Source organism: Coccinella septempunctata, chromosome 5 (assembly GCF_907165205.1).
Source record: "Coccinella septempunctata chromosome 5, icCocSept1.1, whole genome shotgun sequence".
NCBI classification, from domain to species: Eukaryota; Metazoa; Arthropoda; class Insecta; order Coleoptera; family Coccinellidae; genus Coccinella; species Coccinella septempunctata.
The window spans coordinates 24,490,591-24,778,948 of NC_058193.1; the positions used below are offsets into that span (position 1 = coordinate 24,490,591).

At 35.4% G+C, this 288,358-nt stretch overlaps 2 protein-coding genes and 2 non-coding genes across 7 annotated transcripts; all 4 read left to right on the forward strand.

Moving 5' to 3' along the window:
* The first annotated feature begins 22,592 nt into the window (after nt 1-22,592).
* Nucleotides 22,593-136,815, forward strand: LOC123312742 (GATA-binding factor C). 4 transcript variants are annotated; one of them, XM_044897209.1, is made up of 8 exons: nt 22,593-22,739; nt 24,303-24,371; nt 56,296-56,767; nt 74,892-75,245; nt 84,060-84,205; nt 117,398-117,532; nt 132,771-133,124; nt 135,378-136,815. In XM_044897209.1, the coding sequence occupies exons 3-8, from the start codon at nt 56,530-56,532 to the stop codon at nt 135,402-135,404; spliced, it is 1,254 nt and encodes a 417-aa protein (XP_044753144.1). In that variant the 5' UTR covers nt 22,593-22,739; nt 24,303-24,371; nt 56,296-56,529; the 3' UTR covers nt 135,405-136,815. The 4 variants fall into 4 exon arrangements, with proteins under 4 accessions (XP_044753144.1, XP_044753141.1, XP_044753142.1 ...); XM_044897206.1 differs by having other exon boundaries at nt 22,595-22,739; nt 74,892-75,425; XM_044897207.1 differs by lacking the exon at nt 24,303-24,371 and having other exon boundaries at nt 22,605-22,739; nt 74,892-75,425.
* On the forward strand, nt 51,745-53,286 carry LOC123314092 (uncharacterized protein KIAA0754-like). The gene has a single exon (XM_044899206.1). The coding sequence runs from the start codon at nt 51,745-51,747 to the stop codon at nt 53,284-53,286; it is 1,542 nt and encodes a 513-aa protein (XP_044755141.1).
* A 126,659-nt stretch (nt 136,816-263,474) lies between the features above and the next one.
* Trnav-cac lies at nt 263,475-263,547 on the forward strand. Its single transcript has one exon. It is a non-coding gene; the product is annotated as a tRNA-Val (tRNA).
* A 195-nt stretch (nt 263,548-263,742) lies between these two features.
* Nucleotides 263,743-263,834, forward strand: Trnai-uau. Its single transcript is given in 2 exon segments — nt 263,743-263,780; nt 263,799-263,834. It is a non-coding gene; the product is annotated as a tRNA-Ile (tRNA).
* The last annotated feature ends 24,524 nt before the right edge of the window (nt 263,835-288,358 follow it).

The following is a 288,358-nucleotide window of genomic DNA, read 5'->3' on the forward strand; positions in this document are numbered from 1 at the left end:
AGAAAAAAAGCTGAAACGAAACGGAACGATGGGAAATGCCGGCAAACACAACACGAACATAAAATTACGTCAATGGGCGTTAGAAGCAAGGTAATTAAAATAAAAAATTTCGAACACTTAAGCGCAGGCACCCGTTCGGGAAAGTAGAAAAAGATACTAGACTTGAGAGGAAGGAAAGTGCATTAAATACGTGTTGGTAGCGAAATATAAATATTGATCAAATAACGACGAATTAATTTATGTATGGTTTTTATAGCGTAGTAATGGATACTGGATGAAAAAGTTAATGGATTATCACAAATCGTTCTAGATGCTATAAATGTTCTTCTTTCTGTGTGTGTTCTCAGGAACGGCTTCAGAGGGCCTAAGTCAGCCAACGAATGGCGATTTCAATTGATTTCCATAAAATGTCCATAAATCTCTCATAAATGTTGTAGTTGGAAGAGTGGCTGGAATAAATCTATACATATCAAATGAACAGAAATTAAGTATTGTTTTCTTTCGTACCCTCAATTGATTTGGGATTTATTGTGGTGACAGAGATCGTCACATCGTCAAAAAGTCTTTGAAACAAAATCAATAAAAAAATTCAAATAATTTTTTCCTGGGTGAATTCTTGCTCTAATTTGTAAGAAGCAAATCAGATTGTTGCCTGACAATGAACGAAAAATGGAACTTTAAAATGATAACTTCGTAACGTATCTTCTGAATTGAGAAACTACAAGGTAGATCTGTTTGTCTCTGATGGGTAAAACATCAGCAAAGATCAACCAAATTTCCGACCAGTAAATACCTCTGAATAACAATAGCACTGTTCAAGATGTCTTGTTCAACTTGCTGTAGTTGTACTCTCCAAAGGATAATGTAATACTATAATCATATTCAAATTGATTTGTCGAGAGAAAGATAAGAATAATGGACTTGGTCATTTCTAAAATAACCATTTTCTCGTCATATTATTAGCGTTGGGAGAAGTTGAAGAAAAAGAGGTATCCCACATCTTTTTTGTTTCAAATTAGATATTCCATTTTGATATTCTACATTTTCCGAAGAGAATCTAGGTATTTGATAGATTTTCGAAGTAAAGTGTCGATTGATTTTGTCATCTCCAGATGGATATTTCAATCGCTGTTTCATGTTATCTCTTCTTCTTTATATTCATAGCTCTCACTGTACCTAATTCTTGTTTTCACCTTTGCCATAAGGACGAGCATCTCATCTTTTTGGTATTTTCATATGAGTGATGATTATTATTATTATATTATATTAATATTACTATTGAATCGGTTCAACTATTTATTTAATTTTTATCCACAACCCTAATGCCTGTACCTCTTTCTGATTTTAATTAATCAGTAAGGTGGATTTTTTTCCAGTTGATTTACGAGGTTCATCGCACTAAGACTGTCTTTTACGACGGTTTCAAAGGGTGTTTCAAGGTCAAATATAATTGCCATTACTTCCGAGGGTTTTGTTAAGAGGTCTAAATGGAGTTGATTCAATATCCCTATCCTACCTACCCAGTTTACATGTATTTATAGGACTTTTCCGTTGAAGTTGAGTTGTGAGCTCAAGGAGTGGCTTCAAATTGCTTGTCCTCATGTTTTCTTCTTATAAATTTGACTGGCTCTCGATCCTATTCATATTGTCAAATATTATAGAGTAGAAAGATAGGAAACGAAGTGACTAAAGTGATGTGAGCGCCATCTGTGTATCAAATGTGTTATTGAGACCCTAAGACTGGTTGAAATATTAATTTCAGGGCCATTTGCAGAAACTTATGAAATTTTGTTTTTAGATGGTTATTTTGATCAAAGAGGTTTTGAATCTCGTACTGCCTTTTGTTTATTTAGCTCCTCCTAGTTGCTGATTATTAAATTTTTTCGACTAATTTCTTGGTGAAAACCTCAAAATATCATTCGAAAAAAATTATAACACGGTGAAGAGCTATGGATCGAATAAAATAGATTTTCCGATTTTAAGTTTTTTTACTTTACTAAGGAAAATGGAAATGGTAGTATTAAAACTCGTCATTCGTTGATTTTTAGTGGAATAAAATGGATACAATTTTCAGGGCGTAACGAAAATGACTTCTGCAAACACTACTGACTACAACATGTGCAGTGAACATTTTACTGCAACTCAATTGACAAGTGTTCATCCATGTAAATTGTTCTATGCAACAAGCATCCCTTGCATTTATGGCCCATTTAGGGAAAATAATGACCTTCATACGTCCATTCAATGATTCTCAATAGCTACTCCTTCAATATATTCAGGTCACTTTGACCTATACATGTACCTACTATGTCTCTAAGGACTAATAAAGATTACATTACATTAAAATGCAAAGGTTTTTATTGATTTCGATTTGGGAATCCAGTGACTGTCATATTGTTTGGAAAGTTAAAGTTTTATGAAACCTGCTGTGAGTGTTTTGTTCACTTATTAATCAATTTGTGAATTTGTATATGTGTCATGAAGAGACCATATCATAAATAAATCATAAAAACGCATGAAAAAGCTATACTGACGGCCTAACATGAAGGTCTTGTATACCTCTGTAAGATTTTTTTTTATTTGTAGTTCTGTGAATTCTGTAAATAATATTGAAGTAACTCGAATATGTATGCTATGATGGTATATTGAATACTGGTTCATATTCATTTCTGATATAAATTATACAAATTCAACTAAGTATATTAATTCAAAACAACTTATTGCACAGAAATAACACCTTTGACGTATAGCAGGTCATCATACATTTTTGTGTCTTAGTCAAAGCTCTTTTTGTTGTCCATAATTCTGAATTTTTGTTAATTTTTTATAAATTGCAAATAAAAATAAAGCACATCCGAAAGCATATTTAATTGATTGCAAGCAGTGTTCGGACGGAAGCATTGAAAACTAACATCCTGGTCATAAAACGAAATCATACTTTTGTTTTGTCGCTCAGGATGTGTTTTCTGATCGAAACAAGGTCGATATTGAAATTCAATACAAGGAATAGTATTCTAATTTCGCGCCCTTCAATTATAAAACAGAAAATTGTTATTAAAATGTTTTTCTGTATTGACAGTTACAGTGACCTAACGAGACGACAATTCTGGTCTCGTTTTTCATCGTTGTTGCAAGAATATGGCAAATTTGGTCACGTGACGTGACGTGACGTGACCCAATCCGCATTCTGAATTACAGATCATAGAGCAATGTAATCTGTGCTTCTAAGCCGCCATATTCTTGCAACATTTCCAATTGCCACAGTCTTGCTAGAGTAGTTAAATAACTGTATTGAGAGTACGTTTTCAGCGCCATCTCATTGTCAAAAGTGTTTTCACTGACCAAAATGTAGTCGGTTTTTAGTACTTAAGATATGAGGGATTTTCCAATCTTTCTACTCTATAATCTTATCAGTTCCTTCAACTATTCGATTCACTGCCTCATTAATCTACGATTACCATTTTGTGCATTCTCCTCGATAAATCTCTACCAGTCCCAATCGTGCCATCTTTGCTGCAGCACCCTTCACGCTGGTACATCCCGGCAACCCCCGTTCCTAGAACCGTCTCTGCCGGATTTATTTGAGGCAAGAAAAGCATTTCGATTCCGATGGTAATGCGACAACAATTAAAAAGTGGATCGTCAGATCGGCAACGATGGGAACTGGGCTCGTAAAGGTAACACACGGCGCGGTCCAAGAGCCGTAAATAACCGGAATGGTTGTACGGGGCGCGTGTCTTATTCTAATCGGACGACACCGAAGGCCGTAAAATTATCAACGCTACGCCGTTAGAATACAAATGGGGGTATCTTCTGCCTAAGGATGGACAACGGGATGAGAAATACGGGGATTGCTATACTGGGTAATATGGGCTCCGTTTTCGGAACGGGCTGTTTTTCAGATCATTGGGAAAATGTCCGCTCTGTGTTGGGAACGAAATCTCGACAATTAGTTCGTTTGTTTGGGAATTGCGATCAAACGTTGTACATTGTCTCCTTAACCATACAATATATAATGAGAGTTCTCTACCTAATTTATTTTATTTATATTTTCAATTTGATGACTTTAAAGCCGCAAGGCTTTCACATTTCACACTCCTCTCCAGAGGAACATTCACCTATCACAAATATCAAAAGGATTAAGCTCTGTTGGCGCCCTTTCCAGGTTTTTGGGCTCGTGGTGGTGGTCGGGTTTGGGCCACTTCTCGGCTCCTTGCTGTCGGTTGGAATCCTGATCCACCCTCACTTCCTGTCGAAGCAGAAGGTGTTCCTCTGCATTCCCCATATACTTGCGTACAGTTCTCGCCGTTTCCAGCAGTACCGCTCTCTGCATAACTCTATAAATATTTTCCTCCAACTGAAGTTTCCTCAAGTTCTCTGGTAGTTTCTTCGGTAGGTATCAGGCCTGTAGATGAAATGACAATAGGGATGGTCTTCATATCTTTCAGCTTCTACTGTATCTTGGTTTGTTCCTCGAGATCTCTGTACTTTGAAATTATTTCAGTGTGCCTATCTAGAAGATTGTTATTATTTGAAATCGCCACGTCGATGAATAATAATGCTCTATTCTCATCCTTATTCAGCGATATGAGGTCAGGTCTATTGTGAGTTATTTTCCGGTCTGTGAGAACCGTGCGATCCTAGTAGAGCTTGTGGTGATCATTTTCTAATACAGCATCCGGATGGTGATTTTAATAGGGAACCTTTTTTGACTTGGTATTTTATTGTCAATTCTCAGGGAAGAATCTTGGCAACAGCATTATGTCTATTCTTGTACTCCGGGCCCGCGAACTTCTGACATCCCCCGGTGATGTGCTGGATAGTGTCGAACAGCCATAACGAAAGCTATCGTCTGCCACTGAGGCATTCTTGGCGATATATTCTAAGTAGTTTCTTGTTGGAATAACCTCATTTTGGATGGTGAGGATGAAGCCCTCTGTCTCGGGAAACAACCTTCCGGAAGTCAACCAGTAGTTCGACGCAGATATGTCGACATAATCATGGTTGGCCACGTTCTGGTATCTTCCATGCAAAGGTTTGTCAATCAGTTTCTGTATTTTGCTTTCTGCAGAGTGTCTGATGGTTTCCAAGTGGTCCTGTTGTAGCTTTAACGGAGTAGAGCTATCAGCAACACAAATTACTCGATGGAGTTCTGATGTACCCTTGTTCAGGAAATATTTCCTAAGTACTTCAATTTCCTGAGATATACGGTTGAATAAATAATCAATTCCTCTGCCCCCAAGGTGTCGTAGTAGCTCTGTCCGTTCTATTGAGCTTTTGGATGATGTTTATTGCGTTTTGTCAGCATCGTCCTCATTTTTCTGTATTTTATTATTTTATTATTATTTTTACGAAATAATCACAATATACTCAATTCTGGCGTTTTAATTGAGAAAATTTGACAGAACATATACATAGCTGCAGTTAAATGTAAACTAGGCAGCTAAAAAATTGCGTAAGTTAGACTTACTCTAACCTCGACATTGCTTTGGTGATGGATTCCCACCTCGTGATTCGAAGTGGGTATTGTCCTGTCTGTATGCCACCATGTATACAGCAAGGCATTTTTTTGTTAAGACCTCCTTGTTGTACAGGGTGTGAATGCAGGACAGCCAAAAAAACCCTTTTTTGCCGAAGAATTTGGGAATAGTAGAGGGCCTTACAATATGTACTTACTTTCCTAACAAGTCGAAAGACTCTTTTCGCAAGAGTTAGGAGCGATATGTTTTCTATACAAGCGCTTGAAATATATACAAGGTGATATATTAGTAAATGGGCGGAAGCTAAGGGTAGATAGAGGGACGTCTTTGCCACTTTTCGGATACTATGCATAGCTATGGAAATACATGTTATCGCCATTTTATGAAATCAATTTCTATGCCGATGTGCTTGCAGACTTATCGACAACTTTTCTGGTTGATGCTAATACACAGGGTGAATCTTTGACTCGTACAAATATTGTAACAGTAGATTCTTAAGGTCAAAAGAAACACCTTTTTCCTATATCATTTTCCGATTCGGCCCTGATAAAATGCTACAGCCATCTTAAGTTTTCTTTATGAGCTATGCCACCCCTGGAAAAACAAAATTACCTTCAGAATAACAAGCTAAATCTACGACACTTCACATTTATGGATCTTTCAAACAGAGATGTATTTAGCCAAAGTACCCAATTTTTCAAACTTCACAAATACTTTTTAATTTTTGAACATTAAATGAAAGCGGCGCATTATACGAGAAAATATGAAGAAAACTTTTATTTCAAAAAACGTTCAAATATTCATTACATATCGTCCAACTTAGTCTCGAGAGTAGGATTCCTTGAATTTTTATGCTACGTAATTGTCATAATGGGAAAACTCGAGGACGTAGGTGATATCTTATGTTCGAAAAAGATTAATCGAATAAATGAAGTATATCCCGAAATTCATTTCATTCAATTAAACCCTTTGTGATATAACATTTTTTTATGGTTATTCAACAGCCTATCCCCGGGTTTCATAAAACTTGATCGGGGAATCAACGCTTGAATGACGTCAATTTGTTTCCAATCGATAATTCGGTCATGATCATTCAGAATATCATTCTCGCATCAAATTATGATGTTCATTCGTCCATTCAATTATTCTTAATTGATACTCCTTCAATAAATTCAGAAATCAAAAGGTTTCAGTGATTAAGTTTAAGATATCGAGTGACTGTCAAATCGTTGATCGGACAATCAAAGTTTCATGAAACCTGCTGTATATCTTTTAAACCGAGATAATTAAAAAAAAAACGTAAAGGAAAGAAGTGTTTATTTTGACCTCAAGAATCCACTGTAATATTTTTATGAGTCGAAGGCTCACCCTGTATACAATTCATAAGTCGCTTGAATCCTCATCTACAAAAAGTATGTTTCATTGAATCTCAAAACTATGCTTTGATTTTCGAAAAAAGTTTTCTCAGAAACCTCTTAGAAGAACTCGTATAATCCACTTCCGCTTTCTACACTTCATTGATCCGCGGTTTAGGTCTAAAATGCGCGCAACGTTTTAGTAACAAACGTCTTCCGACGAAAGTACCGTGCTTCGAAATTACACCGATATTCTATGGCATCATCCCTTGCGAACGATGTACCCAATTCTAACCAAAACCACAAGGGGAACATCCTTACCGATTGTCCTGTGCCAGGATTCGACATGTTTAATTATCCGCTTGATTACACGGTTGCGTTAACGACTGAGGAGGTTCGGCGTGCCTAATTTTTATAGTTTGTTTTGGTAATGCCATGCATTTGTAACAAATTTAATAGCCTTCCTGAATAATTGCTATTTAATTTATGGCCTGGCTGGTTATTCACGCCCCAGATATCGTATTCTTATTCACTTTCCATGTACCGTGTTTGCTTTTGTTCGGAGGTAATTAGGAGGCAATTTGTGAAGTTCGACCGAAATATCTAAATTTCAATTTGAGATTTGTCCAGATGGGATGGAGATAAGCGAGCGGTTGTGGAAAATTTTGTATTTTTTAATAGTTAAACGACGTTAAACATAATTGGAACTGAATAAATGAATGGTTTCTCATAAAATTACTGTTGCAATTTCAACGTCTTCTGTGGTATCGATGTAATATGTGTTTGATTCTTTTGAAAAAAGAGGATGGAGTTAATTGAGGATCCAATCGATATTCAAATCAATCCTTTCTCAATATTGACTCAACTTTGATTTCTGATAATTGCATTCATTTTTTTATTATAATTCATTTTTCCAATGTACAATATTCTATCATTCACACAAAAATCCATGATATTATTTGCTGTGTTTGTAATTTCAGTGAAGAGGGTTATTGGACTATCAGCAGTTTTCAAGAAATCTCTTATCTCTTCAGCTCGAGCTCTCGAGATTTATTGTTTATCTCTTCATCAAGAGCACTAAAATACAAAAAGAAATATGAAGATGGCACTGATTCGACATTGATTCAAATTAACTGAAGGTGGAAAGAGAAACTCACAGGAATAGGGAATACTCCTCCTGACGAAAATGATGTATTTTTTATGGAATATCTTTGAAACGTCACATTTTGAAATAACCATTTTAACCATTTCCAAAAAAAATTATTTAAAGCACACCCCAATAAAAATGGGTACGAGAATGTGTATTTAAAATTTGAAGTGTTTCATTTCAATTGCACAAGTTGGCAACATCGACTGAAATATGTCTTGATAATGAAGGACAACAAATAAATGATCTTGATGAGATAGACAAAGATGGCTGTCTATGAAGTCCTCGACGAATGAGGAGGGTCGTAAAATTTTATGGGATTTTTATGGCCCGTTGCAGTTGAAGCTCGGCAGTAAGTACGCGTCTGTAAATCAACAGCTGCTATTTTACAAACAAGCTGATCGGACATTGTTCTTTTTATTGTCTAGTAGGCGCTGTTGCCAAATCGTAAACTTGAAACCAAGCGATTTGCATTTGAAAAAATCATGAATGAAACTCATAATTATTCAGTTTAAACTTGCATATGTAGTCATAACCCAAATTGAGGAGAATTCCCCATTGAGGTTGTTACAATAAAGGAACCTTTTCTTCTATCTTGGAGATTCATGTATAGAAATTTAACGATCCTATCTGAGAGTAATTCTAGTTTTCAATAACCACAAACACTTTGAAAGTTTAATCAATTTTTTATCCTATAAAATATTTTCTATAGTTGAAAACGAGACACATTGTTACACTATGAATTTCGTCTCTTTTATTTTCTTAATTTTAATGTTTGATTTTTTGGAAATAAACAATTGGCTGAACCATACAATTCCTCGACAGATGCTCCATTGTTGTCCTAACCCTGTTAAAATCAGCATTCATCAACAAGAAGTATTCTCAAACATACAGTGTGAGTCGTTTGGTCCGTAACTATGTACCACCCTGCTTTTTCAAATCAAAATATTTATTTCTTATATCATATTCTGAATCTACATGAAATTTCCATTTCGACTTATCCAACTGTCCTAAGTTGTCATAATTTATGTGTGTGACTTTTTGACGTAGGACACTTTCTTCAACATGATCATATCTTGAAAATAGTTCGAGATGAATGTATGATTTTTGTTATTGATTTTAATTCTTCTACAGTTTCTCGGATCATTCTAAAGTTGTTCCGAAAGACAGTGCAATTTTTCGAAAATGAAGCTCAAAAAAAGGCCTGAAATTTTTCCATAAAATGAAAATTAAGACCACCCAATGGGATATCAAACAGACGAATAAGAATAAAGTTCAGGGCTTACCATTTGTGAAAATACTGACATTTTCGTAAAAAACTTTTAGGGAATTCGAGAAACAAAATCATACATTTATCTCGAATGGTTTTCAAGATATGAACTTCAGTTAAAACCATCACAACCATAAAATTTGTATGTAGGTGGTTGATTGAGAAAACAAAATTTTCAAAATCCCTCTTCGAATGAATTCCCAGAAACCCTTTATATATGACATGGAGAACAAACCTCCATATAGTCCATATCAACCTTTATATCAATATATTCTTCCAAAAACGTAATAATTTACAAGGAATCAGTCGAAACTAATGGTTGCATACCTACCTACTGTCTTTTCGTCTACATATCAATAGTAGAACATTCTACGCCTCATTCGAAAAAGGATTCCGTAGTGTAGACCTTAAAACGGGCGGTGCAAAAATCAAAGGAGCACTTCTCAATGCCGTTGGATCTCGTGATGACAGATGATTTTAAGCCATTAGTCCACAGAATGATTCAATTTTTCCTTTAGACAGTGACGGCGCCAGGTATAATTACAGGTTGAAGAGACGACTAATGCAGGGGCGGGTTTGGGCGTCTCTACACGTGCTTGGTTGTCACTTAGGATCACGTGAATACGCCGAAGGGCACAAACGGACTCCTTCAGTAGCCCGTCACGACTCATCTGCCTCCTGTCCGTCTCAGCGCTGTGTAATTAAAACAACAGCAAGAAGGGATATGTTAATGGAGGCGTTCTAACATTTGCTGGAGTACTATGGGTCACTGAAAGGAATGGTGGAGTCATCTGTAATTTTCTGACTCCAAAACCACGACATTATATGGAAAAACTGGCGACAGCTTGGAGGGCACTGAAATACTTTTCAATAATCGAATGAAAGGATGCTGATGAAATCTTAGTTTCTTTTAATTTATCTATTGAAGAAACAAACTGCTAGTCAGAAGTTAAGGATAATTAGGATATTCAAGATTTTTTACATAAATTGATAACGCTTATAGAAACGTCTTCTGTTTATTCTGTTTCTGTTTAATCCTTTCAAGGAGGCATAATTAGGGTTTGGGACCAGTTACAAAGAAACATGATGACTACAGACCACAGCTTAAATGTTCCAACAGCTGCAAGATCATCTGTCCCAATTTTGGGGGCAAATTGAGGAGGATTTTCTTAGTGACTTGGTGAAAATCATGTAGCGAAGATACCAAGCAGTTATTATGGTCATGTTTTGCTCTGAGCGAGATTAGAACTACGAGTTTATGAAATTTTCCGAGATTCGGTTTTTTCGTGAAATTTTATACTTTTAATTGTATTTTTGTAACTGAAAAGTGTCAGGGATATGAGAACAACGTGTGTTTAGAACAATTCGCCTATTAGGTTATAAAATTTTGATGATTGATATTGCATGTCTGTAAAGCTCATGTTGTAGCACAATATTTTAGATTTGAAGAAGCATCGATTATCTAGTTCTTAATTAGTGATGGAAAGGAGACTTGATGTGATATGTTTGCATTACAGGGTGTATTTTTGGAGGTGAGACTTTTCTTAACAGAAGGTAGAACTGGTCAAAATGAAGCGTTTCTCCAAAAATCACCTAAACAAAACTTTCAAAATGACAAAGTTGAAAACAAAAATAAAAATGATTACTGAAATAGATCCTTATACGACCCTAGACCGTTTGTTAGCTGAATTATAGCAAAACAGTGGGAAAAAACTTATCTACTTGGACCATGTGGTATCGTCTAGGATATTGGCACGTTCGATATTTACGTGGTAAAATGGAAACTTAGGATTGCCGAATTGTTCTCATTATTTTTTAGTAACTTACACGATTTTTAGCTCATTTCGATACCAACTGACAGAAGAGACTTAGGATACAAGTGTAAAAATAGAATAGTACTTCAAAATCTCACCAATAAAATTCGTCTAAATTATTCACGAATTTTTCACAATGGACATTACAATCTTCTTTTTATATTACATAACTAATATAAGCACTTTCAAGAAACTGCCTCGATTTTCTACATTTTTTTTCAGCCTAGATTGCACGATACAACAATTATGATTCTCTCAAAAGTTACCTGATCCATCTAATTCGATGAAATTGGTACTGAACCATTCATTGTCCAGCCATATGTTTATGTTTTGTTTCGTTTTTGCGATGCCGGAGTCACCTTCCACAGTCCCGTACTTGAAATTCAATGAAATTTGGTCGAACTTCTAAGGGTTGTATCTCAGACATCTTAGATATTTTATATAGACAATTTTTGGTTAAACGACTTATTTTGAGGAGTTCTATCTTCTGCAAAAAAGAAGCCTTTGAAATCATAAATTTGATGAAATAACCTTTATTCTTTCCTGGATTTCTTTATGGGTTGCTTAGATATTTCCAGAAACAAAAAATGTTTCAAATAGAATAACTCACTTCAACTCGTTAAAGAACTTGAATTTAGTCGTGTCACTAAATAACCAAGATTATGTTAGTGTAAGTGCACTCCCATGCACTTCAAGGGTCAAATGACTCAGAGGACCGCCAGTGCTTTATTTGTTTTTTTTTTAAATTCGTTCAAGTTGGTAGATCCGTCACATCTTATAAGGTCAAGAGAATTTTTCGCCACCCTTCCATCATAAGTTTCCGATTAGTGAAAATTGGATATTGAAAAACTGAAATCATTGGAACAACTCAGGAAGAGATGATCTATTGGAAGGACAGATTTTTCGTAGAGTGTCTTCGATTTTGACATCCATTTCATTGGACTGATCGCTACAGAAAAGCGATACGAATCTCCGCTGGCTGACGTTCCAATAACGAGCTTTTTAACTGTCAATTAAAAACTTGTCAGGTTGAGTTTCATCAGGAGAATTACCTGACCAACCTGTCAAAAGTTCGAATAACTGATTGAATTTCGGGATCAATCGCTGAATTGATTTGAAATGAACCGGGTGATATCGATTTAGAGGCTGAATCAATTACGAAACTATTTTTTCGTTGTTCTCTTAGCTTTCCAACTTGACTCGTCTTGTGGAAAATAAGGAAACCTTCCTCGAAAAAACTTTACATATTTTGAAAGAGATAAAACTCGAGCTGCAGAACTTTCTTGGGGGGAATCGAAATAGGGATGAGGGTTGGTCGTAACTCACCAGGATAAGGATCGATTTAAAAGCTTACCTAAAGGACCAATATCGGTTTGGAGTTTTTCGAATCAGGAGCGTAACAGAGAAAACGCAATCGAAGACTATTCTGATACTTTAATATATGTATTTACAAATTGTGAAAATAAAGCACAGAATTGTTGTTGTTGTTATGAACGTATGGAAGCCCTATTTTGTTTTATGTTATATGGTTGTTTATTTTCATTTTCATGAATTTTCTAAGTTTTTCTAAGTCAGGATCACAGAGGATGAAAGGAAAAAGATCAACACTGTACAATAACCTAAACGGTGAGTTCATACAGCGTTACTGAGAAATAAGAACTAAGAGAGGGTGTAAGCAGAATTCCTCAGAAGTAAGAGCTAAGAAAGGAACCAATCTCATTCGCAGATGACGATCACGTGAACCCTCTCTTAGATTAGTCAATTTCTTAGGTTTAGTTTTTAGGAGCTCTGCATGAACCCACTTCAAGACTTAATGAGAGATATGCAGGGTGAGTCTTTGACTCGTACAAATAATTTAACAGTAGATTCTTGAGGTTAAAAGAAACACTTTTAGTAAAAAAGTGTAAAAAAAAGTTTATAGTAAATACCATTTTTTTCCCTTTTGGCCCTGATAAAAAGATATAGCCCTTTTATGTTTTCATAACGAGCTCTGCGTTATCTGTGGATCTTTCAAACATAGTTGCATTCGGTCAACTGCCAAAAGTAGATACCGAATTGGCCGAATATCGCAGATATTTTTTATTTTTGAACATCAAATTACTCCAAAACGACTCCTACATTGTAGGATAAAATATGTAGAATACTTTTATTTCACAAAACGTTCAAATATTCATTAGATAGTGTCCAATTAGGTTTCAATAGTTGGATTCTTTGAATTTTTGGTATTTTTATAGTACGTAATAGTCATATCATAATTAGGAAACTGGACGTTTCGTGGGGGATATTTTGTGATCGAAAAAGATTAATCAAATAACTGAAAAACTATATTCCGAAATTCATTTCATTCGATAAAACCATTTTTTCATGGTTTTTCAACAATCTGTATCTTTTGAACCGAGCCAATTCTAGAAAAATGGTTCAAGAAAAAAGTTTTTTTTATTTACCTCAAGAATCTACTGTTAAAATATTTGTACGAGTCAAAGACTCACCCTGTATATCATACATTGATTAATCTAACTCAAAATAAAGTGACCATTCAATGATGCGCTATGAATAACTAGATCTAATTTTCAGCCATAAAATGAGGAGCTTATATATATTAATAAGAATGTGCTAATTGGAAATTATTAACAACCTTTTTCTTTTTCAGCAGAGTTTCATAAGTTATTAAGTTCAAGCTATTAGGATACCTACCTCCGCACATCTGCATTTCTGCATTTCTGCATACATACATCTTTATCTACCTATTTAAAAAATTATATATACATATACCTATAATAAATAATACTTATTTAATTTATTCATTATTTATTCATCGGAAAAAAAACATGAAAAAACATTCTTTGTTGGTAGGTAAATATTTCAAAATTTTAACTATATGAATAACTTCTGTTATAAATTATGACTGTATTTGTCAGCAGACTGCTCAACATGAAACAGCAGAATACATTTTTTATCTCAATCTCGAAGGGCGATAACTTGTGAATATGCTTATAGCAAAAATATCAAATTTTATTTTTCTTTCTCGAACACTTGATATGAAAAAACGCAAGAAACCAAAATTAAATTTTTTAGTAGTTGCCATTCTAAAAAATAAAAAATTACCGAAAGTAGTCAGGGGTGTACTTTCTTCTGAATATCGTTAGCTGTGGTGACTGAGACACCACTAGGCCTAATAATTTCAATTAAGTTAGGGCTGAGTAAGCGCCCCAATACAAAACATCAATATCGGTTTGAATATATTTAGGATATTTCATAAATAATTCTTTTTCTAACACCCTGTATCTCAAAAATAAAGTAACTGCGGGCATATGTTCATAGGAATTTTTTTTCGAACGATCTAAAGACTGTAATCAGAAAACACCTGCTAACCACTGGATCTTCGTGAATATTTGCAACTTAAAAATTTCACTACACTCAAGTTGATGGTTATAACACCTACCTACCATTAACCTACATTTAATTTGGAGAAATAACTATTAGGTAGTTTATAAAAAACTATTAGTTTATAAAATAGTGAAAAATTTCAATCTCTCTGAATCTGAATAAATTCACTAGCTGATATAGTTTGTTGGGGAAAAACCTAAAATTCAATTTTCAGCATGTAAATGAAATATGTTAAATATTTAATTTCATTCGAGTGAACATTTTGGGGAAAAATTATATCTTATTTTTTGTGTGATGGTCAGTTTCTTTAAATGTATTTCGGCCAACACATGCCTCAAATTGTGTTGTGCAAATATTGTTTATTTTTTACGTGTTCGTATCCATTTATGGAAATCACAATAATAATAAACCAGAAGAAATGAATAACAGAGAAAAGGAGTACATGCATAAAATGGGTGCGTCATGCGGGGGTCGATTTCCGTTAAGGGAAACGTTTTTCCAGCGCGCGCCCATGGGGTGTCGTCCGCGTTTAAAATCATATTTACGGGGAACGAGAGGATGCAGCAGCAGTATCAAGAGAATAGGAAGGGTGGCATCTACATTTCACGGGACCGGCCGAACCATAAAAAGCTCCGATTCGGGCTGACTTTATCTCGGCCATAAATTTGCCAGAAGCTGCGCTGATTTATGCGTCCACCATAAATGCACGGCCCCCGAGTTTCCCCCGAAAACTCTTTCCCGAAAACGTCCCGGATTTATGTCCGGCAATACCGCAAACTCATCCGCGCTCTCGTTAATGGAGTTTTAGGCTCGTACACCGGTAATTTGCTGGAGTTATGTGGGAAAGTCGGGTTGTTATTGCTGGAAATGACGCGCTGCGTGGGTAGGTTGAAAGGAAATCGACCCCTTGATGCGAAATTGCAGAGTTAGTGTTTAGCAGGCCTAGAAAGAAGAATTGTTTAGTGGGCAACAAGGTTATTGTCGCCACATCCTCAGATATCACCTGAAATATTCATCTGGTGATCGAGCTCTCGAGATGGGGTTCCACAGGGAAGTAATCTGGGCCCTTTCACTTCATATAGCTTTCATAAATGATTTTTCTAGCTATAGCTACAGCCTATAGCTGTAGAGGACGACTACAATACAGGGTGTTTTTAAAGGTGGTTTTTGTTTGGTTACAAAATATACGAAGTAGCACTCTAGTAGAAATGGCTAAAGATTTACTTCACTGCTGACTGATTAAAAGTCTGAACTTATCAGAGTTGCTATGGGAAATTTTTTGTGAAGGCATTGAGTGGAGGAATAATTAGTAATAAGGTAATTTATATTTAGCTTTTTAACCCTCTAATACCCAAGTTTTTTTCCTTTTTAAAATTATTTCCGTATAGTTTCAAGTTAGCTTATGTATAATCTACATACATCTTTTTTTCGCAAATAGTTAACTGATTTACATTAACACTTGTTCTCACAAAATGAACCTATACGGAAGGCAGACATGGGCAGTTGAACTAAACTGCTCACAGGGAATGATTTTGTATCCACTTATATGCAACCAGTCTCAAGGCGGAATTGGGTATTAGAGGGTTAACCCCTGATTTCACAAAGCGTGATCGGAGAATCAACACTTGATCGACGAACAAACAATTCAGTTTAAATCGTTAATTCAGTAATGAGCATTTAGAATATGATTCTCGAATCAAATTATGATCCTTTATAAATCCATTCAATGATTCTCAATTCCTACTTTTTCAAAATATTCAGAAATGAAAAAGTTTCATTGAATTCGTTTTGGAAATCGAGTGAGTCTCATATCGTTGATAGAGCAATCAAAGTTTTGTGAAACCTGCCCTAAGAGTTCATTTGTATTCATTTCGATTCAGAACAATTGTTGTTGGAATTGTTGTTAATGGAGTTTTTTCAAAAATTATAATTTCAAATTTGAAGATATTTTTTCAGTTGATAAGTTCTGTTTCACATATTTGATATAAAAAAAAATGGGATGAAATGGACCAGAACAGTACCTACATATAAAATATTATATACATAGTGTTCCACCCACTTATTTCGTCCCAGTAAAGATTCTAGATCCTTATATTACTCTCAAAAAATATCCTAATACTGAATTTCCAATTATCCATTGCTAGGCTGCAAAGTTTTCATACAAGATGACTTTGAGTTTTCAATGCTAAATCAGATTAAATTTTTAATGATCAATATTGGGAGGTTTCATTATTATGTTCTTTTGGACAAGAAAAGTCAAGAAAATACTTATTCAATTTTCAACAAGTTTTGCCAGTTGTTTCTGATCCAGTAGATGTATGTATATTAACTGTGATGTCAGAAATTTCAATCATATCGTCCTCAAATTAAAAAGAAACAAAAGTCATCCCGATCCAACAATGAACAAAGATTGTTTATAAATGACCAAAAAGCAACTACACCTCAAATATGAGCTGATGATGAGGCAGTCCATAAAGAAAAGCTATCGATTCCCTATACCGAAGAAACCAAATGATCAATTTCAGCCCCATTGTTCTTGCGAGAAGTAGGTACTGTAAAACTGCCCAGTCTTGTCCTGTTTCACGACTGTTTCCATTCAATTAAGTTCAGTTCACATTGTGGTTATAAAACTCTCAGCAGGAGTGCCCGTCTCACTTTTCATTCTGTATTATGTTTCTTTCGACCAAGAAATTGAGTAAATTATTATATGGGCAGACTTGACTTCTGAGCTGTGGTTATGGAAGTGACACTTCACAAGGAAAGGTACCATGATTTCGATGGTATGGCGCCTAAATGCTTGTGTGGCGCCCTTTTTTTAGGAGATTCCAGGAATGAAGAAGCCAGGTATATTGGATTTGGATTGTATCAGATTGGTTAGTGATGTAACCGGGGCTGTGTCACATAGTTATATTTGGACAAATTCAAACAAGAAATCTATTGATTAATACTCTGATTTACGTCTATGAAAGACTCTGGAAAAATGGGCAGATTCATAATCAAAGTTCCTTCAATTTTAAAGCTTCCTTCAGCCTTTTTCTCCAATAAAAATTATACTCAAGGTCCAAGGATGCTTTGAGCTTAAATGGATTTTAAATTTGATTATGAAACTGGTCGTTATTGTTAGAAATTGTGAGCGTTTCTTTCTAGTGACTATGTATAGATCACCTTGAGTCCTTGACAAGATAAGTCATCGATTCTTTGTGTATCTGAAAAGTGAAAAGTCATACTGTTCGATTGAAATGATCCAATTTGAGCCTAAAATTTTTCTGTATGATAGGTCTACTCTCAATGGTATAATCTTTGTCATAAATCAGTTAGTAAACACCTATAATGCATTTATGTTACTCCAAAAATAATATGCATGGGTTAGAAAATGTAGAGAGCGAAAAACTTTGTGCACTGCTACAAAACAGAATTATATGATTTTCACTAACATGAGTTGTTTAACTAAGACACGTGTTTTGCTGTCACAGTAGCATCTTCAGGTTGTTGAAGATGAACAACTTCTGTTAGTTGAAATCGTACAATTCTGTTTTTAGTTGAATTACAGATTTTCATCAAGTATATCGGCAACACCGATTGAATATTTGAAATTTTTTAACCACGATTTGACCCATTCAAAGCTTAAATTTTTTCTAGATACAAATACTTCATAAATCAAAAATAAAAGGGAATTTCATTTGATTTAATTGTTCATTAAGATTGAGAACGATTCAATCAATTATTGGAAGGCTTGGTTTTCTTTTGTTTCTCAATATTTATATTTTTTCAGTATGCAAGTTCACATATTTTGTTTTTTGTAGGTAAAGGTAGTTAACAAAATTGAAATTGAAATTGAGAATATACATTTCTTAATTAATGGAATTCATGTGTTTCGAAATATAAAAGAAGAATAATTGAAAGAATATCAAATTTATCCACTCAACATATGCGTATTATATCCTTTTCAAGTTTCATTTCAACATTGATCTATACCCACTTTCCGGAACAACATCAAAATGAATTCACGAAATTTCATTATTAGTTTTCTCGAACAAATCAAGATTCACTTCAATGAAACACCAGACTTTCGACGAGCATTTTAGAGAAGAGTTTTGGTGAAATGGTCTCCAGGTATGCGCTTCATTTAACATGTCAGACAAGATCTCTATCTCGAATATAAAGCATCGTGCTTATTTTTATATGAGAGAGGAGCTCCAGGCCACATAATGAGGAAAGTATGGTATCAAGACGAATTTTTCTTGCTAAATTTGTCATATCCCAATTAAATGATGTATGTCCACGACTGCTTCTGTTATTATTGCTAATGGCGCCTGTACAAACAAGGAAAAGTCTGTTTCTTAATTGATATCGTTTATATATTTCTCTCTTCAATTAAATTGCTTAATGAACGTATCTATAATTGAGTTTAATGTACTTTCACGAAAGTGATTGAGGAAATGAGGAGTTGTTATTGAGTATAATAGATGTAAGACTTCAATTATATTCATTCTCTCTCTGATTTATTCACCATCTGATACATTCATCAGTTTCAAAGAAATGACACTAAAAATCAATCAAAGATGAACATAAGTAATTGAGAGCATGTGTTGATTAGGTACATTCAGTTTGGAATGATAAAACATTCGAATGAGTAATAATGGATTATACAGAACGAAAAATTTTTTTGCTAAATCAATGAAATGAAATCTGTAATAATCATACATATCGAGATGCAGTAAGATTAAAGTAAAGCACAATATTAACATCTTCCGTATTTACTGTTTTGTAGAAAAACAGATTATTGTTTGTTACGCTACGCTACTTTTTCTCTATACCGGGTGTCCCAGAGCTTTTAGGCCAGCAGATATCTCAGTTACCTGCGGAAAAAAAAAATTGAAAAAAATACTTGTCGTAGGAGACCATACGCTCTTTCATGCAGCATAGCAAAATCCACCCCCTGACAAACAACCCCCCGAGAAACCACCCCTAACTTTTGTTTTTCAAATGGCACCCCCATGTTTGTTTGGCTTCAACTGACAGCTATTTTTAATTCTCAATCAATGATATATCATAATATGTAGTTGTAAAGATAGTCACTCGATAAAATTGAATTCGTTAGTGGGTACTGTTAATTGGACTGATCGAATTAGTCCACATTGTAGAGACAAGAAAAAGTGGATGTTGAAAAAAAAGAGTCAATAAAATGTTAGAACTTTTTGTTTATTATAATTTATGTTATAAAACATTTTCTTTAGTATAATGTTGCAGTAACAATACAGCTGAGCGTATAAATTCGTATTTCATTTGTATTTTTATTTTCCATAATTCTGCATGCCATTCTAGCTACCATGATACATCATTGAATGAGAAATGAAAAAAACTGTAAGTTGAAGCACAACAAACATGGGGGTGCCATTTGAAAAACAAAAGTTAGGGGTGGTTTCTCGGGGGTTGTTTGTCAGGGGGTGGATTTTGCTATGCTGCATGAAAGAGCGTATGGTCTCCTACGACAAGTATTTTTTTCAATTTTTTTTTTCCGCAGGTAACTGAGATATTTGCTGGCCTAAAAGCTCTGGGACACCCGGTATACATTCATAAAATCGACTGGACATGAAAATTTAACACATGATGTTCTCATAATTTTTCCCACCAAATTTTTCTGAAATATGGAAAGGATTGTCCTTGGTATTCACAACTAAAAACCTCCTATTCGAAAAAATTCTTAAAAACAAAGAACAATCTCACTCGTCCAGACACACCTCCAGTCAAAGTGTCAGTCACTTCATCACAGAGTAGTCAAACAATCATATCAAAATCTTTTATGTTGAGAGATTCTCAAAACAGAAGTCCGAGTTGTAAATCTATCAAAACAGATCCTTATTCATAATCTTTGAACGTGGAAGAGTTGTGACAGCATTTGTAATCATAGATATAGTAATCTCCTCAACCATATGGCCACCGCACTGATCGGATCTGGCTACTGTTTATTTTCTATTTGCAGATGTATTGGACAGTTGTTGTATTATCAAGATATTGAAACTGTGAGAATGTTACCTTAAAAGATTAGAAGTGAGGTTCTGATGGTCATCTGGGTTTGGCCAATACCTTCTGGAGGTTTTTGTGTGGCAGCCACACAAGTGAATCTTTAGAGATGCTTATCAAATTGTTCTAGTGTCGAAAGGATTCGGATTTATGATAAAAATGATCAAAAAAACCGCTTAAATATGCTCTATGAGAAGGATTTCCACAAAGTATTAAATTGAAAAAAAGCAGGACAGAAACATTAATATTTCCAAGAAACATGAAGTCAAATATGCACCCCTTTTGAGATATAGAGTGTCTAAAATAGATAATTTCTCATGTTTTCATTTTTTTAAATGAAATAAAGAAATAATAAAGAAAGATTATTAGAATTTCGAGAATTTTAACGAAATATATCTCTTCCTATCGATCATACCAAGGACAACGTGAAAGGATTCTCTATTCATTTATCATTTAATTATTTATTTTTGCCGCATCTTTATGAAAGATCCTGTATAACAGTAGATTTTGAAGGGCGTATTGTTTTGATGTGGAGTGCTATTTTTGAATAGGAAAACGGAAAAGAGTCGAATCAAATGAGTCGTTTCAAAGGTATATTCAATATGATTGTAATCGTGCAATCATTTATAAATCCATTCTTTATTCACAGAAAAAAATTCGCGAACTATGGAATTCATTTCTTTATTTCTGAATGTCAGAATTTTTTTGGAAAAGAAGATTATAAAAATAATAAGTTGATAAAATTAGCTAATGGCTATTTCCTCAAACTATTGAATTGATAAATTAACACAAATCCTCTTAATTATGGAGATTATGAATATGATTTATTGAAACATATTAAATGTAGGCTTATTCACCACAATTAAAAGAAAATTCTTTTGCATGAAAATATAAAATATGAGAGAAGAAACACAAGTGCGCTCATGTTTATTAGGGATGGTGTCTTTCCTTCATAAGAAACACTTGACAGAGTTCTCTCATTTGAACTTTGCTGGGTTGAGTCTTATTTCACACAAAAAAGTCAAATTCAGACAAGAAACGATATATATTAGCAATTCTGCATTAGGACTTGAATAAAGAATCCAGCCAACATAATAACGCAGCAATAATATCTTGATCATAAAATAGAACACCTGCAGGTGTCATTTCCATTTTACTGACAATATACATGGTGTAAATGAACAGTTGCGGATAAATTTAAAGGGTGATTCCTTGTCAAAAAATTGCTTTTGGGGTACCATCAGCAGATGCTGTTCGAAAAAAAAATAATTATATGAAAGGCTCATTCTATTTTTTGATAAGGAATCACCCCTTACATTTTTTCGCAACTCTTTATTAATCAAAGTTAATTTTTTCATGAAAAGTGTTCAAGTGAGATTTCTTTTTAATTTTCAGCTTTTAACGAGGAACAACTAAGTAGGGGGTTGATAGTTCTTTGAGGGTTTGAAACAAATTATCACTAAACTCGTTGAAGGGCAGAAGTATTTTCTGATACGAGAATTGCCTTAATGGTTTCATGAATGTACTTATTATATTATATCAATTCAAGCTTATCATTTTCTCTTTGATAAATGGAAAAATCCATACAAATATGCATATTATCGATCATCGTTCTATATATGTATTCATCTCCATCAGCAAAATTGTAGTGTCCCAACAAACTGACAAGTCATGAATAAAACACAAACACTTACAGATGTTCCAAATAATAGGGGGTGGCTGTCTCTGGGGGTTGATAATTTAATAAAGCCCGGGTATAAATCATCTGTCAAGGTGAAAGTGTCCCAGTGGGAAGGTCCTCCGTCCATAATTGCCTCATTGTCAAAATAGTGACCAAACGCAGCGTGTTCTTAGCCTACAAGACCACACACTTCATGGCCACTCTTGGGAGGATAAAAGAAATTCGGAATTGACAAATTGAACGAATATGTCACCTATAGCGCGCTTGAATGGAGGATTGGTTCCGTCCACTTCAGAGTTTCTTGTAATTTCATAATCATCCCGAAGATATATGTTTTCCGCTTAACCCACGGGATTAAAAAACGCACCTCCATCTGGAGAATATATGGATTGAATATTCGATCCGAAGGTGTTGTTCATATTCCAGTGTATGTATACGTACATACTGGACATGTTATTTTATACGATGCAACCCGACTGTCATTAATTTGAGAGTGAAAAGAATTCCTAACTTATTGAAATTGTTTGTTTGTTTCTTCATACATTGTGTTCAGTGAGTGAGTGTACAAAATTATATGACAGGTGGGTATCTCAACAAACTGAACGTAAACGGCATTGATTCTTCTGTTACCAGAAAATTTTATCTCAAATAGAAAGAAAATAAAAGCAGAAAAATGTGAAATATAAATATCAAAATGAATTTAATAGGTTGAACTGATCTAGAATTCAATACCCAACTCAAAAATGGTTCGGAAACTGCATATACATCCTTAAAACCATCCTGGAATTTATGACTGGGCACAATTATTAAACAAGGGCCTTGTCTTAGTTGTTATCTTTTTATAAATATAATACATTCTGAAATATTATAAATCCTGGCAATTTTCCGGCAACGTTCTGAAAAGCGAAAGTCATAGAAATTTCAAAACGTGGAAAGAATTCTTCAGATCTTAGTAGTTATCGACCAATTAGTTTATAAAGTGTTTCTTTCAAAGCTTCAAAGTAGAGAGGCTGATTCTTTTACCCCTTTCAACCCTTATTGTTAATGCGGGGAATCAGAGTAGTAACTCCTAGATATTATTAGGATTGTAGTTATGTTCCAAACATGAATCACCAAAAAGTACAATCAATAGAATATTTATTTGGGCTAAATCATTATTTTCTTTTTTTTTAATAATTGAAAACCGTCAACATATCAGAAGTGCGGTTCTGATGGCAGTCTAACTTTAGTCAATATTTGCTGAAGGTTTTTGTGTGACATCCATACAAGTGTGTAGTCTACTCTTTTTGAGTAGAGCATCTCCTGAAATTATTTAGAACTATACAAGGTGTTTCGTTTCTTCTACATAGCTACCAACTTCGTTATTTCAAATGGAACACCCCATATATTTTCACATTTTCGAATTCCTTGTTGGATTTGAACAAAAGTTTGATGGCACAACTATGTCTGAATTTTCAACTGTTTTCGAGAAATTTGACTTTTTATTGATATTTTGACAGTTTGAGGTACTTACATAAATGACTACAGCTCCGTCGCTATTCTATGTAACTGATTCAAATTTGGACTGTGTGTAGTCAAGAAATGAAACACTCAAAATTTTTGCTGTAAAAAACCATATTATATACAGGGTCCACGAAAACGTAGATCCATTATCAAAACAGAAATTCATCAAAATCTTCATTTTTTTAAATGGCAACCCAAATTTTTTTCTCTGATCAGTATTTACACATTTTTTTGTTAGCTTTTAGTTTCAAATAATGAACAGAAAAAAATATGGGTTGCCATTTAAAAAAAAATTACATGTACATTCTCGTACAGGTAGTGGGAAATATGATATTTGACCACATTTTATATTTCGTGTTCTTGTACCCCCTTCTTTTCTAAGATTGTTCTGAAGCTCAAGAACGATGTTGTTCTCTTTTTGTACCCTCTTGAATAAAATATATGTGGGTGCCCGATTGGAAAAGTACACTTTCCAATTTGGCAGTTATTCGTTAGTTATTTTCTGAATGAACTGAGCTCTTTGTAATCCACAGTCATCCGTCATTTAGATCGGATGATATGGCTGAATTTTTCGTAAAAATTTGATGGATCTATCATTATTGCGTATAATAAAAAACATAAAAGACATATTATGTTTTAAGGGTGTTTCAACGCCACGCTTAACACTGAAGGGTTTCGACGCATCTTCTGGCGCCGTGTTCAACCTGCAGGTAAGTCTGCACCATTGTATACGAATGTTTTCACTAAGACTTAATTATTCGCTTTGTGCAACTGTCAAAATTCGGGATTAATATTGTGCTACCGTGAAGCTTAGCATCAAATGTAGGGTATTTGAAAGAATACATTCTTTCGCACTCCATTATTATGGTCCATCTCTTATTTTGTGGTCCTTTTTTTTGTCCCGGTATTATTATGTACCTTCTCAGTAGGCTCTTGACTGCTTCTTTATGTTGACGGTTTAGCTTTTATTTATACTATTTACGGTGCTTATGTTCTTATTTTGCGAGGATGTTTTCTGGGCCGTGAATTCGGTTCGAAAATGTGAGAAGTGACAGTGATTTACCACTAAATCCATGGGAGAAATGGTACACGGCTCTTTTATGCGTTCGAGGTATCTCACGGTTGGGTGGTTGGTTTCTTGCTTTGGTGTCGGATTGAAGTATTCTTATTTGACGACAGATTGAGCAACGTGAGATTCATATCAATTTCGTACTGATCTAAAATCATCTTGGCGAAATGAAATATAATTTATTTGACTCGTACGAATATTTTAATAGTAGATCCTTGAAGTCGAAAGAAACCCATTTTTTCTTTACAATTTTTTCAAAATCGGCTCTGTTTAAGAGATACAGGCTGTTGAAAAATCATAAGAAATGTTATTTTCAGTTCTATCTCACACACGGTTCTATCGAATGAAATGAGTTTCGGAATATAGTTTTTCGAACACAAGATATCATCCTCGTCTTTCAGTTTCCTCTTTATGACCATTACGTACCATAAAAATACCAAAAATTCAAAGAACCCAACTCTTGAAACTGAGTTGGACGCTATCTAATGAATATTTGGACGTCCAGTGGAATAAAAGTATCCTTCATATTTCCTCGTAGATATAATGAGCCTATCTCTCTGCTCTCCAATTTCGCAAAAGTCTATGAGGAAGTACTTTATAGAAGTATGTTTCACGGTGTTAACACCACTTGTCTGCAGGTCAGCATGGTTTTGTGAGAGGTAGATCGACAATCACCAATTTGGCTACTCTATCACAGTTTGTTGCCGAGTCCCTGGATGATGATGATGGTCAGGTTAATGTGATTTATACCGATTTTTCAAAGGCATTTGATTCTGTTTATCATGAGATCCTGTTGAACAAACTTTCTTCATTCGGTTTTCGCCCTGCTTACTTGAAGTTGATTAGTTCTTACTTGAGTGATAGAATCAATTTTGTGTTCTATAATGGTTTTGTATCTTTTGAATATGTCTTAGAAATTGGAGTTCCGCAGGGGTCTAATCTTGATCCATTATTATTTGTGGTGTTCATAAACGATCTGTTGAATTCCTTGTGATGCATGGCATTGGCGTATGCCGATGATTTGAAGCTGTTCTTGAGGATGCGTGTAAATTATTTGAGGCTGCTTCACTAGAGTTTGCAATTGGTTTGGGATTGGTGTCTGATTAATGGACTAACGTTGAATTTGGAAAAGTGCTTTTAGATGCTAAATTGAGATTCATACCCCATATCGAGGAACTCAGTGCCTCCTCTTGTAAAATGCTGGGTTTTGTGTTTAGGTGCTCTAAGGAGTTTGACGACCTGAAGGTATTGGGAAGTCTTTACTTCACACTTGTTATCAGCAGGTTGGAGTATGGTGGTCTCATTTCATCATAAGCTGGATTCATAAATAGAATTCCATCTTAAGGGACAAGGATTTCGTAAACCATCAATTCGACAACCGCAAATGACAGGTAAACTATAAGAGGCCCTTATGTTTTTATTAAATCGAGGATTCACGAAAATGACTCATTTCACGACAGCGGATGAAAAGAGTTTACGGACGAAAATTGTCTGCGGACTAAAGTTGTCTACTTTCGTTCGGAAATTGGTGCGTAAAATGTCATTTGTTGTCGAGGTCGACGAAAAACCAGCTATGACTTGAATATTCAACCGGCAGTTAATACTCCATGGTGAAACACATATTTGGGAAATAAAAATTTTTTTTTGTGTATAGTAAAAAAGATAATTGATCTTATTCGTGGGATTGCATCATTTTTGTTACTCGAGCTTTCAAAATTTATTTATCTCATCTTGATCAGGAGAACTGCAGTGTAAGATTTTTATAATATTCATTTATATTATTTATATTAAGTAGTTAATGCATTGTAGTTCTCCCGATGAAGAGATAAATAAATCTGGAGAACTCGAGTACGAAAAAAAGAGTTCGCAATTCAAATAATTGCCGCAATCCCAAGAATAAAAATCAAAACAATAATTAGTCAGTAACGAATCACAAATCGTAGACGAGGTACCTGAAAGAGCAAAATGTAGTTGTAACTGACTAGAGGTATTTTTCATCTCATTTTAGTGGCATTTCATCTTTTATTTTTTATTTATCACTTCACATACTTATTGGAATTATTTTCGTAGTCATTTGTTACTTGATAATTTCAATAGGGGGAGGCGGGGGTACCAGTACTCCACTGCTCTTATTATTAAGAGGGGTGTACACCGTTTTAGTGGTCAGTTAACGCGAAAAGTTTTTTCTTACGTCAGAAACCACTAATTTATATGGAAGATGGAAACAGATGATACAGATAATCAGCAGATCATAGAAGAAGAATAATCCTGAGCAAAAACACTCGAGTCATCAAATCGACAGCTCCTGCCCAAATGAAGTCGCATAGACAGACATAGGCGACAGGGAATCAGCATAAAGGCCCAGAGTTCAGTTCCGTCTTCACATCAAACGGGTCGGGGACCTCATCCTGACCATAGAGCACCGCCAGAGTGCAGTGTTGTTCGAGACCCGTCATTGTAGGGCCCCGTACTCGTTATCATGCGGACTGTCATGCCAAAACACGGGCCCAGAATGTTATCAACGATCTCTTTCAAATCTTGGTGAATACATAAGGGCGGTCTAGATGTTATCGCCTCTCCGCTTGCTGCAGGCGCGGCAGCTGTGACTGCCAGAGATCCAAGAGCACGTCCTTGTTTTTCCAGTCCTAGCCGTTGATGGGATATCGGCCCCGCTGAGTGGTTTAATATCCAAAACGAAAAAGTGTTCGCTTATAATTAGGTGGTCGAAATTGCCAATCGGGCTTGAATTTATGGATATATTGCAATTTCATGGCTTGTAAGATGATGGGCGATGTCCGCGAAGACGACTGGAGTACCGTTCATGGGGGGCGGAACCAGAGTTGCATCTGATCGAATGACTTCCTCCCGTCATACTTTTTTTTTGCGGCTGGCAGATATCCGTTTAATAAGCTGTTGAATCGTTATTCATCGTTAAAAAATTCGGCTCGCAAATTCTCCAAGACGTCCGTCAACTCATGAGGTACCGAAATATCAGCGTGACTTGGGAAATCGTACAGGCTCTTCTATCAGTTCAATCACTCCGTTTGCATCAGCCTTCTATAAAGCGTGTCCCGGAATAAATGCAACCAAAAATGGTCACACATTAAGAGACCTTAATTTTGGCCAGGAGGGCCTATCTTTCGAAGTAACAGGCTCGTGAATGTCCCCCTAAATAAAGAAATTTATTTATTATTTATTTATCTCCGGTCGTTCGAAAATAACAGAATAAATTACCTACACAGTTTTATAATATGCAAAATCTCATAGTGCTACCTATTTTAGCGATGAATCTCCTTGGAGCCACTAAACATAAACCGGGTATTCGAAATTCTTGAAGATTGTTAAATTGAGAACATTTCTTGTAACTTGCAATTTTTTCATGAAACGCCAGATTTTTGAGAAAAACAATTCTAGAGCAGTATAGAATTCTGTACTTGTTAATCACATTTTGTTCGGAAATCTTGCGTTTCATGAAAAAATTGGAAGAAACGAGAAAGTTTTTCAATCGAATGGGTTTTCTAACGGTTGTATAATTTTCAAGGATTTAAAATACGCGGTGGCACCAAAGACGTTCATGTGGCCCAGAAAAAAGTATCTTGGAGGTCCATCGCCAAAATAGGTAGCACTGTCACTATGGAAGTATGAGATTTCGTATATTATAAAACTGCGAATTCAAATAGGTACGTGGATAATGTCTTTAGTGGTTCCAATTGTAGTTGGTTGATATTATAGCCCTGAAAGAAGTGTTTCAAGAGGGTCCATCAGAAAAATAGGAAGAACTGTGTACCAAATTCGAATTGATTTTCGAATGATCGGATTCGGAGACAAAAAGAAAAAACTATTTTTAGGGGCAAAATGCAGGGGGCTCTGACTACGAAAAAGGGAACATCAAAAATAGGGGTGTCCTAATTTTGTCTCGGAAATCCGTAGTTAACTTTTGCATCAATTTCGGGACACCCAGTAGATGTAGCTTTAGTATACAAAGACGGCTATGGTTCAGAGGTAGAAAGCATTGACAAATCAGGGTAGTTTGCAAGCTTCTTTGAAGTCATAACCATGGAGACACCACTGAGTACAGGACGCTGTTCAGCTCTAAGAAAAAATTCTAAGTTGAAAACTATATTACTATGTTGAAGTTTTGAAGTTTTGATTATTTCCTCTACGATTTCGTGCCAACCATATTACTATGTTAGGTTAGGTAAGGTTTTTCACTGATTCAATCAAATAATATTATATTTTTTCGATATTTCTTCTTTAAAGAACTGCGTAATTTTCTCAAAAATTTTCATTCAGACTCAAAATGAAAGTACTGCAAATGAAATGGGACTTATAAATATGGCTGAATATTGAAAAGAATTGATGTGTGTGTACCTAATTTGATCGTCCTGGGATCTAATATTGCTTAAGAGAAGGACAAAATGTGTTTGCGGACGAAATGTGTTTGCGGACGAAATGTGTTTGCGGACGAAAATTGTCTGCGGACGAAAAGTGTCTGCGGACGAAAAGTGTCTGCGGACGAAAAGTGTCTGCGGACGAAAAGTGTCTGCGGACGAAAAGTGTCTGCGGACGAAAAGTACTTGTCTTCAAAAGTAGTCGTCTTTTCGTTCGGAAATTAGTACGTAAAATGTGATTTTTTGGTCAAGTCAACGAAAAAAAAATTACGAACTTGACCTTAGCTTTTGGAGACTAAGGGCCAATTTCGCCAAACTAAAACTCAGATGGAAATTCGAACAAACAGTTTCAAACATTGACATTTGCTTTGTCTATGAAGTGAAGTGAAGTGAGGAGGTTAAAGAAACTACAAATCATGACACTTCACTCTCCATTTTAAGGGAAATTGAGATGCGTTATTGACATATACCAGCGAATAGCTCTCCTTAACGCTCTACTCCGAAAATTTCAAGTCTCTAGCTTTTTTATTTAGGAATTTAGATTGTTCATTACAAACGGCAGGGCCTTATCGACATTGACCACAAATTTTTCATCACGGTTCCAACCAATCGTTCGAAACCATTTCGGACTTAAAATTCTAAACTCTAAAGTAACACAAAATTCATCACAGGATAACGCTCTACTAGGAACAAGCAGGCAAAAATGCATTTCGGAAACATAACACATTCAAATTTCGAAAAAAATATAAAACACAGATTTTCCTGCAGGATCACATCGAAATATTCCTCCATGAAAAACATGTTTCGAGGAATGAACAATCGAATCAAACAGCCTTGCATTAAACATTGTCAAGGTCTCTCTCTCCTTCCACTAGGTATATGAAATCCTTGTGTTTGACATCTCCATCCCAATTCGAACCAGGGATAAAGAGATGCATCTGCGAGATAACACGTTAGATTAACTGATAAGTTAGGAAGCACTACACACCCGGCACCCATATACTCTTATGTGACTGTAGTGTTCTTTTATGTCAGTTCTGCTCAGTTCACAATGCCACAAATTTGTTCGTACAAAGGATCCTCGCTTACATATGTATTATTCCGGACCAGAGAGGCATAACAATTATAACAAAGCTATTATATCTATGTATTTCCTAGAGTGCTCATTAGCATGCAGGAGTGAATTAAAATTTTAACTGGTGGGAAAATCTTGCGCGTAAATATCATAACATATACCTAATTGAATGCAAAATTTGTTAACAGATTTAGACTAAATATTATTAACCTAGGTATACAGGGTGACTCTTTGACTACTACAAATATTTTGACAGTAGATTCTTGAGGTCAAAAGAAACACTTTTTTCTTAAACTATTTTTTCTGCTGTTGAAAAACCACCCCTAGAAAACAAAAGTACCTTCAGAATAACTAGCTCAATCTGTGACACTAATCACTATAACTATCCTTTGGGTCTTTTGAAAAGAGTTGCATTCGGTCGAAGTACCCAATTTTTCGAATTTCAAAGATATTTTTTATTTTTGAACATCAAATTTCTCGAAAACAGCGCATCATACGAGAAAATATGAAGAATACTTTTATTTTACAAAACGTTCAGATATTCTCAGATAATGACCAAATCAGTTTCAAGAGTTGGGTTCTTCGAATTTTTGGAATTTTTATGGTACGTAATGGTCATAATGAGAAAACTGGAAGACGTGGGTGATATCTTGTGTTCGAAAAAGATTAATTAAATAAATGAAAAACAATATTCCGAAATTAATTTCATTCGATAAAACCGTTTGTGAGATAGAACTAAAATTAACGTTTTCAACAGCCTGTATATTTTAAAACGAGCCGATTCGGAAAATAAGGTAAAAAAAAGAGTTTCTTTTGACCTCAAAAATCTACTAGTAAAATATTTTTCGAGAGAAAAACCCGTATGATTTCAAGATTTTGTTTATTTTTCATTTTAAAGGGGTGTAGTAAAACGGGCTGCTCGATCCGTTGATAACTCTTAGATATTTTGTACTGAGAGAATGATTCAATCTACTCTAATTAGTGCTAAACTAAAATTATATTTGACTATATAGAGTGGTTCGAAAATAGTGAAACACGAAACCACCCTTCTTTCCAAATGGAAATACCTAATTTTTATATAATATTCTGAAGCCACATGAAATTCTGATTCAGAAATACCTCGCTTGTCGTAATCATTTCTTTATTGAGTTCAATGGTTGACTCACCCTGTATAGCTATAGGCAATTTTACCAAACGCATCCGAATTCTATAATTACAGCTTTCATTTGCCGAAATACTCACTCATATTTAAACCCCTTCAAACTATAAACTAACTCATATTGAATTACTTTATGATTTTTAAATTTTTTAAAAGAGCATCACTCTAATCTATATAGGATTTATTTAGCCAAGCAGTGACGTCAGGAATCGTTTAGAAAACATTGTTCCAGACCGTTTCTTGATGCTCACATCATCATCTAAATAATAGGCGTCTATTGAAAAATAAATTCTGAATATTGTACTACTAATTTGTGTTGTAAACTGGGGGACTATATTATGATTCATAAATTTTTTCATCATAAGTTTTTAGTACCATACGTTCGTTTCATAGGCTCAACGAACTTCCAAAATAATCACAGTTGAATGATGCATGAAGAAACATAAAAGAATCTCATTATTTCTTAACCTATCCCAAAATTATACGAATAACTACTCAAGGTATTTTTTTCATGAGATTCATTTTCATATTTTTTGGTTCAGGTTACACCGGAAGTAGCCAATTTTTCAATTATCAATTTGGTGTTTTTTCAAACGGCATCATGCTCAATAAAATTCACATTTTTAGATTCCCTATCCATTTTTTTTTGTGATTCCGCTCATATGATTCTACCGATATTCCCAAGATTTCCAGATGTTTGTGCTTATCATCTATTCGAGATAATCAGAAAGATGACCTAGTTGCCCTCTAAGGTTAAAAGGATGAGATTTTTTCCTTCAATATCTTGAAATATTCACTTTCGCGCATATGGTATGATACCACATTGTTCATATGTTTTTTGGAATACAATCATAATTTGATTTAGAAAAAATGGGTTTCCCATTTGAACTGACAAAGTTTTTGATTTCAAATCAAAATCGTTGTGTATTTCTGAACGTCCTGTAGAATTTTTCCGCCAAAATTTGAATAAAAAATTTATAGAATAATCTCAAATAAATCTGGAAAAGCTTAGGAATATCAGTTAAATCATACGACAAATTTACATTGAAATTAGATGGGAATCCCAAAATGTGGTCATTTATGTATTGTCCTTTGAGAAAACCCGAAGTTGATATCTACTTTCTTTATAATCGGAAGTGAAGAAAATTTGAAAATATTTTTGATTTTTTAGGCATCCCGGATAATACACTGAAAACGATTCTCATGAAAATATCTAGAAGAGTACAACATATAATTTTATGTGAGTTTGAGAAAGAATAGCTTCGGTCCTATTAACATTTTTTGGGTAAAATGATGGAATTTTTTATTGAATTCGGCAAATTGAATACTTGTAGAATTTTACTGAAAATATGAAATTGTTTTGGCTGGAAATTTTGACAGTTTTCGCCGTCAATTTATTTGCAATCTTTCTATTGGAAAATTCAAGTTTTTTTTAAATTATAAAATTTATCTTGTAGTTTGTTAGATGGCGATTTCAACAAAAGTAGAAACATTCACATAGAAATAGAATCAGTATAATGGAGAGTTTTTACCAGAATACATGTAGTTCATATAAAATGAAAAATGAAAAAAAAATTGTTATTGAATTGATGAGACTTAATGGAAATCCAAAAATAAATTAGAAGCTGAATTATATAAATTTTACAATATCTCTACAATGCAATATCTACAATATAAGTTCACCAACTTGAGGATGATATAGTAAAAATCTAGTAATTCAGTTTCAAGTTTAGAAAATTGCTCGTTAGTTTCAGTTTCTTCAATCTGTTTATCTTAGTAGTAGATATTTTCTTTTATTTTATTATTTTATATTATTTATTTTATTTTTATTTTACAATTTCTTTTAGTGAACACGTTATTAGATTCTTTGAAAAAATATTTTATTAAATGACTGAATGTCAGCGCTTGTTTGAATTTGTATAGTGTCCCTCTAAATATTATCCTTCTTTCCGATTCTATCTTTTTGATTTACCCTAATTGTTATATCTCTCAAATTCCAAACGTTGCTGGTTGAGAATCTTCCAACTGCCATCTGGCCATCCCCCGAAAACTAATATCGGAGGTAAACAATGTTAGCAGTCAATTATCGTTACCAGGAAAGAACTTTCTAAAATATTCCACTCTTAAATTGAATTTTCTCCCGGCTTTATTATCACGAGGCGAGGGGATGATGGCCCATCCCTTGTCCCGTCCCAACGCAGCTTTCCCGATTATAAATCAGATCTTGGAGTTAGATATTAATTAATTGAGAATTAATTAATGATACGTAGTGGGCATGATTAGATAATGCTGTTATTACCAGCGTATGCTAATTCCTTGTAAATCACTACGAATTGATTTTATCTCAAACTGAACAGTAATTGTTATCAATTTGATGTTCAATGGATGGTCGGAATTGGACAGTCAGCGATATTTGGGTAGGTATTATTGAGGAATTGCTAACATAAATATTGATAGTGGTGTGAATTTGTTAAGAGGCAAGTATTTCTGTATCATGGAAAGATTTCAATTCTATACTTCATTGTTTAATTTTTAAACAGAGGAAATAAAATATTTTGCTGAAACTATTGCATCTGAAACATCCAAAATGGAACAAGTAAATAACTACACTTCCATATGTCGATCTTTCGCTTCACTAGATCGTTTTCTTCACTAGAAGTTCACATTTTTTTACGCAAAATTTTAATTTTTTATTTTTACAACTATTATACGCAAAACAAAACAGTTATATTTATTTGTTCTATTCTAGATGAAAAGATGAAGCTATTATAAGTTTCCATCATGAGATATCCCTTCCTGGAAACCCAACACTGAAGTTTTTCCAAGCTTTCCAACCTTCAAAATAAGCTATAGGTTTTGCGGGAAAACCTATTGACGAGTTTCAAAGGGCTATATAAAAAAATGATGATGAAAGTTGGAGACAAACGGTTTCATTTATTCGAATAGAGGAAATATAGGTACAGGGTAGAACTCATCAAAATAAGTCATTTCACCAAAAATTGTCTACATAAAATATTCAAGATGCCTGAGATACAACGCCTAGAAGTTCGACAACAAGTCATTGAATTTCAAGTACGGGACTGTGGAAGGTGATTCCAGCATCGCAAAAAAGAAACAAAACATAAACATATGGCTGGACAATGAGAGGTTCAGTACCAAGTTCATCGGATAAGATGCATCTGGTCACTTTTGAGAGAATCATAATTGTTGTATCGTGCAATTTAGGGTGAAATTTTTTTCACCCTAAATTGGGTGGAGGCAAATTCTTAAAAGTGCTTATGTTAGTTATGTTGGAAAAGTGCTATGATGTTTCCCCATTTCATCCCATTTGGAATGTTCGAATGAGAAGATTGTGATACCCATTGTGAAAAAATTCATGAATAATTTAGACGAATATTATTGGTGAGATTTTGAAGTATTATTCTATTTTCTACACTTGTGTCCTAAGTCTCTTCTGTCAGTTGGTATCGAAATGAGTCATTTCGTAAAATCGTGTAAGTTACTAAAAAATTATGAGAACAATTCGGCAATCCTAAGTTTCCATTTTCATTACCACGTAAATATCGAACGAGCCAATATCCTAAACGAAACCACATGGTCGAATCAGGAAATAAGTTGTTTTCCTACTGCTTTACGATAAGTCAGCTAACAAATGGTCTAGGGTAGTATTAGTATCTATTCCAGTCATCATTTTCAATTTTTTTTTTAAGCTTTGTCATTTTGAATGTTTTGGTTAGGTGATTTTTGGTGAAAAGCTTCGTTTAGCCAGTTCTACTTTCTGTTGAAAAAAAGCCTCACCTTCAAATACACCCTGTATTTGTTTTTTAAAACAGCTTAATAAAAATGGGCTTGTACTCTGTAAAAAATTCCAATATTCAAGGTAGTTCACTTGAGGTAAAAAATTCATTTTTGGCGATGAAGGTTTATCAAAATTGCGTTTTCATATGTACACCGTTGTGAAGAGGCTTTCAAGACTTTTCAAATGAAGTATCACCCACCCCTCTCCCCTATTCAACTTTGAGAAGTTGAAGTGCCCCCTCTTAGGGGGTTTCTCGTTCAAGCCCCAAATATACGTCGAAAGATGTCCTCCAAAAAAAAAACATTCGATGTGTTTCGGGAAATTTCTCCAATCACTATGGGATAAGAATTACACTGGGTGTCTCGTCTGAGATGGAACACCCTTTATGTTTTTAAATCAATCAGCTGCTATAATAAATGTTTTATGCTATTATTGATGTTATTCCATGGAACGTGATAAAAGTATATCTACAGGTTAATGCTACAGAACACATTCTCTCTCATCAGCAAAGGAACTTGGCTAATCCTTTGTTGTGAAGATAATCTATGATGCAGCAAAATAATAAATGATTGTTTCCTATCAATTCTATTTTATTTTTTCACGGATTCAAAATTAATCACCTGGGAAGAGAACAGCAAAAAAAATTATAAATGTTATACATAAACGAATTTGTAATTCCCCATTCCATAAACGAATTCAAATGTGTTCGAAAATAATGAATGATCCAAATTTAATGTTATCCCGAAAGATAGTCTTGACTACTGATCTAGATGACATGCAACAATCATCGACCAAAAATCCCTTTGTGATAAATCGTCAACAATTGTAACATGTCAAACCTGCGGTGAATATCTCAACCAAAGTCTCCATTGTGCCGAAAAAGCACTGCAATCGACCCGCTAAGTACGAATGCGATATTCAGGTTACCATTCCGGAGGACACAGGCACGCTTCCAATAAGCTGATCGATGGATAAGACAGAAATCGCCAGATAGGTACACGGATAAATCCAGGTAAAAAGACCACGGTCAACCAAAATCTGCCAAAATATAGCAATTTGTCGATGAGTTACAATACCAGTCACACCATTGTCGTATTACAATTGTCTCAGTTATCTACGAAATGATCTCTGTTTCAATTTATTCCGTTTCTTTAACGAGTGTGTATTCTCTTTCGTTCTTTGTAGTTGGTCGGGCAAGCTGCAGAGCTTTCGGTTTTCATAGCAGCTTTGTGTCTCACACGCCAATAAATGCAGACAAAGCCTTGGATTATGTGAATTTCAATAATGTTCGATATCCAAAAATTTGATAGAACCAACAGGAGTATTGTTCGGTAAAAAAATTCAGCGATTTAAGCCCCAAGAAGACAAACACTTGACGATTAATGATTCTGAAAAATTTGTATGAATCATGTTAACGATAATTTTACCCAAATGTCTTTGTTTTCAAATCTCTTCCACAACAAAATAAACATCCTTTTTATGCACCGAGTCTCGATCGAGTGCAGGTAATCGCCATCGAACCGTTGAAAAGCTGATGGATTTGCCAACACCACTAAATCCAATGCACCAGCATCTCTACTCCTACCCACATGTGCGTTTTCTTTTTGGTGTGAGCATGGGGATCAAATTCAGTGGTCAAATTCTGTCGGTCCGTCTCCCTGTAAACATTCGAACTTCTGAATGTAAATACCACTTGAATCAATGTGGGCAAGACTGTGCTCACATCCAACTTATGGACAAATTCGATAAATTTCTGTGAATAATTTTGATGATTTTTATTTATGACACTTGGATAATAAAATTGTTTTACGAATTTTTGCAAGATAAGTATTTTTCTGACAGGGGGTAGAATTAATCAGAATTCATTTCACAAACATCGCCTAATGAAAGAATATCCACATTAGCCGATCTTTTATAAAATAAAAGTATTTTCGAGTAATTTGATGAAAATTAAAAAGTATTTGGGAACTTTGAAAAATTGGGTGCTTTGACTGAATACAACTCTGTTTAAGATATCCGTCACAGATTTAGCTAGTTATTTTGAAGGTAATTTTGTTTTTCCAGGGGTGGCACAGCTCATTTTAAAAACTTAAAATGGCTTTTTGTCAGGGCCGAATCGGAAAAAATTATATAGGAAAAAAGTTGTTCTTTTAACCTCTGAATATACTCTTGAAATATTTGTAAGCGTCAAAGACTCACCCTGTATATAAAAACATTGGGTCCAATGATGAATAACTCGTCACTTCAACATCCGAATAAAGAACAACATTAGGAAATTGAAAAAAAACTTATGTTCTCAATTAAATTAAAAAGTATTTGTGAAATTTGAAAAATTGGGAACTTTGACTGAATACAACTCTGTTAAAAGATCCACAGATGTGTAGTGTAACAGATTTAGCTAGTTATTCTGAAGGTAATATCAGGGCTAAATCGGAAAAAATTGTATAAAATTGTTTTATGTGACTTCAAGAATCTACTGTTAAAATATTTGTCCGAGTCAAACACTCACCCTGTATACTAGTATCACAGCCTTTTCAAACACCTTCTCAAATAAAGACGGCTGTGCTATTACTACTATATTTACGAGTAAATATGAAGTAGGTAGTCATGGAAATTCTCTTTATTTCCTCGTTTTCCGAGCATGTTATCAAATATACGGAATGAAAGTGATCTTCGGAGTCTCTCAAAACCTGACAAAACATGAAGAAGCATAATGTTCATTATCATATTATCAATGAAAATAAACTGCCAACTTGACCGAACTAGTTCTTGGGTTTTCTTTTTGGAAAAACAATTAGAGACACAATGCATAGATATATTACTTATTCTGAATCAGAAAAAGTATGGGACTGGATCATGTTTAAGAAAATATGGGGTTTATATTTGAAAAAATGAAAGTTTTTATTATATCATTGAAAAAAATCACTGCATTCTACAAGAAAAAGTGTCTGTAGAATATTATATTTGTTTTTCGATGTGTATGTCTATGTTTCACAAAACAGAGGGACCAATTCAAAGTAAGTTTTCACTTATAACTCGAAAACAAAAGAAGCTATTCTTCCCTAGCTCTTATATAGATATAGATAGGTATAGGTATAGTTATAGATATAGAGCTGTCATTCGAATTTTTCCACCCTGTACTTGATCTACAATTTTTTTAACTTCGTCATTTAAAAAGTTTTATACAGGCAATTGTTTGTGGAATGGTCTATTTTGATGAGTTCTACAACCTGTTAAAAATGAAGACTCATCTTCAAAAACATCCTGTATATTGCACTGACAGCTGCCGTTTCTTTTTGATTTTTCATTTATTGATTGACAATATCCACTATTATCCTGCTTCTATTAATCTATTCATTGGTAGCTGTCATAGTCTCACGTAAGTCTCCTCTCTGGATTGCTTGATTTCTTTGAATATTGAGTGGGTAACAAAAAGCAAGTGGCAAATGGTGCCCCATTGCAATATTGGCGAGTGTTCCAGATTTGTTGATTCGCCAGTTTTCGTCAGAAATACATTTTGAAGTGTCTCCAACACGTCACCCCTCCCTCCTCGAGAATAACCTGTCATTTCGTTCACGTTGAATCAGCATTCCGACATTTCCAAGTGCAAATCGTGTTCTATCAGGAATCGGAGATTCAAAACGCCCCTTCTGCGCTATTTCACCCCGTCCAATCGATTCGAATGCATTCAGAAAGAAACTCTTGACTCCATCGCATACACCGACTTGAATACCATTAAAACACAGCTCCATTTTCCACTGAAAGGGTGGTAAGTGGGTATTAGCTGATAACACACGGCATGTTAGGTCACCGATGTTGAATCCATTTTGCTGATTGAAAGGAAGACTCTAAAGGAACTGCGATCTGGTTTTGATCTCGGCATCGGTGAGGAAACTTTCTTGTTATAAGGGATTTGGAGAAGCTCCTAGGATGTAGGTATGGAGAAAACGGATGGAATGAATGCCTTTTGTGAAGGTTAAACAGGGTAAAAAGGAAATTCAAAAAAATTCCCTCATATTCTAATGAAAATGTGATGGCACACCTATCAACTGATTATCAGGCACTGTGCTAATGTTTCCTTATCCAGGCACTACAGAGAAGCAAGTTTTGCTTCATTCATCTGAAATAATTCAGATACATATCATCAACAAATTCTAGGATCTAAATTGAATTAGCCAACCACTATCACTTGGAATATCAACAGAAAGTGATATATTTACCATGGTTTCGGTCTTATTCGATTTCGTCAGTGCAACACAACTCATGCCTCGTGGAACATTTGGAATGGGATACCAGTAGTGGCTACGATGTATAAATACGCACTAGTGCCACCTGGTAGGAAACGCAACTTCTCATTAGTTAGTGTGTTGTTTTGTAGATTTGTACTCCTGACTTTCAGAAGTTTTTTTTAATTCTTTAATTTTATTTGAGATCTATTGTATTTTTGCAGCTTTTATATTATTTGATAATGAACTTATTGTAATATCCCATAATAATCTAGATATTCAACATTATATTGCCATATGTTGTACATTCGAGCTGCTTCATCTTCTATTTATTGCTAGGCTCAATACTCAGCATTATATTGCGGGAATGTTAGGCTTTATATTCTTTCATATAAAGTCCCCCTTCAATCATCACTTGATAATTTCTGTCATTTTCTCCTTTTTCTCTGTATTGTTATTTTAATTTCTTCGACAGTAATAAACAATCTGATACTTATAATGAGTGTCTTTAGGATTTTTTTCGAAGTTCGTAATGTGGCGCCGGAGTTTTTTCCTCTTATTCTGAAGATTTTGGATGAGATATTTGATTAAACTTTCGACAGAACTGTATTGGAAAAGTATGCAAATTTTCAATCAAGACTGATATTACTCACTGGAATTTGAATGTTCTATTCTTGTTTACCCACCATGTGGTTCCAGCCATTTACAAATTGGCAATTTGTGCAAGCCGAATTGAACGTGAGAACGAAGAAGCGAAATTGAAGTTTGCTCAAGCCAAATTAATTGGGTTATGTAAAGTCTGTCCAGCACAGTTTGTTGTTTGAATGAGCGTCTGAACTGAACGATTTCATTTCTGTACCTTCCGCATGTTGAAGTCGGTTTGCACAAACCAGTTGTGCAAAGGGCTTGGGCGCTTTTAGACCCCGTTACAAGTTTATTTTCATGTAAGTAAAAGTTTTTTCTTAGGTAGTCCTGAAGAGGGGGCTAATATCACCTCAGAGATTTTTCAATCTTTCGGAAATTTTCATTCACCTCTTGAAATATAAATATATAATGATGAAACTGTTGTACTCACAATCAGGTTGTTCGTTCAATTATTACAACTCCCCCCACCAGAAATTTAGCCTTCATTACCCCCTCCCAGAAATTCAGCATAACATAACATAACATAACATAGCATAACATAACATAACATAACATAACATAACATAACATAACATAACATAACATAACATAACATAACATAACATAACATAACATAACATAACATAACATAACATAACATAACATAACATAACATAACATAACATAACATAACATAACATAACATAACATAACATAACATAACATAACATAACATAACATAACATAACATAACATAACATAACATAACATAACATAACATAACATAACATAACATAACGCAACATAACGCAACATAACATAACATAACATAACATAACATAACATAACATAACATAACATAACATAACATAACATAACATAACATAACATAACATAACATAACATAACATAACATAACATAACATAACATAACATAACATAACATAACATAACATAACATAACATAACATAACATAACATAACATAACATAACATAACATAACATAACATAACATAACATAACATAACATAACATAACATAACATAACATAACATAACATAACATAACATAACATAACATAACATAACATAAACATAACATTACACATAAACTTTAGACTCGCCGCACTTCGATTCTAATTCAAGGCACCTACCCAGGATCCAGGATCTCATACTCAGCTGCCAAGACGTTTCGTGAGCTATTTATATCTGAAATATTTTTCGAAAAAAACTGTCTCTCAACGAAGGCGGAAAAGGGGAAAGAAACCGGGGATAGTGAAGGGCGCGGCAGCAGAACCTGACACAATAACGTCGGGGGATTCTCTTCTTCGGAAAAGTTCAGCTATTTTCCGTAGAGGGCAATTTATTTTTCCAGCCTCGACGTCCTTATCTAAACAGCAGTGAAAATAATATCGTGCTGATAAAAGTTGTGGCTGTGGCATCGGTACACTCTGGGGACGAGGCAGATAACTCATATGGAAAAATTTATTGGGCAAATAAAAAGTACAGGAATGTTTTCCAGCGGTTTTTCAGCCGAGATATCGGCCCATCGAGTCATATGTAGAGTGTACTGATACAACGGAAGCGGAAACTTTCGTCTGTAAATCAAACGAAAAATGCGGAATGCTCAGCTTTTGGTCCTGCGGGTGTTGGTGGACGATTCCGCTTTTATGAAAATCGGGGCTGCTTTTAGTGTAGTGGATATTTGAAGTTGTAATGTTATTCACGCAGAAATAGTCACTCAAAATAGGATAGATCATTGACTATTTCATTGCATGCAGCATGCAGAATAATGAAAAGAAAGTTAGAAATTGCGGGAAACCAACCATCAAAGTGAACTCATTAATAGTTTTTATCGATCATATGGTAGCATCTGATGACTTATGTTCACAACATGTCCTTTCCAGAATAATTGTCAGCAATAAGCGGAAGTGGCTTTTGTCCTCTTGATGTGCTAAATGCGCAGGATCGTGGAAGTCTCACCAAGCTAATTGCTTATGGATGGTATATTTTTTTGAACACGGTGAACCACAGAAATATCATCACTTTTTAGAATCTTAGAGCACAATTCTTGTTAACAAAATTATTGGAAACAATAAGATTTGTTTGATTTTAATTTTTTCATATTATAAAAGCGTTTCACTTATCACTCTTTTGAGTGTTTTGTGTTACACTGTACAGATGATTTACCTATGTGTGTGATGTATATATGTTTGTAGCTCTAGAATACTTTACTTTCAGAAAAATTATTCAATTATTGTAATATTTCTAACCTATTTATTGAGCAGATTTATGAATCTAAACTAATATGCGTTTTTTTATAACTGGTTGCCTACTCCCCTGTCTTTCGAAATGAAAGCAATTAACCTATAGCTGTAATAAAGTTGCTTACCAATAAAATAAAATCCTAATGACTCTAATGAGCTCGATTTTGATCCCAATTAGTAGAAAGCAATCTAATTATAATTGAATCATCCATTTAGTTTTGTTTAGATTATACATAGAGCATTGGGTTCTCGGAGAATTATAATGAATAAGTAAAATATACTTTTCTTATTTTCTCGTAAGGCTGAGAATATTTCTGTTTAAAAGATCCACAGATGTGTAGTGTCACAGATTTAGCTAGTTAAAGGTGAATTTGTTTTTCCAGAGGTGGCACAGCTCATTATGAAAACTTAAAATGGCTATATCTTTTTATCAGGGCTGAAACGGAAAAAGTGGTTTAGGAAAAAATTTTTCTTTTGACCTCAAGAATCTAATTTTAAAATATTTGTATATGAGTCAAAGACTCACCCTGCATAGAACGGATTCAGAAATGAATGCACGATCACGATCACATTGAAGAGTGAAATGATTCACTTACTTTGAATTCTTTCCATATTCAAAAACAGCACTTCACGTCAAAATAAGTGGCCCTTCAAGATCAACCGTTAAATACACGATCATTTCTATAGATGCGGTAAAAATAACTTATTATTATATTTATATTATATTATTATATTATATTATTATATTATTATAATTCAGACACTAAACTAAGAGCACCTATTAAACTTTTCAGACAGTGTAACAAACAAAAATTATTCAATTTCTTACTTCCTAACAACAAAATCACTCTCGAACTGTTCTGATGGCGGCCAAAATGGATCCGCCACCAGTTGTGCCTTGTTACGAATATGTCGCTACCGGTAGCTCGAAATTTGAATTGAAATATTTGAGGTGGTTCAAGTCTCCCGGACTCAACCCCTGAGATTTGTCGCAGAGACGCCCTATATAAAATCGAACACCTATGATTTGGTATAAATGTTGCATCATCTTAAGTAAGTAGTAAAAAAAAATACACTCTATACAGTATTTTCAAAGAGTGTGGCAACTTTCCGCGATTTTGCTGCATCAGAGCATCGACAAGAATTACCGAACAACGATAATGATCGAGATTGCGAACGAATAAAGGCCAAAGAAAGATCGAACCCTTTCCCCATTCATACCACATACCCCTTTGTCGGTGGCGAAACTTCTCGTCTCGAGTGAAAACTCCCTGCGCGGACCGATCAAAAAAACCGCAGGTATAAAACTTGGCTCGACAATAAAAGTCCTCTATAAATTCGGCATTCATTTCAACTTTCATCATAAAACCGCCGTTCTTATCGTCGGCGCATTTAAGACGTACTTAAAAACATTTAGTCCATCTTGTCTGGCTTTGAGTGTACCGAACGTTATATACGCCGCCCCCGAGTGTGTTTTAAAAGTTGCGGCCATAAATTGCCTCCGAGCGATCCCGGATCTCTTCTTATCTGTGCCAGCGCCTCTTCTTAGTTTCCTTCCAACCCTCCTCGACCCCCCCAAGCCGCCCGGGTCACCCTTTCTCCGCGAGAACCCGTGACATCGGGGAAATTCTCTAAAGAGACATCATCCCTTGAATGCGGCATAACTAATTTACTGACTCTTGGACATTTCTTGTGGAGGGATAGAACAATAGCTGCTAGAAATGTGGGTATGGATGGGGTTTGGTTTGTTTTTCCTCAAGTGGGATTTGATGTTTTGTTCTTTTTGAAGAAATATTTAGTGCGTTTAGATTATTTTGATTCGTTTCGGTTTTTGTTCCAATAAAAGAACCTAGAACCCTAGAATCCAGTAAATTTCTGAAATTCATGACAAAAAACACCGGACAGTTACTTGAAAATTATAAAGAAAATACAGCTAAAAAGAATAAGAGTTTTTAAAGAAGGAAGAAAACCAGAAACAAACACTCTGGTGATGCTGAAAGGAACCTCTGGATATCAATTAAAAAAAGTTTCAACTCCTGATTCCTCGCATGGCACTGCCTTCTCAGGAAACAACTTGTCAAAAAAGGTCTTGCAGAAACTGACGACTGACCATTTTTTGTGGGGAGGAGTAAGCCATTCTGGATTACTTCGGTATTATCCAGTTTCCAGATCATTTCTAAACAGTGGTGCCACATTTTGAAAATTATTTATTTATTATTTTCTCTTTTTTTCAAATGAGACACTCCATATAAAATGGCATTAATTAATGGCTCTTTTAATCCTGAATCCCATCATATACAGGGTGTCTGTAAACAAATACGAAGGATTAAGGGAGATGATTCCTCGATGAAAATAAGCAGGGGTAGTATCTATAAATTTTTTTCGAACTCTACCTCCCTTCCAACCCTTTGGAAGGCGATGACGAGTTGACAGTTGTTTATTTCTTTTACGGGTTCTAAAAACACTGACTCATAAAACTATACATTATATGAAGCACTAAGTAGATGTTACTTACAAAATTTTTTTAGATTTAATAACTTTATTATTAAGGGTTGAAAATAACAACCCCTTTATGAGTTTTCGTGGGATAGATTTTCGAAAAATAAAATGCTCTTATGGTTTCCCATTCACCTCTGGAGAAGAAAAGTCTCTCGCAGAATTTCGATACTTTTCTCGGAAGGAATAAAAACTTACAAGCATCAGTATGTATCAGTATGTATCTATGTAGTATACAGTATACAGTCTATGAGGCAGAGAGTTGATGTATTTAAGCGGCAGGTAGTCATTCTATGGAACACTTATACGATGAAATGGAATGAACAGTGATCAGAACTGCTTGTAAGTTTTTATTTTTTCCGAAAAATGTATCGACTGTTTCGAAATTTTGCAAGAGACTTTTTTTCTCCAGAATTGAACGGGACACCACAAGAGAATTTTATTTTTCGAAAATCTATCCCACGAAAACAATTTCTGAAGGAAAATCATAAGGGGTTGTTATTTTGAACACCTTATCATGAAGTTATGAAATCTAAAAAAATTGTGTGACTAACATTTACTTAGTGCTTCATACTATGTATAGTTTTATGACTCAGTGTTTTTAAATTTATAGGAACTACCCCTGCTTATTTTCATCTAGGAATAATCTCCCTTAGTCCTCCGCATTTGTTTACAGAAACCCTGTATATCATCAACTATTCAATGGTTACCAGTTCTTTCAAACATTTTACCGCCCCATATTTGCAGACAGACTGCAGTTTGAAATTCTTGTAATAAATTTCCTTAATACGAATACTTATAAGGGACAAAGACATTTGGCAGTCTGAATGGAATACATGCACTATTTTCAACCAAGAATTAGTTAGTTAGTGATCCCTCGAATAGAGTTCCTGGTTTCGATCTTTCTAGGAAAATATGGTGAATTCAGAATCGTATAAGAACAGGTCACGGACGTTGCCATAGTATGCTTTTCCGATGGAAAAGAAAACCATAATTGTTAATGCGAGGAACCAGAAGAAACCATAAATTATCTGATTAATCATTGTGCAATTCATGAATTTCAGGATGGTTTTAGGGCTATACATGCAGTTTTTGAATTCTTCTTGAATTGGGTCCTCAAATTCTTCATCATTGAGCCTAACCCGAGGAACAAGCTCGTGAAACAGAATTTCTTATAAAATGGGGATTTTCCATTTTATTTGGATGAGAGTATTATTCAAAGATCTGTGAAATTAAAAGATTCTTCCTCTTTTGAGAATACTGCACTACCTACTCATCATTCATAGTAGGTATACATTTCGTAACTTTATCAGCAATCAGTAATCAACACATAGTCCTTTCGGTAATTCACAGTAGCAGTCCAGCAAAACAAGTAGGTATCGTAAAATGATTGACATACCGATATTGATCCTATTAATGAAAATAACAATGATAACCAATACCTAAAGAACGCTATGGCCCATAAAGCACATATAGGTCAATAAAAAATTCTAAGGTTGCTCAGTTCATGATTAAGCCGAGATTTAAGTTGATCCTAGATTAACCTCACATAATTGAACGAAAATGTCAAAATTGATCTAGGATCAACTTTAATCCCGAACCTAACCTAACCTAACCTAACCTAACCTAACCTAACCTCACATAATTGAACGAAAATGTCAAAATTGATCTAGGATCAACTTTAATCCCGAATTGAGCAACCGGGCCTAAGTGTTCTACTAATATGCAGTTGATTTTGATCCAAATCGGTTAATCTCCTTTTTGATTGACCGATAACATTAAAATTCTTCCAACATTTGCAGTTAAAATTGTGGTTCAACTGCGCCAGTAACCACTACCATTATCACTATAATAAAACATCCAACACGTGTAGGACGTGTGTAAGGCTCGATCCCGAAGACTATTATTAGTTATAGTGCACCACAGTTTGGGCTGCTATCGAACAACATGGCTAATTCCTCCTGAACGGAATGTGCATTAGGAGAAGAGCTGAATCATCGCCATTTACAAGTGTATTTGGCTCAGCAGCTCACAATCCCTGGTCTAAGAGGGTATTCTGACCTTAGAAATGTTTGCGTCATCATGATTTCCCGAAACGGTCCAAGAAGGCAGTGTCGTCCAATATTTTTATATGATTTGATTGGAATATTCCCTCTAATTTGATTACATATATCATTATTTACACGAATAGCTAATCGTTAATTTTTGTCGTAATTTCGGAGATGACATAAATATAGGAAGAGAACTCTTTAGAGTTCATGTGATGTACAGGGTGTACTAGGCCATAGCCTAATGGTGACTGCAGGTCATCCAGGCCTTTTAGAAAACTTGCTTGTTTTGTATCCTAAGGCTATTAGTTTCCGAGATACGGGGTGATTCATGAACATTGGCCTAAATTTGTGATAGTCCCAACTCTGGACTGCAAGGTCCGATTTCGATCAATAAATAATATCACCAAAGAAATAAAAACAGGGCCGCATTTCGAAAAAATTACATAAAGCATGAATTCGTCCGGTTCCTATTCCCTTGTGACAAGTGTGCCATATACAAAGTGAAAATTGAATTTTTAAGAATGTATTATGTAGGTTTTCACGGCAATAACGAAATTTCTGTAAGGGATGTAAAAAATATATATTTTGCAGCTTTAAAGAATAATCATGATATTCTGAGTACTGCCCTGAGAATATTTATATTTCATGAGCCGTTCGGAAAAGCTTTCTAAAGTGAATAAACCCATAAAATTTGATCGAAATCGGACTCAGCATTCCAGAGTTATTGCTATCGCAAATTTAGGCCAATGTTCATGAATCACCCCGTATCTCTGAAACTAATAAAGCCTCAGGATACAAAACAAGCAACTTTTCTGAAAGGCCTGGATGACCCGCATTCACCATAAGGCAATGGCCAACGCCTCATGAAACACCCTGTAGAATATTCGTGGAAAATTAACGTTGAATTGTTCATCATAGATTCAAACAATTAATAGTCATTATTTTAGTATTAGTTATTTATAATAATTCATGAGAAGGTTTGACAACTGGGGAGATAATTTTTATGGTCGGAAAACCAACACCTAATTGAATTATGATTCACATAATTTCGATTTAAATTGTACAGCAATTGTATCATCAATTTTCACAAAAAATAAATATTCAACATTTGAAAATCTTTGCATATTCAAAACTTTCATGGTGAATTCTTTTGTTATAAAAAATGTTGGGATAAAACAACCATCAAGAAATTTTATTCATACAGTGAGTAGTATGAACCTCTGTAGGTAATCACAGATTTTATACAAGTGATTGGAAAAAGCTACCAAAAATCTTATTCATACATAGGATAAATTCATACATTCTGGATAACAGTAACTAGGAATTAAGTAGTACGAGTAGTCCTGTTAACGCTTAGTATAGGGTGTTAAACGTTTTAACGCCCTGTATCTTGGTAATTAAAAGTTTGCGTACCTATATACCACTTTTTTTGTAGAAATTACTCAGGGATAATTTTAATTAAGCATATTATGTGGTGTACAACATCTTCAATTTCATCCCCTCCAAAGCCAAGGTGAATTGTTTACTTCAATTTGTTACAGAAAATCTAGATTACTAGTTATTACACAATTTTTAATCCTTGATCTGAGTCGATGATAGTTGCTAGGTACTCGATTTCTGCACCTAAGTTACTTAAAATTTTTTAGCTCACACTGAAAAATATCCTTCATTTCTTCCTCATATGTGTTTCGTGAATTCAATAACAACAACATTCATATTTTTTATTACAGTAGTACCTACAAAATTTGTCACTGAATTTTGTATGGTCGGTGCAAGTGCCCCATACTGACTTGTTAATCAATACAATAATTTTCTTATAATACGTTCGACATTCTTTTTCATTGAAAATTGTGGATTTGAATTAAAAATTCCTCCTTGTATCTACCTATACTTGCATCCAATGAGATAACAATTCAAAGAGTAGTCAAGTGGGTGTAGGTAGGTACATGCCTACCACCAAATTTGATCGTATCATATGTTAACGTTTTCATCTCCAACTCACAGCCGAAGCACACCCATCTCCGCATTCAAACGAGAAACGAACTTTTGTCATTGTTGAGATTCCTGCGCGATCGTTATCTCTGTCCAATGCGCCGCCACTGGAAATATTTCATTAACTCACATTTTTTCACTTCTGATAACATATAATTTCGGTTTTAAAACGCTGGCCCCGTGGCTTTTGCTCCATATTCATCAAGATCGGTAGGCTATTGTTGCTTAATTATAACTTACTCAAAGATATTAGGTACGTGTGCAATGTGGTGTTCCTTTTGGATTTATTTGTATCAAGATCTTATCGTGGGTTCTTAGATCGCCTTTGGATGTTTTGATATATATTGTATAGAGCTGATATCGGGCATATGTTACCGAAGTTACGAAAGCTGGTAGAAGAACAATAGCACCTGTCTTGAGCGGTCAAAATTCGGTATCAGTATAGGTACTTTTAAATTTGTGAAAATAAAAACAGAATGAGTAAAAAGTGACGAAAAAATTCACATCTTCTCTATTCACTACTCTGCAGAAAAATTCTTGACAAGATTAATTTTTGTTTCAAATGACGCAAGTTCTTCAATGGATATGGTTAACATCATACTACAATATACAAACTGTAACGATCCTTCGTTGCAACCGATTTTTATTTTATACATAAACTTGTAATTTCCTCAACGATCCGCAACTTCTTGATACGAAAACAATTCAAGTAAGTATTTCACATATATCTATTATCTATATTATATTAATTTCATCGATCTGAATAAAAAATTACATTTTACGTATACTGATTTCCGAACGCCTATTTTTGAAGGCATGTATTTTTCGCCCGCAGACACTTTTCGTCTGCAAACACTTTGTGCGGCTCTTCGTCCAATAAGTAGGTATAATATAAGATCCCGAGGTGATTAAATCAATTTTGTTGATACAGAATTTTCGATGAAAACATAAATGCCTGTGACAATAAATATCATTTGATGTTGTCAAATTAATTCTTTACGAAATCGGCTAGATTTTACGAGTGAATTAGGTACGTGGTTTGAATGTTAATGTTCAGTAAAATAAAGAATGGATATAGTGATAGCGATATGAATATCAGTAACACTTCTCCATAGCTCAAAGAATAAGCAATCACGGCGACATACATGAAGTCATACACATAGGTAACTATATTTTTATAAATATATGTCTCGCCTTCTAACCTAATAGACAGTTTTTCGTCCTGGGTACATAATTAACTATGTATTTCAATTCAACTCAGACTGCTCCAGAATACTGACTGACCGTCGTATAGTATTTTTTTATGTTACCATATTTCTAGTACAAAGCATTTGTGAGAAATAAATTTCTAATTGATATAAATTAACACATACATTTTCTTATTCCTAATACTCATTGATCCAACTAACTGAAGAATCGCGATCATGGTCGAATTGCGAATCGCGAGGGCCACAGTCCCAAGCTCGGTCGAAGGGAGGGCTGCAATCCCGAGCCTGGTCGAATTACGAAATGTGAGGGCCGCAGTCCCGAGCATGGTCGAATTGCGAACCGCGAGGGCCGCCGTCGCGAGCCTGGTCGAATTACAAAAAGTGAGGGCCGCAGTCCCGAGCATAGTTGAAATGCGAAATGCGAGGGCCGCAGTCCCGAGCAGGTCGAATTGCGAACCGTGAGGGCCACAGTCCCGAGCTCGGTCGAATTACAAAATGTGAGGGCCGCAGTCCCGAGCCTGGTCGAATTACAAAATGTGAGGGCCGCAGTCCCGAGCATTGTCGAATTGTGAACCGTGAAGGCCGCAGTCCCGAGCCTGGTCGAATTACAAAATGTGAGGGCCGCAGTCCCGAGCATGGTCGAATTGCGAACCGTGGGGGCCGCATTCCCGAGCCTGGTCGAATTACAAAATGTGAGGGCCGCAGTCCCGAGCATGGTTGAATTGCGAACCGTGGGGGCCGCATTCCCGAGCCTGGTCGAATTACAAAATGTGAGGGCCGCAGTCCCGACCATGGACGAATTGCGAAATGTGAGAGCCGCAGTCCCGAACCCAGTCGAATTGCAAAATGTGGGGGCCCCAGTCCCGAGCCCGGTCGAATTGCGAACCGCGAGGTCCGCAGTCCCGAGCCGGTCGAATTACAAAATGTGAGGGCCGCAGACCCGAGCCCGGTCGAATTACAAAATCTGAGGGCCGCAGTCCCGAGCATGGTCGAATTGCGAAACGCGAGGGCTGCAGTCCCGAGCCTGGTCGAATTACAAAATGTGAGGGCCGCAGTCCCGAGCCTGGTCGAATTACAAAATGTGAGGGCCGCAGTCCCGAGCATGGTCGAATTGCGAAACGCGTGGGCCGCAGTCCCTAGCCTGGTCGAATTACAAAATGTGAGGGCCGCAGTCCCGAGCATGGTCGAATTGTGAACCGTGAGGGCCGCAGTCCCGAGCTTGGTCGAATTACAAAATGTGAGGGCCGCAGTCCCGAGCATGGTCGAATTGCGAACCGTGGCGGCCGCATTCCCGAGCCTGGTCGAATTACAAAATGTGAGGGCCGCAGTCCCGAGCATGGTTGAATTGCGAACCGTGGGGGCCGCATTCCCGAGCCTGGTCGAATTACAAAATGTGAGGGCCGCAGTCCCGAGCATGGTCGAATTGTGAACCGTGAGGGCCGCAGTCCCGAGCCTGGTCGAATTACAAAATGTGAGGGCCGCAGTCCCGAGCATGGTCGAATTGCGAAACGCGTGGGCCGCAGTCCCTAGCCTGGTCGAATTACAAAATGTGAGGGCCGCAGTCCCGAGCATGGTCGAATTGTGAACCGTGAGGGCCGCAGTCCCGAGCCTGGTCGAATTACAAAATGTGAGGGCCGCAGTCCCGAGCATGGTCGAATTGTGAACCGTGAGGGCCGCAGTCCCGAGCCTGGTCGAATTACAAAATGTGAGGGCCGCAGTCCCGAGCATGGTCGAATTGCGAACCGTGGGGGCCGCATTCCCGAGCCTGGTCGAATTACAAAATGTGAGGGCCGCAGTCCCGAGCATGGTTGAATTGCGAACCGTGAGGACCGCAGTCCCGAGCCTGGTCGAATTACAAAATGTGAGGGCCGCAGTCCCGAGCATGGTCGAATTGCGAAACGCGTGGGCCGCAGTCCCTAGCCTGGTCGAATTACAAAATGTGAGGGCCGCAGTCCCGAGCCTGGTCGAATTGCGAAACGCGAGGGCCGCAGTCCCGAGCCTGGTCGAATTACAAAATGTGAGGGCCGCAGTCCCGAGCCTGGTCGAATTACAAAATGTGAGGGCCGCAGTCCCGAGCATGCTCGAATTGCGAAACGCGAGGGCCGCAATCCCGAGCCTGGTCGAATTACAAAATGTGAGGGCCGCAGTCCCGAGCATGGTCGAATTGCGAAACGTGAGGGCCGCAGTCCCGAACCCAGTCGAATTGCAAAATGTGAGGGCCGCAGTCCCGAGCCTGGTCGAATTACAAAATGTGAGGGCCGCAGTCCCGAGCATGGTCGAATTGCGAAACGCGAGGGCCGCAATCCCGAGCCTGGTCGAATTACAAAATGTGAGGGCCGCAGTCCCGAGCATGGTCGAATTGCGAAACGCGAGGGCCGCAATCCCGAGCCTGGTCGAATTACAAAATGTGAGGGCCGCAGTCCCGAGCATGGTCGAATTGCGGAACGTGAGGGCCGCAGTTCCGAACCCAGTCGAATTGCGAAACGCGAGGGCCGCAATCCCGAGCCTGGTCGAATTACAAAATGTGAGGGCCGCAGTCCCGAGCATGGTCGAAATGCGAACCGTGAGGGCCGCAGTCCCGAACCCAGTCGAATTGCAAAATGTGAGGGCCGCAGTCCCGAGCCTGGTCGAATTACAAAATGTGAGGGCCGCAGTCCCGAGCATGGTCGAATTGCGAAACGCGAGGGCCGCAATCCCGAGCCTGGTCGAATTACAAAATGTGAGGGCCGCAGTCCCGAGCATGGTCGAATTGCGAAACGCGAGGGCCGCAGTCCCGAGCATGGTCGAATTGCGAAACGCGAGGGCCGCAATCCCGAGCCTGGTCGAATTACAAAATGTGAGGGCCGCAGTCCCGAGCATGGTCGAATTGCGGAACGTGATGGCCGCAGTTCCGAACCCAGTCGAATTGCGAAACGCGAGGGCCGCAATCCCGAGCCTGGTCGAATTACAAAATGTGAGGGCCGCAGTCCCGAGCATGGTCGAAATGCGAACCGTGAGGGCCGCAGTCCCGAACCCAGTCGAATTGCAAAATGTGAGGGCCGCAGTCCCGAGCCTGGTCGAATTGCGAAACGCGAGGGCCGCAATCCTGAGCCTGGTCGAATTACAAAATGTGAGGGCCGCAGTCCCGAGCATGGTCGAAATGCGAACCGTGAGGGCCGCAGTCCCGAACCCAGTCGAATTGCAAAATGTGAGGGCCGCAGTCCCGAGCCCGGTGGAATTGCGAACCGCGAGGGCCGCAGTCCCGAGCCGGTCGAATTGCGAACCGTGAGGGCCGCAGTCCCGAGCCTGGTCGAATTACAAAATGTGAGGACCGCAGTCCCGAGCATGGTCGAATTGCGAAACGCGAGGGCCGCAGTCCCGATCCCGGTCGAATTGAGATCCGTGAGGGCCGTAGTCCCGAGCTGGTCGAATTGCAAAATGTGAGGGCCGCAGTCCCGAACTGGTTGAATTGCAAAATGTAAGGGCCGCAGTTCCGAGCCTGGTCGAATTGCAAAATGTGAGGGCCGCAGTCCCGAGCCTGGTCGAATTGCAAAATATCTAGTTTATGTAAATGTTTTTTTGGCAATCGCTTTGTAATGTGGAGATCCGGATAATTTCCATCATGAGAATATTTCTTCAACTCCAAAATTGCGAGAAACCCAAGTACAGACATAATTTCCGACTTCGAACAAATATTCTCACCAAACATCGATAAGATCCAAGTTCAGACTTACAAGGCAGAAAAATTACAAGCCATATAGGTATAAATCTCTGGCTTAAATAAGGAAAGAAGTGAACAGAGAACCAATACCAGACATGAGCATGAAAAAGGGGCAGACAATCGTTAAATAGGCGGAGCGAGTTGATTTGTGGTCGCCATTTTGTCAAATAGTAGTGTTTTGCTAGATGTTTTATCTCATTGGAGGATCTCCCACCTCTCTAGCAGAATTTAATGTGTAGTGTGAAATTTCAGGTAGCAAATATTCTGCACCAACTATAAGTTAGATAATGACCTTGTATCAACTCATAATCTGGATTTAGGTCTCATGATGCTGAATGGAAATGAAAACTTGAGAATTATTGAACTTTTATGTATTTGAAGGCTGTCTATAAAGCTTTCAGACTGGGATAGTCTTCGAAGATTCTAGACAGACTGTTCATAAAGTATATATGTGTGATAAAACAAATATTTGAGGTGGACTAATGAGCAAATTGAATGGAATTGTGGAATAATGTGTGGAATTAAATTGAAACGTCTTTGGGCTCAGTCTCCCCACCAGTTCGAGAGGCCACACCTTCTGTCATTATAACCAATGAGAACTCTTACATAACCGTACACTGCCGGAAGGTGCCGAACGGAGTTGCTAATGGTTACGGCATACGCCAGCAAGTTGAGCTTTTAGTGTGTCCGTGTGTACCGTGGTGGAGAGATCGATGTACGTTGTTTATTGATGATTGTGTTTTGTTCATTATGTCAATGATATCGATATTTTGACATTGAAAGTGTTTTTAGATAGCATTCATTGGACTGTGATATTGTGTTTGTGATTCCGATTGCCATTGGATTTGATCTTCTGTTTGATAATTTTTCAAGGTGAGAACATGTCAAAAATATTATTGTTAACGCTTATTTTCGAGACAGTATCATTTAAACCGGCTCACATAGTAAAATTTCGTAAAAAGATAAGAATAATTCGAGAAATTTTGCGTAACACTAAAATTAAGTGTTGAACTGCTATTCTTGAATAAGGATTCATTCGCAAAATACGAGTAATTAGGGTTTACTTGATTTTTCGTTGAGTTCGTGTTTTAGAGCATACACTGAATTTACTGTAAGTCCAAGTTTTCTCTGCAATCATGAAATTAGCAGGTTTCGCGCTTAACCGGCTGTTGATATCTCCCAGGGTAAACTCTTGATCGATGGAATATCGATTGATTCACATGGGAATAGATTAATTTTTCATAAGTTTCTTTGAGGTATTGATACTTTGAATATATTTGTAGCCCCAATCTGGAGATAGAACAATATGATCGCGAAATAAATGCCGAGATAAATAGCATTGGAATTTGTGTCCATAAAATGTTGCCTCAGCAATTTTGTATGAATTTTAGATCGATTTGCATTGCTCTACCTATTGAATTTAGGAAAGAAAATGTGGTAGAAATAGGTGCTTAATATGATATAGCTACATTACTTGAATAATATAGGTATCCCAGGTGAAAATTCGGTAAATTCTCGTTGAATATCAAGAAAATGTTTCAGAATTATACAGATTCGTGTTCATCTTTCTTCAACTGTAACAAATTACTGAACAATGGATGCCGGGGACTAATTAGATAAAAAATAACTAATTTTCAGAAGACGGAATGAATTGCCTTGTAATTACAATATTAAATTAATTGCGATGCTATTAGCTACATATTACCCTAAACGTTCGTGTTTGTATCTCATTAGGCTGTATACCTAGGTAGATATTCCAAAAGGGTTCTCTGCTCCAATTTAGAAATAAAAAAGAACGAAATCCTCAGTTTGAAATCGATTGATTTTGTTGAATTTTACCTATGCCAATATTTCTATAATAATTAATATTTGAAGGATTCATTGCGATTCACAAACATGGAGAGGCTCATTTCTTGAATAAAATTTCCAAATTTCCATAAGTAGGTATAATCAGATTTTAGATTTCAATCACCGATTAATTTACTCTGAGCTCATCTACTGAGAATACAGAAAATTACCTGCTCTGTTTCAATAAGTCATCGAAGTACCAATTTAACACTTCCACATGAATATTAATTAGGAATAAAATGAAACAAACTCGAAAAATCGGTCGTGCTCCTCTTGACTACCTGTTCGAGGTGGATTTATTAACTTGTTCTTGAAGAAATAAAAGTGGACAACATGTCAACTGCACATCCTCTCATAATATATGGTGGGATTTTTTGTTTTAATTAAAATTTATTGCGGTTTAATGGGATAGAAATTTCAGTACCTATGCAGAAGGTAGATGAGATTTTCTTTTATTTCTTTTTTCCCTGTCGACCTTTAACAAGATGACTACGTGATTGAAATGGTTATATTTCGAGTCCACATAAAAAATTTGCATGATCACAAAAAGAAGAAGAATCTAAGATATTCGGTGAGAAAAACCGCTAAAAAAGGTGCGATAGGTTGATCTCCACTAATAGTCGATGTAGATCTGAGATAAAACTTCTCAAATGGATTCAAATTGAACAGAAATTTGATAAATCTAGATAAGCCAAGTTCACAAGCACTGATAAAACGTTTTTGTTTCAGATCGCGTGCATCGCTCATCGCAGTTGGCGCTGCCCGTCGCATAGCAGTCAGAATAAACAAACGACTATCGACGAAGCTAAAGCTGAGGATAGCATCAGTTGATCGCCGTAGTTGCGCACAATGTTAAGCTGCCGCAATGAGGAATTGACCTTAACGTGATTTTTGACTGGATCTTCCGGGTTTCCTTATTAAATTATTTCGCGTGTGTAGTGTTACAAGGACATTGAATCACAAATGATCATGGAGATGACAATGCCAAACGATGCGGCTGTTGGTAGGTGGTACGAGTCACAAAGGACCGGTACTACTGGCAGTCCTGGACAAGGTAATTTGGAAAGTGGTGCTAGCGTGGACATTAACAGTAGTGTGGCCGAGCATATGGGAGCTTTTTTTCTGGACCCGTCGGGCAGCCAGAGGGCCAGGTATTACCATCAGAGTATGCACCCTACATATGGATCTGTAGCTAGTCATGGTGAGTTTTTCTTAGCTTCTTGAAAATCTGCATCATTGGTGTGACTCCCATAAAAAGCTTTTGTTACTAAAAGCTCTCTTTATTACTTGTGGAATCGTCAAGTAATTTTTTTTGAAACATTATTCAAGAGAAAAACTAAAAATTCTTCAGTCTGCCAGAAATTGGGTGCAAAAATAGAGTGCTATTTTAGAAATAATTCTCCTATCTCTTGGCATAAATGAACTTCTTGTGAAAATCGAGAAATGAAACAGTATTTCTCCAACTGTTTGAGTTAGAAGATCAATTCGATTCAGAATACCTATATTTATTTCAGAGATGATCAAAAGAATGCTGAACTATACCATGATTTCTTCTGAATTACTTCTGTCATTGAATCTGATTGGCCTTGATGAATTTCGCCAAAGATTACACATACATGCTCATGTGTAGAATATATAATTTAAAAAAAATATACCAAAATATCTATACATACCTAGGATAAATAAAAGTAAATAGTGAAAATAAATATCGTGAAACAAAAAATATGACATCAAAAACAATCATTCTACGAGATGCAACCAGATATGTATGAAAGTTTTCAGGGGGTTCCTTGACAAAATCAAAGCTAAAGCTCTTAGACGAAAAGTTACATGATGTCAAAAATGAGATAAAAAAATTGGCATTTTGTTAGCATTATAAGAAGGCCACACACTAGAAATCAAAGTGACTTGGCATTCTGATTTTGATTATTGCTTTCACGGACATATAATGCAAAAGTCAAAAAAGATTTGCAATGAATCGTATATATCTACGTATTTTCAACTTGAGAAATTTTGTTTGATGTAAAAATGTTCTAATATGTAATAAATGAAATATGGGTTACGTGTTTCACCCCTTTAAAAGATCACAACAAAATTGAAAAAATATTTATCGTAAGCCTTTTAATTGGTAGAACATGCCCACAAAATGTCATTCCAACATCTTGCAATTCCAATGAAAATATATTTTTTTACTCATTGTTGGAGAAGAGCTTTAGTTTTCATGAAAAATCATCCCCTTCAATTTTCGACAAGGAATTACACCCTAAAAACTTTCGCACTTATTTTTGTAACACGCTGTTCCTATATCATAGTGAGTATCATATAGTTCTTGTGTAATTTAATCCATGAAGTCATCCTTTTAACCATACAGAAATTCATTCTGCCGAATTTATTTCTGAAAAACCTTTGAAAGTCACAATCAGTGCTTCTGATTATTCCTTCAGAAAATGCGTCAACCTCAGAGGTCAGAATTCTTGTTCTCATTAAAGAACATTTATGAATGAAATATGGAGAAATACATTATTGTGATAATTTTATGCGTATTGAATTAAAAAAAAATAGAATATTAGTTTGAGGTAACATGAAAATGTTACATTTTGGGAAGCTCAGAAATTGGAAAAGCTCATTTTTGTGAAAAACAGTTATTTGACCAATTCCAGGGGATAATTTCTCCACTCATTATAAAAGCAAATGAAAATGACTTATCTTCATCTAATTTCAACCAATTAGGTACCTTTATGTTTTTTTACTTATTTGTTAGCATATTTTTCACATCTAACGTATTTTTCAGTATTTCTCAACTATTCTGAAATTTTCATATTTTTTTTAAATTTCGATTCACTTCATATCTCTTAGGCAACACTACTTATTCTTATCATGAAAAAAGTGTATATTCTAGATAATTCGAAATTGAAAATATACAAATTGTTGGCTGACGATGAAAATCATTATCGATAATATAATGAATGAAATTCTCAGAAAAAGCTGAAATGGAAAAATATATGTCTGTGAAAATAAAAAAAACAGTGTGAAACGAAAAACAGAAATGTTTGAAAAAATTCGAATTATATTGGAACTACGATAACGATGCTAACAATATGTTCTCAAATTGCTATATGCATTTTTGCGAGTTGTTCTTATTTGTACCTGTATGTTACTTCTATATAAGAATAGAAATATTGAACTTTTGTCTTCACAAATACCCAGATTGATGGTTTAAAAGTTCTCAAAGTAATATGATTTGAATTCACGAATGACTGTGTGGTATCTCTGGTATTACTGAAGATTAATTAGTGAAATTCCCAAAATTGTTCTGAACAAAACATATCTACCTATACATAGGCATTCAAATCTCAATGTTCATGTTTAAAGGAATATTCATAAAAGTTGGTAACCTACAAGCACTAGATCATCACCTATCAACGAAATAAAACAATTTATTTCTCATTCAGACACAAATTCGAAAAGGACTTCGTTGTTATTCCTTGTAGAAACAAAAATCCAACATTCTCGGTATCAGTTAAGATTGATATATGTGAAACTCCCAAAAAATTCGCTTGAATACAACATACATGTTGAATAATTTAGCATTCATGTTAAACGGAATGTTTATTTAAAAATTGGTACCTATCTTACCAGACACTATCAACGAAATAATTGTTTTTTCATTGAAATTTTGTTCTTTGTTGCGTATTCGGTTTTTCGAAAACAGTATTTCAATGTTTCAAATATTTTTATCGTGATTCATGGCAAGCAAAGTGAACTTATACAAGCACAAAGTAAAAGTTTCAGTATTTTTCCCGAATTTTGTTCGTCAAAACATGATAAGACCTTCGTCGCAATACAAAAAGCAGCCTAAGCCTGCATTGCACTATGACGAACACTATTTCCTGTCAGGGAATAGTTAAAATAGCATTTGCATTGTTGACTTCATTTTGTGTCATTAGCTGATGCCTTCGGAGTTTGAGGAACTTGTTCCTAACACGCATACTTCGGATATTCATTCGGCTCTGATTCCAGGAAACTCGACTTGGACGGATACTGAGAAAGGTTGACTTCTTGGTAGTTGTACGTCGAAATTCATATTCAGCAGGTTGACTTATTGATTCGATTGTATCGTTTGATCGTTGGTCGGCGGTACCGGAAACTCCGAGCGTCGAAATATATCCGGTTCCTGTAACTTACAATCTCCCGGACCAACCCCCTTTCATGACGATTGAAAAAAAATCAGATAATGGGGGTTTTCTGGGAAGATGAGAATTGAACAATTTGGTTTAACGGATCATAAACTCACGTATTGTTTTTCTTTCATTATTTTCAATAATAAGCTGAACTTGGTACTGATGAATCTTCACGAAATTTTCTTTCTTTAATATATTCTAAAAACTGCATACTTTTTGACACATTATATAACTTCAATAAACTAATTTTTCAGTAGCACATAAGTATTTATTGGTAAAAATGGTTTATTTTTATTTGGAATTACTATTTAATTTCTGATTCTTCAATCCTGAGAACTGAATACTTTTGTAGACTTGACCTAAGTGAGCTGATTTTTCATGAATAGGTATAATATATGATTTAGTATCAGGTTATGCCTATAAAACTCATCTCCAGTCAATCCTAAAAAAGCTTATATTCAGGTAAATAAAATATTCAAATTATTCCAAATAAAGTTGAATTGTGACCTTCAAATTATCAATAGCTTATAAGTAGTTGTCAATTCTGGAGAAATTCTATAAATTGTTCTGTAGGTACCTACCTATACTAATATTGATACAATAATACATTCAATATTTCTGCCAAATACAACTACCTGTTTGAAAACCTAATTAGGTACATTTTCTGTGACTAAACTTGAATTAGAAAAAGGGTTGTTTTGTATACTCAGCTAATGACACAAAATGAAACGAACAATGCAAATCCTATTTGGGAGAAACACAGTCATTATTTAGGCTCATTGAGATTTTTGAGTTCTTTCTCATGACTCAACAAGAAGAATAGAACAAATTTGGAAAAATACTGAAAATTCAATGACATTCACAGGATTGGAATGTCAAATAAGTGGTCATATGCGCTATGAAGGCATTAAGAAGGTTTGAAAACTTTCTTTTTGTTCAACGTTTTGGAGTCAGTTTATTATCGAAAATTATGAACTCTAATGTTCATTGTCTTTATATTATGCCTTTATAGGAATCTTCACATTTTATCAGGTGAAAATGATTTTATAATACTTCTATTGTCCTATAATTTTTTTTTCAAGTTTATGATTCAAGAGAAAAATAAATAATACTGCACATTTTGTCGAAAATTAACCAGAATAAACTAGTTATGGATATACGAATTTTATGGCGAAAGAGGGACATTCATCTCGGGATGTTTTATGTGACGTTGTGAGTACATGTGAGTTAGAGCTGCTGTTGCTCATTTGAATTTCGTGAACTGGTCTAGTCGGCCGCGGTCGGCAGGATCCTAGGTAGAGGTTTCATTTCATGTCATGTTACAAATAATGAATTATCACGGTGATACTCTACCTGTCGTGTCCTTGAGTTCAGACATTCAAGGAATGTCATATTGAATTTTTCCCGACTTTCACACGCCAATAAAAAAAGACAGCCGCTGAGGTTCAAAATTTGACAGCGAGCAACCGTGCGGGTCATCCGTTCCTCGGGTTTGATTTAAATTCGATCCGAGTTTAGGCACAAGATATTCCGGGAACTTCTGCAGAACCGAACTCAGGCGTTCTCCCATCTGAAGAATCCAAAAAAAAGAAAAACAAGGATATCAAATCTAAATAGCTCTTCCAATTGAATGCCTTTATTTTCCACGAATTAAACACATAATTCGTTATAATTTCCATCTAGAATATATGTGTCAAATTAGAACTTCTTACAATCCTTTCAGATATCCATTTTAATGCTGAAATTTTCAATGTGAAGGGTTTAGCGTCCTTTAAAAACTCAATATCCAAAATGATCTGATAGCTCCAGCTTAAAGTCTGAAATTCTACTTATAACTTCAAATATTTGTTTAGAATTCTGACTTTTTTTCGAGAAGTAATTTGAAGTTTTTGTCCCAACCTTTGTCATGAATCTATCTCTGCTTTAAAACTTCAGTTTGTAAGTCGTTATTTTGACTTATAACTCATAACCCAGGATTTTATATTACAAATTTTGTCTTTTACTTTTTATTTACGAGTTATGTCAGGTTTTCAACGAAATGTTGAAATTACTGCTGCTTATATCGTTGGAATTCCGAAATTATACGACTCATAAGCCCGCATGACATTTTGAATTGCAACAAAGGAAAAGAGTTTCATGAATTCTTAGTCGAAACTTCTATTTTGCTTAAAATTTTGTCTTATAACTTGGAATTTTTAAATGCTAACTTAGGTTTCAAGATGGAAATTTTGACTTATATACCTATAAGTTTAAATTTTCAACTTGATCAGTCAAAAATTTTAAATGATCTGTTTTGGAATTATTACTTATAACATCCTCAATTCAAGAATTCCACTATTAAGTTGTAATGAAACTTGTACTTTTAAGTCAGAATTTTAAGAGTACCTAAATCTTATGAGTCAGAGCTTCACGAATACAATTTATAAGTCTCTATTTCGAAATGAGTTCACAACTTATGAATCTTTATATCGAAAATAAGTTAATAAGCCAGAATTCAAGATAGATTACGCAGGTTTTTGATGCTGAGGTGATGAGAAGAATTACAAGGCACAATCCAAAATATAGTTTATGTTGGAAATGAAGAACTAGATATTTCTATTGGGTGTCTCTTTTAGTAGGTACTTCGCGGACTGATTCTAAACTTTGTTGATATACACCTTGTGTCCCAAATTAGCATCTTCTACATCCCGAATACATCGATTTATAATTCATCAACAACATTGACGGATTAATATTCGAAATCGCTTCTTCGTCCAGATACACATCTACCAAACGAACATTTCAGTTCATCGGCGTATTTCAAAGACGAATTTAGCTAATTAAGAATTAGCTGAGGCAAATTAGATACGTGGCGGAGGTGACAATGAATGCTTAGAAGACGTAGGCGGAATCCTTAATCTCATGATAAGCATTCCGCATCTTATCTTTCTTGCTCTCGAAAATTCTGTATAAGGCCACTTTCCTTTCGTGGAGAAATCACACTTTTGGCATGAATAATTTTTTTTCTGCGATATGGCGAAATCTTGATGCCGTCTGGCGAATTCCAAATTTGATTTCGTACCTTTTAAATATAACATGTGACCTTCGGTACGTTATTATGATACCTAGAAATTTGATAGAATTGGCTCAGGTCATTATTAAACATGGAAAACATTCAAAATAGAATCCGAAAAATGTTTTGAATGTACCTGTAATATTTTTCTCATGTCCTTCAAATCGAATAAAGAAAACGAGGAAAATTTTAAATATTTCAACATAATTTTTTTTTGAGAATATGAACTTTTTGTTTATTATTTTGTTTCTTGGTTTTCAAAGTGTACACCTCTATGTGGTAGACATCTATGCACTTTCGTGTGAACTTACAGTATGTTGTTGTTAACATCTCAATCAATCTAGGGTTTTGTCTCGCGAGCCTCATGAATATTAGCATATACTGTCGTGTTAAAATAAAATGTATAAATAATCGATCTGCTAATGGTTCTGTTCAGGGTTCCAGATTCGGATCACGAGCCTCTACGGCATGTTCGAAAATTACTGTGATCGAACCTTTATAACCACTTATTATACCACAGCTTATATCTAAAATCTTTCCCTATAAAAGCGATAATATCTGTTATTATTTTTTAATCACAAATTCCAATTTGTTCTTTCGCATTCACGGGTTTGTTGGCTTGTTAAATCATCCACTAGTTTCGGATGAAAATAATTTTTCGTCAACCTAAACAACAATGACATTTTACATATTGATTTCGACTAGTTTTGATGGCGAGTACTTTTCGTCCCCATACACTTTTCGTCCGCACTGTTCCTCGGTTAGTTACAGATGCGAGAATGGCGATATCAATTTCGAGAGCCAGGATTTCATGAAAACATAAGTGCCTGTGAAAATAACTGTCGATTGCACTTGTCAAATTAATTCTTTACGAAATCTGCTATATTTTATGAAGGAATTAAGAACGTGGTTTGAATATTAGTATTCAATTTAATCAAGAATGATATCGTCATGGATATGAGTAAGACTTTTACAGAGATGATAAATTTTTCCAATTATATTTACTTTTTCGGCAGCTGATGTATTTTTCTTTGGTTGCTGTTTGTTTCAAGTGCACTTGGGTATTTTTGTTTAATCTAGGCCTCAGCAGAGGTCTAGGTCCAGTGGTTTAACTAAAAGTAAACAATTTCGTGTATTCCGAAATAATTCTACAAGAATATTGACTAAGTGGGAAGATTCACTGGCTTGGTTCCTTCGGATTAATTGGATAATCTCTGCTTTTTATTAACGAAAGCGTTATGCTCTGAATCTCTCGTACATAGAATTCAAATTCAACCGAGTTTTCTACTTCTTGAAGCAGACTTCCTCTCGGTGAAACTATTGTCCGTCAAATGGATTTTTCGAGAAGTTGTAGGTAAATAGAACTTTTATTGTACACGTTCAAGGTTTGACGTTTCGAAATAACCGCTTATCGTTGCGATAAAAAATTATCTGCCTCGTGCCGCAGAATCTTATTGATTCTGAATCTCACGAATCCTATTGAATCGACTGTATCCTTGCTTGGCATGATTTTCATAATAATTGATGCATCATTGTGGCACAACAAAGTCGTGAATTTTAGAAAAATGCCGCATCCATTGTTCCTTTGAGGTTCTCGTTGGATTTCTGTATAATTTTGTGGGAGATTGAGGAGTTATAGGTTCTTTCAAGCAACCTACGGAAATCGCCTATTTTTGACAAAATGATGGTCTCACTTAAATTTATTTCACAGAAAGAAACACCATAATTTTTTGCTTATTCATTAAGTAATGTAAAGAGATACTTTTGAGAGTGCAAAACATACAATTTTGCAGAATAACTCGAATTTCTTTATTTCAAATACAAATCATCACCCTCTGCAACATAAATCCTAGAATAGAAATTTTAGTAAGAGATATCATTCTTTCACATTACAACAGAGAAGAATATCAATAATACTGAACACTTAATGAAATACTTATCTCTCAATTGGTCCAATGCATGAAATTACTTATTGCAATGATTATATTTGAAGATTGTCTTGATAGAAGTCATAGAATACTCCAATCTGTAATTCTCGAGCATTTTAGTAAATAATCTCCTATACATTTATCAGTTACAAATTCGATAAGTTGTGAATATTGTGAAAATGTTAAGATAATGAGATATTTTGTATTTCGTATGAATTGAAATATCGTTTTTCTTCGAAAACAGATTTCTTTTTATATTATGTAGATAGTAGGTATTAGGGAATCGTAGCATCTTTATGTGATAAATAAGCCAAAAACGTGATGAAAAATATAAAGGTTTAAGTGGATGTCGATGGTTTAGTATCGGAACTGACAAACATGAATTTTCTTGTCCTGCATTCTGATTGAAATCTCCTTCAAAATTATCATTGAGAATTTATCTGCATTACACTATCTTCTGTAAACATTTGAGGCCTTGAAAGATGTCAATCGAGACTGTGTTTGTTTGAATTACGGATAGATAAGTCGTGAATTTCGTTTTCTACATAATTTATTTTTCACTTCACCCATATTTTGGATCTCTACAGTTTGATCTCGTGTAGTAGAATTCGGATGATGGCAAAGTATAAATAAGTCGAGATGTCTTATCTCCCCGCTTATTTTTATACAGTGTGCATCTTCCGCCAGTTACTATGATTCCATCATAGTTAAAACGATATCGCTTATCTTCAATCTTTGAACTTGGTCCAAGATTATTCAGTTTGCATGGGGGAGCTGAGTCAGATAAATTCGTACGTTGGATCGGTGTACCGTGCAGAATAAATATTATTCATTGCTTTCAAATTAGCCCGAGATAAAATCGATATCTAGATAAATACGTTGAATTAATAAAAAACCAACGGCAATTACTCAGTCGAGATAGAATGAATGATCTTTCCACGAAATCCATCACCGTTTCAAGTGGATCTCGATGTTATCGCTAAAAAGTTACCCATTTTTACGTGGAATTAGACTATCTTTCAGAATTAGCTACGAAGCGGTTCTGAGATTTTTTCATTCATGTGCTTCTCCATTTACTTATTTATACCGTTTCCGGATTTATCAGAAAAAGAACCCTAAGTATGTACCACATATGTATACAGGGTGAGTCTTTGACTCCTAAAAATATTTTAACAGCAGATTCTTGAGGTCAAAAGAAACAGTTTTTCCCTTTACCATTTTTTCTGAATCGGCTCGTTTTAAAAGATACAGGATTTTTAAAAACCATGAAAAATTTTCATTTTTAGTTCTATCACACAAACCCAACAGTTGAAATTCAGTTGGACGCTTTCTAATGAAAGCTTGGACGCTTTCTAAAGAATATTTGAACGTTTTATAAAATAAAAGTATTCTTCATCTTTTCTCCTAAAATCCGCCGTTTTCGAGTAAATTGATGTTCAAAAATTAAAAAGTATCTGGGAAATTTGAAAAATTCGGTACTTCGGCTGAATACAACTCTGTTTAAAAGATCCTCAGATGTGTAGTGAGTGTCGCAGATTCAGCTAGTTATTCTGAAGGGAATCTTGTTTTTCCAGGGGTGGCACAGATCATTATGAAACCTTTAAATGGTCATATCTTTTTATGAGGGCCAAATCGGAAAAAATGGTATAGGAAAAAAGTGTTTTTTTGACCCCAAGAATCTACTGTTAAAATATTTGTACGAGTCAAAGACCCACCCTGTATAAGAAAGAACAAATTGTGCAAATGGACGCACTTCGCGTTTATAAGGGCAGGACCATCGTAAAATAAAACGTTTTTAGCAAAGAAGAAGGCGTGAGAAATCTCAAAAAAACGATTAATATGACTCTTTGAAAAGGAAGTATTTTCGAACATTCCAACCTCTTTCATATTGGTGAGAAAATTAGAGAGCATTATCATTTTTAAACAATTGGCTGGAGCTGAAAAGTTTCCTAGGAACCTCTACTTCTTTTTTACCTTTCTATGGGCTCAATCAATTTGCACATAGTTTTTCCTGAAATAAATGGAGTAGCATAACAGCTTTCGTTTGTAGGATTTTCCATTCCACCAGACCTACAAAAATATGCTGAATGGCCTCTCATACTTTTCTGCAAACTGCAGTAATTTCATTCCCCATTTTTTTTAGTGATCTTTTCGATTGGTGTCCTGTAGTGATTCCAAACGAGCTGTTTTTCAGCTTTCCTGTTAAGCAGCTCTCGGAGTGTTTCAGTAGATCATATTTTTCTTGTCATTATCAATACATATATCAAAATAATTAACATCCAAGTTAAAAAAACGATGACTGAAAGGCATAGACCTATTTGCACATGCCATACTGCTTCCTGTAACAGCTGTGCTGTTCTGCTCCTCGAAGACATCCCGAGAGTAACGAAAAGGATGTGAGCATCCACAATAGGACCTCCTGTTCCATAGGACACAAACAGTCCTCGACAAAGCCCCCGTTTTCAACGAAATAAGTAACAATTTCGAATTGAACGACACTTGTATATAACTCGCCTTGAAATACGATCCGTTTTGTTTTCAACGAAATAAAAGTTGGTAAGTTGATAGCGCTATATGTTAGACCGACGTGATCATAAAAATGTCCACGAGGCGAGGGAATATCGCCCTTATGTCATGCGCCCATCCTATAAATAAACGAATGCATGGTACCAATGGTCCCAACTCGGAATACACTGGTATAACGAGTGACTCGCTCGTAGGACTAAGCCTCTTTTCGAAATAATTGGCATAAAAAGAACCTATGCTTATATTGTGGCGCAAGTATTCCGACAATGTGTTTAATGTCGCATGCCTTGTTATTTTCCTGAATGGGTTACTTTATTTCAAGAGGTTCGGCTTGAGTAACGAGACGTGGTCCGCCTATTATGTTTTTCGAGACAAAACGCCCGTGGGCTCACCAAAAAGCGGCAATTTGTTGGTACTGTGATCGTTCCTTGGTAATTCTATTCACTCAGGCAGTTCTTCTGTCCTGAGTAGTCTCAATCATTTTTAATAGACCTCACTTTCTTCAGAATGAAAGACAAATGAAATAATACTATCAATTTTATAGAAAAAGGTATGCATTCGATACAGAAAAAAGCTCAAAAATTTACATGTCTGTTTGTCTCGTGCTCTATCACTGGTTAAGATCACAGTTTCATGTATGAACCCTATAACTAGGCGTCTAGATCTTCCCTGAATTCGATTATTCCTTTTTCCTTTGTTACAAAACAAAGAGCACTTCGATTTCGGCCAAAATTAGGTGTATCGACGTCTCGGACAGTTGAGTATGGTTTCACATAGGTGCTTATTTAGCAATCAAATGTTTTGTTTTCATTTGTTTCCACACACATACACGATATGGTAGCACGATCAGATGAGATCTTATCTGGGACTTCCTTCCTGCACTCTATGAGCTCGCATTATTAAAAATCTATTATTATAAGCGTATTATTGGCAATAAAGAAACCGACTATAACTGGGCCACATTTGCATTATTCATTTAATAGCTTTTGTTGGAAATAATCAAGCATTGTGTAATTAACGAGAATGTCTTTATAATACGTAGCTACAGTTGAATTTCTCACTGTTGGATTTGTTTTAACGCAACTAGGTTGAAGAGGCTTATTTGCTAATCTACTGTTCATGACTTGGTAAATTGATAGTCATGAAATCACTCGACTGTTTGATGAATCAAGAATTATATTGTTTTTTTCACCTTAGCTGATTTCTTCAGATGAAGGGGGATAAGACTTCCATCCGCCGTTAACCGTTTTATGTTTGATGTTTCCATTAATTTCCATGAATGCTCCTATATAGAGCATCCCAAGGAAGGGCAAAAGATTGAAAGGAACCCATAGAAAATGTTATATTTCAACTATTTTACTTGTCCATTATTGATAGCCTTATATTTTTGAGAATTTGATTTGGAAGCTAAGGGACAGAGTGTTTCAAAATCACGACCTCAATCTGAAGACCAAGACAGCTGTTTACAAAGCAGTGGTCCTCCCAATGCTTCTTCACGGAAGCGAAAGCTGGACGTCCCATATTTAACAGCTTTAACAAACGCAACAACGTCATCTAAGACGAATAATGCACATCAGATGGTTCCACAAAGTTTCAAATGCAGAGAAGTCTTGCAGCGCTCGAGTTGTATAACAATTGAGACTCAAGTATCGACGGTCCGACTCAGATCGAGCGGCCACATTCTGAGGATGCAAGACACAAGACTTCCCAAAAAAGCTCTGTATGGCGAACTCACAGAGGGAGCTCGAAAACCAGGAGGCCATCATAAGCGGTTTAAGGATAATAAGGATATACTGCATCAATTCCTAAAATCAGTTAATGCCAATCATAACTGGGAACAACTAGCTTTAGACAGATCACAGTGGAGGTCTTTGGTCCACAGTTATAATGGAGACTAGAAGAATACAGCGGCGGCCAGATCTGGTTGGTGACTATCCATGCCCGGAGTGTGCAAAGATCTGTAGGTGACCGTTGGATCTCTTCAGTCACAGGAGGGCACCCAGTCGCAAGTAGCCCTAAGAAATTATTAGTTTGATTGCACCGAAAGTTTTGTTTTTGAGTCTTTTAGTAGATTCATTCTCGATAACGGAATAAAGCAATGATGATGATGATGGTATCTATCCATCTATTTGTTACGCACGCATAGGTACATCTATGTGTGGAAGACGAAGAACTTCTGGTTAAGTACTTCAATTCCAATGGGCAGTGGATTGTTCCAAACGTCTTCAGATTTCTTTCTGATGAGCGGATCTCAATATAACCATATGATTTGAAGTATTGTTCGGATCGCTGAAGATATAGCGGTTTAATGTCGGCTATCAATTAAATTCGAGATAAATAACCCCTGGAACCTGAGTGTCTAGCATGGTCCGTCCAATCTGAATGCAGAATGGGGCCCTACATCTTCTGGCAGGCAGCAACATGTGCTTCCAATCATATACTACACTGGCCTGAGCGCGAACAGCAAAGCTCTCTTGTTCGTGCTTAGCGCAGCGTCATAAAGTGCATTTTCTCAATTGACATGCGATATAATATAGCGTGATAGTCTGTGTAGCATATACTTAACTAAATACATATATTATTGGTAGGAATGGTAACGGCTGAAGTCGCTTTTTGTTGGCTGTAACTTGTGTTTCGCGTTCACGCTGTTCTCCGTGGAACTTTGATCGATCCTGAATGGTGTTTCTGCAAGAAGGCGTATCAAACAGAAAGGAATTTATCACTACACGCCTGCATTTAATCCATGTCTATTTCAATTCCACTATACCACTCAAATGTTCAACTCTCGTTTTTCGCAAGGAAGAAAATTCTGATTTTTCATGGTCAAGATGGTGTAAAGTTCATTGTTTTCGATTTTCCTTAAAACTTTTTAGTGCTTATCCCTCCTAACATTTAAGGCACCAGGAATTGGGAAGGTGCTTCTGAATGAGAAGGTACACTATGTACTATTTGTCACAAACAATTTTTTGAAACAATTTTTCGTCATAATTGATACAAATAACTTTACAGGGGTCATTTGAATTCAACAGAATTATTATTTTTCATTTACTACATTTTTCTGTTTCAACTACCAGAGTCTGTATGTCAGTTGGGTTGGACTAATACAAATATTCTGGTTCAAGGTCTGTGCTGTTTTAAGGAAAAAAAATGTAGTTTAGGAGATACACAGAGAGTTTCTGTGATCGTAGATTTGTTTATATTTGCGTATGGTAATCGTCAAAAATATGAATTTTCCCAAGCTCTATTTTATTAACAAAGAATATAATTTCGCCAACTTCTCGAAAGAAATAGATAGAACATGTTTAGCTTGGGTACACAAAAAAAAAAGAAATTTGCTTATTTTCATGTTAGATATAATAATAATATAATAATAATATAATGTTTATTCATCTATAAACATGGTTTACGTTACAGAGATCATACCAGATATAGTATAATCTGTGTGTAACTATTAATTATAACTTAATTTAATTCTACAATATATAATTTCAAACATAAATAAATCTTTCCTAACATTCACTTCACTGTGAAGGCCCTCCTGGCTCTTATTCAAAAGTCCAAACCGGGTTTTACGTTGCTCAAATTGGTGAAATTATCCTGTCATAATCGGTGAGTAGTTTGTCCTAATCGGTGAGTATATTTGTCCTAATCGGTGAGAATGTTTCGTCATAATCGGTGAGTATTTGGTATTATAGTTGGATGTTCTGATGTATTTTGTTTCATTCATTGAATTTATTAATTAAATCATTTGCTTCTCTTATGTTCAACTGAACTAGCCATTCCCTGGTTGTCCTCTTAAATTTCTTATAATTTCTAATTTTTTTCAACTGAATTGGGATCACTGCATATACTTTAGAAACAAGGAATTGAGCTGATCTCTGTCCTATTCGCTTAAAACATTTTGAGGTATAGTAGGTTCTATCTTTATTTCTTGTTTCGTATTCATAATCTACGTTATTTAATGGTATCTTTCCCTTGAACACGCTTACGGCCATTTTTAGAATGAATAATTTCCTGATGTTGAGTATTTTGTATATAGATATCTATTGTAAGTTTCTGGGACAGAATTATGCTTATGTTTGTAAGAAGGTATTAATTTCGCCGATATCACGAGAATCACAAATCAAACATACAATGACTACTTAAAGTTACGAAAAATTCACTACTAGCATCAATGCAAAAGGCCTACTTATTATTTTTTGTTAATTTTTCTAAATCATCACCCCAAAACAAAAAAAAGTTTTTCTGCTAATATATGTCAAATGTCAGAAGAAACACTTTTTTCTCTATAACCATTTCTTCCGAATCGGCTCGGTTTGAAAGATACAGGCTGTTGAAAACTCACAAACGTTTTTATCGAATGAAATTAATTTCGGAATAGATATAGATTTTCAATTATTTTATTAATCTTTTCCGAACACAAGACATCACCTACGTCTTCCTGTTTTCTCATTATGATCATTACGTATATACCACAAAAATACCAAAAGTTCAAAGAACCCAAATCTTGAAACAAAGTTGGACGCTTCCTAATAAATACTTGAACGATAAATTAATGTATTCCTCATACTTTCTCGTATAGTGCGCCGTTTTAGAGTAATTTGAGGTTAAAAATTAAAAAGTACCTAATTTTGAAAAATTGGGTACTCTGGCTGAATACAACTCTGTTCAAAAAATCCACAGATGTGTAGTGCCACAGATTAACCTAGTTATTCTGAGATTAACCTAGTTATTCTGAAGGTAATTTTGTTTTTCCAGGGTTGCCACAGTTCGTTATGAGAACTCAAAATGGCTATATCTTTTTATCAGGGCCGAATCGGAGAAAATGGTATAGGAAAAAAATGTTTCTTATGATATCAAGAATCTGTTGTATATAGGAAAGATGTGACGTTGTATTGTTCCGTTAAGGAGTATAAGAGAAATTTAAGCGTTAATTTTGCCATCAATGTTCTTAATTTTCCTCAGCATTCATTCCGAACTCTGCTAATGGATGAGAAATTTCACAGCCCCCTTCCTCATCAAGCCACCAGGACCCCGAGGTCCCGTTAAAAAATTCAGACATCTGCGTGCAGAAGGACCCTCTCTCATTCGCCAAATTCACCACAGCGGGACATCCTAGTCACTGTATGTGTGTCTGCACGTCCAACTGTTTGTGTTGTTCGTTTGCATTGGGGTTGAGGGCTCGAATTTAACCCCTCACCTGGCGGCCGGCAGCCATCTTGCCGGGCGTCCACAATGGCTGCCACCGTCGCCGGCTAGATTATCGCGTGATGGGATCTACAGATAGCATTAAGATTAGCGGGGATTCTAACGGACTTCCGCAGATGGCTACCAAAGGGTTTGACAGCTTGGCCCATTGTTCCTGCGTGGATTTCCTGACGTGTGTGGGAATCGGAATGAGTTTATTGGGATAAGTGATTGCGTCCAATCGCGTCTGGAACAATTCTGGACGAGATTTATCGTGATTAATTTCCGTAATGGGGCGAATCGTTGCTTTTGAGGCCGGACGAGGTTATATAAAGCTGTTTGGGGGGTGGGTTATGTGACTTCATGCGTAGAGCGTGTTCCATGCTGCCATGCATATTGTTCATAATTTTTATGTCGGATCTCCTAGATACGCCAATTGGTAACCACATGCAGATAACTCTACTGACAAAACAGACACAATTATTTGTTGCGCACCAGTTTTATCAATGCAATTAGCATATATATCTACTAACGAATTATATTGGCAAAACATGGCAAGGTTTCTCACTATTTTCAAATGTGAGCTGAGAAAATATCGCTTGAAAATTAGGTTCTATACATTGCCTGAGCAACGATTCAACAATTATTCCTTCTTGTTGAGTTTTCTGTGTTTGATGTTGTTCTGACCATGAAGTTTGATACACCAGTGAGCAGTGGCTCTATTAACCACAATGATTTATGAACGTTTGATGAATCATCTGTGAAAAATGGCCCATGAAGTGATAGATAATCCAATTGTTGTGGACAGAAGATTTCACCCACCCTCAGCATTCTATTCGAAAAGTACACAAAACTTTGTTTTTGGAATTATAAAAACTTACAGAGAGTCGTCATCATCTTATTTTTTGTTGTATTTATGTAAATCCACCTGAATGGAGTCACAGCGAGTGCATCTCGTAAGAGAAGACAAGGGAGGCTAAACTCCTCATACAGCTGAGCATAAAAATTTATAATGTAGGTACAAGTTTGGCAAAATTCGTTGTCTACTGAGGGGATCTCGAGAACTATAGCAGCTAGAAGAAAACGGATGGCATATTCTAGTCTAGCTCTTTTTTCCTGAATAATCGAAACCTGAAAACAGAATCGGCTCATCATTTCCAGATTTTGTGTTCAATAATTACTGAAATTCTTCGTTTGTTTCTACTCGTACTCGAAAATAATTACTTATAAAGACATTCTACAGGCACTTTTTTATTAGTAAACAGGGATCGCTACTTTTTAAATGTAATTTTTGAAACCATTATAAATAAAATTTGCAGTAATATAAAAAAACTTTCACTTATAGTTTATTTTCATTTATTAGAATAATAATGAATAATGATAATGATAAATTCAAATTCAAGAAATTTGTGACTTTGTTGTCAAGGAATAGGGCTGGATCGGAAAATATAATGAATAAATACCTACAGCAAATTGAACATTGTGAAACTATTGTACAGGGTGGGCAAAATTGGTGATACTTGAACTACAACTTTTTAACCCAACGAGATAGAGGAAAATGAATGTACAATTGATATCGTCCTTTTTTGAGAAACTAATAATGCCATCAACTACTTGCCTTTATCTTCTTTTGTTTTTGTTATATTTATAGTTATAAGCCAAATTTTAAATTTGGGGGATTTCCACTTTGATCATTATCTCCGGTTCTGTTTGTGCTAGGATGTTGAAATGAAGACATTATAGAGACACTCTCTTGATAGCAATCCAGTGGCGTACCATGATTTTCTCCTACAGGTTTATTTGCTGAGCTATAACATAAAGTTCTGTTTTTTCTTATGGAAACAATAGTTAGAGTCTTTCTCAGTCATTTTAATCTACTGTTTTCATAAGAAAAAATACATCTTTATATTATGGCTCAGCAAATATACCTACCTGTTGGAAAAAATCATAGTACGCCACTGGATTGCTATCAAAAAAGTGTCATTTTAACATCCTAGCTTGAACAGAAACGGAGATAATGACCAAAGTTGAAATTTTAATTTTGACCTATAACTCGAAAACAAAAGAAGATAAAGTAATGCAGTTGATGCCATTATTAGTTTCTCGAAAAAGGATTACCGTAATGTGCCATGCATTTTCTTCTAGATCTTTGGTTTGAAAAAGTTGTAATTCAGGTATCACCAATTTTGCGCACACTGTACATTGGATATTGAGAAATAATATCCCCAGTTTGTTGAAATATGTTTTGAAAACTCGGTGAAATATCAATTTTTATTGTATTGAAAATATATAATTGATTGACTGGGAATAGGCACCTACTCGAATTATTTGTTAATTAAAATTTTAGGTTCCCTGGTTAGTGACCATGAGCCGCCACTGAGTCACATCAATGTTTAACATTTCTTATAGTTTTATCTAAGATATTATCTCAACAGTGTCTTCTTGTTCCAGCATCCCGTATGTCGTCAGGCCAGATGTGCCGGCCCCATTTCCACACCCCCCTGCACCCTTGGCTGTCAGACTCGAAACCTCTGGCACATTCAGGACCCTGGGTGCCGTTCGGTGGAGGAGATCCCGACAAATCCCAGAGCCCCAGCTCTGCGCCCTCCCAGCACCACAACCTCTTCGCGTTCCCTCCAACACCACCGAAAGACAGCACGCCGGATTCGGTGGCGCCCTCTGCCGGTTCGGAGTACCAGAGCGCGGTGGCAGCCGCCATGGGGGCCTTCATGCACGAGAACCCTCAGAGCTGCGCCTTGGACATGAAGCCCTCGTCTGGTTCCAGTTCGAACAAGCAGCGTGAAGGTAGTGACTATGAAGGGGGCTCCTCCGGCATGTTCAATGGTAACTTTGAAAGTTCGTATGGGTCTGCGTATGGCCACGGTATTCACGGGGCAACGTATTCGCCACAGAACAAACCACATTTGACTGCCCAAGGCGCCCAGTCACCTAATAAACCTAGAAACAAGTCGAGAACCAGCGCCGGTAAGATTTGACTCGGCAATTGAACCTACTAACAAAATGGCGGAACAGGTGAAGGCTGGTCAAACGCAGGGACCATAAACCAACGGTTTGGCTCATTTCGGCGATTTTGCCTTCCATGCGTGCAGGTGAACACGCTGTTCACGGATATTACTGCAGGTCTGCAAAATTGTCCAATGTACGGAGATAGGGAATGAGCCATATCGTTGCTCTATAGTCCTTGGGTCAAACGGGCAGTTCTAACGCAGTTATTATTGACGAAAAATAACTTCGGAATCATGTTCAGCCCGCTATGTTTTCATCCAGACTTCTGATGCAAGGATGAAGAGGCATAGTGAGAAAGTTTTGAATTTTTGAGGTACTCTTGGCATTTTTTTAATACCAAGATATGACCCCCACTAGATACCATTTATCAATTGAAATTATTGGAAGAAAAGAAGTCTCACACGGTTCTAAACAATTCGAAATGGTTTCACATCCATTCGCATTATCTACAGCTTGAAATTTTATATTTGTTCAAGGAAATCCATGTGGCTAAATGGTTTTCATTCAATTCGAATTGCGCTGAACATCATTCTGAACTTTTCTCGTTAAGAGTTTCTCTGTTGAATCACCCTATTTGACTAGTCTTATTTGGTTGGGAATGAACATTCAAGATATCCAGAGAATTCCTAATCTATCATTATTAATTATTTTCTACTCAATAAAAGTGAAAACCACACAAAAGAGATCTGAAACCAGTTCGTTCCCAACTCTCCAATCGCGCTGAAGCTAATGCAGAACAAACTTTTTATTTTGAAATTCTTTCACATTTTAGTTTACCTTTCCTTTTTCTTTTTCGTGCATTGAACTCTATATCCATTGATTTCTCAATTCTTTCCTCCACCTTGGAGTAAGGTTATGCCGAGTTCAGTGCAGGATTTGAATCTTTTTCTATATTTTGAGTTTTATAATCCGGTTTGTGTTCTTTTCTGTTTCGTTATTCTTCAATTTACCATTTAGTTCCTTTTATTTTGAGTTTTCAGCAAGCTTTCCACGACACCTTTTCCTCATTGGTTTATCGGTGTACTCGCACTCACTTTTCGAAAATTTTCCGATTTTGTCCTTCACAGATTTCTCCATGTTGCACTCACAAGCAGCGGTATGTTGCAACGTTAATTTTTCCCGACTGCAACATCCGTTCTACGGTCTTTTATCACGTGACGTCGACAATTAGTAAGTTGCACAGTATCCGCCATTTTATAGCGGTGATGCGTGAAGAAAACTAATTAAAAATTGCAGCGAAACCAAAAGTGACTGCGTAATGAGTGATGAGGATGAAATATCTTCTTTTGTTTCGTGAAGTGTCGACCTTCATGGAAATTCTTTCGTGGGAACAGAAGATCGAGGGGTGCCACGATGATGTTGCTAATTAAAGATGTCATTGCTGTTTCTCTATTGTTCGGTGTGGAGAAGAGACCCGCATACTTTGATGTTTCGGTTTTGGATTTTTAACTCGGCTCTGGAGTGCTCTACGACGAAGTACGTGATCGTGCCGGTTGAATATAAATACGCGTGGAAACTTCTGTGGAGGATTTGCGACACTTGTACAGACTGTTCGTCCTCCAATATCTTCTGTTAGTCTTCGGATGAGAGATTTAGATCATCCTTCGTAACTTCCAGCAATTATCAATCGAATTCTTGAAGAATAATTGACGCAAGCCTTGAAAGACCAGACGCAGCTTGATATCTGATGGTCACAAAAGTTCATCAATAATATCTTTATACTAGTGTCAATCGTGAAAAAAATGAATATATCCTAGAATGGCAGGCATGTGAACTGAAGAAATACCCACGTTCTTGAACAATTCGAGTTCAGAAAAATCAAATGCAATCCCATCTTGGAATGAAAGCAAACCCAAACCTGCCCAAATTTCACGGATGTGTGCCAGGACATCCAGGTGCTGGGAATGCGCCCCACAAATCCACAAATAAGTAACATAATCCAGCCAATATCCGCAACATTGTGCGTTAAGCCTCTTACGCGTACCACTGTGTATACTCTAAATTCGGTCACAAATAAACCTGGAATTGCATATTGGGATTTGCGGTCCACGCCAAAGTGGTTTCCATTCAACCTCAAGTGCTTCCTTGACATTTTCACGCCTGATTAAACTCCGACAAAAAGCCGTGGTTCTGTCTATCGAAAAATTAAAATCTTCTATTCGAAAACGGCATCGAATAGGCCGAATTCAATGCGATTAGGCGTAGAAAGTTTGCTTTTCGAATACGCTCCCGTTTCGAGGGGAAATGTTGTGGAAAATTGATCGAATGAGTGAATAAGGAAAGATGTTTCGAATTGTTGGAAGAGGGGCTAAAATCGATACCAAACTTGGTCAATTTTATGTGAGTTCTGGTGTTGTTAACTACCCTCACACCGGAAATCAGAGAAGTGAGGGTCGATGATGTCGAATCGAAACATTCCTAAACGATTCTTTCGTTTATTTGGATGTTTCAGTGATATGCGTCACATACTTTCATTGTTAAATTGATATATGGTGAATTTTAGTTATATCTTGATGTAATTAAACGAGGTGAATCAGAATAACATCGTATGCTCACAAACGCACTTTTAAAAACTTCAAGTTTATTCATTTTTCGAAATTTTATCGGTAGTTATTCTCCTTTTTTGGAAATATTTCGAATATCAGTGAATGTGGATTATCCATGTCTGGTTTAGCAGCAATATACGCCTTATGGGCCTTGAAAAACATACACAATGAGCGTGATCTTTTTAAGTGTAGTTTCGATAAATTCCTTCTTAGAAGTTCGATAATTTTTTGAAACTCTGAATGAAGAAAAGCGACAGAATACCAAGTGTGTCTGTTTCATTCTAAAATACCTTTTATATGAAACTTGCCACCAAGAGACGACTCATTTTGTCAAATATATTGTCATGAACACATCAGCTTATACAGGTCTTTTAGGCCCGGTTTCACAATCATTGGTAACCAGTGGTGGTTTATTAACCACTACCTTTGAGTTAACCCAAGGTTTAAAAAGATGCTCGTTTCACAACAAAAAAACGAGTGATGGTTTTTTGACCATCGGTTTAAATTTTTTTCTGAAGGTTGGTAATGTTTTTCGTGTACGATAGATCTACTTTTGGGTTATTCATTACTGACATTTCGTATTTCTGTGGAACAAGAACTTAAGAATATAGAAATTGTTATGAGTGTGACAGAAAACGAATAAAACTTATGAGCACCGTACGAATGTTTGATGTTCTGTGCTGATATGAGTTTCATAATTGCCTAAGTTATAAATGCAAAACTCAATTTTGTTTGAATTTTTCAATAAAGTAATAATTTCTATTGGTCAAGCACAGTTGCACTGTTTTTTCTTATTTCGCACAAGAAAAAACGAACGCTTCAGCTTCACTCAAATCAAAATCAACAATTCTACAAAAGCCTATTTTTATTGATTATTTGAGTTTGAATTGAGATGCTTTGATCTATTTCAAAAATTCAAATTTCACCACTTTAATTCAACATATTTGCATAATAACTATTCATAAGATTCAGTCTAGTTCTTCTAGTTTTATTATTTGACAATAATTCTTGATCCCCTATAGGGGGCACAGCAACATTTTGATATGAATTCATTGCTTCTTCTTCTCCTCATGAAGTAGGTTGTCCTTCATTTTCATTACAAGATATGTTATGTAAAAAAACTGTGCACTTAATCATCATCATTGCATCTATACTTTTAAAATTCTCATTGAAGGAGCTGAGATTCTTCGCTTCCAACTGCCTTCCTTTCCACTGTGTTTCTGAATCTACAGAAGAAATCCAGGTCGACATATTACTCAAAATAATTCCTCCTAGCTCCAAATCTTCTGGGCCTCACTGTTTCCTCATCACTACTATGAGTATTCATCATAATCGTCCACGATAATCGTAAATAATAACTAATAAACACCCAATAAATGTGAAACGCTTCCTAACCAGTATTCCCGAAGAAATGCTGACTTGTCTCTGACAGAACTCAAAATATGTTATCTATGCAGAAAAGCATACGCAAAGAAACTTCTATGTCCAGGCAACTCATAGTTAACTCATGAAATTTTCGGGGTTAAGTCAACCACAAGTTTACTTTAGGTCAAACAATAAACCACACTTTGTGAAACAGAATTTTTGATTTAACCACTGGTCACTACATAACTTTGGGTTAACCATATATTGTGAAACTGGGCCTTAGAGTCATAATGAGAAAATTTGAAGACTTGGGTGATATCTTGTGTTCGAGAAATATTCATCCAATAAATAAAAAACTATATTCCGAAATACATTCACAGAACTAAAAAATAACATTTCTCTATGGTTTTCAACAGCCTGTATCTTTCAAACCGAGCTGACGCGGAAAAAATGGTAAAGGAAAAAAGTGTTTCTTTCGACCTCAAGAATCAACTGTTAAAATATTTATACTAGTCAAAGACTCACTCTCTAGATTTTTCTGATTGCTGACGAAAGTATTGTTGAAAGAACAACCTGATGATAATATCTATACCGAAAAAAATATGCGACATCCTCAACCTAAAATTACAGAGATTTGGCAAAATGAGACATGTTCCTACAGGAAATAACGCGAAAAGAAATATGAACTCGAAACCACTTTGAATTTATACAACTTTTGATGATTTTTGAAATATGAACTGAAGAAAACCATCCTCATGTCTTATGATTACATCAGAATGTGGATTCACAACACGATAATATAATGAGAGATTGTTCAAGTAACGCAATTTTGATAAAATATTCATCCCAAAACTTTTTCGAAAGCTCCTTCTGGTTTTGAAGGAACAAGGTGGGGCGATGATAATTCTTCGAACGATAAATTAGGAACTAAACAGCGAAAAGTTGTATTTTTCTAATCATCGCTCCGGCAAGGATATAGCTTCTGTTCATCCGAGAACAGTTAAGTTGTAGAAGACCTATAAATTGTTCCTCCACATTTAATATTAATTGATGACATCCTGGCGGAAGGTGGTGTTTACAAATGCAAATCAATATATGAGGCAGACTATTCTAGTAGTTGGTAGTTTAGCAGTTGATTAATAACGCTGTTGCCTTGTTATTATCGGAAGGAGATCATTCGTACACATTCCAACCAGCCAAGAAGTCCTTTAGTCACGTTATAGGCAGACATTACAGTTCTACTACCGATAGAATTCCCAAGAATGGCTTAGTACATGCTTATTTGCCAAAATGCTTCCTCATATTCGAAATTAAACATTCCGATTGAAAACAAATGTTAATTTCATCCCACATAAACTATCAGAACATTATCGCCATCAGTGTTCTAGTTTCGTATGATTGTTATTCAGAAACACAAAATTCCAGATAACAAACAAATTAGTCAAAGATACCCCAATCAAAATAAAAACATCGAACCTTTTTATCTGATCGAAAGGTCAGGTGCTAAATTAATTTCCGATTGTCATCGAGAAAAGTATCACTCCAGATTTCAGATAACTTAATTTCCCAAGAAAGTATCTTTTTTTTATTTATGGAATGAATCCGATTCATAAAATTTCATTGTGTGAGTTGAAGATGCGTTTGTCAAAGGTTGATTTGTTTCGTATCAGGTGGGCACTTCAGATTTTATATTTCCCAATTTCGAAATCTTGATAAAGCTTGCAACATTTGTTGTAAAGAGTCCCTCAGATGAAACACTTTAAATATATTGTGTCATCGTATCGTATTCTTTGTAACTGCAGCTATTTGTGCATTATATGAACTACTAACAGATGCAGAAGAAAATTGATTGAATGCAGTACAAAAATGTAGTGACAAGAAGATCTTTCACAATGATTTCTTAAATAAGAACAAGTAGTAACAGAGTTGATTTTGATATTTTTTAATGAGGAATGAGTTGTTAAATTTTGTTTGTTAATTACAATTAAAATGAGTCAGGTCGCGTAAAATCCGAATTGAAAATGTAAAATGGAGTGGTAGCATTTAAATCTTCAGATTAGGAAACCTAAAAGTGATCAAAAATCAGAGAACAATTCTGATGTAAACTCCCAAGTTGATTGAATCAAGCTATTTCGCTACTGACAAACCTATCTCCAAATACGCACCTGGTCGTTTTTATCTGGACCATTTTAAAACAGCGAGAAACCGCAGAATAAAATACCACTTCCGCAACAATCGATGTAATCTTCTCATGAAGATTAATAGATATAATATTTTGTCGAGATAAAACAATGTTGGATTGAGTAATCCGTTCGAAACTTACACGAATAACATCAAAGGTTAAGGTTATACCTCCAGAGAATGTTGGATACCGGATTCACAAGTCGAACCTTGACTCGAGGAGGATTCATGTGAAGAGGAGTTAACAAAGAGTTCAATTTCATTTTGACGCTATGTCATCATGGGGCCAAACGCCGAATTTTTTTAGCAACATCATCTGGCATTCATCCTAACTTTTCCTTCCATAATTCTCGAATATTCACCGAAGATTTGAGGCTGTAGAGTCAGAGAATTTCTGCTGGAAGTATCGATCTCATATCCTTTCAGTTGCATCTCCTTGAACTGGGAGTTCACTCTGTTACAATGGCAAATTGAATAAATGCGATTGCTTATTTTCGTAGGATCGAAATTCAATATTCTTCGAAGAGAGAGATCCTTCGAATACCGGGGACAGACGGAGTACCCTCTGGTGAATGTATTGCACGAAGCTTTTGTACTTATGTAGTGTAGAACGTCTTGTTATATCAACTTTCTCGAAAAAGTGCAGCTTTCAAATCAAAAACATACCTACCACAAGACCACGTATATAGAGTTTAATGTTCATTAGCGGTAGCGTAATTTTTATTATCTGCATCATAATCCTGGCTTTTCAGCTTCGAAATCTCAAGGCCTAAATACATTATGAAATTGTTCATTTGTGGACCGAATCACTTCGGCAAATATAGAGTCTTCTGGTATTAATTTTGATAACTTCTAACCACAGAAATTCGGATGAGAGTTCGTCTTGATTTGAAATGGAGTCATCAATAATTGCAATAAGGATAATAGGAAATAGGACAACAAAACGTGACATCAGATGGTCATTACTACATAATTTGCTGTATTTAAATACGAGGAACATAATCCTGAAAATAATTTCAAACTTTGTTGTATATAGAAGTTATGATGCAGATGTAATAAAAATATCGTGGTACATGTGTATAAGTACTTACAACGTTGAGAGCAGTGCCCTATACGACCTTTATTAAAGGCTTAGTTATATACTTCTATCACAATGAAGTATTTCAGATTTGCAATTATGTGATTCGATTGAGAAGCTTAAGAAACGAGTAATGAGAAACTGTTCTGCTATCTGGTATTTCAGTATGTAGTCTCCTATTGGTGATCAACAAACTGAAGCAATATCTATATCCTTTATTTTCTAGAAACTATTCTGCTCAAAACTCATAGAACTCAATAGTTTTGGCTCCTCAATATTTTTTTATTCCAAAAGCCCTTTTTTATTTTGCATCAATGTGCAACATCACTTTTAGAAACTTGTCAATCATTTCGAGTTTGTTTCCATATTATATTCCTATATGTGTGTAAATAATGATTGTCGCAATAATATGTAAGTGCAATAGTGAAGTAGAAAGTGTGTTTTTTGTGGTTGTAATATATTTTGTGATCTCGAAAACACTCCTATCCAATACAATATACGTACATACGTTTTTACGTACACCTTCTCAATTGAACATACATATTGCAAACAACTGAAAAACTATACCATCACTATTTTTGCGTACGAAAAACTATTCAACCTTCTTGAGGCTGCGTGGGAAATAAATTGAAGCCATTAACTTCAACTGGACTTCCATTACAAATTCTACCATCTTGTTGGGATAACTTCGAAGTAATTAAAATCTCTTTTTCAATTTACCAGTTAAATTAAGCATTGATACGAATAAGACCACACACGATTATAAAGCTCCATTTGTTAAATTACTCGCAGTTAGAATGTGACAGAGTTTATTTAGATTAACATTTATTAGTAGAAAAGCATGCTCTTGTTTGGTTTGATGGTTTGAGAATTGAAGGGTATTTGTGTACCGGAATAGGTACTGTTGCCTTTTAAGGCTCATTCCGAGAGACTATAAGTTGGGAATGTCACTGGACGCTGACATTGCTGAGTGTAAGGTCCTCGAAAAATAATGGTAAATTTCAAGGAAACCTTCATAGTTATTAGATACTTCGTTATTGCATTCACTCTTATCAAGAGTCATGGGTAGATATTTGTTTGTATTCTGTCGTCAAGAGAATGAACAAAGCTATGACTTATTTCATTGTTCAAAATTTAATGAAAATTCTTTCTGTCATAATAAAGGGTATAAAAATGAGAATTCTCTTCACGATTATCTAAATTATAGATTTGGTTCTAATCGTTTTCGCGTGTAGCGTCCAAATGACAATAATCAACCTAATTGCCAGCAATTCGATTTAACTCCTTCAATTCTTGCCCGCCAGCCAGCCCAGTTGTACATAAGCATGATTTTGATCGATGTGTATTTAGAGGTAGCCAGTGTATTCGACCAGTTTGATTAATGAATTTTTTCATCAATACCTGAATTTTGTTTCTGTTCAGAGGGACGAGAGTGCGTGAACTGTGGGGCAACTAGTACGCCGCTGTGGAGAAGGGACGGCACTGGACATTACCTGTGCAACGCCTGTGGACTGTACTACAAAATGAATGGACAAAATAGACCACTAATCAAACCAAAGAGAAGACTGGTGAGTGAAGCTAATTTTTTTTGTTGATCAAGTTCGAAATTCATTTCGAATCAGTTCAGAATCAATATCAGTCAGTATCCAAGGTGCATAATCAGTTGCGAACTGGTTCAGGACTGCATTTTTGATGAGAGAAGTGGGACATCTGCCAGTCTGCTAATTTAGTAGATCTTTTACCTGAAACAACAATTATTTGAAGGGCGTGTGCTACGCTCTGCTATCATTGTCCACGGTAGATCCATTACGAAATTCCAAATTCAGATTAACCGGACGCTAAGAATGAAATATTGAAAACGGAAGGAGCAGTGCGTGGGCGTTGCGCCACCCAAATTATATTGGTGTGCTCTTAACCGTGCACAACAAGTGAAATTGAAAAATATGGTAATTTATTTTCGGTCATCCAGGCATGGTTTTTTTCAACGCCGTAGATTGAATAATGTTTTCTACGCTTTTGAATAATAACGTTCTTTGTTGCGTTTCTATGGGCTTCTTTGGTGTATTATTGTGGGATTTTATCTGAATCTGCGATGTTTATCAACGTATTCTGGGCACAATGGCGGGGAACGTTCCTGCTGAAGAGTGATGTGTTGATGAATCAGGACCGTATTGGGAATTATTCGCTCGTTTGGTCTTTCCAGTTTTGGGGTGAGACTGAAATTTTTCATCATCGTCGACTGCCAATGACGAAAATTTTCGAAATATAATTCGAAATTCTTCATTATTCATATTATATTGAGTAATCGTTCATTTACTCCTAGTTCCTAAATTCTTAAAAAAAATTCCTGAGGAAATGCAAAATAGCAATTCGGTAAAAATTTTTATATCCATGTTGTCTATGGTTCAATAAAAACTAAAAAATTGATATAAACTTCGGAATTGGGCATCAAGAGTATTTATTGGACCATATACATTTTTTTTTAATATTTTCGGAATGGTCAATCGATTTGGAATTGAAATAGGTATATGAATATAATGGAAGTTTAAATAAAATCAATTTCATTCAGACCTACCTCGAGAAAATTCAATCTATGTTGTCTATGGTTCAAGAAATATCAATACAAAAAATATCAATAAATGTCAACATGGATTAAACTTCAAAATTTGACATTGAGTCAATATTCAACGGCATTTACAGTGGATAAATTTTCTCAGTATAATATTGAATGAAATTGTTTGAAAAGATTAAAAACTTCTATTATTAATGTATATTCGAATTAAAAATTTTCGAAGAAAATATTGAAAAAAAATTGCTCTAGAAATTCAGCCGTTTTAGGAAAAACCGGAAGTGAATATGAAAAAGAAAATTTCAGAAATTGCTTCCATACCATTTCAATTGTAAAAACATTGAATTCACAAAATTAATTTTTTTTTAAGACTCTTTATTTATTTATTTATTAGTGAAAGGAAGACAAACATGATAAATCTCATAAAAAGTATTCACAAGTAAAGTACAACTTTTGAATTGATAACCTAAACCATAATATTATATTACATTTTTAAATTTTTGAAGAGAAAAAAAAACAATTGAAAATCACGACATAAGACCTCTTCTAAGTGTTCTTTTAATTTTAATAATACCATCAGGCATCTTCATGCATATATTCGATATTTTTTCTGATGAAATATTTCAATAGAAAAAAATTGAAAAATTGAAAATATCATATTGTTGGTTCACTTTTAATTTTGCTTCATAAGTTAGTCACAAAAACCAGTGAGCCGCTTAAGTGAAACACACTGTACTTTATTTTCAATAGAAGCATGTGTGCCCTCGTTTTAATGGACACTTCTACTATAAGCAATATAAAGTCATGCTCAAAAAGTTCGTTAAATCGAAATTTCATGAAGAAGTTCGGTGTGGAATCTGCCCGTGAATATCCATTCGTCAAATACGGTCCTGCGCTGGTTATCGCGAGATCTAGTACTCTCGAAATACGTTTTTAAAATTAACTACCACGGCTGACGGTCGCAAGCGAGTGCGGTGGTAGGATAGGAAGGCTAGCTCTCTCAATGGTTCCCTTCATAGGCTAATGAGTTCTGGACTATTACCAATGTACACTCATCCCATTTGTTAGCCGAGTTAGTGACAATGAATAAATGCCTCGGCGGCCAGCTCTCTTCACCGGAGTCCTAAATTGGTGTTTCACTGCCACCGCGTTTGGATGCTGTTTCCCAGAACCGTATATTAAATAGGAGCGAGGGTATACCCGATTATTCATTTTCACAGTTATAAAGTACCGACGCCCATTGATTTTTCGATTGCCAGTTCCATATAAAGTTAATTACATATTGTGGCGTTTGCTGACTCCCCAAGATGAATGTTTGAATTTTAAAAGGGAAATATCTCACCTTCTTCGATAGCTATTCCGATTAACTCCAACGTTTTGAGTTGACTAATAACATAATGGGATATTATCTTCTGGTTCAAGTATCTCAGAAGGGTATACTGGAATTGTTCGAGGTTTATATCCAAGAGTTCACATTGAATTGTGCTTAGAAATGTATGGGGAGTCCGGGAGATTTGAAACCCTTTTCATTCTGAAGCCATTTATGTTGTATCTGTTAATGGTTGCAACTCATTTTTTTGCGTGAAGATATCATGTCCAAATAGATAACGATAGATAATGGTGAAGTGATGGTGAGATTAACTATTTGAGGATAGTAATTCTTTTTTAGAAACCGAAAATTGGCTCATATCTCCCTAACCCATGGGAGAGTTGAACAGGGGGCGAGAGAGACTTGACCATAACTTTGTTTATCAGGAAAAACATTGAAATAAAACAATTTCCAATGACCAACAGTTGTCTATGTCTAGGTTTTCATCATCAGATGTATCAGCGCATGAAATACATATTTTTTATTCCAGACTCTGGAATAAAATGTTTTACACTTTTTTGAACCTTTGTATATTTTTTATATTTATTTCTATTATTCAATTTTCTTTTTTGTAGCTCACTATTATCTAAACTCAGTGCGGGGAACTTGGGCAACTGATTATGTCTCCCGACCATAGCATGAGTCAAGTCTCCCTCACCCCCTTTTAGTCTATTCAACAGGTGTTTCCTTTAAACTTTTACAACTATTATCAAAGAGACTCATCATTTGTAAAACAATATTAATCAATGAAAGCAATAAAACTAAATAACACCACGCACCTATTAAACTTTATAGACAGTATAACGAACAAAAATTATTCAATTTCTTATTTCCAAACAACAAAATCACGTTCAACCCTCTCACTCCCGAACTGTTGTGATGGCAGCCAAAATGGAGCCGCCACTAGTTGTGCCTTGTTACCATTGAACTCTAAAAGCACTTCTTCTCGAACTTTAGAGTTCAATGCTTGTTACGAGTATGTCTCAAGCTATTTACGATACCGGTAGCGCGAAATTTGAATTGAAATATTTGAGGTGGTTCAAGTCTCCTACCTGAGCAAGTCTCCCGGACTCCCCCTACCCAAATTTTTGGAATCATCACATAAGATTATTTTCTGAAAAGTAATCATAATAAAAATTGTATGAAATTTTTTATACACGTGAGTTATAAATGTTTATTCTTCGAAGAAATAAACCTACTCACCCTTCAGTCTCGTGGGTTAAATTTTGTTTTAATGAATGAGCCTTCATTTAACTCACTTGTTGTATAAATAATTATTATTCTTATTGGCTTTTAATGTTTGTTATTGAATCTTTCACCGCAAATGTTTTGATGGCTCCAATTCACGTTTTTTCCCTCTTCACTTTCAACATTTCACCTGTTAATGAAAGTGGCAACTTTTCCGAAGTCACATATGGTCCTCATCAATAATTTATCGATTCCCCGGCTCAATAAATCACGATTTGAGGATGCTGTCCGCCCCCTCGATGAAATATAGACGAATTTTCGCACCCCCAGTAATAAATGAGACGACAGGTGCTTTTCATTACGCAAACATAAACGTACCATCTTATTATCGGGTTAAATATTCAAATCGTAAGTAGCACCTTTCATTGGTTCGTTATTGATGGGACAGCGTCGATGGTTTGCGCCTACGGTCTATAGCTCCGCGTAAATCTGCTACGGCCTTTCTGACTCCGCAGTCGATTTATTTGCCACTGACAATTTAGCAGTAAATGTGCCGGGGGAAGGAAGATAGGACGAAAGGACAGGGGCGGGGCCGTGAGAAAAGACCGGAGGCGGGTGTACCGGATTCTATGATTTTCCGACGCAAAGTTGATCCTTCTTCGTCTTCTCACGCACAGGGATGGCCAGAAGGCTCCCATCTATCGGAAATGTTGATTTCTCAAAGGTACAGTTGACATCATTATTTCTCACAAACCCAATTTTACTTATAGACATATTTTATAAAAATTCTTTGCAAAATTTCAAGGAAGAGATAAGTTGACTAATTTCGAGCATAAGAAGAATAAAAATGGATGAAAATGATGGGAAAGAATTTTTATGTGGGTCCGCATTTAGTGCATATTTTGAACTCCATGCAATGATTCGAAATGTAAGTGATTTTACTAATGGAATTTGCTTTTATACCGTTAATAACATTTTTGCACAGTGTGTGCAAACTTGATATTTAGCAAATACCGTTAGTCAAACTTTAGCACATTGATTGCATGTTTTGAACTCATTACAGTGATTCTAAATATAGGTATATAGGTAACTTTATTTATGGAATTTGCTATGATAGCAAATACCGTGTTAGTAAAAGTTTTGCACAATGAGTGCATATTTTGAACTCACTTCAGTGATTCTAAATATAGGTAACTTTACTAATGGAATTTGCTATGATAGCAAATACCGTGTTAGTAAAAGTTTTGCACAATGAGTACATGTTTTGAATTCACTATACAGTGATTCCAAATACAGTAAAATCCTGTTATAACGACATTGGGGGGACCGTGAATATTAAGTCGTTATATCCGATGGTCGTTATATCCAAAAATATGTATAAAGAACTCAGAAATAGGATTCATCTATGTATTTTATATTGAGATCGTTATAACTGCGTACATAACGAATACAAAATACAACTAGGTATATACATATGCGAATACATGGATAAGATCATCAAATTCATACTGTAAATAAGTATATGTTACAACATCGAACTTATTTATATATATACAATTAAACAGTAGTGAGTAGTAGGCTTAAAAAAATGAGTATCGCTCCGGTATTTCCCCGATGATAGAGTCGACAGCGCTTGCAACGGCGAATTGTTACTGGTACGTCGTTATAAACGGAAGAAATAGAACAAGCTTAGAAAATTTCTGTCGCAATAAGCGACTTCGTCGTTATAGTCGAAGTCGTTACGTCCGAATGGTTTTATGTTGAATTACTTAGAATTTCAAACAATTATTGATAATTTCTTCGTTATATACGGATTTTCGTTATAACCGGTGTCGCAATAAACAGCTTTCACTGTACAAGCAAATTTACTTTAATAGTATTTGCTATTATAGCAAAAACCGTAAAACTTTCACACACTGAGTACATATTTCAAACTCGCTGCAGTGATTCTAAATATTTTTTCCACTTTACTAATGGAATTTGCTATTCTAGCAAATACTGTTAATAAAACTTATGCACACTGAAAGCATATTTTGAACTTAGTGCAATAATTTCGAAAGATCCCTACTCAGCGCAAAAAAAGTTTCACCAACTGGGTAAATAGTCGCTGAATTCGCTGTATCATAACGATTTATACAGGGTGAGTCTATGACTCGCGCAAATATTTTAACAGTCGTTTCTTGAGGTCAAAAGAAACACTTTTTTCCTTTACCATTTTTTCCGAATCGACTCTGTTCAAAAGATACAGACTGTTGAAAAACCATAAAAAAATTTATTTTTAATTCTCACAAACGGTTTTATCGAATGAAATGAATTGTGGAATATAGTTTTTCATTTATTTGATGAATCTTTTTCGAACACAAGATATCACCCACGTCATCCACTTTTCTCATTATGACCATTATATACCATAAAAACACCAAAAATTCAAAAAACCCAACTCTTGAAATTAATTGGCGCTATATATCTAATGAAAGTTTTGTGAAATTAAAGTATTCCTTATATTTTCTCGCCATTTTCGAGTAATTTGAGGTTACATATTGAAAAGTATCTGTGAAATTCAAAAAATTGGGTTCTTTGTCTGAATACAACTCTGTTTGAAAGATCCACAGATATGTAATGTCACTGATTTAGCTAGTTATTCTGAAGGTAATTTTGTTTTTCCAGGTGTGGCACAGCTCAATAGGAAACCTTCAAATGTCTATATCTTTTTCATCAGGGCAGAATCAGAAAAAAAGCTAATTGAAAAAAATTATTCTTTTGACTTCAGAATCTACTGTTAAAATATGCATTTTTACAAGTCAAAGACTCACCCTGTATATGGGCTTCTACATTAATGAAACATATCGTAGGATGAAAGATATTGAATTGAATATTTTTTAAGACAAATTACAATGCTTCATACTAAATATAAAGTTTCCAAAATAGCACTTCTATAACATTATGGCACTACATAGATACTATATCTAATTCATACCGAAATACTAAAGAAATGACATTTGGGAAACCTATAAACCGTTATAATTTGGCTTGATTGGACAATTCCTGACACATTTCATTTCATTTATATTTTTTTGTGATCTTCAAAACCACAATTGAAATTATTATATCCCTCTACATTTCTAACAAAAAAAACCAATGATGCAGTTTGAACTGATGTTGCATCAATCCAATTAAGGAAAAAAATACCCAGTTTATGTGTCGTTGTTCGACTATTCCTAAACCGAATAACTCGCATAGGGGATTGCCCATCTTGAACATAAATTCAAAACTCCTTCGCTATCCTTCAACGTCCTAGCCCTGTTCCAGTACGTGCCTGTGCCTCAGGAAGCACACAGGTCTTGACTTATTGTTGCTATACTTCAGCATGCTTCTCAATCCTCCACTGAATTTATCATCGCATAAAACAAGCCCGAGACGTTTACCTATTCCGTTTGAAGTTTACAGTTGGAGGTGTTAAAAGGAGTGCATAGAGATTTTCTCTACTGAGTGCTTTACAACCTTCTATCCAATTAAATATTGAGCTCTGCAGACTCGGTGTATAACTCATCTGTCGCAAATCGAACGAGAGCGTGTCTCATAAATTCGCAGAAATATTTTCTATGCCAAGAAATCACAGATATATAGAGGAATAATAACTCCATTTGTATATGGACGGAACAAGCAGAATTGTATATAATATTGATGTTCTGTAGGTAGGACAATCTGAAAGAATTACCTTCAGCTGTCTGAAAGTGGTCTGGTTTTTCGAACACATCTAGAAAAATGTTGATACGATATGATTTTACCGAAATATGGGTCATACCGTGAGTGAAAATCGCCCGATATGGTTTTATAATGACCGTTTTAATAGCCGCATATGGAGGCTTGACCGTTCCGTGGCAATGAACTAATTTGTCGGTCAATACCAACTCTCGAATTTATAGACCCATATATTCTGAACTGTCAAAGAGCGAATTAAATAATATCGCATTCGTTAGTCCACCTAACTATCCAATTATTAGGCAAGCGATTTTGCAAACGTAACGATCTAGAGCTTAGGCCGCTTTACCGGTATACACAACTGACCTTTAAAAAACAGCCCCGCCTAAACTTTCCAAAATTGACAATTGAAATTTGAAATTAATGATTTGGAATATATCGCAGGCCAGGCGTTGATGTATGCAGAGGCGTAGCAAGCTCTTGTGACACCCGGGGCGGAATTTCAACTTGTCGCCCCCCAACATTACATACCATTGTTGAGCCTTTTTTGTTTGTTAACAAAATTACGAGTTTTTATTTGAAGTGTTTGAAACATGGGAATAGAGGTGTGAAGGGCAAGATGTAAAATATGATATTTCAATGAAAAAATCAGTTTTTTGCACAAATTCAACAAATTATCAGCATCTTTTCTTTCAGAACTTCTTTTTTTTAACTTTGCTCTCTGCAAACTGAGAAATAGTCTCATCAAAGTTGATCCCACTGGCTACACCATGCTCATTAGATTAAATAGCCAAGCAAGATAGTCGAGCTTGGCTCATAGTAGATCTGAGATAACTTTGGATAAGCTTATAAGCTTAATAATTTTGGAAAAACTCAGAAACTAATAATGTAAGGTAAACCCCAAGGGCTAACGTTAAATTTGGAACAGAATCTGGAAGCTCATATACTCGACATTAAACTGCAATAGTCCCAAAGAACTTCACTTCAGAGCTTCTTCAGGAACGCTAGCCGCACTTTTAAAAACCTCCTCAGACGTGGGATTTCTTTCAACATGTCTTCTGAAGACATTTCTTCATAACTGCAAACTAATGCCAACTAATTCTAGCAATTCAGTTTCTGAACTCTTCAGGAAGTTCTTGGTTTGCAAGATAGCACACCTGAGTGATATCACTTCCATGCCTTGGCAACGAGTGTTTATTTCTTGTTGAAACGTGCCAATGCACCCTAACATCGATCGTCCGATATCTTTCTCTCCGGGCATATATTTCCTTCTTCTGAAGGTTCTTCTTTTGGCGGTAGGAATTTCCATCTCGTCACAAATACCTTTCGCAAATTACATTGCCTTTTCCACAAGAATTTTCCTGTTTTCAATCAAAAAGGCCATTAAACTTCTCATTCTGATGAGGCACTTTTCGACACTGTAGGAATAAGTGTCGAAAATTTCCTCATAAGAATGAGAAGTTTAAAAGCCTTTTTTCTTCTAGTGCACTATTCCATAGACTCAAATAGCACAAGAATAAAAAATCACATTCTGCAGTTAATAAAGTTTAAGCTGCTCTTCAAATGTGGATAGTTTCTGAAGGGTCACAAAGTTCCTCAATGCTGTATCGGCAATCTTCTCGGAACTTTGGAATACAGGCTTTACAGCTTCATACTGAGCACTCCACCTTAATTGTCAGTCCTCCTGCTACTTCTCAACAGCTCGACCTTCACTAAATTGCGAAAGTGTGCATATGTAGATTACCTACCTCTGCTCCTCATCCTTTCACATTTCGAACTATCAAAACGCATGGGAAAACAAAACTCACCCAAATTCCTAAATAGCTGCCAGATCGAAGAGGTAGAATAATCTGGACCACTGATTCAATATTTTATTTCTGTACGATTATACGTACACCACGGCACCACGGCAGCTAGTCTAGTTTACCACAAAGAAGCACAAACAATAAACGAGTAAACAGCGCTTGCGTATTATTGCAGTCGAATTTAGGTACTGACGCAGACGCACTGAGGATGAATGACAAAATTAAACTCCTGGAAGAGGCAGGCGCAGTGGAAACATAATGGGTCATAAATCACTCCACCCGGACACTCGCTGCTCCTACTCTATTCGCCCTGACTTCAAGTTCCTTCTCGACGCGATCGTACTCTTTGCCCACTGTTCCGCTCCTCGCTTAGTAGCCATTTTCAAAGATTAACCTTCCTCTTTGCCATTATACGATATCTATCCTAATAGAAAATTGTACTTCACCCACAATTTTAGCGATCGTACGTAAACTATATCTAAAATCGATCCGACTTAGATGTACTTTGTTATTCTTTGCTAGGAAAATACGCTCTAATCAAATATAAGCCTCTTAAGATACATTTTTGTCACCCCCACAGGGCTGGCACCCGGGGCGGTCCGCCCCCTCCGCACCCCCCTTCCTACGCCTCTGGATGTATGTGAAAGGGTTACTAGTTGATGGTAAATGTTGTAGCGGATTAATTGATCTCTTAGGTATCCTGACAGCTAGACGCATATCTTGAATTAATCAATAAGTGGCTAGGTGGAAGAACAAACCTGCCCGATACATTGACAGGAAAGATGCGATTGATATGAATAAATTCATAAATTGAACGATGATATTCTACCGGATTCATTGCAGATCGAAGAATTTAAAAGAGATTGATTTCATCATTAAATATGCAAGTCAAATTTTCTGATTTATTCAATTCAAACTCTACGGTGAGCCAAAATGAACTATTCTTTATTTTGTGATGAAAATCACTGTAATTGTTTGGAATATTTTCTTTATTCATGGAGACGTGGCTATGCTTGTATGGTATATTGCACCATGGATTTGACATCAGGACTTAAAATAGTTCATTCCAGATGCTTGAGCCACATTTTGGAAAAACTGGCATCATGTTCTTTGGTGAACACGACTTTTTGTGGAACAAACACATGAAATTAGCTATTCATAATGATGCGAAATATTTTTCAACATTCTGAAACATACATACGTAGATTCGGGTGACTTGGGTAAATTGTTGAATTCAACTTGTCATAATTTGAAAACGGTGACCTATTTTTATCTGAAAAAGAGGATCGAATATGCTGAATAACTCAGAATAGGATATATACCATGCCTCAGAATTCGGATATAAATTTTGAAAAAAAATTAAATGTAATTGTCCCAAGTCACCCACCGCTTTGGGAGGCTTGGGACACAAGTTAAAATCTATTGATTTCTCAACTCTCAAATGAAACAGGTGACTTGGGACGGTGTATAGTTTTAAAAAATTAGAAATTGTAATTATATCGTTGAAATTCGGTAAGGAAATTAAATGATAAACCCCTATTAAAGCGAAAGTAAATATATTGCAACTCAAACGTAAAAAATCTAAACAAAACAAGGAAATTTTGATTTCTTTCATTCTTTGGTGATTTCTTTGTGGAAATAATGTCAAATATGCTGCAAAAAATCGGCATATTTCCTGCTGCCAATGCGCCGCTTGTATCTATTCGGCATTGTCCCAAGTCACCCTATGAAACAACAAAATAAATGAATGAGATCCGTGTTGCCGTTTGATTTGTAAACAACCTTGTTTCATGACATATCTTATATCCCAATATAACACGTATCCAGAAAAAAAACACACATGCACAAAGTAAAACGCATGTACGGGACACTAGTAAGTATAAGGGCCATAAAAAACTCGCTTTTACTCTCCTGAATTCGTTAATTTTTCCTGTCAATTCAAACGCTCTGGTCACGGCAAACTCAACAGGAATTAATTGTTAAACTAACCGAAAAGGCTACACAATCTTATTAGTTTGTCCCTTGACTCATAAATGGAAAGAAACAAAGAAATCTGCAAGGGGGTAATTGTCCCAAGTTACAGGACTGTCCCAAGTCACTCGAATCTATACCGTAATTGATTAAATATCTTCGAAAAGAACTTTTCTTTATATGAACAAGAAATCTGAGTACGAAATTTCTGTGTATCGATATAATATTATAATCTCTTGGTTGATAATGAATTTTTTTCGCAATTCATTATTTCTTCATTATCGAAATTGTCTGATTATACACATTCGAACTTTACTATAGATCTCAAATATCGCAAGATCATCATAATTGGTATAATCAACTCAGAGCTCACGCTTGAACAGATTCAGAATTATAAGTCTCTCGGAAGATAAGAATTTTCAATTTTCTCAAGATACATATATCGAAACGAAAGAAACTTTTCTTGAAATGATTTCATGTTGCTGGTATAGAAAGTGAAATATTGCAAAATTGAAAAATAGTTGGGATTCACCTATTTCTCCTAATAATAAACAATAAGGTAATAAGGTGATGAAATATTGGGAGTTAGAATGGAGAGTTTCAGAAATAAGGATCGTACATTCCTCTGTGGTTTGGACGTTTTTCCATGCAATCGATGAAACGGTTCATATCCTGCAGGTTTTTAGTTATAGTGTTTTATTTTTTCTCGATTTCGATTTGTAATAAAATAAATTCCAAATGTCCCAAACTCTTCGGAAATAAACAATTGGATTGTGAAATTTGCAGCGTTTTTATCATCTTCTATCGTCTCTGGTTCTTGTCAAAAGAAGTTACCTGGGTTTCAGTTTTATCGGATAGTTTGTTTCGCGTGTGGCTAGCAATATCCTCGATCTAATCGATAAGTAACCATGCACGCATCATTTGTCTAACCACCTGTTCGCCATTGAGAATATCGAGTGAAAATCGAGTAGAACAAATTTTCCGAAAAGCTTTTCGATGGGACGTAAATGCACAGGCCGCCGCCAATTTTGTACTTTTGTATAATTACGAGCAATTTCGATGTAGCAACAAGCACGTTACATAGAACCCCATATTCGGGTAACTTCTATTTCTGATAATTACTTCCATGTGCGCGTGTTCATGGGGGGGTAAGTCCCACCCCTTGTCCTAGCAACCGTAGTATCGACTTTTCACGCAATGTCCTGTATGCCACGATAATCATGGCGCCTGCTCACTGTTGATGTCTGTTTTACACGTAGGATATTTCACGAGAACCTCACGGAAAATGTCCACATGATGCTCAACATAAAATGGGAATTTTCCCGATTTGTATCTTATTGGTTTTATGAAAATTTATAAAATTTTGTGATTTAAAACTGGAAGGATATGGATTGTTCGATTTAAAATATTTATGTATTCTTCTGAATCAATTTAAGCACGTTCAAAATGTTTCTAGTCATTCTTATGTAATTTCCAGTTTTCGGAATAGGCAGAAAAGTTCCTGAATAATCATTTGAGTAACCTACCCCAATTTCACCTGAATTGATAAAGTTACCAAATAGTGGTCTTTTCTGGGTTAAAAAGATGCTTTTGAACATACAATTTTTCATCCTTTTCAAGCTCCTTTTTCTGAGTTAGCCAAATCTGAAAACAGAACCGGCCTATGATTTCTTTTTAGATTTTCAGTTTGGAACGAAAATTGAGAAATTGCCATTTTCAATAATGATGCTTGTTTCAACTCCTACTCGAAAATGATTTCAACATTCTAGAAGCACTTTTTATGATTAATTCGAATAGGATTTCATTGAATTTTTCGATTCAGCTATGACAGGTATTTCTGATTTTTCAAATTCAAACTATGGTCAAGAAATCTTTCTACTGATTTAAAAAATGTATCATATTTAAGTATTCATCTGAATATTTTACGAGAAAAAATATTATATGAACTTCTTTCTGCTTTTTGTTTGACTATTGAATAATGAGACAATAAGTAGGTAGGTGTTACCACAGCGACTGTTGAATATGCATTTATTCTTCGTTGTCTCAATACTCCGTGATGGAAATTACTGACTGCCGAATCATTTTTTCTGTGCAGCTATTCCTAACTCATCATTACTGAAAATGGCAATTTCTCAATTATTGTTCATAACTCAAAATCTAGAAAAGATAGGGCTGTTCTGTTTTCAGGTTTGGATTAGTCAGGAAAAAGTAGCTAAAGAATATGTCATCCGTTTTCTTCTAGCTGCTACAGTTCTCGAGATCCCTTCAGTAGACAACGAATTTTGCCCATCCTGTACATACATTTGAACTATTAATGTGATATTCTATTAATGATGAAATTTTGAAAGTTTAGTTTGAAAAATGAGGAGATCGCAGACGTTATTTCACAACCTTTTGAGTGCTTCCTCAAACTAATAGATCACGGTCACTCATCCAGATACTTAACACGACCAACGCTGTTTAACGACGTGTTTCCCAAAATACAGACACAATCAAGTTGAACAGTACTTTTGAAGGTCTCCAAATTGATGGTCTCATGTATGTCTACTCCACAGAGACTAGCACTAACGGTGGCCCTAAAATGACTATCGATAATTGCTGTATTGGAGCCGAAGCAAAATCGAAACTCATCCATACTCTCCTTCATTGATTCCCAATAGTCATTTCGAACACACGAACTGCTTGTAACTAATATCCCCGATTGAACCAACCGGTTCATTTTGGTGCGCCTCGGAACCAAAATCAAACTTGAGGAACCATCGATCAAAGTCAATACCAGTATTTAACAGACCCGATGAAAAAATGCGGCATATACCTAGTGAAAAGTGATATCGCTTTTGATAGAAATTAGGACGTTTGTCTTGTAATTCACCTTCGTCAAATATATGTAAGATATCTACATAATCATTTTCTTCTCGAGAGGATGAAGACATAGAGCGTTCTGTAGGAGTGCTGAGGAACTGCCATGGGCTTGTGAACTTGCCGACAAAGATAATATGTAGAGCATATAACATTAACATAATATCAAAAGCCCTGAAGGCTTCATTGTACTATACAACGGCAGAATAAGGTCCAGAATTGTCTGTTATGCTGCATTAAAACCACTGAAGCAGCAATACAGCAGTCCCTCTGCAATGTCAAATACATCATATGCGTTTTATTTTCTTGTCCAGTAAGTGTCTAGAGGCTACTTTTCTCTGCTATGCGGACACTGAATACTCTGTTTAAGATCACTCTTCTTCACAAAACTCTTTCTGCATTTATGACGAGTAGATGTGAGGGATATATATCTATCTACTATTATTGTGTGATCGATCTTCGCTTGAAAAAAAATTATCTTTATTCACACAAATTTTTGATATAAAACGTTAGGTAATGCTCACTACCTTTTACTACAGAGTGCTTTATCCGTTTAGTTATGCTATCGACGAGTCATAGCATGGTTGACCAGAATAAAACTTCGTGCATATAAAAAAGTGCTGAAAGTTCTTTTCAAGATCTTCATTTTTCCCTTTTCATTTCCGAGTATTGTTGGTGAACGAAGTAACTCGTTTTCACGCGTCTTGGCAGAGTGCATCTTAACAAATTCGAAAAGTTCATACGGTACACATCGGTTGGCAGCGGTGTAAAAATTATTGGCGCGTTCAGGTTCTTGGAATCCTGAAGTATACACGACTACAACATCTCTCGAGATATTCGCCTTCGACAATTCCGGAATGATATAGTTTTCCATGTTAACCACCTGGTTTATTTGTGGGTCCACCGTTTTTGTCTCTTGTTCGAAACATTTATTCAGGATTTGATCGATGTTTCCTTCGACTAAGGCTCCTCCAGTTATGCGGTAATAAATACTAGAAAATGATGTATAAACGCATATATCGATGGGATACGAAGGTAGAGAAAGATCCGGAGATACCATACAGTAGGATTATTATTAATCATAGCTTGCCATGCCTCAGGCTGGCCGGCTAAACACCTGGACCGGTGCCATTGTTTTTGCTTGATAGACGATATTCAATTCTTCTCTTATTTTGTTTTCGCAGTTTTGTTCTGCCTGACTATTTTACATATTTGATTTATCGGATTGTCGCTTGCAGGGATAAATCACTGCACATGTAAAACAAGACCTACAACCAATAAAGCTCCGCTAGATTGTTTTCCTTCGAAATGATTTGTTTCTATCTGTTCCTCACAAAAAAAGTTCCCACCCGTCTTTCTTCTTTCAGTTATATTCCGCGAGTAGAAACTATCCTTCAATCACCAACATTTTCTTTCCAGAAACAGCTCTGCTATACGATAAAACCTTTTCTTTTCCCCGTTCCTTCAATTCAAGCCACGAAGTGATAAAGACAATTATTATGTGGGCAGAAACTTTGAGAAAGATATCTGACACCCAATTGCGGTGTCACATCCCATTAGGTCTGGCCTTAAAAATGTCATAAGCACACGGGTGGGATTTTTATGTTCTTTAAATTCCTGCAGAGCCACGGGCTCGACCAAACTTAATATAATATTCACCTCAGGTAAAAAGTTTGACAAGTTTTATGTAGTGTAATTTTACCAATGATTATTGATAAATTTATTCACTTAACAATGTTATATAGTGAATGAAAGTCACATCAACTATTAATAACTTCATGAAGTTGTCCTTTTCCAATAGTCCGGCCTCTTTCTGGCCGGCCACATTTTATAAATCATAATAAATGGTCATGAGAGGTGGTCTGAACGCCAACCGAGAATTTTATTATTGTTCTGTTTGTCACAACTACCGTAAAAGATAATTTATAGTCTATAGAGAATTTTCATTCAATGGGGGTATTGAAATTCATATATCCAGGTTTGGAGGCTGCTCTTGCATACAGCAATTATCTTGCCGTCTTCAGTAGCCTGTAATTTGGAAGAAGAACATATCAACTCACTTATATTCATTTCTGATTGTAACAAAATTCGAGCTCACTTGAACATTTGAGGGTTATATTTGGACTATCTACTGAATCGACTGACTCGTCGAAGTATCTTCAATGACATAGTCATCAGATAAACAACGTTTTCGCACAAAAGCTCTTCTTATAACATTCCATTGTCTATGCCACTGTTAAAGAACCGAGTTCCTGACCTTGCCACCTTCTACGTCATCACCGTTCCAATGTTATTTGGAACTGATCTGCATCCGTAGACCTGTGATCTGCAGACCTACGAATTTGGTATCAATAAATTTGCTCTTCCTACATTCCATCAAACCACGATACCACTTTTCATGAAAAAAAGATATAAAACGCTCTGAACTCATAAATTTGATAGAAATGTTCTCTCCAGTCAGTTCCTCTACTCCATAAGAGGAACAGGAGCATTCTTGCCTCTCATTTGTATTCGAGGAGCATGAAGAAACAGAATGAATTATTTTCAATAGATTAATTAGACTTTTATAGAGGAAATGCCAATGCAGTAGGCGGTTTTCGAGATACTAGACGGCGATTCAAAGTGTAAAACAATTCAACAATTCAATGGCAATAGAAAACAGGTTTCCTCGAGATGAGATTCAGATAATACGAATTGTAGACATTCGGAGAGAGCGAAGAATGTATTTATTGACTCGCATTAATTAACATTTTTTACGCAAGTATTATTACATATCGAACTACATCTAATTATTGACTGCTGCTGCCAATATAGTAATTTATGAACTAATTATAAGGTAGTTCTGAAACTCGGATAACATCTTTCGCTGAAGAGAGACGATATATGAGTTTTATTACGGTGATTGATTCTTTATTCGACAGTTTTCTATTCGGTGCACTTCTATCTTTATGCTCTGATGGATGGGTTCGAGATTGAAAGCTCATGTCGATATCGATTTGATACGATTTCAAATCACTTTCTACCGAAAAATATATTTTTCGAATATTCGAATTCATTGGAATATTATTCGAATGTAAACAAATGCGAAGGACTTAGTAAGATGATTCCTCGATGAAAATAAGCAGGGGTAGTTCCTATAAATTTTTTTCGAAATCGACTTTTGAAGTCGATGACGAGTTGACAGTTTTTAATTTTTTTACGGGTTTTAAAAACACTGAGTCATAAAACTATACATAATATGGAGCAATAAGTAGATGTTACTCACACAATTTTTTTATATAAATTTCATATCTTTATTTTTAGGGGTTGAGAATAATTTCCTTCAAAAATTGTTTTCGTGGGATAGATTTTCCAAAAAATAAAATTCTATTATGGTTTCACATTCAATTCTGAAAAAAAAAGTCTCTTGCAGAATTTCGATACAGTCGATACTTTTCTCGGAATAATAGTGATCAGAACTGCTTGTAAGTTTTATTTATTCCGTCAGCGACTTCCAAAGGCTGTATCTTGGAAGGGAGGTCGATTTCGAAAAATATTTAACTACCCCTGCTTATTTTCATCGAGGAATCATCTCTTTAAGTCATTCGAATTTGTTTACAGACACCCTGTATTTAATTGAACCTCTGAATCTTGCTTCCTTTCTGAAATATGACATAAAATCCTTATGTCACATAATACTGACACACTCTGAAACTACCAGTCTTCGAAAGCAAATAAATAAACCCTAACAAAGCAAAACATAGTTACCCTCTTGTGTTCGAAAGTATAATACCTTCAAGAACTACTAATATGGCGCCTGTCAGTCTAAACCTTTGAGAGGCGTGTTGGCTTAGGTCCAGGCGCCAGGGCCCTTTAGAAAGCTCTCATTAAGGATACAATGCAGTCGCAGGTATTTATTAAAGTATTGTTGCCGTTGACAAGTGTTTACCACTCGGGTCCAGTGAGTTACAAAGGAGAATAAAAACATTATTGAGAATTTCGAGTGGCCTTAACAGCTACCCGTTCTTAGCTCGCTCGACAGGTACAATATCCTTCGAAGGAAATCACCAGAAAGGAAATTTTATCAAGGCGATTTTTTTTTATATCTCCGAGAAAAAATAACAGAATGTTATTAATTAATATTCAACTTTCAAAATGGAATAACTCATCCTGATTCATTTATTAGATTTGAAAGAATCATTAACGTCCCTGAATTTGAGAAAGAAAATGAAATCAGAAAGAGTGTTGTCTAAGAGAAACTGAATGTGTAATGGTAACAAATATTTGTTTCAAAGAAAATGAAATATCTAGGGTTTCATAAATCAAGACACGAAATGCCGAATATCTCTCCTACTGTAACTTACGAAACGTTTGGATAAAACAATAACGACGATAATTAAAATCCGCTTAAAAATGCGAATGGTCGGTTTTGGAATATTTAGCAACATTCGCCACGGCAATGTTTGTCGAACAAAAGACATCTGAGTCATCTTTCGTAACATCGAAACATCGTTGATAATTAACTGCCAGTTACCGGCCATTGTTTCCTTTCCATATTCGAAGAATTAAGGCGAACACTAAATCGTTCCCCCTGCAAAAATGAATAAGGTCGAGTATTTAATTTCTTTTTTTCCGTAACGGATTTCTTCGCATTTTTTATATTCGACGAATATGATCCAGTTGCTTGAAAATCAATTGTTGGAAATTACAACTGCGACAAGCGAAGAGATATAATTTGAAGCCATAAAGGCTCCAGGACTAGCGCAAACTCCAAATGGCATACTTCAAATGAATCATACCGTCGTCCCAGCAAGAATGATGACTCTAGGCTGATAGTCACGTACAAATCAAGAGCCAATTCGAATAATAATAACAATGAGTAAATAAACATACCTCCGGAGAAAATAATACCTCCAAATACCGATGGGTATGTTCAGTTTAGCTCGTGATTCGAAATATCATAAGCACCAGAGAGGCTAGTTGTGGTGATTTGACTAATAAAAAGGTCGAGAAAATACATGTATACGTAACAAAAAGTTAACAACAGGCTGGTACGCGTCCTCATGACTGTAATTTTGCTCGAAATTGTCTCGGGATATTTCGACGACATGGGTTTTAGTTGCAACTTCCAGGGCCGAAGTAGCAACAAACATAACTCTCAATTTTCGAGGAACAGTTGATAACTCTTGAACGTATGTTTGATTCAACTAAAAAAGTCATCCATTATTATTATGCCATTTAAAAATAAGCTCAACTACCTTTCAACCCTCATGGAAAGTGCAGGGCACTCCTCAACTTCAAACTTTCGTTATTTGAAATAAGAATGGACTTTTTTACAAAAAAATAAATACCGAAGTTATGAAGTTTGTGTGTTACTTTTCTTCAACTCTGTATATTCGATTTTCATTTTCACAACTAGTCGATATTTTTGTCCTTTGAATGCCAACTTTTTCTCCCTTGAAAAGGAGTTGGTGTGAAATTACAAAAGATTGAAGTACGTTTTGTAAATAACCATATTCGTGTTCAGATATGACTGAATAGGAATTAAGAAAAAATCGCCACTGTGTCATATCGCTGATGACCTGTTATCAAATTTTGGTTGATGTCTGGTGTTTCAACCTATTGAGAAACTTGATAGACTTAATTCTTCTATTGATATAGAAAGACAATTGTGATTGTGGGACCTGTGATAGCCTCTGGTGGTACTACTTGATATATATGTTGTGAATAGAAATTGTTTAATAGTTTCTGCATGTATATTTGTAGCTACCCCATTCGAAAACAAATAACAACAATTGAAAAAAAGGTAGTGGTTTTAGGGGAAATTCTTTCTGTCAATTTCGAATTTTTTTTCGTCTATTCAAAAACGAAAAAGCAGGTTGAGCAGGTCTTCCAATCATATTTTACTAAGAGTTCGAGTCAAACCTAATCCAAAGTGAACTTTCGATAACCATTGTGTAAATCTACTCATATATAACTTAGAATTTCCTATGACCTGCCCTGGTCATTGAGACCCACTCCATATTACCTGTGCTGTGTGTATCGCGCTACACTATCATTCTCGATCGATAAAACAGCCATCTTGTTAACTTGTTAACGAAACAACTAATGAGTTAACTTGTAATGAATTGTCTTTGTGTGTTGCAAGTCATACAGGTACCTGTTTGGAGCCTCTTCCAGTCGAAACAACACTGTGTTTCTTCTAACGAAATAATATAGGGCAGATAACCTCAGAAATAGGTCGATGAAAAAGGTACCTTTAGTTCTTGTACTCAAAAGAGTGTAGTAAAAATTGTCATAAAATAGGTTATGAAATTTCGACAGATTCATGTTTTTGAACGTTGTGCTTCTTTGAGCTTACAAGATTGAGAATATGTCGATAATGTCAAGGACATAAGAAACCTCTAGGGTAAGTTTATAAGAACTGTTTCCGAATTGGTCTCAATCTTATATTAATTGGTTAATTAAGTAGTTAAGATGGGCTAATTGGGTGAATAATGTTTATCTTTTTGTTTATATATTCGACAACCGAATGAAAGCTATGTATGTATGTATGTATGATGGTTGATACGAAAAATGAAGAATTCTTCAAACGCAACTTCCAGAAATTAACAATCTAAACAGAACTAACAACAAGCGCGGCAAACTTATAGTCTCGGCGTTCTTCATTATAGGTACATTGTGCTCAAATGAATAACTTGTGGAAGAATGGCATAAATTAATTATAATGCACCAGTGCAGGTCATTCAACGTGACGCAATTAAAATATCCACGTCTAAATCACCATTAACAATCGCAATGAACATATAACTTGTGGGAAATTAATATTATCTCAATGGAGTACGTTTGTACGTTCGCCTGTCATGATTTGAACATGTTACTAATTGTTAATAGTAGCGGGTTAGCACTGAAGTACCAACATAGAAGGAGAAATTCCATTCTTTTCTGTGTCTCATTGACGATACAGAATCGAGTGATGTGGAAAATAGTTATTAGTCGAGAAAAATGGAATCTCCAGGGCCAGTTTCATAATCAATCCTAAGGTCCCTTTGATTTTAAAGCTTCTTTCAACCTACTAAAGGAAGCTTTGAGCTTAAAGTGATTTTAAATTTAATTATGAAACTGTACTTTAATAGTGCACTCTCACAAACATTTTTAAACTCTGAGAAGTTTCTTTTGATTTCTAGAATCTATACTGTTGAACTATGTGTCCGTAAAACTTGAAAGTCTTTCCTACAGGAATTTAAATTGAAAAATGCATGGGGATCACACGAGTCCTCGGATTTTCTGCTGAAATTGCCAGAGCTGGAAAGCGGAGTTAGTAAATATTCGCGTTTCTGGTCCGACTTGACAGCATATGTAAACTAGGCTCCTCGGTTCTGGGAGTTAACATTCCTGCAGACACACTCGACACATATAATTCAGTCTCGAAGACAAAAACCTGAATAAATCGAGTGTGCCTCGCCACCATGGTCGCCAGCACCTTGGATCGGATGTAGAGTGCCACCCCGATTCAAACAAAACACAATAGCAGCAGAAGAACAAATAACAATGATCTAATTATTTTACTTTACAACTTGTATAAAGAGGAGTAGAACAATGGAATATCGGGCCGTTCGACCATCCAGAAGAAATTGATATATTTGGTCCTGATTACTTGGTCGAAAATATTTTTCGGTTTGCCCAATCAACACTGATGTTTTGGTGTCTGCCATTCACAATGAAATAGAATCTTTTGGTCCGTTCCCAAGCTTACAGATATATCTAACTTTCAAAGAAATGGGAGATTTTATTTTGGCTGAATTGATTTGCTTGGTGCTGTACCATCTGGAAGTCGCCTTTCGATTATACAGGGTGATTCACACCGATAACCTAATAGACGTTTGAGTTGAACCAATTATGAATTTGTGCTGAAGGTTTGTATGTTGTGGTTTTGGACAATGAACTCTGTCCATAAATATTTTCAGACGTTTTTAGTTTCTGGTTATACTGGAGACAGCCTACTACTTTATTATTTCAAATACATACAACACAAAGTACATATTTTCATCAATTCAGATAGCTGACAATTTCAACAGTAGGCAATAACTTCAATGAAACGGTTTAGGAGTTATTGGGATTATTATGAGAAAACAGATAGTCACACATTTTCTGCTAGTGAGATCTTTTTCGAAAAAATCCTTACCATTTTCATTATGTATGCTTGATAAGTCTGTTGCTTCCAGAAACTACAGAATGTGACTGAAATTTCATGTTTCAATTAACAATTTCGACATTTCCTGAATTTTTTATAGATTCTCAAAAAACAGCTTGTAATGTACAATTTAGAAAATGTCAAAATTGTTCATCGGAACATCGAATTTCAGTCTCCTTCTGTGGTTTCTGGAAGTAACAGCAAGCATGTTTTATAGTGAACTACATAATGGCAGAATTGAAAATGGTAAAGATTTGTTCAAAAAAAGTCCCACCAGCAGGAGTATTGAGAAAAAGGGCGACTTACCAGTTTTTTCATAGAAATCCTGATAACTCGAAATGGTCATTTTTCCTCATTTCGTGTTATTCCTTAAAAACTCCTTTTTTATTTTAATGGACTGATCAGTAATGAAAATACAGGTTTCAATTTGAAGATCTTGAGTTTTTATTAATTCAATTTCTCCAACTCGATGATTCTCTCATAAACACTCTATACATTTATAGTACAAATCGTAAAGAATATTATATAAGAGTTTTTGAATGAAACCTCCCCTGTGAGAAGATTAAAAAAAGTGTGACCTCTTGTTTTACCATTTACATAATAGCAAAATTGAAAATGATAAAGAGTTTTTGAATGAAACCTCCCCTGTTAATATTAAAAAAAGTGTGACCTGTTTTTATCTTTTTGTTTTTTGTTTTCATAAAATCTCAATAACTCATAAACTGTTGAGTTCTCACCCAAGGTGCGAAAATATTTCAGGGGCAAAGTTCATTGTCGAAAACCCAAACATGTAATTATTTTGCAGCACATAATTGTGATTAGTGGTAGATCACCCTGCATATATGTCTTGCATTAAAATGTATCATGGAAAGAAGTTAAATGAGGTCACGAAAGTGATGTTTCCAACCCTTCTTCCGAATATGACAAGTAGTTAAGCCCAAACAGGTTTTTCAGCGTCAGGGTGGAGCAATATATAGGGATGAAATTCAACCTACAATATCAATTCTGAACCCAAAAATTTTTAAATTCCATCGAGCCATTTTTCGACTAACGTGGACTTTTCTGTATCGGTGAAGCCGTGAGCTATAACTAGTACTCTTTAATTCACTTCCCGATAATCGATTTTCATCGAACACCAGTCATCTTTGGGTCGATATCCTCGAAAACTTTATTTTGAAATAGGAGAGGTACCATAGTTTGGGTCTCGTTTACCCGACCGTCGCCAGGTATATGATTAAGCAATAAAGAGGAGTGATATTGAGTTGTAATCCTAGATACCCCCTTCAACAAAATCGTTGGAATTCCTGAGGCCACGTACAATTGGACACGCACAATTGGTGACGGCGTGCAATAAACAATTTAGATGCGGTTTATCGAGTGGTCGCGTGGCCGCATCTGCACCGGAAGTAGTTAAACATAATTCCGGATCGTAGAGACGAGAGAAGACAGGTGAACTTCACCCCCCGGCAGGTCACTTCCCCCTCACCTGCCCCTAAGGTCGTAAATCAAATTTCAAATAGATGGGCGTTTACTTATTAACTTATAATATAATGCTTATGTCCATTTTAACTCCACGAACTCTGGGATCTTTCGCTCCGTTCAGATTGTGATCCGAATTAATTCCAGCCTATAATTACAGAGCGCACTATAGAAAGTGAGACTTTTTATAATAAAATCGCCTTGAGTTTATTCGATATATGAACGTAAATAAATATTAAAAAAAATGGACCTATATATTACGGGCTATACGGTCTTATGGGAAAAATGTCGATGAGAATTTAATTTATTATACCAGATTTATGCCAAACGTGTTTTCTTAATGGAATCGGTAGATTGTTTTTGTTTTTGACCCTCTTATTAACCGCAGGTCGAACCTATTAAGAGACATCCGTTACTTTAATACGAATTTCGGTTTCATGCTTCACGGATATTTCCTGTAATTTCGAAAAGAGTGCGTCTCTCAGGGAATCTCTCCACCAAGGCGACTGAGATCAGATCCCCAATCAAAATTCATATATCGAACAGAGATACACTATTCATGAATATTCATAAACCAAAATATAATATCAATTACAATATATGTCCCTCAGCGCTTTTAATGCCATTTTATGACTTTATTATCTACAGGTTGAAGAAGACCAAGCTACATATTTTATTCTCATTCTACAAGAATCAAACCATCTAGTTAACTTGTCGAGGTGATGTCAGAATTCTGCAATTAAAAATGCTAGAATCATTATGATACTCAAGCTTCATGTTTTCTAAGTGAGAATATCACGTTAGGCAACTGGTTATCACGTGAGTTTTCCATTCACTTTCACTTATAATTCAATGGAGGTGAACCTAAAGTTACAGTGGGTGTAGTCGTTTTCTGAAATTTTGCAGTCATTCAATCCGTTCGAAACAATCTGAAAAATTAAGTTTGACAAATTCATGTTATGATCCTGTAGGCATAGTAAAAATATCTACACTCCTCAGATTTTCATTTCATCAAAACATTTTGTTTCAAATTGTTCGACTCATATATGTTTCAACGTGATTTATCGTCAAAGAATAAATATAAAAGGAAATGATAAAAAATATGAGAACATTAAAAAAAAGACTGAAACGATATAAAAGGTATAAGAAACGGAATACAGAGTTGTATCCAGCCAAAGTACCCAATTGTTCAAATTTCACAGATACTTTTTAATTTCTCGCACTCGAAAACGGCGTATTATACGAGAAAATATGACTAATACTTTTATTTTACAAAACGTTCAAATATTCATCAAAAAGCATCCAACTTAGTTTCAAGGGTTGGGTTCTTTGCATTTTTGGTATTTTTATGGTACGTATTGATCATAATGAGAAAACTTGGAGACGTGGGTGATATCTGGTGTTCGAAAGAGTTTAATCAAATAAACGAAAATCTATATTCCGAAATTCATTGCATTCGATAAAACCGTTTGTAAAATAGAACTAAAAATAACTTTTTTATGGTTTTCCAACAGCCTGTATCTTTTAAACCGGGTCGATTCGGAAAAAATGGTGAAGGAAAAAAGTGTTTCTTTTGATCTCAAGAATATACTGTTAAAATATTTGTACAAGTCAAAAACTCACCCCTTTATATTATTACATGAACGCAATTCATCCATTTGGGCTCATTGTATAAATACCAAATCTAAAAAATCGGCAAATGCAAATCGAACAGAATATTCCTTATGAAGCCATAACACCCACATCCATTCCCCTGTCATAAATCCCTTCACTTACCGTAAAAAATCGCATATGTGTTCATCATCACATGATTGACATTTATTACACGCGATATATCAAATCAAATGACACTTTAATGACGCGATTTACCGGTAATAATAGTAATTATGCTGCCTCCAATGAATTTTTGTTCGGTTCGTAGTGACTGCTCAATCAAGTGGACGAAAATATAGAATTGGAACACACAAATGTGGCAATTATCGGTTACTAACGAAAATCACATGAATGGAACGCGTCACATCCTGTATCATCTTGAATAGTCGCGTCTGGACACACACAACCAACCCGAGTTTCCGTCCCATTCAACCTATCTTGTAATTTGGATAATTTCGATCAGGATCCACCCATTTCTCAAGCCTATTAGCTCTGAGTTAGTAGATTTAGAACGGTAATTCTGTGCTGATGGGTGATTTGGGTTGTTGATGAGGCAAGGGTATCATTTTGATAATTCGGGAACATGTTGAAATTAGTACAACGGTTCAGAGACCAAGCATTGAAACATCTACGGTTTCTTGGGGCAGATGGACCAATAGGTCAAATGAAATTTAGCTCTCCTCTATCTCTTTATTATCTTTATATGTACTTTAGGATGAAAAATATAAACTTTGTTCCGAAATCCTCAGAGAAATCCAGATTGTCATAAAAATGTGAATAGTAGAGATACGAAAAAAGCTGAAATTGAAAAGAAGGAGATTCCTTTACTATGAACTGACCTCTACCCTAGCGAGTATACAGATTAATCTAGATGAACTGTGATAGATTCCAAGTTTAATCTAGTTTTGTACTTTATATCTTTGGACCAAAAAAATCAATATGATTCACAATTTGTTTCCTATTCATATATTTAATGACGCAAAATCATACCTATATTCCCAAATCATCACTTCTGACTTCCCCCTACAATCCCCCCACGATAAACTAGTTCTGGTCTTGGTATCTGCCCCCAAGATCTTGAACAGCCTGTTCCGAGGCAAGCATACCCGATAGGGGCCGTAAAGCAAGCAGTGTAGGACAAGGCTCAACAACTGTCCACCGCCTGATTGACACGTGAGGTATTGATTGACACTCCTGATGGATGCTATTGATTTCCATCGGTGTAGATCACGATGATAGCGAATTCCATTTAAGGATTCACGAGTCGATTGTCTCTCGACTTGCGACCCATTCGATGTAGCATGAAATTTTGACGTAATGGGCTTCTTGGACCCATCTTGCCTCCTCACGTACCAAATTGGGTGGATATGGAAGCGCTGGCAATTGGTGATGGTTGGGTATGCGTTCTTATTAAATTGAAGGAGTAGTCATGAAAATTGCTTGATTTTTCTGTCACAGAACATGACAATCGTTGGTCATTGGAAATTGTTTTCTCTCAATGTTTTTCCCGATGAAAAAACTTATGGTCAAGTCTCTCTCGCCCCCTGTTAAACTCTCCCGCATGGGTTAGGGAGACATGAGCCAACTTAAATGATTCAGGGTGAAAAGGGGTTCAACTCTTCCGGACTCCCCGTATGTCTTCCATAGACATATGGCCAGCAGAATCTTTCTGTTAATTTATAGAAAAATATTCTCTTCAAAAAGTCTTATGATTAGACATAGCAGGATTTTCTGTGGACAACAGCATCTTAACGTTCCTGATTGTGGTTAGGCCTTAGGTTAGACAACGAATTTGTTCTATATATTCAAAAAATGTATAGGGAATGAACGAATTGACCTTATTCTTGTAAAAACAATATCGTTGATCTTCCTCTTCGTTATTTACCCAGTAAATTCGATAATACACGTATAACGTTTCCCGTAGAAATAAACACTGAAATTAAACGTATGTAGCTGCATCATACATCATCGCTGCTTCAATTCCGAGTCTCGATTGCTTCCCAAGCAGGGCCCCCATTTCACATTTGATTTGTCGTAATTGCTTAACCACCGCTTGTCGAAATATTTTCCCACTAGACCAATTATTTATTGGGAGAAATCGAAAACATGTAATAACACCTCGCTTGCGCTTTCGAACACACAAACGTTAAAATATATCGGGCTGCGCGGCTACCTGAGCATATTATTACTCATTCCGGGGCGATACATCATTTTTTCATTTGTATGCAATGAGAACCGAAGAAACCCGTACGCGCTCGCCTTTCTCGAGTTCATAAATAAAGTCCGCTTATAGGACCATGAGAAGATTGAAAAAGGGGCTCGGGCTAACGAGAACAATGACATTTTCTGATTCGGAGGGACAATCTCGCTTTCAATTCCTCAAACCTGGCCGAGCAGGATGAATCTAGTCGTTGCCGACCTGCTTCGATCCAGTTTATATCCAACTTGACCGAAAATTACCACAGCTATGCCATAGCTAATGATTTGTTGGATGAACGGCTGACATCTGGTTTTCGCAGATCTACTCTTTCACAATTGGGAAAAGGTATCAGACTTCTTAGGGTTCTTGGACGTTCTGGTTGTACTACTGGCCAACGAAGCTGCTAGTGAGCTACAAACTAATCGTCAAAGCCAAAGCCAATTCAGTTGGTAACTGGTTAAAGGATAAAATAAGAGATAGATTCGGGTGACTTGGGACGATTGTTGAATTCAACTCGTCATATGTTCAAAACGGTGACCTATTTTTATCTGACAAAGAGCTTCGAATATGTTTAATGACTCAGACTATTGATTAGGATATATACCATGCTTCAGAATTCGGATATAAATTTCGAAAAAATAAAATATACTTATCCCAAGTCATCCACCGATTTGGGAGGCTTGAGACACAAGTTAAAATCTATTGATTTCTCAACTCTCAAATGGAATAGGTTGTATAGTTTTGAAAACTTATAATTTGTGATTATACAGTTGAAATTCGGTAGGGAAATTAAATGATAAACTCCTATTACAGCCAAAGTAAATATATTGCAACTCGAAAGTAAAAAAACTAAACAAAACAAGAGAACTTTGATTTCTTTCATTGTTTGGTAATTTCTTCGTGGAAATAACGTAAATAATAATATCCTGCGAAAAATTAGCATATTTCCTGCTGCCAGTGCGCCGCTTGTATCTATTCGGCATTGTCCCAGGTTAACCTATGAAACAACAAAATAAATGAATGAGATCCGTGTTGCCGTTCGATTTGTAAACAACCTTGTTTCATGACATATCTAATATCATAATATCCCACGTATCCAGAAAAAAAAATTACACATGCACAAAGTGAAACACATATACAGGACACTAAAAAGTATAAGGGCCATAAAAAACGCGCTTTTACTCTCCTGAATTCGTTAATTTTTTCTGACAATTCAAACGCTCTGGTCACGGCAAACTCAACGGGAATTAATTGTTAAACTAACCGAAAAGGTGCTTCACAATCTTATAAGTTTGTCCCTTCACTCATAAATGGTAAGAAACAGAGAAATCTGCAAGGGGGGTAATTGTCCCAAGTTATAGGACTGTTCCAAGTCGCCCGAATCTACTGGTAGACGGAATATTCTGTCCTTGAGCATTGTGCCAATCCATTCAGTTCTGCATTGATCTCAGAGGATTATTTACAGGACTATGCATTGAATTTTGTAGAAAAGTATTCAAGATGCCTACTGCCGTTCTTGTGGGTAACTCCAGAAAGTGCACCTTTACTGTGACTGCTCTCTGGCTGACACAGACTTGATATTATGTTGGGTGTATTCTAGAGCTACCCAGAAAGTATTCATCCACCTGTATAGTCGAATTCAGCTCGCAGAGATTATTTGATCACATATCAGTCGCAGTGGCAGGTCTAATGGTTTGACCCATACATAGACAATCCTCTAATCTACTATGTGTGGAATTGTTAAATGTTGAATGTTCTTCAACGTGACATAGTCTTGACTGATTGGTTGAAATGATCGTTACATTTGGGAACAAGAAAATTAAACAACCAATTTGGTATGTTTTATGGGCTTGTGAGATCATTGGTGAATCATTTATCACACACAATCTATAATTCATTACGAAGTTGCAATGGGTTTCTCTAATGAGCTTGTTGTTCAAATGCCTCTTATGATATGATGTGGATTGTACAGAGGGTCAATGATATTTCGAGATGTGAAAATCAATCATATTTTGGATTATTCTCAAGGAAAATATCCAGTTCTGGACCAATCAGAGCAGATTTTGCTCAAATGAATTGAGATGGATTTCAAAAATTTCATCGAAATTCTAATCCTGAGAATTTTCTGATGTAGCTGCAGATACGTGAATATATTATATATGCCCAAGAATTGCTGAACATCATTTCCAGTAATCGAACTTTTTGCCTATTATGAACCCAATATCCTTCCAAAGCCATTTGAAAGGTCATTGTCTCAATTTCCACATTTTCTCGAATTCATTCATGGTCATTACCTTGCATATTACAAATTTCGGAGGAAACTGAGAGGAAACATTGTTCCTCTTGGTATACCCGTTTTCCAACGTACAATAAGTTCCGCAACATATACCTCAAGAATTAATCATTATGCAAAATTGAATGTTATGGGTTCGTTCAAACCGTGGAAAAATTGCCTTTCAATTAACTTCAAAGAAGCCGCCTATAAGCTTTGAAACGACCCGAAACCCTAGAACTCTTCGAAAAGTATCGTTGTAATTCTTTGATTGGAACCCGAAAACACTCGAGTTTTAGAAAGAAGAAGTAGTGAATCATCTTCAACGATGTCATCCGATAATGCCGATCTATTGCCAAATAGATATGCCGGTAAAAAAGCCGCCTCTCTCTTCACTCCGCTTCGCTGGCTGCGATATGGCGACCGAAGAGACCGAATTCTATGCATTAATGAAAAGGATCACTAGTCGCTCTTCCACAGACACTTTTTGTTCTTTTCTATGCGTCCTCTTCGTATACGCTATGTCGGACAGACACTAAAAAAGTTCACGATTGTGTCAAAAAGCTTTTACAGCGACAAAAGACTCTTTCCCGAATGTCAGGTCGGAATAAACGACATAAACGTGTGTCCATTCACCAGAATCATTCTAGTTAAGTGGTTTATTGTCAACTTTCACGATGATGGCATCCCAGCCGTAGACCAATATCTGCATCCGAAGCGCCCTATCTACCTGCCGCATCCTTCTCATGCAGGTCCGTAGTCTTTGTTAGACCAAAAGTGTTATTTTGAATTGGGCTTTCATTTGGGAATTGCGGCATATCGGAACTTATTCTCTCATAAATTGAGGCAGGTCTTTTTAAGGGCCAAAATCGGTGCCTTCTTCTGTCCGCCAACTTCAAAATTAGTGGGCATTCAGATAATCCTCGTGAGTATGGCAACATGAGATTTGTATGCAGGGGTGTTGTCCTGAAAATACGAAACACCTTTGGATAGCTTTCCGCTTCTTTTCTCTTCATTTTTTTTCCCGTAGAGTGGTCAGTAATGTCGATTAGTTATCTCCGGTTATTGTTCTACCCTTATCCAAAAATTAATCATGATTACTCCATGGCAATCCCAAAAAACTGAAGCAAGAACTTTTCCAACGAAACTTCTTTGGTCTTGGAGAACCAGAGTTTCACCATTCCATCGTTTGTTTCTGGATCGTAGAAATGTACCCGAGTCTCATCCATAGTAACAATTCGGTTTAAGAAGTCTACATCGTTTTCAAATCGAGCACAGATCGAAAGCGATGCTTCTACCCTTGCACGCTTCTGGTCAACATTCAAACATTTGGGGATCCATTTGGCAGGAATTTTTCTCATGTCCAAATTGACGTGAACTATATGATGAACGCGTTCGTATGAAATATTCAGTGCTTCAGATATCCGTTTTAGCCCAATTCGACGGTCTGATAAAATCATTCCATGAACTACATCGACATTTTCGGGGACTGACTGACACAGAAACTGGCCTTTCCGATCGGTCATCATCTTCAATGGAATATTTACCTCTTTTGAAGCTTGCAGTCCAGTTTTTCACGGTCGTATATGAAGGACATTGATCACTAAGGGTATTTAGTATATCTTCGTAAATCTGCTTACCTCTTAACCGTTTCGAATACTTGATGATGGCTCGACACTCCAATTTTTCGATCTTCTTTCTTTGGATTTATTGCGTAACTATAACTATTACTTTTTTGATCCGAACTTCACACTGACACTTCTAATGAGTTATTGTTCGTTGCTATGGTAACGCAATATTTTTTTTATGCATGGAACTAGTCTAGGCTAACTAGATATCAATACATCCTCGTATATATTCACCAAATCAACAGCAGGAGGAGAAAGCCAACTTAATCGAATAAGTGGTATGGCCAGAAGATTTCAAAAGCAATCCTTCACTTGGAATTTCTCTTCCTCAATCCACCTCTGGTTTGCACCTCCTCAATATACCATTCCATGATACATCTTTCGATCTCGAGTCATGTCGAAATATCAATCAGGATTAATGTCAAATTTGTTTTTATACGTCGACTCATCTTATAAACCGCCAGGCAATGTATATCCTACGATCTACAAGATATCAAAGATACAATAGATTAGTAAAAGAATACAAGAAGCGTGTACTACGGTCGTTTGACACCAATTCACGTGTAGCTTTGAAGGCTAGAGTGGTATCTAGCTCGAAAAAGGAATGTTCATTTTAAATGAGGTATCGTAAAACGTCAGTTATTTTCACCCAGTTAATGACATCAACCAAAAATTCCGGAACACATGAAGAAGACACCCAAACCAAATGTTCTAGACCAAATCTAGCCCTCCAAACCAACACAAAGAGACAGGTATCTAAAGCCGATTACACAGCAGATTTGATCAAAAACCGTTTGCGGTCTAATCCAACGACTTCTGCAATCTTTGATTGTCCTGCTTTTATTGCTGAGGCAGGGATCCCACACGCACAGCACTCTAGCTCTATTTATCTTCTAATCAATCAAGTGCTCTGGTGATTAGGATGAAGTCCGCCGTCATACGGTCGATATTCGCGTGGAAGGATTTTTTACATCGCACAGGAATAGCGGCCGGATGATCCCAGGCGTTGTACGGGATTTTCTACCTTGTCGACCGCTGGTGCTTATCGCGAGTGGATCGCTACCCAATTAAATCTGACAATAGGTTCACGTCGGTGACACAACTTGTGAAGCACATTCCATTTTCTGTCCAGGGGCGTAGGGATTTGCGCGAAAAGTTCGAGTTAATGGAATTTTCGTCCACGAGTGCTGGTGCTTTACACCACGTAAAAGTTTACGCAGAAAAATATTTTGAAACTTTCCACAGAGTTTCCATTTGTGATGCACCCTTGGATCTTGTTTCTTGAATACCATGTTTCTTAGGATTATTAATGTTAAATTACTTGTCACAACATCTTTTTGCCACAACAGAACAAACTACTGGTCAGTCAAAGCGTATAGGAAATTAATTTGTGTTTTCCATTCAGAAAAATCAATTTCCTTTTGAAATGTGAATATGTAGAGTTTGGCAGAAAAGAATAAAGAGATGTCTGTACTACCTAGAAGAACTCTGTACCATGTGTCAATGGCCTAGTTGCCGAGACACGTTAATTACAAATAAAAAAAAAATAAAATTAAGAGATATTGTTTTCACATTGCTTGTGTTCGATGTGTTTGTGTCAGATTTACCTTAATAAGACGTCTTCTGACTCTGACTGTGATAGTACGATTAGGGATGACCTGTGGCGTCACGAAGACTTTGAATTGATGCCTTCTCACAGAGATAGTTAAAAAACGATCTTCTACTGGCATTGCAGCACTCGATATAACAATTCCTTGTCTTTAACGAAAAGTTTTAGGGTCAAAGTGTCTTGAGGGTAACGTGATATCAGACTTAGCTGGTATTGAATTAATTGTTACCTATGATTTCTTATGTAGTGGAACCTCGATTTTAATGTTGTTTATTCTTTTCAGAGCCTACAAAGTGCAGCTAGGAGAGCCGGAACAAGTTGTGCGAACTGTAAAACAACGACGACTACCCTCTGGAGGCGCAACCAGAATGGAGAACCTGTGTGTAACGCATGTGGACTGTATTATAAACTACACAATGTGAGTATCCCTCAATGATTTCTTACGACTTTTATTCTTCGATTGGAAATGGTTATTTGCAGTCCAATTCGGCGGTTTTTAGTAGGTTAGGTCATGAGAATATCGAGTCGTATATCGCTGTCCATACCAAGCAGTTCCTCCGCGTCATACAGTCTAGTTGTGAGGCAGAATTAGGAGGCGATTTCTTGTAACCGTTGAGCGAATTTCTCTGCCGAAATATCCCACCGCCAGTGCGGCATAATTATGTTTGTACAATAGTTTCCCGCGGACGAGACCGAGTGTCGAATTCGAAATTTGTTAGATTCTCCTTCTAACACCTCGCAAATCACAATCCACCTGTCTAATTGGAATTCATCGTCATTGTTGAAGAACTGCATGAATAAATGTATGAGAGAAGGTCGTTAAGGATCTACTCCACAAATTCATTTTTAATTTCTAACGTAGGAACAATTTGTTATGTATGAATATAATAAATTCCAGCTTCGTATGAGAAGAATTTTATAATTATCGTTTTAATAAGTTTTACAGTAAGCTGCAAGGTGTTTGTGATCTGGTTCGTACTTTTGTTATTCAGCCATCGTATCGGTTTTGGAAGACATTGACCTTCACATGGTGAAAAGCACTCGGCGCACATACTAAGCGACCGCTCTAGGTCGTACGGCCGCAAGCGATAAGTCACAGGGTTTTGCCGGGGAAAATAACCACCCTGTTCTCGCACCTGCGGAATACTAATGAAGATTCTTTTTCCGCGATGATTCAAATGGTCCGTCTGCCCGGAATATTCGGATAACTTATCGAATTAACCCGCTCTTCTGTCGCGACAACTACCAGCTGCATGAAGCGCCCGATGTTGTTCGAATTGTATCAGACCACTGCCATCTCGACCAATAGCTTTAATTTGTAGAGATTTTGAGTTTGTTGTGGCAAATGGGAAGAGAAACGGCTGATAAGAATGGGTGTTCAAAAATTCACTTAGCGTAGATACCGTTTTTTATCAAAACATATTTTCACACATATACAGGGCTTGCTTTTGCCCTTACAGAGGAACCCAGGCATACAAGATTTAGTGGTGCTCTTAGTAAGCCAATAAAGAAACCGTAATCAAAATTGGGCTCAATTTCCTTGCATACAAACACGATTTAGGTATATATATGGCGGAGCTATAACCCGCTGCATTTGAAAGGAATTCAGTTGAATACGGGACTGATAATTTTTAAGACAAACTCCACGCCGCGATTAAATGAAATGCTTCCTAACGGAATCAGTAGGTATATTGATTTGTATGGTCACTGGTCACACAATTTGATGATTAAACAGGGTGAGTCTTTGACTCTTAGAAATTTTTTAACAGAAGATTCTTCGGCTCAAAAGAAACACTTTTTTTCTGTACCATTTTTTCCGATTCGGTCCTTATAAAAAGATTTAACCATTTTAAGTTTTCAAAATGAGCTGTGCCACCACTGGAAAAACAGTATTACCTTTACAATAACTAGCTGAATCTGTGACACTACACATCTGTGGATATTTTAGACATTTTAGAGTTGTATTCAGCCAAAGTACCCTTTTTTTTTCAATTTCACAGATATACGTTTCAATTTTTGAACATCAAATTACTCGAAAACGGCGCATTATCCGTGAAAATATGAAGAATACTTTTATTTGACAAAACGTTGAAATATTCATTAGATAGCGTCCAACTCAGTTTCAAGAGTTGGTTTCTCTGAATTTTTGGTATTTTAATGGTACATAACGGTCATAATGAGAAAACTGGAAGACGTGGGTGATATCTTGTGGTCGAAAAAGATTCATTAAATAAATGAAAAACCATATTCCGAAATTCATTTCATTCGAACAAACCGTTTTTGAGATAGAAATCAAAATAACATTTTTTATGGTTTTTCAACAGCCTGTATCTTTTATACCGAGCTGATTCGGAAAAAATGGTAAAGGAAAAAAGTGTTTCCTTTGACTTCACGAATCTACTGTTAAAATATTTGTACGAGTCAAAGACTCACCCTGTAGATATATCGGTTTTTCCCTTTCGTCAATAGGCCTCATAGTCATTAAAATATCGAACTTGTCTACATGATTTTAGTTTATGGCTAGAGCAAGCAAAATGCTACCGCAGCTGATTATACCAGTGAACTCTAAAAATAAAGAAGAAGAAGTCTTTCAGAGTTCACTAGATTATACAAGATATCCGTTGAGAATTGGCCCATACCCCATACCATTGTCAAAAGATATAAGCATTGCAATTGGAAGGTTATTCTCTAAAGAGTGATTTTTTTCTGTGGCTCTTGGATAATTCAAATCGGGCATCATCAAGTCTGCCCACCAAGAAATTGAGTGAACAATTTTCATAACCACCACGTTTGGTCAACACAAACCTGCACTCTGTGGGAAAAAAATTCCAGCAAATATTCCCCTTGACTGTTTGAATTGGGCTTGTCTGAGGTGCTTATTGAGCTATTCTTTCTACTATCATGACTGTCGGATGAATTTTTCCAATATTTTCTTCCACCTCAATGACTAGAAAATATCCCTAGCAATACTGGACAGAGAATGTGGTTGGTACTCGTTGGAGCTCCTACCTAGTATCAACGAAATGTTCGAAAATACTCCCCTTATCTAAAGTGATTTGTTTCTTTGGCGTACCGTGAGGGATAGGTGAAAAGTGCTTTGAAAACACCTTATATATTGAGCAAAATATTCTCTGCCTAAACGGTTTCATCTTGCTTATTCCTGTGGATGAAGAGCAGGTTGTTTGATAACTTTTCTATGGGCCTTTAACCCTATATAGTTAATCAGTTCTTGATCTGGTTAATCATCCTAGCTTCTCCGTGTCAACTCAATTCCCCCCAAATTTGATGATATAGCGTGTCCCGAAGGCCATGAATCTCAGTTTTTCGTCGATGCAGCCGCGATAAGCATTCGGCGAGGAATTGCGGCGCATGTTTACCACCGCGATTATTCACAATATTCGGCCGTCAAATGATTTATGGTTTACGTGGCAGCGAGCAGCAAGGCAAGGCAGCCTGGTCCGATCCTACGTGACAGGAGATCCCGGTCGGCTCGGACGAAACAATAGAAGTGCCGCGAGCTTATGACAGAATTGCAACGAATGCCATTCTGCGGCTGCAGCGAGAGAGACCACTGACCCAACACATAGGCGACATTCATAGGCGTGTGTAAAATGCATTGAATATGTTATTAGTTTGTGACGATGTCTCCTCGGTATCTGCGACGCTCGGACGCTAATTGATCTGCCAATTTGTGTGTCGGGGAATGCGGCAGCTGGGAATTGCCGGCAATTCCGCAAGATGAGAAAATTGACGGCGTTCTTAATTCGACAAACGTCGATTCCGCCGGTGATGCACTTCGCGCCTTAAACAATGGGGTCAAGACCGCCGATGTCTACCTCCTGTATGATCTTGGCAGGCTCTATATAATCCACGAAGAGGTCTTCTTGAAAATGTCGAAAAAGCTCATCTGGTTTGTGATGATTTCAAAAGTGAAATGATGTGTTCAGATAATGACCCCTTCATTTCAATATTTGCTATGCTGCCCTTCTTTCTCTACCTTTCTTATTCTCTCCAAAATGATGGTGGAATAGTGAGGAGTGGAGAGTCCTTCTTCCAAAAAGTCCCATGAAAATTGGTTGGGTCAATCCTGGGATTACTATGGATAAATAGAGAGATAATAATATTAAAAAGAGTAGATTAGATTTAGACAACCTGCAAATAACCCAAACAAATTAATATAAATAAAAAATAGACTATCCAATTTTATTTATTGGTAGATAAATGGACTTTAAGAACTGAAACTTTTCAATTGATCAGACAATTAAAATCTTATACAGTAACCAAATGAAAATTAGGAAAGAGAAAAGAGTGCTTATAGATAATGCATCAACAAATTAACTGAATTAGTGTTTTTGATGTTTGTAAAAATGTGAAATATCATTCAATCGGAAATATTTGGGTATTTCTTGATTCTCATTTCTATTCATTGAGAGTTAACGAATCCTTCAAATTTTTAACAGTATAGATTCTTGAGGTCAAAAGAAACACTTTTTTCCAAATCTCTTTCTTTCCAAATCGGTATAGTTTGAAAGATAAAGGCTGTTGAAAAACCATAAAAAAATGTTATTTTCAGTTTTATTTCGAAAATAGTTTTATCAAATGAAATAAATTTCGGAATATAGTTTTTAACTCATTCGATGAACATTTTTCGAACACAAAATATCACCCACGTCTTCCAGTTTAATCATTATGACCATTACGTACCATAAAAATACCCAAAATTCAAACAACTCTTGAAACTAAGTTGAACGCTATCTAATGAATATTTGAACGTTTTGTAAAATCAAAGTATTTTTTATATCTTCTCGTATAATGCTCCGTTTTCGAGTAATTTGATATTCAAAAATTATATTCAAAAAATTGGGTATGTACACTAGCTGAATATAACTCCTTTCAAAAAATCTACATATGTGTAGTGTCACAGATTTAGCTAGTTATTCTGAAGGTAATTTTGTTTCTTCAAGGGTGGCACAGCTCATTATGAAAACTCAAAATGGTTAAATCTTTTTATCAGGGCAGAATCTGAAAAATAGTATGGAAAAAAAGTGTTTCTTTTGACCTCAAGAATCTACTGTTGAAATATTTGTTCGAGTCAAATACTCACCCTGTATAGTCATCATATTGTGTGACCATGCAAATCAACATACCTATTGCTATATAATGTGTCTGAGATAAAGTTTTGGCAGAGGTTAGCGTCGGTTGTATCATACAATTTGGCGTATGTTTCAAAAGGAAAAACCCTTTTTCCTGTGAGTGTAGAGAATTGAAACCGTTTACGAAATAAACTGACATATTTGGTATTGAAGGCAACTCGATCTGGAGTCATCTCAGAGTTCCAAAAACTTTTATCTTAAATAGAAAGAAAACATAAGCAGAAGAGTGTGAAAAAATAAAATTCAATTCAATATGTAGGAATTATCTGAAACTTACAACTCAATTCAAAATTGAATCGGAAACTGCATGTCAGTGCATGTATGGGCTGGAAACCATCCTGAAATTTATGAAAAATTTCGAAAATGTCTTTTTTCGATTCCGTTTACCCAATAAAGGGACGGAAAATAATGTAACGATAGTTGATGTTGTTAGATCGTTCAAGTTTTCACTGATTGAAAAATAATGAATATACTAAATACAATACAGAATGGAGAATTTCGAGAATTAGTTTTGGTGGATTTACTGTTTATTTTTATTCGATTATTTTTGGTGGAAAATTCTTGAAATGGATTAGGTATCGGTGGAAAGCCTAATTTATTTATTTTTTCCGGAAAATGTGGAAATTAATTTTCTTTTTCGTTCGTGAGGATCTTTTCTCATTTATGTTTTTCTCCATGGTCGGATGGTCAAAATACCCTTGATTACCTTTACCTAAACCTCATTCTATATCTATAAATATTCGGAAATTGTATAGTGCAACTACTCCTCGTAAAAGAGAGATTCCTCGTAATTCCACGACATTCTTCTGCCATGCACAATAATGACATGTTCTATGGTAGAAATGCGCATGTTGAGCCCGCAAGAGCCCGAAGCTGGTCTTCGACCAGTATATCATACCGGACTCCACGCCCACAACAAGAAACGTCGTTATCCAACAACAATAACAATTTGTTACAGGACTAGCGCAAGTCGTAATAAGCCAAACAGATCGGGTCAGATCTTCGATAACTTCGTCATCTACCGAGCTCGAGGTGGTTTCAACAGTGAAACTCAGAGGTTAAATAGGTGTCATGATGATGCGAGGCGAATCGATGAAGATATTAGGCAATGTTTGATGAACCCCAAGTCGATTTTTCGATACCTCATGGGAACACACAGTTACTTCTAGATGCCCCAACTAGATTACCCAAAATGATGTTACGTTTTTCACTTTATGGTTCGATCATTTGAAACAAATTATTGAAATAATTTTTCGTCTCTCCTTTTTCCCATGCTAGTGGAAAAATAGATCAAGGAACCTGAAATTTTAAGGATAGATTAAAGTGCAAAATCTGCCTAATGGTTGAGGGGCTTTGTGATGATAGGAAATAGAGAATTTTAGCATGAGGATATATTGAAAAACTCTTAGCCTACTATAGAACCAAACAAAATTTCATTGTCAAAATATTTTATTACTAAACATATTCTCCTCTTAATTCAAACCCCAAATCTCGAATTTTTCCGAGGGCCGTTGTCCTGCAAATACAAAACACCTTTTGGATAGCTTTCCGCGTCTTTTCTCTTTAATTTTTTCCCGTAGAGTGATCAGTAATGTCAAATAGTAATCTCTGATTATTGTTCTACCATTATCCAAAAAATCAATCATGATGACTCCATGGCAATCCCAAAAAACTGAAGCAAGAACTTTTCCAACAGATTTTTGGACACGAAACTTCTTAGGTCTTGGAGTACCAGAGTGTCGCCATTCCATCGATTGTTGCTTTGTTTCTGGATCGTAGAAATGTACCCGAGTCTCATCCATGGTAACAATTCGGTTTAAGAAGTCTACATCGTTTTCAAATCGAGCACAGATCGAACGCGATGCTTCTACCCTTGCACGCTTTTGGTCAACATTCAAACATTTGGGGATCCATTTCACAGCAATTTTTTCCATGTCCAAATTGAAGTAAACTAAATGATGAACGCGTTCGTATGAAATATTCAGTGCGTCAGATATCTGTTTTAGCCCAATTCGGCGGTCTGATAAAATCATGTCATGAACTGCATCGATATTTTCGGGGATTGACACAGAAACTGGCCTTCGCGATCGGTCATCATCTTCAATGGAAAATTGTCCAATTTTCCACGGTTGCATACGAAGGACATCGATCATCAAGGGTACTGAGAATATCTTCGTAAATCTGCTTACCTCTTAACCCTTTTAAATACAGGTACTTGATGATGGCTCGATACTCCAATTTTTCGATTTTCACAATTTCGGTGAACATCTTCTTTCTTTTGATTTATTGTGTAACTCTGCTTTACTTTTTTGGCCTCAAACTTCACACTGACACTTCTAATGAGTTATTGTTCGTTGCTATGGTAACGCAATTTTTTATGCATGGAACTGGTCTAGGCTAACTAGATATCAAAACATCCTCGTATCTGTATTTGGCTGGGTCATTGTTTATAGTCAATCCAATAAATGAATCCCTTTATAAAATGATTCGATACTACAAAAGCAATCCATGACAAAAATCGATCCTCTAGCTCTGAAACATTCATCATCGTAGTCTCAACTTTGGAAAGCGGATGACATCTCCTGTGGGTCCCAAATTAAATACTTTTTTATCTGTTTAATTATTCATAATTTTCCCAAGTTCCCAGAAGAACCTGAACATAACATGACGCTCGAACTCTTTTGGAATAATTAATTCGATGGTTAAACCTGTTTCGGAGAATGAACTATTAGTGTTTATATCTATTCAATAATGTAAGGAAACGAATAGTTGTCAATAGATAAGTCATTTTTTAAACAGACGCTTTTTGCCGGTCAAGTATTAAGTATCGAAAACCAGATTCAGAGATCACTAATAGAATTTTTTCAGTTTGTAACGAAATATCAATATCATCAGCAGTGCAACCAAGTCCCAATTATTTGTTTGCATATTTTTATTAATAGTGAAGGAAGAGTTCAACACTTACAGTTTTGCTGGAACCTCTGATTTCTCAAAATCTCAAAAAAGCATACCAATTTAAAAACGTCAGAATAATGTAATGACCCCAGATCATGTGACGGCTCCATTAACATTTCATCTCTCGAAAGCATTTTTTATACGACTCTTTCTGGTCCCATTACTCGACAAGACTCCGAATGATAAATCCAGATTTTGACTCCACAACACCTACACATAAATCATAAGAACCATTAAAATGGGTATACGGTCTACGTGACCGTTTGGTAGCTCTGGTAGCATCGAGGTGGTTGACAGATACCACGGTTTATCTAATGTAGCTCCACGGGCGATCCTGCTACTTTATTAATATTAATATTATTAATGCAGGCCAGTAGTGTTTCGCCTGATGGGAGTCAGATGTCTGATCGTCATTAGTTTCCATGTTGATTAGATACCGAAATGTTTTGTTGTTCGCTTAGTTTTCTGGGAAGAGAATTATTAAAATTTCCGAGGGAATTGTTTAGTTTGATATTTGAATAATGAATGCCTTAAAATTTGTATGGATTCTCTGCATACACCTCGACTTCCATAAGGTATTAATTGCTTATAAATTAGACTAGATGAAGAGGTATATTGTACTGAAAAAATTAACCTGCATCTCCACTAATTATAGAAGCTGTTTCTCGTGGCAAACACTATTTAATGACAAGGAGTCACCCCTTCAATATCTTCGCAACTTTTCCTTCATCGATAGTTAGTTTTAGCAATATACTATATGTTGAGAAAGTTCAGTGGCTTCGATTATTTGCTCTGAAGATAATACTCAAGACATTACAGTATGTCAAAATTTGTTATCGGAAGATATCTGCTGAGTAAGGAATTCGATCGAACGAGGAAGCCTCAATTCTGACTTTATGTGAGAACCATCTTCAATTATGAACCATCTCCACGTATGGAATTAGCATAAAAACGATGTCTGTATCATATCTCGCGATGTCGCTGTTGAATATGCATGTTTTCCCATGTTTCCGTTTACCGTATCGAATCCAGAACGGCCACACTGTATTAGCATTTATTAACAGTTCATCAACTCCCGGTCGAGTGTCTTGGTGCTCGGTATAATTATCTAGTTGAAAATGGAAAGGCTCCCTTTGGTCATTTCGAAACCGAAAGAAACTGGAAGCCAGAATCGTGACTTTGCTTCAGTGTCAGCTGTCAGAATTTAGACGGAGCACTTGCACAAGGTTGCCTAATTAATTTAATTCGAGATATTTGCTTAGAATTACCAGGGCAGTAGTAGCAGCTTTTGTACTGTGATGGTGCTATAAGCTTTCTCATTTTTGACGGGTTTACACCCTGGAATTACATATTTGGGTTCATTGCTTTTCTGTCTGATCTATTACAGCCAAAGCTGGGCGAAATACATACTTCTCTTCAGTTGAAATAGAAATTACGAAAGTACAATCTCCCATGTTTTCAGAATACTAAATATAAAATACTAAATGTAGAGCGACAATTACTCAAAGCGATTTATTTTTCACATGATTCTTTTAAAACAATCACAAGAGAAACTAATTGAATATTGGATTATTTGACAGGTTCAGCAACAAATACATTCTATACTCCATTTACTTTTATTTTAGCAGTCGGTTGGCCATGGAAATTTAACACATTTCACTCTGTATAGTACGAAAATGTGGGGTTATGACGCTTGTCAAAACATTTTTGGGTTTTAAATCAACGCTATGTTGCCCGTTCTACGTGAAAGTTTCTGTTATTACGTATTTTATCACAATGTCGAACCGCTTCGGAGAATATGTGACGAACATAATTGAGGTATATACAAACTGATTGAAGGCATACCAAATCCAGTTATTTGCATGGAAAATACAAGAGATCAATATAATATCATAATATGCACTAGCTTGAGGAGAGTTAATGTTCGTTATCTTCTTTAGCTAAAGTTTGAATACGTTACATCAGTTGTAGATTTCAAAAATATTAACCTGAAGATGAAATGCATATGTTGCAGTAGTTGGGAATGTTTAATTCTTCAACAAAAATCATCTTGCATCAATATAAGTAAAAGGAATTTAAGGAAGTTTCAAGTGGACATGAACTTCACCACAAAAATTTCAATTATCGGGTCAACTGGCGCGTATTTGAGGCTGTTCATATTAATACATTGATATAATAATAATAATTGGGTATTTATTGGTACCTTAAGACATTTGCAATGTATAGGACAAGTCAAATGAAAAATAGAAAAATCAATTTTCGGGAACTTATTCTACGATGACATTCATCGAAAATCCTGTAGTAAACTTTTCGCATTAATTCACACAAACATAAAATTCTCAAATGCCACCACTTTTTTGGCTCTCCCAATAGAAGGAAATTCTTTGTCATCCTCTTCATTCACAATCTTTCTGATTGTTGAAACATTCAGCTGAAATATAAGTTGTTTAGATTCAGATGAAACATTATATACATTCTCTTACATTGAATATGTTTGCTACCGTCTGACGTATTGTGGATTTTAGAATATCAGGGTATAACTATTTGAATGAGCGGACCTGAATTCTAAATAGCACTTCCTGAAACCTTGTCTCTTTTTTTCAATCACTTTCTGCATTTTCGTAATAAAAATTGATATTAGTTGTGGCAACGGCGTTATGACATAAACGACATTTCATGAGTGCCAACTTTACTCCGTTCTAGTTACAAAAACTTGAGAAAATTATTTCATGACCAACCGACTGCTAAAATAAAAGTGAATGCAGTATAGAATCAGAAAGAATCTCGACTATCATCCCATTTAAATGTCACACCGACAAGTGCCATGAGGAAATACAACTTTATTCTTGAATTAATTCAAAAATTTCAAAGATGTTTCTGAATTTTTAATTGAAGGGTAGCATAAATCGATGTCATACAGCTTCATTTTAATGAACAATACGGTCCTTGTTTCAACAGCACCACCTTTGTCCCTGCATCCTCCCAATTAATTCTCACAACCCAGCCAAATCCCTCTTTTGGATAAACAGCTCCGGATACCAGAAAGTGGATGTTATCGCACTAAGCTTCAATCTTCAATCTCATCTCCCAATCTCCATTACGACTGCCGAGGGTGCGCTGCTGACTCGGCTGCATTCCGAACGGAAGGATGTGATCTTTCGTTTTCTTGTGTTTCCTATTCAGGAAGCCCTCAGATTCTTGCGTAATGCTTACGTTACGGCTCATTTTCTCGCTTTTCTGGGGTATGAGGAATTAATGAATGTGTTTCGGGTCGGCTGATGAACAAATAGGGGTGGATTTGGGGATTGGATGGCATTTTTATGCGGTGAAATAGATCGGGATCTCCCAGGAATTATCGTGTGAAGTATTCTATGGTCCAGCTGGAATTCTGCCTTGAATAATAACTATCTCATTTTCCTTTCAGTGAAACATGTTTTTTACCAATCGATTGAAATATCCATCTTAAATTTCTAATCTTGAAAAAAAAAATAGTACACCAACAATATTTTTCATTAACTGTTACTGTATTGTAGCTACTTATCTTCAAATCAAAATGAAGCAATAATTCGTTCAGACTTATAGACCCATTAATGTCAACTCCATAGATTATGATATCATCTTTCTCTCTAATTCAGAAATCTTTTTTTGTACCTGTCATGTTGGTAATTCTGGTTTACAGGTTATAAAATTTGTTTGGAAACGTCACTTGGGTTTGAGGTTCATTTTGGGCAATAACAAACAAAAAAAAACGTGCGACGCTTTCTGACTCTTGTAAAAGCTTCTTTTATTTCTGGCACCCTTTGTTGTCATTTTACTTAGTGCAAAGTACGTGTACATTGGGAAGAAGGAGTAAATTTAATAATACCGAGTGCATTCGCCAGTTTGCATGTTTAAGTGAAAAATTTGCTCACTTCATAGTCTTTAGCATAATATTTTCTTATAGTTTTCTCCTTGAGTGGTTTTTATTGTTCTGTTCATGTGGTGAAAATTGCAACTCTCAAATGATCAATGTCTGAATGTCACTTACATTTAATTTAGGTACACAATAAAAATGCCTGAAACACCGAAATTGAAAATTTACCATTTTTATCGAACTCTTTGGTGAATTGCTAAATAATAATATGCCTCTGATTTCCACCTCAATTATTTTATGTATTTTTTGATTTGAATGAATTTGAAGTAAGAAATATTTTCACGTTCTCTCAAAAAAGCAATAATAGTGTTGTTGAATAGCATGAATCAGTTTGATTCTCACATAAAAAAAAAATTCACATAAATTAATTTGGTTTTGCTAATCATTTTTTTATAATTTAATTTTTTGTGTATTTGTTAGTCTATATAGTGTATGGCATAATACTGTTTAGAAATCTGTTCAGATTACAAGCATAGTTTCAAAATTCTTCTGCTTTTTTCTCCAGAAAACGCAATCAGCTTTGACAAATTCATAACCCTATTACCTTTTTTATCATTTATACAAAGTAGGGTAGAGATTTTTTCCTCATCCTTAACAAAATCAATGTTTCGTTCTTTTGTTGGGAAATTTTTGGAGTACCAATAATTAACCAACTTCCTATCTCCATCAAACTAACGAATATTTCGCAAAACATCAACCAATCAATTTTTTCTCACCCAATTTCGTCTTTGCAAACCCAAAATTACGGAACCTTCCGGCAATTTCACCGTTCCGACTCACTCAAAAATAATATTATTTCCGATGATGAATAGGTATATTCCAGACACTCAATCATTTGAAAAACAATAAGTCATCCTGTTGAATGCCTGCTATTGTTTCTTGTTGCCACTCTTTCGCACACTGTTTGAATAATAATCAAAGTCTATATTTCGTTTCGGATCGCAAACAATTACAATGGAGAGATTTAATAACTTCTGACGAAGGTCCGAAGAAATAATTACGAGAGAGAGAATTGCTCCATTGGATATTCGAGAAGGAATGAGTTCTAGACAGTTCGGCTTTATGAATGCTCGAAAATCAGTCCAAAATTAACTTCAAATTACTAATGACATCGAATTGCGTTCTTCATTTGGGATAACTTGATCAGTAGTAATCTGGATATGGAAAGTCTTATAGAAGTCGGATGTTTATTGATCGCTAATTGAGAATCATCATGTTTGCTCTTATTTTCCTTGAAGAATTATTCTTCACATCTGAAACCATTGTAATTGTTCTGGTTCATACACCCCATTGATTTTTAATGACAAATTCAGTTCTTCTATTTTTTTCTATCAGTACTCATAAATGACGATATGCTGGTTTGAAAATTTGAAGCAATTAGGTGTAGGAATTTCCACAAAAGAGATTTTCATGAAATTGTTGGAAATGCTGCATTCATTTTAATATTCACTTCTCGCCATAACTTAATGGATTCATTTCATTAATTTCCCAGAATCAATCGAAGAGTATAAGTGACCCAGGTGATGATCTTCCATTAATTTTTTTAATGTATGCAATGACTTCATTACGGAAAATAATTCCGTTGCTGATGACTCCAAATGTATCGATATAATCTAAACGGTAGCGAGAAATAGTTTAAAAGGTCGCCCCGACTCAGCTGTCAGAACGAAACGAGAGGTGTATTGCTGATGGCTAAATGGTCATCGGTCAATTTCATCCCAGAAATCGTTAAAAATAATTTATCTGTACAGTAGCTCCAATCGGAGAAATGACTTCTTATTAGGTGAGGCTCCGAAAGGGTTTTGATTTATACTGATTGGAAATAGCCTTCTACCCTCGGGGCCAGTCGATGAATCCTTCTTATATGACTGATTTTGTAACCGCACTTTTTCGATTATGAGCGCGCCCGGTTAGGGATTAGAGGAAATAGACAACCCACGTTTTGACGCAATGGTAACCACGTGGCTCTTGTGGAAGCAAGCTCAATTTAGTTATCTAATTTGTACGAAACTAGATATCTTCTTCTTCTTCTTTAGCTCGTCTGAAGAAGAATTAGTTCAGTTTTCTGGATATACTCAGAGATATTGAAATAAGCAAGCGCAGTATGAAATATAGAGAACCAAAAACTTCCATTCACTAGCAATTTGTGACCAGAATATGAGTTAAAATTTCTTGATGGTTTTTCAACACCCTGTATCTTTCAAACCGAGCCGATTCGGAAAAAATGCTAAGGGAAAAAAGTGTTTCTTTTGACCTGTACGAGTCAAAAACTCGTATTTTTTTCATTGTGATCTTGATAATCTTGCTTCGTTTAATAAAAACAAATGAAATTCTGTTGTTATTTCAAAGCTTTTAAGATGAAAGAAGAAAAAGGAAACGATTGAAATATCGCAACATTTAAAGTACCGAAACACAATGCCCAATTCAGGAGGTTTTGTGTACGAAAATCCCTCAAACCCACCTACCTTTCACTTTCTTCAGCATTTGTCCTCGCAAACTGAATAACACAAGAATGAAACGCCCAATTTCCTTGCATAAATGTTTATCCATACAGCCCCTCATTGCTGCAACAGTAGGGCCCGAACAGTATCAATGGCCAAGTACAAGAGGTAATACACATCCTCGACTAAACACCCTTGGATTCTTTTGTTCGGATAAAGTATCATTTTAGGGCCACTGTGTATATATTGTCATCACTTCAGTCGGGCGCTTTAATAATAGGGCGGCAACGGTTTCAGGAAATGGACGAGATAAAGGCGATAAGAATGAGAAAATGCATGATATTGTTCGAAGTTATTTTCCCAATTGAGATATTTGAAGGTCAAAATCTGATGTTACTCAATGCCCTTAAGGATATTAAGAATTTAAAGAGTAAGTGAAATTAAAACCCAGATTTAAATTTCAATAAAGATCATTTCATTTAAATTTCCATCATTTGAAAACAATAAATTTGTGCAAAATATGGTCCTGTATTATTTCCGAAATCTTTCGAATGAAGACTTGGTCGATGGACGGACAATTTCCTAGTCAATCTGTTACAAAACAGCATTATCAAGTGCATTTTTCGTTGTCCAGCATGTATCTGCATATCTGCAGCAATTATAATCTTATACGATTAATTAAAGTTATATTATTTTCAGATTGAATTTAAAAATACAACAAAATCACCATATTTATGTTTCAAAACTTGTGGGGCTGTAAATGAGTGTGTGCTAATGCTTTTTTAAAGGGTATATTTGCAATGGTTGATCAGTTGAATTCTTATAAGCATTCAATTTCACTAGCATCCTTGTAAAAGGTGTCCCTCACTCGAAAGTTCGGTGAAAACACTGATTTTGGTGGTAGATAAATATAATCATAAAACATGCTTCGTTAATTTCAAGGAGGACTATTTCAAAGGTCCAAAAAAACATCATTTAACAAAGCCATGAATTTGTTTTCCTTCACAACTGCATCCTCAAGAATCTCTCGGTAATCCATGATTCTCATAGGTCATCATTAGACCCTCATTGCTGATGTTTAAACGTGGAATAACCATTTCCTTTTGAAGAATAATAAGTGGATGATAACTAGAAATAACTGTTTATTATAACTGACCAGAGATTGTTTTGATTATTATGTCTCATTTCTTCCAGGTGAACCGGCCCTTGACGATGAAAAAGGAAGGAATCCAGACCCGCAACAGGAAGCTATCGTCGAAAAGTAAAAAGAAGAAGAGTGGCAGTTCCTGTTTATCCCTAGGAAGTATGATGGGCGACAAAACGGGCTTTGGAGGAGGAGGCTTCGGTGGGGGTATGTCTGGAAGTCATCACCACCTGAACGCAGCCTTACATCCGCATCATCCGATGAGCCAGTGGTACCACCATAGTACGCACCCCCAAAGCTTCGTTTCAGGTCCTCCTCCCCCTGCACCTCCCCCAACAGCCTCATATCATCACCACATGAGCTCTTTATCTGCAGCGGGCCTAGGACTGACGTCGAATGGAATGGTGAGTGTTTGAAAGTTGTATTTGTAGTTCTTCTTAGAGATTTGTCCAAAAGATTCTAGTCAAAAAGCAAAAACATAATTTTCTGAATATGAGGACCATTTTTTTTCCGGTTTGTACCTATATCTTGTTTTGGAAGGCTTTGAAGTAGAGTCGATGCACTTCTATAAAAGCAGTCTGTTAGCCTTGGCAATTTCACACATTCCACACTATATAGGTTTAAATCAGCACTATATTGTCCGTCCCTTTCACATAAAGATCTTCGTAATTTCTCACAATGTGAGTTCAATGAATGATCACATGTTTCGTCTAGGAACGCAAATCAAATGATTTGATTCAAGGTATCATATGAAATTTTTGGAAAAAATATTTTCGGTTGCATTGAAATGCTTCTGTTCACATAAAATATTCGTTCATTCTTTTGTATCTACTAGCCACTGATTTCAAAATTTCGAAAAGTGATGTCAGTGCCCTGTTATTTTTCAAATTATTTTCTCTTAATTCAGTATTGTGTCAATACTCAAGTTTTAATTCAAAATTTGTCGTTACAGATCTTTTCTGAGAATAAAATCCCATCTTTTCGGATCTCCCAATAGAAGGAAATTCTGACATTCTCCTCACTCACGATATTCCTGATTGAGGAGATATGTAGCTAAAAAGGGAGTAGTTCAGATTCATATGAAACATAATATTTATTTACTTACGTCGAATATGTTCGATAACGTCTGATGAATCTTTACTATATTGATAATAAAGGACAACAAATTCACTATCTTGATGAGACAGACAAAGATGGCTATCTATGAAGTCTGCGACGAACGAGGAAAGTCGTAAAATTTTATGGGATTTTTTATGGCCGTTTGCTGTTGAGGCTCACCAATGAGTAAACGCCTTATGCTGGCTGTAAATCAGCAGCTGTTTCTTAATAAACAAGCCATTGCTCTTTTTATTTTCTAGTAGGCGCTGTTGCCAAATCGTAAACTAGAAACGAAGCGATTTAAATTTTAAAACCTCATATTTGAAGAATGATTTGGAATTGTTTCCGGGGTGCACTTGAAAAGTTCATGAATGAATTCAGTTTAAACTTACATATGCTGTTGCATTTGAATTCCCCATTAGATTAGCAGCTTTCGATTCATAATAGCAGTTCCTGATACATTTTCTTTGCTTTTTGGCAAGCAACTCTGGTATTTTTGCAGCGGTAACGACATAGATGTGTTTCAACCTTACTCCGTTCTAGTTACAAAAACATGGCTAGCCGACTGCTTACATAAAAGGAAGTAGACTATATGTTTTACTTTACATATTCATTGCTTGTAGGAACCAAATTTTTCTTCCCAAACGTCTGTAATTTTCGAATCTGCAGCCGAATATGGTTGTAAATGATTGAGTTCAACTCCTTGATGAAGAATCTGTCTTCAAATTCAATTCTGCCGTCGTAAACACTAGGTTGTGACTGTAAATTGGCTGTATGACTTCTATATAATGTACAAACTGCGTCCCGAAGTTTTGGAGTTCTAGACATCCAAATTCGATGGCAACAACTAATTTCTACTGAAGTTTTCAAATAACCTCAGCCATCAAGCTCAATAAATCAGAAATATGGACGAAATTATACTATTTTAAATATTGTATACCTTCAAGCACATTTTGCTAACATTATGGCCTTTAGAATTAAGGCAACTTTATGCCTATATTCATGATTCTGGAACCCGAATCCATTATTCTAACGAAAGATTATTTCGACATCTCTTCAGTGGAAACTTTCTGTTGTTCCTTGTGCAAACCGTCAATTTTCTCGATTATTGTTTCACTATGAACAAGCACAGTGAATTTCTCTGTTCATTCACATCGAACATCATGTTGACTATGAATAACAAGCCAAATTTTAATAGTCATTTCTTCCGATCAAAATTACGATTAAAAATATATCTCACGGGTTCCATATAATTTACGACCTCACCAAAATAGCCACATCAAATTAAAATTGTTCCATCCGTTTCTAATGTGCCACAATTGGAACTTTTCCTATGTTTACAGACCATAAAGGAAAACAGATTTTATCGGCTTTGTGGTTAATGTGTAATAAGACAGAGAGGATTTAAATATATTATTACCCTGAGGCATTATATGCAAATTAATCTTTCATATATTAGAATCTTTTGGACAGCAGACTAACGTCTGATATTAATGATTCTGAAACTCATTTTTACAGCGTGATGCGCTAATAATTACACTCATTTTCTTTTGTTTCAGACTGGATGGAGATCAGACTACTCGTGATAAAGTGACCAAAAATGTGTATAAATGTAAATATTCAATATGATTCGTAGATATTTACGATTTTCACTATTTATCGAACTGTGAATACATGGTAAAATAAGTAGGTTCGATAATAATATTAATTAAAATACACCACTACATCAGCGTCATCCTCAAAATAAGACTCACAACAAACGAAATTGAAATAAATGTTGCTCAAGCAAAAAATTAAACCCTAGAAAATAGGGGATGATTTTTTCAGATGAGATTTTCACCACAACACTTACTTCGGTATCACAAAACTTTCTTCAGGTAGGTGATATTGATACTGAGTGGCAAAAAACTCATCTAAGTGAAAATCTTGGCGATGTTTTTTGAATTTCCCCCCAGATGATAATCCAATATTTGGTTTTGACTGCACTCGATTATATTTCCCTTTTATGAATAAAAACTTCTTCTCCTATATAATTTCCTCAATAATAAAATGTTCATAGTTTCCAAAAAAATAAAAAATTTCTACAAAGAAATTAACATTATGTACCATTTGAAGAGCTGATGTTGTGGTGTTTATGGGATGTTGTGAAACTGTGATATACACAACCTCAAAATAAATGGACTCTGAAGTCTGCATGACAATGGAGTGAATATGAAAGTCGTTCGAGAAACCGATTTATTCTATTATGTACAAAATATCCAGAATAGTGAAAATCATGTTTCATATAATGTAAAAATTCATTGATCGTGATTGGACATTTGGGTCCGCAAATTGAAATGGAATCCTGATTGTGCATGTATAGTAAAAATTCCGACGATTTGCGACCAACTTTATATAAATTATAAATATATACATAAGTACAAAACAGTTGTAATCTATTGTAAATAGATGTTATTGAATTAGAAGATTTTTTAACTCGTGTATAATTTCCGAAATGTGCAATTTTCACTCTGTAACTATTTGAAATTATAAATAATAATGATTCACTGGCACTGAAAGAATTGAAATATATTTGACTGGTGCCCTCTAAATTGTATAGTCAATTTTATATCAGAGATAAACTTACGCAATTTACGTATACTCCCAAAGAATTTTATTAGTTCCATATATCTGAATTCTGCTGAATGGAAATAAAAACTAACAAAAAATTGTTTGGAATTGATGAATTATGATTTCGATAGAAGTACAAATTTGAAGTAAGTTTTACTCAATTTTTTATTTATTGCTTATTAATAGGGCATTAAATGAATCGCCATTATATAATACGAAACTTTCGTGCTTGAATTATTCGAATACAAGCTAGAAATATTCGTGTTTGAATTTGAATCAATTGTATGATTTACAACAAATATTGTAATTAAATATATTGTATTCGTAAAAGTAAATGAACTGTAAATATCGATGTATATGTGTGAAAAAAGTATTTAATTCAAGTAACTAATGTTTTTCATTGGAACCATCCTCTCATAGATATTTGTCCTTTACTATACATCTTATATTCTTCGTTCTTTATTTTTTCTGTTAAAAATGTTTATTTCGAAAATTATTTTTCTTTTTTCAATTAATACCGGAATTTTATATTTCAGAATTGTAACACATTTTACCGGAATCCTGGTACGCAGTTTATTTTATTGTGATTATGAAAAAGTATGTGAATGAATTAAATCAATGTACGAATCTTTAATACCATTTTTTTATTGCAAAAAGTGACACGGAAGCTCTTATAAAAATTCCGTTTTTGATCAGATACGGAACCGTGAAAAGAAGAGTTTTTGAAATCTCCACTTCTTTTTTTCAAAGAAATAAAAAAAATATTTTTGATGATACTCAAACACAGGTTTTATTGCACAAACCTGGGTCTCTCGTTCATGGTCCACTTCTTTTTTTTTACGAAAAACACATTGGGCATAGTATTTTAGTTCATCCCCAATTCTCTGTCAATTCCTGAAGAGACACTTATTGATGGATGATGCTAACAGGTCTGAATGGAATGTTACTTACTGTCTTTGGTCTGTGAATTTGCTGTCTGTGGTGAGTCTGAGATATGGGTGAATAACCGCAAGAAAAATATTGTATGGTAGGTATATGTTGAGCACTGGTTTTGCACAAAATTTCATAGCCTACCTGACGAATAATTTTGCGGGGAACACGATTAATAATGTGATGGATTAGAAATAATCAAGACTAGAAAACTCTTTCTCAAGTAGGTTCTAAAGATGATGACAAACCTAGTAATTTGCTCGTATGACCCGCCCACACACTGACCTTACTTCTTCCAACTGCTCTAGCACTTTTTATCAGCCTAATAAACTCACCTCTTCGTATAATTAAAGAAGCCGAATTGCCAAAGATACAAGGCCAGACCACAATGTTGAAAGGGCCCGGTGTTCTTTTATGGGCAGGTGGACTAAAAACCATTCTGGTTCACATGTGGAATATTTTAAATATAAATTCGATGGATATTTCAATGAAGACGTGATACTCGCTTGTTTTTATTGACAGGCGTAGAAGGAAACTATAACCGAAAAGTCATTCACTGTATCGATTTATAAGAGAGCGTGAAATGGGTAATGACTTTTTTCATTAGATAGTTGTTGGTCTTCGGAGAATGATTGATGAAATTTTTCGGTAGAGTGATCTATTATACTGATAGCATACTTTGATCGACATTTCTCTCTATTTAATCCTTTTTCGTCTCATGAGCAACAGCAATCCAGGTAAATTACGTATCGACCATGAAGAAAGTTGCGAATTTCACACACTATGATTTTTTCAATCCATTTCTTTCCATGTCATTTCAAATGAAAAGTTTCATGACTTTAGTGAACATAGAACCCGCCAAGAACAAGAACGACATATTATTTTGATGCCTGACATGGCTTTCAATACCTGAAAACTCCAAATACTTGAGTCATGAGGACCAAGTATCTTGGGGAAATATACAGAATGTTTCCTGGTCATGTTACCTACCTTCAGGAACATATTCTGTCATTAAAATAAAAGTAACTAGGCTTCTTACCTGCCTGAACAGGAGAAGTCACTAGATAGAGGAACAATAATATCAGTTGGTTCACGAATAACTTCCCAAACGATTCCATTTATTCTTTCTTCAGTACTCACTTTTGCTGCAATTCTGAACCTACTTCAAATGTAGCGGCATCTCATTCACATTAGGGGAATGATAGCTACTCATCTTGAATGTTCTATATGGGCGATTTTTTGTGTAATGATTTATTTGGAGTCAAAAAAGACTATTCTTAGAAAACAACCTGTATGTGATATAATTGGAAGTGAAGTAGGGAATGAATAATGTTTATGCGAGGATGTATTGAGATCTAGTTAGCCTAGACCAGTTCCATGCATAAAAAAAATTTTGCGTTACCATAGCAACAAACAATAACTCATTAGATGCAAGGAGATATATCTCCTTGATGCATTAGATGTGTTAGTGTGAAGTTCAAGGTCAAAAAAGTAACCAGAGTTACGCAGTAAATTGAAAAGAAGAAGATGTCCACCGAAATTGTGAAAATCGAAAAATTGATGGAGTATTGTTCCATCATCAGTTACCTGTATTCAAAAGGGTTAAGAGGTAGCAAGATATGCTTAAATACCCTTGGTGGTCAATGTCCTTCGTATGCAACCGTGAAAAAATGGACTGCAAGCTTCAAAAAAAGGTAAATTTTCCATTGAAGTTGATGACCGATCAGGAAGGCCAGTTTCTGTGTCAGTCCCCGATAATAGCGATGCAGTTCATGACATGATTTTATCAGACCGTCGAATTGGGTTAAAACGGATATCTGAAGCACTGAATATTTCATACGAATGCGTTCATCATATAGTTCAAGTCAATTTGGACATGAGAAAAATTCCTGCAAAATGGAGCCCCAAATGTTTGAATGTTGACTAAAAGCGTGCAAAGGTATTAGAAGCATCGCGTTTGATCTGTGCTCGATTTGAAAACGAATGTAGACTTCTTAAACCGAATTGTTACTCTGGATGAGACTTGGGTACATTTTTTCTACGATCCAGAAACGAAGCAAAAATCGATGGAATGGCGACACTCTGGTTCTCCAAGACCTAAGAAGTTTCGTGTCCAAAAATCTGCTGGAAAAGTTCTTGCTCCAGTTTTTTGGGATTGCCATGAAGTAATCATGATTGATTGTTTGGATAAGGGTAGAACAATAACCGGAGGTTACTATTCGACATTACAGACCACTCTACAGGAAATAATTAGAGGGAAAAGACGCGGAAAGCTATCCGAAGGTGTTTTGTTTTTGCAGGACAACGCCCCTGCATACAAAGCTCATGTTTTCATGCAAAAAATTCGTGATTTAGGGTTTGAAATACTAGAACACCCCAATTATTCACCAAATTTATCTCCATAATGAAAAAAGTTTAAAAGGTCGTAAATTTTCTTCCAACGAGGAGGTAATAAAAGATGTGGAGGTCTGGTTTGCAGAGGAAGAAGAAATATTTTTTTTTAAAGGTCTAGAGACGTTGCAGGTTAGTTGTAATAAGTGTATCCAATTAAGAGGAGAATATGTTGAGTAATAAGATATTTTGACATTGAAATTTTTTTTGGTTCTATAGTAGGCTGAGAATATTTCACTATATCATCGTATCAAAACTCTATGTCTGCGAACTTGAGGAGCTATTATGTGTGAAAAAACCAATGTAAAGGTGTTGATACTTTAACCATTAGTCCATTAATAATCCTCACGTTGGTTAGTGAAAACATGTGAACACGGACACACGGTATCCCAAATTGCTTGATTTTTGCTATTTCTGGTATCTCTAGACTATATAGGTTTAAATATTGAAAGGAGTCCTGGACTCCATTATCATGAAACCGCTTCACGACATCTGTATGATATGAGTTTAGAAAATGCATTCGAGTTTAAAATAACGAAGTTGTTTTTTCCACCCTTACTAGAAGAGGTACAAAAAATGAATGTAATGTAGTATCCTAGAGAAAAAGTGCCTACAGAAAGTTTTTATTGCTTTTAGTTCTTTGCGAAAATAAAGAAGTTATGCTACCTTTTCGAAATCGACCAATATAAAAATTTGGTAACAACTTCAAGACAAATGAAGACATCGTGAAACGGTTTCCACTAATTAACCTTTCACGAAAATCAATATCCGGACAGTTTTCAACATTTTTCCCTAGTCTATAAGTACCAGAAACATCCAAAATCAAGCAATTTGGGTTATCTGGGATACCCTGATGTACTGTGATATCAAACAAAACGACATTCTTTAGTTGCAGAAAAAATAGGTCTGAAAGAGTGGTTATAATTCAGGTAAATAAGTGGTTATATCAACACCTCACGATAAAACAGAGAATTAAACGTCAACAAAATAAGTATAGTATGCAGCTGGAACTGACTGATTTCGAAACTCTGAAACATAACCTACTGAAGCCAACTTATATCGATCGAAATCTCCATAGATAGCCGTGTAGTCAGCTGATAAATATTTGCAGATGCTCGAAATCCGTATTTATAGGAAAACTTAACTCTCCAAACTGAGTCTATCGAGATCGCTGAAGTGGAAAACTGAAATTCGACAAGATTATGTCCGGTACATTGGCCATTTAAGCCATACGGCCGGACCTCACACCTCAGTAAGTTTTCTTATTCAGGGAGGATTTGCAGAATAAATAGTTACCGATTCTCCAAATCCAACACTTTATTCTCATTGAATCCTTGGCTTTCCTTTGACGACGATATTGGAAGAATATAGTCCACCATGAGTCTTCAAAAAGCCTTATCTACTAATGTAAGTATTCGTAATTTCCAGGAAATCTTTTTTTGAGTGTTCACTTCATTTATCAACGCTGATCTGAAAAAATGTTTTCAAATTCGTTGTTCTGTATCTAACCGTCGATCAGAGCATACCTGACGACTATACATTGAGTTTTTGATATCGTCAGGAAGACAGGACAGTCGAAAAGTCACCAGATGTTTGAGGTGAATTCTTAGGTGAATGTTTCCCTCGAAGAGCCGACGCTTTTCGACTGTATTAATCTCTTCAGTTCGTTCAAAGTTGTATGGATGCTGCAATAATTTTTGTCTATTTTTGGTTCTTCACTTTGCACACAATTTGTTGTACTTGATTATTCTTTGTTCTATGATAAAGATTTATTTACAGGTCTCCTTCAGAGGTTGAACATTGAACATAATTTGTTTCATTCCAGCCAATCATATGTTTTTATCTGTCGACTGGTACCTAATCCGGAATTCCTAATACCTATTTCATTCTGACTAAAATTGTTTCCACTCTGAGTTTTAACAGTTTTCAACTTCATTTTCAATGGATGCCTGGAAATTTTCGAAAAATTCTAACATCTTCAACGTACATGGATTGTTGCGACCTTATAATATCTTATCCATACAAATTTTCAATTTGGGAAAGAAGGTTCTTAATAGGTTCGAAATATACACACAGGTACAGCACAGTCCTGATGAAAACTAGGTGGCATACGTTTTAAAGGTTCAATTTATCGTTAGTGGAATACCAAAGAGAGATGATGAATTTTCAACCGAACTTTTATCAGTTCAAAATATTATTCAGGTTATCTAATTTATCTTACACAGTAGCTGGCAGAATTGAGCTATTTCTGGAAATATGTCCATATCTCTATTCGGCCAATAAATACCTGGTTTATTATACTATGGAGGTTAAAATGTATGTAAAGTCTTATAACAATTATTACTATCGGATTAAACATCTTCATCGAGACAGTAGTGAACACAATGGAGGTTAATAAATTCCATTAATTAATAAGGTCTCCTTAACAATTTTTAAGTGGTGTAAGCAACCGATATTTGAATATAGAGAAAAAATACATGAGGCAACGTCTACCTATGTTGGGTACTTATACTACCTTTTAGATAACTGCTCAAAGTTTCGTCAAAATTGAAACAGAACTAATTTCCCTTCCACATCAAGATTGTGAGAGCCCATAGAAAATGAAGCCATAAATTTATTCCTTCTTCTCTTAGTAGAAACATTACACCTTAATTTTGCAGGTTTACGGTTCAGTTCCTGCAGAAGGGCAGGAAGCAAATTATCATAATTCGTTTCACATAAGACCCAATACATAAGAATGTATATCTACAGGTTGTAACCCAAAAATCACCATTTCTCATGATAACAGTAATTACGATCCCAAGTTATATCCCCTAATGATAACGTTATATTGATATTTGTTTTAAAATACACAATTATGAGACCGCTCACCATAAAGGTACATTCTTCATAGTTTTAACTGCTGTACCATTGCGTGATACGTATTAATTACACAAACCTTGGTAATTTTGCTCCGAATGAATATCTAATACATAACAATATATGAGCCATACAGAGAACAACCTTTTCTTTAAATGGGTGTTGTACGGCAGACATGTTTATTTTGTTTTATTTCTTATTAATTCATTTTAAATTGAACTGCATTATTCTTTGTTCAACCATCGGGAACGTATATGGTTTCGAATCTAACACGCGATCCTATTTACATTTCTTGTGTGTGTTGCTCTTCGGAGTCTTCTCGCAATGTTCGATTTTTCCATTCTACATAAACAGAAAACTACAGTTAATTTTTTTTCCAATTTTTTGAACCAAATTCAGTACACGCATAATTATAATAACAAAAAATACAGCTTGTTTTCAAAGATGAGGCTTTTTTTGACAGAAGGTAGAACTCATCAAAATAAGTAGTTTAACCAAAAATTGTCTATATAAAATATCCAAGATAGCTGAGATACAACCCCTAGAAGTTCGACAAAATTTCATTGAATTTCAAGTATGGGACTGTGGAAGGTGACTCCGGCATCGCAAAAACGAAACAAAACATAAACATATGGCTATAAAATGAATGGTTCAGTACCAAGTTCATCGGATTAGATGCATCAGGTCGCTTTTGAGAAAATCATAATTGTTGAATCGTGCAATTTAGGGTGAAAAAAATGTTGAAAATCGAGGCAGTTTCTTGAAAGGGCTTATGTTAGTTATGCCGTCTGTTCCGATATTCCTGAACAGTACTGTCAGTATTTCAGAGACGATTCCTATTAGCCCAGTCGTTCGAGTTCTATTGTTATTCGTGGAAAGAATTCTTCTGATCCCAGTAGTTATCGACCAATTAGTTTATTGAGAGGCTAATTCTTTTTAGGATTGAATCGACTTTAGAAGACGCTTTACAAAATTGTCAAGGGGGTTTCAGGAAAAATAGAAATTGCTGTGATCAGGTTCTAAGCCTTACCACTTTTATTGAAACAGGTTTCAATAATAAATTGAAAACAGGAGCAGCATTTGTAGATTAATCGGCCGCTTATGACACGGTATGGAAGGATGGTTTAATTTTCAAACTTACCCTGTGGTGAAGAAGGTGAAGAACTGAGACAAGGTATGGAAAGAATTTGTCAAATTGTGAGTGATATTATTGTTACCCAAGACTGTGCGGACATCGAACTAATGGTGACAGCTGGTACAATTTCTGTGCATAACTAAGGCCATTTGATTCGCGAGTTTTTCAACTTCTGTATGTATACAGGATGTTAGAGTTTAACGTTAATATATTTCAGAACGTGATTCTAAAGGTCGAAATGATGGAAAAATCAACCATGTTCTAAACTATACCCAAGGTAGATGAAGCTTCTTTTTCAGGAGCTCAAAAGGCGTGTATTTTTGTGATTTTTTCGTTAAAATTTAGCAGAGATAAATAAAATTCAGTACGTCAAAGTGACGGGCGTGTACTAAATTATCTGAGCTGTCATGTCATCTCATGGTCTGTAAAAATAACAACTTTCTATCTAAAGAAGCGTGGGTAACGTTTTCAGCTGAGAATTTTTTATTTTTGATGAAATTCAAAGAAATTCTGTATCCCAGGCACAAATTGTGAAAATAATTCTCCTAACTTCAAGTCTGTGTTTTCCTGAATTTTTCGACTAAAACATGAAACTTCAAATTCCATTGGCATTATAAAATTTCTCATTACTACGTGAAATGTCTGATCCTCTTCTTGTTTTCCACATTTCATCAATCGATCACAAGGATATCCACCAACAATTAGCCTGCTGTACAAGAAAGTGAATCGTGCTCTCTTACTAGTCATTATTCCCGTGCGTTGAAAATTTCGTACAGTTTAGAGCTTGATATGTGGAATCTCTTGGACAGGTGAATCTGGGAGCACCTGCCGACACGTGCCTTATACACCTGAGTGCAATTAGTGCATCGCATTCAGCTGTTCGGTACTTATATGACATCTAATTCAGAGTTTCGATGTATAATTCTCATTAAATGGTAGCCGGACACAGAAATTTGATATAGTTTTGATGGACCGATGGATGGGTAACCAGTCCTCCGCAGATTGAGGTTGAAATTCGTCAATTATGTCAAGGTGCATGGAGGAGAGGAAGAGTTTGGATCGTTTTTACCATTTCAGGTCCACATGTCTATTGTTAATTAACTAAAAGAAGCTCAATCAAGCTACCGAATAGACAAGATGTGTCTTTTTGACTTTCGATGTCGCGCAATATTATTTTCCTTATAGAGGGAAACTTTCTTCATCTTCAGGTGGGTGGAGGTGAATATTTTACCCACCTGAAGAGGCTATTGTGATAGCGAAACACGTGTAGTGGTTTAAAGCTCATTTTGTGAAAATCGTATAATCTGTTCCAAAGGTCAATACCTTTAGGTACTATTTTCTCATCAAATAAATAATCAGGAAAATATATGAATATTCTGAATCCTGAATCCTGAAGTGAGGTTCATCATTTCAACCATACTCCTTCATTCATCATTGCTGAATCTCGTTACCGAGAATAAATCTACAGAAAGACTAAAAAAACCGGACTATCGGTGCGAACAAACTTATAATTTCATAGGGCTACTCGCGACTGTGTACCCTCCTGTGACTGAAGAGACCCAACCGTGACCTACAGATCCTTCCACACTCTGGGCATGGATAGTCACCAACCAGATCTGGCCACCGCTGTATTATTCTCGAGTGTCCATTATAGCTGTGGACCAAACCCTCCACTGTGATCTGTCTAACGCTAGTTGTTCCCAGTTATGATTGGCATTAACTGATTTTAGGGATTGATGCAGTACCTACATATATCCTTGAACCGCTTATACTGGCCTCCTGGTTTCCGAGCTCCCTCTGTGAATTCGCCGTACAGAGCTATTTTGGGGAGTCTTGAGTCTTGCATCATCAGAATGTGGCCTCTCCATCTGAGTCCGGCCCTCGTTACTTGAGTCTCAATTGTTATACCACTCGTCTGCTGCAAGACTTCTGCGTTTGAAACTTTGTGGAACCATCTGATGTGCATTATCTGTCTTAGAAGACGTGGTTGCGTTTGTTCAAACTGTTTAATGTGCTGAATTGATACGGTTGTGTATTTCCGTGTCCAGGTTAGCCATAGAATTGATGAAGCTTCCCAAGTATTTGAACTTCTCGGCCTGTTCTAGAGTTTCACCCTTCAGGTTGATATCTGTTTGAAGGTTTTCTGGCGGACTTACCAGGATTTTGGTTTTGTCAATATTGAGTGTGAGTCCTGAAGCTTCGTATATATGTTTATAGGTGTCCAACATTATCTGTAGATCCTCTTGGATGCAGTGCGCAGTCGTCTGCATATTGAAGTTCCGTGATAAACTTTCAACCATAACTTGCCTTCTCGTATATGGGGAATTAGGGGGAGTACGGGAGACTTTCACAGGTATAGGAGACTTGAACCACCTCAAATATTTCAATTCAAATTTCGCGCTACCGGTATCGTAAATAGCTTGCGACATACTCGTTACTAGGCACAACTAGTGCCGGCTCCATTTTGGCCGCCATCAGAACAGTTCGGGAGTGAGAGGGTTGAACGTGATTTTTCTGAAAGTTTAAAAGGTGCGTGATGTTTTTTAGTTTTATTGCTTTCCTTGATTAATATTGTTTTAAAAACGATGCGTCTTTTTAATAATAGTTTCAAGAGAACATCTGTTGAGTAGGCTGAAAGGGTTCGGGAGACTTGACCAAGCTATGGTCGGATGACATAATCAGTGGTCCAAGTTTCCCGCACTGATCTTAGATAATAGTATGCTTCAAAAAAAGAAAATTGAATAATAGAAATATATAAGTAGAAAAAATATATAAAGGTTCAAAAAAGTGAAAAACATCTCGGAAATAAGTGAGAATGACTCTGACTCTGAAATAGAAGATATGTCGATACATATTTCATATGCTGATACATCTGATGATGAAAACCTTGATAGGGACAATCGTTGGTCATTGGAAATTGTTTTCTTTCATTGTTTTTCCTGATAAGCAAACTTATGGTCAGGTCTCTCGCGCCCCCTGTTCAACTCTCCCATGGGTTAGGGAGACATGAGCCAATTTTCGGTTCCTAAAAGAAGAATTGCTGCACTCAAAATGTTCATCTCACTATCACTCTACTATTATTTTTCGTTACCTATTTAGGCATGATTCTTCACGCAAAAAAATGACTTGCTACCATTTGCAGATGTACAATTTTAGTGGCTTCAGAGTCAAAAGGGGTTCAACTTTATCGGACTCCCCATGCCTTTACTATTTTCTCATCAAATGAATAATCAGGAAAATATATAAATATTCTGAATCCTGTTCAAGCGAGGTTTATCGTTTCCATAACTTGCCTATTCGTATATGGAGAATTACTGATTTCTTCAGCTATTTCTTGTTATTCTCCATCTTCAAAGCAGACGGAGTGCTCTTGAGTACTTTTCATTTTAGAAAGAATGTCTGGAATAGGAAATCATTCGAAAGGAATTGAACCATTCCTGCACTAACACAAGCTCCAACGCGTATCCCAAATCTATTGAATATACAACGGCTACCTACTTGAAATGTATCGATTACAGCCAATAGTATGATTTTGTACAGTCACGAAATAATTCTGGGAAAAAGAAGCTGAAATACCGGCAACAATTATTTTTCATTGAAATGGATAACCATTATTCTTCCAACGTGAAATTGGTTTTATACAGGCCTCTCCCCATTTTTATGTAAATAGTGATAGTTATAGCCCGGTCCAGAATGTAATCGGGCAATTTTGTTAACGAAACTTTTCCCGATCACGTTATATCGCGTTTTCATGCCGTATCGAGTGCAAAGTGACGCTTTCGCCGGTACATTCATATGCGATAACTTTATACAGTTTGCTTTTCGAATTATTTAATAATCACACTGGCAGAAACCAGCCAGTGGAACTCATTAGTGAAAAAATGAAAATTACAAAACAAATCATAAATAATGCATATAAAAGGATATTTAAACGTACCGTTAACCGTTTCAAGTACCCGCATTAGAAAATTACACCTTTATACAGCGCGAATGAGAAATATTAAGGTGAAATTAGTAATTACCGAGGTGCAATCTTTGTTCTTCGCTGGTTGGCAAACGTTATGAATTGTGCATTTTTATTCGTTTTGATTTTGCAACGGTTCATCCGCTAGAACACTGAAGAATGATTCCCACACGTCACTTTTTCTTCGGAAAAACCTATCCTTAGGGATTTCGTGCTTTGTCTATTCACACATTTCGGAATACTTGCAATCATTTTCACAATACTGAAAAAAAAATTTGGGAACAGATTATTCAAACCATTTTGTACTCACTAGATTGCTTTCTGAAAGTTAGCTGTTGCAAATATTTAAAATTGTTTTAGCTCCGTTCTCTAGGGTCTTATTTGATTTATATTGAATATTGCAGTAATGATGCTAGTGAGGATTGTGAATTCATCGAAATTGATCACTTGCTTCTCCAGAAAATCCGAGTAAATCTCGGAGTAAATAGAATGATTCTGCTATTATTTACAGCGTGGAGCTTGTTTGTGTTGTTCAGTCTCCTGTGTCACAAATAACATAATTTTTACTTATTGATACTGATTAGTCTCTGATCTTCCACAATACTAAATTAATTTGTTTTTGAACTACACACCAACATAGCAATTGAATAATCAACAGTGCTTGAAATCACAAGCACCAAATGAAAGATCAATAATTTTTTAAATCATATTTGGGACGTTGCCACGTTTCAATATGAAGATAAGAGATATATGACGTGAGCTCAAATTGGAATTCAAGAAAAATATTTCGCCAGCTGTTTTTAAAAATAAATTTTGATACCTACACACTATACCCAGTAATCTTGTACCTACGCCTTCCAGTTTTATTGAATTGAGAACTCTTTTAGTTTTACGTGCTCATTCTGTGTATAATAATATATTACGTTAATGCAAAAGATAAGAAGTTCAGTCATTTTACATTGATTTTGATTATTGAGATAACATTCTATTTCACTAGATAAATACTGTGGATCTAAATTCAATCGCTTTTACTCCGTTAGATTCTGAAAAGATATTAAAAAATGGCATGACCGAGGACTGTCTGTTTTCCATCACTTCGATTTCCATCTTCTTTTCAAAAATTTTCGTGAGTAGTTTATTTTTCATCTCTATATTCTAGTTAAGAATCTAGTAGTCAAAGACTTAAATGAACGAGGAAAATATAAATATACAGAATGAGTAAAAAGCGCAAAATATTTTTGATGTATATTTACTTACCTACATGTAGAATAATGCTCGAGGATTTAAATTTTATGTCAAATTACCCTTTTTTATGTATGATGGAGCAATTTGCACCCTATACGATTAATTCTTAAATGGTAACCAACAACTGTTCATACGAGAAATGGTTAGAACTTTTGTTGCTGAGGATGAGTTGAACATTGATATTATTTATCAAATCTGTTTTCATTAAAGGGATGAAATGATTAAAGGGATGATGATAACTGAATTCGAATCATTATTTCTTTTGAACTTTGAAGTTAATGACTTACACTTCAGGAGTGATGGATATCTTTGAAGTGTTTTATAGGGAACTGCCTCTTTCAAGGTATTAATTGATTTATCACCTAAAATAGAAACCACATATTCTGCATATTCAAAAATAAGTGAACTTATAATATATTTGATACGATCCTTCATATTTCCTATAATTTCAATTCTTATCTTGTTCTTTGGAATGAAATATAGCATCGAAATATTGAAGCTGTTAATGCTTGGGGTTTTGCTTTCAATATTGATTATACCTACTGATTGAATTTTTGTTTCAATTACATGTACCTAATAATAATACCGTCCTGAATTTGCAAGAGTTATATCTTCATTAGCCGTCGTCGTGCATATTATATCAAAATTGGCATTCCAAACTGTAGACATTGTGTGGCGCCTTGGTACTTCCGTCAATGTCCATGAAAGGAACCGCTTTCGTTTGAAGAATTATAATATTAACACTCTTAAAGTTCGCAGCTCAGAACATTTCCGATAATTAAAATTTTTCCTCCGGCATCGTTGAAATAAATTCCATGATGGTTAGATTGAAGTTCCATTCGGAAAACGCAGAACTATATAAATAAGAAACTGACAAATAATACAAAACATTTTTGTTAGATTTCTGGAGTTGATATTCATACATCAGTGTACATATATGGAAGGTGAGTCTATTTTTATAATAGAAGATAGAACCGATCAAACTAAAGCGTTTCACCAAAAGTCACGAAACTTTCAAAATGATGGAGTTTGAAAAATCAGTGGTAGATGAATCTTATATTATCATACCATCTTTTATGATCTGAATAATCGAATAGTAACTAGAAAACGAGAAACGCTTTATCGTGAGATGATTAACTCAATGACATTATTTGATTAAGATTATATTATTCCCATCAGATTTTGAATGGGGTCGAGAATTCAAATCTAGGTTTCTGTGTTTTATTACTTGGAGATTTTTTATGAATTGGCTCATTTCGATACTTTCTACTCACTGACAGCATAAGGCTTGGGACGCAAGTGTAGAAAAATAGAATATTAGTTCAAAAAGTGACCATATTAAAATTTGGCTGAAAAATTTAATATTCTTGTTTTCACCACAGACGTCCAAATTGTAGTAAACATACGGTAGCAATATTATCACGTTTCAACACGAGAACATTCAATACAGAGTCTCAATTTTTCTACACAGTTTTCTCCTCAAATTGTACGTTACATTTTTTTTTTCAAATTAGTGACATGGTGACTGTTCAGCCATCTGTTGAACAAAGGTGAGGTTTTTTTTGACAGAAGGTAGAAGTCATTTCACCAAAAATTTTCTATATAAAATGTTCAGATAGCTGAGCTACAAGTCCTAGAAATTTGACAAAATTTCATTAAATTTCAAGTACCTACTGTGGAACATGACTCCGGCATCGGAAAAATGAAACAAAACATATATGGATCTATGGATGAACAATGAATGGTTCAGTACCTACTTCCGAGTCTATCTGATTAGTTGCATAAGGCACTTAAAAAAATTCATATCGTATCGTGCGATTTAGGTCGAAAAAAGTCTTTTTGTGTCAGTTGGTATCGAAAAGAGCTATTTCATAACATCGTTTAAATTACTAGAAAATGAGAAAAATTTGGCAATAAGTCCCACGTGAAAATCGGACGAGCTAATATAAAAGAAATCATATTGGTGAGAGCTGTGCGATAATTCTGATAACAAATGATCTAGGGTCGTATTAGGATCTATTTCAGTAATCATTTCCAATTTTTTTTCAACTTTGTCATTTTGAAAGTTTTTTGTGTAGGAAATTTTTGGTAGAACGCTTTATTTTGGCCAGTTCCATGTTTAAATACACCCTGTTATAAAATAACGGTTGTAGTTGCAAGAATAATTCGACTCAATTTATCATAACAAAGCCAGTCGTAGCATTGGACAAAATCACTAGGTACTCTTAAGTTTTTCAAGGTCCTGTTGGATTGTAACAGAAAAAACTTTAATTACTGCATCATCATAGAAGATGGAATATTATTCCTTGAGTACGAGCTTTGAATCTCTGTATGAAGAAACATGGTAAATGACAGTTTGGATCAACGACTTCAAGGCAGACTTAACGTTAAGTGTGGAAGGTATATGGTATGGATACAGAAAGGATACGGAACGCATAGTTCCTTCCCTCTGTTCGCCACTTCAGATTTTAGTGCTTTGAATTGCTGTGCAAAGGGGTGAAATACTATGATGATGGCTTTTATTTTAAAAAGATGGCCCTCTTGGAAACACAATCGTTCTTATCTTTGGATTTTCCAAATTTGCATCTGGCAACGCTCCTGTTTCCTTTCAAATGCGACATACTAGTAGTAAATACTACCTATGCAGAAGCAAGTTGTAAGACAACACTGTCATGTTCATGTTTCATTTATGCAATTCCAAACCGGGTAGCTCCCGGACATCCAATACGTAAATCCAACTCAGAAGGAGGAGACACAACTATAAGTCACTTCAGTTCGGTTTGCTGGTGTTAATTTCAGGACTATCTAACGATCTTCAGACTTCACTGACCCGCGCGAGAAGAAGAAAAATTATGCAGATAGGCCGGCGCAGGTACGTTTTCGAGCATCGGGGCATTGTTTCAGAGGGAAAACTCCGCAGGCTCAATGGCAGAATACATATGCATGCGACCAACATATTAATTTATACAATAATTAGCATATTCGTATCCGTTAGAGCTTTTTTCAACATATGTTGGCTGTAGTGGTTAATTATGACACATAAAAACCGACTGACTTCGGGGTAATTTTCGGATGTTTTGCTTTTCGATACACTTCAGGGAAGTTTGTTTTTGTGCGGCTATGTACGATAGATATATCCAATACCTACAGCTTAGCACGCCACTCACTGGCTATTTTTTTTTCATTGATCACAATGTTGTTATTATGATTGTTGCATCTATCTTTGAAGTTAGTCAAAGGATAATTATCAAAGAATGATAATAATCGTAAAAAAGGATAATGGGTTCAATATTAACTGTTTTATAATCCATCGTGGAGATCAATTGAGGGGAAAGGGTGGAAGATTTAAAAACTCCTACTGCATTTAGCTCTGTGTTTATTGTACAGCTTTCCTTTACATGTTTCGGACTACGGTCATCTTCAGATAACAGGCATGAAACAATGGAGGAGCGAAAAACTTTTTGCGATATATTGGTCAGATACCAGATTCTCTTTGATATAAATAAATGAAGAATTAAAAAAGTTTAAATTTTCATAAGGGTAGCCCTAAAATAGCTTCGTCTCATTTGTGAGATCTCTCATGAGACAAACTCAATGACCTTACTTGCGAATGATTCATATGTATTTCAATTGTACAGAATATGCGTTGAGTCAGCCCACATAATTCTGCAAGTGCCTTTTGCGTTCAACTCCTTCACGGAGTAGTGCCTCCAATTCTTCGTGTTCGAATTTTTTCGGCTGCCCAGAGAGAAGCTTTTCTTCAACGCTGAAACGTCGAGAGCATTCCATACACGCATTGTTAGTTGGAGCCTTTCAGCTGTACTTTTATGCCTATTAAACCAGAAAACTAAGACAATCCTCAAATGGTGTTCAGTTAACGACAATCTAACATACACGATGAAAAACGAGGATGTTGTGTGAAATTCAAAGATATCTATATGATCTCAATATTTATGATCTGATGGTTAACCTCCCTGAAGCCAAAATCAGCTGCCACCATGAGATGTTAATAATGACCGATGGTTAAAGATATTTTTTTTTAAATAGGAGTAATTTGATGTTCAAGAATTGAAAAGTATCTGCGAAATTCGAAAAATTGTATATTTTGGCTGAATACAACTCTGTTTAAAAGAACCACAGATGTTCACTGCTACAGATTTAACTAGTTATTCTGAAGGTAATTTTGTTTTTCCAGGGTTGGCACAGCTCATTATGAGAACTCAAAATGGCTAAATCTTTTCATCAGGACCGAATTGGAAAAAAATGGTAAAGGAAAAAAGTTGACATCAAGAATACACTGTTAAATATCTGTACAAGTTAAAGACTCACAGTGTATACAGGATGATTTCAAATGTAAGGCTTTTTTTTGACAGGTAGAACTCATCAAAATATGTCGTTTAACCAAAAATATCCAAGATGGCTGAAGTTCGAAAAATTTCATTGAATTCAAAGTAAGGGACTGTGGAAGGTGACTCCGGCATCGCAAAAACGAATCAAAATATAAACATGTTCAGTACCAAGTTCATCGGATTAGATGCATACGGTCACCCAATGTAGAAAATCGAGGCAGTTTCTTGAAATTGCTTATGTTAGTTATGTTGAAAAAGTGCTATAATGTTTCCCATTTCATCCAATTTTTACGACGATTGTTGAAATGTTCGAACAAGAAGATTGTGATGCCCATTGTGAAAAAAATCGTGAATAATTCAGACGAATTTTATTGGTGAGATCTTGATATATTATTCTATTTTTTACACTTGTGTCGAAATGAGCCATTTCATAAAATCGTTAAGTTACTAAAAAATAATGAGAAAAATTCGGCAATCCTAAGTTTCCATTTTCATTTCCACGTAACTATCGAACGAGCCAATATCCTGAACGAAACCTCATGGTCGAATCAGGAGATACGTTTTTTCCCACTGCTTTGCGATAATTCAGCTAACAAACGGTCTAGGGTCGTATTAGGATGTATTTCAGTTATCATTTTAAATTTTTTCCAACTTTGTCATTTTGTAAGTTTTTTATAGGTGATTTTTGATTGAAACGCTTCATTTTGGTCAGTTCTATTATACCTTGTGTTGAAAAAAACCCTCACCTTCAAATACACCCCGTATAGGTATTACCATTTTTACATTCTACAGTGTATAACCCACGTTAACTCTAATGCAAAATACGTAAATATACGGCGTAGCCATATGGAATTGCCATATCATAATCCTACCTTTCATGGCAAGCAAACCGCAGACACGATGGCTGCCGCAGAAAAAAGCATTCCACGCGGAGACATGAATAATGCAGACTAGATGGTAGTTCTGCTAGCTATTTAACAGAATAGTTAATAAGTTCATAAGAGGACGGCTCATGATGGACGGGTATTGTACGAGCCCATCAGGCCGGCTCGTTTTTCGTGACAGCCATGAAATTACAATGTTGACTTCGGAATCGATTGAACACCGTTACATGGTGCATTGTGGGGCCGCTAATCAAACCATCAGGAGACTCCACGGGTGACTAGGGACTGTTGGAACTAAGTAAATTAATACAATGATGGGGCGATTAATGCAGAAGGAGAGCGACATGGCCTTTTGATGAACGCACTTACGAGATTTGTCACGATGTTCAGGTGTGAGAGATTTCGGTTGGATCAGGTGTACGATCGTGACAGGTGATGGGTCTTTGTTGGGAGCATGGGATATGTGGAATGTCCCATTGGAAAGGGTCAGTGATTTTTTCAACAGCCAACCAAGGTTTTACTGACGTTTGGCAATATTCACAATAAGGAATTTTTTAACGTAGAGTCATTCAAGGTAACTGAGCGCAGTGGGTAAGTGTGCGCAGTGCGTATATCTCGACTATGCAATGTATGAAAGAGGGGTCCATTTGGGTGAAGCAAGGGCGCAGAATCGCCAAATTAGTTTTTCATAGGAGTGCGCCCTGCGACGTTTCGTTAACTCTTTATTTGCAATCAATCAAATTCACTAGTTTTCTTGTTAATTTTTAGCATCTCTACAAATTCTGCCAGGTCCAAGTTCCGAGTCCGACAGTGTAAAACAATATTTTATTCGATCATGCACATATTAATCTAAATATGTATATAATAAAAAATTTTAGGTTCTCTTAGCTGCTCAACTCTATAAGAACGTCAATTCAAATTTTGGCTTACTGGGGAAAGTGTGCGCGGGTAAGTGTGCGCATAGATTCATTATATGGGCACATACAGACTCGATCAATATTGTCCTATTTGTTCAGAAAAATATGAAGAGCCACCAACAGGGGAATGTATCAAGTGTTGTGTTCACCAGAAATGGTTGCACGAACAATAATGCAGTGCTTTGTAAAAAGGCGCTTCTTCTGTATTGACAATAAACAGCATTTCCCTAATATTGTAACATTTTGATGACATTATTTTGTAATTTGTTTTGATTGTGTGGTTCACTAAGCACTGCGTTCACTTACCCCGTGAGGGTGCGCACACTTACCCGCAATACGGGGCATGTGAACGCACTCGGACTTCCACTATTAAATTTTTTTTTGCGGAAAAAAAAACGTTTTTGTTTGTTTGCTTTTTGATGTTTTTTATAGATTAGAAAATTCTCTATCTTTTATGAATATGTTTTAATTATCCTAGCTTTAACATTTGAAACAGGGTATGGCTTGAAATACAAAAGTGCGCACAGTTGCTCCGAATGACTCTATTCAGTATTTGGAATGATTCGGCTTATCTGATTCATACCATTTTCTCTTCTCGAAATTTGCGATAGGTAACCTTCCAATCGTGCTTTTTACGTCGGAGCAACTAATAATTAGAAGAAGCAATCTCTGCAGAATACAGCGTAAAATGTTTAACTTGAGCTATTTTTTTAGGACTTTTGATATATGAAGCCTTTCAACGACTAACTGTTTCCCCAAATTTTAAGTAGCTGCTGACAATTAGTCATTCTTTTTTTCATAGCATTCAACTAACTACTTTCTCAAACATTTTCGGCGCAATTTGATCAATGCTTGACTCCTAAGCGCCCAGTTTCTTCGATGAGTAATATGGTGCGACCTTGATGATATAAATTTAATGAATGAAGCCATACATTTATATTTAGGTACACCTCCAGATTTAACAATGAGTTTTCCATGAGTGCTTGAGTCGGTAATGGCGAAATACCAAACCTTCTAAGATATCTCAACTACTTCATTAGTACAAGCTGTAAAAGGTCCATTCAAAAATTGTACGTGTTCTATTAAAAATATTCCCCTGGTACGGTGCATGAAAATTAGATTCAATAAGGACTGGAAACTTTCCGACAGTTGGAAATACTGCAAGTTTCAAAGTGTTCAACAAACCTGGTAACCAAAAGATATATTCTGAAAACCAAAAGCCGATAAGTCTGATGTCAGCTCTAGGAGAAGTAATGGAAAATGTTAAGAGGCTAATAGAAGAAACTTAACAACTGAATCTCTTATCAGCAGAGCAATTCGGATTGTCGGATTCAGAGGGAATTATTCGACAGAGCAGCATTAGCTGAGAGCCATAGAGTGCATTACAAAAGCATTCTAGAAAAAATCATCTTGTACTACTAGACGTCGACACCATTCGATCGAGTGTGACCAAAAGGATTGGTTAACAAAATGAGATGTGCTGGATATTCTCTAGTGAACATCATGTTAATCAGGAATTATTACAAGAACGAAAGATTTCACGAGAAATTTGAAAGAGAGTGCTGTACAGAATGTTGAAGCGGGAGTACTGCAAGGGTCAGTACTTGCAACTACAGGCTGAATTTAAAGATATTAGTTACGTGAGGATTCGCAGAAAATAGCCATAGCAATAGAGCTCAGGCCACAGAAAACAAGCTGTTATACGATGGACAATAGATGCATGTTGGTTCATCAAGAAAAGACAGATTTAACGAGATTTATGAAGAAGAAAGCTGAGACGCTATTCAAATGGCCAAGGAACAGCCTTATAGACCATGACCGTTAGGAAGAATGAAAATTCACAGAATGACTCGTAAAGACCAACTACATGAAGAGATAAGTGAGGAAACTTTCTGAATCAACCTCAAGAAGTGATAGGCGAAAAAGACTATATGGGCGGATATTTGCTAGATCGTACTCGACGTTTTGTACTTGATTTTACGCTTATTATAATAGTCCATTCACTCTTATAAAAGCAGTCGATTGCCCATGGAATAGTCTTCTCGATGGAGTGAGCTTGGCACACATGAAATGTTATTAATGTCAAAACAACGATTCCACAACCATTTACCAACTCCTTTTCTTTCACGCTGACAAAATGCCTTAAGAGCTTGCCAGAAACCAAAGAAAAGCAATTGCTATTTTAAATGAAAATCTGCTCATTCTAAAGACAGTAAACTGTTTACCTTCACCCACAAGAAGATGCTATGGTGATAGCGAAACAGGTATCGTAGTTTAAAAACTCATTATTTTCAAAATCACATTATCTATTTTAAGTTTCGGAATTATATAATTTGAAAAATATTGACTTCATTCGTAGCAGAAATTGATATTTTAAACATAGATTCCTTGTACTTTCAATGCGAATAAATAGCTAAAAGAAGCCCTCTGATCATTTTTGAAAAACGTTAATTGAAAACCCAAAAATGTTTTAACAAGCGTCCTAACCTTACACATCGGTACTATACGTTGTGGAATGTGTCAAATTTCCAAAGCCAACTGACTGCTTTTATGAAAGTGAATGGATTAAATATAAATGTATACTATATAACCTTAGAGTTTTAAACCTCTGGGGACTTATACGTAGTTAATTACAATACTGTACTTCGTTGAAAATATCAAAGTGTTCCGACTTTGCCCTTAAAACGAATGAGTTTCCTGACAATTCAAGTTGAATGCATAAACCTTTTCTCGATCCATTCCAGGTCCCATCCAGTTTCTCCTAACCGTTAGATGTAGATACTCCTGTAGATTTCTCTCCACCGACCAGGCGGAATAAAAATTGTGCATATGGTTTTCTGAAATTGATAATATCATGAAACGAAAGCACCTGGCAGGCAATAAACGTTCCTCCTGAGATGGGGTTCCAGAGATCTCCAAGAATCGTGATCACAACTCGTGATGTCGATATACAAATATTAAATGTTTCTACTTTGTCCTGCTCTACTGAAATATGTGTCTATAATTTTATAGGTAATTTACTGCTTATATTTATTGCTCTTGTTCTGGTGGCTGATTTATGGACAATGGAGATTTGCGGACAATAAATTCGTATATTTCGTTATTATTCATAGCAGCCTTTGAACTTCTTGAGTATAAGTGAAATTTCGTAACAATATTCCCATGGTGGAAAGAATTATTTTTAAATTATAACTGCAGTTACCTTTATTCATCATCTGAAATGAAAAATGTTTTTGAATTTTATGCAAAGTACCTATGTATGTATATTATGAAACCTCTTAGGGTTAGTGATTATGAATATCGATATTTTGGACTGAATAATATCTTCAAAAATTTCATATTTTTGTTTGAATGAATGGGTATATCTGAAGCACTAAATATTTCATCATATAACCTCAATTTGGATCTGAGAAAAATTGCTGCAAAATGGATCCCCAAATATTTGAATATTGACCAAAAGCGTGCAAGGGTAGAAGCATCGCGTTCGATCTGTGCTCGATTTGAAAACGATGTAGACTTCTTAAACCGAATTGGTACTGTGGATGAGACTTGGGTACATTTCTACGATCCAGAAACGAAGCAACAATCGATGGAATGGCGACACTCTGGTTCTCCAAGACCTAGGAAGTTTCGTGTCCAAAAATCTGCTGGAAAAGTTCTTGCTTCAGTTTTTTGAGATTGCTACGAAGTAATCATGATTGATTTTTTGGATAAGGGTAGAACAATAACCGGAGATTACTATTCGAAATTACTGACCACTCTACGGGAAAAATTGAAAAGAAAAGACGCGGAAAGCAATACAAAAGTGTTTTGTTTTTGCAGGACAACGCCCCTGCACAAAAATCTCATGTTGCCAAGCAAAAAATTCGTGATTTAAGGGTCTAAAATATCAGAACACCCCCCTTATTCACCAGATTTGGCTCCATCAAACAATCATCTCTTTCCTCAACTGAAAAATAGTTTAAAAGGTCGTAAATTTTCATCCCCCGTGGAGGTAATAAAAGCTGTGGAGATCTGGTTTGCAGAGCAAGAAGAAACATTGATTTTGAGAGGTCTAGAGGTTCGCTGTAATGAAAGTATCCAATTAAGACGAGAATATGTTGAGTAATAAAATATTTTGACATTGAAATTTTGTTCGGTTCTAAGGTAGGCTAAGAATTTTTCAATATAACCTCATATGTACAGTTTTTAACATCAGTCTGTTGATATCCAGGACACTGTTTTTGGCTATAAGCTTGCTCGATTGGATAAAGGTCGGGGGATCTTGAAGATAATGGTAGATGTGGAATACCCTTGTTTTCTCTAGCAGTAATCACCTAGTGTAATGTATGTGGCAGTGCATTGTCATCTAGAAAAACAGAATTTTCGCCAGTAGTTGCTTGAAATACTGGGACCACTCCGTTGATAACATGAAAATGTTATCATTTATGAAGAATTCGTGGTATTATTCATTAACTTCTGAAAATTTCAGGATAAAAATAAGCAAAGAAGGAATTAAATTTTTGGTAACTAGATTCCTATAACCTTGATGAACTAATAATACAAGGTCTCCATTACTTTGACTAGAAACTACGTCATATCCCTTGTCCCTTCCAACTGGTGCCTATAGATATTTCGCCTCCCTTCTTCTAGGTAGAAGCATTCCATTCAAATGGTGTCATAGAAAATTGTTGTTGTTGATATACCATAATTTCTTGTAAGGAATGTCAAAAGTTATAATGTTGTCGAATGATGTCTTCAAATATGGCGAAATCTCTACATCTATGGAGGTGTCATCAATCAGAAACGCCATAAACGATAATTATTATTGCCCTATCTGCTAGAGTTTACGCTATTTAACAGCCAAATGCATTTCAGAAGCCGGCGAAAGAGCAACAAGCTTCAACAAGGTCATTATTCAGCCATAATAAGTACCACGTAAGTCGCGGAGATAAACAAATGAGTCAGTCCGTCTTCTCGTTACGGCCTTAGCAGCATCACGAATCAGCCAGCGAACGGGCAGCGAAAGCCACAGATCGCAGATAACCAACTGGAGAAGAAGAGATGGACCGAGAGGATCCCCGAGCCCTGTTTAACAATGTACAGAGGTGTCAAAGTCAGCTTCCCGACTCTGCTTTTAATTACCAATCTGACATCTAGCACCAAACCCCCCAATTAAAATGGTCGGACTATAAATATATTACGGGACGAGCCCAGTGGGCACCTGGCTATGGCTTGGCGCAGTAGAGACCGCCCGTTTTCTTGAAATGCTCCAGGAATTATATAGCTCTTCACGCTCGCGGAGCCATAATTCTATGGCCGATGGTATGCAACTATTCTGAATATTGTGTTACTGTATATTTCCCTACGGCGTACGCGTTTCGATGTAACAACGGCCATAAAAATGCCTTGAGCGATCAAAGGTGAGAGGAGGTGTTAAGTTGTTCCGTGTGATTTTCTTCTTGGGTATGTCGTATCCCTTCGGACAGACAAAAATGGAAGAGGATCTTGATAGCAGTACTGTACTTCCCATCCTGACCAACGTTTACTTCATGCCTATGGACCTATGAGAAAATGTTTGTTTGAATGAGGTATCCTTTAACATATTAGGATAATAAAAATATGACATATTTATATTTTTTACCCTTTCTTGGAAAAAAATTTTGATTTAGAAATTATTTTTAAAATTCTTATTACAGTTCGACTGTTATTGTGTGTTTATCTACTGTTTTGTTTTCATACTGGTGTTTTCTCTTTCCATGTATTTTTCTGTTGTAATCTTTTGTTATTTGATGGCATTTTTTCCATACACCTTTATATTTGTCTGCAGATGCCTGGAGATGACCCTATTTTTGTGAGGGTCGAAACATATGTCGTGATTTTAGTGAAGAAAATTTGGAGCAGACATGAAAATTTCTTTGCCTTCAATAAGTTTACTAAGAAATTAGCCAAATAGTTGAGAGGGCCGACGATGCTGAATCGGGATTTATTCGAGCGTCGTGGGTACCTAGTGGATTTCGAAGATTAGATGGTAGAAAGAAAAAAAGGTTCTATAATGTATGCACTTTCAGCGGTGGGGAAAGCGTCTGCAGGTTTTCAAAGATGTAAAGGTGTACATACTCGACCGTGTCAGATTGAGATACTGTATATGCCCTACGTGTCTCTCTGATAATACATTCATGTTAATCTGACAGTTTGCGTGGTGGGGCTGTCTGTACGGAAGAGTTGAAAATGGTAAAAAAATTGTTTTCTAGCGTGTTAGATTTTTAGAGGATATGTTAATTGGACCCAAAGAAAGCTACTTTTCGAGAGTGTGACAATTCGGAAGTGGTGCAAAGTCACAGCGGTCCTTTGAAAATGCAAAAAAAATCGTTACTTGTACATACTCGAGCGTGTCAGATTTTCATACAGATGGTTAATCTCGGTGTTGAAGGCGTGTTCACTCATTAATCTGACAATAATCAGGGGGATTATCTTAATCTGACAGTTCGAAGATGATAAAAAAGCATTAAAAACAAAATATTTTCCTTCTTGTACCTCTAATCGTTGCTATATCCATTATGAAAGTTGTAGGTGATAAAATTCTATACGTTTGTCTGACGCAATTATTCATACCCTTAACCGTTTTCGAGCTAGAGGTTGATAAAAGCAGAATGTACACGTGACGTTTTTTTGCAAGTTTGGCGCCCTCTCACACATTTTCGTCACGCTTAAATTGTCGGATTAAGAGAATATATAATTTTCAACAATTTCAACATGTAACTAACAAGTCTAATTTCTGGTGGAAGTACTTTACAGGTTTCAAGGTATCTCCCCTTATATTAATCTGACACGCTAGAGTATATCCCGAATTTTCCTCTTGGGCTCCCCAACTAAAATCAGCAAATCCATAATTTCTCTGTTAAAAATTCAAGATCTTTCTTGAATTTCCTTCTAAAATTGATAGAAGTTGATGGGGATGTATATATAGAAATAATTTTTAAGTGTGAGACAATGGGGAATTTTACTCAATTTGGGTTATCACCATAGACAACCTGGTTATTACTGCAAAGGCAGGTTCAACCTCCATGATTGTGAGTTTCAACCAAGAATTTTTTAAACTTGCCGCACGAACTGTGCAAATTCATGTTTCAAATATGGGGTTTTATTTAGCGTTTTTCCTTCTCATGCATATATTTTCAACAGTACCTCTTAAATTGAGTTCTTTCCATATAAACTGTTCATGAATCCTTGTTTAGAGTAGGATTAGTCGAGAAGCGAGTGATTGAGAGTGTGAATACCAAGAATTTAGTTGAGTAGAATAGTAGTGGGTTTTTTATTTTGGCCACTTAATCTACTTGGTAGTCTCCTCAATTACTAGCCTATACTCTGAATAAGGCTTCAAGGCTGATCCGCACTACGCTATAAGTTTAGTTGAGGCGCAATATAGGTAACTCTGAGTCACTCCGGTTTTGCCAAACGCTACGTCATCCTAGCACGCATTGATCTACCTTCATAGAATCAGGTGGTGCAGTGCAACCCATTTAATTGAATTCATTCTCAGTCACTGACTGGAATCTCTCATAGAAGTATCTGAAGCACCTCCTGTGACTTGTTGATTAGAGTTAAAGATATTTTAAATTATCTTTATCCATTGTCCATTCTACGCCACCGCTAACAACTCCAGTTCTGACGATTGAACTTTAAATTGCCACTCAATACGTCATCACCTTGCAATCTAGTTTGAACTGAATTGCGCCTCCTTCTTCTTGACTTGGGGGCCCTTATGAAACTGCCAAAAAAGAGGTTATGTCTCGTTCACTAAATGACAGCTGGTGTTGATCTAACCAAGGGTACCAATCTGTTGCGCGTTAAATTTTAAATCCCCAGAATTGCTTTGGCCACGAATCCTTCACCGCAGGGTACAACACGATCGTTTGGGGCAATTTTCTATTGAACATAAATCGTTTTCAGAAACTCTTCATAGAAAATTAAAATCGGGAATTCAGAATAGAGGTGTTTGTTTTATGAAGCTGCATGGATGTAGGTACATAAACTCTCGCAACTACATTCTTACTACTTTTCCCGAGATTGTCATCAAATTATCCGCGAATTTGGCTACCTCAAAATAATCAGAAACATCTACAACAAGTTCGCATTTGAATATCGAATACATCATAAATATACAAAGATGAGTCGAGTATTGGTATTTTCAGCGCGTCTTCTGGCATAACAATGGCATCAGACATAAAATTGTTCCAATATAAATTTTACGGTTGGTGATATTGAACTCCAAACACACGACACGAAGGTGTGTCCATGAATTTAAATGGGTTTTATTTGCGTTTACCTAGAATTTACTGGGAAAGATGTTCCCGAATAACGATATCAGGAAAGCTCTTAATTCGACCATAAAAAAATAACAGCAGGAGCGTGTGGAAGAAAAGAAATTAGAAATTATAAAGCCGCAAACGCCGAGCTTATTATCAAGAGTCCTATGTCATAGGTGGGGGATGTAATTATCTGATTTGGGATTAGTTATGATCCGAGTTCATGATGTTGCATTGAAGATATTGGTGAAAGCATACATACACCCTGTAGTTATTTATAATATATTTCTTCTATTCAACAGAAAATTGCAGTTGAATCCCAATAATTTATGGACAAATATAGGTATAGTCCATTCACTTTTATTTTAGCACTCGTTTGGCCATTGAATACTTTTCTTAAGTTTTTGTAACTAGAACGGAGTAAGGCTGGCACCTTTGAAATGTCGTTAATGTCTCAACAACGCTGCCACATCTAATATCAATTAATTATCACAAAAATGCCGAAAGTGATTGAAAACGAGAGAAGAGTGGGTTTCAAGAAGTGCTGTTCAGAAATCAGGTCCGCTCATTCAAATAGTAGGTAATCAGACGGTAGCGAACATATTCAATGTAAGTGAATTTATACATGCTGGGCTTTTTAAAACGAAACAGACGAGATAACGGGTGGAATAAATTTATTTCGAAAAAATGCTCGTACACGTCGATTTTTATTTCGAGGGGGACAACTTTTAAGGTCAAATTATAAACTATAAATTATAACTATATCGCTTCAACCCCTAGTGTTAGAACATCAATCCCTAAATTTTGAATAGGAAAGATAGGGTGAGTGATACCTCATTTGAAACCCCTAAATTTTGAATAGGAAAGATAGGGTGAGTGATACCTCATTTGAAAGGCCTTTTTATCCTGAATTCAGCGTATTAATTTTTTTCTCATTTAATGCATTCGTTTTCGAGATATTCAATGTTGAATTTTGTACAGTACCAGTCATTCCGCTAACCATGCTATGTGAAATCATCAATAATTTGACTAATTCATTCTGTGGTTACGATGGTAACCGTTAATTGTCAACATTAGACAACGAAATAATTATTATTGGTAATTTCTTTCTTCAAAAATTAAGATGGTTGTCTCGTCTGTTTCGTTTTAAAAAGCCCACCCTGTATATAATATTCCATCTGCATCTAAGCGACTTATATTTCAGCTGAATGTATCCACAATCAGAAAGATTGTGAATGAAGAGGATGACAAAGAATTTCCTTCTATTAGGAGACCCAAAAAAGTGGTGGCATTTCAGGGTGAACAAATGCCAAAAGGTACTAAAATATTTTCGATGAATGTGTCATCGTAGAATAAGTTCAAGAAAATTGATTTCTCTATTTTTCATTTGACTTGTCCTATAGATACATTCTAAATGTCTTAAGGGATCAATAAATATATAATTATTATATCAAAGTATTAAAAATAAACAGCCATAAAAACGAGCCAGTTTCCTTGTGAATTGTTAATTCATGTGAAATTTTGTTTAAAGGTGAAGTTCCTCTTGCATTGAAACTTCCCTTGATTCTTTTGACTTCCATTGATGCAAAATTATTTTTGTTGAAGAATAACATTCTTGTGATTATGCGTTAATTCCTTCGAGAGATACCTATTCCCAACCACTGCATCATATACATTTCATCTTCGGGTTGATTTTTTTGAAATCTACAACTCATGTAACGTATTCAACCTTTAGCCCAAAAAGATAACCAACAATAACTCTCCTCAATCTACTGCATATTATGTGCCAATAATTCAATTTTCTTCCATAGCAAAAATGAATGTTTTTAAAAACTGATCTCTTGTATTTTCCAATCAAATAACTAGATTTGGTATGCCTTCAATCAGTTTGTATAAACGTCAATTATGTTCGTCACATATTTTCGACTTCATATTTTCCGAAGTGATTCGACATTGCGATAAAATACCTAATTACTGAGACTTTTAAGTGAAACGGACAACATAGCGCTGATTTAAAACCCAAAAATGTATTGACAAGCGTCATATCCCCACATTTTCGTACTATACAGAGTGGAATGTGTCAAATTTCCATGGCCAACCAAGGGCTAAAATAAAAATGAATGGAGTATACGTAACACCTCAGCAAACAGATATATTTGACAACTGGTATATACTTACTCAACTTGTAAACAAAACTTGATTAGCATGACAAACAAAATTTGTTTATAAGGATTCTTTGATGTTTTTATGTTTTTACGAAACAATTTTCCACAGTAATAAAAAAAAAACCATAGAAAGAGCATTTTTCTGAGTGATATCGAATTTTTTTACTGAGCCAATATTTTCGTGGTTAGTGTAGTGAAGATATGAGTGTTCAGGTGTGGAATTTGCTGTATTTTTTTCTCAATCGCCTCCACTATGTGAAGATTTCTAGTAAGATGTTAGATGGAATCCGAAAACTCTTCATAGCCTTCGGGCTTGCTTTAATTCGTGGTGAACTTGATTTCATGAGCTCAAAGTTCGTCAGTTGTTCTAAGTGGCAGTTGTTTCGCGTGAACAAGCATTTGTTTGCGCTCACCCGATCGGTAATTCGCGTGCCCGAAAACGCAGCCCCGTTTAACGTTACAGCCCTAGGGTGCACGAATACGTTTTCCGTACACGAAAGCGTTATTAGGAATTTTATATAATTTATAATTTCCAAGACAGATCCCGCTTTTTTATTGGATCAGATCGCAAGATAACGACTGTTATTGCCAGTAATATATTACGGTGAATAACGCCACAAAGGCTCAAATGGAAATGTTTATTTATAATTCCGGAATTATCGAACGGTTCGGACAGCCACCTTTTGCGCTGCGGTTTTGAGAGTTATCACATTTGTGGCAAGTTTATAGGGAAATTATGTAACGATAATTGAGTTTTATTCACTGGTCTTCACCAACAGTGGACACATCGTAAAGATGATATAAAACAGTAAATGAAATCAAATTATCCATAGCATTGAAATAAAATAAGAACTTAATTCATTTCTTAAAGCTATATTTTTTCATTCTGGTCCTTGGAAAAACTGCGTGGCGCCTGATTGTTTTTTTCGACTAGGGCCACTGATGATAATTGAATGATAATACATTTGAGTGAATTTAAAAATTGTTGAATTATCAATCAACACCAAAACTTTTTTTAATAGATCCCCTGAATCTGCCCTCAATTGCCCTTATATATCATTTCAGTGAAGTTGAGTCAAACATGCTTTGCTCAATAACCCAATATATGAATGAGAAAACCTCAAGAACAGTATATTTTGGAAACCTTGAATCCACCTACAAATATGGAATAATTTTCTGGGGAACAAATGAAAACTTAGAGAAAATATTCCTAATTCAGAAGAGAGCAATGCGAATAATTTACAAAATGAAATTTAGGGAATCATGTAGAGGAACTTTTAGATTCAGAGGAATTTTCACTGTTTATAGCCTGTATTTGTTTGAATGCCTTATGTTCTTACATAAAAATAGGAGTAGTTTCATATCTGAGAATGTAAATAGTTACAACACAAGAAATTTAAATATAATGTTTCCAACCCATAGATTAACATTAACTGAGAAGAGCGCTGCTTATATGAGCATCAGAGCTTTCAATAACTTACCAAATGATATAAAACGCATAAATAACTATAAATCGTTCAGAAATAAAGTTAAAAATCTATTGATTGCATTGGAACCATACAACCTCAGGGACTATTTTGCAGCTACTGAGTGAACTAAAAATTTTTGTGACGTCATTTCATTTAATTTTAGATTTATTGTAACTCTTCATGTAATTCGAATTTATCTGAAATAAAGAAATATCTTATCTTATAAAAGGCGTCCCATGATAGAAGACCTATTAGACGTTTGGGGAGAACGGATCATAGGATTGTTCTGAAAATTTAGATATTAGGGTTTACGCTTTTGATCTTAATATCTTAATAAAATATTTTCTATGTTGCGACGCTTAAAAGAAAAAAATACTACAAACTTCGTTATTTCAAATGGGACACCCTATTCATTATAACTTTTTACGCTTCTCTATCCCCATCTGACTATTTTGTCTGGTACTTCCCTATCCCTATTCCAGATACTTTTGGAATTTTTCAATGGTTTTCCACTAAAGTTGCCAAAAATGTATACAATGAAATAGACATTTCATGTTTTAGGAAGCTGAAGTTTTGTAAATACGTGTAAGTCACTGAAGTCTTGAGGGACTTTCGTGTAGAGAAACCGTGTTTAGTGATATAAAGGATGTTTCAAAATTCTTCGTCGTTTCACTTCCTCACTTTCATAGAAATTTGACTTTATTTCCGAACCCATGAGGTTTTCGTATAGTAATAAACATCATCATTATAGATGCCTATTTTAATTTTCTCTAGAAATATCAAATGAAAAGTGGGGTGTGTAGTAGAAAATTTTGGAACATCGTTTGTATCACAAACCAAAATTTTTCCACACAGAACTCATCCTAAGGATTTCAGTTACCTATTTTCAAAATTTCATTTTCCTGAAATAAAATGTCTTTTCTATGCCCATTTCATTGGATCTATCTTTTTGGCAACTTTTTGTGGAAAAATCTCAATATATCCGTAAGTATCAAGAAAAGATAGGGAAGTACCAGAGAAAAATACTCATATTGGGGACAGAAAAGCTAAAAAAGTTATACTAAATAGGGTGCCCCATTTGAAATAACGAATTTTGTAGTATTCTTTCCTGTAAGCGGCAACGTTACAACATTGAAAATAATTTAGTCAGATAGATCAGAAGTGCAAACCCTACTAGCCAAATTTTCTGAAAAATGCTATGATCAGTTCTTCGTAAACGTCTAATACGCTATCTACCGTGGGGTGCATGGGATACCCTGTATGGCAGGATACATACAGGTGAGGCAGAAAAGCCATCTGAATCATTCTGATTCACTTTTTTTTTAATTTTTCCGAATCGGCTCGGTTAAAAGATACAGGCTGTTGAAAAACCATAAAAAAATCTCACAAACGGTTTTATCGAATGAAATGAAATCCGGAATATAGTTCTTCATTCATTTGATTTTTGATTAATCACCCTTGCCTTGCAGTTTTCTCATTATGACCATTGCATACCATAAAAATAAAAAATTCAGAGGACCCAACTCTTGAAACTAAGTAGGACGCTATCCTATGAATATTTCAACGTTCTCCTAAATAAAAGTATTCCTCAAATTTTCTGGTATAATGCGCCGTTTTCGAGTAATTAGATGTTCGAAAATTAAAAAGTATCTGTGGAATTTGGAAAATTGGGTACTGTGGCTGAATACAACTCTGTTTAAAAGATCCACAGATGTGTAGTGTCGCAGATTTAGCTATCTATTGAAATTCATTCTAAGAGGTTTCTGCTTTTTCTGAAACTTTTTAGGGTTTTCACTCTCAAACTCTGGAACAAAAACAATTGGAAAATTGAAATAAAAATTTGCTCCTGCGTAAATTCTTGCACTAATTTGTCAAGAGCAAATCAAGTAGAAAAAATTGTTGCCTGACAATGAACTGAAAAAAAGAACTTTGAAATTATAAGTTCCTTATTTTTTCCAGTTTATTGTCAGGCAACAATTTTTTCTACTTGATTTGCTCGTGACAAATTAGTCCAAGAATTTAAGAAATCGTTTATTTCAATTTTTTCATTGATTTTGTTCCAGAGATTGGTAGTGAAAATCCTGAAAAGTTAAAATCTGTAAAATCTGATTTAGCTAGTTCTTCTGAACTATGCTACTCTGTATAAAAGATCCAGAGATGTGTAGTGTCACAGATTTATATTGGTACTCTGTTTTCATCTGCAAGCCAATCTGTAACTTTTCACAATTTGAATTGCTTATGTTAACATAAGCTTACAGGAAAATTGCAATTCTGGGCGTTTTTTAGGGATCTGTAGCTTTTACGGGAATCCGTAACTATTTACGATATGTAGGCACCTCAGAAGTAACTCTTTAAATAAGATAGTAACATTTACAGAATTGCATTATTTACGAATCTGTCAATCGGACACGTACAGATCGATCGTACGCTACAGATTCGTAACTTACAGATGAAAGCAGAATACAACCATTAGTTTAGTTATTTTGAAGGTAATTTTGTTTTTCCAGGGGTGGCACAGCTCATTATGAAAACTTATAATGGCTTCTTTTTGTGAGGGCGGAATCGGAAATAATGGTAAAAAAAAGTGTTTCTTTTGACCTCAAGAATCTACTGTTTAAATATTTGTACGAGTCTCACCCAGTATATACCGTGTATATTCAATAAATCCAGTTGTTTCTTCTATGTATATTTCCCATGGATTGCCCGAAGATATCAACAAATATTCTTCCCATAAATCATTGATACCCCAATCGATTAATGATTAGTCCCTGTTAATTACCGTTCATAATTACAAGGTGATTACACCCAAGGAACATTTGAAGAATATCAAAATCAACCAGTTAAGAATTTATAGAGTTGAACGAACCAAACGGAATCGTCGGAATATAGAAAAGATATATCACTTCTTGCGCCGCGAGTTCTCGGAAGCCAAAGAAGCGACGCTCTCATGCCCCCACCGAAAAAAAAATGGTAAATCATTAAACGCCAACGTGAAATTAATACGCACCGGCCCGTTTGTGCAGCCAACCTCCTAATCCGATAAATCAAAATCCAATCCGCTATCTACGCCACCCCAATTCCGATATATCTTCGGGGTGTTTCCCAGATCCACCCCCGTCGATGTTCAGTTCGCACTACGGACGTCTTCCGATGTTCAATTCATTCCACCACATAAAATAAAAATTTCCTGACGGTCACTTTTTCGGACCGTTGCCTCCGGATAGGTCGACTTTATTTAACACCCATCTGATCCTTTTGTTTTACACCATCGACTTGAGAAAGGATTCTGGGAGGAATACATTTAGGTCTTCAGAATGTTCTCTAAGAGATTGCTGAAGGAGGAATTCCCAATTCTTCCGAGAGCCAAGTTAACAACATCTCAAAAAACAACTTGCTATTTTTTGTTGTAGTCGTTTGTTTATTTCGTTTCATTATTTGTTCTCTTTTTTTGATTTTTAATTTTATTTTTTTTACGAATGTCATATACAAGATGAGTCTTTGGCTCGTTCAAATATTTAAACAGTAGATTCTTGAGGTCAAAAGAAACACTTTTTTTCTATACAATTTTTTCCTATTCGGACCTGATAAAAAGATATATCCATTTTAAGTTTTCATAACGACCTGTGCCATCCCTGGATACACAAAATTACCTTCAGAATAACTAGCTAAATCTGTGACATTACACATCTGTGTTTTTTTTTAACAGAGTTATATTCAGCCAAAGTAAAAGTTTTCAAGCCTCAGAGATATTTTCTAATTTTTGAACATCAAAAATAAGAGAAAATATGAAGAATAGTTTTATTTTACAAAACGTTCCAATATTCATTAGATAGTGTCCAACTCAGTTTAAAGAGTTGGGTTCTTTGAATTTTTGTTCTTTTATGGTGTAATTTTTATGGTATAATGACAAATCTGGTAGACGTGGATCTTGTGTTCGAAAAATACTCATCAAATAAATGAAAAACCATATTTCGAAACTCATTTCATTCGATAAAACCATTTGTGAGATAGAACTAGAAATACATTTTTTTATGCTTATTCAACAGCCTGTATCTTTTAAACCGAGTCGATTCGGAAAAAAGGTAAAGGAAAAAGTGTTTCATTGGGCCTAAAGAATCTACCGTTAAAATATTTGTAGGAGTCAAAGTCTCACCTTGTATATGAGTCTTTAAGTAGTTTTAAGAAATGCAGCTTTGCGTACAGGTTTCCTTGCACCTTTGCAGGATTTACTTTTAGTTGAAGTATTATTTATTACTAACTTTTATATTAATTGATTCCACGCAAGTCAAAAGTCCTCTTCAAATGATACATTATTTTTGATTGAATTAAAAACGTTAAAATTGGTTATCGAGCTCTATAAAATATCACTCGATCATTTTCCTCTATATTTTATTATAGCTTACCCATAAAATAGTCGGCCATAAAATCTTGAAATAAACTTCATTCGAGACTTCCTAATGAAAAATCAATATTTTCCGTCAACTCTTCATTATATAGCAATAAATTTCACACGAAAACCTACTAGAATCAATTCTCTTCGTAATATGAAGACGAACATAAAATAAACAAACAAACAAACAAATACACTGACTATTTATAATAGTGGTAAAGATGCGGGGAGATTCAATTATTGATTATTAAGTGTTGGATATTGAATTATGGGAGGATGAATAAATTTGTCATTAATATACATATTCAACTGTGTAACTTTTTCATTTTACTCATTCAGAAACAGGCATATATAAACATAAGAAATAGGAATCAAACAATGTGGACTTCAATAAACTCTGTCAGACTAAAACTATTCATCACGCTTTCTTCGTTTCTTGATAATTAAAACTTCGCTTCTGTATCAATCCTTAAAGAACATGTAAAATTTAGATATGATCATATCTTGAATAATGAACTCAGCTTATCGCAAATATGCGGTACCAACACTCAACACTGACCTATGGTCCTTCGTCCAGAACAATCTTGTAACATCGCTCTCTATTTGTTGACTGAACGTGCGCACAAGCAGATACGGCAGTTTCAAATCTGCCGGACCTGGCTGATGTAGCCAGACGTAGGAGCGATATTTTTTTGTACGAATACCAATCAGTTTTATTTTAGCAAATTTTTGGTTGAGCTTCTTTCAGGTTACGATAAATATTGACTTCACCTATCATTCATATTTTTTATGGACACAGGAAGATGACTATCTTTGACTAATTTTTTTCTTATTTCTCGAATGTTATGAATAAACATTAAAAAAAAATTCTATTGTATCATTGATATATTTCCCACTATCTTCAATAACTTAATATCTTCAAAGTTACTGTTATATCAATGTAGTATTGGTATTTCAATACACAGGGTCGGCAAAATGTAGTTTGCCGGTCCTGGGGAGAACCGAAAGATCATCGGCATACCTCAACGCGCATAGCTGAATCATTTCTAACAATAAAAAAATATTTTGAATATGTAAGTACCTACGGATATATTGAGTTAGATGTCATACGTTTAACATGCTTTAAATGGCAACAGTAAGCAAGACTGCTTGAGAGCGACAGAAATATGAACAAAATAAAGATTGTATTTGGTGCATTGACGAGGTGTTTCAATGTCTGTGGTGTGTAAGGTTAGCGATGTAATTGCAGTGACCTTGCAGACCAGACATTTTCTCACCACTCCAACATTCGCTTATTAGATATGCATTGAAGAAGGTATTTGGGCTTGTAGTTAACCGTATTAGCCAATCTTGTTCAACGGTTATAGCTCTTGCTCCTCCTCCCCTATGAGTATATGATGTACGGTAGCGATTTCGCGCTCTACTTACTACACTTCTGTTTGTGTTGAGTTCAACTTTCGTTTAACCTACACACTAATTGTTCATTCTAGAAGGCTTTCAAACACATTTTCAACTCGTGACAATTAATCCAGAATTTCATTCTATACAACAAAAACTATTCAAATTCCTTGTAATTTTTTCAATCAAACTGAGGACTATATTTTGTGTAGGTGTATACACATGGTGTGTATAGCAATACTGAAAATTGGATTCAAGTGAAAAAAGTAACTTTTCTTTGGAATATCCACTTCAATTTATGAACAGATCGCTATCAGATATGTCAATTATTGAATTATTGTATTAGAACCGCAAGATTATGCAAATAACACAGACAACAAATGTGATCCAAGCCAGCAGAGAATTTCAATTACAACTTCAATCACCGACAATTATCAGTAATCGAAGGATCAGCGTAATAATTCAAAAACTTCAAATTCAGAGAGACTGAAGCCAGCGCTCAGTTTATCTGAGTCCCGAATACAATTTTAATTAACCGAGGGCGAGTACCTACGGGACACATTCTTGCATAAAAACACGATAAAGGCCTCTATTATTATATACCAGAATAGGATTTTTGATTAATTCATTCAAAAACACACATGGTCCGTACAAAAGATAACAGTTTGCATTCAGTTTCGGTCGACCGGGCATCGTTTCATATGATGGGCAAAAATATCGCTTCCATTTTTGAGGGAATTTATTAATTTATCTTCGACAAAAAACATCAATAGGGACAAAAGCTTTCTGATTGGCTACATCGCAATGCAATTTGTAGATTTGCCTTTGTCCAGGAAACAAAGAAACGTTATCGCTTACATAACACGCATCTCGCTGCCAGATTCATGTTCTGTGGGAGTTGATCTCATTTTTACGAACAAACTACATCAGATAGAACATGTAGAAGAGGTAGAAAAAATTCATTCGAAACGAGTCAGTCCACGATGTTCGAGTTTGTTCAATTTATTTTTCTTCAATTTAGAACATATATCAATTCGGCATGAATAAGAATTAGTATATTAGGCATATGTATTGGTTTCAACGTAGATCCTCTGTCTCTATTTGAGAACCGACATCAATAAAGGGACAGTATGTGGAGTCTACTGTCTCTTTCAATATACATATTTCGTTTTAAGTTGTTTATTCGATAAAATTCTTTTCTGTTTGATTCTTTGTGTTCCTCAATTCTTCGTTTTTATATTTTTGTGGTTCTCTTTCTTTTTTAAATTTATTTTTTCACTATACAAGGTCAGTCTTTGACTCGTACGAATATTTTAACAGTGGTTTTTTGAGGTCAAAAGAAACACTTTTTTTATACCATTTTTATAATCTATCTATCTATAGTTTCCATATCGAATTTTTAGCTTATTTGCAAGTTATACAGGGTTGAAAAAGAAGCTTTTTTTCCGATTAGGCGAATATATAAGATATAATCATTTCAAATTTCCATAATGAGTCCTGTTAATCGTCCATCTGACATGTTTTTCCAAGCATTAACCTTGGAAAAAAGCTACTACACTGCGCAAATAAATTAACGCACATTCTGAAAATCTCAATTTTAATGAAAGTTAACTCTACATTGACTTTATAACTTATTTTTTATTTTCTCTCGGAAAGGTTTTGAACGAAACAAGACACATTAAATGGAAGAAAAATTCAGGATTTCACCGAATCTCATGTGAAAGAAGAGAAATGAACAATTATCAAAATACTGAAATGCTGATAAGTGATTCGATACTTATCATTTCCACCCCTTGCGTTAATTACGGTTCATACTCAATATGAGTGATCTTAAAATATTCTGATCTAATCCTTCCCAGATTTCTCCGAGTTGGATTCCTGAGTCATTCAGAGTAGCTGGATGATTTTCTGAACTTCTCAGCCTTCTATTGAGGTTGTCCCAAACCTGCTCAATCGGATTGAGATCTGGACTTCTTGCTGGCCATTCCATTCGAGAGACTTCAACCTCTTTAAGGTACTCCTGAACGATGCGCGCACGATGGGGTCTGGCATTGTCGTCCATAAAAATGAAATTTTCACCAATGTATGGGGCGAATGGCACTACATGCTCTTCAAGAATGCTCCTTACATACTTAACAGCATTCATAGCTGCATTATCAACGACCACTAGGTCTGTGCGAGTAGTCAACGATATTCCACCCCATACCATAATCGATCCTCCCCAGAAACCAGTACTATTCAGGAAATTGCACTGAGCATATCTTTCATGTGGACGTCTGTATACAAGGGAACGTCGATCACAATGGTAGAGGCAGAATCTAGACTCATCTGTGAAGAGAACTCTTTCCCAATCGGCCTCTTCCCAATGGATATGCTCTCTCGCAAAATACAAACGCGCCCTTCGATGGGCTGGGGTAAGAGCTGGGCCTCTTGCCGCGACACGAGGCCTTAAATCATATTCTCTGAGGCGATTTCTTATTGTCTGAGTGCTAATTTGCACCTCATGAGTTTGCTCAAGCTGAATTTGAAGGAGGCGAGCGGTTGCAACCGTTGTCTCAACGAAGAAACTCTCAAGTAACGTTCTTGAATGGAAGTTGTTACCCGTGGTCTACCCTGTCCTGGTCTTCGGACATTCATACCTGTCTCCCTGAATCGCTGCAACATTCTGGAGACACTTGTATGAGAAACTCCAAACCTTTCTGCCATTCTTGTGTATGTCCACCCTTCTTCTCGCAAAACTACCGCTTGGGCACATTCCTCTTGGGTCAAATTGCGTGTTTCACGTTGCATAGCGATCGAGTGTAGAGAATCAAACGAAAGAAAAACTATTGATCACTAGAATTGATCGAGAACAACTGATTTTAGAATGGAGCCAATACATTCAAAATCTGATAATATCATCTTTTTTTATTCCTGCTGGAAAAAAACATCTGTATTGAAGAAAACCGTTGAAAGTGGATAACATATGCATGCATAATTCTGATAAAAATAATTATCTTTGAGAACACCTTCAGTTGTAGAATAAATTTGAGATTTCCATAATGTGCGTTAATTTTTTTGCGCAATGTACATTAGAAAAACAAGCGTAAACTCACTTTTTCCATTACATTTGGTGAACGAAAGTACTATTTATAATACAATATATCAGTTACAGCAATTTCGTTGGCGATGAATATTGATTCCTATTATTCTATTTCATTTTCGATAATCTCGAGACCTTGAGTTATGATAAATCTGGTTATGTTTATGAACATAACAGATTCAGTTAAGCTGCAGAAAATTGACTGGCCGACACTGTCACCTTATTGCACACCAAAGCTTTTTCACAACATTAAAAAATACTTCGTCTGCTTCCATTTCATTACACATATTCACATAAACAAATAGTTATGCAAGTGAAACAATGATATAGATGTTTTCATGTGTTCAATCGTCGTTGTGAAATATTTTACCTACTTATCTTTTTTTTCTGTTCACGATTGTCAGTAATAGTAATGCTTGGCTAGATTTCGATGAATACGATACGCAGAGCACACAGTTCATAACTGATGGAATTAACAATTCGTTATACTGAACAAAACATCTCAATAGTTTGCCTCTACAACTTCCTGCATCATGAGCTTTACTGCATCGTTAAAAAGGAAAAAAAGTGTTATAAGGTCATACTGGCAGCACGATGCGGTCGACTCACGCTAGCGAAATTAATATGTATGCACTAAGAGCAGTTAATGGGCAAAAAAATGCCATCTAAATATTTTAATATTTCACCGCATGCGAATTAATTTATCAATAGTTCAACCCTATCGTTACATTTTACGATCTACGGCTAGAGCTCTATAATTATGCCGTAATATTTCACTTGGTGGAATTCCATGAAAAAGAACAAACTCGGATTTTTCGAGTTCATTGTTCTCTTCGAACAATGCAACTTCTGAAAGGGATGAATCGGTTCCTTGCCTGTGCTGGAAAATTTAAAGCTGCAATATTTGTTCTTACTCTACTTTTTTTATTGGAATATTAGTTCAAATTCAAGAAGCCGTTCTGAATGTAATTCAAATCTTACATACCACTCAACTGAATTATAGAACCATTGGGAATTTTACAGAAAAAAATTCATCAGGAAAATGTTATGGTCAATATCAAAATATATCGAGTTAATTTTGACACAATGATTTCAATATTTGACAAGAATGAACTATCCAGTGCAAATTTTCATTCCTTGTCATTAAAAAAGACATTCAACAAACAAACGACATAATTCGAAAATTAAGGAATCTGACTCAACTCAATTGAATAAATCAGTCATTTTCCATTATATGCTTAATGACTCGGACTATTGATTGAGATATATACCATGCTTCAGAATTCGGATATAAATTTTGAAAAAAATTGAATATACTTGTCCCAAGTCACCCACCGATTTGCGAGGCTTGGGACAGATCTATTGATTTCTCAACTCTCAAATGAAATAGGAAATAGGTGACTTGGGATGGTGTATAGTTTAGAAAAATTAGAATTTGTGATTATATACATAGTTGAAATTCTGTGAGGTAATTGAATGATAAACTCCTATTACAACTCAAATGTAAAAAAACTAAACAAAACAAGGGAACTTTGATTTCTTTCATTCTTCGGTAATTTCTTTGTAGAAATAACGTAAATAATACTATCCTGCGAAAAATCGGCATATTTCCTGCTGCCAGGATCTATTCGGCCTTGTTCCAAGTCACCCTATGAATCAGCAAAATAAATGAATGAGATCCGTGTTGCCGTTTGATTTGTAAACAACCTTGTTTCATGACATATCTAATATCCCAATATCCCACTTATCCAGAAAAAAAATTACACATGCACAAAGTGAAACACATGCACAGGGCACTAGAAAGTATAAGGGCTACAAAAAACGCGATTTTACTCTCCTGAATTCGTTAATTTTTCCTGTCACCTGTCAATTCAAACGCTCTGGTCAGAAGATATAGTAGAGGAGGCGCAATCCTTCGGGAAGTTGATGATGTCAATCTTAATTGACAGAACGGGTATGCTTAGCAGCGGCGTAGCATAGACAATGGGCAAAGTTAGAAAGAAAATAATTTAAAACACCTTAATCTTTTGTGCGAAAACTTTGTTCATATAATGAATAAGTCACAGGACACTCACAGTAGATACTTCAACAAATTAGAATAGCAATTCATGAAATGTCAAAATTATTTGTCGAAACATCGAATTTCAGTTTCCTTCTGTGGTTTCCGAAAATCTTAGACTATTCAGATAGTTCAAAATTGAAGTTTTCTTATATTTATACTGCGACCTCCCCCACAACGTCATATTTTTTGTAACTCCGTACAGAGCGAGAGACTGTTCATCGCTCAGAAGAGAGTCATGCAAAACATGTTCGACATCCCCCTCAGAGATTCTTGTAGACCAATCTTTGTGGCTCGCAGGATTCCTACATTTCCGTGTATTTATATTTTGAATACGATAGTGTACATGAAATCTAATTGTGTTTCGGTAGTCAAAATTTCCAAATTTCATGACTACCAGACCAGAGGCGCAAGCTTGCTCAGTGTTCCCTTACATAGGACAAAAAAATTTGAGTCATATCAGAGCCTCGTCTTGTACAACGACGTGCCTAATAAATATAAAGTTCTGACCCTCTGAGTTTTTGAAGACAGAATAAAAGAACTTCTTCTGGGCAGAGCATACTATAGTGTTGCGGAATATTTGAGTGACATCTATCTTTGACTGTATCTTTTTTTTGTATGATGGATCTAATGTCTATATTTATATTTAGAAATCATTTGATGATTATTCAATGCGATGTGTCTTTGGTATGCGTGTACGTCAATATTGATTATAATATTGTCTTTTAACCAAATTTTTTGACCTGTCCTATATATCCTAAGTCTGAATGGACCAATAAAGATTTATTATCATTATTATTATTAATGAATCCTTACCTCGGTGAAATGGGCATTAGGTACCAAACTCTGAAATCTACATTGAATTGAGATGAATTTTAGAAGAATAAAACATTGGCGGATAATCTATCTACAAAAAACTTTCTGCTAGTTACTGCCGAACGAAGAGACCTACAGCATGGAACAGTGTTCTTTTTTACGATCTGTCAAGGAATACGTCCAAGCGGCAGCTTCCCAATGAAAAGCAAGCCAGCTTACAAATCCATGGTAATAAATTCCTGCAATATCCTTTTCTGAAAAGAAATCCCGTCTCAAATCAATAAAACCATAATCGAAACAATAAAATTTAGAATTACAAATTTCTCAAACGTATAAAATTTGTTTAGGGAGTCGATGCGAAATTTTAAATTCCGCTCCTTATCGAAAATTCATATCTGATATGTCCGCGGACAGCGTCCGGCCGTCTCAAGCTGCGACGTACGTTGTTCAAATCGAAAGTATAAGAAAATGAAATATACCGGTTGATTACGTCCTGGTCGGCGCTGGAATGGCTGAAAGCTGCAATAAATTCTGCCGGAGGAAGAATAAACTGTCCGGACAATTCAGATCAGATAAATGGTCCCCACCCCCGCACGAACATAGGAAATATTACGTTTGCATGGCCAGATTTTATATTTGCCAACGTGCGATGGGAAAAATTCTGATGGGGCACTTTTCGAGCACGATGCGGAGAATTTGGTTGAAATTTTTTTTATACGTGATTGTATCATAATATCCAGGTTTTCATTAAAACTTGGCAACAATACAAGAGGTGATTCCTTGTTCAAAAGTGTCAATATTTCGTGGAGAAACATGGATCTTAAACAGGTTGATTCAAAGCGATGGCCTACTAGATTTTCATGAAAAAATATATCAAAAATATAGAAAATTGAGTTTCCCATAATTCTTTTTTGGAACATAACTTCAATCCAAAATATCTAGGGGTTAAGCTGGATTCCTCGTTGAATTTCAAAGCGCATTTGGAAAATTTGCGTCTGAAGTTGAAAACTAAGAATAATATCCTGCATAAACTAGCTGGTACTTCATGGGGTGCTGATGCAACTATACCCTTCGAACTGCTGCCCTACCTTAGTATTTTCGGCTGCTGAATATTGTTGCCCCGTTTGGATTAATAGTGCTCATGAACAAAAAATTGATACGCAGTTAAATGTTTCTATGAGAATTTATTACTAGATCTTCACCTATTCAATGGTTACCAGTTGTTTCAAACATTGTACCGCCCCATATTCTTAGACAGACTGCAGTTATGAAGTCTTGGAATAACTTTCACCCCTTTCCAAACTCATTTCCAATGTTGTCCTATATTCCACAAAATACGATTCCAAGACTGATGTCGTGTAAACCCTTGTGGTCCAACTCTTTGCTTCATCCGAATTTAAGGGATAAGGACTTATGGCAGTCTGAATGGAATACGTATATTATTTTCAACCAAGAATAAGTTAGTGATCTCTCGAATAGAGTTTCTGGTTTTGATCTCAACAGGAAAATTTGGTATATTGTGTATTTTGAAGCGTATAAGAACAGGTCACGGACGTTGCAATAGTATCTATAGTTTTCCGATGGAATTCAGTTGAGAGCCTTAGTTATAAATGTGGGGAACCAGAAGAAATCATCTGGTTATTCATTGTGCTATTTAAAAATTTCAGGACAGTTTCAGGGCTATACAAGCATTTTCCGAATCTTTTTTGAATTGGGTTGTGAATTTTCTTAGGACATAGATATATGGAATGGACATTCAGCGCTACAAATTAATGTTTTGTAGTACACGCATTCGATGTTTCTCTGTCTAGCGCGACACTAAGGCAGTGGCGTAATATTGAAAAATTTACATACTTCCTATCTATTCGTATTGAAAACGAATGTGACACTGATGTCCGAGTCAACTGTCTCAATTGTGATTGGCGACGCTGAGCAACTATCTCACTCTAGTCTTTGGAATGTCTATTTTCCATTCCATGTATCTATGTTTTAAGTGAATTTTATGTCAATCTGACATATGGAACTTAACCCTTAATAACCTGAGTTATGATCACTATTCTAATTGAATAAATATTCTTTATAAAGTGTACAAGACAAAAACAACTCAATTTCTGTTTGAAAATTGTATAGTTTTTGTTTGAGAAAAATGGAGTTACATATATGTAACGCTAATAGCTACAGTTACTGATAAATAAAATAGATTTTCCAGTGAAATTTGCGTTACATATGTGTAACACTAGGTTATTATGGGTTAATTTTATTATATTAACCCACATTTTTTGCTTTTGTTTTCTTATAACAGATAATTTTCTTTTTCTTCGAGGAAAGAATTAATTTTTGCAGTTCGCGATATCCTTCAATGAGAAATATTTCAGCTCATTTTTTACACAGTTTTATCTCTTACAATCCACTACACTCAGAGGCAGAAAGTTTTTACTGCTCTTGTTCTTGTATTATCATTGTGATGCCCTTTATCGAAAGAATATACACAAGTCTTCGGCTCGTACAACTATTTTAACAGTAGATTCTTGAGGTCAGAAGAAACAGTTTTTTCCGAATCAGGTCGGTTTAAAAGATACAGGCAGTTGAAAAAGTTCAATCTCACAAACACTTTAATCGAATGAAATGAATTTCGGAATATAGTTTTTCATTTATTTGTTGAATCTCCTTCGAACACAGGATATCACCCACGTCTTCCAGTTTTCTTATTATTACCATTGTGTACCACAAAAATACCAAAAATTCAATGAACTCAACTCTTGAAAATAAGTTGGACGCTATCTTATGAATATTAGTTACGTTTGTAAAATGAAAAGTCTTCATATTTTTCATTTAATGTCCTTTTGGAGTAATTTGATGTTCAGAAATGGAGAGGAAATTCTGTGAAATTTGAAAAATTGGGTGCTTTGGCTGAATACAACTCCTTTCAAAGGATGCAAAGAGGTTTAGTGTCACAGTTTTAACTAGTTATTCTTAAGGTTAATTTTTTTCTTCCAAGGATGGCGCAGCTCATTATGAAAACCTAAAATGACTATATCGGTAATTTCTAACTGATTGATTAGTCTGTGACTGTATTCCCAGTCCCGTTTACTCAAGAAGCAGCCTGTATATTCTCACGGGTTCTGTCTTAATTCCTACAGTGTATTCTACTCGTGAATCGATGTTCATTACTCAACGCTTAAAACCAATCATTATACACAATACATTCATGCAAATACTGAACTCGAACGCCCCCATCTGATTAAATAATTCAATTATGTTCAATCAATTTATTGCACTTCACTTACACTCCATAACTGTTGTCACAGAAGTCACTCCCACTGTCGTAAATAGTGACATACAATTCACATCGGAGTTTATTGGAGCTATTTTAATACGCCTTCTCGATTTTTTCAGTTTTTCAAAGCTCATTCCGTTAAACTGAGGTAAATGTATAAACCCTTCTTTTCTATGCTCGGAAGACAATGCAAAGGATTTAGAAAGGAGTCTAGAGACCGATTCCCGTCGCCTATAAATTAAATAACACCGACAAACGAGTGAATTCCGAGTTCCCGAGATTTCACGGTATTTTATTATATCTCTATGTCGATCGTTTCAATAAATTCACAAAATTAACTCTTCCACCACATTTTAACTCGGCGCAATTATAACGTACCAGATAGATACCTGCGACATATCAAACGAATGTTTAAATCGGAAAGACAAATAGCTGCCTTCCCTACATATCAGATGCATAATGATTTAATTATCATTTAATTATATTTCACAGTATCATATGTTTGATAAGGCAGGAGAAATGCGTCGAGTCTCATATAAATGTTATTAAGGCAGTCCGTGGAATGAAATATGTATCATTAGCACTTCTTTGCGATTCAACATTAAACGTTGGAGATTAGCTATGGCGGGTTATCTTAGATTGGCACTCAGATTCTTTCGGAATATTTATGTTCCGGCCACGCTCGTTTTTATGGTTTTGACGGCGAATGTTTGTGACATAATTGGGTTTATTCAACTCTAATGACTTTCGATTTTTGATTCCCTATTGCTTCCGCCACTTAGGGAAATTGGATTAATTCCGATTATGCGATAGGCAAATGGTAGGTTATATTTTGGCTTCTCAAACTCATTGAAGGAGAATGTAGGAGGAACTAACTCGAACAAAATCATATTGTGGACTGATATACATAGAAGAATATCAAGAGTGTCATTCTTTCAGTATCATTATGATATACCTACTTGTTTCGTAGAGTTTGTCACAATTGGAGGTTTCGTATCTGCCAGCCCACACTTAAATCCAGAATTTGTCCCTTGCACTGATCACCTCATCCTGGGATGCAACAGAATTTAGGGTTTTTTGGGCAGCATTCTATTGCTATGGGTTGCACTCTGAAGAATTAAAGAACTTCACCTTTCCCTGTCGGAAAAATGCCGATGTATTGTAGCAACCACTGCTGGCGTTGAAGGGAGAGAAGGTGCTTTGAGGGTGGTAGAGGTAGAGTGTTTCAGTCTTCATGACAATTGGTCGGGAACTAAAATGTCAGATATTCCGAAATTACTGTTTTTGGCATTTGGCGCATGAGTAGGTTGGTCTAAGATTGGCTGAATTTTAAAATTTAGATATTTTTGAACCCGCCGTTGAATTCTGTAAGTACATCTTTGATCTCGACTTTTTTGAAAGGACAGTACTCTGGATGCTCCTCTAAGATGCGTTGTTTGAGAGTGACGAGCGAAAAACTCAAGAAAGCCTGAAAATCTTGACGTTTTTAGGTTACTATATCGCCGAAAATACTAAGTTAGTGGTAATTCAGCTTCAGTACAAGCATAGATACATACCTAACCTCTCTTTCTCAACATGGGAAAGACGTCAAACTGAAACTCGAAAGTGCCTTATGGGCAAAAAGTAGAAGTTTTCGATTTCGAAACATTCATCTGAGTCTCTTACTCCTTCGTAAAGGTTCTCAAGCTATCCTGAGCATTGTCACTTCTATAAGATTATATTTTGTGGTTCCTTCACTAAACATATCAAACAATGAATTTGTCAGAGAATTTATATTAAGATCTTCTAAGGATACAAATACTTTAACAGTAGATTCTTGAGGTCAGAGGAAACCATTTTTTCCGAATCGGTTCAAAAGATGTAGGCTGTTGAAAAACCATAAAATATGTTATTTTTAGTTATTTAGAAATATAGTTTTTCATGTATTTGATTAATCTTTTTCGAAACCCAGATATCACCTACTTCTTCCAGTTTTCTCATTGTGGCCATTACGTACCATCAAAAATTCAAAGAAACCAACTCTTGAAACTAAGTTGGACTCTATCTAATGATTATCATGAACGTCTTGTAAAATAAAAGTTATCTTCATATTTTCTCGTATAATGAGCCGTTTTAGAGTAATTTGTTGAATTGGGTACTGAATGCAACTCTGTATAAAAGATCCACAGATGTCTAGTGTAAAGACTTATGGTGGTCTTCTGCTTTCATCTGTAAGCCAACCTGTAACTTTTTATAAGCTTACAGGAAAATTGCAATTCTGGACTTTTTTAGTGATCTGTAGCTTACAGGAATCCGGAACTATTTACGATAAGTAGTTCAAAAGTAACACTGTAAATAAGATAGTTACAGGAACATTTCCAGAATTGCATTATTAATGAATCTGTATATCGAAAAAGAAGAGTACAAAACCATTAGCTAGTTATTCTGAAAGTAATTTTGTTTTTCCAGAGGTATTACGAAAACTGAAAATGGCTATATCAGGACCGAATCGGAAAAAATGGTATGGGGAAAAAGTGTTTATTTGACTCAAGAATATTCTGTTAAAATATTTATTTGTACGAGTTAAAGACTTACCTTGCATGTATAGTTACGTTGCCTACCTGTAGCATTGCAGATTTAAAGATGGAGAAAATATTATACCATCTGATTCAGTGTTTTTCTCAGGATAGTAGGAATGTGGATGGTCAAAAAACTACTTCCAACTAATGACTATCCTGTGACAAACACTGAATATGATCATCTCAACAAGGAAATGAAGTATCAGACAGTACCATCTGGCATATTTTGTGCGACAGCCTTGGAGTGGGACTAGAATGATATAGTGAAGGTTAGCTCTTCTAAATAAACAAATTCCTTAGAAAGATGGGGTAATGATAGGACACAAATAAAACCATCTTGGTATAGAGTAGCCCTAATATGCTAATTCATGGTATATCTTTAAGATACCATAAAACTCCGTAGAAGGTTATAGATTGTAGGTATGGATCAGAAAAAGCGTGGGTAAACGAAGTGAACCTTGAGGAACACCTTCGTTGACATGGAAACTGATGAAATGTGAAAAACCATTGATTTCATCGATTTTTACTAAGAATTTTCTGGAAGTCCTTGAATATATCAAGCTCCCATAAAAATTAGTTGACGATATATCAGAGGAGGTAGAAAATTTCATCGCATAATTGTAACCAACCAGTGGTTTCGCCGTCAACTTCCCTCCGTTACCTTTCAGGATCGATCGTCGTTACATGACTAGCACCGTATAATTACCCACCTATTCTCTTTGAATATTCACGGCCTAGGTACGCGAGTTCTGTTGAAATAATCCGGCAGAGAACGCGTATGACGTATGTCTTTCGGGCCGGGGCACATAAAGCGCGCTCACGCGAACTTAATTTACAGACGCCATATTTATTTCGAACACGCGATGTCTTTTGTTAAAACGTGTCATGGCGAAATGCTCGCCGCCGGTTTCTAGCTAGCCGTGGAACAAAGGAAGAAGGAAAAACAATGGCGGGAATCGCAGGTTATGTAGCAAGAGCTTACCTTGGTGGACGCAATTGGTTGGGTCATACTTGTTGTGCGTAGTTGGATGAATGGAGGAAATTGCGAAAGGCTATCGGTTTCAGAAGGTTTTCCATCGATTTCCTTATGATGCCCAGTGCGAGTGAATGGTGCCAGATATACGGAGTGGGAAGTTAATTTCTTGAGTTTTTTTATGTGAATACACCAGTTATTATAGAACAATATAGTACCTTTTAGTTTAATAAATTTCTGTCCGACATGCATGTTGACAACTGAAGGTTAGGATTAATAGAGCAATTGTTCTTTGAATTCGATAATGATAATGTCAGCATTTTAATCCCCTTGTGTCAAATCCTCCACTGAAGGGGTGTGGTAGATGCATACGTCATCTCCAAACGTCCAATGTAGGATAATTTCAGGACTATTTGTCTTATTATCAGTGCTATACTGATATAGCGATCATAAATTTCAGAAGAGCCTGAGGAATAATCCTGGATGAAAGAATGAACTGTATTCCAAATTTATCTCTTATCAAAATTATCTACGACTTTTGGACTTTTGCCATCTCTATATTCGTCCAGTTTTCTACAGGGGGCTTCACGAGTCGTTAGCCATAGGCTAATGCTCATCTAGGCCTTTCCGGAAAGTTGCTTCTTTTGTACTGTAGGCCGTTAGTTTCAGAGATACCCTGTATATCGACAAGTAAATTTGTTTGAACTGTTCATTTACCATGGCTGACGGGTAGGAAGTTACCTTCTCTTTTGACCAGTTGATGATGTGTATCGGCCAAATGGTCTACGATGTTTACCTACTTCGATTAGCACAAAGTCTAGCAGAAATATGCAGTAGTTGGGAAGCCGACGATGCTAAATTTACTCGAGCGTCGTGGAGACCTTGTGGATTTTGAAGATTAGATGGTAGAAAGAAAAAAAGGTTCTATGATGTATGCACTTTCAGCGGTGGGCAAACCTTTTGCAGGGTCTCAAAGATGTAACAAAAAATCGTCAGGTGTACATACTCGAGCGTGTCGGATTAAGATACTGTATATGTCCTAGGTGTCTCTGATAATGAATTCAAGCTTGTCTGACAGTTTGCGCGGTGGGACAGGCCGTACGGAAGAGTTGAAAATGGTGAAAAAAAATTTTTTTCCTGCGTGTCAGATTTTTGGAGGATATGTTAATTGGACCCAAAGGAAGCTACTCTTCAACGGACTGACAATTTGGACGTGACGGAAGGTCACAGCAGTCCTTTGAAAATGTAAAAAAAAATCGTTACTTGTACATACTCGAGCGTGTCAGATTTTCATACAGACGGTTAATCTCTGTGTTGTAGACGTGTTGACCCATTAATCTGACACTAATCAGGGGGAGTTTTCTTAATCTGACACTTTGAAGATGATAAAAATGCTTCTTTCCCCTGCCTATACCTCTAATCGTTTTTTTATTCATTGTGAAAGTTGTAGTTAATAAAATTCTACACAACTTTTGTGTGAAGCAATTTTAGGTACATACTCTTAACCGTTCTCTAGTTAGAGGGCGATAAGGGCGAGGAGCTTAGCCACACATGCGAAAGGGCAAGGTCAATGTAGAATTCCAGTCTAATCTACATTAATCCAATTGTCAAAATGACGAAAATGATGAAAATTTCGAAAATAGTCACGAAAATTTCATTATTGTCTCTGACTGAACCTTAGAATGTGACTATTTTCCAACAAGTGAATTTTCGCTTCAGCATGTATCGCTAAATACCTCGCATTAATCGCCATATATCTCAAAAACGTTTGAACGTAGAAAAAATTGCTCAAAACAAAATTTGTAGAAAATGTTATGCTTTCGACTTTTATAATGAATGCGAAAAAGATTTGAAGCTCAGGAGAGGAGATAATTGAAAAAAACTGATTTTTGTGACATTTATGGCCAACTTTATTATTGTTTCTGCTTGCTTAATCTGTGAGATTATATTTTTTTCGTTATTCTTGAATCATTAGCTTCAAAATAAGAAAAAACGCTACCACGCTCGAGTATTTACACGTAACGTTTTTTTTTGCAACTTTGGCACCCCCCACACATTTTCGTTACGCTTAAATTGTCAGATTAAGAGAATATATACTATTCAACATGTAATTAACCACATATATCTTAATCTGACACGCTCGAGTATGTACAATGATCGTTTTTTTTACTATTCTGACAGGCTGTCCTAGACAATTTCCCCTATATACAGGTCTAATTTTTGGTAGAGGTACTCTACAGAGTCCAAGGTATGTCAGACACGCTCGAGTAAATCCCGAATTTTCCTCTTCGGCTCCCCAACTACAGGGTGTGTCTTTGACTCGTTCGAATATTTTAACAGTAGATTCTTGAGGGCAAAAGGAACACTTTTTCTTCAGGTATCAGTTTTTTCGAATCGACTAGGTTTAAAATATACAGGCTGTTGAAAAACGATAAAAAAAATGTTATTTTTAGTTATATCTCACAAACGGTTTTATCGAATGAAATGAATTTAGAAATATTGTTTTTCATTTATTCGATGAATCTTTTTGAACACGAGATATCAACCAGTTTGCTCATTATGACCATAACGTACCATAAAAATACCAAAAAATTGAAGAAACCAACTCTTGAAACTAAGTTGGACGCTATTCAATGAATAGTTGAACGTTTTGTTATTTTTCTCGTATAATGCGCTGTTTTTGAGTGAATTGATGTTCAAAAATTAAAAAGTATCTGTGAAATTCGAAAAATTAGGTATCTTGGCTGAATACAATTCTGTATGACAGATCCACAGATGTGTAGTGTCACAGATTTATCGAGTTATTCTGAAGGTAATTTTGTTTTTCCAGGGGTGGCACAGCTGAGGATGTAAACTTAAAATGGCTTAAAGTGCTTTTTTGACCTCAAGAATCTACCCTTAAAATATTTGTACGAGTCAAAGACTGACAAAAAGTACAAAATCAGTTCACTCAAAAAATTCAAGAAATAAAGTCCAGTAAAGATGAGTATGTATTCCCCCAACATCAACGTCTTTTCGTTTTTCTGCCTTGATCAGTTTCTCTCCAGAGTTGCGGTTATAGCGGTCTGCGTTTTTGAAGTATATGGTGCTCTTTGTAGCGGATTCCAGGCGTGTTCAATGAGATTGATGTCTGGCAACCGAAAGCAACGCCAAATGCTACTAAATACCATGAATTTCCAGAACTTCATCGAGACAATTCTCGCAAGATGAGGTGGCGCATTATCGTCAGAAAATAAAGAATTTGGTCCAATAGCATCATAAAACAAAGGAATAATATTGTCAATGACTTGCTTTATGTATATCTGCGCATTCATGGTAGTGTCAAGTATGAACAATTCTGTACGTCCGTCTCCACCACCAGCTCTGAATGGAAGAACTTCCTGAACCTATCTGCTCTTTCTGGGCACTAGAAAATGGGTCCATACCCTAACACGCCGACTATCCGAAAACCGTCCATATCTCAACTCATCTTTGAAGAATACAGACTTCCATTGACAGTTCGAATTCACGTGATCCTTGGCCCATTCTAATCGAAGTTGCATATGATTTTGACTTAGTAGAATCCTCCTCAAAACTCGTCGAAAAAAAAAGATTAACTTCTCGAAGTCTTCTACTTTTTCAATCGACTGTTTCAATCGAAATCACACCACCGGAAGCGTTTCAGAGCCATTCAACTCAAAGGCTCTCTTTGGGTATACGCAGTTAGAGACCGATCTTGTGCAGTAGTAGATCTTGGGCGTCCACTTGCACATCTCTCTGAATATGTCCCGCCTATATCATACCAAAAGCCCTATTGGCTAGAATCGGCTACATTTGAAATGATCACAAAATTTCTAAACTTCCTTAAAATTTGTAGATTTGCAGTAATTCAACCCGGATGACGTTTACCATTGTCGTTTTTCGCACTTGATTCAGTTTGAAATTTCAATTTCCATCGACACCCAACGTAATAATCCAACCCTAATTTAATTTCGCGGAAAAACCGCCAATTTAACCGTCCATTCAGAAAAAACTCGGGGCGATTTGAATAACGGTCCCAACCGAAGTGCGACTCTAATTACGAACTGGTGCAGATAAGATCAAGATGTCTCAGAAGATAGCCACCGGAAGGAAGCAGATGCCCGAAGAGAGTGGGCACCTGCCGTAGGAATTCATTTAATTGACCCAAAACTTGACCGCGAACAATGTATTTGGTTGAACTCCTATCGGTAGCACGGATCGAAAAATTGAAATGAATAATGATTTAATTCGGGTTTTGTCGGTTGAAAAAAAGGGATTAACGTGGGAGGATTGTACTTCCTTATTGCCGCGTTTTGTTGGGTCCGTTATCTGAAGAATATTTCAGAGCGAACGAATCAGTTCGTGTTCCTGAATAACGAAACTTGATTAATTAATTATTCATTGAAGGAATAACGTTTTGTATGAAAAAAGGCCTGTCTGCATATGTGTCTTGTACATGTAAAGGTTTATTCTGTTAGATAGAGATCGAAATTTAAAAGGTATCGAGCACTTATTCTGCACGATAGGTTGAAAGCATCCATTCCAGAAAGTAACTATATCTACAGGGGTCCGATGAGTGAATGCATAATCTGAGTAGAATTAGACATGGTGACTTTGAATCCAAAAATATAAATTCAACTAGTCTCTTCGCAGTTGCTATATCTACTATTGCTATACAGGATGTTTTCAAAGGTGAGGCTTTTTTTTTGAAAGGAGGTTGAACTCATTAAAATAAGTCGTTTCACCAAAAATTAGCTATAAAAAATATCCAAGATGGATGAGATACAACCCCTAGAATTTCGACAAAATTTCATTGAATTTCAAATACGGGACTGTGGAAGGTGACCCCGGCATCGCAAAAACGAAAAAAATCATAAACATATGGCTGGACAATGAATGGTTCAGTAGCAAGTTCATCGGATTAAAGGCATCAGGTCACTTGGGAGAATAATAATTGTTATATCGTTCAATTTAGGGTGAAAAAAAAATTGGAAAATCGAGGCAGTTTCTTGAAACTGCTTATGTTAGGTTGCTATGATGTTTCCCCATATCATCCCATTTTTACGACGATTGTTGGAATGTTAAAACAAGAAGATTGTGAGGCCCATTGTGAAGAAATTCGTGAATATTTCAGACGAAATTTATTGGTTAGATTTTGAAGTAACATCCTTTTTTTGTCACACTTGTGTCGTAGAGTCTCTTCGGTCAGTTGGTATCGAAATGAGCCATTTGGTAAAATCGTGTAAGTTACTAATAAATAATAAATATTATTACTAATAAAAAAATTCGGCAATCCTAAGTTTCCATTTTCATTACAAGGTAAATATCAAACGTGCAAATATCCTAAATGAAACAACATGGTCGAATCGATAGGTTTTTTCTTTTGGTTTGCGATAATTCAGCTAACAAACGGTCTAGGGTCGTATTATTAGGTATCTATTTCAGTAATCATTTTTATTTTTTTTTCAACTTTGTCATTTTGAAAGTTTTGTATAGGTAATTTTGGTGAAACGAGTGAAACCAGTTCTGCCTTCTGGTAAAAAAAGCCACTCCTTTAAGTACACCCTGTATACAATAATATTTTCCAAAAATTGTCTGATTCCCGAAAACAGCCATTCAATTAAGGTTGAGTGTCATAATCATATTTATGGAAACTCCACGAAAAAATATCAGTAGGTACCATACTGTAAAAATATAAATATGGTCTTTCATTTTCTTTCATTTTTCTGAACACTGTTTGTTTGAGGCAATGAGTTACACTGAAACCATACCCTAACTTCCCACGATATTCGAATTTGGAGCTGAAAATCTCATAAAAAATTTCATAAAACTCTGATTATCCGATCAACGATTTGACAGTCACTCGATTCATAAAACGAAATAACGCAAACCTTTTCAGTTCTGATTATATTGATAAAATAGCAATTAAACTTAATTGAATGGACGTAAAAACATCATAACTTGATGCGACAATGATATTCTGAATGATCAAGACTGAATTATCTATTGAGCACAAATTGACGTCTATTCATCAATCAAGCGTTGATTCCCTGATCAAGCTTTATGAAACTCGGGGTTAGTGTGTTTGCCGAAGAAAGGTTCTGCCGGATTTAATGCTTCAAGTGTAAAATACACTCTTTAGAAATCTCACAGAAAACGAAAACCAACTCAGTGTATTTTTCTATACAGGGTGTCCCGGATAACATTTAAAACATTTCAATGTGAGTTAGAGAACACATAGAGGATCACGAAAAACCCCCATATATAGTATCTAGGAGTTCTAGATTTTGATTTGCGGGGTGTTTTTCAAATTTGAATGAAAATTCAAACCACACTATCTCCTGAACGGAATCACCGATTTATCCGAAATTTGGAATGAAGATAGCTTTCATGAGGTTCCAGAAAACATTAATCAAATATCATTCGATTTGCAGGATCGTATTACATAAATAAGGACAGTTCCTGAAAGTTCGCGAAATCACCCTGTACAATGAATTTCATGATTTCTTCGAAATCTGCTTAAACTGTAAGATTCATTAATTCAATTCGTCAAATACTATTGCATGGCACCATCCAGGTTGTCGAGGACTGATTTTATTTCTTGATAGTGACAATGATTTTTTCTCTTGTTGGGCAAATTTGTTGTCTACTGAGGGGATTCCGAGAACTATAAGAGCTAGAAGAAGACGGATAACACATTTCCGAGCTCTTTCTCAGAGAAACAAAGAATTGTGAAAACCAATTCTTCAAAAAATAAGATTATGAGGTACAGATCTGAAATTTGAATCTTTTACAGGCACTTTTTTTGGAGAATCCACCGACGAGCTCAAAATATGTTTTCATTTCGAATCATTAGGCGAACATTCCTTTTTTTATTGGACACTTTCATTGAATTTGTTATTTTTGAATTGGAAAAAATCATTTGCCATTAGATTCTAATAGATTAAAGTTCCTAAGAGGGTTCAAGTTTCAGATCTGTAACTTCAAAGACAAAAAAGTAATGAGAAATTTTCCAAATCTTCAAAATCTCATTTTTTGCTGATAACTCAAAAACGAAAAATCGTAGGAGGCTACGGTTTTGCCAATCTTTGTTTCTCTGAAAAAGAGCTCGGAAATGTGTAATCTGTTTTCTTCTACCTCTAAGAGTTCCCGAGATACCTCCAGTGGACAACGAATTTTGCCCACCCTGTACAGTATTCGCACTGGTGAAAATAATGTAAATCTGTTTTTTAGTTTGAATTCACGAAAATGTAAGAAGTGATCCTATTGGAGCGTTCCTCTTCTACTTAATTCCTATCTGGGCATCCGGAATATGAGTTGAGGAATCTATTTTAGTCAACCGGACACCGCTGAAGGGAAGGCTAGCCTGGTGGGTTCCATGACTCCGTTATTACAGAAGTGTGCGTGATCTTGTTCGTACGAGAACATTATGTCGTGAGCAGTGTTGAAGAAGCAAGATATTGAAGAACTCCTCCCAGCGCAGCATGGATGCTGCATTACCAAGGACCAATAGCTCGTCGGTAACGGCCTCGGTTAAGCCTTCCGATGTTAAATGCCGTAAATATGCCTCGCGATGCCCAGCTCTTGGAGTCGTGAGTTGAATCCGCGACGGACAGAACGAATGACTATGAGATTGCGACCAGGCACCATCGTTTCCACGACGATGTCTGAAGATTTTAAGTTTAACAAGATGCAAAAGTCTGGAATCATAGAGCATAAAGTCGGGCTAACTCTCCTACAGAATTTGGACTCTTTTTCCATAAAAAGCTTTTTCTGTTCAATCTGTCTCCTCAGATTATCGAAAACAATATCATCCCCAAGAAAAACAAGTAGAGTCATTCGGGGCAACTGTGCGCACTTTTGCCTTTCAAGCCATACCCTGTTTCAAATGTTGAAGCTAGGAAAATTAAAACATATTCATAAGATCGGGAATTTTCTAATCTATAAGAAAACATCAAAAAGAAAACAAACAAAAAAGTTTTCTTTCCGCAAAAAATAATTTAATGGAGAAAGTCGAAGTGCGTTCACATGCCCCGTATTGCGGGTAAGTGTGCGCACCCTCACGGGGTAAGTGAACGCAGTGCTTAGTGAACCACACAATCAAAACAAATTACAAAATAATGTCATCAAAATGTTAACAATATTAGAGAAATGCTGCTAATTGTCAATACAGAAGCGCCTTTTTATAAGCACTGCATTATTGTTAGTGCCACAATTCCTGGTGAACACAACACTTGATACATTCCCCTGTTGTGGCTCTTCATATTTTTCTAAACAAATAGGACAATATTGATCTAGTCTTAACCAAGAAAATCAACAATGTCATAATTTATTCCTCACTGAACAAATTCCCATACAATGAATCTATGCCCGCACTTACCCGCGCCCATTTTCCCCAGAAAGCCAAAATTTGAATTGACGTTCTTATAGAGTTGAGCAGCTAAGAGAACCTAAAATTGTTTATTATACAGGGTGGTCCAGATCGTAACCAAGAAATTCTACATCAAAAATAAGCCCTACTTTATCATATAAACATATGTCGAGAAATGTTACCTCTCCGAGATACGGGGTGTTAAAATTATAGAAAAAAAAATGTTTTTTATTAATAACTTTCACACTGCTTGAAATATTTCTATGAAATTTGAGACATAGGTTTTGTGCGTCAAGGAGCACTTTTTGCATGATATAATTTCTTTTCTATTCTACCAATGGCGTCCGTACTGCAGCGAGACTGAATATTTTCAGATAGAAAAATGATACGCCACTGGTTTTTCCGTCGATAAAAATTTCCATTTAAATCCTTATTTACTTTGGAGCAAATTCGGTCTCCTGACTTTTTGCTGTACGAGGCACCGTTTCCGGTTGAAAAAATAAAACACATTCTCATGCATGAAGAAATCGCCAAAATTTTATATGGTAGGTACATACCTAATAATAATAAGACTATTTTTGTGAACGAAACGTGTAACTACAAAAAAAATAAGCATTAACAACCACACTCAAAACGAACTTGAAGGGTGTGTTGAATTTATCTAACCTTAGAAAATTGCTACAAAACCGTAGTAAGCTTTTTATTGCTATGTATATCAAGTTTTGGCGATTTCTTTTTCATGAGAATGTGTTTTATTTTTTTAACCGGAAACGGTGCCTCGTACAGCAAAAAATCAAGAGACTGAATTTGCTCCAAATTAAATGAGGATTTAAATATTAATTTTTATTGTCCGAAAAACCAGTGGCGTATTATTTTTTTATCTGAAAATATACAGTCCCGCTGCAGTATGGACGCCACTGGTAAAATAGAAAAGAAATGATATCATGCAAAAAGTGCTCCTTGATGCTCAAAACCTATGTCTCAAATTCCATATAAATATTTCAAGCAGTGTGAAAGTTAATAAAAAAAAACATTTTTTTTTCTACAATTTCAACACCCCGTATCTCGTAGAGGAAACATTTCTCGACATATGTTTAAATGACAAAGTAGGGCTTATTTTTGATGTAGAATACGTGGTTGAAATTTCTTGGTCACGATCTGGACCATCCTGTATATTCAGATAAATATGCGCATGATCGAATAAAATATTGTTTAACACTGTCGGATTCGGAACTTGGACCTGGCAGAATTTGCAGAGATACTGAAAAATCTAAAAATTAACAAGAAAACTAGTGAATTTGATTGATTGTAAATAAAAAGTCGACGAAACGTCGCATTGCGCACTCCTATGAAAAACTAATTTGGCGATTCTGCGCCCTTGCTTCACCCAAATGAATCCCTCTTTCATACATTGCATAGTCGAGATATACTCACTGGGCACACTTACCCTCTGCGGTCAGTTACCCCGAATGACTCTAGGTACATTCTTGAGGTGGAAAAAAGCACTTTTTTCTATACGATTTTTTCCGATTCGGCCCTGGTAGAAAGATATAGCCATATAAAGTTTTCATTTCTTTGAAATTATTCAAAATGTGATGATTATTGTCAATTATTATAAATAATTTCCATCATTCAATTGACCCCATTAGGTTCAATATACGAATAAAGAGATCCTCGCATTTCTTAAAACACGTTAATTATAGGAATCCTAGTCAATAAGGGTTGTGAAATCTTCAGCTCATTATCTCCAGTTGCTTGTTTATTCTGCACCACAATTATTTTCATATTAAAATATGTTTATTCATCATAAACTTCAAGAAACCACGTTATTTATTTCACTTTATGGTAAAAATAATTTTAATACCAGAGAGACTGTATTATTTGTTCTAATTAGCATTTCAATTTTTCTCGACTAATAACTTTAATTAGAACCATTGGCGTAAGCAAACACACTTCCTGGTTGCGATGAAAAAGAAATAACCATATAATTTTATGGAACAATAACGCATTCTGTGAATTTGAACTGTTATTATCGGTATCATAAAAACACATAAGAGATCTTATTTTTTCGTTAATTCGCAGTTGCCCGCTCAACAAGGTGAGAAATGCTATGTAGATTATATCTTATCCACTTGAATTTCTGGGGAAAGTAAGAATTGCATTACAGGTAGGTAGTTTGCTATTTAATATAGAGTATTCTAATGTGAGAAGTCATCAATGTTGGGAAGTTCTTACTGAGGAGACTAAGGTACACTTAATATTAAATACTACTCTACGCTTTATTATAATTTCTCACAAATTAATTTTAAGTGTCCAAAGTTCTTTTTGTTTTGAGGAGAACATGTTTTGATAGGGATTTTACTTCCCTAAGCATGTGAAGGTATGCATCAACTATTTTTCTAAGAATGTTGGTCGATAGGTAATTTTCTATAATTTGGTATGGATTAAGGGAACGATAATAAAATTAACTAAAATAAGAATAGACCTATATTTTAGTGGATTCATTCATTGACCTTGAAAAATTGGCTCTGTCTAGATGATCTCCTCTTCCAGTCACACAGAATAGATAGAGTGAGTGAGAGTGAGATAGAGAGAATGAGTGAAACAGGATTTAGAAGCAGCACATTATTAGAAAAAGACAAATATAAAACTGAATGACGAATGAGAAACTTGAATAGTTATGACAAAGCAACTTTTTCGGAATGAGACCATAACTCATGAATCTGCCAAATGCAAAGGTATGACTCAAGAATACTCTGGTACTTCCTAGTATATTTCAAACCATTCTCATCACAAGTAGGTACACATTTATTTATCCCAACAATTCGAGGGACTATCCAAAGAGATCCAAAAAATACTTGAAGCATATTCAAATTAGCTTATGTCGGCGCTAGTTACCAGAAGAAAATTCAGTAAAAGGTAACCAATAGAACTGACAAGTTCTTACAGTTAATATCTTTGGACCTTGATCGGCCACTGTCCTTTTCTCAATAATTTTATACACAAATATTCTAAACTCTTTACTCTAAAGATTTAGTATTTTGTGTTTTGATAACTAAATGAAAAATTTCCATAAGATTGGTACTCATGCTAGAACTTTGGTAGAACACAAAGATAAATTGAATATCTTTTTGAGCGTGGAAAACATGTGAATATGGTATACTATATCGAAATATTACCAAACAGTTTTCAAATATCAATAAATAATAATAATAATAATAATAATATTTATTCCAAAAATCTTGCTACAAAAATAACACTACAAATATGTTTGAATACTGGAACAAACAAAATACCACAGAAGCTTTAGCTAAGCTATTGCTTGTACGTGGTGTGAATGTTCAATTCTCGAGAATTAAAGCATACTGCAGCATACAGAAAAAAAATTTAACATCCTTCACCGCTCCCTTTTCTTTTTTTCAATAGTAATAGTAGGTATAATTATCTACACTACACCCAATCTCTCCTATGTATTCTTCACTCCGCTCCAACAACATTAGATATGACTCTGATTCACTAGGTTATGAAAAATTTCTCTTCCCGAACTTGAGATCCAACACTTGATCTTTTTCTTAAACAATTTGATATCATTCAGTTTTCTCATTTCAAAAGGTAACAAACCAAACAATCTCGGCGACAGATAATCACATTGGCGCTGGCCTACGGTCTTATTACAGCGGGGTACACTCAATAACTTTTCCTTGTTTCGAGTACTGTAACAATGTGCAATTAGTGAAGAGGTGACTTTGCCCGTTTTTATTCTTATGAGCATGGACAAACAAAAAAGTTGCCTCACATCAAGAAAACCAGACTCCTCATACAGCTTATCATTTGGGTATCTTAAAGGTTTCCGAAATATTATTCTCAGTAACCACCTGTGGATAATATTAAGATTTTCCAGATGGGTGTCACAAATACCACCCCAGCCAACTATCCCATACGACAACTGCGATTGAATGAGTGCATAATATAGTATCTTCAGATGTTTAATATCAAGATAGTCTCTGAGGCGTTTGAATCTGAATAGCATACTTCTCAACTTCTTCACAATGTTCTTCACTTGTAGGTCCCACTTCATATGTCGATCAATCACGATCCCAAGATATCTCACAGACTCCGCCTCGAAAATACATGAACTTCCGTCCAAAGTAAGCGGTCCCATATCTGGTAGTCCACTCGAATAAGATGAAAATGGCAGGTATTTTGTCTTCTCAAAATTCATTGTTAGTTTGTTGTATCTGAGCCATTCTCCTATACTTTTGAGATCTTTTTCCGCTTTGTACTTCAACTGTTGCCATGTATCTCCTTCATAAAATATTGCCATGTCATCTGCAAAACTGATAATTTTGCCTTTAGTTGTTGAAGTCAACAAGCTATTTATGTATAGGATGAACAGAACTGGGCCTAACACTGTTCCCTGTGGTACTCCGTAAGTGACATGCATGGGATCGCTTAGTTCTTCACCAACACACACTCTTTGCTCTCTATCTGACAAATAACTCTCTAGAAGTTTATAAATATTTCCTCTCATCCCGAAGCTATAGAGTTTTTCCAACAATTTCTTGTGGCACACCGTATCGAAGGCTTTTGAGAGGTCAACAAACACACAAAGAGATGGTCTATACTTTTATCTAAGGTCTCATAAATATGCCTTGTCAAACAATGAATCGCATCATCTGTAGATTTTCCCTCCTGAAACCCATACTGACGCTCCGATAGTATGCTGTGTTTCCTGCAGAAACTCACTATTCTCTGCTTAATAATCTTCTCCACAATTTTCGAAATATTGGAGACCAGTGAAATCGGTCTATAGTTGACCATCTCCAACCTATCTCCCGATTTGAACAGAGGCTTGATGACTCCAACCTTCAGACACCTGGGAAAGTAACCTCTATCAATGCATTTATTAATTAAATGAGTAAGAGGAGCTTTGATTTCATTGCAGATGTTCTTCAGAGTTTCTGCACGTATATCATCATACCCAGGGGATTTATTCGATTTCAGTTCATTTATTACCTGTTCAACCTCTCCAGTGCTTGTTGGATAAAGATACATTGACTTATCCACAGTGTTTGTCTTCTCTATGTAGTCATTGGGTTCGAGTATCTTCGCCGCATATTTTTCTCCCAATTCAGAATAATATTGGTTGAAAATGTTTGCAATATCTCTTTCAGCTTCAACGAGATCACCAGTGTCAGAATTAATTTTTTCTATCTTTATTTCCGCTTTGGAACGGTTACATATTTCATCTACGCATTTCCATAAGGCCTTAGACTGATTTACATTGTCTGCTATCTGCTTCCGTGCAAACATTCGTTTGGAGAGTTTTATCAGTTTATTCAACTTATTCTTATAATAAATATACTGCCTTTTGAGATTCAAATCATTTGGTGCTTCCATCATATGCTTGTACATGAGTTCCTTTTTGTTAACTGACACTAAGAGTGCAGGTGTCATCCACCTTTTTCGCGGTCTTTTCTTTTTTTTCACCCTTATTACTGTTGTATTTCTCTCAACATACGCTTTGATCTTCTCAATTAAATACTCGGTCATTTCATCTATATCATCCAAAGTGTATAAACCACTCCAATTCTCATTATTCAGGTCTTCTCTAAGTGCAGCATAGTCAACAAATTTCTTGATCCCACTCTCATTCATCTTTGGTTTCTCACAAGTATCCCGGTCCAAGCCAACTGTGATCGCTGTGGGGTAATGATCTGTAATATCAGTTTTGAATATGAAAGATGAGACATTCACAGTTGGGGATGCTTTAACCAGAAAATGGTCGAGGCATGTCTTACTTTCTGGTCGAGTATATTTGTTAATGTATGATTCAAATCCGCAACTATTAAAGATGTTCTTATATTCCTCGGAAATATCTGAATCAGACAGTAGATCTATATTAATATCCCCAGTGATTATCTGGATGTCACCTCCTGAGAGTTTCTGAAGATAATCATTAAAATCAACATTGAACTGTTTCGGACAGGAGTTGGGCGATCTATAAATAGCGGACAGTTTAACATTACTATTTCCCACTGCGGCGCTAACTTCAAGTATCTTCATAATTCCAACATTCCTTGTCTCATATGAGCAACTGACACCTTCCTTAATGTACACCATCACACCATCGTTTCTGTTTAGTTCCCCCCCATTGTACAAGGTTCGATAACCATCAATCCTCAAACATTCCAAATCATGCACTATAAAAGTTTCAGTAAGAACTATCATCTCAAACTCAACCGAAAATCCACTGAGAAACAAAATTAGTTTGTCGAAATTTTTCATAATGCTCCGTATATTAAGGTGCAAAATTTTCAATGGTGTCTGAACGGACGTGACAAAATCTTCCAACTTAGAGATAACTTGTGTATCCTTTGTTTCACCTTCATACTCTCGAATGAACGGATCCATGTTGCTGTCTTAAACAATGTGAGTACAACTTAAACAGGAACAAATAACAAAAAACTAGTACCATCAATACACGGGAAAACAAACTGAAATAAGTAAGAAAAAAATGAACACCCAATAGAAAGGAATACGGGCAAAAATAAACAGAATATCCAAATAAAACCAAAAAAACAAAACTATGGATCCAAGCAACAGATCAGGGTTCCCGATTTGAGTTTAAGCGTGTCTTGATGTGTCTAACTGGCTTCTGGGCTTTCTTCACTGCCCCCTCCCCTGCCCCTCCTGGGGGTGGAAATTCCCGATTTGGAATGTAGTTGATATCCGGAACAGAGGGGATTGCTTCAGAGGGTGAAGACGCCACAGGTGCAATTGGCTTTCGGGTTCTTTTCACATCAGCCAAAAAAGTCTCTGATTCACCCGGTGTTCTCTCTGCAAGTTCAGCCTTCCGCTCTTACTATTAAGGTGATATTACATAGGTATACAGGGTGAGTACTGAGGATTTGACTCGTACAAATATTTTAACAGTGAGGTGAAAAGAAACACTGTTTTCCTATTCGGCCCTGATGAAAATATAAAACTATTTTGAGTTTTTATAATGAGCTGGGCCAACCATGGAAAAACAGCATTACCATCAGCATAACTAGGTTCTTTGAATTGTCATAATGAGAAAACTGGAAGATTAATCAAATAAATGAAAAAGCATATTCCGAAATTCATTTCATTCGCTAAAACCGTTTGTGGGATAAAACTGAAAATAACATTTTTTTAAGGTTTTTCGATAGCCTGTATATCTCAAACCGAGCCGATTCGGAAAAAATGGTAAGAGAAAAAAGTGTTTATTCTGACCTCGAAAATCTAATGTTAAAATATTTGTAAGAAGTCTCACCCTGTATACAGGTTCTGGCGTAATGAATAGATAATATGGTTCCTGCGGGTAGAGGACCTTATGGCGGTTCAGAAAAATATGTTTTATGTTCAGTAAAAGTTTCTTGGTTTTCGAGAAATTGGAGATTTTCGAAAATTCAAGAAAATTATACCCTTCGCCACTTGATTTGCAGGCAATACTCCAAAGGAAGGAATTTTTTCAAACTGTTTTTGGATAATATTTCCAGATAGATGCGCTATCGAATGTAATTCATCATTTTTGGAACGCATGAATAGCTTTTCATGAAAAAAAAACTAACCCAAATTTTTTGTTTTACTTATTTTTTTTCCAAGTTCAACATAGGGTTGTGTAAAAAATAATATGGTTACCTGAGTGCCAATACAAGAAAAAACATGCCCGTTTCATTGCAATTCCGAAATGGTATAACTCTCTTCACATATTTTCAGCATTTAATACTAAATAAATTCCTATTGCAATCAGTTTAATGTTAACACTGTTTCTAAAATTTTTAGCAGCTAATAGAATGAGAAATGCAAGCAGAATAAAGCAATCATCCATAAGAAGGTATAGAGCATGTACTAAAGCTCAAGGTGGTCACATGGAGCACCTTTTGTGAAATTCAATTCAATGAAAAGAATCATCAACTAATAATGTAAGAATGCGAGAGAAAAAATTTTTTTTTCAAATATTGAATATTGAATCAACTATAGCAACTACGATATTGATTTTCACTAGCAGGAGATTCGCTACTTGCGCTACTTCTCCATTAGCATTGAAGAAGAATTTTTAGATGCTCTTTTTCATTGCGAGTTCGATTATCACATTCAACGAAAAACAAATTTGTATTTCTATTCAACTCAAATAATTTCAAATTTTGAATTGATGTGGCCGATACCTACTTCATGAGAATCCATAATTGAACTTAAAACAGATGTGGCATTTGAGGTTCTCAGAGGAGTTCATCCAATACATCCCTGAATTCACGACAAAGGATCAACATCTTCCACAGAAATTCTTCATGTAGGTACGTAGGCGAAGTTTATGTGTATGATTATTATTATATTTCCTCAAGACGCCCTCCTCCATCACGATTCAATCACAAAATGCGTACACCGTACACCCCAGTAATAACACGCCGTGTATGGGTGACGTGGAAGTAACCATCTGGTAAATTCGCCGTATATTGTACAAAGTATAATTTGCATTAAATGCAGTCGTACTTTTCCACCGCATGCAAAATTGCGATAAATAAAGTACATGCGGTATGTGGCTGAGCGGCCACTCTCGCGAGAGAAATTTATTAAAATATTATTTTTATTCAGTTCACTCCCTTCGGCATCGCATGTTGATGCTAGAAAATGAAATTGCATGAATGCAAATGCGTTCGCAACAAATACGAATTTTCTCATATGGGGGAATCTAGTTAGTAACGAGAGATTAACTATGGAAATGGGGAAACTCGGAACCAACCACCGGAAAAGTTCTGAATTCTTATATTCTTCATTTCGACTGAGAATAAGGAAGTAATAGGTACTTTTTTTTCTCTAGACCAAAAGGGCTTTTGTTCGAATACTTCTTTGAATAGACATCTAAAGAGAAGGCAAATCAGAAAACAGACAATACCCAAATCCGTATAGATTTATTTTTGTGTTGCAGCCACATATCTTTCATATACAACTCCATAGATTGATATTAAGGATTGTAATGTCGTCATTTTGAGATCTTTTCCACGCGTCAGTTGATTGTAATTTAGAATATACTTATTTCGACTAAGAGAGGTTAGGATGTTTATTTGAAATTCATGTGAAATTGAAAAAATGAACATACAGGATCTTAAAACAGTATTGAAGTGTGGCATCTCTCATATGGCAATTATTTTGGTCGAATATGTTACATTCGTTTATATCCTTCTAAAAACTTATTCGTTTGAATTATATTAAAGAAACATGAATACTTGCCAGAAAATATTCAAAGGAACCAGTAAACTTCACTGAAAGTAATACGTGATCAAATTTGAAGAGCTGTACAGGATGTTCAATTTGAAATAAGGAATATTCTTGAAACTTTTATCTACAGTGTGAGTCAAGCCGTTCTTCATACTCTGTACATCACAGATGGATTTCAGATATGTACCTAAATATATAGGGTGATTTTTTTAAGTGTTTCATTAGACGAATTCGAGGAAGGAATAGCCTCATTATTAAATTTTTGAAAAAAAGGTTGTCACAAATTAGTGGCCATATCTTCAAAATCCCTCATTGTCAGAATTTCTTGTTACAAAAGTGGAATAAGATGAAGTACGATGATATTGTTTCTTGTATAATTTATGAGGAAATATTATACAGAGTGTCTGAAACAGGGTTCCAAAGTGAGCCTCAATTAAACTATGATATCTCATTTTTTTCAAACGGCAACCCTATAATTTTGTAATTCCAATCTATTGCTCGTCAAAAACAAGTTAGGATGTCCCAATATTTCATGCCTTTAAAATCAGTAGTTTTATTTCACGACTGAAGCCAGGTTTCGCACAGTCAGATTCATTTGTAAGCTTGTGTTTTTTGAAGTAGGCTGATCAAGCACTGTGCAAAACATGCAATAATAATTACACTATAATGATATGTCAGAAGTATGTTCTTTATTGGCCACAAATGTAACAAAATCTTAAAAAGGATAATTAGAAATTAACGAAAGAAGTTCACATTTACGAACTTCTACAAAAACAAAGTTCAGGAAGTATCAAAACAATTTTCTCTGTAGTGAGAAAATAATTTTGATACTTCCTGAATTTTGATTTTGTTGAAGGTGGATTTCTTCCGTTGAAAGTTCTGACTGTCCTTTCTAATATTTTCTTACATTCACCATACATGAGGAATATATTTAACACATCACCGTTACTGTAATTCTGATTTTGCATAGTGTCCGATTAATCAAACAACAGTTATGAATGACACTTCTCAACAATGCATTATAAATTAATAGATAAAGCCTACTTGAAAATTATCTTAATAAATCTATGGTTAGGCTAAGAAACCTTGATTTATTCCTGAAATTCGAATTTTATTCAATACAGTGAAAGTACTGATTTTAAGGGCATAAATTGTTTGGGACACCCTGACTAGTTTTTGATGAGCAATCTATTGGAATTACAAAATTACAGGATTGCCATTTGAAAAAAATGAGATATCATAGTTTAATTGAGGCTCACTTTGGAGCCCTGTTTCAGACACTCTGTGTAATATTTCCTCATAGGTTATACAAGAAACAGTATTAGCGTACTTTCCCTTGTTTCACTTTCGCAAAATGAAATTCTTACTATGAAGGATTTTGAAAATATGGACACTAATTTGTGACAATCTTTTTTTAAAAAAATTTAATAATCAGGCTATAATTCAAAAATCGTTTGAGTGGTTGCGCATATTATGCATCAAATTAATGTAGAATTGAACGAAGAATTCGAATATGTATAAATATACAGGGAATTGCATCCGAAATAACGAAGGTAAAAGTAGATTCCACTTGAAAATGTTTTACAATTCAAGTTCATGTACTCTAAGACGAAAATCCAAAATCTTGAATCTGTATTACAATTCCTTCCCTGAATACGTCTAATGAAGCACTTAAAAAATCACCCGAGAGAAGAACCCAAAATATATTTCAATGGTACTCAGCATAATATCAATGTATTTTCAAAGTAAAGTTGTCCTATTTTTTACGTAGACTACGGATACAGGTCAGCATTAAAAAAAGTTGGGTCCCATCCGATGGAAACTGGACACACTGTGCAACCACTATTCTATATTCTGAAATCTACTATGCATGCTCTTCAAATAGATCCCAAGCTCATAAATCTCGGGTCACGTTCAAGGAAGTAACAGTGTTTTTTCTATAGAGAAAAATTTATTCACCCCATCTCTTGTGAATATAAAAGATGGAAAACTGACCTGAACAAATGTTGTGAAATAGCCGGGTTGGTTTCCAATTTCAATATTGTTTACCATCCTTAGACAGGATCTATTTTCCGAAATACGGCCAGTCGTCACCCTAACTACTTATGGAGATGGTATATGATTGCAAGGATCTCTTCAAAAGTATCCAGTGATACCAATAAGAAACAATTTTCCAAGATGAACCACGCATATTTTCCTTTCCTCGCTATTATAGATTTGACGAAAATTCTGATGGAAGCAGCAAGTTTCGATACCCCAATATTTTTTTTTAATTCAATAGGACTCAAACTGTCAATATTCTAAAATTAATGCTAAGAAAAAAGTATAGTTTGTGACATTGTGGCAATATTGCTGAGTCTACAAGCTTAGCTCAAAGAGCAAAACATGAATATGACTGTATTTCTAAAATTCACAGCTCTTAAAACTGGGAGAAAAAAGTTTATACCTGAGAGGGTAATATCGGGTAGGTATTTGTGCGAAATTTTGTCAATTCATTTGTACTTTGCTGAGAAAAGCCTGGCGGAGGTATATCTTTCTCTCAAAGCTGTGATAATTCTATGAGTGATTTCAATTTGTTTCCTACTTGCTCTCAAAGGTATTTTATTAGGAACTATAAAATGAAGATAATTTTCAACCACCTGAAATCCTTGTCTCTCACGACCCGATTGTTTTGTAGGAATCCAAAATTCTACAACTGAAAATTCTGCTGGTAATGCCACTCCGGCGAAAATACTCAATATCTTCCGAATTCTTTGTTTTAATTTCAGAATGTCCGAATGTCGTAGACAGAATATGAAACTTCCCTTGTCACCTGAGCGTCGCCAACATAAATATCAATCCTCGTAGAACAAATAAAATCTCTGAAAAATTATCTCTGACGAAAAGCCATTATGGCATCCCTGTCCGGTTGTTCTAACATTCCATGAAATTTTATTATGTTGTATGTCCTAACCTGTCCATTAAATAGGTAAATTATTGTGGTTTGTTTGACAGAATTTGAGACGTTAGGAATCCCTTTACTGACCCTTCTTACTAAATGTCCACGCAGTGAAATTATTAGCTCGGTCGTTGAATTATGCCAGCCCCAAAAAACTCCCAGGTCCCAGGTAACCACTTTGATTTTTCCTTCATTCTTGGAAGTTTGAAATTACCACGGTAGCCGTTGGTTTTCTTGTACCCCTGTTTGGATGGTACAGATAAATATTAACTAGGCTAGGATTTATTATTTCATTCTCTACCTTTTTTTATTTGAGTTTAACTTCACCCACCTGAAGATGCTGTTGTGATAGCGAAACACGTGTCGTGTTTTAACAACTCCAGTCAGTGGAAATCATATAATTCTGTTTTTAGTTCAATTATGAATTTTCATCAGTTCAATATAGGAGGAGTTTTCTTTAGGTTCAATTTTAGTATTATATTTGTTATTTCAATATGCAGATCATATTACACAATATGATCTTTTTGCATAATGCTCCGAATGAATAATTCATGAAAAAAATGTTTACTGCTTGTTATATCGAACAAGTGACAAGTTATTGTTTCATTTTAAAGGGTTTGAGCGTCTATGTCAATATAAACTAATTAAAATACAATGTTTAACTCAATTACATATTTTAGTACTATCCGTCTAAATAATACAACTCATACTGAATTTTGTTGAGCTGCTAACTTCAACTTATTTGCTATATTTTTCTACATCTAATTCATCAGATACTTGATTAAAGTAGTTAACTCAATTTTACCCTATTTTTTAGCAGTATTAAAAACTCTTAAAGTGTTCGCCCATCAGATGTAGAAAAGAGAACTCAAGCTCCTTCAAGATATTTATACATTTTTCAAATCATTTCTGATTTACAAAGTATGTATCGCATATTTCACTTTTGTATTGAATGTTTCTTCATATGAATAATTTCATATTTATAATATTATCAATATATAATAATATACAGGGTGACTCTTCGATTCGTACAAATATTTCAACAGTAGCTCATTGAGATCAAAAGAAACACTTCTTTACCATTTCTTCCGAATCGCCTCGGTTTGAAAGATACAGGCTGTTGGAAAAAAAAATTAATTTTTAGCGTTATCGCTCAACCGGTTTTCTCGATTGAGATGAATTTCGGAATATCGTTTTTCATTAATTTGATTAATCTTTTTCGAACACAAGATATCACCAACGTCTTCCAGTTTTGTCATTATGATCATGACGTACCATAAAAATACCAAAAATTCGAAGAATCCAACTCTTGAATCTAACTTGGACGCTATCTAATGAATATTTGAACGTTTTGTAAAATAAAAGTATTCTTCATATTTTCTCGTATAATGTGCCGTTTTCGAGTAATTTGTAACGTTCTCTATAAAGTACCTGATTTGATGTTCAAGAATTTAAATCTGTGAAATTTGAAAAAATAGGTACTTTGGCTGAATATAACTCTGTTTAAAAGATCCACAGATGTGTAGTGTTACGGATTTAGCTAGCGAAATAGTGTTTCTCCAAGGGTAGCTGAATTTGAAAAAATGGCATGAGAAAAAAGTATTTCTTTTGATCTTAAGAATCTACTTTTAAGGTCAAAGACTCATCCTGTTCATTTGAAAGTGTTGTGGAATAAAAGTATTCATAACATAATCTAGTATAATGCAACGTTTTCGAGTAATTCGATATTCAAAAATAGAAAATATCTGTGAAATTCGAAAAATTGGGAACTTTGACCTAATACAACTCTGTTTAAAATATCCACAGATGTGTAAGTGGCACAGATTTAGCTTTTCCAGAGGTGGCACAGCTCATTATGAGAACTTAAAATGGCTATATCTATATCTTTTTATCAGGGCCGATTCGGAAAAAATGGCTAGCAGGAAAGTGTTTCTTTCGTTCCCAAGAATCTACTGTTAAAATATTTGTACGAGTCAAAGACTCTACCTGTATAATATAACAAAACAAATGGAGTAGACGTTCCTGATAGCCATACGGAGAAAAAATTGAGTGGAGTGAATTTTGACATATAAAATGACTTTTCGTAATTAGTTACAGTAGTTATCAAATAAGACGTTTTTGGTACAACTTTAAATTCGAATCGTCATACCTATTCAAAATTAGAAAAAATATTGTGTAAAAGACACGAAAAATAAAGCTTTTCCCAACTGGTTGCACAAATAACTTTTATCTTATCAAATGCTCAGGATTCGAAACATTTTTGCGTTACACTTTGAAATGAAAGAAATTCAACGATTTCATTCTGGAAAACGAAATGCCTCTCGAAACCTTGATCAACTATCAAAATTTAGTCAAACCTACCGTGTGTCGAAGTATATCAGTGAATGTGGAAAACCATTGCAGTCAAAAATTCTCGCGAATGTCTAGATTTATTATACCAACATTAATCCACGAATAATCAAGTAGGTAGCTGATATTATTCAAATACATTCAGCTGGTGAATTTCAAATTGTGTACCTATCCCTAGTGGCTACCATTGCGGCTCGTTATTTCATTTTTATGATCTAGGTGGGAATTAATGGGCCAAATGACAGATGATTTTGCATTTTTAGCCGTAGGTGACTGGCAACGACCCGTTCGCCCCGTGCTAGGAATTCGAGAACATAAAACCCGCATTTTAAATTATTCGCCCAACTTTAATTGAATTTCTCACTGTTTTAATGCGCTATAGTTCCGTCTTTCTCTTTTCACGGGGGTGCGAATGTCAAATAGAGCCGGCTAAGTCGATGACAAACACGCATTGCGATCGAGGCCTACTAGATAACGAGTTTTACTCATAATTAAGATCCTATCTCGCCCCTTATCACGGAACTGAGTGCAACCAAATGACTGAACTGCTTAACGTATTCTCAATATGGCGTTTTGAAAACGTAACAGGAGACAAAGTCGAGTTAACTCGAGTACATAATTTCTGAATTTGTACCTCGCGTTATCGGCACGGAGTTATCTTGTATCAAGATTTGGATCTTGGGAATTTGGGGAGTAATGATCGGTGAAAGCCTATGTTGTGGAAGGCCGCCGATGTAATGTGCCAGTGGTACATCTCGTAAAAAGTGTCCGTACAATGACTACTGGTATTGCTGGGAACCTTTCGAAATTGCCTATTGTGGCCATAAATTGTACCGAAATTACGAAATTGGCCGTTGACGATGGGATATTCACGTAATTTACACCGAAGTTCAAGAAGTGGTAGATTCGTGTGAATCCAAATTAAACGTCTCTGTCGCCGAGTCGACAATTCTTGATGGAAATAATTGATGATAGTCCTAGAGACAACCAACGAATTGTTTGCTTAATTCTTACCTCCGCGACGCTTATCTGTCAAAAGAAGGCTTTTAAATTTATAGCGCTTCGATTGAAATGCTCTGATGCATACATATACGATATCGAACAAAATTCAATGAGCCATGCATAAGTAGCCACGAATTCAAATCGCGCTACTTAAATTTATTCTGTACATCTATAGTGAGTGACATAGAAAACAAAACACCCAGTATTTAGGAATGTCTTAGAAATAATTTTTAGTAATATATTTGAGAGGATAAGCAACAATCACTTTTTCAACCATATCTACACGAAATCCACCATCTTAATAAAATTTCACCCTGACGTGTTTCCGAGTGCATAAGGCATTATTATTTCATTTTATTTTTTTTCAACGCTCGGATTTTTCTCAAATTTTGATCGTTTGCACATATATATACTCCATTCACTTTTATAAAAGCACTTGGTTGGCCATGAAATAATTTTCTTCAGTTTTTGTAACAAGAAAGGAGTAATTTTCTGAAACTTTTTAGGGTTTTCACTCGCAATCCCTGATGGAACAAAATCAATTAAAAAATTGAAATGAACGATTTACTCCTGCGTAAATTCTTGCACTAATTTGTCAGGAGCAAATCAAGTAGAAAAAATTGTTGCCTGACAATGAATTGAAAAAAAGAACTTTGAAATTATAATTATATATAGTAACGTTTCGGACACTATATCAGACTCTTTCGTCAGACGAAAATCAATTTCGGAAAATCTTCTGAATTGTAACTCAATGTCTCAAGGGATCAATGAATATAACATTATTATTATATCAAAGTATAAAACAGTGAAAAAACGGCTATAAATACAAGTCAGTCACTTGTTAATTTATGTGAAATTGTTTTACAAGTTCTTCTTTCCTTAGAACTTTAATTATTATGACATCCATTGAGGCAAGATCATTTCTTTTTGAAGAATTTAACATTCTTGTGATTATCCGTTAATTCCTATGAGAGATACCCATTTCCAACCACAGCATCAGATGCATTTCTTCATCTATGGGTTGATTTTTTGAATTCTACAATTTTCAGCCAGAGAAAATAACCAACATCAACTCAAGCAACTGCATAAATATATTATGTGTCCATAATTGAATTTTCTTCCACAGCAAAAATAAATATTCATTTCTATAATTAGCTAGGTGATTAATTAGAAATTTATAACTGACTAGATAATGAATGCGTGAGGTGTTTTGTTGTAAACATCAATTTTTCCTGAAGAAACATTTGGTCAAAACGCACCATTTCGGGAATATGGGCTGCCAAAAATGTAAAACTTTTCTGATTTCTTCTTAACATTGAAAGGTTAAGGGATAGTTCAATATTTCAATAGTTTTTAGTAGTCTTCCACTATTGTAAACAAAAAAATAAGGTTATCTGCCTATTATATAAAGAAAACTAAACTAAGACTACCAAAGTATCACAAGAATGTTAAAAATGAGGAGGTGTTTTCTATAATTTTCGGCCACTTTTCTTGGAAACTATCAGATTTATAGGCATACACACCAATTTTTGACAAACACTCTAAGGTTCCAGAAAATGAGGTTCTTAGCTGCAAATTTGCATCTTGAGAGTAGTTGATTTTAAGTGTGGTATCTCACCAATCAAAACAAACAGTACGTGGATAACCAAATTTCTTTAATTATAATAATGAGAGACCATCAACATATCGAACATTTTAACGAAATATCTTTTGCCTTTTCAATTCTATCACAGAAAACGCATATGTATGTCCGAATGCGTGCATATTTGTTTCTCTACGAAATACTTTTTTGAGTAAGGAAACACCTCTTTTATTTTTGCAGTTATTCCCTGTAAGTATAAATCAATGAATAATTACTAATATAAGTAACTTAATCTTTTGTATCCTTGTTCCAGTTCGTAAGCATAGTTATCAGTTATTCAGGTTATGAACTAGCTCAAAGTGGCTTGGCTTTCAGAAAAATTTATTTTTCTAATGTTGCCGAAAATACAGACCCAATCAAGTTGAAAACTAGTATGCGGCTCTAAAAAATAACGTTTTTAAGATTCGTGCGAAAACGTTTAGAAGCAAATGATGATTTTATGGTTTGGTTCATTATAACAAACCCACTTTTCATCTCGAGAAATTTGAAGCTGGGTACAGACATGCAACAGAACTTTTGTTATCGTAACGTCGTCGAAGATACAAAGATTGGTTACACCGTCCACACTTATAGCCTGACGGTGTTAGGTCCTGTTATTCTATACCCAGCTTTGAACCAAAGATTATAGAGTTATTATATTCTTTGCTTTCAACATCAGTACTCAGACGACCGACTCGATTTTTACGTTTTACGATGTAGAAACTCTAAAATCCAGTATATTTAAGGACCTATAGCTACATTTAGAGCGTTTTCGGACAAAATTATGATAGAGAAAGGAATCGTCCTTTAAAAATAAAACTAATAATTCACTCCTCGAGTACATATAGGTTTGATACCTTCATAATCATTCTAATCTCAAATATATAGTTCCAAAAGTTTTCTTTCTTTCCACGTACCCGTTTTTCAGTAAGTCTGCACAATATGCCGGCATCGAAAAAGCTGGAGATATAAACAATCAACATTCCGCAATAAATAACGAAACTCTAGCCAGATTTTTTCCAAAAAACCTTACAGTAGTATACAACGTGTAACTGAAGAACTACAGATTCCTTTGCGTGGCATCAGAATGTATCTCTTTCAGTTCCCGTCTACGAGGAGAGTTGCCTCTTGTTCCATTTCAACGCCAACTAGCTAAGGAGCCAGAGCCGTACCTACTTTTTTTGTATTTTGAACCCTCTGCTCTACCATAGAGTTTTCGAAAGAATACTTTATTGTTATGGATAATATGCAAGGCATTCAAAAACTGCCCTCATTATTCTATAATGAGGTTGATATAAGGGTTTTTATGCTGACATAAACATTTCGTTAAGAAATTGAGGTATCTAACTTATATGGCGAGTTTGAATAGGCATTTCCAATAATTTTAAAATCAGCTGAGGAAAGCCACGGTATAGTTAAGGGAAAATTCATTGAATTGTACAATGGTATGTAAATCTTTAAAATGCAGAAAAATGATAGCCACATCATACCCTCAAATTTGAGCGTAGACCACTTATTTTTATATTGAATAGCTAAAATGAAAAATCTGCTTATAATAACTTTCGAGTTGAAAAAGAACATTTGATGCAAACATTCAAGGAAGTTATTACTCCATTAAATTTAAAATTAAAATTAAATTATTCTTTGAAAATGGGCGAGAAATTCGAAGTTACCAAGCGATGTTATGTAGAAAAAGTAGGATGATCAAATGGGAAATCATCCGGAATTCTAGCTGAATTTATGGAACAAATGAAATAGAATGAAGACGAAAATAAGGGATCTATATAAGTAGACAGAAATTACACGATTGCCATTTTCTGTATAAAATTTCTCTTTCTTAATAGTTATTTGATTTGGACCATTTCTCAAGTAATCTGAATTGTTTCAAATAACAATAATCAGAACTATATTTTTCGTTGGTAATAAGAAATGTGTTCGTTCCCAAACCTAAATGAGAACATATTAATTTCCATCTCCTCGGAATAAAACTGAAAATTATAAGTGACTAGATTTGTTATAATATTTAATCTATTTATTCTCCAGAAAGTCTGAATGGTGTTAAGATTTATTCCATTCATTTAGGAATCCTTCACTTAGTCATTCGTTGAAATTACAGAGGATTGCATTATTTTTCTCGTCATAGTCACTAGAGGCTATTACTGAAAACAATCAAGCAAAATATTCAAGACGAGACAAACTCTCCAATTCCCTGAGACGGTCCTGCAGACGTACCTGTGTGAGCAGTGCATCCTACACACCCACTTGTATAAAATAAATTGTCAACCGGGCTGCAGTTCTAGGAAGCAGACCGTGTCTGCTGTGATCCTCAGATAAACCCCATTAAGTACAACTAGAGACAATACTATTTCAACGTGTCAGCGGCCACTCCGTATGCAAGCCCGTACGCACATATTTATCTACTTCGTGCCCTTATTGGTGAACTATGTCATTGGGTTTTTTATTGCAGCCTGTAGATATCTGCAGATCAGGTATTAAGGATAGCATTCCTGTCTTAAAAATGAAGAGACGAAGAGATATACCCTAGAGGGTAAATAAGTCTAATTGTATCGCAAACGAAGATGTAATGAAAAACTTTTGTTTCTAGATGGATAAATAAGTTTATTCTTCAAATATCAATGATCGGAAAGCCAACAAGCAAAGAACCAAAAATTAGAAACTTCGAATAGTATTCAGCAATGTTATAGTCAGAGTCATGGTTATAGTGGTTCTCGGTAAAACAGGATTTACTTGTTTCCCTCAGAACCCTTTGTAGAGGATTGAACAGTTCATGAGAAATTTCGTCCTTAGAACTAGATTACGTACCAAATTATATTGTTATAGTTTGGGGACCTTTAGGTCTATTGTGTCCCCATCAGAGCAGGTCTCACAACCGATCAAAATAATGTACCAGAAAAAAACACATTTTCGGAAAATTGCTTGTTTTAATTTTTAAGTTCTTACCGTTTATTACAGAAAATCAAAACCTTAAAATTTTTAGGAGGCAACATTATCTATTTCTTCAGTTTCATTTATAGATGAGCTCGAATCAATCTGCTGCTAGATTTAATAATAATAGCTCGTTCAAAGAGACAATAATTCTTCTGATTTATCGTTTCAACATGTGAGAGAATTCTATCATAAATTCTAAATCTAATTAAGGAAATGTGACGAATTGTGAAATGTTACCAACACACTTTAATCGCTCAGCATTATCATTCAACATCATTACATCTGAATTATGTGAACCAGTTGAATATGTATATGAATACAAATTGGCGAATGCGCATGGTACCCTAAACACACTTTTCGGAGAATTATCATGTGAAATGAAATACTTGGTACCAACAGAATGAAATGAATCCAATTTTAGTAACCAATCCATTTAAGGCCGTCAAGGTGTTTTATTCTCTCATGATCAGACCTGATCATACGAAAGCACCGAGAGAGCATAAAAAAATATTAGATATATAATATAGTCATTCACTTTTCATTTCATTCATTTATTTATTTTGGAAAAGTAACATATAATATACAGAGTAATATATTTGTAAGAAAAGACTGTCAATTAAACCTAGGGTTTGTGCCTGACAGTCTGAGGAAATAGTAAAAAAAGAAATCAATTCAAATAAATTAAACATGGGCTCCTAAATTTTTCGACAAGTATTAAATTTATTCATTTTCCCTTTATTTCAATTTTTTGAACTCTAATTATTTTCCAACAGAGAGTGACCGAAAGAAGAGCCATCCTAAACTGAAAAAATAAAAATTCTTATACTTTTTATAAAGTATTTGAGGCTATTTGCTTGCCTCGAATCCTTCGATATTGTGTTGTACAAACGTATACCAATACAATGAGCATGCATCTGCGAGAAAGTTCTCCGTGATCTCGGGATCTGCAGCTGTCCCCTGATTTGACCTCTGGTGGAATAAGAATGTTCATATCCATCCAGTTGAGAAATATTTTTATCAACCATTATCAAAGCACTCTTATAGAATAATTGCTTCAAAGTGAAAACCCGAGCCTCCGAGAAAAGCAGTTCGGATGAAAATAAGCGATCCTTTTTCATTATAATCTTCAAAATGAACTTTTGTAGAATTTCCAAATTTACAAGATGAGACGTGTATGCTGTGCCCCATCCAACAATTCCGTACTCCAACACCGATTGTACAAGGGCGTAATAAACCGAGAACAAAATCTTGCGTGGCAATATATTAACCAGTAATTTAAATTTGGGAATCGAGCATCTGATTACTTTCAACAAATATTTAATATGTTCTTTCCATCGAAGAAGATGATCAATATGTATACCCAAATATTTTATGGAATGAGTCATTTCAATGAACGACTCGCAGTCACAGCCATCAGTGGAATGGTCCTTATCATGAACAACTATAAATTTCTTTAAGTTCAAAGGAATAGTATGTTGAAAACGGCAATTAAATTTTTTTTTTCATGTCCTCTCGATGCCTTCGTATGATCGCAATATTCTTAAGTGATCAACCTACACATCGAATAAAGAGATAAACTAGTATAAGCTCGAAGTATTTTTGCTTCTATGGAAGCTGCCTATCTGAAAAATGTCATTAACTAGACTCAAGGATTTTTCAGTTGTTGACAGTGTTAAAAATAGTGGCTGATTTCGAATGAAATAATTAGTGTGGTTGCAATTAAAGATATAATTGCAAGTTTCCATTATTCATAAGCCTGAAGGAGGTAATAAAATTGTCAAAATTTTTGTTGTATTTGTTCAACTGAAATAATTCTAGAAATATGATTTGTATTATCATGTGTGATTCTTCAATGTTTTATCTATCAATATAAAGTCGAACCAAAACTATATTCGAATCTTAAATTAGTCGTACAACAGGAAATCTGATATCCTCTGAAAGTTTAAAAAATTTGCATGTTCAGAGCATTAGTTTTTTTTTCGAAAATCTTATTATCTTAATTTAAAATACGAGATAACATTATGAAGAGTCTTTTTAAATTATTATGACATTGCAGGTGGCTTCTAATGACTTTATACTGCTTTCTACTAAACGTTATTCAACTACATATATGTCATTGAATTTCAAAACTCCTGCCAACTACGATATTAAGTACAACCATTTATAAGAACATGTATGATTTACTGCTCAGTTAGTAATATTGTATCATTGAGTATTTGATTCAATGATTGTATTCATTATTGAGAAATACTGAGTGAAGCTCATATCAAATATTCACAATATTTTGGAAAATATGAATTTTAGCGCTCTTGTTACTAAAGATGAGCAGGAGGAATTATATTCCAATGAAAAATATATTAAAATCTATCTGATAACAGTAAGACGTTCACTTTCTACTATATAGAAAAGTTTTCAGGATATTTTGATGTAATTCTACACAAGAATTTTGAAAATATTCAGGGATTATTCATCAGAAAAATCATTTATCTCTAACAATAGAATATATGCAAATGGAACGTAGATAATGTATTCTTAATTTCACTTTTCGATGATTAATACATAACAGGTACATAAGTTATTGACAAATTAGAATTTGGATCTCTATCTTTATTAGAACATATGTTGTTTTTTTGAGTTTCAGGTTAGAAGCTCCCCCAGGTGAAATAGTATTTCATTCAAGGTAAGTATACCTGTGTAGAAAAATAATGAAATATAATCATCAAGTGAAAAAATTTGAAATGATGAATCAATATCCCATTTTCAGCGTGTTTGATCGAATTGTTCACTCCACTATTGCGTGAACCTGGCTCAAGTGTAAAAATAATCTTCCACTTAACACCTGCATATAAACGAAAAACACCTTCCTTCAAACAAACGATAAGCGATCAAGTTAAACCAGCTACAGAATGTGCTTTGAACAGGTAAATTCCACTATCGAAATCGCCTTGGTAAACATTGAATACCGACAGTAGCAACGGCTGTAAAACACCAATCTTATCAACAAAGCAATGATGATAGCATTAAAGAATCAAGAACAGATCTCGAGACCACAGACAGAGAAAGCAATACCTAGAAAAAACCAGCTCGAATCTGTCACGATGTCCCCTGTCCTGTCAGACAATCCTGTCTAAAACAAAAAAATGCAACGCCTACTTCGGACCAACGCTACCTGAGTGTTGCGTCAGAGCCCACTATAAATAACCACGACAGAAACCCTTGTTAACTGGGATCTTTTCAACATCAGATTACAGTTGCATTTCATCCGTTCCCTTGATCCGTCAAATGCAGGGTCGCTGAATTTTCATTATGAACAGTCACCCCCAAACTGAGGGAAATTTTTGTGTCCTGTGTCACAGGAATAAACAAACTTGTCCAATGAGCGAAAAATGTCCTGAGTTAATTTTTAATTGACGTGGTCCGAATGATGGCAAGGCAGTGGGATTTATTGAGGAGTGTCACCTTTATTAATTAATAAAAATAACGAAGGAGCTTGGGAGATAAAATTAATTGATTGTTTCCGTAATAAGATTTGAATGAGCGATAAAGATATTGGTGTTCTTCTGGACGTATTCGGAGAATTCTTTCTACCTGTAGAAAGATACGAAATTTTTCGATAATCTTGTATCAATCAATTTCGAATCGTGTCCGAGGATACTGGGTCGATTACATTCGGATTGCGAAGACGTCTCTCTTCATAACTCAATCAATGAAATCTTGAGCATAAGTTACTGAAAAACCACCTGTAGACTTGAGGAGAAATATTGAATTCATGTGTTTTCCGAAAACTATAAAATGTTTTTGATCACAAACATCATTATGGAAAAAGCTATACGACTTATATCAGCTGAATATTTCCACAATCAGAAAGATTGTGAATGAAGAGGATGACAAAGAATTTCCTTCTATTGGGAGACCCAAAAAAGTGGTGGCATTTGAGAATTTTATGTTTGAGTGAATTAATGCTAAAAGTTTACTACAGGATTTTCGATGAATGTCATCGTAGAATAAGTTGTCCTATACATTGTAAATGTCTTAAGGAACCAATAAATACCTAATTAGGTATCATTATTATATCAATGCATTAAGATGAACAGCCACAAATACGCGTCAGTTGTCCTGCTAATTGTTTATTCACGTGAAATTTTTGTTCATCTTCATCTTCATCTTGACTGAAACTTCCTTTAATTCCTTTTACTTATATTGATGCAAGATGATTTTTGTTGAAGAATTTAACATTCTTGTAATTATCTGTTAATTTCTTCGGGAGATACCCATTCCCAACCACTGCAACATATGCATTTCATCTTCGGGTTAATATTTTTGTAATCTTGTAATGTAACGTATTCAAACTTTAGCCAAAGAAGATAACGTACATTAACTCTCCTCAAGCTAGTGCATATTATGATATTATATTAATCTCTTGTATTTTCCATGAAAATAACTGGATTTGGTATGCCTTCAATCAGATTGTATAAACTTCAATTATATTCGTCACATATTTTCCGAAGAGATTCGACATTGTGAAAATACGTAATAACGGAAACTTTTACCTAGAACGCGCAACATAGCGTTGATTTAAAACCCAAAAATGTTTTGACAAGCGTCATAACCCCACATTTTCGTACTATACAGAGTGAAATGTGTCAAATTTCCATGGCCAACCGACTGCTAAAATAAAAGTGAATGTAGTATAGGTACCTGAATCCTAATATATTATGTACCTACAACATTTACGTTTTTTTCTTCAGTGGGCATCGTATTCCAAATACTTTATTCTATAGAATTTAATCGAATAACACACAAATAATTGTAGAATGTAAAATGTATAATCAAAAACTTATAAGAACCTCAACAACGAAGAGTTTGACCAGAATAACAATTTGGATCAGTTTTTTTTTCAGTTACTGATATGATAGTATACTGAGTAAGGCTTTGACTTCTACATACATAAATTTCAAGTATAGATTTTTGAGGTCAAAAGAAACAATTTTTTCCCCTAACATTTTTTCCGATTGGGCCTAGAGAAAAATATATATCAGCAATTTGAAGATTTCATAATGAGCTATGCCTCGCCTGCAAACTCATTGATGTGACTATAATGACGTTTTTTAATAAAGAGAATCAATAACAGGAACAAAGAGAATTGGAGTAGGAATTTATGTGACTTTAAGGAAAAATTCTCTGTAGAAAAATTCATCAGGATGCATATATGTATTCAAACAGTTTTTTTTTTTGCTATTGATCTTGTCCATCTAATCTTGGATAGTAATCCAAACTTCAACACCCATGTGAGCTGTATCACTTAGTTAGGACAATGAAAATTATCATTAGAAATTCCAATCTGTCTGTTGGAGTTCTGTTCATTTTAATGCCTTCAAACAGTTGGAATTAAGATGAAAAATATCTCACCCGATTATTTCAATACATTTTACACTAAAACCATGCTACAATGCATTGAAAAAGTGATTGCCTTCCTACTTCCTAGAAGGTTATATTTAAAGACCTATTTCATATTTGTCATACGAAAAATTCAGTTCAATACGAAAGTGTAATTTTTCTACATACATGCATACAATATTTCTGATTTAGTGAACTTTTCCACTTCTGGAAAAGTAATCGTAACTTTTAAGCCTGCCGGACAAATTTCCCGACCACGAATAACGACATTAAGCCATTCGACGTAAGTTGTTAACATGATGTCAACTAATTATTCCTCCTACAAGCTCTTTTCACTCATTATCGAATACGAAATTTCCCATAGTAAGCATTCACCGCTGTTTACAAGATAGTCCCAGGCTTGTTTGCATCTCATGTAGCTTCGGGCTAACACACGCTTCACAGATAAATTTCAGTTTTACAATGTAACCAATCGTCGTATATTCGTGAATGTAAAATAATTGCTACGGCAATTCGTGCGTTCAATAAATTTCCGCTTTTTTCGTCTGTTCGAAAGTCTGTCTCTTATTTATGTAGCTCTATGCTTTGAGCGCATCTGAGGAATTCGCGGAAGATTTTGAGTAAATCACCTATTGTTGTACCGACGTTAACAAATCGATAGCCTCATTGTGGATTGTTTCAACTATTGCAAAAATCGCGTAGAATAAGTCTTGGGTTTCTCAGATCTTATTAACCGAAATCATTCAATTGGTTGTATTTCTTATGCTGTAAGTAATTATGGACAAATTGATCGATTTTGTAAATATGTAGCTAGTTCTCATATAGCTTAATTAATGTGCATGGTGACCCAAGTTCCATGTCCTATAAGGGAATATCATAATCTAAAACATCTGGAAAAACTGTTAGCACGTAGACGACAATTGTGAAACCGTAGCTTCCTACGATAATTTGTATTGAAATTGTTAGCAAAAATTGAGATTTCGACAATTTCCAAATATCTTATAAGTCTTTCGTTTCTAAAGACTTCAAAGTTATAGATCTGAAACGAAAACATTCTACAGGCATGCAATGAAATTTCATTGCTTTTCAATAGGGGTGGAAAAGTTCTTGAAAATTTCGAAGTTGATTTCAAGGCAAGATCAAGAAAGTAGTAATTTTTAAGAACTTCGAGACAAGAATAAATTTTATGTTTATTTGTGAAGAAGATAACATATTTCAACATGAAATACCTATTTCTATTCATTGCACACATTTTTTGATAAATTGAAAATAATTAATCATAATCATGTTGATACTTCATTCGGGATCTAGATTTACCATTTTTTTTCGGTCATACACTTTTTTTATATTTATGAAAACATAAAATAATTTTGCTTTATTTATTACTTTGGTACTTATGTTCACCTGAATTCCGAAAGAATCACAGAATTTCTTTCTGTCAGTAATGCACTATCTTACATGGCTGAATGCTGCTTCTTTTTCCTTTTACTGCCGTTTTCACAGCCACTGTTTCAGATTCAGATTTATCATTTAGTAGAAGGCGCTTTATTTGCACTGATCATTTTATATCTTTACCAAAACTTACGTTTCTCTCTACTGCTTGTTAGTGAATATAAAAATCAAAAAATGGCTCAGTTCTGTTTACTGAAGAGTCAAGGTCTCTTATATTATAGAGTAGACATAGAAAGAAGTTGCAATTCAGTTCAAAGCCGATTGGAAGGGTGACGACGTAGAAGGTGAAAGAGTCAAATTAAATTGACATACCTGGGTGCGTTAGCAGTGGTGTATCAATAGAGAATTAATAGGTAAAGTTGAAAAGAAAATAATTTAAAATAACTTTCGTGCCTAAACGTTGTTATTATTGAAATTGCACTACCTGATTATACAGGGTGTTTTCAAAGGTGAGGTTTTTTTTTATAGAAGAAGAACTCATCAAAATAATAAGTCGTTTTACCAAAAACTGTCTATATAAAATATCCAAGCTGGCTGAGATACAACCCCTAGAAGTTCGACAAAATTTCATTGAATTTCAAGTACGAGACTGTGCAAGGTGGGTCCGGCTTCGGAAAAACGAAACAAAACATAAACATATGGCTGGACAATGAATGGTTTAGTACCAAGTTCATCGGAAAAGGCATCATGTCACTTGAGAGAATAATAATTGTATAGTGCAATTTTTAGGGTGAAAAAAATGTAGAAAATTGAGGCAGTTCCTTTTAAATGCTTATGTTAGTTATGTTGAAAATGTGCTATGATGTTTCCCCATTTCATCCCATTTTCACGTTGATTGTTGGAATGTTCGAACAAGAAGATTGTGATGCCCATTGTGAAAAAATTCTTGAAAAATTTAAATGAATTTTATTGGTGAGATTTTGAAGTGATATTCTTTTTTTTTCACACTTGTGTTCTGAATATCTTCTGTCAGTTGGTATCGAAATGAGCCATTTCATAAAATCGTGAAGTTACTAAAAAATAATGAGAAAAATTCGGCAATCCTAAGTTTCCATTTTCATTAAAACGTAAATATCGAAAGTGCCAATATCCCAAACGAAACCACATGGGCATATCAGGAGATGAGTTTTTTCCCACTGTTTTGCGATAATTTAGCTAACAAACTGTCTAGGGTCGTATTAGGATCTATTTCAGTAATCATTTTCAATTTTTTTTTCAACTTTGTCATTTTGAAAGTTTTGTATAGGTGATTTTTGGTGAAACGCTTCATTTGGACCAGTTCTACCTTCTATTGTAAAAAGAGCCTCACTTTAAATACACCCTGTGTAGTAACCCCTGTATACTGTATACTTACTTTTAAAAAAACTATTGTTCAATTTGTCATCTTGAAAATGAAGACAATCACATATCGCATATGTTTTTCAAAAATATATATAAATCTTTACTGTTTTCCCCTAAACGTAGCTACAAAAAACAACCAAATTTGGGACATCTCCTAAATATCAGAGGATCATCTTCCGACACTCTGAAAGTAGGATATTTTTCTAGTAGAATTAAATCTTTACTTTTGTGTGACTGTTACTAGAGTTTTCATGGACACTTAAATGTATTGGGTAAAATCTATTTCTTTTTTGATTTCTCACGTCTTCTCTTTTGAATATAACTGAGTAAACTGAATGATTACTTGACATGTATATTCTTCTAATCAAGTTCATTTTACACCTGCGTTTTGATTATCCCCCCTTAATTTTTAAATTACAGTCTGCATGATAATTTGTATGTTCTCTCATTGATAGTACATAAAAAGCTGCAACTGAAATATAGAAGTCTACTTGACATGAAATCTCACATATGTTGAGATGAAAATTCTGGTTCGATTCCACCCAATAGTAATTCCATCTGAGTCTCTAAGTAAAAGCCAATATTGCAACTGCCATATACCGTTGAAAAATTCGATTAATTCCTCGCTGATCAGGCGAGACAAAAATTAATGATTCCTTCCTTCATTAAAGGAGCATTTAGGCGATCCAATTGTGGGGATTCTTCGCCGTAATAACCCCGAATGAAGGATCTTTTTCCGAGGTGGAACACCTCAGTGGGGGCCCTCCACATGGGGCGCCGGCCACTGGGAACCCGGTGGAAAGGTCTTCGACAAATTGTAATTTATGGAGAAGGCATCGCTCGTATTTTAGCCGAGTTTGCTCTAAATAAATTCACCGTTTTATGTGTGGCCCCGTCATTCTCTCTTGGACGGTCGACTTCGGCCAGGAGTGAGTGTGGTTGGCTTTTGTATAACGAGCAGTTTTTTGGAATTGCAAATTCGGTTCTTGTTATAGCAGCGAGTGGCCCCACCGATTTTCTCCATTGTGTATTATTTCTCGTTGAGAGATTGTTATTGTTGAGTTAACTGAAGGTATTTCTGCGGCAATTGTAACTCATCATGTGGGAGCTGTTTCTTTTATTCTTTGTTGGGCTCTTGGTTTATTATTTGGTGGAAGTATAAAATGTGCTTGTGTGAGTGTTGTCTATTTAACATATATAATAGTTGGGGAGCCCAAGAGGAAAATTTCGGATGTACTCGAGCGTGTCAAATCAATATAAGGGGTACTACCTTGGATCCTGTAGGTAGAGTAACTCTACCAACAATTAGACCCTTACATAGGGAGAATTGTTTAGGACAGCCTGTCAGAATATTTGAAAAAAACATCGATCGTTGTACATTCTCGAGCGTATGATTATAGATTGAAATATATGTGGTTTATTACATGTTGAAAAGTATACATTCTCCCACTCTGACAATTTAAGCGTGACGAAAATATGTGAGAGGGCGCCAAACTTGCAAAAAAAAACATCACGTGTTCATTCTCAAGAGCGGTGGCCTTTTTATATTGAAGTTAATCATTCAAGAATAACAGTACCAGCAAGCCGAAACAATAAAAATTGGTCATGAAGGTCAGAAAAATATGTTTATTGATTTATCTCCTCTCCTGGGCTTCAAATCGTTTTCGCCTTCATAATAAAAGTTGTAAAACATAACATTTTCTAAAAATTTTGTCCGAAGCAATTTTTTCTATGTCCAAACGTTTTTGAGATATATGACGATGAATGTACTTTAGACTGCAATGACCTTGCCCTTTCGAATGGATAGCTAAGCTCCTAGCCCTCATCACCCTCTAGATCGAGATCGGTTGAGAGTATGTTTTATGGAATTTTATTATCTACAACTTTCATAATGACAAACATTAGTACAGGTGCAGGAAGAGAAATATTTAAAACAAATGCATTGTTATCATCTTCAAACTGTCAGATAAGAAACCCCCCCCTCTAATCAGTGTCAGATTTAACACATCTACAACACCGAGATTAACTATCTGTATAAAAATCTGAAACGCCCGAGTATGAACAAGTAACGACTTTTTTTGCATTTTCAAATGACCGCTATCACCTTGCGTCATGTTCGATTTGTCATTACTTTGAAAACAAGCTTGCTTTAGGTCCAATAAACATATCCACTGAAAATCTGACACGCTCGAAAAAAATTTTTTTTTTATTACTTTCAATTCTTTCGTACGGCTAGCGCCACCACGCAAACTGTAAGATTAACATGAATTTATTATCAGAGACACGTAGGGACTATACAGTATCTTCATCTGACACGCTCGAGACCATTTTTCTGACCATTTTTTGTCACATATTTGACATCACCGCTGAAAGTGCATACATACATACATAATAAATCTTTTTTTCTTTTTACTATTTAAACTTCAAAATCCACAATGTCTCAACGACGCTCGAGTAAATCCCGATTTAGCATCGTGGGCTCCCCAACTAGCAGTGAATTCTATTTCTCATATTCCTTTCCTCCACATAATCCTATAATAAAGTAATTGCATTCATATTTCGGAATTAATGTTTCAAATTAGTTCTGAAAATAAACATTTGGTTTTTTCATCCATGATAATAATAATAATAATAATAATAATGTCGCCTTTATTAGAATGAAATCATGAGTTCAGTATTTCAACTCTATTTTACAATATCAATCTTAATGACCAAACTTAATGTAATTCACCATTACTGGTCAATCAATATCAAATTTTTTCTCGAAAATTACTGAAAACAATCTATAATTTCTGCCCTGAAATACTACCGTAAAATCGCCTAAATGTTTGACAGTTCTTGTAGTTTTTCACACTATGCATTTAACGTCATATTCCTGACCGTCTACCAAATGTAGTTTCAAAATCCACAGTTTACCTGAAAGAGGTGGGAGATACTTTCTTTGTCTCATTTGTTAGAAGTCACATATCCCAAAAATATATCTATTGGGGATTGAATCAATAATGAAGTATTATGCACTTGTTGTTCTAACATCACTGCGCCCCAAGAAGAAGAGCAAAATCCCTTGCCAATTCTGTAACCAAAACTTCCCGATCCTGATCACAAACTCCAAGAGAGATTGACCTTAAGTTCCGGCTTATATCCCCAAGTTCCTTTTTGAGTTCACTGACAGTTGTCAGTGCCCTCTAACTCCACTTCCGGCTCAGATATCCAAGAGTCACCACAGTTCCAAATAAGCTGAGCAGCTACACGTTCAGTACGATCGTCAATCAACAGCGCATCTCCAGAAGATCCAGGAAATCCCCCACATCAAGCTCGTGTGCTGAGTTGTCTGAGGCAGGGGATCTTAAGTTGAAATAATACAGTGTGCGTAATAACCCATCTTTTTTTTATTCATTCATTTACTCCAAGAGGACCAATTTTGGATTACTAAAATCAATAAGCGTTTGTCCAGCAGCGCCTCCAGTGACAAACTCTTTACAATATGAATAGTTCACATTGTTGAGATGAATTTCGTTAGTCGTGAAGAGGGTGAACTTTTTAATTGAAAACGAATTTCTAATTTCAACTCTTTCTGAGAAAGTAATAAATTAATTTCACGAAGGTGACATAGATAGATGTGAACAATGTGAACATATTCAAACTCTCATTAGAGTCGATAGACAGCTTATATCATAAAACATTGAGCGTCACAATATATGTGTTTCATGACGTATGGTCATATTATAAGTAAATTAGCCTATGTTATTTTTCATTACTTCTATTGAGGCTGAAGGTTTCCACCCCTGTATGTAATCATTTTTCCTGCATAAAAATAAATTTTCTAGTTTCACCACTATTATTTAGGTTAATTTTTTCTGAACACTCTAACAAACTGTAGTTGAAAAGTTAACAAGGAAAAAACATTCGAAATTGTCTTCTCAGAATCTCCTAAAGAGTGGCATTTTCAAGGATCAGGATCTTATTCTGAAATATCCTGTACACAACCAGTATTAAATGGTGGTGCATTTCAGTTCCCTAAAACACCGGGATAGCAAGCAAGACTCAATGGTAGTACGTACGTCATCCATTGAGAAGCCAAGAAAATAATAATCTGAACTACAAATCATAATAGTATTGGAGCGATGGTTACCAGATTGCAGTAATGGTTCAATTTTTAACTCTGCGGGTAACCTATTCAGCACACAAAAGACGCTATTATACTACTACGGAACACAAAGCACCTAATGCATATATATTAAAATCTTGAATGTTTATTTTCTTCAGTTCACACAGTTCGTTTCATCCTTTATCTATAAGGAGCTTCAGATTGATTATCAATTTCCGCTTTTTAACTGCTAAATTGAATTCAATTATTCGATTGTTCTCTGCTGGTTTCCATGGCAGGTTGAAGTGACGATGATAGGTTAAGTTAGATGCGTAGAAGTATTCCGGAAACTCAGTAGAGATTTCGATAAAAAGCAATAAGTATTTTTAAATATTTTCAAGAACCTCAAGTGACAATTAGTGCTTCTCGTCCTGATTCACTTTTCGTCCTTAAACACTTTTTGTCTGATCTGTTTCTCGCTTAGTTACAGATGCGAGAGTCGCGATTCTATCAATTTCGAGAGCCAGGATCAATGAGAATACAAGTGCCTGTTACAATAACTGTCATTCTCACTTGTCAAATTAATTCTTCATGAAATCTGCTACTTTTTACGAGTGAATTAAGAACTTGGTTTGAATATTAGCATTGATTTTAATCAAGAATGGATAGTGATAGCGATATAGATATGATTACACTCCTCCAGAGATGAGGGAATAAGCAACTACTGCCAGGTTTGATTCACAACACACAAGTGAGTACTTTATAAAAGTTTATGAGTTCGACGAAAAAATGTAATACGCACCTCAGAAAAAAATGTCTATTTTGTCTCGCCTGCTTGTTAGCCTCGGCTACGCCTCATCTATCAATTTGCAAGCTCGACTGTAACAGACAGTTTTTCGTCCTTGGTACATGAATAACCATTTGGGTGGCATTTTTCATAAATATGCTGATTCGGAATTTATTGTTCGTTTCGATGTAAAAAAAAACGGAAATGATCAGGGAAGTGGTTGTGTTCCTCAACCAATCATTATTTGTATTAAAAAATGTTTAAACTGTTTTTCATTTCCTTTCAAGCAGTTAGTTAAATCTTATTCAATTTTTTCATCGATTTGTTGTACGAGCGTACGAGCTTTGGTATAAAGGCGGCTTATACGACTGCGTACGAAAAGGGCTTGCGGACAAAAAGTGTCTGCGGACGAAAAATACCTGAATTCAAGAATAGTCGAAGAAATAAGTACGTGAAATGTCTTTTTTTGTTGAGGTCGACGAAGAATATAGTTTTCTCACACCATAGGAAGGACGTTTTAAGAAAGTGTAATAATAAGTGTGATTTATCCCCACATTTTCATCTAGATTTTGTCCGCCTGAACGTGGTGATTAACAACAACAAGGCATAAATTAAAGGATCACAGTGTCGAAACTGTGTTTGATCAGATGAACCAACAACAAAGCCAGAGGTCAACAAGTCTTCGTGATGTATGCCGCGATTGTGATTCATAATCGAACAGCTAATAACGGAGTTAATACCGCAGTCATGACGCCTATTATATCTTCTAGATGACTTATATTAATTAAAGTCGTGTTTTCGGGCAAGAAGGGAGGCATGCTGGACAAATTTCCCATTATCTCACGATCATTGTTGAGTGTAAAATAATAGTGGAGTGTCCGGGGAGTGGTTGAAAATGCAAGTAACGTTTCTTATAATGAGATTGTCTAAACGCCGCATGGGACTAACACCTCCACCTCTTCGATGTATGGAAGATCGATGGATTCGGGAAATTCATTTACCTGCCTGCGGTCATCCATCGTTCTATGTGAATCGAAGAATAAATATTTGATACCCATTATATCGCACTTGCCTTTACGTCCCAACCTTATTCGCAACAATTTCTTTCATCCTTCATATAATTTTGAAACAGTGTGCGAGTACACGAGTAACGCGAGTAACGCACAAACTTCGTGTCTTCGATATTAAACAATTTGTAGATTTCAGGTCACTTTTCATTATGAATAACTTAAATTTTCATGTATAATTGAGGAGTTTATCATCCACTCTCTAGAAGGAGTGGAGGTTAGTTGAGTTTTTTCAATAACAATTTTGTGCCACAAATGAAGGAACCTTTTGGTTTTGAGGATGATTGGGTCATTGATGAGGTTTTTATGGACTCTCTTTTTATTGAAGAGATGAAAAGGTCGAACTTTGAATTCGAAATTTGGATTTCTTGTAATATCTGTCCTTCATCTTTCACTTATTGTTCATTTTTCTGTAAAGAAGAATGAGATCATTCGCCATTTTGCAACCTAGTCCTAGGAAGGAGCTTTGTGCTGCTTGTGTCGAAATGAAAAGTAAAACTGTTTCCAGATATTAATCCAGTAATTATTATATCACTTAGACGTAATGAAATACACTAACGGAAATATGCAATTTTTGCATTTTTTTATTTCTCGTTTTGAATGAAATCACTATTAGTTTTATTATTGTTTCATTACCTACACTGCATTATAAACATAGGTAACTGTGCATTAATGTCACTCTCAAATGGCCATAGAGTTAGCTTTTTCGATTAGAAAAATATACTGCTCCGCAAAAGTTAAGTTCAGAATTTTCTTCCATAACTTCCTATAATAATAATCGAAAATTGCCTCATGTTTTCCATGAATGCAGATTAAATGCATTTTGTTCATGAGTTTAACTCCTAATTAGCCTGAGTGTAGGGATATTCAGATTTCAAAAGCATCATATGAATAAACTCTGTCAGTACTGAATAAATCTAGTACGAAAGTAAATGCAATTCAAGAATAATCATCATGAAGCTTTAGGCTTCAATCGAGTGGTTCTGAATGTTGAACTTGTATTCTTATTTCTTAACTTCTGAACCTTTTTTACTTGTGACTTGAAGTAAATTTTCCCTGCATGTTTTTTCAATGAGAAACCAGAAACTACCTTCCTATTGTATGCCTTAATTTTGATGTGCTATTAAGTTACGAAAATTTAGAATATTTTCCGATAGAAGATGGAACTCATTAAAATAATAAAATAAATTATAACACCAAGAACTGCCTATGAAAATATTCAAAGCAGTCCAATGCCATCTCATCAAATTTTGAGTACGTAACTGTAGCAACTTTCAACAAATCTGGTGAATATTTTAGACCAATTTCATTAGTAAGTTTTGGAACTTATTATTCATTTTTTCAAATTGAGGTCTAAAATTTCATTCTGTTAGTGGTTAGAACGTATCGAATTTGTCCCTGAATTATTATTTGATTTACAAGATAATGAGAAGATTACGAATAATTCTCATTGTCGGTCCAAACCAATATTTTAAGGGAATACAAACTATGACTTCATCAGGCATCAGGAGTGTGGCAAGGCTTTACGATATTGTAGATGACAAACGATCTAGCTTCGTATTAGGATCTATTTCATCCATGATTTTTCCAACTGCTTCATTTTGAAAGTTGTATGAAGTGCGTTTTGGTAAAACGGTTTATTTTGACCAATTCTGCCTTCTGTTCAAAAATGACTAACCCTCAAATACACCCTGTATATGATGTTCATGGGTGCGAAACTCACTGAGGTGAAGTATCTATAGGAAAATTTTGAGTAAGAGAAATGGGGAGAAAACTTTGAAGAAGATTCTGGATTTTGCAGCGCATTTCTTGAACTGTACAAGAACACAGTCATTCGCTCATAAAAAGATTTGAAGAAGATCCATGGGAATAAAGATACATAATGCAGATTGGGATTTATAAACTACCCATTGATGCCTAATATAAAAAAAACTTCATCTTCACTCTTCTGTAACGTCTCAAGAAATAGTGGAGTTCCAGATACCAGATACTTTTCACGCGTCTATCGTAGTGTCTGCGTCACTCCAAGTCGATGATGGTAGTCTACCACATAGTCTAGTCAACGACGATTACACATAGAGGACTTGCATCATTCGGACCGTACCCTATTCTAGTGTACTGTTGAATTATCCGCGGGTATGCTGGAGATCAGAGCCAATGCACGGTGCAACAACTCCACGCCCAAAGATGGACAGTAACCAATGGGCAATGGTAGGCCTGGTGCATGGGAGATCACGTGCACTAGGTGTCGTTCTACGCACTTGAACCCTGAGATCGATCTTTCACCTGAAGATGCTGGGGTACCAATTTGGAGAATTCTGGTTGGAATATTGAGTTTTCACATTTTATGGTAGACGAAAACTTAAAATTTCAGAAAGATATGGAAGATATAAGTAGAATTCAAAAGAACGACAAATACAGGGTGTTTCAGAAATAAATGTACATAGCTCAGCTGCGGGGTACAGGACTTCCAGACGATTGTAAATGACCTAGGTTATGTTATAGGGTCACTAATGCCCATTGCAGAGGGTAGAAAATCCAAGCTTTTTTATTCGTTTGGCCTATATTTTGAGAAACCATAAGTTTGGAGTCACAATATATTTCTTCCACTTTTGATGAGAATTCATTCTACTCACTGTATACCAATCCAAAGTTAGGACATCTAAGTACCAAAAATGTTGTCCTTAAATCTAATTCACCATATTTCACATTGAATGATGTAGGTACCTTGTTAAACGGAATGCGCAGTTTTCAAATACATTTTTAATTTTTGCTGCTCCTTTTGAATAACTAGGCCACATACATTAATTTCGATATACACAAGTAAAGGAAAAGAAGGAAGAGATACAAATACTTGATGATGGTAAAAAAAAACAGTATAAAAACTAAAATGATTAAACCAGCAAAAAACTTTTAAACACCATAAAAGCATTTTCAATCAACATTGATTTCATTTGCCTTTTAAATTGTTTTTCACCAATTTCCATATAATGTTGGGATGAGTGATTACCTATACAATTTCATTCCTGTGAAGGAAGGTGACGATTCATAGTTTTTAGTATTATATTATTCTTGGAAATACATAAACTATCCCCATGCCTAGTATTATAACTATGAAACACAGTACATGTTTTGAGTTTTTAAAAATTTTGGTGAAAATAAATTAAGCAATTTATGTATTATGTAAATAGAAGAAAATGATAACATGTTATATTTTCCTTGCATATATGGCGACAAGAATCTTGAGGTCACAGGCGAAGTATTTTCTTCTGTGCAACAAATACACTTCTAAAATCTAGGAATGAACCCCATAGACCCACGTTGTAGCAAAGGTGACCATACAAGGTGATTCTTTGACTCGTACAAATATTTTAACATTAGATTATTTAAGTCAAAAGAAACACTTTTTTCCCATACAATTTTTTCCGGTTCGGTCCTGATAAAAAGATACAGCAGCAATTTTAAGTTTCCATAATGAGCTGTGCCACCCCTGTAAAAACAAAATTACATTCAGAATAACTAGCTAAATCTTTGACACTACACATTCAGCCAAAGTACCCAATTTTTCAACATCAAATTACTCGAAAACGATGCATTAGATGAGAATATATGAAGAATACTTTTAATTAACGAAACGTTCAAATATTCATTTTTAGCATCCAACTTTTTTATTATATATTTTTATGATACGTAATGGTCATAAGGAGAAAACAGGAAGACGTGGGTGATATCTTGTGTTCGAAAAATATTCATCAAATTAATGATAAACTAGGTATATGTATTTCGAAATTCATTTAATTCGATCAACTAAAATAATTTTTTTATGATTTTTCAACAACCTGTATCTTTTAAACCGAGCCGATTCGGAAAAAATGGTAAAAAAAAATGTTTCTTTTGACCTCAAGAATATATGTACTGTTAAAATATTTGTAGGAGTCAAAGACTCACCCTGTATACATTGCTAAAATATACCCTAACGAGAGAACCTAATGGAAGTAGTGAACTCCCACAAATCTGAGACACTCTGAGGCTACAGTTCGAAAGGTTCACAGTGAAATCAAGACCATCCCAATTCCCAATATGAAATTTGATGATCTTGGTTTTATCCAAATAAGCAATCAAGGAGCACCAGACACTGAAACTGTCAATAAAAGGTTCAGATATCCTTCTGAGTTAGTCTAGATTACGAGCTCTAATTTCAACAGATGTGTCATCAGCAAAACGAATCACAATGCAAGCCAAAATATACTGAGGAAACTCTATAATGAAAAACAGAAGAAGAAGTGGCCCCAAGACTGAATTTTGGGTACAAATAAAATATCTTCAAAAATGGGAGTCACACAGCTTAACCAACCTCTTTGAGAGAAAGATGTGTATCCAATCGAGGTATACTGGATACATTTTCTCAATAAGAAACTCTGGTTGAAGACAATCAAAATGCTAGTTGAATCAAAAGATACTCAAGGGGTTTTTAATTGCCATATTTAAAGTTTTCGCTCAAAACTAAAGTTGATTCTGATAAGGAAAGTAACCGAAGACCAAAGAAAAATTATCGAGTCAATATTTCAACAGCGGGATTTCTATGTATCACTATTTAACGATTACATTTCCTAGCTTTCGGCTCTTAGTTTGAAGAGGGAACTTCCGAAGAAGATTCGAATGATTTCATTCTGGCAAGCACAGTTTTGTAAAACCGATCGTTAAAAAAGAAAGATTAGAATATATTGCCCAGAATATGCAAATTTGCCGGGTTTTCATTTTTCTCTGGAACTAATCAAGTGGTGGAATCTGAAACATCCATAACCATAGTCTCAAAAAAATTTCCCCTCAGCCCTCGTACATCCGCATCGGCGTAATTTGACGACCGCGGCCGTGCTCTCGCAGGACAGCCACTATCGATTATCCTGCACGATCATTATTCCTGCTGTCAATTCCTGCGGTATTTGCAGTAAGTCATCCGTGAATTCTGATGCAGTAGTTGACTCTCGAGACCAGATCTAGATTATTGCAGTTATTGCTTCCAGCCCACGCGAGCTCGCGCAGCCAATTTTGTAATTATTCCTCCGTACACAGATTTTTCACTTCACTATCCCCTCACGATCTCCCTTTCATAGAATCGAAGGCTCTTTATTTTATTCAGCAGTCACCTCGTACATTTCGGAATAACAATCGACGTGATCTGAGCTTACGTGCGGAATACGTTAAACCTGATATTTCTCCGAAATGCTAGGATCTGAGTGCATCGCTGTGCACGCAAACGGAGTAAATAACAATAAAAAAACTCTTATCGTTCACATTGAACTCGGTATCGAACAGGTTCTTCTGGTGTTCCTGATCCTATACTGAAATTCAGATTCCTTTTGATATTCTGTCAATATAATATACTTCTACATTTTATTTGTCCATGTTTCGGTTCGTATAATTTGAACCTTCATCGGGACATTATTATGGAAAAGCAATTTTCAAGGAACTTTATAGTAACGACAAAATTAAGGGCAATGAAACCTAGATAAATGAATAAATGTAGTTATATAACATTAATTTGTCTTCCTGAATCCGTTTTTAGCAGAAGTTACCATAAAGGGGTACTATACAATTTGGCTTATGATACGAGAGCTTAGGGAAAAGACCCAGTAAAAAACTCTTTCTCCCCTTGAGTGTAGTGGATGAAATAAAACTATTGACTGAAAAAGCTGGAACATTTGATATTGAAGGCATCTCACACTCGAAAATTGATCCTTTCCTCGAAAAAAAAGAAAAATTCGGAAAGTCCTCTTCAAGTTACCAGAAACTAGAATGAGAACTAAAGCAGAAAAATGTGATTTGATAATATTGAATTTAATATTTAAGTTGACCTAAAATTCACAAACCAATTGAAAAAAGATTAGGAAACTACCTGTATATCCCTAAAACTATCCTGAATTTTATAAATGGGACATTATCAACCAGATGATTCATGTTTTCTTCTGGTTCCCCACATTCACAACAAGGACTTTCAACTGAATTCCATCTGAAAAGCATATACTATATTTTTTGTTGAAAATAGAGCACGTATTCCATTCAGACTGCCAGATGTCCTTATTCCTTACATTCGAATTAGAAGAAAGAGTTGGATCATAAAGGTTTACTCGACTTCAGTCTTGGAACCTTATTTTCTAGAATATAGGATAGAACTGAAAATGAGCCGGTAAAGCAGTTAAATTTATTCACAGAATTCAAACCTGAAGTATGTCTACGAATATGGGGCGGTACAATGTTCGTAAGAATTGATACCACCTAACCATTGAATAGTTCCAGTTGAAATTCTCATGAAAAGATGAAGCTGCGTATCAATTTTTTGTACATGAAGACTATGAACCCAAACAGGGCAACAATATTCAGCATCCGAAAAACCCAAAGCTAGTGCTGCTGTTCGAAGAGTATTTGCATCATCAGCCCATGAAATACCAGCTGGTTCATGGAGGATATTATACCTAGTTTTCAAATTCAGGCACAAATTTTCCAAATGGACTTTGAAATTCAGTTAGGATTGCAGTTTTCTCCGTATAATCTATGTGTATAGGTACTAAAAATTGGTTCCGATAATCTTCGTAAAATTAAATAGTGTACCTTAGTCAATATTTTTTAATTCACTACTAGAACAAGCAATACAATCAAACACCAGAAATTTTAAGGATTTGGTATAGCTTCATAGCCTTCATGAGCACTGAAGGATGCTGCAAGGATATAAGTGTCACTATCTCCCTTATGAATTTCCCCCGATTTCAGTTAATTGCAAAAACACTAAACCCTTTATACAGCGCACCAAAAAAAAAGGTAAGCAGAAAGCCCATTTAATTTTTATACGAAGTTACCTTATGCCTCTTCGAATTTGATATTTCTCCCCCCTTTCGCCCTTCCCCCTTCCTTTTTTTTCAAATAGGAATACATGGATATGGTCTTAGGTTAAATTGTAAATTGGAGCATTCAGCTCAACCCCCCTGAATGCCAAAACAGAATGAAAGTTGCTCATATTAGGGTAAATTTGTCTTGAAGCATGTCTTATTCATGCTAGGCCAGATTCAGGTCTGTAAACTGCGGTTGTCATAGCAATTCTGGTCATGTGATGCAGAGTATCAGATGCAGCCTCCTTGAACTGATAATGGAGGGTAAGACCTAAGGTCGCCAAGGCGTTAGAAAAAAACATACTCCTGGCTGAAGAATATATATACATATCTGTTCCAGATTGCTAAGAATGTTAAATGAGTTGAAGGTTGAACAATCAACAATGTCATCCAAATATTACTGAGCACTGAAAAATCCTCCTGTGAAAACGATGTTTTTTCTTCCACCTATTCTAACAGTTCCTCCATTCTCCCAAAAACGCCTTTTTATCACTATTTATAACCCTTTCTCAAACCAATTTTGCTCAGCTGAAGATGAAAGTTGAAGCAAGTCGTTTCATTAAACATGACTGCGAAAATTACTCTTATCCTAAGTAATTCCCATACTTGAGTCACAATAATGAAAAAAAACTTAAAATGTAACAATTCAACTCAGATTGCAAATTCAGTTTCAGCAGGATAAAGTATACACAGTTTTGTCAATTTATTCATATCTGTCTGACAGAAAACTTTACTTTCATAAGTGATAAATAGGATTGGTTCATTTGATGGAGTGAATACAATTGAATTTCTCAAAGATTTTTCAAATATGCTCAAACTTTCTGATGTGGATATATGTGATATTTATCTGTCTGACTCACATATGACCGCTAGTGAATAAAGCAGAAGTTATTCTTTTGTCAGCCGAATGTTCAATAAATATCTATCAACTTCTTCTCTATCTTCCCTATCCAAAACCAGTTGTGCCAGACCAGGATACATCCGCGCTCTTAATGGATATAAATAATAATTTAGACTGGAATGTTCACTGAGAAGTCGAAATTAAGCACTTGGTATTTGAGGCCAGTTGCCCATGAATGGTAACTCTTTTTAAAACACTGCTCCACCATTAATCTTAACTAAGAACCAAAGTCCAGATCTTGTTATGATTTTCAGATATGCAAAGTTATACCGATCCTACGCGTCAGAGAATTAATGATGCTTCAATTAAGAACAATCTAGCATCCTGACAACCAGAAATGCCAACCATGCCCGCTTTCGATTGTGTCACCAAAATAACTCACTTGAGCTTTTGAGATAGGCCTGGTTATTTCATTGTGTCAGTATATTAGTTATTACGAGATATAATCGGTGGGCATGGGGTTGATTGATGAGTTGTTCTTCGGGTGATTCGCAGATGAAAGACAAATGTCTATTGTTCAATTTTGTCAATTGTAATGGTAAAGCTGTAAGAAAGGGTGAAGGGGGGCTTCCTGAATCCATAGATATTCTTGTTCGTAAACGAAAAATTCATCGAGCGAATAAACATGAAGTATAATAGGATGGGGAAAAGGAAAAAGAGATCTCCTTAATTTTTTGTGAACTTCAAGACTTCATTTGAGATGTTTTGGATTGTGTGATGGATGGCGAATATCTACCGTTTTGTCTTATACTTTGAACGATTTTGAAGGTATCTATAGCTTCATCTTGCCATCACGAAGGAAGTTTTGCATTGCAAGAAAAAAGTGATAGTCACTTGGTGCCAAGGCTGGACTATATGGTGGATGCATCAAAACTTCTTATCCAAGCTCCTGGAGACTACGTGTGTAGTCTGGCGTTGTCCTGATAGAAAAGCTCTTGCTGGCGAATTTGGCCTTTTCTGGTCAATCGCTTTAGCTTCAAAAAGTGTTTCCCACGACAGTCTCATTTTTAAGAGTCGAGACAAGACTTTTCTTTTTCGTCTCGAGTCTCGTATGAGAGTCTAGCAGGGGTCTTGTAGTCTCGAGAATATTTTGGACAAGAAAATAGTTTTGCTTCCGAATTCGAAAATCTGGGGACTCCTTCCTTCGTGTTCATATCACTTTTTCCTATTTTTTCTCATACAAAATTTCAAAAGCACGAAAAAATAAGTTGTTTTCATCGAAAGTTTCATCATTATGATCGAGAGCAAAAATTCTTCATCCTTCATTCTACTGCAATAAATATACCAAGACGAATGCACTTGGTAAAAACTTTCACAGCATGTTTATGTGGTCTTTGATATATTTCATAAATATTCTAGTCTTCTTTGCGTTCACTCTGAAAAACTTAATTACTAACTCAATTAGCAAAACTGGACCTTGCCTTTTTTCCACAGCTTGAGTCCTACTTGATCCCATGGTCATATGACAAGACTTCATGTCTTATTTGCGCCTATAAGACATGAATTATTGGCGGTCAAATCGTTGACAGTAGAAATCTGATTTCATTGTTTGGCCATATGGAAGCAACTGATAATAAATTATTCCTGTTCACTTCCACCAAATAGAGAGTAGAAATTTCCTGTTCCTAAGTCCTGTTTTAGCCACTGTTTGGGCTGCTTCAACATGCTTTGACCATGCACGATGGTTTTCGCAGTGTTCTCATGTGTCACCCATTTCTCATACCCAAGTCACCATACGTTTAAGAAAAAGGACGACTTCATTGTGACCAATGTGTGGTCAAGGCTTCGCAGATATAAATTCGATCCGTTTTGATTTTTGTGTCAATTGGTGTGGCACTGAAGCATCCACCTTTTTTCCAAATCAAGATTCGTGCAAATGGTTTAAAACTGTCTTATGGTCGATCTTCATCTACTTGGAGATGCTACAGCAGCTTACCTACTGGTCAACTTCCATTATTACTGTTTTTTCTCTCCATTTTTGGATTTTTTTAGAGCATGCGCTACAGTAATTAATTCCGTACTGAAACACTTCTGTTAGGCTCTCAAACATTTTCGTGTACATGCGCGCAGCCTCGATTGTATTTCTGTAGAAACAGGTGGCCATGAGTTTATTTGTGTATTTACAATATTGTTTTATGGTAAATGTTTTTGTGGAATTTGCTAACGTCTATGTTTAAATCTGGAAAATTGATGTGTAAGTATGTTAAAATAGTGATCAGTAGTTGATATTCCAAAAAAACTAACCTAAATACTGAACGGAAAAGAAATTAGATACCTAACCTAACCTAAATACTGAATTGAAAAGAATCACATGGAATGTTGGTAATATGGGACCCTTAGGTGGTCCTATTATGGGACAGGATTTATATTCGAAAGAGTTAGAGAAATCCAGAATCAGCACGCCTAAGAAAACAGGCACCAAACGACAAGTCTTTACAGAATCAAGAGCTAAGAGGACAACAAACAAAAACAAGCAAAATACAATGAGGTCAGCGAATCTGAGGATGGAAGTCACGAGTTTGTCCCAGACGATGAGGATATGGATATCGACGAAATTGGAAAATTTGTTCCTGATGACCGTAATGCAGCATGCCTATTTCAAACTGTTACTTATCAATTATTCACCCAGATGTCTGATCCCGATGTAGATATTTACATTATCTTAATTTTTCACACAAATCCCCCCTAAATTTTATTTTTTTGATACTGCCTTTTTTATGTACCATAGGTAAACCTCTGAGCTTGCAGTGTGTCATTCATTGTATATTTATTCGTAGGATCCCAAGATTTAGTAACAAAAAAACAAAAGGGTGGCTCATATTGGGACCCCTACCTCTACACTATACAGGGTGAGTCTTTGAGTCGTAAAAATATTTCAACAGTGGATTCTTGAGGACGAAAGAAACACTTTTTTCCTAAACCATTTTTCCGATTCGACCCTGATAAAAAAATACATTTTACGTTTTCAGAAAGAGCTATGCCTCCCCTGGAGAAACAAAATTCCCTACAGAATAAAAAGGCACTACACCTCTGCATTCAGTCAAAGTGCCCAGTTTTCCGAATATCGCCGGATATTTTTCATTTTTCAACATTATAAGAGAAAATATAAAGAATACTTTTATATTCATTATATAGCGTCCAACTTAGTTTCAAAAGTCCTTGAATTTTTGGTATTTTTATGGTATATAATGGTCATAATGAGAAAACAGGAAGACGTGGGTGATATCTTGTGTCCGAAAAAGAATCATCAAATAAATGAAACTATATTCCGATTCCGAAATTCATTTCATTTGATAAAACGGTTTGTGAGTACTGAAAATAACATTTCTTTATGCCTATTCGGAAAAAATGGTAAAGGAAAAAAAGTGTTTTTTTTACCACGAGAATACCTACTGAATTTTCCATTTATTGACATCTGTGTATTTTGAACACCATGTAAATTACTAACTAAAAGAACTAAACACAAAATTACTGGGAATACATCATACTTTGGAATTTTCATTATTCTAACCTGAAAAACTCTATACCTAAGTATAATATTGTTTATAAATACATATTTCAAAAGGGTATTGGGTTTTATTCCTGAGAAGAACACACAAATACAAGTTAATTCAACATCCTTAACTCTTTGCGAGTAGTTTATATGTAAAGTTCTTCAACAACATTGAGTAAGTATCAACCATTTAATATTCATAATAGTACTAATGGCTACTATGTTTGCAGCATGAGATCAACAAATGGTTCAGCTATTGGTTCAACAATATCGAAGCCCTTCTAATGGGAGGTATAAAAAAAATTCGGTTGAGAAATATCTCAATTATTTCCAAAAAAGAGCATGTCATTCCCCGATATCCAAACGAAATGTCCCCAGCTGTATCGATTACTATACAAAACCAGTTTCCCTTCTCGCATTCTTAGGATTTGAATACGCCCGAATGTGTGGCAATAAAAAAGTGAATCCAATTAATTAGACCTTTTCCCAAGAAAGAATACATTAGTAAAACACCGGTCCATCGGTACACACACGAACACATTTCTTGGTACCATTTAATTCTCTTTTATTTTTACATTGTTAGGACCCGGTGTCCCAATGTTCTCTTTTTCGTATTCGATCTCGTTACCAGAGTTATTTAATTAACCGAGGGTCATCTCCGCATGGACCTGGATTCAATCGGATCTCACACATGTTCGGGCTTATCTGGTGCTGGATCTTCGTCGACGCTTAACCCGAGGTTTTATTTCTGTTTAGTTAGTTCGAAAATGGTTATTCGGCTCGAATTAATCAAGGTGCCTATTAATCAAGACCAGCTTTTGATGTGATGATAGATGATGAAGTGATATGATATTAATTGAGATATAAATATGAAAAAATAAGCGGTGCCCTCTTATCTGTTTTATTTATTGTTGATATAAATAAGAATAAGAAGCCGTAAAAATGTATTGTGAGTAATTATACACAACTAAATAGTTGGGCAGCTGACGATGGCAAATCGGGATTTACTCGAGCGTCGTGGAGACCTACTGGATTTTGAAGATTAGAAAGAAAAAAAGGTTCTATGATGCATGCACTTTCAGCGGTGGGGAAAGCGTCTGCAGGTTCTCAAAGATGTTAAAAAAAAGATTCTGTATATGCCCTACGTGTCTCTGATAATAAATTCATGTTAATCTGACAGTTTGCGTGGTGGGGTTGGGCGTACGCAAAATGAAAATGGTGAAAAAAAATTTTTTTCGAACGTGTCAGATTTCAAGAGGATATATTAATTGGGCCCAAAGGAAGCTACTTTTCAAGGGATTGACAATTCGGACGTGACGAAAGGTAGCAGCGGTCCTTTGAAAATGCAAAAAAAAATCATTACTTAGGTATACATACTCGAGAGTGTCAAATTTTCATACAGATGGTTAATCTCGGCGTTGCAGAAGTGTTGACCCATTAATTTGACACTAAGCAGGAAGGGATCTGGCAGTTTGAGGGTTACAACAAGGTACTTTTTTCAAATATCTCCGTTCCTGTACTTCTAATCGTTTCTGTATTCTCTATAAAAGTTGTAGAGAATCAAATTCTATACAACTTTCGTCTGAATCAATTTTACATACCCTTAACCGTTTTTGAGTTAGAGGGCGATAAGGGCGCGGAGCTTAGCCACACATTTGAAAGGCAAGGATCAATGTAAAAACCCAGTCTAATGTACATTCATCGCCATACATCTCAAAAAGGTTCAAACGTAGAATTTGCTTCACACTAAATTTGTAGAAATTGTTGGGTCAAAATCACAAAGGTGGCAAATTCCACATTCTCTTTTATGATGAATATACCTAGCAGCCATTACTTTGATAATCAGCTCAAATTATCTCTCAACTTGTATATGAACTATATTCACTTTGGCAGAGCATAGAATTGAATAGTTCACTAGTAATTTCATTTTTAAATTGAGCTATCGCATAAAACAATCATTCCGGGAACGTTTTTTTGATGTTGATAATAAAATGGGGGGATAATCTAAGTAATTTTTTCCTCTCTGTCCAAAAGCAGTAGTGCGCAGTTAATTATCTAACACTGAAAAACTCTAATGAAATCCCAAGCAAATACATTAAGGAGCAGGAGATCGCTATGAATTGAGCTTTATGATTGTTTCTTGGTATTGAATTCTGCAAATATGCTAATATCGCCGAATTATATACAAACAAATAATCTGTAGGTATGAGGAACCCTATTGATTTTAATATAACCAGATCCTGTTCTTGAATATCTGAAATAATACAGTATTATTTGTTCACGGAATGATGTATGTGTTCCGTAAATGACGATAAAGTTAAAATGTAAAATTATCGAATCATAAGCAGGTATTTAGATGTCATATTTATACATTTGATTTATTTTTAATTATTAATCATTCTAAAGTCATCAACCTTTACGTTTTTAGCTTCCTTTACACACTTCCATTGAAAGATGCCACAGAATCTGTATCATCACCTGATCAAACTTTGGATTTTCAGAGTTATCACATAAACCATTCATACAGTCATGGGAAGTTATATCGCAACTATAATCCATGATATTTCTCTCAACACCTCCGTACTTGATATTTTGTAAGTTTTTTAATTTGTTCAGTTTAAGTTCGAAACTTTCGTGCTTGACACATAAACAAGTTTCTCTATCCCTTAATCTTGGGGCAACTACCCAAAATGTTTTTGCCCTTAATAATATTGAATAGGACAAATTTATTGCTGCTCCGTTGAGTAATCTTGACATCAGTTCTTTAACGGAGGATAAAAGGTGTAGTTTTTGTTTCTTGATGCCTCTCTTCTTCACGAAATCTCTTTTGGCTGGGCACATCCTACTAACGTCATCCCTTTCGAAGAAATCTTCAACTTTTTGTTGAACTTCTGGCTTCAAAACCATCTTACGCTTTTTTGTATCACACACAGAATCGATGAACTGTTTCTTTGATTTGGCAAAAAAGTCTTAGTCATTTTTGGAAAACTTCCCTCTCTTTAGAATTTTTTCTTCGAAGTACTGGCTTTGTCTTTCAATTGCGTAGTCATTACTTCGTTGATTAAAAGAGTCTTGCGTATTTCAGGAGGTTCGTCGATATTTCCTTGCAATGCATCTACTTTGCTTTTTGGTGTTGTTGTACCTGAGTTTTCTCCTGTCCTCTTTTTTCATTTCTTCTCAGTGTCCTCTAAAAATTTTCATATTTACGTTTAATTTCAGCTATCATTTTATCCTGCCGCATTATTTTGCGGTATGCTTTGGATCTATCTTTCCGCAAAATTTTTCTTCCCAATGACGTTTTCCTCACTGATAGTGTTGAGCTGCATCACCATTGGAATGTGAAGAATTATTTTTCATTATATTTGATAATGCTTTTTTCTTTTTTCTGTATTTTTGAAATGCTTCCTTCCAAATTTTTCTCTGTTTTCGCTTTACTCTCTCAGTCATCTCAGCATGTAGTATGCTCTATCCTTAGCCCTTTTAATATCTCTATCATTCTCAGTCATCTTATCTAAAAATTTCTTTTTTCTGGCATTAGTCTTTTCTCGATTTCGCAAGTAGGCTGAACTATTTTTCTTGAGTTGTTTTTTCGTACGTTTTTTTTATTTTCTTCAGACTTATGAGACTCCATATAGCTGAAAAATGAAACATTTATTAAAAACCGAGTTTACACCATGCAAAATGAATTAAATGATCAATGGTTATAACATATACCATTTTGGCAATAAAATAGTCATCTCGGGAACATCATAGTCATATCGAGAACGCTCCATCAAGTCTGGGAACGTTCCCGAAATGACCGTTCCCGTAATGATTTTTTCAAATACGAACCCCATTTTCTTACGTCAGTCATTTGCGATATCGCGTTTGGCTTGGTTTATGTAAAATATTTGAAGTAAGTATTCGTTACAAACACAATAAAACATATATTGTTTAATACACATAATAAATGAACGCGTTCCCGGTATGATGACCTATTGATGTACGGTCTATAAAAAATGAATCGAAAGGTACTTACCATTTATTTGCAATTATTTAGATGAAAACCTCACTAGACAGTCACTTCCTTTATACCTCCTACGACACTGGACCACATCTAATGTAAATACTGCGTTAACAAACATAGTTTTTTCGGGCGATCAAAACTGTTCACTGAAATGACGCTCTTATTGTTGGACATGGTATTTTGTATCGATTTTCTTTAATTCAATTTTTTTCTTCAATAAAACCCTTAATTACTTGATTTAAGATACAATTTTAGGCCAATGAGAAAGAAAACTTGTCTAATTTATTCCATTTTATGAATATTCACGATGTTTCTTTCCAAAGATTGCTATTCCGGACGCGTTCCCGAAATGATTTTTTTGTACGTATTTCTTCAGATAATGATGAATATGTTTCATTTTTGAAGTAAAATATATTATGTATAGTTAAAATGAACACAGGTGTGAATTTACAAATGATAATTTTTTTGGAAAAAAGCAGAATTCAGTGATTTATTTTCTGTCAAAGGTAATTTTCCACCTTGGTGATTTTGACCCTGATTATGCTCTACAACTGTTATAAAGAATGCCAAAACAATTTGGAGCCCAGGAAAGAGGATAATTCAAAAAAACTGATTTTTGTGACTTCTATGGCCAATTTTTATTGTTTCGGCTTGATGAAACTGTCAGATTATATTTTTTCCGATATTCTTGAATCATTAGCTTCAAAATAAGGAAAAAAGTCACCTCGCTCGTTTTTTTTTGCAAGTTTGGTGCCCTCCCACACATTTTCGTCACGCTTAAATTGTCAGATTAAGAAAATATATTCTTTTCAACATGTATTAACCACATGTATCTTAATTTGACACGCTCGAGTATGTACAATGATTGTTTTCTTATTATTCCGACAGGCTAGACAATTCCCCCTATATACAGGTCTTATTTTTGGTAGAGGAACTATAGGATTCGAGGAATCTCCCCTTATATTAATCTGACACTCTCGAGTAAATCCCGAATTTTCCTCTTGGGCTCCCCAACTAAAACTGCTACTTGAATTTGATAGAAAAAAGTCGTTGGTTACGTTATTTAAAAAATTGTGAAAAATTAATATGAAAGATATTCCTCTCACACAAGGTGAAGTGAAATATGTTTGAAAAAATTTATTGGTATAATTCTCATAAAGAGAGACGAAAAGGCTCTGTTTATAAATTAATCAATTCTGTATTTAGATTCAAATTCAAGTCACCTGTATTTTTGAACTTGATTAAATCGAAATAATTATCTCAATACTGTTTAAGAGGTTGCATGATTATCACGAGCAAATATCAAAATACCGCTTAATTTTAGCTTCCCTGTCAACTCACTAAAGAATTATTGAATGGGCGTATACAGGGTCTCTTTGACTCGTATAAATTTTATAGTAGATTAGATTATTGAGGACAAAAGAAACACTTTTTTCCTTTACCATTTTTTCCAAATCGGCTCGGGTTAAAAGATACAGGCTGTTGAAAAACTATAAAAAATACCATTTTTAGTTCCATCTCACAAACGGTTTTATCGAATGAAATTAATGGTGGTATTCTGCTTTCATTTGTAAGCCAATCTGTAACTTTTCACAAGCTTACAGGAAAATTGAAATTCTGTACGTTTTTAGTGAACTGTAGCTTACAGAAATCCGTAAATAGTTTCGATAAGTAGTTCAAGCGTAATAGTGTAAAGAAGATAGTTACAGGAACATTTCCAGAATTGCATTATTTACGAATCTGTCAATCAAAGACTGACTGATCGCTACGGTACGCTACAGATTTGTAACTTACAGATGAAAAGCAGGATACAACCATTAATTCGGATTATTCGGAATATAGTTTTTCATTTATTCGATGAACCTTTTACAAACAGAAACAATCACCCAGTTTTCTCATTAAAACCATTACCATGAAAATACCAAAAATTCAAAGAACCTATTGAAACTAAGTTGAACGCTATTTAATGAATATTTGGTCGTTTTGTAAAACAAAAGTATTCTCCATATTTTCTCGTAGGTACCTATAATGCGCCGTTTTCGAGTAATTTGATGTTCAAATATTAAAAATATCTGTAATATTCGAAAAATTTAGTGCTTTGAGCGAATGCAACTCTTTTTAAAAGATCCACATATGTGTAGTGTCACAGATTCAGTTAGTTATTCCGAAGGTAATTCTGTTTTTCCAGAGGTGGCACAGCTTATTATGATAACTTAAAAGGGCTATATCTTTTCATCAGGTACGAATCGAAAAAATAGTATAGGAAAAAGTGTTTCTTTTGATCCTCTGTTAAAATATTTGTACGAGTCAATGACTCGCCCTGTATAGATCCCAATTTGTACGAGAATAATATTGTCATGACTGAATTATCGATTGCAATACAATTGAAGTTTATCCGTATCAAGCGTTGATTCCCCGATCAAGCTTCGTGAAACTGAAAGTAAATTAAATTTTAAAACATTTCGAATACAACCTATTGATTGTAAGATAAATACGAAATTTGTTGAATTAAAAAAAAAACTCTACATTTATCTTATTACATGAACTGTTCGAAAATGGATCAAATCAAAACTATGGCCCCTTAAACAAAAGTAAGGTGAGCTCCTCATGCAGCTATGCTTCCATGGATATTAAGTTTTGACAGACTTATTGGAAAAGGTTCGACCATCTCCTTAGGTGTGCTTTATCCTTTTTTATCAGTATTAGTAAGAAATAAAAGAAATATTTCTGACGATATTTGGGTTATAAATTATGACACCTATATTGGGATTTGTTCTCCAACGCTTCCTACCCTAAACCTTTGTGGGAGGAGTCCACGTGTATCACCAAACCCGAGAGAACTAATGAATACATAACATTGGATAAGTTGCTATTAGCGGGAAAGATCACATGTTAGAGGTCCGGAACGTGAGAATTCCGCTGTGACCACATCCCAACCTATCGGTTGAGGGTTTGAGCGAAACAATAAAAAGACCTAATTAAATAAATTATAAGAGCTCGTTTTTAAAAACTGTTATTTAAACGTAATATATATAATCAATGGAGTTGACCAAAAATACCCAGAGGGGGGCCGAAAAGGCCCTCTTTCCTATATTAGAATGTATACATTTTTAAAATTCTATCGGGTTGTGCGCAGCTATCAATTATGTATTAAAGATAAACGACTTTCGGACTGCTTATGGCTAAATATGTATATATACATACATAATTATATGGTAGTAGATTTTACTAAGCGTGCGTTTGAAACTCCTCATCGGGTGGGGATTCGTTCGAAGCCCTGAAGCAGCCAGCAGTCACACTCTCTTGCATTCTGCTACATTTTTATAATCACCTCATTTGAATATTGGCTATGTGTGCCCATTGTACCCACTATTGGCTTTTTACGATACCTAATGGCGCTTTAATTCCATATTCATTTTTCAGGAATTACCGTCTGGTAGTAGAAGAAATTCCGGGAAAGGTGTATTATATGGGAAGAAGCAAGAATGGGTTGTATTTAGTGGTGATTAAATAGAGGTATTCTGATTCCTTTACATCTGTTGCGACCACGCAAGATTCATTCTTTCAATTATTAATTTGTTTTTTTTTCTATATAAATTTTGTTTTCAAATATTTTCCATTTTCAAATTCAATTCTCTTATAATATTTTCCAAAGCTTTTCAATTCTTTTAAGTCAAAATCACCTAATATTAAGTATGTTTCAATCCTCCCCCGTATATGCCTTCAAATTTCTCCTTCATCGGTGTGAGAGGAATTCATATGTTCTAAAGACACATGTTAAAAACAATTCAATTCAAATTGTCAACTGCGAAGTACTTGTGCTCCAGTGCAATATATTTTCGATATTCTACATTCTTCACAATTTTCAAATTTCGACGATTTCAAACTGGAAGATTTTCCGGCATTCAAACCAGATATAGTGAAACTCTGGCCAGGGCGTGAGTGGAACGAGTTTTCATCTAATTACGAAGATTCATCCAACACCCAAGGTTAAGTCCGGAAAAAAGGTAGGATTTGAAGGTATTTTTAAAAACTTGAGAAATTAAATAGAGTCCACTTGATCTCAATCATCCATTATTTGGTCCTTCGAGCCGGATACTTAATTTTGGGTGATTTTCACTTTTCGATAATTTTTTTTTCTTCTTATCTCATCAAGATAAATAATTCATAATTATTCAAAATTCGAGTTACGACCAACGTTGCAACATACATTCGTCAATCTTTCATTATGGGAGTGTATTTTTCATTTTCGGCCGGAATTGGAAGCACAATTTCTTCGAAGAATATGTTGAACGAAAAAAGTAATTTTATGTGAGATAGGTATAGATCCAGTAGTGACTTGAAAATTGGACAAAATTCAAATACTATTTTCTCAGGATTCGTGTGCTTCCGGTAAAATAAGAAAGACCACAAAGCATAGCCAATCCTTCGTTATTTGAATATTTTTCTTCAGCGAATATAACTGAAACGAATTGGAAACGAAATTAAATAAGTAAAAATTACTTTATGAAGAAAACTACCAAAACATTCATCTTTTTTTTTTCTGAAACTTTTTAGGGTCTCCCAATCTCTGGAACAGAATCAATTAAGAAATTGAAATAACCGATTTGCTCCTGCCTAAATTCTTGCACTAATTTGTCTGGAGCAAATCAAGTAGAAAAAATTGTAGCCTAACAATTAACCGAAAAAGGAAACTTTGAATTATTTTGTATTGTAGCTTTTATTTGACATTAATTGTCAATACAAAGAAAAAGAAACCACATAGAAACGTTAATGCCCGTTTGCACCGTTTCGCTGGTAACCATGGTTAAACTAATCGATGTTTAATATTTAAACGTTGCTTAGCGGTTGACGGTTTGCACCGTGGAATTATAATCGTTGTTTACTTTAATCATCGATAGGTTTGGCAACACCACTCACAGCATAGAAAATTCAAAATTTCAATCAAGCACATCATAAGATAAATTAAAAAGAAAAAGAAGTCAAGGTTTTGTGACTAAACTTCTGTTGTCAAGGTGGGAAATTTGGAGTTTGGGTGTTGTGTTTTGAATTTGAAGTGCGAATATGAGTAGCATCAACACATCCTATTACTCTAGAAATAGGAAAAGAAGCCTTCTTGTGAAAGGACTGTTGAATTTCACTATATCCTCAACTTTGGTCATTTTAATGAATTCGGAATATAATTTACCAATTGCTAATAAAACTGCAGCAATAATTCTTGATCCTGTCGATATATCTACATTTATGAAATTATCAACAAAAGCCAACTGACCAGCACTAGCATAAAACCTCAATGTAGATAGCAATTGATTTATTGGGGCAACACTATTATTCCTGAAATATCTATATTGGTATAATATAACTAATTATTAAATTCCAAATAATTCTCCATATATGGCAAAAAAAATAACACGGTTTCTTTCGTCAAACGAAAACTTCTGAAAAAAGTGAGGTCCATTCTGTCGAAATAATTTCTTCTACGGGGAAAATATCTGGGAAATCCAAATTCAATATTGCCAAGTGCATCAAGATCATCATCAAGTAATATCTCATCTTCCAAATCATCCATTATTAATTCGAATTTTATATCAACACAAATAGAAAACACAGTTGTCAATCAAATTTGAAGTAATACTTCAATCAACGTTTTAATCGATCTTTAATCGAGCAAATTTCTGCGTTTAGTTTAAACAACGTTTAAGGGCCTTATAATCAACGTTTAGGAACGGTGCAACCCGGTTAAGGAATTAAACGTCGTTTAAGAATATAATCGTTGTTTAGAGAAACGGTGCAAACGGCCATTATTCATTTAAATTTGAAATTACCGGATGACAGTGTTCCCTCTTCAGCAAATTATTCAAAATATCTATCTATTCCTACCGAACAATTGGCCAGAGATTGGGAGTGAAAACCCTAAAAAGTTTCAGAAAATGCAGAATCCACGCAGATTGAATTTGAATCGATATCAGAAACATTCATCTGATTCCATCATTATCTGTCATGTATGAGTTGTTATACCTACGTTTTATGACATTTGAACTTGTATGGATTCCTAAAAACCAATAAAATTGATAGATACAAGCTTTCGAAAACCAAACAGATTAAAAAAAAAGGAAATGAACTCATATTTGAAAAAATGCTCGGACACGTCGATTTTTGATACTAGGGGGACAACTTCTGAGATCAAATTCACAACCGTATCTTATCTTATGTGTTACAACCCCAACCCCTAAATTATGAATAGGAAGGATAAGGTAGATACCTCATTTGAAAGGGCTTTCTGTTCTGAGTTCAGCGTAGTTGATTTTTTCTCATATATTCTTTTTCGAAATATTCATATTTAAACTTTGAACGACATTGGATTTCCCTTCAAGCATGCTGTGTAAATTAATAAAATTTTCTCTCAATTTTTTTTTAATTCTGATGATTAATCTGCTGTAGGTACGATTCTCGAAATCGTTTTTCTGGAAAATTAAAAACATTATTTCAATTCTTTCTGCCAACTTATGAACTATTTTTACCTTAATTTTCATGAAAAGAATCAAAAATTAATATTTTCATGACTGTCATCGAAACTACAGAAAAAATAGTGCATTGTGAAAAAACAGTAAATAACTTGAAAATGGCTTAAGACGGCTATAGGAAAATATACATAAAATGAATGTGAAATTTGAAAATACTTTCGAAAATTTCATAATATACAGGGTGTCCCAATTGAAATAAGAAGTATAGTGCCATTTCCTGTACAACGGGAACTCACTGGTATATGAAAATATTTCAGAAATGAAGTTCTAGCTGACTTACTCCGGGTGGCCCACCCCAGATGCGGCGCTCATTTTGAGGGAGTAAATGAAGATATTTTGAAAATCTTTTCTTGTGCTGTGTGTAGGGTGTCTCAAAGCACAATTTAAAATTATTGTCATATATACAGGGTATTCGAAAACAAGGATATAGACCAAAGTTACCCTTTTTTAAATGTAACACCCTATATTTGACCTCAAAAATGGAATGGCAAGCTCAAGTTTCTTCAGATTACTTTATAGCTCAGAAGCACCCTTTACGAGATAATGGCGAAAAATCGAAAATATGGAGTTTTTTTGTAGCAATTAATGAAGAAACTAGTTATGCTAGCGATACAGACAGAATTTTTTCGAGTAGACAAGTTGGCTACTCCTACATATAAAAGGAAATTTCAACTCTGGAATATGCAGAGTGATCATAATCAATTCTCAAAAATCAACTACAAATAATCGTCGGAAACTTTCTTACTTCATATGGCACACCCGGTATTTCTATATCTCGTTGAACGTAAAAATTAATTTCGAAAATATCTTCATAAAATTTTCCTACATCTAAACCTGATAGTTTCTGAGCAATTTTCGATATTTTATTCAAAACTAGTAAACCATTTTCGCCATTATCTCGTAAATGGTCCTTCTAAGGTATGAAGTGATCTGAAGAAAATCATCATAATTTGAGCTTGCCATTCCTTTTTTGAGGTCAAATGCAGAGTGTTACATTTAAAAAAGTGTAACTTTGTATCTTTTTTTCGAAGACTCTGTATATATGACAATAACTTTAAATTGTGCTTTTGAACACCCTACACACACCACAAGAAAAGATTTTCAAAATATCTTTATTCACTCCCTCAAAATGAGCGCCGCGTCTAGGGTGGGCCTCCCGATATATTCATACAGAATTTGGAAGGAAATTTTTTTATGTCTCCATGAACACTGCCGGTGGGACACTCTGTACTGCGTTCCATCAGTTTTTTTTCTTAATCGCCATCCCTAACATCCCTTGCTCTTCCGATGTACTAGAACAGTCCCGCCAGCCTACTTAAGAATGAAATCACCATAAGAAACAATCGTATTTGTGGTCCAACATCAGTTAGTTAGATGATATCTAAGAATGAAGTACGTGCGCCGAATAAAACCGAAAGTCCCACACTGACGGATTTATTACATATTCGAAATCGAGTCGGCGAGCCTTTGAGCTAGAGCCGTTTGGACATTTTACAAGGATCAAGATCATCTCCATCTAGAGCAGCAGCGGCAAAGGTTTGGAGACGGGTGGCTTCTGACCTGCCACTTCTGGGTTTATTTCCCAAATATGTTAATTTTTGTCGTCGGAAAAATTGCATATGGGGCTTACAGCCACGAAATTTAGTTCTTATGATGCTTAATGCTCTTATTTCCCACGTACTTACTATTTTACCGGTGGAACAATGAGGGCAGTTATTCTTGGCAAAAGATGAATATCTTGGCGATGATTACGTTGTTGTTTCTAGGAAGTGGCGACATCAATGGATGTAAAAAATATGAATGAATTATGAAAACCTTGCAGCATGACCGATGAGGTGAAGCATGGCTTACTTAGGCATAGGTATCACTCTTCTCTCCATAAAAATTTTTTAGGGAAACTTTAAAAGCTTGATTTCTGCTACTGTCCTAAAAATACCATAGAGTTATTTCAGTAATATGAATAAATCACAGTATAAGAATCTCAATATGCATATTGAGGTTTCTTTTCAGACAAATCCAATTTCGTTTTGAATTACATTTTTTCAGGTGAACGGGATAATTTATGAAAGAAAAAATGCATTTGCATAGAAAAAATATAAATTTCACGAGAAACCGAAACTATAAAAGTTTCAAAAATTTATTGTTTTGTTTTCTCTTAATACAAATAAGTATGACCTCCACGTGCATCAATAACTTATGCTTGGCATCTTCTCTGCATGCTTTCCACTAAATTATTGAAAAAACTCCATATCAATTAGTTGCTTAAGTTGTGGCAAAACTTCTCGTAGTTGTTCAGACGTAGTTCGGTGGCATCAAGGGTTCTTTGTGATTGGTCCCGAGCGTGTTAGAGTGGATTCAGGTCAGGGATACTTGGAGGTAATACCAAATGTGGAATTCTCTGGATTTCACTAGTCGTTATCACTTGTTGGGACCTATGAGGCAGTGCAATATCATCCAGAAAAATGAAATTCTTGCCAATATAATATTGTTGACAACTTGGAGATGTCTTCTGACTGTGCTTAGGGAAACGGAGGTACCTGTGGCATCTCGAAGACATTAACTTGCTATTCTGTGATTGCTGAAAAATTGACATGTAATGTGTGTGCTTATTGCTGCTTTTTTGATTATAGGGGGATTGAGTTTATATTTCAACTCCAAGTGTAATCGAAAACCTCGCTACTTCATAGAGTAGAGATAGATACTTTAGTGACATAAAAAATAGATTACCAATTGAGGGGTTCAGAACTGAAGTGAACCAAGTCCATTCAGCCTAATTTTGAGATGAATGGCTTAGAAGTTGTTTATCACCAATTAATTCAAAAGTGACTTCTTTATTTATTATTATTCTTATGTAAGCATATGCTTACATTTTAACCTTTTAAAAACAGAAGAAGTCACTTTTGAATTAATAGGTGATAAACAACTTCATCTCGAAACTAGGCTGAATGGACTTGGTTCACTTCAGCTCTGAACCCCTCAATTCTATCTTACCTTGATGTATTATGAACCTCAACTGAAGTTAAAGAATTATTATTTTTGTAAGGTCCTAATCCTAGAATCGGAGTATGAACAGTAAATCAAATTGAAAAAAATTCTTTTTAATGTATCATGAAACTCAATCGAAGTAAAAGAATTATTATTTTTGTAAGGTGCTAACCCTAGAATCGGATAATGAACAGTAAATCAAATTGAAAAAAAAATATTTTAAACAGCCCTAACTTAACCTATAATGCAACTTCTTTGAATTCCATCCTGTCTAACCTTGATTTTTCTCATTAGTAACCAATGGTTAATACAAATTCCAAAGTAACCAAAGTACATAAAAGTACATATAGTTCTACCTCTAACCAATGAACATTCGAGTAATATTAGTTATTGGAACAATAAATTTTCAGTACGTATAATAGTAGATACTAGTAGTCATTGAGAAATAAGGTGGATGGACTATTTATAAAGCCATAAAAAACTTTTTTATTCCAATTCATACTTGCATGTTTTCAACGTTTCCTTGGCCGTTTCAATAAATAATAATAATAATAAATTCGGTTGGAATGCATTGTTTTATTCAACGCACATCTGCTAGTTCACTACCTTATATGGGTACAAAAAAATGTTCGCAATCTATGTTCGCAATGTGTATAATTTTTCAGTATATTTCAATACAGTAACCATTGTTAACAAATGCTTTATTTTACGGTCATATTCAAATGAGTGCAGGAAAGGAAGTTCGGTCAATAAATAATTACATTGAATATGTATGCTAGTTATAATTTTTGCTTGTTTATTGACTTGCCTTCGTAAATTTTGCTTCAATCAGCTGAAAGAAATGGATTTTTTTTCTATTTCAAACTAAAAATATGTATAGAAATTCGGAAGTACCTAAAGGGTATTTTGGTCGTTGCATGTTATCGTTATTGAAATAATTCTTTTTTTCCTCATTTCCAGATACAACTGTAAACTTTTTTTTATGGTTATATTGAGCGTTTCCTTTGAAAAATCAATAATAATATTATTGAATTCATCAATACTATATAAACAGCGGGTTTCACGAAAGTTTGATTGCCTGATCAACGATTTGACAGTCGATTTCCAAAACGAAATCACTGAAACCTTTTCAGTTTTCTTCTCTGAAGATAATGGAGAAGTAGCAATTGAGAATCACTGAATGGACGTAGCTATACAAGGTGCGACATTTAACTGAATTAAAAGTAAAGAGTAATTAAGAGTAAATTATCTCAAAAACTATTTACTCCAGAGAGTATGTTTCGAATAAAAATTGTTAGGTATCAAGGGGGATAGGAAATGAACATATTTTTTTTAACTTGATTGTTTCAAGGTCAACAACATGGCAAGGTATATTTTTTGGTGCAGATTCTTCATAAAGAAGTAGTAAAATTTGTCGAATTACTTCCTCAAAGTGCTCAGTAATTATTGTGAGCCTTTTGTGAAAAATCGGTGCTTAGTGCTCGAGACTCGGGATCACTTTGTGTCAATGCTAGTGTTCAAATCATTTTTTTCAGCACTCAAAAAAATAATCTTGTAGGTAACCATTACGAAAATACAGTAAGGAGAACAGGAAATTCTAATATAAATAGGCACAGTAGTTATTTCCTGTTATGTTCAATAAACGATTACAGTACCTAAATTCCTGTAGGATGAACAGTTCCTGTTACAATGAAAATCAATTTTTGCAAATACAGGAATTCATTCTTTTACAAAGTACAGGAATTAATTCTTGTAAATTCAAACGTACCTACTGAACTGAACTCACAGTATTATTCGTTTTATACAACAAAATATTCCTGTTATGTACAAGCAATGAAAGCTCACACTACACTGGAATATGAAGTTATGCTTCATAATGTAAAACTTCTTTTATGACAGTTTGTTCTTTTGAATTTGAAAGGAAATTATTGTTAAATGAACCAGGACTTTCCTCCACCATTCAACCTACTTTCTGTTTAATTCCCTGTAATTTGTTGTCATTTTATACAACACATTATATTTAATGTAGCATATTTTTCATGGGTAATGAAATATACTCAATCAGGCAAAAATAAAAATAAGATATTTTTCATAAAATATTTATTACTACTATAAGTAAATGTCATCTATACATATCACGCTATCTCGGGGCATATGTGAAATGGTGCAGGGTGGAGTTGAAAGAAATATCAGTACTTTAAAATTGTTAAAAAAGAAAGGTTTGTGAAAAAATTGATCGACAGTTACATAACTGGTAATTTTTTGAGCTCATTTCTCCAGGCCCGGATCTACGATTTTTTCTGACCGGGGCAAAAATTCACGATGGCGCCCCCCCCCCCCCACCCTTCTAAGGTTCGTAGGAAAAATCTAATTGCATATTCGTCATCGCTTTCAACCCGAGTTATTTTTTTCACTAGTTCGAGGTCGTATAGATTATGCAATTAGATTTTTCCTAAGATGAGTACTTTGGGAAAAAAATCACTCTTATTTTTTTCCCATTGTTTCATCAAAAGATATTTTTTCTCATTATTCCTTTAAAAGTTATTCTTTTCCCAAAATACTCCCAAAAATTGCATATTCGTAATCTACGACCTCGAATTAGTAAAAAAATGACTCGGGTTGCCATCGTTCGAAAAATAAAAAAGTTTGTAGTTACAAGAATGTCGTTTACAACCCGCCCTCGTCTATCGTTTTTACCCGCACTTCAAGAACAAAATTATTCCGAACAAAAATTTATTTTTTTAGCTACATATGTCGAGCCGGATCATTTTACATATTAATTCAAGGTCGAAGATCACGAATATGCAATTAGATTTTTGGAGGATCAGTATTTTGAAAAATAAATCACTTTTAGTGCAAAATTTCGGAAAAATTGGTCCACTTTGAGGAGCTGTAGCAGCTAGAAAAAAGGCACTAGTCATATGCTGTTTTTTTGGTGATGAATTGGTTCTTTGCAAATATAAAAAAACCACACTTCATTCATCTATCACGAACAGTTCAGATCTTATGAATTTTTCCGCGAAGGTCCAAAATTTCCGATTTTCCATCGACCATAACTTGAAAAATGATTTTTTTTTAAATATCTGTTTGCATATTCGTGTTCTATGTCCTCGAATTAGTGTACAGAATGAATTCGGTTGTGATCGGAGACCAAAAATATTCTTAAAAAAATCGCCCACTCTGTATATATTTCATTTTGTGAAAACTTTTCAAAACACTCAATTTCGTGAAACTTTTGTGAGACATTTTTTTGTATCTCTCTTAGTAACGAAGTTAAAGGGGGGCTCATATTATGGTGAAAAACTCGGTGCTTCTATGGAAAATTTGAAAAAATTTCAATCTTACCGATTTCCACCAATATTGGTGTTTTTACTAAGGCATAGATTACGAATATGCAAACAGAATTATGCTGAAAGGATTAGTTTTTAAGTTATGGTCTATAGAAAATCGGAAATTTTGGCCCTTAGTTCCAGATGAGAAGGCGATGAGTCGGCAGGCAAAGAAATTACTGCTTGCGACGCAGTGTGAACATATCAGCAAAGATTATAGAGTAGAGTAAGTATTATAGAGATCTGATATGCAGATCTTTCAACCTATTTCACCCAAGTGTGGCGGTCATTCGTAGATGACTGAATAATATGCAGTTAATTGATCCCTCATTGATTTTAAAGATTTTAGGCATAGTGATGATTTATCATGTTTCCATTCTACACTTTCCATTTTAGAACTAGGAAATTAATTTTTTCCGAGAAAATCAAAAGTAAACAAATTTAAACCTCTGGTTGATTTTGGCGCCCCCTTGAGCTGGCGCCCGGGGCAAGCGCCCCGCTTGCCCCCCCCTAGATCCGGGCCTGCATTTCTCGCGATTATTATAAACGGCTGACGGCTGTAAATGGTTTTTCAAACCTGTCATTTTTCTCGACGTTCACTGACAGTATCTTCAATTTCGGTAGTGGACTTGATGTGAGTTATGAAGCTCTCAGCTGCCTGTATCCTAGATGGCCTCTGTGACAAACTTTTCTTCGCCTTCTGCTTGTGGCTCAAATTCAGCAATAATATTCATTTGCTCTTTGCTAGCTAGAAAAAAGAATGAAAGATGGTGATCATCTAAAGCCATTCAAGACTATAAAAGCTCAAAAGATTTGTCTGATATTGTATACTCACATTCTGTCATACAGTGGAAGTTTCAAAGTGCACACACTAGTAGGGGAAAGTGGGGGGAATTGGGAACACTTAATTTCAAGCGCTAAAAAATTATACAAAAAATTAATAAAAATATAAAACTTCCATTAAAAAATGAACTCTGCTCATTTATGTACTAATCGGAAACAAAAAAGTATAAAAAATCAACGTTTCCTTAAAAATATCAACGAAAACAAAAAATACTATCGTTTCTATTTACCCGACACCCTATGGGGTAATTGTGAACAGTCCCGGGGCAAATAAAAATGAAATGGGATAATTAGAAATGGCACATATCACAAAAGTATCAAGTACCCACTGCTTGTTTCTCTCAGTTGCAGCTCAGCTTAATGTAAGCTTTTCGTTTCTTAAATCTTCGAACCCACAGCGGGGATATTCACTTTTATATTTCGTTTCGGTCTTCTTTTAATGATTTCTTGGTATCTAGATACAACACATTTCAACGTTAAAATATTTTTGAACTATCAACCAGAGCAGCACAAAAGTGATTGGAAACGAAAGGGATATAAGGGGCGTTCACAATTACCCACCTGATATCGTTTCTAATTACCCCAAGTTATCAAAAGAATTAAAAATGGCTGGCATTCAATTATCCATTTTCTTTCAACTTCAAATCACGTAGGTTTAGAAAACACATAGTACCAGTATGGAATCAACAGAATATGGCACATCTTCAAAATAAGATAGTTACATCTGTTATAACACACGAAAAAATTATAGTTGAAATGCGAAAACAATTCTTCGACTCGCCGTTACAAGAAATATGCAACTTATCGTCGCAAATTTTGACATAAGCCCTGATAATCGCTAGATGAATCCGTTGAAAATGTTGAAGCCAGGGTTGCACATGAGGAAGTATTTTTTATGTAGCTGTTCCCAATTATCCGCCGTTCACAATTACCCCACTCTCCCCTAGTAGGTTCGTTCTTCATCACTTTTAACGACCTGCATATACGCAAACAAGGATTTTTATTCGAATAATCGATTTTTGAAATGCTCGCTCTCCGAGTATCCAAGTTTTGAAATCATCCTAGAACACCCATCAGCACTAAAATTCATTCACAGGCGAAACGATCTCAAGTAACCAGCGTCCCAAACGCGTTCCTTGTACTAACGCAAAACAGAAATCTTCGTTATTCCTTCTATAAACCCAACAGTTCCTGTAATGATCACATTTCAGTCTAGCTGCATCAACAAAATATTATTTCCATAACACAGGAATCCATTATAGAGAACACCAAAGTTTTGGTTCCTGCAAACCCTATATTTCTTCCTGTTCACACGGCATACTCCATCTAGTTTAACAGGAATCGAAATGTTAGATCCTCATTATGTTTCCAGTTTCTCTAACAAAAGTGTAGCGCAAAAGCAGAACGATTTGTTATTACAACAGTTCCTGTAATGATCACATTTCAGTCTAGCTGCATCAACAAAATATTATTTCCCTATACCAGGAATCCATTATAGAAAATACCAAAGTTTTGGTTCCTGCAAACCCTATATTTCTTCCTGTTCACACGGCATACTCCATCTAGTTTAACAGGAATCGAAATGTTAGATCCACATTATGTTTCCAGTTTCTCTAACAAAAGTGTAGCGCAAAAGCAGAACGATTTGTTATTACAACAGTTCCTGTAATGATCACATTTCAGTCTAGCTGCATCAACAAAATATTATTTCCCTATACCAGGAATCCATTATAGAGAACACCAAAGTTTTGGTTCCTGCAAACCCTATATTTCTTCCTGTTCACACGGCATACTTCCATCCATTTAAACTATTAAAAGGAATCGAAATGTTAGATCCACAGTATGTTTCCAGTTTCTCTTACAAAAGTGTAGCGCAAAAGCAGAACGATTTGTTATTACAACAGTTCCTGTAATGATCACATTTCAGTCTAGCTGCATCAACAAAATATTATTTCCCTATAACAGGAATCCATTATAGAGAACACCAAAGTTTTGGTTCCTGCAAACCCTATATTTCTTCCTGTTCACACGGCATACTCCATCTATTTTAACAGGAATCGAAATGTTAGATCCACAGTATGTTTCCAGTTTCTCTTACAAAAGTGTAGCGCAAAAGCAGAACGATTTGTTATTACAACAGTTCCTGTAATGATCACATTTCAGTCTAGCTGCATCAACAAAATATTATTTCCCTATACCAGGAATCCATTATAGAGAATACCAAAGTTTTGTTTCCTGCAAACCCTTCATTTCTTCCTGTTCATACAACATACTCCAGTTTGACAGGAATCGAAATGTTAGGTCGACAGTATGTTTCCAGTTTCTGTAACAAAAGTAGTTTTTATGTAACAGGATTTCAATTTACAGGCAATTCCAGTATACATTTTTTTTCAGTGAGTGCTAGTCAGAGCTCTGTTATCTAGAATGCAACTAACGTTAGAACTTCCTTCGAAGTCCCAGGAATGATCCTTGAAAATCTGAGCGCCTAGAATTTAAAGCACAGGGAGCCGAAACTATGGATGTTTGTCGTCTGGCACGTATCACGTACGGCTATAAACAATATTAAGATCTATCAAGGTGACAATGCGCCGTCAAAAGACGAGTGACGTCTCGGAATGTGCGTACCACGAGGTGTCCGAGTCCTCGGAGATGCGGGGGTGAGATATGGCGATCCGCGGCACTCTTGATTCCCGGAGCGAATCGGCGTGACAATATGCCGCGGACAAATGACAGACGTTTAAGGCTACGTGATCTGAACTATGCATACAAGAGAACAATTCAGATGCCACAGCTGTGTTAGTGTGAGAATCATCGGACGATGCGAAAATCTTGACTGCTAGTCTGCGAAAAAAGTTGGAGGTATAGCAGGCCAGATATGCCGCATGGTGTTCGTGTTAGGGAAGGTATGATGTTCGGTATAAGGTAGAATGTGGGCTAAAAAGTTACAGCTAATTAGGTACAACTGCGATGGAAATCGTCAGAGTGCCTGTGAGGTTTGAAGAAGTGGCTCGAAAATTATATCTGAGTGGTCATCAATACAATTGACAGCATTCAGATAGTTCTTCTTGAATATTTATGTCATATTGGGAATGTGATACAAATGTACACCGCGCAAAAAAATTAACGCACATTATGAAAAGTTAACTCTACATTGACTTTATAACTTATTTTTTATGTTCTCTCGGGAAGGTTTTGAACGAAACAAGACACATTAAATGGAAGAAAAATTCAAGATTTCACCGAATCTTATGTGAAAGAAGGGCAATGAACAATTTTCAAAATACTGAAATGCTGATAAGTGATTTAATGCTTGGTATTTCCACCTCTTGCGTTAATTACAGCTCGGTAGCGACGGTTCATACTCAAAATGAGTGATCTTAAAATATTCTGATCTAATCCTTCCCAGATTTCTCCGAGTTGGATTCCTAAGTCATTCAGAGTAGCTGGATGATTTTCTGAACTTCTCAGCCTTCTATTGAGGTTGTCCCAAACCTGCTCCATCGGATTGAGATCTGGAATTCTTGCTGGCCATTCCATTCGAGAGACTTCAAGGTACTCCTGAACGATGCGCGCACGATGGGGTCTGGCATTATCGTCCATAAAAAAGAAATTTTCACCAATGTATGGGGCAAATGGCACTACATGCTCTTCAAGAATGTTCCTTATATACTTATCAGCATTCGTAGCTCCATTATCAACGACCACTAGGTCTGTGCGAGCAGTTAAAGATATTCCACCCCATACCACAATCGATCCTCCCCCGAAACCAGTAGTATTCAGGAAATTGCACTGAGCATATCTTTCATGTGGACGTCTGTATACAAGGAAACGTCGATCACAATGGTAGAGGCAGAATCCAGACTCATCTGTGAAGAGAACTCTTTCACAATCGGCCTCTTCCCAATGGATATGCTCTCTCGCAAAATCCAAACGCGCCCTTCGATCGGCTGGGGTAAGAGCTGGGCCACTTGCCGCGACACGAGGCCTTAAATCATATTCTCTGAGGCGATTTCTTATTGTCTGAGTGCTAATTTGCACCTCATGAGGTTGCTCAAGCTGAATTTGAAGGAGGCAGTTGTCTGCCCGTTGTCTACCCTGTCCTGGTCTTCGGACATTCATACCTGTCTCCCTGAATCGCTGCAACATTCTGGACACACTTGTATGGGAAACTCCAAACCTTTCTGCAATTATTGTGTATGTCCACCCTTCTTCTCGCAAAACTACCGCTTGGGCACATTCCTCTTGGGTCAAATTGCGTGTTTCGCGTTGCCTAGCGATCGAGTGTAGAAAATCAAACGAAAGAAAAACTATTGATCACTAGAATTGATCGAGAACAACTGATTATGGAATGGAGCCAATACATTCAAAATCTGATAATATCATCTTTTTTATTCCTGCTGGGAAAAAACATCTGTATTGAAGAAAACCGTTGAAAGTGGATAACATATGCATGCATAATTCTGATAAAAATAATTATCATTGAGAACACCTTCAGTTGTAGAATAAATTTGAGATTTCCATAATGTGCGTTAATTTTTTAGCGCAGTGTATATAGGGAATCCAGTTATGGATTTTCATCAAGTATTGTCCACATCAATTTAATATTGATAGTGAATCAAACATGCATTTACCTAACTTCTGACGAGTAGTTCATATTCCTAAATTAATGTAAGTGCGAAGTTGTGCAAGCAAAATTCTGATAAATATTGACAGCTGTTCTCGAGAAAGAACGTGGTATAATTGAAGCAGATAGCGTTTTCTAATACAGGACGTCGCAAAGTTGGAATGAATTACCATCAATGGCTTTTTCCAACATAATTTCGAAAACTAAAAACCGGACAAACAAAACGTGCACACCATCCCTTATTATTCTGTCCCCTCGCACTCATATTTCAATTCATGCAGACCACCACGAAGGAAGTGCAGATTTCCTGTCGTTACAGATCTTATCACCAATCCCGGTGAGATACGATAACGATTTGGTCTTTAAATATTTATGCAATGTAGGCAGAGCTTGAATTGAGTGTTGGGTATCTGGAAAAATGAAACATGGTGTCTGTACAACAGTAGCCACCATGAATAAAATAGAAATAAATATTCTAGTCATCACCATAAATCAGAGGAGGTCCCAGATCTCATGGAGGGTGAAACTGAATTGTTTATCGAATTGGGTGGCAGAAGAAAGGTGTCTCATGGTAATCTTCAGATCTTCATCTGGGTTCCGTTCAATCCCTTCGAGGGTCATACAATGGGTTGGTGCGCTAAGCTGGTATTTTAGATTGATCTGTATTATGAGAAGATCAACATCAGATTTGAATGAGTAGTCTAGTGGCTAAATATGAGGAAACGAATGTTAAAATGAAAAATTGCTAGCAAGGCTTCATAATAATCTCAAATATCTATTAGCTACTGTGTTTTTCTACCAGTTACTGTTAGTAACTATTTGTAATACAAATTTCGTTTGTAACCTATCCTAGTGGGAAAATGCACCCAGTCTTTCGAAAATGAAGAATATGTTTTTTGCATTCGTTAGTTACTCGTTAGTATATAAGTATTAGTAACACCAAAGTTTTCGTTTGTACCTCAAATATAGTGGTAGAAAAACACATTCGGTTGGAATGTCTACCGTTAGTAACTATTTGTAGGACCACAAAAAAATTTCTTTTATAACCTAACCTATAATGGAAAAATGATACCCCCAACCAACATGCTAAGTTAAAAGAACACATTTTTCCGAAAATGAAGAATATTTTTTTGCATTCCTTAGTAACTAGTTGATATTTGTAGCACCAAAACTTTCGCCCATTTTTAATTCTTAGTTTTCATCTGATTTTCATTTGAAATTTTTTGTTGGATAGGAGGAAATCGAGAGTTGAGAGTTCACGATTGAAATCATTCAAGATGGCGATGTGTCGCCATTACCTACTCATTTTTTGAGTACATCCGCAATGGAAAATATAGCAGCATCCTGTCTTCTGACAACTTCGGAAAATTTTAATTCAACTCTGTTTTCAATGGGTCATCTTTCTTTTTTTCATTCTAGAAATTCGCAGATTTAAGTAACTACCTGGTATAACGAAAAAGTTCTCATCTGAACTAGGTTGGTTGGTACTAAAGTTTGAATTAGAAAATTAGATACATACTACATGAGATGAAAGAGCAATTTTCCTTCGATGTAGATTTTTGTCATATCAATTACTATATTACTCATAACATTTATTACTTTTAATGAATAATAAAATAATAAATAATCACAATATAGCAAATTATAAAAAAAATTAGTATGATTACAATGTATATTTGCTTCTGTCCCACAAAGCATACATGCGGTTTCGTAGTGTAGTGGTTATCACGTCTGCTTCACACGCAGAAGGTCCCCGGTTCGATCCCGGGCGGAACCATCCTTTTGATAAAGGAATAGGAAATCATATTTTTTGCCATATAAAAATTTGTGCTCGTGTTATGCTTTAAATTTTAATTATTAGAATTAGATTTAACTTTTTTCTAAACATCTTAAAACCTTCAGTTTTCAGTCGACTAATAATAATCATAATTTAGAAATGTCAGGAATTTTACCTCTCCTCATAATTTCCAGCGCTCCAGTGGCGCAATTGGTTAGCGCACGGTACTTATAAGTCAGTAAACGTGAGCGATGCCGGGGTTGTGAGTTCGAGCCTCACCTGGAGCATATTGTTTTAGAACTATTCTCAACTATGAATGCCCTTGAAACTGTAAATCTATTTGCTATATACCTATCATCGCAAATATCATTAAATTTCAGGCTCTTCTGCGTGGGCGTGTAGTAATCTAAATTTTATACGATTACAGCGAATAGGGTATAGATTGAATCAAATCGGAGAATTTGAAGTCTAAAAAAAAACCTTCGAAAATATTGCCAGAAAAATCAGGTGAAATTAAAAGTAGAGATACCAACTTGAATTTTACATAAATAGTTGTGAGATCAGAAAAAAATGCTTATCTACATACCTAACATGAAAAACTTTTCTCCTAAAGGAAACATCATTATTTTATGGCCTTATAATCACAACATAGACACTAACCAAACTGAGTGTACACTGTGGTATAATAAGAGTCAGTTTTAGGTACTCTGGCCATAACAGCTGAGGAGATCTTGCGGAGCTCAAATGTCGAATTTTCTTCATTTCATTTTTGGCATCCAAGATATAATATGATACTATTTTAACAATCACATTCGACTTTGAAGTGTCCTTCAGGGTCAAAATCAAATTAAGAGACACCATCGGATAGCCAGAAAAAACCACAAAAACTTTTCTAGGGTAGATACTTTTGAAAGACCCTGAATAATAAGAGAATTTCATCTGAATAAGTTCAGAGTTATTGTCAAAATTTGCTGATGAATTTGCTGTCACCTTAGAATTTGGTTTTATTTTTCCAATAGCTTAAGTCTGATTTTTTCTGTCAGTATTTCATTGTTGTGATACTACTATGAATATTTTGTTTGAATTTATTTAAAATGCAACTGTAACTTTTTGTGCCAGTAAATAGGCAGATATTTTGTTGCTGAGAATGATTTGAATACTTTTGGGGTTTTCTTCAACCTTTCTTCATTATTATAGGGATTAAAGGTTGCACTGACAATCAATCAATGACATAGGTACACTTAATATAGATATTTTTGTGTTATCTAAAACATCCGTTTTTCGTAGGTTTGTTAGTTTGATTGTTTGTTTGTTTGTATAATATTTGTCTACTCATAACTTCATAACCGGATATCCGATTTTCATGGGAATTTCAGTATAGTGTAGTGAATTTATCAGATTAGGTTTGCCTAATTCCTGAATAATGAAGAGATTACTAAAAATATCGTAAAAATATTTGTTTTTATTTTTCTTCATGGTGAGCGTTTTCGTTACATGCTTATTAATTTTTTGATCCTGATTTTTAGTAACCTATTATTTCTTTTCGATCTCATTTTTCATAGTGATGTTTGTTCATTTTCTATCCATTTACTCTCTTGAATTATTCTTATTGAATCTTAACAACCGTATTACCATGGAAAAATATTATGCCGGAGAAGTTACGGGTTTGAGCTATACTGAAATAAAAATAAGAATTACAAAAATGAATGAATATATGATTAATACGAAAATGTATGTTTTGGCAAAACTTCAAAAACATTAATCACTCAAAATATATGCCATTGATCTGAAAACACTTAAAAAAAGTAAACATCCAAATCAAATAAGTTGAACCATTTCATCCTCAATAAGTATCCCTACTTATTGATTCATTAATCAATGGCCAAATTATCCTCAACAATAAAAGTTCTTTCTATTTCTGACACAAAAATTCAAGTTTGTCAATAAAAAACCCCACTAAGACGAACTGTTCAATTATGCATTATGCGTGAAAAGTTGCGTGATTTAAAATAAAAATTGACCTATTCGATCAGTTTTCTACAAAATATAGTATCTACCTAATAAATGTTTAGTCAATTTCTAAGGTAGGTAGGTATAATTTTTTGCGCTGATTCTCATGCTAGGTATATATTTTATATATTTAGATTTTAAATGTTGAAACCGTTGGAGGTACAGCTTCTCTGAGAAGCAAACCGTTCCTCCTTATCTGATATCCCCAAACCAGACTGAAATAAATCTTTTCCTTCCTAAATTGTAGTCACCGAATCTTAATTCTCCGCCAACTCTTCCTGATAAATTGAACACCATAAATAAGAAATTAAAAGTTTGTTCCAAAGTTGTAATTGCCGAAATTACCATTCAGAAGACGAACGCGGAATCTGAAAGAATAAAACGAAAGTATCAACCGGCTGGTGTTAAAATTAAGATTCGGATCATGATGTGTAACACGACGTATATCTAATGAGATCGCGATTCTTTTTGTCGCAGAATATAAATACATCAAACGGCAGTCCGTTTTTAGACGCAAAGTTCGGGGAATCCGAAAAATATATGTTCGGACATTCCGATTTCATGTAGTGATGAATATTTCAATAAATTCGAACTATTTCAATTTGGAAAGGGGCTCTAATGTTGTGGGAAGGATGCTCTGGTCTAGGACAGCTGTCATGGGTGGAGATGTGAGGTGGTCAACTCGCCGACCTTCATAATGCCAATCCTTGCTTCTCGATTTCAAACAAATAAGATGTTTCATTTAGGATGGACAAATTCCTGATTTTGTCGCAGTTTCATTCTACGTGTCTACATCAGTTTTTACCAAAAAATAAATATTTATAACTTATTTCACCCCATTTCGAAAAAATATTGTGACAGCTGTCCTTGCCAAATGAAATGTTGCCTGGTGACTTTCAGAAAGTTCTAAAAAGACCATAGTATTAGAAAAAGTTGAAACAATAATAATGATTCATCACCTATAAAATGAGTAGATAGGAATAGAATACGAGTCAATACATAGCAGTTATCAAAAATAACAATAGTTATAAAATACACATACAAGGTGAGGCTTTGACTCGTACAAATATTTCAGCAGCAGATTCTTGAGGTGAAAAGAAACACTTTTTTCCTTCACCATTTTTTCCGATTAGGCCTTGATGAAAATATACAGTCTGTTGAAAGACCATAAAATTTTTTATTGTTAGTTCTATCTCATAAACTGTTTTATCGAATGAAATGAGTTTCGGAATATAGTTTTTCATTTATTTGATGAATCTTTTTCGAACCACGTCTTCCAGTTTTCTCATAATTATTATTATTATTATTATGAAGCTGAATCGATCTGCGATTTCGAGGCATTAGAGAATGGGTCCATAGGAACACGCCGACTATCCAAAAACCTTCCATATCTCGACTGATTTGTGAATAATACAGACCTCTATTGATGGTTCGAATTCACGTGCTCATTTTGGCCCATTTGCGTTCAAAGAAACATCTTATTACACGTGTTTGTCAAAACACGAAGGGTGAGTCTTTGATTCGTACAAATATTTTAACAGTAGATTCTTGAGGTCAAAAGAAACACATTTTTTCTATACCATTTTTTTCCGATTCGGCCCTGATAAAAAGATATAGCCATTTTAAGTTTTCATAATAAGCTATGCCACCCCTGGAGAAACAAGCTTAATCTATGACACTGCATATCTGTGGATCTTTTAAACAGAGTTGTATTCAGCCAAAATACCCAATTTTTGGAATAACACAGAAATTCTTTATTTTTGACATCAAATGCTCGAAAACGGCGCATTATACGAGGAAATATGGAGAATACTTTTATTTTCGAAACGTTCAAATATTCATTAGATAGTACCATAAAAACTCCAAAAATTCAGAGAACCCAACTATTGAAACCATGCTGGATGCTATCTAATGAATATTTGAACGTTTCGAAAATAAAAGTATTCTCCATATTTCCTCGTATAATGCGCCGTTTTCGAGCATTTGATGTCAAAAATAAAGAATTTCTGTGTTATTCCAAAAATTGGGTATTTTGGCTGAATACAACTCTGTTTAAAAGATCCACAGATATGCAGTGTCATAGATTAAGCTTGTTTCTCCAGGGGTGGCATAGCTTATTATGAAAACTTAAAATGGCTATATCTTTTTATCAGGGCCGAATCGGAAAAAAATGGTATAGAAAAAATGTGTTTCTTTTGACCTCAAGAATCTACTGTTAAAATATTTGTACGAATCAAAGACTCACCCTTCGTGTTTTGACAAACACGTGTAATAAGATGTTTCTTTGAACGCAAATGGGCCAAAATGAGCACGTGAATTCGAACCATCAATAGAGGTCTGTATTATTCACAAATCAGTCGAGATATGGAAGGTTTTTGGATAGTCGGCGTGTTCCTATGGACCCATTCTCTAATGCCTCGAAATCGCAGATCGATTCAGCTTCATCCATTTAGAGGAGGTACAGTTGTTACTGTTTTGGGAGGCATTTGTTTCAATGGACATACAGAATTGTTGGTGCTTGATGCTACCATGAATGAGCAAAAATGTATATAGCAAGTCATTGACAATATTATTTTATTATATATCAAGCCATAAATAAGCAAATATTGCGGAGATACAGGTTGAAAGACCCATGGTCGCTAGCCAATTAAATAGGCAATAAAACTCTGTTATTATTATTTTTATTGTGACAATATTATTCCTTTGTTTCATGCTGCAAATTTCCTTATTTTTGGACGACAATGTGCCACCACATCTTGCCAGAATTGTCAATGAAGCTCCGGAAATTCATGGTATGGCCAGACCACAATCAGCCATAAAGAGCTTTGGATTCTCATCAACCACCTCCACATACATTTCAAAAACTCAGGCGGCTTTTACGTCAACTCTGAAGAGAAATTCATCAAGACTACAACTAACTATCTGATCGAAAGTATGCAAAGGCGTTGTCAGACTGCGGTTGATGTTCGAGGAGGCGATAATACTCTTTACTGAATTAAATTTTTCAATTTTTTGAGCGGATTGATATTGTACCATAAATACTAAAAATAAACTTCCACCTGAAACTGCAAAACTACAATCAGCTGAATTAGTTTAAAGAACACAGGATTCAATCGGAATAAATATTGATTATATGTTTACAAATATAGGCTGCTCTTAACGATCCAAAAGACCTATATTAGAATATACATATTGCATTACACATTTTCATAAGTAGAGCTGTTCTGAAAAGAGGCCCAACTGTTTGGTTTCTTTTATATGTAGCCTCCTTTCAGTATATGTCGCAGGTTCATCATAATATCAGTCTTATTATAATACGCCTAGGCTTTTTCAATATGACTAGGCGTATTGTCAAACTACCAAAGTAAATTGAAATCGGACAATATGACTGATTATTGACTGACAAGCCGTCAGTCGTATTACCATACGGCGAGTATAACCAATCAGAATCCAGAGTATTCGCGCGCTTTTGCATTCTGTCTATAATAAGCCTAATGAGCTACAGGCGTATTATAATACGCCTCAAATTGTCAGTCAAATAGTCAGATCCTGAATTATTTCGGTGGTATTGCAATGTGCCTAGTCGTATTGAAAAAGCCTAGGCGTATAATAATATGACTGATTTTACAATAAGACTACGACAACTTCATTACTGTGGAAATCAGTCATTTCATCACTCGAAAACCATCGGCTTAACAGTCCATCTATGGTGCCAATTTGGTAAACATCATTGAAGATTTCTACTACGGTTCCTTAGATATTTTTAGAACCCAGAGGTCCTCTATCTACTTTAGGAACTCTGATTGCTACAGCTTGATCTAACTCAAGAGGTTTCAATTTCTTATTACTCACGTTCAGCATTTTTTCTGAAGATCTTTTCTTTGGTTCATGACTATTTTCTTCATTTTTAAATAGCATTTGAATGTAGGTGTGCCCACAGATGTATTTTCGAGAATAGAAACCCTATAATAAGTATACAGTATACTTTCCAAATGCGATCCAAACTTTTCATTCTGAGAAATTCCGCGTGTAACTACGTCACATTCGGAGGTCTGTCAAAATCTAGAGATACGCCACCCATGGTCTCAACGCCAAGGTTGTTATCGTGGTGGCGCATCATCCGCGGAAAAAACGGCCACCAATGCAGCGCGATCCGAAGGCGCTGACAAAAAGCGAGCAAAGGCGCGCGTCCGACGTAGTCCGGACGAAACGCGCGGAATGCGTCGCTTGGTCAGCGCCAAAACACAAATCGCCGGTCGCATGCATACATTCATTTCGCGCCGGTTTTTATTGTCCACCGCTGACTTATGAACGTCGGTGACATTCTGCAGGCCCACCATTATATCTGGTCGCTTTTTATTACCCTCTGTATTCATATGGAATCGACTAGATTGCGATCTATGACGATCGGCAGAAAAAATTTATGTCGGGAGGTTTGATTTCGCCTAACGTGGCTTAGGACTGGGCCTGATGGTGAGGCGACATCGGCTTCTCATTCAATCACGGTTATTAAAAACGGAATTGTACTGAAAACATACACATTACTCCAATTAACATCAACAAGCTAGATTTAACCGATATCCTTTTCTATACAGGGTTAGAACTATTTAAAGGCTGACTATAGGAATATCGAAAACCGTTAAAAATAAAGAGTGGCTTAAATCACAAAAAAGTAGTACACCAGTATAATTGCTATATAGGATTATGACTACACACCGAATTTCGTTTGGTTATCTCCATAAACAAATGAGTTATAAGAAAATGATAATCTTGATTTTCAGTTTTTTCGAGATATCTCAGGAACCTTCAGAGATATTTGGAAACTGTTTACACCCACCCCTCATCCTTGAATAATGCAACTTTCTCGTAATTTAAGCTACCCTGTGTTTCTAACGGTTCTCGATATCCCTATAGTCCCCTCCAAATAGTTCCAACCCTGTATATTATATACGTATAATCATTGTCTTTATTCAAGATTCAGGAGATACTCTTTGAATGTTAATGATGAAGGAAGAACACTAAGAACAACGAAAACTGACTTGTGGAAATCTGGATTGAAAGAGAACTGTAAGAAACGTGCCATCAGCGATCGAAAGAATAGGAGGTAGATCGGTTTCTGGCTTATTTGCCCGCAGTACCGCAAAACTCAGTCGATGATGACAACCGAACAGAGTAATTGCGTTACATCTAATTTTTTTAGGAACTGTTAGAAGGAAGTGTAAAGAAATGTGAAATCTCCTAGAATTCTGAAGACGCCAGGTGATAGCAGATTTTATTGAAGATAATTGACGATGAACTGAAATCAAGTTAAAATATCCAAATTTTACCTGAACCAGAGCCACAATAATAAACAATAAACTACAAAAATGGGGAGAGAAATTCGGGATATTTAATACCAAAATATCTTGGACCGTGTAGAGTACCTCTACCAAAAATTAGACCTGTAGATATAGGAGAAATTGACTAGGACAGCCTGTCAGAATATTGATATAATACTCGTATTACATGCTGCCAAGTATAAGTACATTCTCTTAATCTGACGCAAATGTATAGATGTGTGAGAGGGTGTCAAACTTGCAAAAAGAAAACGTCATGTGTACAGAGTGGGCAAAATTCGTTGTCTACTGAGAGGATCTCGAGAACTATAGCAGCTAGAAGAAAACGGATGACACATTTCCGTGCTCTTTTTCGGAGAAACAAGGAATGGTGAAAACCGCAGCCTCCTACGATACTTTGTTTTTGAATTCGACAATTTCGTGAAGTTCTCATAACTTTTTTGTCTTTGAAGTTACAAATCTGAAACTTGAACCTTCTACATGCACTTTTTTACGTAGAATCCACTGAGGAGCTCAAAATATTTTTTCATTTCCAATAATTAGGTGAACTTTCATTTTTTTAAATGCAAACTTTTATTGAATTTGATATTTTTGAATTGCAAAAAAATTTTTTGTCAGCAGATTCTACGTATGAAAGTGCCTAAAAAGGTTTAAGTTTCAGATCTGTTACTTCAAAGACAAAAAAGTTATGAGAACTTTTCGGAATCATCAAGATTTCAATTTTTGTTTTTAACTCGAAATCTAAAAATGATAGGCCGATTCTGTTTTCAGATTTGGATTAGTCACGAAAAAGAAGCTAGAGAATGTGCCATCCGTTTTCTTCTAGCTGCTATAGTTCTCGAGATCCCCTCAGTAGACAACGAATTTTGCCCACCCTGTACATTAGGGATCGCGATGTTTGTTTTTCTTATTCTGAAGCTCATGATTCAAGAATCGGAAAAAATATAATCGGACACTTCGGACAGTTTCGGCAAGACGGAACTTTTAATTACGTCCTCTACTGGGCTTCAAATCGTTTTCGCATTCATTTTAAAAGTTGAGCATAATATTTTCTACAAATTTTGTCCGAAGCAATTTTTTCTACGTCAAACCGTTTTTGAGATATATGGCGATGAATGTACATTAGACTGGGATTCTAGCTAGATTGACCTTGCCCTTTCGTATGGCTAAGCTGCTCGCCCTCATCACCTTCTAGCTCGAAAAGCATTTAGAGTTTGTAGAATTGCTTCAGACAAATGTTGTATGAAATTGTATTATCTACGTTCTACATCTTTCATAATGAATACAAAAACGATTAGAGGTACAGGAAGGGAGATTTAAAAAAAATGACTTTTTATCATCTTCAAACTATCAGATTGGGAAACCTCTCCTGAGTAGTATTAAATTGATGGGTCAACACGTCTGCAACACCGAGATTAACCATCTATATGAAAATCTGACACGCTCGAACATGTGCAAGTGACAATTTTTTTTTGCATTATCAAATGACCGCTGTGACCTTGCGTCACGTCCGAATTGACAGTCTCTTGAAAATTAGCTTCCTCGTGGCCCTATTAATATGTATATCAGCTGAAAATCTGACACGTTCGAAAAAACATTTTTTTCTCAATTTTCAACCAGCCTCACCTGGCATACTGTCAGATTAACATGAATTTATTATCAGAGATCTTCAGGCATATGCAGTATCTTCATCTGACACGCTCGAGTATGTACACCTGACGATTTTTCACATCTCTGAAAACCTGCAGACGCTTTCCACACCGCTGAAAGCGCATACATCATGTTTTACAATAATAAAAAGGCTTTATTTTTCAACCTGAAGTGTCATCCGATCAATGGTTGTTTTTGTTTTTAATTTTTCTCCACAACACTAAATAATTGGCACCACAATATTGCTGGAATTCCAGCAAGAAAAGATTTTGAGGAACTATTATAAGGTCAATAAAATAACAATAAAATGTTTTTTTTTTCAATAATATAATCTATATGATTTTGATTTTTCAGAACATCTCTAGAAAAGTTCCAAATAATTTTATATCTTCAATAATCAATGTGGTTCGTGTAGTATAAGGCAGAAGCGTTTAGTCATTAAAATCATACCAGTGAAGGATATTCTTCACTTTTTTACAGCATCAACATATTGCATCATAATTTACTCTACTTCTGTTTGAAAAATTCATTACGAAGGCCTACTACCAGATTCGAAAGACCAAATAACGGAATATTCTCAAGTTTATATTTTCGGTTCAGCATATTTATATCCTGCTCATCATCTTTCGAAGAAAAGGAAACTTAAGAAAGAATTATAAGGAATATTCTTCAGATATCAGAAAGTCAATAATCCATCTGCCGTGCCTAACAAATGAGCAAATAACGAGGGTCAAACCTAATGGGGCTATATTATGATTGGATTATTGAGAGTGGATGAAACAGGCACCCTGCTGCTACCATTCTAACGTTAAACAGATCCAGGGGATCCAGCCAGTCATCCTCAGCATTAGCTTGCACACCAGGAGTCGCCTACAAGTGTACAAGTCATCTATATAGTGCGCCAGATGAATCTGCAAGCACAAATTAAAATTAGAGAACTGGTATGAGAGGAGAGGTCAAGTAGGACAATGATCAATTTTACTGCGATTATCTGAGATGAAAAAAGATCGAATACATTCTTTCACCGCCATGTTGGTTCATTTCAATCTTCCAAAACGTATAATCCTGCTCATTACTGAAAAATGATCATGTTTTTCTCCTTTCTGTGAGTGTTTGACTTCATTCGAAAATAGTTGACGAATAATAACTAATAAGTCTTGATAATCACTTTTCAAATAATATCCATATTTTCATTTGTTCGATGAATGAAATAATTTAGAAAACATTTTGAAGCATTCAACACAATGGCATTAGTGAGTTTATGAATAGATTTCTTTATTTTCATCAGTTCCATGGCCTCAACAAATAATAACATTTCACGTACTAGTTTTCGAATGAAAAGTTGATTTTTGAGGTATTTTTCGACTGCAGACATTTTTCGTCAGTTAACTCTTTTCTGTCGTCATTTTAATAGGACACGATACAAGAGCTTAGAGCGTCGAATGAATACTTTTCGTGAATCCTCGATTTCATAAAAACTTGAGTTCTTATGAATAATAACTGTCATTCGCTGTTGTCAAATTGATTCTTAATGAAATCCGCTGGATTTCACGAGAATATTAGGACATGGTTGAAAAAGTGACAGCGACATGGATATCAGTAACACTCATCTGGAGTTGCTGGAATTGGCAGTTACGGCGACGTGGCCAGGGTCAGCAAACAGGTGAGTACTTACTTCCATAAAGGTATGTGAGCCGTGAGATAATCGAAAAATTGTTAGCATTAAGTCGATACTCCTTAAGATCATACTAACTAATCACGACTATCTTCCAAACTATACCAGATAGAAATTTTGTCTCTGGACAAAAAATTTCCACCTCTGCAAGTCCTTGAATATTATGTCTCACAATTCTTGATGATTTATTTTTGTTCTAAACTAACCTTTTAAAATGGAAATTATATATCTAATTAATCTGAAATAGTTCTTACTCATTATCTTTCTTTTTAAACGACTTCTATGAAATTTTCAAATCGTTTAATGTTTTCTTCATTGAGTGAATTGATACTCTTTTTTTTCAAATAGCCTCCTAGATTTATCTTCTACTCTCGACTTTTTTCGTCCAACAATCATATCCAATTATTCCATCGAAAAAATACACAAAATATTTGAATAATTACAGAAATCACAGATTAATCAGGCAGTTTGAAATTGGGGTTTTCCATTTTTTCAAGTTTTTCCTTGATAACTCTGTTTTCATTTTAGACATCGAGTTTATTCAGGTAATCCCCACTCTTCTTCATGTTAGAATCGACTGAAATAATAAGAAAATATAGGTTGTAATTTGAAAATCTTGAGTTTTGATTAATTCGAATTCGATCTTCTCATATACACCCTGTAAATTTTCAGTGCAAACGGTAAGCAGTGTTGTGATACTACATAATGGCAGAATCGAGAACGGTGAACGCAAAGATTATAGATATAATCTTTGGGTGAACAGTTTAATGAAAAGACCACCCCATTACCATTAAATCTCTACCATTTTTTTCGTAAGAACCTCAATAACTCATAAACCATGGAATTTTTACCCAAGCCAAGATATAAGCACACTACTGAAATTGCTATGAATCAGCTATCTAACGATGCAAAGATATAGTGGGTGTGCCGTTCAAAATAAGAAAATATGTAGTACCCAAAAGTATTTTAGGGAGTTCATCGAAAAATCCAAAGATGCAAAGTTAGTAAAGATAAATCAAACACTATTCCAGATCAGATTACGTGATTTTTAAAATATCCTAAACATGTTTCGAGCGATTAACACTTCATCTTCAGGAGAAAAGTCACGAAAATGAAGATGAAATCCTCAAAAACTGATTCAGTGAATGTTGATCGAAGTCATGCAAATGATCTGAAGATGACTCCTCGTATATCATTCAAAAAATTAAGTTTTTAGGAGAAAAAACGGAATAAATTCAACAAAATTGGGCAAATGTGACATTCACTACTAGATCTGCACATAAGTTGTGATTAGTTTTCCTTAATCGTCTACTAGGCTTTTGCGATTAATCACTCTGTACATTTTAAATGATTGAGCTAAAATTACAGCCATTATTGGAAAATGATGAGGGGGTGTTTGGGATCGAAATTCAAAAACTAGTTGGAAAACCTTGGTTTTCCCACCCCTCGTTCAATTTCGGCAAGTGATATATAACCCCATCGATTCGGTACACCAGGAAACCACCCAGCAAATCAAACTTCCCTACAATTACCCAACTCCATGCAGCCTGGAGAAGCAGTAACAGAAACCCGCTTCTAAATAAATGGGTCCATTGTTACGAGCGCGTTATCCAACTCATATCTTTCGGACAGTTGGATGCTGGAACGGCAGCAGAGATGGAATATCGCGTCTATCTATCATGTATTGTCACACTGAGCCCGATCGCTCATTGTTCTTCTTGCTCCTCTAATCCATTCATTTCACTCTGTGTTCGTTCTGAAATGGCAGCGCGGAACATGTTTTAATTAATTTTCATTTTTCTTGTTTGTTATCCGAGTCCGTGATTGAAAACGGTGGCTTTGTGCGTTTGTCATATGCAAGAAATCATCTCTTCTTCTTTCTCCTGCTTAATTATCTCTCATTCTGCCTATAAGTCAACCGCAGTTTTGTATACACGCATGATATGCACGTGAAAACAATTTTGAAATTAAAATTGACAGATCCAGTTTTTTCTCATCCAAAATCAAAATGTTTAAGTCTTTAATCATTGATATTATTTTTATTCTGAACCACTAGTTTCCTCGAAGAACATGATACTGAAGTAGTAGTAGTAGCTGTACTTCATAAGGACAATCTTCAGTATTTATAACTACTATATATTTTGTAGAAAAATGCTCGTACAGGTCAAATTTTATTTTAAACAGCTGTGGCTGACTGCTTCACAGGACGATTTTTTTTCACCTATTTTTCCCAAAATGGCGGCAGAATTGTGAAAATATATAGTTGATTAGGTTTAGATAACTTGCAAATAACCCAAAAACCTCAAAAAGTGAGATATTCGAAAATAATATACAGACACCCCAATTTTATTTATTAGTAGTAATAATTATACAGGGTGGTGACAAATTCAATGCTCACCACTACTATTTTCCAAACTATACCTACCAGATGGAAATTCCATTTATGGACAAAAAAATTCTGCATTTGCAGGTCCTCCAACATGACGTCTCTCAAATTTTAATATCTTCTTTAATTCTAGTTCATAATGAAAAATATGAAATATATGATAATTGAAAATTGCTTATATCTTATTCATTTCAAGAACGATTCTTATGAAATTTCTAAATCCTTCCATGTTATCGTCATCTAATGAAATTATACCATTTTTGTTGAAATCAGCCTTGTAGATTTCCAGATACGACTTTCAACTTTCTCTTCTTATGGCAGCCATATTGAATTTTTTCATTGAAAAATGTATAATGATCTTTGAATTTAATACAAGACCTAATTTGTTCGAATTCAAATCGAAAAGAGGAATTTTGAAGATATCTGCTCTCATACAGAGAAGGCCAAAAATTCCACTTATTCCTAAAGTGTATGTCATTGACCTCAAAAAACATAAAAAAGTGAAATATTCTTTCTAAGTCTTAAATAACAATAAGATCAAAGATCATAGTTTTCTATCCTTGTATCAGCAATTGATGAAACTAAAGACTAGCAAAAGGATTTCATTTTTTTCAAAGCGGAAACTGCCCTCTAGCTTAAACGTTTTTCTAGAAGAAATGAAAATTATCTTCAAGAAACATCAGTGACATACCATGATTTCGAATAAAACTATAGTAGGTAAGCGGTAGGCTGTTGAAAATAAAACATGATAATAATTATACAAAACGGTTTAAGAGATATTAGGAAAAAACTTATTCTTTCATTGAATTTCAACAACGTTTATTTTGTGAAATGGAATTATGGACCTGAAGACCTGTGTCTACTCATTAAGAATTCTTCTTGAATTGAAATAACTTGTGTGTTTTCAGATCAGCATTCAATTCTGAAACATCTTTATTAATATACTACCCCCCTCAAACAGCATAATATTAGGAAAATATTGATTAAAACGTAAAAACAAAAATATAGAAATATGCACTGAAAAATAATGAAATTTAATTCTTTCTCAACGAAGGTATTTGGAATAAGTGAATAGAGTGTACAGAAAGATTTGTAGACTTCAAATGCTTGTAAATTTCACAGATGATATAGAGGTCGTAAATGAATATACCTATGTAGGTGCGAAAAAAATGAAGATTTTATTTTTTCTCAAAAAATAGTGAGGGTCTTTTATATAATTTTTTTTGAGCAGCCCCTACTTAGATGTAGACTCCTAAAATTGCACCTGAAAATCAATTATGAATTTTTTCCAAGAGATCGGAAATATGACAGAAATGAAATTGAGCAAACCTTCTATGGAAGTGAGAAGGCAATAAAAAAAACTTTGGTGGCCTACCATCAGGTATAAATATGACGATAGTTCCAGCCTAAGCGACCCACACTACGTATCTCTTCCTAAATAATGTTTTTCTCAAAAGCTGTTACTTTCTGTAGGAAATTACTTAAGAGGTCTTTTTTGTTCAAAATGGATCAAGCCATCAAATATTATGTTTTCAATGGTATAATATGAATAGGAAAAGAAAAAAGTTTCTTGAAACCAAACAAATTTTAGGGGTGGTTTTTCGACCCTCGGTATTCTGGTTAAAAAAAAAATATCAAAAATTGCTTTCAGGTGTCAGCTTTAGATAACTGCTACTCAGTAGAGGCTACTGGAAAAAAAGTCATATGAGATATGAAAGACCCACACTATTTTTGACAAGAAATCACACTTTAAATTTTTTTTTATTTACACCGTGATCAAATTAATAGGGATATGTGGTGTTGGTATATTTGTTCAATATGAAGGATGATTAATCTTCGTTTATGACGTAAAACGTCTTCTCGTTTCTGCTTTCACACGTAGCCAATAATTTACTCTTATTTGCTAAATTATACGTGTAAACGTAGACGATGTGAAAAATATCAGACATAATTTTCGTATCAAATTTCCAACGATAAAAAATCATTACTGTCGGACCCAACCGTGTCATGATTTATACTTTACCGCCAGATGGAACTCCGAATCGGAATTTGAATGGACATGGCCGAGGGAAAAAGAATGAACACGAAAATTTTATAATAAATGATAGCACCGCGGCGTTTTTCACCGATGTCACCGATTTTACTTTTTTCGAAAACACCGAACGACTTGAAAGAATGTGAAATTAATGCCCCTTAAACCCGACCGGGGCGAATGTGGGTAAGATTTAAATGTGCCACTTTGAACGTGAAAAATTTGTTAATTATAAAGACACTTATACCAAACAGGCACATTTATTTATCCTCGAACCTAAAGAATATTTCCGAAGCCCACTTCGGCCGAATTTTTTACTTCAATTCTTGGAATTCTAAATAAAGACAGGTAGAATCCGAGAATCTCATTATTCCTGCTATTAGCATAAAATACATAAAACCGAAGGTACCACGCAATAAATTGATTGAAAATTATCACATCGTTAGGAGTGGCAATGCCACTGAATGTCCAGAAAAAATACATTCTTGTCATTAGTCTCTGAACATAGCACGGATCCTTATTTTCTCGTCAATATAATGCCGTATTTAATGACGCTTACTCTGCTTTAATGTTTTAACATACTATAAAACAGTACGTCGTCACTTATTTATATTGTATTATACACCTACTGTTCGTTCCGAATTCAGATCCTGCAGGGTCGGAACATCCTGATTTTTTTTATATACCAATAGTCTTCTCTTCGAAGAAATGTTTTCAAGAAAAACTTCTCCATAGTAGAGGAGAAAATGAGTAATGTGAAAAATAATTCCGGGCAATTCCTCTGGAAGATCCATTCTCAAAAACGAAATAGATTCCATCTACATATTGCCCTTTCTCCATTAATTACAGCCCTTCAAATTTCAGAAATTGTAAGGTCAGGAGATATATCTTTGAATTTTTTCTGACTAAAAAATTACGAGTTTCTCATTGATTCTTGAAAACATTTTCCGTATCAGATAAAATAATAGGAAAATATTTTTTTGAATGAATTCAAAATAGGACATTTAAAAAGGCACATTTTATGTTTGAAAGGCGTTCCAAATGAAGATGACAGGACCAGGACTCATTCGAAAAGGATCCTTATAATGGAGATTTGGTTATCGGTTTCACAATTCATAAGAGGAGAATAAAGGATGAACGATTGATTTTTTTTTTCAATGAATTTCTACCTAATTCAGTTAGTTATGAGCAATCTGAGTTTAATCGATTTCAACCTTCTGATTAGTGTGTAGGTATAAGCATTTGGCTTATGAAAAGATCTTTTACTTTTACCACTATTCACACCAGCTACATACCCACCTCATCAAAATTTCATATTGCTGAAAACTTTAATTATTATCTTTATCATATTAAACCGTGTACCTTTTTATTATTTCTCGTAAAAATGAGAATGTTAATTAACATCATGAACTCATTTTAATTTAGCCCGGAGAGAGGAACAGAAGATGCTGCACGACAGAGTCGTAGATAGGAAATGGTGGGAAGGTGTAGTAGACTTTCGAAACGTAGGTATTTCTTGCAGTTCGTTGTCATTTTTCTCCAACAGGAAAAGAACAAATATTTTTCATAAGTTTGATTGAATAATAATGTGAACTATTGTACATTTCAGATCAAATAAATATTTTGATCTTTCTTGTTTATAACAATGAATATTTTGATTATTGTGTATCACTATCCACCAACTCGACAGGAATTACCGAAATATTTAAACTTTCCCTTTCCACACAACATTGAAAAAAAACTTTTATACCCTAACCTGCATTGCAGCTACCGACTACCCCCAAATCTTCGTAATCTACATCTACATAAGAGTAAACTGAGAAAATTTGAGATACAGTTATTAAAGGATTGAACTTCCATTACTTGAAACTTCTCGACCATGGGCCCTACAGGAAACAAATGTTTAGGTGAAGTATTAATACATATTTCGAACTTTCAAACTCTGGCATAAAATTCCTCGGAAATAGTGTTTTATTTTTATTTCACTGCTCAATGTTCCATTCTCAGGAGGATTGTTTTCGGATATCGCACCAATTTTATCACCTTCCTTACCTTGGTAACTTCAAGAAAGCTTTAACAATTGAAATCGTTTTTGCACTGTACTCCACCTTACATAAAGATTTTGAAGACCAAAATAAGTTAATAATCAGTAAAATGAGAGAGACGAAATAAGCAAAAGAGAATTTACAAAAACATTTGGAATTATTTTTGGATGGTACTGAATTTGTTTATCAAATTTCACCGCCTCAACTACATCATTTTCTGTGGAGAAAACTTGACTACGATAGATAGATATTGATCAATTCCTTTTCCCAAATCTAGATATCTTACAAACGACGTCAAGATTATAACTTTTTTTTCATTCCCGAACCAAAAGTTTTCAATTCACCGTATATCATGGGTAGCATTTCCCTATGAATCAGTTCACCTCAATTTCAAGTCATTCCTATGTGTGTGTTCGTTTCTAAGAGTTGAGGCAGGATGAGGAATTTCCTGAAAACAGTTGATCTTTTGAACCGCTTACGCATGTTACTATTTATCATACAGTTCTTTGTAATGCATGAGGTAATGAACTTCATAAGCAGTACCTAGAGTAGATAGGTAATTAGTAATTATTGTGAGTAACAACAAATTTGTCTTCGCAGAAATATGCATCATGACGAAAAGATGTATTCAAAAGGTAGGTAAAGATGGCCAACAGATTGGAAATAAAATTTGGTGTGGCAATATTTACAACAGCAAAAAATTTCTCAGAAAAGAATCCATCCATGATTTTTTACTGCTATCATTTTCAGTTTATTTGTCCCTAAATACTGTTTCGTATTGCTTACAAGGGTTGGTCCTTCCTAAGGAGGGGTAAAGGGGGGTAATTACCCCTTCCCCCAGAGCCCATAACGAATTCGATTTTTAAATTTTTTTTTTATGAAAAAACTGAGAAAAAACAATATCATAATGAAATGAACAGGAGAGATTCCTTGTACAATTTTAAGCAAAAAAATATGGGACTGCAAATGCTACCTACAGGGTGTGTTAATTGAAGTTTTAATTTGAAATTTTAATTGTTCTTCCAATTACTACCATTCCCACCAGAAAATCAGTCTAGGACTACCCTTGAATACTTAACAAGGGAGAAGGTACTCTCTCCTGAGAACGGGAAGACTATAAAACCTGCAGTCTTCAAGAATTTGCTGCCCATATATTTATTTCCTAACACTTTCATCGATGGAGCGAATTTGTCTAAGATAGTGAGGCAATTTACTAAGGAACAATTTCTCGATCTAATCTGAGGTTCAAATAATTAAACCTCTCCATCTTCCCAAAAAAATCATACAATTTCTCAATTCAATCGCCATTTGTAGGCAAAATAATTTCTACAAACAGCTATGAGTGTATCATTGCGTTTGCAATGATATACTTCGATCGTTTGATTGAAGAATTTTTCAATAAAAGTTGAAAAAAAAAAAACTCACCTTTGAAAACACTCGGTATGAGTGCATAAACTGTATATGTCACCTTATACCCTTCATCTACATCGACCTGGTCCTGGACACGAAGATATGAATGAGCGAAAAGTCAGCTGCTCTAAGTTTATATTTCTGCTTTCTGCTTCGGAGTACCTATACATATTGTTATATGGGAGTTTGGGAAAATGATTCCAATATGAACCAAATTTTTGGTCAACCACCTTCAGCTGCCACTGGTTTAAGGTTATGACCGCATCGAGTGCCCATATTAAATTCCATATTCCGATCAAGCCAGCTATCTTTAATAAAGTACCAATCGGCAATGCGCCAGACCAGCTGAAGAAAACGCTGTTCCTATCAGCCATCGACATATGCCTATTGATCCGGTCCGCTGGCTGGGTTATTGGTGTACCAAACACTATACTTAACACAATCGTGACAAGATATCTTCGTAGGTCCTCGCCCATAATTATATGTACCACCTCACCGTCCGTACGCCCCATCAACCAGCCACAAACACCCTCAACATAATTACCATTGTAGGAGAATAAGGCATTAATCAATAATGTACTCATGCAATTTCGTATACGATATTGGCATTGGATGAGAAATCTCGCACCGAATGGCATTCTTTTTCGTTCGTGCCAGTTTTAATTATAGCCGTCAACGGAAGAAATGGAGAAATTGCCGGTGTACACGGGCTTCCTAGGCTTCAGATTCGTAGTTCTGAAATGCAGATGCAACGGCAACAAAGTAATGTTGATGGATATTCGCAAATAGTTTCATGGTTTAACTTCGGGTAGAGGACACAAAAACGATTGAAATAAGCGATGGTTGTAGGGTCTAACATGCCTATTGTACAAGATACAGGGTGCTTTATCCATTTGGTCCATATTTTCCACAAACCATATTTTCAGGAGAAAGGGAGTGAATATCCTCAGCGACTAGCATAACAGCGAAACCTAGAATTCAGGACTGGTTCAGTGCAATTTTATTCAACTAAAATATGGCCATAAAACACAGAAAAAACTGAATAAGACCAAAGTTATTGAGCATTTCGTCTTAATACGTACTTTAATCGTACTAGAAGAACGTTCATAGGCCCAGCTATCACTTGAATCTTAGTGGGGCTTTCGAACCAATCGAGGTACGGTGGACCTAATTTTTACACTGCGACAGCTGCAAGCAAGGAAACCCGTGAGCAACAATCAAGGATCTATACAGCCTACATCGATTTAAGTAAGGCCTTCGACTCGGTGAATCGGAGAGCGCTATGGAAAATCATGGGACGCCTTGGAGTACCCGAAAGATTCTCAGCCGTGTGTAAAAGCCTCCATACCAACAACACCGCTAGAATACAGTATTATGGCTCTACAATAACCGACCATTTCTCAACCAACTCTGGAATAAAACAAGGATGCGTGTTAGCGCCTTTACTGTTCAATATTTTCGCCATAGCCGTCTCAATAATTGTTGACATGAGTATGCCTGTAAGGGGTGTTGGAATAAGATTCAGATTTGATGGAGGCCTGTTTAACCTGAAGCGCCTCAGAGCAAAAAACCGTAGGTACCAAGTTTGTCACGGAACTTCAATATGCAGACGAAGCTTCATAAATACTAGGGCTAACCTGGAAACGGAAACACACAACCGTATCAATTCGGCATCACAGGCATTCTGGAAGCTAAAGGACAGAGTAATTCAAAATCACGACCTGAATCTGAAGACCAAGACAGCTGTTTACAAAGCAGTGGTCCTCCCAACGCTTCTTTACGGAAGCGAAAGAAGACATACCTATTAAACAGCTTGAACAAATGTAACAACGCCATCTAAGACAAATAATGCACATCAGATGGTTTCACAAAGTTTCAAATGCAGGTCTTGCAGCGCATGAGTTCTACAACAAATGAGACTCAAGTAACGAAAGCCCGACTCAGATGGAGCGACCACATTCTGAGGATGCAAGACACAAGACTTCCCAAAATAGCTCTGTATGGCGAATTCGGAGGTGGAGCTCGGAAACCAGGAGGCCAGTATAAGCGGTTTAATATACTGCATCAATCCCTAATATCAGTCGATGCCAATCATAACTGGGAACAACTATATAGCGTTAGATAGATCACAGTGGAGGTCTTTGGACCACAGTTATTATGGAGACTCGAGGAGAATACAGCGGTGGCCAGATCTGGTTGGTGACTATCCTGGAGTGTGGAAGGATCTGTAGATAGCGGCTGGATCTCTTCAGTCACAGGAGGGCACACAGTCGCAAGAAGCCCTAGGAAATTAGGGTTTGACAGCACCAATTTTTTTTTCAATCTTTTGTGGGTTTATTCTCGGTAAGGGGATACAGCAATGAATGAATGAATGAATAGGCCTTGTGGTGAGTTTAGAAATGAAGCGCCATCTCGTACTGGAACCTCAGATTAGAACAACCCCATCCTGTCCTACTATGACTGGTCTTCCTGAAGGTGCTAAAGCTATTAGAAAGACGAAAACGGAAAAGAGAAATAACCTTTGCTGTGACTACTTTGCCTGATGGTGCGAAAGCCCTTGGGGAGACGAAAATAGAGAAGAGAACCGATGAACTGTTTCTTCCTACCTGTAAATCTGTAACTTTTTAGGCTGAGTTTCATGTCTCTTAAGTGAAAGTCTGGTTCTAGCTCACGAACGAAACATCAGAGACGCGTTCGAGATAGGATTCAATTTTCTTTCGCTCTGTAAAATAAACACTTATCACTTCTATCTGTACATAACAATGGGCGAATTTTTAAACTGCGTTTAGAAGGCTGTTTGCTATTTTCATCTATTTTAGTGTACTTTCAGCTGACTGATACTAGTTTATATTCATCTAATCGACGTATTTTATGAGACTGCTCTTGTGTCTTCTGTGTTCCTTATTTCAAGATACTGAATTAATTTCTGATCTCGGATTTTGATATTCAATAATTATATTATAAAACTCCTGTCTTTGACTAGAATGCACCAGGGTAGGTTTGCTATTTCCCCTATAAAGAATAGCTGGCATGTTGCTCATCAAAATTATTGTAAACATGTTATTCTTCAACAACAAATTTCCATTCCTTCTATACATACAATACCTAGATTAGATATAATTCTAAACATCTTTATAAAATTATTCCTAAACCAAACAGGCTTGTCTATATTTCCTGATAGTTTTTCAGTCAGATATCCACCTGCTACCTTCTTTTTTATATATTTCCTCTTCCCTCGGGTTTCAGAGCAGATATAAACAACATAAAATCTAAATCAAGAAGTAAATAACCCGAAACAACAATATTCATCAAATGCCCACTTTTAACAGATAAGTAAAAAAATATGTCCATTCCACGCATTTTATCGGAGGAAGACTTATCTAAACAATCAACTCTGAAATATCTTCATAGTATTCAAATTAGATTCAGTCTAGTCACTATTTATGTATACGTTTTACATTTTACAACACCTGCATAACTATTGAATGTACTTATCATTTCTACTGGCACAATTAATTGCAATGATTTCAATCTCGACCAAACTACCATTCTAGCAGCGGTGAATTTGAATAATGCGAAGTAACCAATTTTAATTAGAGAAAGCGGTTAAATACTTTGATTCAGTTTGTGGGTGGTATAGAGTATGAAGAATGATCAGAGCGTGTGACTTGCAATTGAAATGTTCAGAGTGTAATAGAAAATTCATTAAAGGAATGGATTTCTCGACAATCAAGAATAAGCCTTTCATATAAATTTTCCGAATAGTGTAAACAAAATGAATTCAGTCATTCAATTCAACCTTCACAAGAAACAAGAAATTAATTTGAATTACAGTCCCTGGCCAGTTTATTAGACGCACTGAGGATTTTTTTTATATTTACTGGTATTGCCCGAGGAAAATGCAGAATATTTGAATTTCATTTCCACAGAATGTCAGTTTTATCTGCGACTCTTATTAAATTGTTCTATTTGGCATTTTTTTTCGATGTTGTAGTATTAGTATTATAATTAAGTATGAATCAGTACTATGTCTTCCAGTGGACGTCTTGCATGCTGCAGGTTCGGACGTTATTTCGATAATCCACATATGGAATCATCATCTTCGAATGCAGCAAACCGAACAATTCTGCATTGATAGTATGAAGCTTTCATAGCTACACAGGGTGGCTCAGCAAAATATTAGAATTTCATGTTTAATCATCAATAAATCAATATTTTTTATTGAATATGATATATTATATGTGAAAAAAATTTACAGATGAAGTATATGTAACATATACATTCAATTTAATAATTCAATATTCAAAAACCAATAACCTAATAACAAATTTCAAAGCGTGTTTAATTGAGATTTTGCATCGAATCAATGCGTCTAATAATATGGCCAGGGACTGTATATCATTTTTGTGAGATTCAAGCATCTTTAATGCATAGGGTTTATGTTGGCTCGAAAATTTTCTATGGGTATGTTTTCGATAACACTTCAAAAACATCAACCACTCCTGAAGTCATTGACCCGGAAGTACGCACATAAAATTGGAATTCAATAAATTTATCCATTTCATACCTATAATAAAAAAGGGTTGTTAAAAAAACCAAATGATCAAATCGTTCTCAGCAACAAAATATCTATCCATTTCTATAGCACGAAAAGTAAGGATTTACTCACTCTGTATTTATGACAGCGATTTTTCGCACTATATAGTGTGTTTCATAAACATTGCGAACAAATTCAAGATATTGACCTCTGAGTTATTTGGAGTCAAAAGGTCCTTTAGGTTCCTTTAGAAATGCTTCGTTTTCAAGATACAGAGCTTAAATTTAGTACAAATAAATAACAAGTTTTCCGATATTTTCAAAACGGTTTGAGATATTTAAAATTTTTAACGAGACTTGGTAAAAATGGACACCTGATTGGGGCAATTATTTCACGTTGAATATCACGTCTTCGGCAACTACAGTGGCTTGCGTACTAGCATTGACTTCCATATTTTTGACGAAAAACAAAGTAGGTACCTCAATGCCTAATTCCAAAATTGAATTCGTTTCTACAATTCTTATTCAATTCAGAAGTGTCTCCTCTAGGATGCACCACTTCAGTAAAAAATTGAAAAACTTCTGTTATTCAGAAAGATACCGACATTTTTTGTATTTCATTTAGAGGACCTGATAGCTGATATGAGCTGTTTCCGGCTATAATCTATTTATTCTGATACATTAATTCACTTCTTTTTCATTCGGGAAATTCTACTAGATACGTTGATATTGTAGAGATATAACTTTCATGAACAATAAATATATCAAATTCCAAATATTACACCCATCAGGTTGATAGATATTTTACTGTGGATCAGATAATAGTTCCTACTCCTAAAGAACGATCAACACCGGTTGAATTAACAAAACCGTAATCTCTGAAACACATCCTTTAACTTCACATTAATCTGATGTGCGATATATTCCGTATCACATTCTGGAATATCATGTTACAGTTTAACTGAACTGGGCACCGGTAACTAGATAGATATTAATTACCTTATACCGTTTAAACCCACAGACGGAGAATCAGTGGTCTTCTTCTTCCACGCTAGCAATGGAGGCGAGATAAAATTTTATAGCAACTACATACATTCCAACAAGAGGTGTTATTCATTATAGCAGATGCCCGTGAATTTGTTCAACGCTTTACATATGTACATAATAAAGGGCAATTATTTTAGTAACTAACTGAGTTTATTTATGCACAATAGAAGGAAAATCTAATAATCAATAAGAACTTCTTTGCAGAAATTTTGAGTCTGAAGAGAGAAGGCAAATTTCTTTTTCGTTTTTTGAAACTTACAGGTCTCTTGAAGACATCATAATTTTTTTAATTCACTTTCTCTCCACACAGTTCGAATGCAGAATTTCATACAGCATCCAATAAGTCGTTGATATTCGTGAAAGAAACCAGAGATTCAAATTAGTTGAAAAAGCGTGTAATGAGAGCGATGACGCCTGTCAAATACCCCTCCCAATCTTCGAGAACGAATAGAGGTAGAAAGTTTCATAATTTATATTATTCACAACATACATACAAAACAAAACAATCGCTAACAAGTAGTTCCAATTCCGAGAATCTTAAATTCCCAAACAGTTTAGAATGTTGTGGACGCAAGACGAAATCTATTGCCCAGCTCTGACTATATGTTACCTTACAAAAAGTCACACAAAAAATGTCATCCGACTTGCTTCGGACCCAGGTATCGTCCTTTTGGTCTCACGATT

Bases quoted from the DNA above. Each gene is read 5' to 3' on its own strand.
- LOC123314092 (XM_044899206.1), top strand. From the start codon at position 51,745: ATGGTCGAATTGCGAACCGTGGGGGCCGCATTCCCGAGCCTGGTCGAA.
- LOC123312742 (XM_044897206.1), top strand. From the start codon at position 56,530: ATGATCATGGAGATGACAATGCCAAACGATGCGGCTGTTGGTAGGTGG. The intron at 56,768-74,891 runs GTGAGTTTTTCT...TTCTTGTTCCAG, and splicing joins TGGATCTGTAGCTAGTCATG to CATCCCGTATGTCGTCAGGC. The intron at 75,426-84,059 runs GTAAGATTTGAC...GTTTCTGTTCAG, and splicing joins CAAGTCGAGAACCAGCGCCG to AGGGACGAGAGTGCGTGAAC.